The 240,000-nt window shown below is 42.5% G+C and overlaps 6 protein-coding genes and 3 long non-coding RNA genes across 28 annotated transcripts in view; 4 read left to right on the top strand and 5 right to left on the bottom strand.

Annotated features, from left to right (window-relative positions):
- LOC126984153 (uncharacterized) overlaps positions 1 to 2,166 on the bottom strand; it is a 46,353-nt gene extending 44,187 nt beyond the window's left edge. The window contains exon 1 of the long non-coding RNA XR_007736450.1: positions 1 to 2,166. This exon is cut by the window's left edge and continues 2,221 nt beyond it. This is a non-coding gene — a long non-coding RNA (uncharacterized LOC126984153).
- Positions 1 to 4,783, top strand: part of LOC126984151 (scavenger receptor class B member 1-like) — a 43,960-nt gene extending 39,177 nt beyond the window's left edge. For both annotated transcript variants that reach the window (XM_050837542.1, XM_050837541.1), the window contains exon 2: positions 2,173 to 4,783. In XM_050837542.1, coding sequence (XP_050693499.1) covers positions 2,173 to 3,184 — 1,012 coding nt within the window. In that variant the 3' untranslated portion in view covers positions 3,185 to 4,783. The remainder of the gene's footprint in view (positions 1 to 2,172) is intronic.
- Positions 4,784 to 8,646: 3,863 nt separating this feature from the next.
- On the top strand, positions 8,647 to 54,971 carry LOC126984150 (FYVE and coiled-coil domain-containing protein 1-like). Of its 12 annotated transcripts, none has more exons than XM_050837532.1 (21): positions 9,511 to 9,657; positions 10,650 to 10,739; positions 11,223 to 11,301; positions 12,291 to 12,410; positions 12,674 to 12,786; positions 13,425 to 13,675; positions 19,098 to 19,176; positions 38,429 to 38,617; positions 39,336 to 39,821; positions 40,762 to 42,528; positions 43,416 to 43,571; positions 43,684 to 43,758; positions 43,885 to 44,028; positions 45,362 to 45,574; positions 45,767 to 45,900; positions 46,958 to 47,164; positions 47,467 to 47,567; positions 48,277 to 48,533; positions 49,191 to 49,280; positions 49,381 to 49,580; positions 49,921 to 54,971. In XM_050837532.1, exons 3-21 carry the CDS (start codon positions 11,241 to 11,243, stop codon positions 50,021 to 50,023), a joined length of 4,746 nt encoding a protein of 1,581 aa, XP_050693489.1. In that variant the 5' UTR covers positions 9,511 to 9,657; positions 10,650 to 10,739; positions 11,223 to 11,240; the 3' UTR covers positions 50,024 to 54,971. The 12 variants fall into 12 exon arrangements, with proteins under 12 accessions (XP_050693491.1, XP_050693489.1, XP_050693497.1 ...); XM_050837540.1 differs by having other exon boundaries at positions 11,179 to 11,301; positions 40,762 to 40,818; XM_050837529.1 differs by having other exon boundaries at positions 11,179 to 11,301.
- A 4,358-nt stretch (positions 54,972 to 59,329) lies between these two features.
- LOC126984149 (RING finger and transmembrane domain-containing protein 2-like) lies at positions 59,330 to 74,385 on the bottom strand. Of its 6 annotated transcripts, none has more exons than XM_050837526.1 (8): positions 70,917 to 71,322; positions 67,877 to 68,062; positions 66,525 to 66,968; positions 65,195 to 65,325; positions 63,293 to 63,470; positions 62,217 to 62,370; positions 61,418 to 61,633; positions 59,330 to 60,718 (listed from the first exon to the last, which is right to left on the bottom strand). In XM_050837526.1, exons 2-8 carry the CDS (start codon positions 68,053 to 68,055, stop codon positions 60,485 to 60,487), a joined length of 1,536 nt encoding a protein of 511 aa, XP_050693483.1. In that variant the 5' UTR covers positions 68,056 to 68,062; positions 70,917 to 71,322; the 3' UTR covers positions 59,330 to 60,484. The 6 variants fall into 6 exon arrangements, with proteins under 6 accessions (XP_050693483.1, XP_050693485.1, XP_050693484.1 ...); XM_050837528.1 differs by having other exon boundaries at positions 70,930 to 71,322; XM_050837527.1 differs by lacking the exon at positions 70,917 to 71,322 and adding an exon at positions 70,413 to 70,522.
- Positions 74,386 to 79,694: 5,309 nt separating this feature from the next.
- LOC126984148 (zinc metalloproteinase nas-6-like) lies at positions 79,695 to 95,268 on the top strand. Its single transcript, XM_050837522.1, has 12 exons — positions 79,695 to 79,780; positions 82,525 to 82,685; positions 82,947 to 83,013; positions 83,901 to 84,025; positions 84,936 to 85,011; positions 85,754 to 85,871; positions 86,539 to 86,783; positions 87,611 to 87,720; positions 88,797 to 88,884; positions 89,848 to 89,967; positions 90,220 to 90,336; positions 94,122 to 95,268. Exons 1-12 carry the CDS (start codon positions 79,774 to 79,776, stop codon positions 94,244 to 94,246), a joined length of 1,359 nt encoding a protein of 452 aa, XP_050693479.1. The 5' UTR covers positions 79,695 to 79,773; the 3' UTR covers positions 94,247 to 95,268.
- Positions 95,269 to 96,746: 1,478 nt separating this feature from the next.
- On the top strand, positions 96,747 to 131,589 carry LOC126984142 (uncharacterized). Of its 3 annotated transcripts, XM_050837518.1 has the most exons (11): positions 96,747 to 97,002; positions 112,388 to 112,591; positions 125,114 to 125,350; positions 125,773 to 125,911; positions 126,327 to 126,481; positions 126,602 to 126,676; positions 128,040 to 128,184; positions 128,275 to 128,437; positions 128,632 to 128,729; positions 128,865 to 129,090; positions 129,770 to 131,589. In XM_050837518.1, the coding sequence occupies exons 2-11, from the start codon at positions 112,497 to 112,499 to the stop codon at positions 129,958 to 129,960; spliced, it is 1,524 nt and encodes a 507-aa protein (XP_050693475.1). In that variant the 5' UTR covers positions 96,747 to 97,002; positions 112,388 to 112,496; the 3' UTR covers positions 129,961 to 131,589. The 3 variants fall into 3 exon arrangements, with proteins under 3 accessions (XP_050693475.1, XP_050693476.1, XP_050693477.1); XM_050837519.1 differs by lacking the exons at positions 96,747 to 97,002; positions 112,388 to 112,591 and adding an exon at positions 115,616 to 116,142; XM_050837520.1 differs by lacking the exons at positions 96,747 to 97,002; positions 112,388 to 112,591 and adding an exon at positions 123,610 to 123,697.
- On the bottom strand, positions 102,806 to 129,724 carry LOC126984147 (uncharacterized). Its single transcript, XR_007736444.1, has 3 exons — positions 129,495 to 129,724; positions 117,304 to 117,375; positions 102,806 to 102,937 (listed from the first exon to the last, which is right to left on the bottom strand). It is a non-coding gene; the product is annotated as an uncharacterized LOC126984147 (long non-coding RNA).
- LOC126984143 (autophagy-related protein 101-like) lies at positions 131,102 to 140,188 on the bottom strand. The gene is made up of 6 exons (XM_050837521.1): positions 140,099 to 140,188; positions 137,876 to 138,037; positions 137,633 to 137,731; positions 137,296 to 137,410; positions 136,374 to 136,540; positions 131,102 to 135,937 (listed from the first exon to the last, which is right to left on the bottom strand). The coding sequence occupies exons 1-6, from the start codon at positions 140,126 to 140,128 to the stop codon at positions 135,854 to 135,856; spliced, it is 657 nt and encodes a 218-aa protein (XP_050693478.1). The 5' UTR covers positions 140,129 to 140,188; the 3' UTR covers positions 131,102 to 135,853.
- Positions 140,189 to 144,487: 4,299 nt separating this feature from the next.
- Positions 144,488 to 220,987, bottom strand: LOC126984146 (uncharacterized). Its single transcript, XR_007736443.1, has 3 exons — positions 220,890 to 220,987; positions 173,107 to 173,186; positions 144,488 to 144,606 (listed from the first exon to the last, which is right to left on the bottom strand). It is a non-coding gene; the product is annotated as an uncharacterized LOC126984146 (long non-coding RNA).
- Positions 220,988 to 240,000: the final 19,013 nt, after the last annotated feature.

The following is a 240,000-nucleotide window of genomic DNA, read 5'->3' as shown; positions in this document are numbered from 1 at the left end:
CGTCACTCTCGAAGTTCATTGTTTTCTAAGACGTGAATCTCAAACTGCATTCCAATCGGTCTTTGTTAAGTTGCGCGGGAGTTGGAGGGAAGGAGACGGAGGGAGGGAGGGAGAGGAGGAAACGGCAGAGAGGCAGCGATCGTCGGTGGGTGAGGTGAGGTAAGGGTGGGAAGGCAGGAGGAAAGACAGGAGGGCGGAGTCGTCTACCTGCTCATAGGTGTTAAGGACAGCAGACGACGCAGCGTTACCAGATTATCGTACTCAGAACATGGTATTTTCCTGTTTCTGACCAATAACAAGTGCAGAAAAACCTCGATAATTAACCATCTGAACTCTAATTGTAAATGTATATCGTTATCAGTGTAGGCTCGACAGGTTTGGGCCTCAAGCAGACGAAAAAAAGCATTCCTAGTACGACAATCTGGTAATGCTGGACGACGGTCGAACCAGGACACCAGTTGATGCTTCCTCACTGCAAAGTTCCTCCTCCCTGCATGCGGGCGAGCAGTGATGGTACAGGATAGGGGTGTGTGGAGGGCCGTTAGGAAGCAAATAGTGGATAAATATACGAGTAAAGAGAGTTACTTGAGCGAGAGAAAGAGGGGGAGGAGGAGGAAGAAGAGGGAGAGGAGAGGAAACATATATAACAGGGAAAGGGAAGAGGAACATACGAGGGTGCAGGAAGTGAAGGAAAAGGAGGAAGAGGAAGAGGGGGAGGAGAGGAAACATGTGAGAAGGGAAAGGGAAGAGGAACATGAGAGAGCGCAGGAAGTGAAGGAAAGAAAGGAGGAAGAGGAATGCAAAGGAAAAGCAAACAGCAACAGACATCTTCGTCCTAACTAGGCTGTTTGTTGTAGCTACCATCTACTCTAATCTACGAGTCAGAAACGCAGGACAGGAAAGGTGAAGGAGGAGGAGGAAGAGGAGGAGGAGAAGAGCATTGGAGGTGAACATGGAAAAATAAGCAGCTAATCCACTATAGGACCCTGACGCGCTAACTGACCTTGGAATGTTGCCCGTTTTACCCTTTCAACGCTTCAATGGAGAGAGATTTAATGTGATTGTCATCTCGCATAGCTCTCATACTCACTCTGAAGCGCCTGTGTAGAATGTATGGATAAGCTTGTGTGGAAATATAGGTTGGTATTTTAAGACACTTTCGTTTCTCAAATCAGCTATTTCTAAACGTCAAAGAGGGGATCAGTCGGGTTCTAATGAGTGTTTCTTTAGGTTCACGGTACAGAGGAAGGGTCACACTACCACCAGGGTCATAAAACTACCCCTGGGAATTACCACAACTTCTACGAAAGCCTAGTTAAATATGTGTTTTTTGGGCGGCGAAATGTCTTGTAACATGGTCCATAAACTTAAGACACTGACTAAACAAAGCAAATCAAGCAAGTCATTTTGTAGTGGTGTGTTTGTCAAGGCTAACATTATTAATTTATCGCTTTATCAACACCGTGCGACGCGTTTTGATACCGATATGTCTGTTCCCTTGATAACCAACCCCTACAAGCTTTCTCTTCTTATATTCCCTCTACGCCACAGTACCTCATTTCCAAACCCGCTCCACGCCCGGTAACTCGACGCCTCTGTCACCTCAAACCTTACATAACCCGTCCAGCAGCAGTCTTGTTCCTGTCGTCTTGTCTTACCCGCTGTGCATCCAGACTTGCCCTCCTTGTACACGTAGAGGTCACAACGCCGTACACTATGCCTGTCTGTGTGTGTGTGTGTGTGTGTGTGTGTGTGTGTGTGTGTAAAATATAACTCAATCGACTCTAATTAGTAAGATTTGTCTCCGCGTCTCAGTGCTTTGTCCTCTCGTCACGGCTGCCTAGGGAGGTGTTGGCAGGCGGCGGGGAGGCGACGAGGACTTGGTCATGTCACTCACCACCCGAGCGGCCGAGTCAGACGAGCACTGATTACCAGGAGGTGCCGCCGAGGGGAATAATTCTGAGCAAGGGTTACTCACAGCCACTGGCATAACAAAGAGGGTTGCGACGGAGCCTCAAAAGCCCCTTGCCTAGTCATCTCACATACCCTGATTGGTTGATGATTGAGGTCTTCCTTTTCTACTATGTGTGTGTGTGTGTGTGTGTGTGTGTGTGTGTGTGTGTGTCCTGTTTACGGTTGGGATGCAAACTAAAGTGTTTTTTTTCTCTACAGGCCTGATGAGGAGAAGCACAGGACGGAGTTCGATATCTACCCCGACCTTGGTGTTCCTCTCCGCGTCAAGCTCAGAATGCAGATGAACGTCATGCTGGACCGTAACCAGCCTCTGGAGCGCGCCAGGCACTTCGACGTGGTGCTGCCGGTCTTCTGGTTCGAGGTGGGCGTGGACTCGCTGCCCGGGGACGTGGTGGGCTTGCTCAAACTCGCCCAGAATCTGCCGCCAGTCGTCAAAACAACCAGTGTCACTCTCTGCACAGCTCTCACGCTAATATTCTTGCTCCTCCTCCTTGCTCAGACAATAGCTACGTGGTGTGGCTGGGGCACCTCCAAGGCAATGAAGCGACCACTCACCCCAGAGGACCTCCCGCACCTCTCCCCCTGCCGCCCCATGAGCACCCAGTGGCAGTATGATGAACTCCACAAACCACCGAGGTGTGGGAATTCGTTCCATTCCACTCCCAGTGTCAAGAGCTCGACAACCCCCCAGCCACTTACCCCAGGCCTTGACATACCGATAATAGACAACCACACCTTGCTCCCTCCGTACAGGCCCCGTGGTGAGGGGGGCCATGAACCCCTGCCACAGCCTGAGGACGGCGAGTACAGCATCGACCAAGTGCCTCCACCTTACAGCCCAGGGCCACAGCAGCGCACATCTTCCACAGTGTCCGTAGAAATCCATACCACAGCCTCGGATGATGAGCTACAGGACCTTCCCAGTGGCTCCACAACAGCGAGGTCGCCAGTGGACACTTCGCCCGATCATGATTCAGCAGCGGACGGTGAAGTGACTGAGCCTGAATCTCCCACAGCTCCACTAGCAAGACTAGAGGAGGAGGAGACGTCAGATACTGAGGAGAATTCAGAGCCCTCGCCAGAGTACCCATCTGAGCCCCAAAGGTCGCCGGGAAGCCCTGCCCCCCTCGCCACCTCTAGTCCCCAGGGCTCAGTGGCTAACACGAGTAGGCGGAGTGAGATGCCGCCACCGCTTGAGTCAGACTTATGAGTGCGTGGCATTGAGACTCGTGCGGATGTGTTGTATTTATTGGATTGTCTTCCTGTGTTCACAATCTCAGTGAAGGCTAAACTCGTCTGCTAATATTTGCGGTCACTAGCAAGCTTGCAGTCCTTCAGTGATATGTAGTTTTCTGCTTTTTTACAGTTTTATACTGGAGAGAACACAGTACACGAAGGTTAAATTTGGTCTAACTGTTTGTATTGGGCTGGACAAAAGCACTATTCTCCCCCATACTTTAGTCATTTTTATCTATCAGTGTTGGTGTAATTTATAAGTTTTTAGCAATGAAACCAATGAAGAATTTAGGTAATTGCAACTGTGTTCAAATATGGGATCCAAGAATTCTTTTTAATAATTGCTAAAAAGGCTCAGGATTTTGACCATAAATAATTTATTTTGTCATGGAAACAGGCCATGATTTGAAGACGTACCTTATTCACTCCGGATTCCATAGACACCTTGTTTTTAATGGATTTTTACATCTCAGATTTTATCAGTAGGTGTTTATTAACTTTATTTATTTTGATAATTATTTTGAAAATATTTAAGATGAACTTTTGCAACTTTTTTTCCATAAACAAAGGATCATTGATCTTGTATTTGATGCTATAAAATCTGCGCTCACACTCTTATTTTTGCTTACGCGGTTAAAAAAGCAAACAAGCATTCAGGATCTGTATATTGAAATGTGCATAAAGCTTAAAGTTAGCTTCCTTGCTATAATCTGGCTTTTAACTTTGATGTATTTCATATATCAGAGAGTTAATTAAGGGAAGGCATTGCAATTAGTTATTATGTACTATTTATATTTTATTTAATTTATCTGAGGAATGTTATGTATGTTAGCACTCACTGTTTTGTTATCCTCTTTTTAGAGTAGTTACCTATCTAACTTTATTTCATTGGCAAAATGCATTTTTTCTTTTTGGTTAAATGAAGAATTACCACATACAAAAAAAAAGTAAAAAACACTTGTGCTTGATTGGAATTGCAAGGATTTTAAGATATATAAAAGTGCAAAAGAATGTGTGATTTTAAGATGCCTGTAAGTATAAAAATACCAGATGTAGCTGAGTAAGATTTACAGAGCATCATGTGATATATGGTAGTGTAATGAATCTATCCTATACCTGCTTGTATAGTTGCCAGTCATGTGTCTTTCAGTGCATTGTTGCAGTTATTTTATGTCCAAGCTTGTGACTAATGATACCTTTGTAAGAAGATAAGAAAGCTCTGTGTGTGTAGCATTGTGGTCCAGCCTCTGACAAGCATTCAGTCTTCTTGAATGTGCTTAGTAAGACTCATGAAGCTTGTGTGAAGGGAACTGTTGGCCTGACAGAAAAGCACTTGAGAGTATTTTGTCTCCTTATAAGTCATCTTCAGATAAGTTTGTTATCTTTATGTATTGATGACGTCATCTTCAAACACCTGAAAAAGAGTGTTGTTGACAGTCCTGATATGCCTTAGTGGACTCTCAACACAAGTGGATGGAATACACTCAATAATCTTCATGCTAAGTGCTCCAGATATAATGGAACTGTGAATACATATTGAAAAGTAGCTACAGTGATGGAACACATAAATCTTTTAAAGAAAAAATGAACTTATCTTTAGGAAAATTAATTTTACACATAACTGAGCAATGCATCGTGCATATATTCATTATTGTTGTTGTGTCTTCCAGACACAACAGTTTTTACTAGCATTGTAGCTCTTCTTTGCTTCATGAAATGAGAATCTTACCTTATCAAGTTTTTGTGTGTAATTTAGCTTTTGATATGTATCCAAATCTGTTGATAAAATATTTTAACATGAAAACCTAGTAAATTACATTGGAAAAATCAATAGGGATGAAATTTCCCTTTTAATAATGGAAAGACCGTATTATTTATTTTATCCATGATCGTTCTGGAGATGTGCTGCCAGCCTGGGTGAGACGAGGCTGTGGTAATGCAGAGCACTACATACAATAGGTTTTTGAAGCATATCTTTGCTAAGGATTTCATTTCCAATTTGTTTGGAATTTACATTGCAGTATTGTGGACTGTGGCTGTGAAATTCACTAGGTATGCATTGCCTCCTCCATCCACAGTTGTTCATCTTATCTTATTCATTAGCACTCTAATTTTAAGGACACTGTAAATAGTTTATACTGTTGTGAACAAGGCCCAGGAGACATAGTGATTATGATCTGTTGTGGCAGCCAGTAATCCTGTCAATGTATCTACAATAATGTTAGTTACCATGAGTGTATGTACACGACTAGGCAGCCAGAAATATTCTCAGCAAAGGCTAAATGCAGTGCTGCTGTATGTTTCCATTAAATTCAACCTTTCTCAAATTGTTATTAATATAAAGTGCTGCCTGGTTGATATCACTTCATTGCTTGTTCCTGATTTTGTTTTAAGTTTTCCTGTGAGCACCAGGCACTGGGCCCCACCGTGGATATTGCTTTTCTTGGACAATCAATGCCTACATTGATGGCTAATTCAGATTGTATTGTTGGTCAATCTGTGTACCTGAATGACTTTTTTCAGGTGCCAGTCCTCTCATTCCACTTATGCATTAAGAATAAAGCAGTGTGGGTAGTACTGTACTTCAGCAAAAGAGAGATTACGCTTAAGGTCGGTGCTGTCATGTGGATCAAGTTTATTGGTCAGTTGAATCTGCAGTGTTGAGAGGTGAAGTAATGTGCCATAACTGTCTCAATGCATCACCATGCCAAGGAATGTTATGATGTAATATATATATATATATATATATATATATATATATATATATATATATATATATATATATATATATATAGATATAAATATATATAAATATAGATATATATATATATATATATATATATATATATATATATATATATATATATATATATATATATATATATATATATATATATATATATATATATATATATATATATATATATATATATATATATATATATATATATATATATATATATATATATATCGCCACCATCATCACAAACCAACCAACTCTAAAAGTTTTGGAAGTGTAACTCTTCTGCTTCATCATAGTCTTGTATTCTTTTTAAGTCATGAGCTTTTTTTTTTATATTGATCACAGTAATGTAAAAATCTTTTTTCATATGTACTTCTTGTACTTTTACTTTCATTGGTGATTCCTATGTATAGGTTGTAATTCTTTGATTAACAAAGACTACATAAATATGACCTCTATGTCAAGACCACAGTGGTTAGGTGGCTCACTGGGTTTGGTGCTTGGCTCGTGACCAAGAGGCTGTGAGCTCATGGTGGCTCTTGTATACCTAGCCCAGGGAGATCCTTTAATCACTGTATACCATGGCCATCCAAGGGTTCTTTCAATGTAATTATCATAATGAATGTTGCAATATCCATAAATTATGTAACTTGGTTATTGAGAAAATTTTCAATGATAATCAGATATGCTTTGTCATGTGAGGTAACCTTTTAATCATAGAAATGTGAGTATGTTAAGTAGTATTTTCTTCACCCCCCTATATATATATATATATATATATATATATATATATATATATATATATATATATATATTTATATATATATATATATATATATATATATATATATATATATATAAAACCTAATGAAAATTGTTACTTGAAATTAGTGAATCTGATGAAAAGTAAAGAAAAAAATGCATACACTATTGTTCACGGTATAAAAGAAAGATTGGTTGTATTGTGGTAATGAAGAATAGTATTTTGAAATGAGCACGGAAGAATTTGTGATTAAAAACTGGAATGGGGGAATCAATTACTGAAGTTATGGATTCACATATAAGAGCATATTGGAATAACTTACAGCAATCAATTTGCTTAACTTAGATGGAATAATAAAATTAGGAGCCTCACTTATGTTATACAGACAACTAGCTAATTCTTAAAGGACTTAAATCTTATATAATATAAATAATATTGAATTTGAGAAAAAATGCAGCAGAGCTCAGACAAGGCCAGGAATGCTCAAGTCAGCACCACATGCAGCATGGCAGTCATGTGTCTATTCGATGGCCATCTCAAATAGTTGTAAGGTAATGTTGCCTCATAGTTAGTGAGCAATCACTTCTTGTTCCAAAATGCTACTTAAAAGCATCATTAAGTGTGGATGTCTTAGAAATATCCAGTTTATCAAATATATTTGTATGTAACAATCATAAGCTGCCTGTATAAAGTGCATTGTATGCTATCTGAATAACTTCATTGCCATGGATTTGTAATCCATGGCACAATGCTTGGTATGCCATCTCATCCTCCTGGCTTATTCAGCTTCACTTCTGAAATGATTTGTTAAGCAAGTAAATAAGCAATAAATGTTTTAATGCAACTGTTAAATACAAAATAACAATGTACTATTTATAAGAAAAAAACAAGAGAGGTTCTATTTTCAATCACTACTGCAGCAGTGCAGTATTATATATATAAATTGAAAATTCAACAAGCTTCACATATATTCAAGTTGCATTAATATGTATGATTGTATGTTACAGGAATTATCACAGATAAGGCAAGTGTTACAGGATAATGCTGTTTCTAGTGCATAGAATAATAGCAGCTTCAACCAAGGAACACATATCATATGAAACTAGATGCACGTAATGTGTGTGTCTAAAAAAAAATGCCTTCTTATCTGATGGGTCTTGATGTCCTCACAGTCGTGAGCAGATCAGATGATTACAATAAGTACCGCCATATAGTGTGGTTACTGTATATTTTATTATACTAGTGTTTCATCCCAGCAATGTAAATATTTTCTATACAAGTCGTTTTATTAGCCCATTTTCCTTCTCAAAGACATCATGCAGTATTTTAATGGGGCAAATTTATCAGCGTCAAGGAACTGCTGATCTACCGTATTGGATCCCCCGTGGCTGGGAGGCATGGGCAGCCACGGCACCCCAGAGGAAAGTTTGGCTCCAGAACAATGATGGAACGATGGGAAGTGCATATTACTTCTGGGAGGTATCTTATATTGGCTCCTTTAGCCATTTTTCTTCTAATCTGTAATATTTGTGCCTCACACCACTGATTGTCTTATGCCATGAATTTTAAAGCTAGAAACTTAGTTTGTTGCATTGTAATTTGCTGTCTTTTTATAGGTATTCAAATCCTTGGAGAACTAGTCCAACAGGCTGACAGTCATCCAAGCCATCATTATCCGGGGCTAGGGCTGCCACTAGTTTCAGGAGTGAGCTGGGAACAATTTTTCATCAAATAGCCTAATCAGAATAAATACACACGCCTTTGCAATGAATAACTATTAATATTATATTACAATAGTACTTAATGAAGAAATCCGATAAAAAAAACTGTTCAATATGGCCGGCTTGGTGGGAAGCTCATAGGACTGAGCTTTCCTGAAGAGAAAGAAAAATATGTCGTCTCGCTGAGGGCATCAAGGGTCATTTCAAGGCCAATGAGCTCTGACCCGCTTACCGAACCCTGAAGCTCCGCTCAAAGCTTCCCTTTCAGTTGAGCACTATCTTGAACAGCAGTCAGACATGGATGGGCAGAAAGCTCGTTGGATTGAGTACTTCGAGTAGCTGGAGGGCGGACCCTCTGAGCGGGCAGCTCAAAACCGCCGTTTAGTAGTGGATTTTGGTCCACCTATTAAGGAAAGCCCACCCTCTCTTGACGAGGCTGTACCAAGTGCCAAGTGAAGATGTGCCGGTCTGCAGGATGTTACCACTTCACTTTTGTACATTGCGCGTGCTGGCAGAACTGTGAGTGAAGATGTGCCGGTCTGCAGGATGTTTCCACTTCACTTTTGTACATTGCGCGTGCTGGCAGAACTGTGAGTGAAGATGTGCCGGTCTGCAGGATGTTACCACTTCACTTTTGTACATTGTGCGTGCTGGCAGAACTGTGAGTGAAGATGTGCCGGTCTGCAGGATGTTACCACTTCACTTTTGTACATTGCGCGTGCTGGCAGAACTGTGAGTGAAGATGTGCCGGTCTGCAGGATGTTTGCACTTCACTTTTGTACATTGCGCGTGCTGGCAGAACTGTGAGTGAAGATGTGCCGGTCTGAAGGATGTTTCCACTTCACTTTTGTACATTGCGCGTGCTGGCAGAACTGTGAGTGAAGATGTGCCGGTCTGAAGGATGTTTCCACTTCACTTTTGTACATTGCGCGTGCTGGCAGAACTGTGAGTGAAGATGTGCCGGTCTGAAGGATGTGGGCCACAGTCTCCAGAGCCCAGTCCCCAGTCCAACCTCCATAGGGCAGAACGTAAACATTGCACTGCGGCCAAGACCAAGACCAAGGCGGGACGTAAACACTGCCCTGCCAGTCACCGCCCCGCCCCGCCCCGCCCACACGCCCCACGGCCCCCACTGCCCACGGTGTCCCACGCTGCCTGACGCCCCGGACCACCATTGCCGTCACTGCCCACGCCTCCACTCCATCCACCGCGCAGGAAAGGTAGTGTCGCGGAAGTCGGTAACCACACCCCAGTCTTGATACTTGCATTGGTTTAAAGATGGCAACTTCTTATTTCGCCTACGTGTTATTGCCTTCATATATTATTTCGTCCACACTATGGAGTCCTTAGCGCATATATTTCGCTCACACTAAGGAGTCTTTTTGAACATTTGTCATTTTGTCCACACTGGAGTCTTTGAACATTTGTCATTTTGCCCACACTGGAGTCTTTTTGAACATTTGTCATTTTGCCCACACTGGAGTCTTTGAACATTTGTCATTTTACCCACACTGGAGTCTTTGAACATTGTCATTTTGCCCACACTGGAGTCTTTTTGAACATTTGTCATTTTGGCCCATCAGTCATTTTGCCCACACTTTAGAGTCCTTTCACCCACATATCATATCACCCGCACTAAGTTCTTTTGTCCAATGTAATTTTTTCCACATAGAAAATCATATTTGTCATGCTTCAGCCATAATGTAAAGCAAACAAATATGCTGTCAGGATAACTGTATTGTCATGAGAGACAGTTTGACACTTACCCAAAATTGAAAACAAACAAATACACTGCTCGGTGTTTACAATTTGACACAAGCTGTATGAAGGATGTTTACTAAGTCAAGTTGTGTCATTCATGTGCCTTATAATTAAATTTTTTGAATTACAATTTTTCAATAATTTATTACTTTTATTTCTTGCATTTTATAGGTTTTGATATTAATACACTTACAGAGAAGTGGAAATGTTGGAATTTAAGGCAATTGTCCTTCAGGGGCCTAGTAATAGTTGAGGATGATTATGGATTATGGAAATAAGTCCAACTAATCTTGTCATCCTCAAAATTCCATCTGTACATCTGCATATGGTAGTATAGTATTTAATAGCAAGCTTCCTAATCTATTACTCAATTAGTCTATTATGCTTCCCTAACCCTCCTTAACATTCACTGACCAACATTAGAAGACCTAATGGGCAGTGATTCCCTCAGCCCTGTCATTGCCGTCCAAGTCCTCAAGCAAACAACAACTGTATTACATAAGTCTGGGCAGCCCTGCAGGATCCAACCCCAACTCCAGAGGTACATATTAATTTTACCAACAGTTTTTAGTAACCTGCATCTTTGGGTTTCTTGAGGTATTTTTTTCATGGCGTTTCCAGCCCTCTAAAGCACTGAGTAAAAAGAAACTGTGAGAGATGAGATTCTTGGCTGTTTGCTAGAGTAGGTAGAGTAGTGCTTTTTGTATGTATTATGTACCTTTAGCTGAGCATGCAGACCCTTTTGTGAGGCTCTGTCATCATCTGTAAATGTTTGACCAACTTGTGACTGACATACATACATACCGTACTCATCTAACATATCTTGTTTCCCTTGTATATATCAATGATTACTACTGTGCTGTTTTTAGAAAATAATGCAAATTTGAACCAATTCTTTTCTATGCCTATGTTTTGAATTCTTCATAAAAGAATTATGCTTTGAATATGAGGAAAGCACTTTAAAACCTTATTCTTTACAGGTACTCTGTCAGGCAGCAAGAATCTTGATACTCTTCTCCATCAGGTGGATCATCACAGCACAATGGCAGACAACAGGAGACCCGTTGGTGTCAACTTTGAAAAGATTTTGCAGAGTCTGCAAGGTAATTTATTTCATCATTCACATAATTTATTCAACTGATCTTACTGTATTACTCTTTTGTAGTGCAGCAATGCAGGGTTGGAGTAATTACACTTAAAAGAAATATTTACAATTGCAATTACTTTCAGAAACTTTGAATTACAATTATACATAATGACATTGGAAATAGCAATTACATTACAATTACAATTACTTCAAAACAAATACAATTACAATTACATAATGAACATCACCTGTATGCTACATATCATCACTTCACAGTTACATGTCTCACCTTAAGAAGAAGCATAGTGTGTAAGCAGCCAGCGTAATTGCAGGAGTAGGACTGAAGTCACTGAACCTCACTGTAGGAAGGTTTTGGAGGAAGTGAACTGAATTACGTCGAAGGGGGCAGAAGCAGTAAAAGATTGTCTGTTTCTCGTTTAATACACATTTGCTACAGGACGCGGTCAGGAACTGGACGTGCCCACCACGCGTGCTACTGCTTCTAGTGGTGGAGCGGCCTCCTCCAACTTCCTGATTGTCACCAGCAAATTTAAGTCTTAACAGCAATCCATCACTCCTAATGGAGCTCGACCAGTACCAGTTCCATTTTATAATTACAATTAAATTACAAATTACCTCACTCTTTAACTAATTACAATAACTTACTATAATTGGATTTTTAATTACAATTACAATAATACTGTAATTAATTACATTTCAGTTAAATTAAAATTACAATTACTCCAATCCTGCAGGCTGAGCCATGTAATGGACTTTAAGTGTAAGGTATTATTGATATAGTTCTATATAGGAGGCTCATGTGTTATATATTCAATTTTTCTCATTGTTCAGAAGGGTTCTTTGATTTCTAATTCTTGAGTTTCATACTATGAATTTCATTTAATGCATATATTGCAGTTTTGATTTTCACCTTAGTTCATACCTTTTTTTTAACTCGTATGAAAGTACTGAATATTTAACTGACTATTGTTTGTGGTCCAACAGGAGACGTACAAGAAATGAAGACGGAGTACGAGGAGAGCTGTCTGGCCATCAATGACGACAACAAGCTTCTGCACCAGTTTTGTGACAGACTAGAGTTTATTTTCTCTTTTGGGCTGAGAGGTGAGTCTAATATTTACGGAAGTTCATTAGTTTTCAGTGCTAATGAGTATGGTTGGCATATTCTTTGTATTCAAATTATACAATTATATTGTGATTGAAGTTCTATTTTTGGTCATCTGTTGTGTCATAATATTTATCCTTTTATCTATGCATGTTTTAGATTAGATTGGTATAGTTGTGAGTATGGAAGAAAAGCTATTTGGTTACCTTTTGAAGTATATTGAGTACTTTATAATGGGTGAGTCATGAGTGTTTTGTTTCAGAGGGAAGCGGCTTCCTGAGTGGGCGGAGGGACCTGTGGCAGTACTTCTGCAAGTGTCTGGCCAACAGGCGCAACATCCATGATGGGCTCAAGATAGTCAAGGCAAACACAGAGGTGAGGGAGACTTTTTATTATTTATTTTTTATTTTTTATGTCGCGGCCTATTGCGCCGGTAGGCTTCTTCCCGGTGGATCCTGATGGTCGGTCCAAGGCTTCCCAGTGGGTCCTGATGGTCGGCCCAGCCCATTCTGGCACAGGCGAATGTTTATAGTGGTGCCATCTTGCATTGGCTCATGCTGCCCTCCCGGAGCTCATCTTTAATCCTAGAATCTAGAATCCGGGTTGATAGGTGGTCTTCTGGACACCATGTGGGTAGTTTTAAGCCACTCGGTGGCGGCTGAAAAATCCCAGCTTGGTGGCACCGGTCGGGGATTGAACTCGCGTCCTCCTGAACGCGGGGCCGTCACGCTATCCGTTCAGCCACCGCCTCCGTGTCCATTATATGTTGGTAATGTCAAGTAATTTGGATTTATTTTCCTGAAGTATATTGCAAGTGTAGCCCTTTTGAATGTGGAACAGATGCATAAGATAACTAAATGTGTATGTTAGGACTTTAAGCCAAATAGATAAGTAATATTACAATGCAACACCATATGGCAGTAAGTAGTTGCTAAATGAAATTTCATTTAATGTAGGTAAGAGCAAGTACTTTTATGTTTGCTTTTTCTTACCTGTATCTCTTTGCTCTGCAGCTGAAGACCAGCCTTGGTCGGTTCCGGTGCTTTATACGGTACTGCCTCGTGCACCAGAGCCTCGGGGATGTGGTCCAGCAGTGTGTTGACAATCGGGCAGTGACAGCCCAGTTCTACCAAGATGGCTCGCTAACTCTTGATGCCAAGCTGCTTCCCACTCTGCTCAGCTGCCTCTACCAACTCTGTGATGTTCCCTTTGATCTGCCTCCATCTGGCCATGATCTGGACGTGTCATGGCCGACTTTCACCAGGTAAGCATTATCAAACAGACTGGAGGGGCACCTCCCTCAGTGATGTTCTGTCAGTGTTTCCTCTGTGCAAGTCTCTTACACATATATTTTTGTATGAGAAAAACATGTTCCATATTTTCTTACTTGGAGGGCACCCTTTTTGCAAATATTTCTCTGTGTTCTCCAAGACATCAGTGATAGGTAAAAGGTAAGGGTAGGGTTTACTCATAGCCACCACCTGTACAGGCCATGATTCATCAGTAGTGTAACTTCACCACAGCTGTTCAACATATACATGAACATAGGGTTGAGAAAAATAGACTAGAATATTGGAAATAAGTGTAAAGTTGGTAAAAACAAAAAAAAGTAGGTACATTTCCAGTCTTATATTATATGTAATGCAGAACAGGAGGCCCTATTTATATAATTGCTAGACGTATTATAGAAGCATAAAAGTCTGTGCTGTTGTGGTTAGGACTCCTAGCTCAGTTGGTGATAACTGACATCCTTAGTAAGAGAGAGCTTGGAATATGGCCGTATGACCCATCATTGATATGAGAGGCAGATGTTCCTGTTAGGTGGTGAAGAGAATGATTCTTTGGAGGGGCTGATGAGTAATGGCAATATTGGGGTGGATTCAGCCATGGGAATCTTTCCAGGAATCTTGTTACTAATCCTAATCAAATCCCCATTACTCGACAGGGTTGCATTCCATAGAAATTTATCAAATAGTTGAACAACTAAACTGAATTTCCAATAGGATTACTTAGAAATAGGGTGGTTAGATTTCTGACTACCTTTTTGACTCAAGAAAAATTAAATAGAAAAGGAAAATTGCATATTTTCTTAAATGCTTCTGGAAGGATCTTGGCATTTGTGTTGTCGTGGGTTTCTGCTTCACTTTGGATGCGTTGGCTTGGGCACCATTAACTGAGCAGGTCAGCTGACTCCGCCATCGCACAATTTATAATGCGAAAGAGCAGCGTGAGCTTCACGGGCCAGGGCGGGGGTGGAGTGGATTGATCCTTCTGACCTGCCAAATGATTACTGTTACCACTACTGAACACTGTTTTTAATAACAGTGGCCATAAGTTTCATGGACCTCCTAGATTTAAATATCAATTAGTTTTGGAATCTAGCTGTGGACCTGAAACAGAGAGTGGTGCAGCTTCATGTTTACCAACCAGCTGCTGTCAACATTGTTGGGTTTAATGCTTCTGAATGAGTGGGGAGACTGCATTCACCAAAGATAAAGCGAAAGCCAGAAATATACCAGTCATGAATCAGGAAGCAGTGAGGGAAGTGATAGGCATTGATGAATAGTATTATAGAATTAAACCAGCACTGGGTAATGATGTTGGTGAACATATGCATTTACTTGAATGTAGGAAAACTACATAATGTGCAATAAAAATCAAAACACTTACCCTCCCATGGCTCTGTTGTTGGGCTGGGCTTTTATTACTCTATTTCACTTACTGAAGGTAAAGAAGCTGGTAGGGTCAAGGCCATGGTGTGTCCATCCCTAGTAAGGCGACAGCATCAGGCAGTGGCTTCAGTGGTGTTGACTTTTAGGTAGTTTTCTTTACTTAGGATTTGCTCTCCTTTAACCCCTCCACTGCGATTGGCACAGATTTCACCTTCACTGGTAGCCTGTTAACATAAACTCCTGGGTCTTTCTTTGCCTCTGTGGTGGATAGTGAAGTGTTTCCCATGTGGTATTGGTATGCTGGATTTCCCCTCCCAAGGTGCATGACTTTACATTTTTCCTCATTGAATTGTAGCAGCCACTCTTTGTTCCATTCCTGTAGCTTGGTGAGGTCTTCTTGTAGGAAATCCGCAGTCAAGGGGTTAAGCATTCTCCACAGAAGGAAGTGCTGCTTGTACTCCCTAGGTTAACATACTTGGTCTTTATGGTTCTGTACTCATCTATCCTTTTGGAGCCTTGATTGATAGCCCTAGTAACTCTTTTTCTGCTTCTATATTTCCACCATTTGTACTTCACTCTTATATTTCACAAAGGTTCAGAGGCCAATAAATTCTTCGCTTTAGTCTGACACAAATGTGAGGTCGCTACGGGTGGGTTCCGAACCTCTTCACAGCGCTTCTGCATCACCTTCTCTCCCTCATATGGCAGCTACGTACTACTTGAAATTCTGTATCAAATATTCTCTAAACATTAAGTAAGATTTGGCAGTGCTATGGCCATGGACTCCCCCACCCAACCAGACATCATAGCTGAGTCTGACTACAATAAGGTTTAAAAGCTGATAATATAGTGATGGGCTTCTGTTTGTTGCCATCCAGCCAAATTCTAAGAAAAGACAAAGAGAGAAAGTGAGCCCCAGCAGAGGTTGTGGTGGTCCCAGGAAAGAATAATGCTCGGCCTGACAAGTGTGAAGATTGTAGTAATGAGTTGGCAGTGGTGTCCATTAGTGACTTGGCTGCACTGAGGCTGTATGGAGCGATATAAAGAGATACAAGACATAGAGAGGATGAATGGAGAGAGGGAGAGGGAGAGGGAAAGGAAGAGGAAGAGGGAAAGGAGGAAGAGGGAAAAGAGGAAGAAGAGGAAGAGGGAGAAGAAGAAGAGGAAGAGGAAGAGGAAGAGGAAGAGAGGAAGTACTAAAACTGAAAAATCTAATCGTAATTTCATCATTAAGTGAAAATTCTTCCTCATTTCTGTCTGTCGCACTAAAAAACAAACTTGAATGATTGAATTTAGTGTAATGTGCAGTGAGTAGGAAGTGCCTCAGGTGGCTGCACCTTCCCCAGAGTGCAGCAGGGGCTAAAAACGGAACACTTGAGGCATAAGGAAGCGATAGGTAGGATTTGGCAGCACTCCCTCTGGCTGATCCGTTGAGGTCATGCGTTATCTGTCATCACGTTCGTCTTACACGGCATGTTTTGTGAGATTTTGCCTATTACAGCATATCATGGAAACTGAATATTAACCCGGTAGCAGCAGGGATCATGTTTCTTAATGGTCCCCCCAAGCGAGAAAAATGATAAAAAATCACCCCTCACACGAACCATTTCATAATATATATCAAAGCATTTGTGATCAGTTTATGTATCATCTATTTGAGGGGGTTTAAATCATGGCACAAATTTGGCCCGTTGCTGCTACATGGAAAAGCCACAAATTTGGCCCGTCACTGCTACTGGTTAAGTGTGTTAGGCAGGATTAGTGCAGTTGATCAGTTCGGTCTTTGCAATTTATCTCATCTACTTTTCACTTTACATATAATACACTTTACTTATTGGGCAGCTCTTGAAATAATAAAGTAATAGTAATGAAAATTCCAAGACGTTTGTTCACATATTCAAACTGCAAAATGTTCCCTGAAATACTTGTCACTTTTCTATACTCTGGAGGCTCTGGATCACATAATTGTACCATATTTTACTCTCATCTCCATATTGTATCATTCTCTCTCTCTCTCTCTCTCTCTCTCTCTCTCTCTCTCTCTCTCTCTCTCTCTCTCTCTCTCTCTCTCTCTCTCTCTTCTCTTCTCTTCTCTTTTCTTTCTCTTTCTCTCTTTTTCTCTTTCTCTCTTTTTCTTTCTCTCTTTTTCTCTTTCTCTTCTTTTTCTCTTCTCTCTCTCTCTCTCTCTCTCTCTCTCTCTCTCTCTCTCTCTCTCTCTCTCTCTCTCTCTCTCTCTCTCTCTCTCTCTCTCTCTCTCTCTCTCTCTCTGTCTCAAGTTTTTTTTTCGTTTAACCAAGTTTATTCATGAACAGTGCTGAAGGCCTCTGCACCAGTCACTGAACTCACTCACTGTCTGGTTGGAGAGTAGGTCAGTGCAGATGAACAGCTTGTGGTGGCGGGAGGCTTTTTCTGGTTCTTTTTTTATCCACTCTAATATTTTCCTCCTCCTGCATTTCCTTGGGTACATATTTCAGGACTCACAAGACATACAAAAACACTCAATTGGCATAAGAAATAATAAGAATGTAATTTTATATCTTTACTTTGTTTTTTTTAGTGCGGTCACATAATGCTAAACTTGTACCTATTACTATGTGGTTGTAATTTGAATTCTATAACTTTCTCAGTGAAGGAAAAAAAATAGCGTTCCACAATTCATTTTTTTACCTCGAGGTCAAGAGATCTTTCATGTCACACACACACTTAAACACAAACAAAGAAACATGTAAGTTATATATAAAGAAGCCAAGTCTAAAAACTCTCATGACTGACAACTACTACTTCTATTTTCTTTTTATATCCCTCATTAAAATGGGGATTATTTGGCTGAGCGCCGCACCAATACGTCTTCTTCCTTTCTGTGGACATGTCAAGGAAGGGACAGCATAAAAAAGCGAAAAGGAAAAGGGGAAGAAAGAGGGGGTCAGAGGGGGAATACACGGAAGTTAGCAGGTAGTTTAACAGTAGAGGGAGGAAGGACAAAGGATAGCCTAATGGTAAAGGAAGGAAGAGGGAACATAATTGGAAAGACAAGGAAGGGATGGAAGAAAGAAGAGAGGGAAAGGGGAAGGAAGATGGTGTCAAAAGGGGGATTCCAATACACGGAAGTTGGCAGGTAGTTTAACAGTAGAGGGAGGAAAGACAAAGGGTAGACAAGGAAGGGATGGAAGAAAGAAGAGAGGGAAAGGTTAAGGAAGAGGGGACAAAGGAGGGACAGCAAGACACGGAAGTTAGGAGGTTATGGTAATAGATGAGGAAGGAATGACAAAGGGCTGTTTTAAAGGGAAGCAAGAGGACAATGAAAGGGACAGAAGAAAGAAGCGAGGAAAAGGGTAAGTAAGAGGGGGACAAAGGGAGGACAGCAAAACACGGATGTTGGCACGTTATGGTAATAGATGAGGAATGAAGGACAAAGGGAAGAAAGATGAGAACAGGCAAGACAAGAAAGAAACAGATGACAGAGGCAAGGGAAAAGGGAAAGAAGAGTAAAGGGATGGGTAGAAGACACGGAAGTTGGCAGACATTAGTAATAGTTGCGGAAGGAAGGGCAGAGGGTAATGGACAAAGGGTGGCTAATGGTATAGGCGGTATGAGGCGGAAGGGGCCGAGCTAGTGCTGGTGAGTGGTTACGTAGGGGCGGACATCCCATGCGGGGGCCAACTGTCTATGTTTAGATTTAGCCCCCCTCCTCCTCCTCTGGCTATCTCGCTCCCCCACCTCCCCCCTATGCTTAGTTCCCCCTTCAATCCTCCTCCGTTTATATTTCCATTGTAGTTTATTTGAATACTTGTCATGATTTATATGTATGCAAAGTTTCTTTTTTTATCTGTTTTATAAGGTCTAGTATATTTATTTCATTTTTAATTTTCGTGGTCAACTTTTCTTTCTAATTTTCTCTTATTTTCGATCCTTCGTTTATACTTCCATTGTAGTTTATTTGCCATGATTTGTGTTTGTAATTCATGTGTATATTTCTTTTTTTTCTTTTTTTCATGGTCAACTTTCCTTTCTCAGACTAGGCGCAGCGGGCGGGGGATGGAGACCGCCAAGCCGCGCCCTTTCCTTCTCCTCCCTGTACTCTCACACCTCGCAGGTCAGTCAGTCCCCGTTCACCTGTAAGCTAATGACGAGGTAGTGGGGGGCGAGGAGTCACAGGTGGGGGGCGACAGGTGAGGGGAGGGGTACAGTGCGTGGCATGGGATTAGCTGCCAAGTCTGCCGTTCCGAAAGCCGTGTCAAACGCACTTTTCCGTGATAATGTGGCCAGGGAATGTGTTGCTGACGGTGGTGAAACCCTCGCCGCGAGCACGTGTTGAGGGTGCGGGCGCGAGGGGAGCCAACTTGAGGCGGGCGGGCGCGTGGAGGCTCTTTGTCGACGCCTCGCCTTGGTTCTGGTACGGGCCGGGTGCGCACTTTTACAATTTTATATCCTTTCCGAGCATCATCTGTTTGCTATTTTCTTCACTGGGTAGTACTTTAACTTCTTTTGCGTCGTTTTCTCCAACCCCTCCTCCGCCCCTCTCCTTCCCCGCCGAGGCATGTACTGGCTGCTTCGTACCGTACCCCGGGGTGATGCAATTGTTTTAAAATACCGAAGTGAAGTGGGTCATGTCTGGCCAGTCACACGTGTTGCAGTACTCGCCCCCCCACCCCCCGCTGCCCCCCACGTGGTTTATTACACCGTTTAGTAGCAAGAGCTTTTTATAAGTGGTTCCTCAGGTATCTATCTCTCCCTCAGGTCCCGGCCACGACCTGAATTACTTTTGTACGCTTCCTGTGTGTCACGATTGATTGATTGATTGATAGTTTATTGTTGCAAGTAAACAACAAAGGAGAAGGGAGGAGCATGCCATCCCAACCCCCAGGCAGTACAGAGTGTGATTATACAACTAAGGAAACATGTGGAAGTAGCACCAGGAAACTAAAAAAGATACAGTGGTTGGGGCGCGTACGTTAAAATTATTAAGTGTTTATTTCTTTGTGTGGACGAGTGTCTCTTCACTGCTCTTCCTCCTTCCATTCACCTTTCGTTGACACCTTGGCGCCTCATGGCCACCACGTGTTCCCTGGACTCGGACTATTGACTCGGGAGTTCGTTACCCTTCAGTCGTGCGCACCAGCCAGATGGTGGCGTATTGCGCCTCTTCTGTCCTTTGTCATGGCAGAGCGAGGAAGGGAGTGACGTGAGTTCGACTGCGTGGCAACAAGGGTGGAAACAAGGGAGTCCGGAGCTCTAGAATCCCTGGGTAGAAATTGAGTCCTCTTGGGTAGTGTGCGGGATTAGTGCGTCGCCTGACCTGGATACGTGTGAGATGGAGCATTGTGACTGGAGTACGGGTAGTAATTTTATGAACTTTATGCTCGGGACTGAACCTCGCTGTGACAAGAAGCATGCTTGCTTGAAACATTGAAACGTGAATCGCTCCTCCCCTTCCCCGGTGTGCATGCCTGCTCTGTGACCAAGGAGTCTAGAAGTTACTCAAGCATCCTTGGTGGTGACCGTGGGTAGACCTGTCATCTATTTTTACCTGTCATGTATGGCCGGGTGTTTGTGGCTCGCCTGGACAAGTAGAGTGGTTTCTTGTGCTCGTAAATAGGTGTGATGACAACCGCTGATCCCGATGGGCATGTCTGCTGACGGTCTGGACATCCTGTTATTCACCGCAGCCACTATAAACACCTGCCTGCGCCAATACGGGCTGGGGCCGACTACCATCCTGGCCCCTCAAGCAAGCCTACTGGCGCTATAGGCGTACACGTAAAAAAAAAAGAGCAGCAATCAGCAGGGTTTCTAGTACTATATATGTCTCTAGACAGCGGTGACTACCCAGTTTTCGAGAAAATTTTACTATCCTTCCTGTTGCAAAATATATGCTCCAGAAATTAGTGCCACATTTCACGGAACAGAGAACCTCAGCATATTGGGAGATGCTCTGTTGAGCTTAAACGAGATCATTTCATAGAATCTGAATCTCTCCCCATCAGGACACCTCTCCTCCCGAAATTGACCTCTCTTTCGGCCACCTCTTGTGATTCTTTTTTTAGGAGCAGCGAGTAGCGTTTTTTTTTTTTTTTTTTTTGGTTATTGTTTCCTTTTTTGTGTGTGCCCTTGAGCTGTCTCCTTTGTTGTAAAAAACCTACTATAGTAAGGTTCGTAATACTTCTGTCACTTATTTTTACCGGTCACATATGATTGGGATTTCGAACCTAAGCTGGGAAATAGTGCGCTTTCCGGGAACCGTAAAATTAATGTGTGAGTGCTTGCTGGAATTTGAATCTCTCCCCATCACCACTACAGTAAGGTCCGTAATATTTCTGTTCCTTATTTTTACCGGTCACATATGATTGGGATTTCGAACCTAACCTGGGAAATAGTGCGCTTTCCGGGAACCATAAAATTAATGTGTGAGTGCTTGCTGCTTGCTGGCCGTGGGAATGCCCGCTCATGCACTCACTTTCCGCGGCCATGCATAAGAACCTCTGACGGGGGAAGACGGAAGAAGGATGCTCTCTTGGAATCGTAAAATATATTCCCATGGACGTGCTTGCTTGGTCACCGCAGGAACGTTTTCAGTCACTGTTGCGTGTTCTCTCGGTGTCGTAAAATGGATGTGTGGGGAGTATCAAGAAAATGACCTCTCTTTTCGCTTCTCGCTCTATTTTCTTTCGTCGGAGTAGTAGTAGCGGGCTTTTTTGTTACTGTTTCTGCTTATTTTGCCCTTAATCTGCCTCCCATGCTGTAAAAAAGGAAAAGAAAAAAAGAAAACAGCCTGCCATTTGTGCCTGCCTGCTTGGTGACCGTGGGAAGGCACTCAGTTACTTATTTTTACCGCCCTGCCATGCGTCATCCCGCCCGTACCCTCGCCCTTCGCCGCCCCGTGAAGTGCCGTGGCTCCTCCGTCTCCTCAGCGTGTCAGGCGACGAGGACACGCAGCAGTCACACGAGCTATTTATAAGAAAGTGCGCCGCCTGCCTCCTCCCCCTCCTTCCCCCTCCCTCCCCCTGATACGTTGAGGGTCAGGACGTGTTTCTTTCGCCGCGGTCTGTGGGTCGTATTTTAAAACATTTCGTCGCCCAAGTTCACATATTTGACATGGCTTTCGTAGGAGCTGTAGGCCTTTCCAGGGGTAGTTTTATGACCCTGGTGGTAGTTTGACCCTTCTTCTGTGCCATGAACCTTGAAAAACACTCATGAAAATCAGATTGATCCCCTGTTTGACCTTTAGAAATAGTTGATGTGAGAAGCGATGGTGTCTTAAAATACGCCCCTGTGCCTCTCTTTGCCTCCACCTGTAGCCAACGTCTGCTCCCCACCTCCACTTTTGAATTAGCAGAAGGAACGTTGGAAAACATTAACCCTATCGAAATAGTGGAGTTCTGAGCTCGTTTGATACATAGCTTGTCATATACAGACGTTGGGTTATCATTTAAGAGAGATGGGTTAGGATTTTGAAGGAAAGAAAGGGAGGGCCAGACTGTCAAACAAGGATAGGGTAGGATTCAGAAGTATAGGTTACCATTTCAGAGGCTAGGTTTGGTTAAGTTAAGTTACCATTTCAGAGGCTAGGTTTGGTTAGGTTAGGTTACCATTTCAGAGGCTAGGTTTGGTTAGGTTAGGTTACCATTTCAGAGGCTAGGTTTGGTTAGGTTAAGTTACCATTTCAGAGGCTTGGTTTGGTTAGGTTAGGTTACCATTTCAGAGGCTAGGTTTGGTTAGGTTAAGTTACCATTTCAGAAGCTAGGTTTGGTTAGGTTAAGTTACCATTTCAGAGGCTAGGTTTGGTTAGGTTAAGTTACCATTTCAAGGCTAGGTTTGGTTAGGTTAAGTTACCATTTCAGAGGCTAGGTTTGGTTAGGTTAGGTTACCATTTCAGAGGCTAGGTTTGGTTAAGTTAAGTTACCATTTCAGAGGCTAGGTTTGGTTAGATTAAGTTACCATTTCAGAGGCTAGGTTTGGTTAGGTTAGGTTACCATTTCAGAGGCTAGGTTAGGTTAGATTAAGTTACCATTTCAGAGGCTAGGTTTGGTTAAGTTAGGTTACCATTTCAGAGGCTAGGTTTGGTTAAGTTAAGTTACCATTTCAGAGGCTAGGTTTGGTTAGGTTAGGTTACCATTTCAGAGGCTTGGTTTGGTTAGGTTAAGTTACCATTTCAGAGGCTAGGTTTGGTTAGGTTAGGTTACCATTTCAAGGCTTGGTTTGGTTAGGTTAGGTTACCATTTCAGAGGCTAGGTTTGGTTAGGTTAGGTTACCATTTCAGAGGCTAGGTTTGGTTAGGTTAGGTTACCATTTCAGAGGCTAGGTTTGGTTAGGTTAGGTTACCATTTCAAGGCTTGGTTTGGTTAGGTTAGGCCAAGCTAACTGCGCCAACATATGAGTTCCCCCTCCCACCCCCACCCTTCCCCTCATCTTTCCTCACCTCCCCCGTTGTTGTTTCCCTCCTTCCTTCCTTTCTAATACCTTCTCTTCCCATTTCTTTCACTCTCCTCCCAAAAGTGCGCCCCCCTCCCCCTCCCTTGCCCCCCATTTCGTTAAGGATCTAGGGCTTTGGGTGCTTTCTTTTTTCGTCTGTGCCTCTCCTCCTCCTCCTCCTTCTACTACTACTACTACTACTACTACTACTCGCCTCGTGGGTTCGCGTCGCCACCACCTGTGTGTTGTTATGACGGTGTAATGGACAGGTGAAGCTAACTGCGCCAACATTTTATTAATTATCCTTCTCCCCCACTCCTTCCCCTCCTTCCTCTTGCCTCACCTCTCCATTGTTGTCTCCTTCCTTCCTTCCTTCCTCCCTTACCTTCTCCTCCCACCTTTCCTCCTTTCCTTTCCTTCTCTTCTCATTCCCTTCCCATCCTTTCTATTCATTTCCCTTTCTTCCTCCCTCATGTTCGTTTTCCCTTCCCTTTCCTTTCTTTTCATTTTGTTTTTCCTTCCTATCCCTTCCCTACCCTTCCCTTCCCTTCTATTCAGTTCCCTTTCTTCCTCCCTCATGTTGTCCTCTCCTCTTCGTTTTCCCTTCCCTTTCCCCTCTTTTCCTTTTGTTTTTCCTTCCCATCCCTTCCCTTTCCCCTCTTTTCCTTTTGTTTTTCCTTCCCATCCCTTCCCTTCCCTTCTCTTCCTTAACCTCCCTTTCTCACCATCCCTTTCCTTTCCTTTCTTCCCTTCCCTTCTCTTACCTTCTCATCCCATTCTTTCACTCTCCTCTTGAAAGTGCGTCGCCTAACTTCATTTTCTCCCGCTCCCCCGTTTTCGTTGAGGGCCAGGGGCTCAGGCAAGGTTCAAGGTGCGTCTCATTTTTCTCCGTCTCTGTCTCTATCTCCTCCTCGCCTCGTGGTCCGCGTCGCCGCCACCTGCCGCACCTCCGTCACCTGCTAACTCACTCACCCAAGAATCCACAACAGTCCGTATAAATAAGCTTATGCACGTGGAATGAGCAACACGTGCCTAGCTATTCGTGTTGGCGTGAGTGACGCATCGGGTTGTTATCGCGTCTTTTGTGCACTCAATGTTTACCCCGAAGTGACCCTGCCCCCCCACCCACCCACCTTCACCCCCCCCCTCAACCCCTTCTTCTTCTTAGTCGCCCTCTACATACCCTCCCTTCCCTATCATCATTTGCAGAACCGTTGCCAGGATACCCCTTCACTCCCTTCACCCCTTCTTCTTGCTCGCCCTCCACCCCCCTTCGTCTTTCTCCTTCCTCCTCTTCCTTCACCTCCCCGTTATTATTTCCCTCCTTCTTTCCTTTCTTTTTTTTTTTTTACCTTCTCTTCCTGTTTCTTTCACTTTCCTCCCACTCTCTTTTCCGCCCTTCCTTTCCTTTTTTTCCCTTCCCATCCCATCCCTTCTATTTGTTCTCTTTTCATCTCCTCCTCCTCCTCCTCCTCCTCCCTTCCTTTCCTTTCCCTGATCTTCCCTTTCTTTTCTTCCTCTCTCTACTCTTCTCATTTCCATCCCTTTCCTCCTCTTCCCTTTTCTTGCTTTCATTTCTTTTCCTCTTCTCTCATCTCCTCTCCCTTCTTTTTTCTTTCCTTTCCTTTCCTTTCTTTTTATTCTCATTTTCACCACTTCAATTTTTTCTCTTCTTTTTTCTGTCCCTTCCGTTTTTCTTTTCCATCTCACCCCTTCCCTTCCCTTCCCTTGTCTTTCTTTCTCTTCTCATTCCCTTCCTCCTGTTCCCTTCCCTTCCCTTCCCTTCCCTTCCCATCCTTTCCCACCCCTTCCCTTCCTTTCCCATCCCTTCTACTTCCTACCCACCCTTTCCCTTCCCTTCCCTTCCCTTCCCTTCCCTTCCCCATCAACGCTCCCAGAACCGTCGCCAGGATACCCCATCACACCCCACAATCTCCCCTCGTCTCCCCACCTACCTCCTCCTCCCCCACCCCATCACCTGTCCACCGCCCACACCTGTCATTTATGCCCTCAGGTGTTGGCCACTTGAGCGCCCCTGTGTCCGTCCCGTCATTATTATTTTGGAGCGTGTATCGATGGGTAATTTTTTTTCGTGTGTTGTTTTTGACGGTGTAATGGACTGATGGAGCCAACTGCGCCAACATGTTAATTCCGCTTCCCCTTCTCCCCCCAACCCCACCCCTTCTTTCCTTCCTTCCTCCCCCCGTTGTTATTTCCTTCCTTCCTATTTAACATTCTCCTTCTATTTGCTTCACTCCCCTCGCTCTACCGCCCTTCCTTTCCTCCTTCCCTTGCCTTCTTTTCCCTTCCCATCCCTTCTATTCCTCTCCCTTTATTCCTTCTGTTTTCCTTGCCTATTTTCCTACTCCCCTTCCCTTTTCCCTTTTTCTTTTCCTCACTTATTCTTCCCTTCCTTTTTTTTTTCTCTTTTCCTTTCATTCCCTTCCTCTTCTTTTCCTCTCCCTTCTTCCCTTACCATTTCCTTACCTTTCCTCACCTTCCCTTTCCTTGCCTTTCCTCTCGCATCTCTCCCTTCTGCTGTTCCCTTCCCTTTCTTTTCCTTTTTTTTTTTCTTTTTCTCCCCTTCCATTTTACCCCCTTTTCTTTTTTTCCTTCCTTTCCCTTCCCTTTCGTTCATTTTCTTTTCCTTCCCTTCCCTTCCCTTCCCTTCCCTTTCGTTCCTTTCCCTTTCTTTCCCTTCCCTTCCCTTCCCTTCCTTTCCCTACCAACACTCCTACGGGACCTTCTGATATCAGCAGTTTGTTTTACACTTTTCTAACACACCCATTTCCAAGCATACCCGGCCCTGACATGCCCCTGAAAGATGCCCCGACGTTCCCTCCCAACACTCGCCACCAGAAGCATGGAACACCAGTAGAATTAAAACACAGAAACTACCCCGAGACGATATGCTATAAAAATAATTCCTTCAAGCCGTTCCTAGCAAGGCCTCGCGACTCACCAGTTGGGAGCCCCTGGTCTATACACAAAGCATTTATTTTTTTCAGAGAGAGAGAGAGAGAGAGAGAGAGAGAGAGAGAGAGAGAGAGAGAGAGAGAGAGAGAGAGAGAGAGAGAGAGAATTCCTGGCATGCGATTTCAATCTGGCTAGTGTTATTATTTCGGCGAAGAAAGTTTCTAGAGTATTCGAGGAAGGTTCAAAATACGTAATAAATGGCATGACGAGAACTGTGGTGAGGAACGTTACTATAAAAACGTTACTAGCGGCAGAAGCAGTCTAGAAGTAATAGTAGTAGTAGTAGGTGTTGTTTTTTGTGGTGTTGACAAAGAATAGTAGTTGGTTCGTAAGAGATGACGATGAGATTGCTGTAGTGGTGGCGGCGGTGTTGTGGTGGTGGTAGAAGTGGTGGATGTGGTGGGTGAGGAACGTTACTAGCGGCAGAAGCAGTCTAGAAGTAGTAGTAGTAGTAGTAGTAGGTGTTGTTTTTGTGGTGTTGACAAAGAATAGTTGTTGGTTCGTAAGAGATGACGATGAGATTGCTGTAGTGGTGGCGGCGGCTGTGGTGGTGGTGGTAGGAGTGGTGGATGGGATGGTGCCATGGTGGGGCAGGGTAGGCACCGTGTTGGGCACAGTGCCAGTGTTACGAAGGGGCCAAAGGAAGCCAGAGAACCAGCCAGCCAGTGAAGCTAGTCAGGCAGTCAGTCAGTGGGCAACCCTCCTCTCTGACACACACACACACGTATCATATTCTGCAGTCACTCGATATCGCACTGCCTTGGTGTATTGCTTGCGACAGACCCGAGTTGAGTCTTTCCTCGTCCTCCCTCTTCCTCTCCAGCAGCATCAACACATTCTCATCGACTGCCAGAGAAAAAAACGTTGTATGCACTCGATTGCTACTCTTTTGGTTTGACTGTGGAAGTGAACATTGAAGGAAAATCGAAAGAAAATTATAAAAGAAAGACCAGACGCGTGTGATCGTGTATGCGTGTGTGATTATGTTCCCTAAGCCTTGACTTCGGAAACGAGGTAAATAGAGGTTTGTGAGTGTGTAATTGTGTGCGTGTTTACATTTAATAGCTTTTTTTTTTGCGTTATTGCTGTCTTTTATGTTATTACTTACTAATAGCCTTTTTTTGCGTTATTGCTGTCTTTTTTTGCGTTATTGCTGTCTTTTTTTGCGTTATTGCTGTCTTTTTTTGCGTTATTGCTGTCTTTTTGCGTTATTGCTGTCTTTTTTTTGCGTTATTGCTGTCTTTTTTTGCGTTATTGCTGTCTTTTTTTGCGTTATTGCTGTCTTTTTTTGCGTTATTGCTGTCTTATTTTTGCGTTATTGCTGTCTTTTTTTGCGTTATTGCTGTCTTATTTTTGCGTTATTGCTGTCTTTTATGTCATTACTTAATAGCCTTTTGTTTGCGTTATTACTGCTATTTATGTCATTACTTACCCCTGTTTTGTTCCCTGGCCTGACCAACCTGGTTACCAACACGGAGGTTATTAATCCCTGTTTGTCTCGGGCTAAGCCTCAGAGAAGTCGATTTTTTTGTGTCATTAAATTTTTAAGTGTCTTAGTTTATTTTATCAAAGCTGCCCTCTCCTATCTGCCATTCATCCGCATTTCTTATCTTTTATCTTGATTTTTTCCTCTTAAGTAAAACCAAGTGTCTCATCGTTCTCTATTGCTCCCTCAATCTCCACTAAATCAGTCACTCAGTCAGTTAGCGAATGTCTTATCATACCCTCACTTCATACTATCGTTCCTCCATCCCGCCCTTCCGGAGTCTTCCCTTCCCTTCCCTTCCCACCCCTTCCTTTCCCTTCCTTTTCCTTCCTTTTCCTTCTCTTCCCTTCCCACCCCTTCTTTTCCCTTCCCTTCCTTTTCCTTCCTTTCCCTTCCCTTTCCTTTCCTTTCCTTTCCTTCCTTTCCCTTCCCTTCCCTTCCTTTCCCTTCCCTTTCCTTCCTTTCCCTTCCCTTGTCTTTCTTTTTCCTTCCCTTCCCTTCCCTTCCTTCCTTCCATCTCTCTCCTTCCTTCCTTCTCCCTTCCTTCCTTCCTTCCTTCCTTTCCCTTTCCTTCCTTCCTTTCCTTCCCTTCCTTCCCTTCCTTTCCCTTTCCTTCCTTTCCCTTCCCTTATCTTTCTTTTTCCTTCCCTTCCCACCCTTTCCTTTCCCTTCCTTTCCCTTCCCTTCCCTTCCTTTCCCTTCCCTTCCCTTTCCTTCCCTTCCCTTTCCTCTTTTTTCCCTTCCCTTGTCTTTCCCTTCCCTCCCTTTCCTTTCCCTTCCTTTCCCTTCCCTTCCCTTCTCACCCCTTCCTTTCCCTTCCTTTCCATCTCTTCCCTTCCCACCCCTACTCTTCCCTTCCCTTCCTTTTCCTTCCCTTCCTTTCCCTTCCCTTCCCTTCCCTTTCAGTTAGCGAATGTCTTCCCAAACCCTCACTTCATACTATCGTTCCTCCACCCCGCCCTTCCGCAGTCTTCGTCCCAGCCAGTTTCAGCCAGTCTTCTACACGTCTTTTGCCTCTCCCGTTCCCAAATTCAGCCATCAACTACCCACTCACGTCTATTTCTCTCCATTATTTTACCATGTCAGTCTTTAACATGATTCTTCCCTCCACCCAGTCACGCCTTTTCTCTTCATTCTTTTTCCATGTCAGTCTTTAACATGTTTCTTGCCTCCTCTGTCTCTCAATCCACCCACCCACTCACCTCTTTTCTCTCCATTCTTTAACTAATTCAATCTTACATGTCTCTTCCACGAATCTTCCTTCCTCCTCCGTTCCTAAATCCAGCCACCCAGTCATGTCTGTTTCTCTCCAGTTCCAATTCCTCATGTCGCTCATATTTCATTAATTGTATTTACTTCTTGATTTCTTGTTTGTTTGTTGTGTATTTCAAGATATTATTACCCTATCCTTCTCTCCCTCCATTTACATAATCTTATCTCTTCTTACGTCCTCTGTTTCCTTCTCTCTCTCTCGACCCTTTCACTTTCGTTTCCTCGTTCGCTGCGTCTCAGGTGTTCAGAGGCTAATGAACCGGCGGCTTATAGGTAGGTATTCTAAGACATTTCACTTCTTACATCAACTAGCCTATTTCTAAAGGTCAAAGAGGGGGTCAATCGGGTTCTAGTGTTTCGTTAGGTTCATGGTATACAGAGGAACGGTCAAACTACTACCAGGGTCATAAAACTACTCCTGGAAATGCCCAAAACTCCTACGAAAGCCTTGGCAAATGTGTGAACTTGGGCGATGCAATGTTTTAAAATACGCCCCATAGTGTCCGTCTTCCTCCCTCTCTACCTACTTCGCCTTATGCAATGTTAGTAATCAGTCTGCTTCCGCCTCCACCATTCCACGAAGGCGCAGCGCATGAGTCTGTTGATGAAAAGAGAGAATGATGAAGGGAAGGTGGAAGGGAAAAGGAAGATGGAGGAAGGGAAGGAATGGGAAAGTGTTGGGTATGTCAGAAATATGCAACACCAATTTCCTGAATGTATAGGTGGAAAGGGTGACAGATAAAGGGAAGGTGGAATGGGAAAGGAAGATTAGGTTAGGTTAGGTAAGATTAGGTTAAGTTAGGTTAGGTAAGATTAGGTTAGGTTAGGTAAGGTTAGGTTAGGTTAGGTTAGGTTAGACAGAAAGAGAGAAAGATGAAGGGGAGGTGGAATGGGAAAGGAAGATTAGGTTAGGTTAAGTAAGATTAGGTTAGGTTAGGTAAGGTTAGGTTAGGTTAGGTTAGGTTAGGTTAGACAGAAAGAGAGAAAGATGAAGGGGAGGTGGAATGGGAAAGGAAGATTAGGTTAAGTTAGGTTAGGTAAGATTAGGTTAAGTTAGGTTAGGTAAGATTAGGTTAAGTTAGGTAAGGTTAGGTTAGGTTAGGTTAGGTTAGACAGAAAGAGAGAAAGATAAAGGGGAGGTGGAATGGGAAAGGAAGATGGAGGGAGGGAGGGAGGGAATGAGTAAGCGTTGGATATGCCGGAAATTTGCCACGCCACCCACCTTCACGTTTTCCTCCTCTAATCTCTTTGGAAGAAAAATAAATAAACTAAGCAGACAAAACAACCGCCGTAGATTCCACTTGGCTTGAAAAAGGTTAAGGAATGTTCTGCCCCTGAGTTTAAATTAGAAGTCGCGCGATCAAGACTCTTTGTCCCTATTTGTAAACAGGCCCGATTATTGCCTCATACCGACCCCCCCTCCCCCCCCCCCCACACACACACATGAACACACAAACAGTACAAACACTACCCCTGGAACACAAACACCAACATAAACACTCCCTGGAACACAAACAAAATAAAAGCTGGAACACACGAACACCATGGAACACACTCAAACAACACAAACACACCTCCTGGAACACTCAAACAACACAAACACACCTCCTGGAACACTCAAACAACACAAACACACCTCCTGGAACACTCAAACAACACAAACACACCTACTGGAACACTCAAACAACACTGTACCCTTATATACATTAGTGACTTACACCCCTGGAATACACAATACAAACACCTCTTTGAACACACGAACACATCCCTGGAACACAAACAATAGACACCCCCTGGAACACACACAGAACACAAACACACCCTAGAACACACACACAAAACAAACACCCTCTGGAACACAATAGAAACACGCCCCCTGGAACACAAGCAACACAAAGACCTAGAACACACACAATACAAATACTCCCCCTGGAACACACAAACATCACAGACACCTCCTGGAACGCACAAACATTACCCCCCTTGAACACACACGCAACTCAAGCAACACAAACACACGCTGGAACACACATAAAAGAGGCCCGTGAAGGTTGTGGATTTCCTTTATACCTGTTTTTTTCCGCCCTCCCAGTCATTACTTACACCTGTTATGCAAAGACAACACACAGGGGGCATTTATTAACTCCTATTTGGTCTCTTCGTAATTATAAGACATTTGCTAACTTCATATGGAAAGGAACTTCACCTTCCAAAAGTTTGATTTAATTCTATGTCGTCAATTTCGTTTATATATTCACAAAAAGGCGAATAATTTTAAAAGAATATGTACTATGTGTGAAAAGACCAATATAGAAACGAGTGACGAGATTCATAAGTATGCGTAAACACACATCTTTATTGTTCCTGTAAACACTTTAACTAAAAAAAAAAGAAGAGATAGAAAAGTCGAGTAAATAAGTTGAAAGATTAAGGAGGGGCGCAGCGCTAAAACCTCCCGGCAGCCACGAGCCCGGGGGGGGGAGCAGCTGGCACGTTCTTTTTTTCAACTTTCTTTTTGTTTGTTTCTCAGCGTGTGTGCCTGCCCGTCCCCCCTCACCCCCCAACTCACTCCATCTTCACCCCCTCCCCTCCCATCCGACCATTCCCTTCCCCTATCCCACCTGTGTTTCGGTCCTTGCCTAACGCTCCTTACCCCTTCTCCTTATACCTGTCCCTTCTTCATACCCAGAACCCCTCATTTCCCCCTCACCCCCTTTACCCCCTTCCCCTATCCCATCTTCAACCCCTCAACCCCATCTCTCTCTCTCTCTCGTTCTTGCCCCACGCTCCTTTTCCCTACCCCATCCCTGTCCCTTCATCATACCCCAAAACCCCTCATTCCTCTTTCACCCTTCTCCCTATCCCACCTTCAACCCCCTATCCAACCTTCAACCTCTCTATCCTACCTGTGTTTCGCCCTTGCCTCACGTTCTTTACCCCTTCCCCTTCTCTGTCCCTTCATCATACCCAAGAACCCCTCATTCCTCTTTCACCCCTTCCCCTATCCCACCTTCACCCCCCTATCCCACCTGCAACCTCTCCATCCTACCTGTGTTTCGCCCTTCCCTCACCTGCCCCCACATCATACCCCTCCCCTCCTATCCCCCTTTGCTGATGTGTCACTGCCTGCCCCCTCCTCCTCACCCCTTCACCCTCACCCCCTTGCATACCTGAGGGCGTGGCCAGATGTTCGCTCCTCAGGCCAGTGCAAGGAAGGCTAATTCATCTTGTCTGCGTCTCTCTGGGCCGCTCAATGATCTTGCTGAAATTGCTTGAGTGTTTGAGTTAATGGGAAATATTCATCTTCTTCTTTATCCTGAGTGGTTTAGTGGTTCCTATTTCTACTATTTATTATTTTGTTATTTATTTTTATTTAGATTTTTTTTTCTTGTGTGTGTTCTGGGTAATGTACATCATTTTTTTTTTTTTTATATTCTGAGCGGTTTAGTGGATAATCATACATACCGGTATATACTTTACATTTTATATCGTGTACGTGTGTGTGTGTGTGTGTGTGTGTGTGTGTGTGTGTGTGTGTGTGTGTGTGTGTTTCTGGGTAATATATATCTACTTTTTTTTTTTTTCATCCTGAGTGGCGACATGCATGATTATATTTATACTTGACTCGTCTTTTACTGTCACGAAAGGTTGACTGTGATTAATGCTTTATTTTCTTTGTTGTGTCTGCCTAATACGGGTATAAATTTCTGTCAACAAACACCAGCCGCTCCTTCTCCCTTCGTCCCTACAGACCTATCCACAAAGACTATTCCTTTTTTTTTTATACATTCCCAGTATTTTCCTCGTCACCACATGGTTGGAGGAGGAGGAGGAGGACCAGTGAGTTTGTTTGGAGACTTTCAATGGAGAAGAAGAGGAAAAGGAGGAGGAGGAGGAGGAGGACCAGTGAGTTTGTTTGGAGACTTTCAATGGAGAAGAAAAGGAAAAGGAGGAGGAGGAGGAGGAACTCGTGACTTTGTTTGGGAGCATTGGAGGAGGAGGAGGAGGAGGAAGAGGAGGAGGAAAGCTATATTGGGAACACTGAGGACATTAGAGGAAGAGGAAAAGAAACTCATTACTTTTTTTGGAAGCATTAAATGAAAAGGAGGAAAGTGCCTGTTTGGGGACATCATCATCATTATCATCACCATCATCATCATCATCATCATCGGAGGAGGAAGAGGAGGAGGAGGAGGTCCGTAACTTCGGGAAACTGTAAAGGAAAAAGAGGAAAAGGAAGAGAAGAGCCAGTGACTTCTTTAGGGGGTATTACAGGAGGAGGAGGAGGAGGAGGAGGAGAGGAGCAGTAAATCAGACATGGGTGTGTTAGGGGAGGCGGAAGAGGAAGGAGAAAAATGAAAGGGAGAGCGAGTGAATTTGTGGGCACGAGGGGAAGAGGAAGAGGAAGAGGAAAGGGAAAGGGAGGAGGCAGAGGAACATTGACTTGGGTGCATATATAGAGAGGAGGAAGAGGAGGAAGAGGAGGGAGAAAGTGGGAGAGCCGGTGACTTTGTTGTGTCTGGTGGGGAAAAGGAGGAGGAGGAAGAGGAGGAGGAGGAGGAGGAGGAAGATTCAAGGTGCTACTGCCGACAGAAATAGATCGTGACGTCACAGAGGGGGCTTCCAGGGGCGAGAGAGAGAGAGAGAGAGAGAGAGAGAGAGAGAGAGAGAGAGAGAGAGAGAGAGAGAGAGAGAGAGAGAGAGAGAACCCATCGCGCCATTAAAACTTAAAACTCGCGCCAAAACAGATAAAGGAGAAATATAAATAAATGGAAAAGTCACTCACCATTCCGTATAAAATTTTGCTGACGGGGACTCAAGAATGCAAGGCTACGAATGTGAAGGAGCTACTATATATTTACAGTTTTACTCAGCCACAAAATATGAACCCTGAACCTGGGCCAGCGGAATCGTAGGTAGGCACGCTATCCACTGCACCACGGAGGAGAAACACTCTTATGCCCCCAACGTTACCTTTACCCGAGCTATGAATTTATTAATCTCTTGCTTTATTGATCTCCGTCATCACCTTAATTTTTATATAGAAGCATAAAAGGGGAAAGATATAGTACTGCACAGAGAAGGAAGAATGGAGGTATAGAGGCGGGATATAAGGCATAGGTGGTTGTTGATATAGAAGGGAAGGATTAGGACGAAGAGAAGTGTAGAGAGACGGCGTTGTTGATATAGAAGGGAAGGATTAGGACGAAGAGAAGTGGCAGAGAGACGGCGTTGTTGATATAGAAGGGAAGGATTAGGACGAAGAGAAGTGTAGAGAGACGGTGTTGTTGATATAGAAGGGAAGAAGAAGGAGGAAGAGAAGGAGCAGAGAGACGGGAGGCGTTGTTGGTATGTCTTCAATACCAAACGTGTGACCAGACTGGCTCTCAGGTGTGGTATTGAGGTCCGTACTCTAAGGCGTTCTCGGCTCTCACAACAAGTATTCTTCCAAAGGCCACAAAGCTCACTCGCGTTCTCATGAATGGTTTTTCGCGTTCATGGTGCAGAAGTCTTGTCAAACTCTCACTAGGCTCATAAAACTAAACATTAGATACGCACAACCTATACAAAAGCCTTATCGAATGTTTGTATGTTAAGCCTTGAATGAAATGTTTGAGATATGGGGAGGTGCGTGCATTAGAGGTTAGGTTAGGTTCCTTTGTTTGTCCCAAGGCTTTTCAAGGGGGAGTGTGTGGTCGTGAGTCACTGGCCGAGGAGAAGAGGGGAAGAGGACACACACACACACACACACACACGAGGAAAGTCGGAAAGTTTCGTTTAGTCGGCGCAACATCTGTGGTCATATGCCGGAGAGAGACAGGAGCAGGTGACGGGACACAACCCCCGATTAATACCTGGTACCCATTCACTGCTGGGTAGACAGGGGCGTAGGGTATCGGAAAAGCCACCAAAATTTTTCCACTCCGCCCGGGAATTGAACCCTGACTCTCCCGATTGTGAGCCGAGTGTGCTGACCACTGCACCACGAAGCCCCTCACACACGAGGAAGTAACACGCTCCAAATTTTAAGTGTTTTGGAATTTCCCCTCAAACGTAGTGGTGCCGCCCCTCTCCCTCCATGTCAGTGCCTCCCAAACCTCTCACTTCCTCCCCTCCTTGCCCTCCCTTCCTCACTCCCACGCTCTCCCCTCCTCCCCCCCTTTACAACCTCCTCTTAACCCCCCTCCCCTCACCCCTTCCCGACCCCGACCACCCTGGGAAAACCGAGAGTAGCGTCAGTACATTTAGGTGTCGTTGAGTCGTCCGTGTCGGGGGAGCGGGGGGTGGGGGGTTGGGTGATGAAGGGGGCGTGAGGTGTGTCAGCCAGGAAGGTGTGATGGGCAGGAGCAGGTTGGTCTTCACAAAGGGTTTCATTTGCTGACTAACAAACTTCTAAGACATCTTTTTTTTTCCTCCTACCATCTGTACCTATATGTTTTTATCCTCTTTGTTTTGTGACAGGCCCGTTGTGAAGTGATGGTTGATGAAAGATTGAGTGATTGAATGTTTATTGTTGCAAGTAAACAACAAAGGAGAAGGGAGGAGCATGCCATCCCAACCCCCAGGCAGTAGTGTGTGATTATACAACTAAGGATACATGTTTGGTTTTAGGAGATGCTGTTTTGATTCGTTTCTGAAAATCGTCGTGCAGAAGGTGTCATCATGGTGAAAACAATGTTGATTCACTGTGCAAGTGTGCCAGAAAACAAAGGCAACGGTTACTCATGGGAACTAAACTTCAGGCCTTACGCAATGGCAGCAAGTTGACGCCTGAGGACAGTTTTAAAAAGTCGCAAGTTCCGAATAGCGGGGAAGAGTCGCGGCCTGGTTGGCTCTGGGTGGACCATTGGACTAGACCGAGGTAGATGACGCGGCGTGTGGAAACTGAACAAAAGCACGAGAACAATACTTTTATATTTCACTGTGACTCACCCAGAACACACACACACACACACACACACGTGGAGGGAGGGTGAGGCTGGTGGGTATTATTATTAGCTCGAGGAACACAAAGTTGATTGGCCGCGCGTTCTCTCAAGCTTGCATGCACATCTGGGGAGCTGGCAGGGGGTGGGGGGGTTTCATCTGTGCTTGAAAGGGGGGGGAGGGGGGTTGGCAGGTATAGTCACGTGAGGGTGCCACCTGAGGCGTCTGGGTGCCACCTGGAGTTGAGTCATTGTACATCCCTGAAGTATAAAGAAATAACGGACGTGGGAATCGTATACAGCCTCCTCGAGTTCCTTTAGATAAGCTAATGTATGTAGGACCAAGCTGTGCAGGGTCCATATCGTCACCCTCATAAAATAATCGCCTAAGTCATTTTTCATCGATTTCCAGATTTTTGTCTACATCAATTTTTCAACATGTGGTGACGCCCATTTTTGTGTAGTTGCCTTCGTCATTCAGGGTTTGAGTGTTCTAGAATTGGCCTTTTCATTTCTGCCTAAATCTTCAGCCAAATGAGATAATGACAGTTCTTTTCTGATTTCCTGTTAAGTAGAAAATAATGACTTTAGCGGTTTGTTTACGAAGGTGACGATATTCTCCACCCACATATGATAAGGCTTTCGTAGAGGTTGTGGGTATTTCCATGGGCAGTTTTATGAATCTAGAGATAGTTTGAAAAGCCTGCTGCACCTTGAACGTGAAAAAGAACTCGTGAGAACCAGACTAACCTTCTTTGTGGCTTTTAAAAATCTGAGAATACGGGTGCTGGTGTTTTTCTTATTGCTATGTGGCAGGGTCGTGGGTAGAAGAGCAGAACGGTAAGGGGCTATTACACTGGGCATATTTTCCGTGGATCTTCAGTCAAACCACGATTTCCGCCTAACGTGGTTCTCAATAGTTTGTTGTTATTGCTGCTGATGAAGATGATGAGTAATACCGTCGTCCTTCAGTGAAATCTACCGTTGCTTTGGAAGATCGTGGACACGTCAGAAAACCACGCAAATATGAGAACCACGCCAGCGGAAATCGTGGTTTGACTGAAGAGCCACGGAAAATTTGCCCAGTGTAATAGCCCCTTTACATAGAAATTCTTCTTGGACTAGATGGGATAGACTTTGGGATTACAGAGAGAGAGAGAGAGAGAGAGAGAGAGAGGGGGGGGGGGGGGTTAGTTCAACGCAATGGTTCAAACTCTCGAAAAATATTCACGTTCATGAAGCATTTCTATTTTCAGGAGTGGAGTAGGCGACCCTTATGAGATATACACTCACACAAATTCTAAGAGACTAGCGGAAATTCAGCAATCCAGTCACTTTTCAGAAATCCGCGAATCATCTTTCCCGTCAAAAAAATGATTCGCATCGGTGGTTCGATATGCGCGCGCAAGCAGGGGCAGCTAAGAGGGTATGCGCGCGCAGTCAGTGGCGGTTCAGAGGATAGCCTACTGTGCTTGGTGATGGTATTTGCGTCCCCTGTAGCGAAGCATAGCGCCAAGATAACAGGTGTCGTTCCCCGTGGCATCAGGTTGGAGTGTTGAAAGTTACGTGGCCGACGATGAGCTCAGAGGTTTCGCTTGCCAAGGTTACCTAAGTTGCAGCAAGGCCAAATCCAAGTTGCCGTCCGTGGGCCTCCCCTGCTCCACCTGGTCCAAGAAAAACACCCTTAGTCAACACAACACAAATGGTGAATCTAGAAATTTAGGCAGACTTGTAAATGCAACGTCATGCCCTAATTTTAGCACTTACGAGTTTTCCTGAAGAGTGAACGGGGCACACGAGTTCAGTGGTTTTGTGCGAGAGGAACGAGTGGTCGTGTGCCGGGGCGGTGCTTGGTGAATTAACGCGAGTGGGGAGGACAGGTGCGATTTAAGACCAAGGAAAGGAGAGACAGGTGTGTGGAGTGACGGGTCTGTTCGCAAAGATTGTCGAGTGCTGAAATTAATTTTGGGAGTGCGGGTTGGACGGTTATTTCAGTCTGCATTTTACAGGCATCTACACCCGCATACTTTTTCGCATATCGTAATTCTTTCTGGTATTCTTTCTGGCATCTTTATTTTGGTGGTTTACTTTCCGCTGTAGACTTTATTTTTTGTAGATTGTGTGTTATCATAAGATGAATAATAAGATTTGAAAATTGCTACGTCATATTAACCTCTACATTCAGCCACAAGAAAGCTCTCCCATAGACCGTGTTTTGCTTTTATGAATTTGAAGGCAAGCAGATGACATTATAATGAGTGATGATTCAATTCCAGCTGAGTGAGGCTGTGGGTTTGCAGTCCCCAAATAGTCCGACCATGACCGCTGTGGGTGAAGACGATCTTCTGGGTCTCCCTGACCCTGTGGTGGCCCTGGAGGAGGCCAACCAGCGCCTGACTGCCCTCGAGGGAGACAACGCCACGCTCCGCGCGTCGTGTGCGGCGCTCCAGACGCAGCTTGACCAGGCAAGGGGCAGTCCAGTAGTGTGCTAGTGTTCCTAGAAATCGGTATCATATGTGTTTTTATTCTTAAATAATGTTGAATTATCGATAGTTTTTACAAACAATTTATGAAGAAAATATTTAATTTACTTTGATTTAAATTTGCTAATTTCCTCAAGTTAAGGAAACTTCTTGAGAGTTATGAAAGAAGTGTGAGAATCAGAGGCAGAGTGTAGAGCGTAAAGCATGTATGAAAGGTTTGGCATAGGTGTAACAGTGAAGGGATTGGATCATGGAATGGTTGAATCAATGAAGCGTGATGCTCTGAGAGGGTTTGGGCATGCGATGAAGATGATATTGTTAAGAGTATGAGGACAGAATTATAGGAGAGGCTGTCAGGAGAAGACCACCAGTGAAGTGGATCAGTATAATGGACGAGTTGATAGACAAGGGATTGAGTGTGTTAAGAGGGAGGGCTGGAACAGGGAAAGTTTGAGATGCTTCTGTCTTTGCCAACCCATTGATGGAAGTTCCCATAAAGGGCATTAGGGATACAGATAGATAGATTCTGGGACATAATGATCATGAGGGCATGGTATGTATCAGAGGCCTAGTATCTTTTGATTATGTATACCAAGTGTTTTCCTGAGAATAATTTATGTGGAATGTAATGTTATATTCATATTTGTACTTTTCTTTTTTTTTAGATAGTTTCACTTGAGTAATGAAAGTTCATATTCAGGTCAAGAATGCAGAAGCAGCGTTGTCTGCTCCTGTGAGTGATGACAGCCCGGCAGTGTGTTCACCCGATAAATGTCATCAGTGTGACTTGCTAACAGAAGAACTGCGAGTCAGCAAGTCCCGGTGTGAGGACTTGACGAGACTCCAGCACCAACTGGAGGAGCAGGTCACTGCCCTTGAGGCTCAACTGCAGCAATCTCATACTCAAGAGAATGATCTGAATAATGAAATAAAGTACTTGCAAGAAAAGCTAAATGAAACACACATCACTAGTAGAAAGTTGGACAGCTGTGTGACAAGTGCAACAAACATAAATGAAGTGCCAGAAGTTCCTTTAGTTACTATATCACTAGAACAAGCACAAGTGCCTGATTCTGATGGCTCAGAGACTCTTGCTACCATGGGCTCCTCGACTAGTGCTCAGGAAATGCTGGAACAGTGTCAGTGCAAGTTGAAGGAGTTGGAGAAAGAAAACAAAATCCTACAGGTTTGTATGCCCTTGTATTGCCCTTGTATTTCCATACCCTCATATTGGCATTGAGATTTGGCAGCCTTATCAGCCACCACCTCATGACTTCGTGTGCTGTTTCAACGTCACTGCTGTTGATTATTTCGCCACTTTTGTATATCATTGTTTTAACCCGGTAGCAGCAGGGATCATGTTTCTTAAGGGTCCCTCTAAGCGAGAAAAATTTGAAAAAATCATCACACACACAAACCACTTCATAATATATATGAAAGCATTTGTGATGAGTTTATGTATCATTTATTTTGGGGGGTTTAAATCATGGCACAAATTTGGCCCGTTGCTGCTTCAAGGTAAAACCACAAATTTGGCCCGTCGCTGCTACCGGGTTAATAGGACCACACCACCTCAGCTGACTTTGCTCTACTTATTTTAATATGACTCATATTTCACACCTTGTCTGTATATCTTAATTTCTCACATTTGACGACCCTGCACATCCCACTGTGTTTTTCAGCATTTTAATTTCCATTTCCTCACTATTGATCTGTCTCGCTCATGTCTCACAAGGATTTCATTTTTATGCTGTAGGGCTGATCAAAAGGCTGCATACACAAGCACCCTTATATGACACCCTTACTTTCATTAGTCAGGGTATTTGGGGTCCTAATAACCTTGTTCCTTTTACCATTCTAGTCTCCATCAGCAAAATATCTGATTATTGTGATGTTTTATAATGATTATTTATTAATAGCTCTTTGTGTTAACCCAATTTTTTATTGTCTGCTGTGTTGTAACTATCCAAGTTAGTTATGAAAACACAAGTTTTCATCAAATAGCCATCCATACATTGTCCCTTCCTGCTCTCCAAATTTATTTCACATTCCCTGTATGTCTACTTTTGTTTTCTAACAAGAAATCTTTTTTTTTTTTGAGTGATTTATTATTGCTTATATTTCAGGAGCAGTGTAGTGCTGCAGAGGTAGAGAAGACCACCCTGAGAACAAATATAAGGAAGGTGAGTGCCAACTGGTTTGAACGCAAGACTCGACTGAGTGACAGCGACTCAGAGTCTTGCAGCGGTGCCGAGGGTCTCTGTTTGCTCCAGGACTCTGCCTCAGGCAGGGAGGAGATTGGGGTGCAGGTCCCAGAGTTTATGCCCCAAAAGTGTAGCTTGTATAAGACAGTGGAAGATATTCCCAGTCTTTTAGCTGAACTTGACTTTGCAACAGGGAAACTTGATCTGACTGAAAGGATGTGTTGTGAACTCAAAAAGCGTGTGAAGGATTATGAAAATGTCATTGATGATCAAGAAGTAATTATACATGGCCTGAAAGACCAGTTAGATACTTATTTCACTGATAATCGAAATATGTCAGAACAACTGCGTACCATCACCAAGCTGTTTGAGGACCTTGAGTTAACAGAGAAAACCAGAGTGAATACAGTTAACCCTCCAGACACCATTAACACAGTGTTCAGCACCCTTCCCTCAGAAGAAGACTTCAAGGAAATGTCTCAGAGTGTCAGTAAAACATACACCAAATTAAAAGAACTGATTATGGAGAAGAAATCACTTGTCACTGAAATTGATAGATTGAAAGTCCTTAATGTTGAGCTGCAGCGGCGAGTGACACATCAAGAGAATCGGCTTTTGAGTGTGTCTGATGCTCTCCACTCAACCTGGCTGCTGGTGTCTGACATGAAGGAGCAACACGCTCAGCTGCATTCATCAGAGTCTATCTTACGCTATGAGCTAAAGGAGAAGAGAGAGCTGCTGCATCGCCTAAGAGAAGAGTTGGAGTGCTCTCGGGAACAGTGGCATAAGATCAGACAGATGAACACTGAGAGTGAGGAGGAATGGAATAGTCTAAGGGAGGAATTGAATGAGAGGAGACGTATTGCAAGCGAAGTACAACCTACAGACAAAGAAGGGGGAGACGAAGAAGTGAAGGGAGCCACTGCCAGGATACGTCCGCCAGCGGAGTTTGAACCACCCGTAGACCTCCTGCTGGACATGGCAATAGAGTATGGGGTGATAGATGCTGATGATGATACCTCCACGGCCATGGTGGCAGCCATGGAAGGAGAAGATATGCATGCAAACCGTTTGCAGGATCTGGAGGACCAGTGTAGTTATTTGTATCAAAAGCTAATGGCTTCCACAGCAAGGTCATTGACCCTAGCGTCCAGGCTGTCAGCCTTGCATGAGCATTATGGTTCAAGTGATGAAGAGGATGATGATGAAGATGATGATGACATGGATGATGAGTATGATAACAATGACTATGAACTTGATGATATTGATGTTCACCATTTTGATACAGAAATCCTAACTCCAGAACCTGAGAGTTCAGACACAGCATACATGAGTGAGGCCGATACAGGCTCTGCAGCAGGCACAGCCGGGAGTCTCTCTGAGGAGGAAGGGGCTGCGGCTGCTGGGAGTGGAGATGACACTTTCACCCCCATTGAAGAATCGTCAGACGTAGATGGTGACCTCAGCAAGCGTCTCATCAACTTCCTTCCCAGAAAGATAGAGATTCTTAGCCGGGACAACAAGAAACTAGAGGAGCGGTGTAGATTACTTCAGGAGGAGAAGATTTCTTCCGAGGCTCAGCTGACTCAGTCGCTGGAGAAGGAGCAGAGACTCAGGCAGGAGTTGCAAGCCAAGCTGGAACACCTAGGAAAGATTGTTGATGAGCTCAAGTTAGAGCGAAATGGCAAGGTACAATGATGTGATGACTGCTTTGTGTGAAGTTTGCTTATCCAATTTTTTTTAGTGTTTGCTTCTTTTTGCCCATTTACATGTGTGTTCTTGTCAATACCTGTATGTATGTGTGTGAATTAGTTCAGCGTTATTGAAGACTAAAAGCGTTAAGCTATTTGCAGTATATGCATAATTTGTGAATCATGTGTATTGTATCATGTCACTGGAGCACTTCATTGTGAAACTACTAATTAGCATGCCAAACACCACTTTTGATCCTGTCTTTCTGTTGTCATGAAGGTTTAATCTTGCCTCAAAGAATAGTTGTCTGTTAATCTCGCTAAGTTTGCTGTAGATTTCATCAATCATAGAACTACTAATTTAGTACGGGTTAAAAAGTATCCTGAAACACTTTTTGTGGCATGACTGAAACATGTTTGTTTACTTGTGTGATTTTGAGCCAATGTATAAACCCTCAGAATAACTTATTGGCTTAGGGGAAGAGTTTATGTTCACTACTAAACTTGTTTATAACAGTCTGAATTACAATTGTTAAGCATTATAGGAAGAGTCAAGTATGTATATATTATCATCTTGAAAAAAATCAAAATGCCAAGGTTTGCATAAGTTATATAGTTACTTGATTAAAGTTTTCAAATGAAAATCAATAATTGTTACAAAAATGGAATAGTGGATGAGTGGAAAGCTTAGTATTCATGTGGTTACTGCATATAAGATGAAGAATTTTCATAAAGAGGCTGTTTCAATTTTTATAGATAGGGACGATAGATGATAAATTATAGGTCTCCAGGTGAAAAATTGCAATTTTTTCTTCAAGAATAACAACACATTTTATTTTCTAAGGTATGTGATACATTATATTTAGTACTGTAATACCTCTGCAGATCAATGAGGCTGAGGAGAAGCTGCGGCAGAAGGTGGAATCTATTAACCAGCAGGAACGTGAGTACGAGAGCCTTCAGGAGGAAGTCAGCGGCCTCAGGGAGCAGCTGGAGGAGCGGGGGCAGCTGCTGCACATTGCCTCCAGCCGGGTGACTGAGGTGGGCCATGAGTGTGTGTAAAAACTGATAAATAATGGCAGAAAATTGTATTAAATTTTTTAATGCATTTCCATTATTTTTATACTATATTTGTCACTCATTTATTTGACAGCTTGAAGGATTGCTGAAGGCACAGGAAGTGACCTCTGAAGATACACTTAATCGTCTGAAGCATGCAGAAAAGCTGGTGAGATTATGTTGTTACCTTACCCTGATGTTATGTTCAGCTGTCTCAGATGATAGATGATATTTTAATACATGTTGGAAGGCACCCCTATCAGTAAATTCTAAACCTTGCCCTTTCTTTCCCAAGGTAAGCGAGTCTCAGAGTGCCCACACTGAGCTAAGCAAGGAGTATGAGCAACTAAAAAAAGAAGTTGAGACTCTACAAGTGCAAATTGCAGACCTTAGATTCCAGATTTCTTCTAAGGACATGGAGTGTGATGCAGCCGTTAAGGTGAGCACGACTTGTTGTATTCTGCCTATTTAGTTGTATTGATTGTCATCATCCATTTAATGACCATATCCTAGCGCTTGACGTACTGGTGGAGCGCTGACGTGAGTTTCAACAGGGGATGCTTGCAGCCTGTGTTGATCTCAAGAAGGTGTTTGATTCAGTGCATTGCGAGGCACTCTAGTATCTTCTGCAACTCCGTGGGATTCCTACGAGGACTGTTGGTTTGCTGACTGGCCTGTATTCTGGGACAGAGTGCTGTGAAGTGTCAAGGGGGCTTGTCCAGCTTTTCCGTGAATGCGGGAGTGAGACAGGGCTGTGTCCTTGCCCCATCGCTTTTCAACACTTGTATGGACTGGGTACTGGGCAGAGTTGTGGACCAGAGTCATTGCGGAGCATCTATTGGCAATACCAGGGTCACTGACCTTGTTTTGCTGATGATGCAGTAATCCTGGCGGAGTCACTGGAGGTTTTGGTGATGGCCATCGAGGCACTGTATGAGGAGGCGAAGCCCTTGGGACTTCAGGTCTCCTGGGCCAAGACCAAGGTACAGGTGTTTGGAGGCTTGCTAGATGAAACAGTACAGTCTGTTCATGTGTGTGGCGAGGACGTTGAGAACTCAGAAAGTTTCACATATCTTGGTAGCGTAGTTCATAACAACGGTGACTCTGACCAGGAAGTCTTACAGCAGATTGGCCTGGCCCATGGTGTTATGGACTCACTCAACATGAGTATATGGCATTGTCAATACCTGTGCAGAAGGACAAAGATATGGATCTTCAAGTCCCTTGTGCTCCTTGTCTTACTCTATGGTTGTGAGACATGGACACTAAATGGGGACTTGGAGAGGCAGATTGATGCCTTTGGTAATAAATGTCTTCGCAGAATCATGGGACATTGCTGGAATGACTGTGTCAAACAGGCAACTACTCCGTGAGACTGATTCGACATATATTACCTGCATAGTCCGTCAACGCCAACTCCGGCTATATGGGCACGTGGCACTTTACCCTGAAGCTGATCCTGCTCATCGGGTTGTCTTTGTGAGAGACAATCTTGAGTGGAGGAGGCTAAGGGGACGCCCACGGAGTTCGTGGCATGAGCAAGTCGATAGATCCTGCCGGGAGGTACTCGGGTTGGGAAGGGGGCCAGCATGGAGACTCGCCCGGAGGGACCCCCGGGCTTGGCGTCGTAGGATGGGCGAGGCGACGCCCCCCCACTGATTGATTGACTGATATGTACATTTAAAATTACCTTGTTTTTACAAGTTTGACATGAAATTAGTCAAAACCTGAGAATGAATTATCACCAAATGAATATTTTCATGGCTTTGCAGGCAGATGAAGAGAAAGCAAAAGCTCTCAGTGCTGCTGCATTGCAAATCAGTGAACAGGAAGCCAGAATCTGTCATCTGGAGCAGCAGGCAGCAACAGATAAGGAGCTTTGGCTTAGTGAGCAAGATAAATTATCTTCCACAGTCAGTAAACTAGCAGAAGACCTTAAGGAAAGAGATACCAACTGTTCCACCCTTGGGGATCATTTGCAACAGGTACTTTATTATTGTTACTCATCTCAGTTTGTTATATAGCTGTCATTTTCTTTTAATTCAATTTTTTTTCATTTACTATACTTTTTTCTGTCACCCAGTAACAGATAAGTTTGTTACGTGGGTAAATGTCTGAGGAGATAAATCGCTAGAACACATTTAATTACACTTTTGTGATATTGGACATGTTTGCAGACTGAGGCTAAGATGAAGCTGGCACAAAACACGCTCACTGAGACTCAGAGTGAACTGAAAACTACCCAGGAAGCTTCAACTCAGCTCGCAGATGACAATGAACAACTCCGAGAAAAAATAATTCAATTATTAAGGTACTGAAAACATTTTGCATATTAATATTGTGTTAAAAGAGTGCATGCGCAGAAAACCTCATACCAAAATGTTTTCCCTTTAGCTCACAGTAAGTCAGTTTTTGCTTACATTTTGCAAAGCATGTGTTTCACTTACCACTGACACTTACATTAATCTTTAATTCAAACTGCTGTGTGTCTTTTTATTAGAATTTCAAACCTTTTTCAATAGCTGGTTGTTGAAGTGTATTGAAACATAATTTTTGGCACATTCTTAACACCTGTTCTGTCATTTGAGTGAGGGAGGGACTGAAGGATGACTCGGGAGTCAAGTATGTGCGGAGGCATGTAGTATAACAGTGGAGGCGGCAAGCTTTTCACTTCACAATATATCAAGAGAGAAAGCCAAGATATGCACAAAGGGGAATTTAGAGAAAAAGCTGGGCATAACATGAAGGGACAAGAAACCAGCATCATGGATTAGAGAACAGACAAAGATTGTAGACATTTTAATTTAAAGACAATTTAGAATAAGAGGACTTATGTAGTTCATAGCAGGCATAAACTGATAACATATGAACAACCAAAGTTACAGAATGGTTACCCAGAAACTGTAGAAGTCAGGGCAGGCGAATGACCAGGTGGAGAGATGAAATTAGAGCAGTTGCCAGAGCAAGATAAGTACACTTAACTTCAGATAGAGGGAGGTGGCGAACATTTAGAAAGGCTTTGTCCTGCAGTGGACTAACAGTGACTGAATATGATGATAATGCCTTACTGAAACTGATGTTCCTCTTTTCAATAACAGTTTATTGGTCAAGTAAATGTCCCTTATATTTCATGTGACTTCTAATTTATGTTCATCATTCCATGGTGAAAAATTTTGGTAGTGACAATGGAAGGTTGAAAATATGCTTATTGGTATCTTAAGGATGTGCCATTCTGTAGTGTGTATTTTGTTTTAAACTAAAACATTGTGACTAACACAAATAATGAATTCAAGTCACCAATTTGTTACTTATTAATGAGTGTTTGTAGCTGTGTTTGAATTTGTCTTGCACTCTGTTGCATTGTGCAGAGAGAAGGATACCCTGTGGCAGGCTAACATGCGCCTAGAGGCTGTGGCAGGTGGCAGCCGTTCCTGGATGGAGAACAGTAGCGCTCAGAGTTGTTTAGGGTGTAGTGTGTCTTTCTCACTGACACGCAGGCGCCACCACTGCCGCACATGTGGACGGATCTTCTGCACAGGCTGCTCAGATAACTGGATCATGACCCCGGCGTCCAGGTGCTGCCTTTATATTACTCTTCATTTATTTTCTCTTATTGCTTTAGAATATCCAGAAAGGTTAGATTCAGGGGACTGATAAATATACAGAACATTATTATTTAGGAGATGGACATACATTTGGTTAGATGTCTATACATACCTTTAATTTAACCTACTGTATAACCATGTTTTCTAAAAACTGAATGTTGACATCACTAAAGATAAAAAAATCTTAACCTCTTACATTATTCCACATGATGCAGACATGCACTCACTGTATTTCCATTCCAATCAGGAATAAAACTTTGTCTCTTTTCTAGCCGGCGCGTGAGGGTGTGTGATGACTGTTTCTCCGTCCAGGCTGAGCTGGCAGCTATCGTGGCCACTGTTTCCAACACCACCACCTTATCAAGCCAAAGAGGTAAGATTTTGATGGCATAGGTTTTAAATCATAATCTGATTTCACAGTTGGGTTATACGGATGATTTTCTACAACTTTTATTCAATGAGATTCATTCCAGAATGAAAAAAACTACAAAAAATTACCAGAAAAAAACTACAAAAAATTAAAAAAATTATTTATTGTTTCAACCACAACTTTGGCTCTCTGTAGGCAGTAAATTTCCTGGTCAGAGATTATAAACTATACTTTTCGGACTCCATTGTGATAAAATGAGCAACTTTTCTTCAATAATTTTTTATGTACATCGCACCAGTAAAAAGTTGGAATTTTTCGGGAATCATGGAATTCCAGCCAGATATGACAACCTAGAAAAAAATGGATTTCACAGCAGGGTGTGCCAAAAAAAAATCTAGAATACATTTTTTATGACTTTTTATCAGTTTCGAAGTGTATTTTTCGATGACTTTTGCATTATGGGGGATCACCCGAGAAAAACTTTTGCGGTTCTGAGGGGCTAATCTATCTATCTATGTATCTATCTATCTATCTTAGCCACCATACCTCTGTTGCGTTGTACTCAGCAAACTTAGCTATAAATCTGCAGGTCGAGGGAGAGTTGATGCACATTTCCCCCATTTTACATTTTTGTAAATCCACATTCCCATATTTTTTGATTCACATACCTTTGTAAAAATATCATTTTTATCAAATTATCACTTCTTTTAAGATGATGAGAGCCTAGAACAGGGTGCCACAGGAAGTCAGACCTCAAGTTCAGCCAAGCCACTGCCTATTGCCTCTAGACAGCCTGATGATGACGATTATGCTGTAATATCAGATGATGAAGTTCAGAGCTCAAGACAGTCGTCCACTCCTAGCAATGATTCCCCTACCAGCAACCCAGAAGTGGTCCCAGAGACTCGTGCTACAGCAGACATTATTACAACATCAACTCTCTCTTCTCAACCACCCACTGATTTTGAGGTGAGTGTTTTTAACCCGGTAGCTGCGGGGATCATGTTTCTTAAAGACCCTTCTAAGCGAGAAAAATGAGAAAAAATCATCACTCACGCAAACCACTTCATAATATGTATCAACGCATTTGTGATCAGTTTATGCATCATCTATTTTGGGGGGTTTATATCACGGCACAAATTTGGCCAGTCGCTGCTACATGGTAAAGCCACAAATTTGGCCCGTCGCTGCTACTGGGTTAAAGACTTGCATTATAAAAGGTACGTCAAAAGGTTGGTGTATGAATGCAGAGCAGTGCAGGAAGGAGTAAGGTTATGGCTGTAGTAAGGGAAGGCTGTAAACTGTATTGTTCAGATTAAAGGAAAAGTCCTTCAAGAAGTAGAGAAATTTCAGTTGCTGGAAAGAGTAACATAATTGAAACATGTTATTCATATTTTCTGTGGACATATTTACAGCAAGTTTGGTCTTGTAAAAAATATACACAACATAAGCCAAATGAAGTTCTCTTTGTCATTTATGGTAACATTTTCATAGGTCTTGCAACTATGAAGATGTTAAGTGACCCCAAATGGAGGCTGACCCCAAGGTTGGGAATCAAAGCTTTGAATGGTTTAAATCATAGGCATCATTAGTACCTGTTACCAATCTGTGTATTTACATGTTTAGACGTGGGTGGGAGCTGGAACACGATCGCTGGTGCCTGTTGAGCTGCCAGCAGGAATTACTCTTCAGTGGAGCTTCATCTCTGAGCCAAAGGTAGATTCTGTGACTGATTTTATTGCATGCTTTTATTTGTTAAACTGTGGTAAATTACATACTCCTCCTTTCAGTATTGTATCAGGATTTTTCTCTGCAGTGTGTGTCATTCTCAGTGTTGCATCAACCACCATCATCAAGCAGCCAAGAATCAGGGGAAACAGGTCCTTCAGTCTGTCAACAACGAGTGTTGATTCCCACCAGAAGGGTCGTCTCAACGCAAGGCTCCACTGTGAAGGGACGCTTGGTGACCAAACAGCCCGGAGTGTACACACTTGTGTTTGACAATTCTTCCTCCAGGTGAGATATTTTTGGTACTTTCCTTACTATTGAGTATAAAAGTCAGGGTTGCTTGTGAGTTCTTTTGTTACCTATTATCAGGGTTATTTGATTTAAATCTAGATTTTCCTTTATATAAGATATAAAAAAATGTGATTTAAATAAAAAAATGTGATTTAAATAAAATCTGATTTTTTTTATTTAAAAAAAAATCAATAACCCTGCCTATTATGCATATGAATTTTTTTTTTCTTGATGCACCAAGACCTAAATGATTTGAAGCCTGTTTCAAGAGATGGTCTTGTTTACTGATTACTGAACTATTCTGTATCTTCATTATGCAATATATTTACATTTCCAGGTACACAGCCAAGAAGATTACCTACAGTCTCAGACTCCTTGAACAAGCTGATGGAGATCCCTTGCCTCGGCAGCCCCTGCAGCCAGCTACTTCCAACCCATGATCCTTGCCTCATTTTAGTGGGGGTGGTTTGTATTTGGTAAACTCTTGAAACTACATCTTGACCTCAGGAAGTAGCCAGTGGAACTGTCTGCAGAGAGACAAGAAAACTTACTTGCCATTAAGAATCTAGCCCACCGGTGTCCTGCAGTTACCTGAAGCTGTAATATAGTTCTTACCATTATTATTGTTTACACTCCCATCTGTGGGAAAAGTTGTTGATAATGGTAATGTTAACAGAATAACAGTAAATAAGAGCTATACTTTTGATAATATAATTAATTGTTACAGCATATCTTTAATTATGATTAACAATTTGAGGCACATGCCAAGCTGTGCAATGCTGATTATTGAAAAAGACGTTCGAGTCTAGTGAGTGTAGACCCCTTACTCCTTATTGTATATTTTTCTATTCTCATAGTATAAGGGTTTATATAAGTTACACACTGTAATATTGAACCATGTTTAGTTCTAAGCCAGTGAGATTCTACTCTTACTCGATGTGCTGAAAGTACTATTTTTTATGGAGTATGGTGCTACGTATCGTAATAGCAGAGTGAGCAAAGTGAGTGGAGCATATTCCTGCAGTTCCATAATTTCATGTGTGCAAAAGCATGTGTCCATGTGCAGGAAATGATGGAACTGATTTCATATAATTCAAAATCTCTTGAGGTACGGACCTTGCAAAAAATAGTGCCATAATAATAGTGATTAGACAAATTGTGCGCCATCAGCAGGTGAGCAACAAATTGTCGAACCCTGTCTGGAATGCAGGTTTCATTGACACTCACATATGCTTTTTTTCTCATATGATTTTTTTTATTGCCAAGGAGACATTGTGTTTTAAGAATGAGGGAATAATAGTAGTAAATATAAAGAAGCAATGTATTGAGACACTCAAATCTCAATCTCTCACAAGCTCTGCCTCTTGGTCACGAAGACCTAGTATAATTATATAAATACTTTATAAAAGAATGCATTTATAGTTATATATAGATTTATTTGCAAGAGTGAGATGATATACATTTGATCTCCTTTTAATGTATGTAATGATAAGAGGCAATAATTGATCTTGCAGAGTGAACTCTGTAAGTGGAGTCTGGTGAAGACACTTGCTTGTCTTCATATGCACATATCAACTTTTTTACTTCATAAGTTTGGATACATTTTTGTTATTTGATCCACTTGTTATTTGCAAGGCACAGTCCTGACATTGCATTTTTACATAATCTAAAGCGATAGTGTGTATATTTCACGTGACTGAAGAGGAAAAGAGAACAGCCTCTGCTGCTAAGATTGTGACACTGATTGCATCAAAATGGACTGTGGTTATGGCAGACTTCTGGAAGTGAAACCTGCTTATGGGAATGGTAGTAGAAATCATCTATCATCACTATCACCGTGGTCAGACTTTCAAAAGCAAATAAGGCATCAGATATTAAAGTCATTAGGTGGATGTCTTTAAGGTAGAGTATGATCTTTGATGCAGTGAACTGATGTAACGCATGGCTGCTAGTGCTGTTATAAGTTTAGCAGCATCCGTCTCAGCTGGTGACAAACTGGGCTGCTAGCATAGCAAGAACCTGGATATTAGTAGAGTTCAAATTAAACATGTATGGCAAGTGATAGAATGAGTGTTTGTAATTTCCTTGTTAATTTAAGGGTCATCTTTATAAGCCTGCATTTTATCAGGATAATGATGTCAATTTATAACAGGTATACAGAGGGTCCCCGTTATTCGTCGCCTCCCTATTTGTAGTTCCACTCTTTAATTAGCAATATATTGTGACAGCAAGCCAAAAAACTCTCCATTCTTTTGCTGTTGCTCTTTTGTAATCATGCACTGTGGCTGATATCTGACCATCCAAACCTGTGTCAACACTAAAGAATATGGAAAAATTTGGGAGTAAAAGTGGTGAGTGTGCTGTTGACTGGCTGTGTCGTGAATGTCCTGCCAAGCACTGTCTGCTCCAGTCTGAGGAGTGTACCACAGCAAGGAGGCTCAACTTTTATTACCAAACTATGTATTCTGATGTCTTCATCACTTGTGCACAGTGTGACTGGATGATGAAATTGGAGTGACTGATGTTAACCCTTTCACGCATTGTGACGCGATCCGCATCAAAACGGAAGTTTCGAGCTATGAGGTGGTGAACATAAGCATTTCTTATTTATCTCTAATCAATGTTTTTTTCGGAGTCGGTAACCTTTGCTATTTATTTGCATTTCTTGATATTTTTTTCTTTCATAAGGCAGAATAATCTCTTCCAAAACCAACGATACATAATAATGCCAGGAAAAAAGAATACTCACGGGTGAAATCGATAACATGATAAAAATTTTCGCTGCACGGTCAGGATGTACGCAAGGTCCCCTAGGGAGCCCGAGACGGATGTTGCAGTGGAAAGAGAAACTTATTAAACTTTTGGTGCATGAAAGGGTTAATTTGTAAATAATTTTGGGGTCAAAATGGCTGTAGTCGCTACAGAATGGAGTGGCTTCCTCCTGAACCAAGAGCAAAACGATTGACGCCGCAGTGTTTGTCATTGGTGCTAACAGTCGCACTGTATTGCTATTATTGTAATAGGTCGCTTTAGCTCTTTTATAACTGTCTTCTGTTTAAAAAACACTATGTCCAAATGAAAAAGCATTATACTTCATCCAAAAATGAAGTCTGTCTGAAACAGACTGATCAGGTGTTCTATTAATTAAACCAAACTATATAGTTTTATGTCTGGTTACTGTTTCAATTTTCAGTGTAACATTTTTTGTCATGTTTTGTGGTTTATATTTGTGAATAATAATATTAGGAGACCCCCTGAATACTTGTGCTTATAATTTATTGACCATTTTTTTCATACTAAATTTTTTGACCAGAAGAGCCTTTTTCTTTGTCAGCATAATAAGTACCCTTAAACACTTGAAGTGAAGTGTTGGTAAAATGTGTATATTCACACACAGGGCTTTCATTTGAAAATAATCCTTTGAGGGAGGTAGTTACCAGATATTCATATATTTTTATTCATCCTTAAAGATATACATATTGCAACTGTATACCCAAAGACAGTCATACTCTGTTTCATGTCATTTCTCCAACCACAAGGATGAATTTTGATAGATATGGCACTGTGCATTGCTATCTCATGATTGGTTGAAATAAATGTGTTCTATATTGCTGGCTACTTGTGGTAAATATTTATACTGATTCTTCAGTAATATATTTGAATGTTTGTGTATACAAAGAACCATCACACCTTCTGATATAAATCCCAAACATAGCTGATTTGCCACAATAAAAAATGTACCATACAAGTACATGAAAGACAGGCTTGCACCAAACAATCAAGTCAGATCATACGTGAACAAACCATGGGCTTGAAAATATCTATTTTATCTTGTTTCAGGTACATAAAAAGACATCTGGCTCTGTAAATGCAAATTAAAGGTATTTTAAAAATTTGTTACATGTAAATCACATGAATAATGTTAAAAATAGCATGAAATCTTATTGAATGTGATGCTCGGCCATTATATGTATTATCTATGTGATTTACATGCAACAAATTATTGAAACACCTTTTATTTGCACTTACAGAGCCAAATGTTATTTCATGTACCTGAAATGAGATGAATCATAGATATTTTTAAAGCCCATTGTGTATGATCTGACTAAACTGTTTGATACAAGCTTGTTTTCATGAGCTTCTATGGTATGTTAAAGATGCAAATTGACATGTTTGGGATTTATGTAAGAAGGTATGAGGGTTCTCTTTATATATATAAACATTCAAATATATTATTGAAGAAATAGTTTGAATATTTACCCTATGTAGCCAATGACTGAACACATTGATTTTCACCCAGTCATGAGCTAACAGTTCACATGTGCCACACCTACACTTGTGAGTGGCCAGATGGTATGAAACCAAGTATGATAAGTTACTCAGGAAATACTGTATTTTAGAGGTATTTCCATACTTTATATTGGTTAAGGTGTTTTAACCTGTGAGCTCTGGGGAGTGACTACAGCTGTCCTCTGCCTGACCAAAAGTTCCATGTTTATAATGCAATTTATTGTGCAAGGAATGAAAAGTTCTTTGAAAAAAATGAAATTCATTCAGTGGCATGCCTGGTAGTCATTTTTTTTATTATGAAAAATAAAGGAAAATAAAAGGAAAAATATTGTAGGAAATAAGAGAAAATTTTCCACCAGAAAGTATAGGGAAGAGAAAATTCAACAGCAAAATAATACTGATAACTCCATAAAGATTTGTGGTACATATGTCATTGACTTGATCGCCAATTTTTCCCAAGGAGTAATCTTTATCGATTTAGATAAATATGCAAATTGGTCCTTCCATTCCCTCTTGGCTAATCTTCCCTTGTTCACTCTCTAATGATGCTCCAGTGTCAGGCCAGGGTAGAGGTGTAGCCCCGACAACTGAACCCATACCTTGATTAATTGGGTTTCTTTTGCTTCAGACATCTTGTTTATTATACATGCATTATTTCTTGTTAAGTATAAGGAACTTGCTACCTCACCTCCAATCACCATGATGCTTTTCCTCGGGCAAACGTGCTCGTGATCAAGTGAGAGGTGACCAGCACCAGCTGGCAGCACAACACATGTTTTAACTTCTGGTGCACCAACTACTGTTGCTTGTTATAGTAAAAGAGATTGTTATAGCATAAACTTACCAACATACTTACTTTCAGTAATGTGTTGGATTATCAACTCTAACTCATTACCCCGTTTGTTTTATTTCTTTGTTGATTGTGCAATTCCACAGTGTTTCAGTGAGGTTGTAGGTGTTACGTACTATAGCATTTTTTAGTGAATACCGTCATATTATAAAAGTATTATTTGCAATATATTTTATCAAGTGCCTTAAATAAGTAGGTATAATTACAAGTCAACCTTGTACTTGTAAATTACAAATTACTGAATCAAACCATATTTTCATTTTAACCTATCGTAAATATTAGAAAGTTTAGGCGCTAACGTGTAAGTATTCTTGTTTGGTGCATTAATTTAACAAAATGAAATACCTGAATCATCACATTTTTAAAATAGTTGATTAACAATAATTCAAATATTTAACCAAATTTATTCTTGCTCTTGCTGGAGTTGTAAAGTTATTGTATGCTAACACAAGTTTTCTTGCAGGTGCACTTTGTCTACAATTCAAATGTAGTGCCGGAACCTTCTGAGAGATTCCATAATTTGCTTATGAATCATTGGATGGTGTGCATGTCTAGTAACCAATATGGGAACAAAACTTTCTTCCCTTGATGGAAATAAGGTCAAGTATCTGTAACGTTTGTTCTATCTATGTCACCGGTGCCTAGTGTACTGAACTGGTTCATGGATCTGTAACATATTTTGCTCAGGGCCTCATACATGTGCATGTTCATTGGATTATCCAAAAAAATCATAACATTATCTAGTCTAGAGGTTGAATTCTGGAAACGTTTTTGGTAAGAGATGAAAATACGACCATGAAATTGGTATAGTAAAGGTATAGTTGGGACATGTGCTAAAGCTGTGCAGTGCTTATTTCCATCACACTGGCACTTGAGCCTGTGGCAGGTAGTGACTTGTTATCCTGGGACACAGGGTCCATGTGATATCCTGGTTACCAATTTATCAACCAGTCCGACAAACAGCTGGGTGGGCTGAGATTCAAACCCAGGTCTGTGGATTTGTAGCTAGGCATTCTAACCCCTGCACCACCACCCTACAGTAGCTCCATTTCCAGGTCCTATTCATTAGTTATTTAAAATGTTTTTATTCTTCATGTCTACGTCCATAGCTTTGATCCTCAAATTTTCTTTCTGATGCCACCCAATAGAATGTTTTTATTCTTAAACACGGTCCTTTCCAAAATACCTTCATGAAGACCTATGCTAACTTTCTTTTACTCTTTAGGTCCTTCATTGATCAGCCTGTGCCACTGTTTATCCTCTATCTGAGCACTGAATTTACTTTTCTTCCTTCCTTTCATCACCAGATACACACAGAATTGTCCTTGTTAATCTATATAATACGTTTGCAGGGTAAAAGTGTTTGGTTGCCCACCTCCCTCCCATCCCATCCCCCCAAAAATATATCATTCAGGAGAGGAAAGATTGTGAAGTGCAGTAGGCCATACCTTGTTCTGTGTGGTGTCCAACAACTTATCACCAGTCTTGGCCAACCACTGACCTTCAAGTTGCAGTAAGGTCAGTCCTGTTTGTTCACTGTTACTTAGTCTAATTTTAAGTGTCCTCCAGCCTGTCCATTAATAGCACTCCATTTCCATCTCGTATTTTGGAAATATTCTTGTCATACCTGATTTTATGCCATCTGTTTTCCCTGCTAATATACCTGATAGAGTCCTCCTCCCACAACTCTTGTCCTTTTCATTCTCTTTTTGGGGCATGAATAGTACAAAGCCAAAAATTAAGACTTTATTAATGACTTTGAACAAGTTTAGAGTAATTTTGCCAATGATAACATTATGGTAATACTGTCATGATAATAAAGCAATATATTCAGTTCTAATTATGAATCTGATTGCATATTTGTTTATATAGTAAAGGCATGTACAAAGGGTAGCCTCATGTCTGAATGCACATAATATAAATGTTTACCATAACACTACAGTTCAACATCACAGAGCATCAATTTTAAATTACTGCCTACCTCAAAACTGCCACATATTTATACAAACTTGTATGAAACACGGTGAATATGAAAATGAGCATACATTAAACCTGAACACTCAGCACTTGAAACTATTGGGAGGTTAAGTTTCCACAACAACATTTATATTTAAGAGTAAAAATATTGCTTTTGTTTTAAAAACAATGTTGACAAAGGGAAGTACCTCACACTTGCATACATTCCAGCCCCCATTGATTTGATTAACCCTTAAAGCGCGGGCTTATTTTGCTGTGCCTGTCCTCCCCACGAGCATATTCAGGCAACAACATACCTCACTTCAACCTTTCATACCTTCACTTCTACTTAACTCACATAACTGAATGAAGTACCATTATAAAGTACATACCCTTAACTGTTTTTTTATGTCAAGCTGAAAACTATATGACCTTTGCTAGAGTGAGTACAGAATATTGAAGTAGGGTCACTGAGAGCACATTTCTATAGACAGTTTTCCACCCTGAGTGGACTTCCCTTCTATGATTTAGTAATAAGAAGCATGACTTTTATACAGTTTGTGAACCACACACCCCCCAAAAAAAATTTACATCTAGGCCTTCTTGATGCCCTTGATGAGTATTGAGGTCAAAGGGCCCCCATCTTGAGGATGAAATTCACTGGAAGGTGAGAAGTCTAGTGGACATCTTTTCAAAGCTTACACAAGTCATACACTGACCAATAATCAGTTAAGAAAGCATGGTTGGGTATTGTTTGAAAGAAAATGACATGCTTACCCTACTTCAGCATAAACAAAATAAATTTGACGGTGCGCTAAGTCAAAAAATGCCTTGTCGACTATTGTCGACACCCACGGTTTGAGCCCAGGCACCAGCTGTCGACACCCACGCTTTAAGGGTTAAGGAATTACAATTGGGCAGAAAATGTTTTTCTGGGAACTAAAAAAAAAAAGTGGACAAAAATCTGTACGTCTGACAGTGGTAAGATATGTGCCTGGCCAAGTCCAAGTATTGAAACAACTGATTTCCAGTCAATTGCTGTATTGCTCAACTGCCTGCCTTATTGTTGTGTCTCTTTTTTTATTTTGGATTGTGATATTGAAGTTTATGTTGCCACAGTTTGTATTGGAAGCAGAATTTGCAACATATTGCATTTACAAAGCATAAATAATTTGCACAAACAATTTGTTTTGATCAGAACCATTTTGAAAAAATGGCCCTGTGATGTTTTGCGTGCTCAACTGAGTCTGTTTGTGAAGTGTGAATTCATTTTTACATTTTTGAGCCTATAATTCATTTTTTATTAACAGTTTACTTTTTTTTACATTTTTAATTAATTTGGTATTTGGTTCAAAAAAACTTTTGTCAAGGTATATGTTTATTTACCTTGTCACTGCTGAAAAAGGTTCCTTTGTTGACATATATGCTTGCTGATTGTGTTACTTGTGTTTAACTATCATCATTTAAACTATTTTGTTTTATAGAATCTCGCTGGACAAAGTGCTGGGTGTGGACAAAGGATGTGAAAAGTTGGAAAAGTCTGGATAATGGTAACTTGCCTGTATGAAAATAGGTTCCGTGGGGGCCACCCCTTGCTCCCAGGACCAAAGACCACACTAGTCTGGGGAGCCATGGTCCATTCTTGGCTACTCCTAGATCTGGCAAAAATCTAATCTTTTTCTTCTGCCTGGACCTAGCTTTTTTTTTGACATTTTTAAACATTTATTTGAGAGGTGTTAACAGGACATTAAAACATTACAGGCAAAAGGTTATTGTTCCCTAACTGTCATTTTTCTTTTCTTCTCAGGTTTCTTCCTACACTGTTGGTAATTTACTTTAATTTTCTTCCTAAAAATTCAGGCAAAATAAAATTAATAAAAAAAATAAAAATAGGACCATAATCATAATCAACTAGTTCAGACTAAAATCTCAGCTAACTGTTCAGCTGAGTGGCAGTATTTTGGTTTTTCCGATCTCAGTCCAATAAAAAAAAAAATTATTCATATACTTGATTCTAGTACATATTGTATTTACATGCAAATGCAAGGTTGCATCATGTGCAATGCAATGGACAATTTTTTTTTTTTTTTTTTTTCTTTTTTGCAATTTTTTTCTGTGTGGATAACTATATAGGGGAGCTGATCTGATGCATGCCCTGAGTCTGATCAGTGCCCCACTGTCTGATGTATGCGTGTGGTCATGTGACGTTAATATCCTTTCAACCCCCTGCCTCAATTGACCTCTTCTCTAATTTCTCCTTTTTCTTACACTGCAAATTTTTTTTTTTTTTTATGAATGATTTTTTTTTTTATTGACAAGAACTTTTATAAACCTTTGCACTGCCTGGCCTCCCTTGTTTGTCACATTGTCAAACTCTTCTCTCCGTGCCTCACTTCTTTTACTTCTTCTGGATTCACTTCTTCTGTCATAATATTTTCCATGTACAGTATCACAGTCATATTTTACATATAATTATGGTATATGGCAGACAAGCAAACAATATGGCAACAAATAAATGTGCACAGGCACAGCACCTGTGGAGCGGGTTGGAGGCGTCAAGGAGACGCTAGCTGAGCAGGCAATGGTGTTTAAATGGTGTACAGTTATTGTTGTTACACAACAAACACATTAATTATAGAGAAAACACAACACCTCTTTTGTACAAGTAAGGAAAGAGAGAAAAGGGTGTAGGACCCCACGATATAGGAGGTCAACCGGAAATGTGGCAGATGGGTGGAGGAGGTGCTACACTACAGCGGGCAGCACTCTATTCAGTCTCTTGGTGTGAAAGAAATGGAAATACAATATTTCAAGGGCTATGAGAAAGAAATACTGCAATATTTAATTTGAATTAAACATTTTTTATATGAAAATATAGAAGAGGAGAAAGCATTGCTTATCTTGCTTTCCTGTAAAAGAAAACCATTGCAAAGAAAACCTGGCAACTCCAGCTGCTTCTTGCTATTTTTCGTTTAGCTGATGCACTTTTACATAAGCAAATGAGAGGTATTGTATTTCCATCTCCTCAAGCCAAGGGAGTGGATGGCACAGTGCTGCCCATTGTAAAGTCTCCCACAAGCAAGGTGGGGCAAGTGACAGGTACACTTCATTTTGTAACAATCAGCAAATTAGTTCACATAAACCACTGATTGGGTTCCCATCATCTATCCCAATACTATTTTGCATTGTTAAGACATTCCCACTTACAGTTATGAACTAATATGTTATGAGATTTATGTATGTATCAATTTTAAGCCATCAATTTTATAATGTTGTTGGCTTAAACTTGCTATAAATGTATTGGTATGATATTATACCTATTAGTGGTATTAAATTTTAAATCATAACCACTTAGAAAATTCATATGTACTAAATTTTTTAACAGCACTTCTGTCAGCACAATGATGTAACAGGCAGTGCTCTCAAATCTGACTGTGTGTCCAGGCAATGGAAAAAAGCTGACAATGATAAATTAATGAGATAAAATATACTTGAAGTGACTAGAGATCCCTCAAAAACAAAAGCATGGCAATACAGTTATAAAAGACTTTCTCCACGTGTTGAATTAACCATATTAGTAGTTGATTCAACTGCCTAACCATAGCTATATGCAGTTAATTATGAGTTTATGTAATGTATATTATGAGATGAGCACCAAGGAATTGGTCCCTATTTATTTATTGGAAAACATTAAACAGCCATTTGATGATAAAGTCTACTTGTAATGATGATAAGTAACCCCTGGATACTTGCTTGAAGACATGACATGCCACTTATGTAATGTTAGCCACATCTCTAACCAGTATTAATACAGCTGTAGGAAGTTTGTCGTGCTGCCGTCCCTCCATGCTGGATCATCAGCCACCTGAGTCCTGCACATGGGGCAAGTCCGTTCTCTGTCAAACCAAGTGACGACACACTGCTCACAGAAGATGTGCTTACACCGCAGCATTGTGGGGGAGTAGAAGTCATCATGGCAAATGGGACAGAGGCCGCCTGCATCGTCCAGCTGGGCTTTACTAGGGGTGCAGCCATAATTCTGAAAGCATTTCATATAAATAGAGACCCACGGAAAATTATAAACGTGTATACCGTGTTAGATTTTTACGCATACTCAATTTCATATGAAGGATGTATAAATAGAATTGTACTGAAAATACTTCAGTAGAATTGCATCATTTGTGAAGAGGGTTGGCAATGATTAAATCAAATTGATTTAATCATTTGATTAAATCATTGATATATATATATATATATATATATATATATATATATATATATATATATATATATATATATATATATATATATATATATATATATATATATATATATATATATATATTATAAAATCAATGATTTTTTGATTTTTAAAAAAAAATCTAAAATCACCAACCCTGTTTGTGAAGATGGTGTTAATATGTTATGGGTACAGCATGGCTCCTCTTTGGCCGACTATGTAGAGGAGTGGCTTCCCATCTTGCCAGTTGTGGGTTCGATCCCTGGCACGGCAAATCCGTTTTGGGCTGGATTATTTTTTCGTGTTTTGTGACATGCAGAGGTCATGTGGATGAATGTAGAATGTAAAATTCGGGGAGCACATGGGCAAACTCCCTGTTTACAGCTCTGACATATGCTAATTCTAAAGGTTTCATTACATTCACGTTCATTTTTGAACTGCAACTGTATTTAAAAACAAAAAGCACTGCTCCCCAATACATATATGCTTTCTTCTTACCACGCTATTGACAAACTTAACGATGGCTCCTTGAAAGCACTTCATCTTGGTAACAATGTCTGGGCCCTTGCAAACCATGTACGCTGCCGAGAAAAACACTCCCAGGACCTTGGGGGGACCGGTATAGCCATCCAGCAGATAGGAGAGCCAGGGTTGTATGGGCGCCAGACACCGGTATAGCTGAGACCCCATCTCAACCACCAGAAAGTACTTGCCCTGGAGAATGATTAGTAATTAAAATAAAATTCATAATCCTGCTTCTGTTCATTTACCCCTCATCAATCCTCAATAAGCTTTTTAGTTCCCCTCTTTCTTTCTTCTAAGGTCTAAAGAAAGGATAGAAAAGTAATACAGTAAAACCCCAACTATCCAGTGCAATGGTTAGCGTAGCTGACTATGAATCTGCGGGGCTGGGTGTGAATCTTGGCCTGGGCAGTAGGCATGCAGCCCACCTAGCTGTTCATCCTTCCTTTTGGGAAGTTCAATAAATGGGTACCTAGGAAAACTTGGGGAAGGTAAACTGTGGTAACCTGGATGTTGCTCTGTGTCTGGTTAATTGGTTCTCTCCCACCCAAGGCTCGAAGGGAGATGAGCACCACCACCACATGCAGCTATAGCAGATGCTCCCAACTTTACATAAAACACAGCCTCGTCACCACAAGCTGATCACTTTGCCAGAGCCACCTGGTTCCTAACAGTGGGAAAACAGGTAAGGTGAATTCATTATATGAAGGCAGAAATAAAGAGGGTGTTAGTGCAGACCACAAGCAAGTTGAGAAAATAAAAACAAATATCTTACCCTGTTTTGGTAATGCATAAATGAGTGAGGCATGAGGGTGATGACAGTTTTCACCAAAACAGTGGCCAGCTTCAGCACATAGTCAGACACGATCACTATCCACATGAGGTCCAGTACTCCGAACCCCTCATGTTCAGGAGGGATGAGCAGAGCACTGAAGAGAAAACATCAACCTTAGTGATCACCAATGCTGACTGCAGTCATGAAATACAAAATATCAAAATAGTGGAGTATAGACAGGAGATAGCTGAAAGTGAATGCTAGAAAGAGTAAGGGTATGATATTTGAGAGGGAAAGAGAGCAGACCACTGGTTTTGCAAAGCCATGAAGAGTGAGAGCAGAGAGCAAAATGAAGTGTAGGATATGGCTGGGGGAAGAGATTGGAGGAGGTGACTGAGTTACATATTTGGAGGTAGTTGTATGGAAGGTGAGGTGGGGGAAAGCAGTGAAGGGCAAACAGGTAGTAAGTGCATTGGAGAGTTATGTGAGGAAGAAGTGTGAGCATGGGGGTAAAGGGGGGCATATGGAACAGTACTATTCTGCCAACTCAGTCATATGTCAGATGTGGACTTGGAGTGCAGTACAGCAATCTAGAATACATGCAGTGGAAATGAGTTATAAACGAGGTGCATGTGGTGTTTCTGGATGGGATGGAGAATAATGAAAGCATGTGACGGTGGAGGGGGTGGATTGTGGAATGGTCGAATGGGTGAAGCTGAGATGGTTTGGATATATGATCAAAATGAAGGAGAATGAATTTGTGAAGAGAGTATGTGAGGGAAGGACTGAGGGATGGGGTGTCAGGGAAAGACCACCTTTGAAGTGGATCAACAGGGTGAGTGAGTATTGGAGCGTGAGAGTTAGAAGAAGCAAGATTGAGTGTACTGAGTAGTAGTGGCAAAACAGGGAGAGATGGAGACACTTCTGCAGCTGCCACCCAATGGAGGGAAGTTCCTATGAGGGAACAGGCCGTCCAAGATATAAAATATAGATATGGAGTATAGAACTGCACTCTTGCACCTCAAATATATACAAAATTTCAGGAATAAAAAGCACATATCTGCTGCAAAGTATACCTGTAGAACAACTTGTCAGTTCTGTAGGAATAATACAAGAGGAAGACGCCTGCAGGCAAGTTCACTAGTAGAGCGAGCAGGGGCTTGATGGGCCGCCTCCCCTGCTGAGACACAGCCTTTTTCACGATGTTGTTGCTCCATAGAAACCCAATGACTAATGTTAAGATGACCATCAGTCCTATAAATAATAAAAAAACATGCCTAAACAAATATTAAACAAATAAGTAAATAAAATAAAGCCAGGTCTTATAACCATATCTTGTGGCACAATCGCTTGATCTTGTTTGCAAAGTTGGAACCGTGTCAAGGTCATATCATGAAAATTATCTGTACATTTTATGAAACCCCTTTAGGGTCCATTCAGATGGCACTGAATTGACTGGTGCACTTAATATTCTATTCAATGGGATATTTGTGTTCAAAATTCCAGTTTCATCCAGAATCTGGATGAAGCTCATAAATGGCCATTTTCCTATTTAAGAAGTCCTAATATTTTGTTTTAAGAACAAGGAAAAAGACACATTCAAGCAAATATGCAGCTGCTATGTATGGAGATCAAAATGAAGCCTTGTTACATGTGGGCTTAAAGTTTACACTTTAGCCAAACATAAAACACAAGCATGCATGTATGTAAGTAAGCAACTTCATCATAATGGCTACATGTACCTCTTTAACCCGGTAACTGTGCGGATCATATTTTTTAAAGGCCTCTCTAAGCGAGAAAAAAGAGAAAAAATCATCACTCACTCAAATCATTTCATAATGCAGTAAACCCTCAGTATAATGGCCCCGCTTATAACAGATTTCGGATATAACAGACAAGGTCAGACGGTCAGAAATCCACGGGGACCGACCAAGAATAGTTTTTGAACCATCCGCTTCCGGTAACTACAAGTGTTTGCTGGCCACCTCGCCCTCCTCCCTTTATCTGCTGCCCCATCCTTTGGTTACCGTAGTGTTTTTCAGCCCACCTGATGAAATATTTTCCTCCTCGTGGTTTCCATTCAAATGAAGAATGTATTTATACCACAAGAAAGTCGCATGGACCAATCCAGGACGTAAATGTAATGGAAAATAGCCAAGTGTTTGTGAGTGTCAGTACTGACACAGCTTAAGGGGGGCTAAGCCCCTAGTTAGGTAGGTTAGGGTAAGTTATGTTTGATTAGTAAATTTATTCGGCACTAGGTGTGGGGTGCGGAAATACGCAGCACGGGACTGGACATCGCAGAAATAAGTCGCTCTGCTGTCCACCACGCATGCGCACTGGGGGAATACACAGCAAGATAAACAATAATTTGCCTGGTTTTGTTCTAGTTTGTCCACTTGTGATCTTCGTGAGTGGTGAGTGAAATATAGGAACAGCAAGCAAGTTGAACATCTCTCTCTGCAAGTTATTTTGTGGCTGCAGCTGCAGCGGGTGTACAACAGGCATTGAAAAGTCGATCATTTAATGATTTGTGACAGACACAGTTATCAGATGATTTCATAACACACCGAAAACTATATATAAAAAAAAAGTTTCGTCCGCCAGTGCGAGATTGGTGCACTTGTAAAATTTTACCCCCTGCAGGGCCCCACTGCTAACCTGGCAGCTTCAGTGCCTCACAGTCCATTGTCAAGTGTGCTATGCAGCTATACAGACAACATGTACACAACATACACAATAAAAAAATATATACCTACGTTTATTAGGTTCGTCGGTATTATTTTACATTTCCTTCATTTTCGCCGCTTATAACGGACTAAGTTCTCTCCCAATAAGTTTGTTATATCGAGGGTTTACTGTATGTATCAACGCATTTGTGATCAGTTTATGCATCATCTATTTTTGGGGGCTATAACATGGGAAAACTTAGGCCCGTCGCTGCTACCGGGTTAAAAGTGAAACTATTCCGGCTATACCTGTAAGATGATCAAAGACAGCCTTGGCAAGAAGAATGAAGAGGAAGATGCAGTAATTCCAAGCCACCAGCAGGCCACTGCGAACCTCTGGGAACTGACTCAGCAGCTCCGTCAGGGATTCACTGGCACTTCTGAAAATGAAGAGTCATGATCTGTCTTGCTAAATATCAACACCAATTATTACTGTACACATGCGTTCCTCCGTTTCCACAAGATTATAAATATTTTTATTTCTTCATGTAACAATCATGAAGGAATGGACTCACCAACTTATCTCAACAGGGTAAGATCTGAGGTTTCATATTTAGTGTGTGTGTGTGTGTGTGTGTGTGTATCTAGCTGCTGTATACAGGATATGAGAAAGGTTCCTATTTATTTGCGATCATTATTATAATTATTATACTTGTGTGAGTGTGCATTACATATGTTCCATTTTGAGTACAACTTCCTAATTCTCATACTCCTGCTATCATTTTTGTAATTAACATTCCTTCTAAACAGCAACATCACTTGGATCAAATCTAGCTTTTATCATTTCAAACTTAAGCAACACATTCATATTTTTAAGTTTTCATGTTCATGTCATAAGTCTGACAGATTAATATTTGCATTCATCAGTGCAGCCCCTGTCTCCACACTATACACATTTAAATTAGATCCTTCCCAGCAGTGGCTGGATCCCTAGCGAGTATGTACGGATGCTGCTGAGTAGCTGTTTAAAAAATGTTCAATTTCTATAATTACCTCATCTATTACACAAGATGGGTAAATTTTGTTGAAACCACTGGATTGGGCAAAGATTGTACAACTCTAATGTGGTTTTCAGAACACTATAGGTAAAAAAAATAAAGTAATTATGGTGAAAAGAAGTCAGAGAATAACATTCGATGTTTATACAACTCATTACATATCCTTTCTTGCCTACTCTTATAAGGTACTCTAATCAAAATTTGAAAATAGCATCATATTTAGGAGAATATTGAGCACAAAAAGAAGTTTTACTCTCTATGGCTACAAATATTGATAATATGCAAAAAGATGTAAAAATATTTAATGTCATTGTGACTTTTACTTACCATAATTATTTTTTATCCATTGAGTTTTAAAAGAGCATTATAGTTGTATAATTACTGCTTAACTAATGGTGTCCACAAAATTTGTATATCTTACGTAACAGATGAGCTAAGTAAAGATAGATAGATTTTTTAAGCTAGACTTGTGTGTTGGGTGAGACACTTCAATAACCAAGCTCTCTCGGCTATGAGCCAGATCCAGCCTGAGTGATAGCTTAAGATTGGAGAACTAAACATTTATTCATCGAATGTCCCACCTGTTATTGGCATTGTCCTCATTAGCAGCATCTGAAGTATTACCATTTTCACCCGCAACTGCTGTTACACCCGAGGCTGCTGTTGGTAGTAATGGTTCTAGTTGTGAGGGAGTATTGTCGAGATGGTCAGGAGGTTCTCTCGTTCTCATTCCGCCAGGACCCTCCCCATCTATGGTGTGTGTGAACTGTTCACTGTTTGAGAGATCAATGGTGCTGGGGAGGCTCCTATCAGGACTGCCACCAGCCTCAATGTCTATTACAACATTCTGACTGGCCTCTGCCTGCCTCTGCCCTGCACTGCCTTCTGGGTGCTGCTGTTGTGGCTGAGAACCAAACAGTGATGGCCACCCTGACCAGACAGGAGACTCCTCCCTCTCATCAGGAAATGATTGCTCCTCAGGCCTACCTCTTCTTGACTGGTGTGTGAGTTGTCGATGATGAAGCCTGAAGTAAATAAAAAGGGTTACCGTATATTTCATATTTACCTTGGAGAAAGGCATTTTTGAGCAGGAATCCCTTATCAAAAGATTTTAAAGCATGGAGATTTTGCAACCTCTTCTTCCAGCAGTCCTATGGAGTAACAAGCCTTCTTTATTAACTTAATGAATAAGCCTACAACTTTGCTTTCCTTACTGATCCAGAGATTTTGGTTTGTCATCCAATGTGTATTTCTGACGGTCTTAGAGACATCATGCCTGAGACTCTAGACATCTTAGCTTGTGATTCTTCAGCTTGTTCTGTTGAACTATATATACAGGAGGAGCCAGTGAAATTACAGGGTTAGGTTCTGAGACACCTGTTGTAAGTTGAAATGGCTGTATGCCAAAAACAATGTTAGCAGTGTAGCTACATTAGTATATAAAAGCTTGTCTCTAAGAAATTAAAAAGAACAATTGTTGTGGTTGTACTGGATGTGACTTTTTATGGGATAGAATAATAACTGCAACATATTAATGCTGAAAAAGGCAAGTTGTCCTTTTAATTAATAGCATCAGGTTTGTTAACATGATGGAGTAGCCAGTGACCTCTGTGTCTGTTTTGTTTTTGTACTCATGTGGACACATTTTGCTTGTCCAGCATCAATCCTATGTACTTCAACTATCAGAGTGAGTGTTCACAGCACTGCTCCGTCATATTCATATGGAATGACTTTCTGTTTGAGTTCAGCGGCTGGGGGGATTCCACCTAATCGAGAGCCTCTAGTTTATTATGATGACTGCTTGCAACCCTGGCAATAAAGTGTTGCATCATCATTATTCTAGGGTGCCTTTGAAACATCGTCTATATAAAATATGCACATTATACTCCAGGAAGTATGGTCTGTAAATTAATCAAGTGGCAGTAATGCCTACCTTCGAGCATATGTATTTAAGGTTCTCTGCCGGGTGTGGGCGACAAGCGGCCTCAAAGAAGTAAACACCTGCCGCCAAGTGTTGGTCTGGAGGCGGCTTGTGAGGGAGACGGGTAAGGCTATTCTCCTTGACCGGGCAGCCTCCTCTGGGTTAACAATGGGTCGCCCATGGCCTGCCATTTCTAGTCTGTTGGGTAAATAAAGAAAAAGAAAAATATAAGTAAATGATGGGTGTAGGAAAGGCAAATGTGTAATAGGACAATTCTCAGAAGAGCTAAATGAGTGCCTTGAGCATTACATTGATGGCTGATATGAATGCAAGGGTAAGTGGAGAACAAATTAGTGATGTGGTTGGAAAGTAGGGCATGTACGGAGCAAAATTAAAATGGTGAGTGCCACTGCCTAGCCTCCCCCTGCTGCCTTGTAGGGTTTGCCTTTTTCATTCAGGCAAAGGCTAGGGCCACCACTTAAAATAAGTGGTTGGGTTTGCAAGGGCATGCACCCAGAAAATCTTGTGGCAAAAACTGAAAATGGCTCGATTAATGAGCCATAAAACGTCCAACCGCTCAGGAAGAGTGAAAACGGACGTTAAAAAAATGATGATGATGAGTGCCTAGTTAACAGATGTGCTGAATTTCTAGTCATAAATGGTCCATGGGTAGACATGGAGGAGAAGAGTTGAAAAGAATAAGCAGAGGAGTTTCATAAACTTCATAGCAATATATGAAAGAATATGAAAGATTTTTACTAATAAAAAATATTTTTGAATTTAGTGTACACCATTTGATTAATGGTGAGTAAGTTAGGAATTTTTAGCCAAATAGTGTCTGTCAAGACCTAAGTCTACTCTATCAAATAATAAATCCCAATAATGACAAAAGCATATATATTATGAATCTTCAGTAGGTGCCCTCGCACATCAGCATTGTGGCCACTCTGGCACACTCACGTCCCCAGCCAACAGACAGGCCTCCCAACCACAGTGACCTACTAAGACACCTAAGACAGACTTATAACAGACACTGGACTGCCAGACTGACCAGACAAACCAACTCATGACAATACAGACATTTACTGGTAAATTTTCAGAATATCACCCGTGGGACATTGGATGGAACAATTATTTTTTCTGGATCTGGATCTGGATTAATGATATGCAGGGCACCCGTACAGGTGCATAACATGCACTGGTGCATTTTGAAATAATTGGCTATCTGATTCTGTCGCAAAACACCATTCTTTTTCACACCACAACCACCCCACAACCTTATCCTTAGAAAACTGATGATTTGCAACAGAACAATTAACAACTTAAACTAACCTAACCTAACTCAACCTTCCTAACGAGGGGGCTTTGTCCCCCTCGACCAACCCCCGTTTTCAAATTTCATTTCAGCATGCAAACAAATTTAAACAAGCCTATCCCAAATATGCATCTCTCTCTCTCTCTCTCTCTCTCTCTCTCTCCATACCTATGGTAATACAGAATTTGAACTAATATAATTATCATTCTCATTATTAGTATTATTAGTTATTTTTATTATAATAATAAATACTGTAATAAATGTGCATTACTTTGTGTTATATTACGTGATGTGTGGGGTGGTGTGATATGTTGTGTTATATATATATATATATATATATATATATATATATATATATATATATATATATATATATATATATATATATATATATATATATTGTCTGTGCTTTCTCTTATTGAAGCATGCAGTCCCTGCTCTCTCCCTTCCTTCCCTCTTACAATGTACAATACCATGACGGTCACGACTGACAAATATTTAGGAAAAATATCAATATCTTAAAAAAAAAGTGGTTTGTGATGGCAAAGCAATACAGCAGTGTGTTGTATGGACACAAAATACTTCATACAGCACCAAGGGGTTCTTTGCTGTGAGATGAGTAATGTTATGAAATAATACCCACGCCCTGACCCAGCCATCACTCGCCTGAGGGTTGGACACATGCCTCAGTGCCCACCTACACAGACTGAACATAGTCCAGGACCCACACTGCCCATGGCGCCCCACCCTGCCTGACACACCAGAACACTTCCTGCTCCACTGCCCAAGACTCCACCCCCTATGCACCAACCTCAAGGCATCCCTAACCAGGCTCCACCTCCACAGGGCCTGCTGGGCGGCCACACCCTCAGCCCCAACACTGCCTGCAGGTGCACACAGCCTTTCCTGCCGGGGCGGGTCAGCGTGACAGGATCTAACCTCTGCCCAACACAACACCAACGACAGACACAAGCAACCTGTACTGCCGGGGCTATAGAGGCCGTGGCCCCATGGCATAACCAGCAGGCCCTTAAAACACTGAAGGAAATATATTGAAGGACACGTTCTAGACAAACAGCTTTCCCTGTCTGTATCTTCTTCACATACTATTCAATCCATGCTTATTTGGTCACCCATGTTTTCCTTGGTGCCTCTGCCAAGCTCCTCGGGTTCATTCACACCACTATCTCCTCCCAGGAAGAGAAGAGAGAAAAAAAGAGAAAAAATAAGCACCTCTCCTCCTCCTCGCCCAGGCAGGTAAACAACTTGCATTCCAATGGGATGAAAATTGCAAAAAATAAACTAAGTGTAGACTATCAATCCCTATAAAGCCTTCTGTACTCATGGAAATATATATACGTCAACGAGAGTATATTTATAGTGCACCCATTTCTTTCAGTTCCCAGTACAGGTATATACATGACTAACGAATGCGATGTCAAGTGTTTGTGACGAGTAGATATTTCAACATTATCAATCTGTTCATGAGTATATACACTCAATCTGAAAGATAACTGAAGCTTTTAGTCAGATAAAACTGGACAGAGTAGGGCGAAGGTGAAGGAGGGTGGGGGACTACCCTATTCTGCCCTCGCCCTTCCTTCCTTCCTTCCTGCCTTTTTTATCTCTTGTCCTCGTGGCCGATAATGCCGAAAATTCGCACCAAGACGTTGTGGTCATGGAATCTAAATTTAGCAAACCAAAACAAAGGAAAGCAAAGCAAAGCAAATTCATTACCACAACTTCGCACCGTATATTATATGTTGCCTCGCCCTTGCCTCCGCCTCGTTGTGTGCAGGGGTGCTCGGGACTGCTGAGTGCACTGCTTGCTCTAGTTGTCTGTCGGCTGAGTCAATGTGATTCACAGACTGACTGGCGAGCTGGCTGGGTCTGCACATGGCCACATGCTCCAGTCAGGTCAGGGATTTGAAGCCCAGCTGCTACCCCTTGGCAGGGGCAATTTGGGCGGAGCCACTCCTTCCTAATCACTTCCCAGTAGCCAACCTCTGAAGTCTGGGCTGACCTGACCTCCCTTCAGGTCCGGTGAGGAAGCTGAGACAGGTCCACGGTCCACACCCAGCCTCAAGCACGTGTGGTTACGAAATGTTGTAACCGAAATCTCTCACAAGGCCTATAGATCTTGCCCAAGCTCAGTCGGGAGGGAACGTGCTGGCGATCGTACGTGAGTATATCGTGTAATCAGAACATGGTGACACACACACGCAAATAAGTCGAAGACAAGGTGCCTGAGAGATATCAAGAAACAGCTTACCCCATATACAGATGCATTAATTGGCACCTGGAGTGACCTCGACAAGGAGATAGTTCATGCTAAAAATATTCATGAATGTAAAAGGTTGACTTTATAAATTGAGATTTGGAGACGGGATCACCATGAGCGTATACCTCACTTCCTGTATATATAACAATTAGGTAAATACATCTATAAAAAAAAATATGTAAAATACACCCAAGACTTAGCTGCAGCCAACTACCAAAGCACAAGAACGGCATTAAATACTACGTACATCATGAGCAACATACTTTGCTCTCCAAATATATCCAGAATGAAGATTTGTATATCGGAAGGAGCATGGTGGTGTACTTGAAAGTCTTTGAACTTTACAATTCTCAATTAAAACAGAGCTAAAACTTACGAGCAATTCTGTACTTATCAGGTGAGGGGATATAATCTTTAAGAACATACGAACATTAAAACAGCTAAAACTTACGAGCAATTCTGTAGTTATCAGGTGAGGGGATACAATCTTTAAGAACATACGAACATTAAAACAGCTAAAACTTACGAGCAATTCTGTAGTTATCAGGTGAGGGGATATAATCTTTAAGAACATACGAACATTAAAACAGCTAAAACTTACGAGCAATTCTGTAGTTATCAGGTGGGGGGATATAATCTTTAAGAACATACGAACATTAAAACAGCTAAAACTTACGAGCAATTCTGTAGTTATCAGGTGGGGGGATACAATCTTTAAGAACATACGAACATTAAAACAGCTAAAACTTACGAGCAATTCTGTAGTTATCAGGTGAGGGGATATAATCTTTAAGAACATACGAACATTAAAACAGCTAAAACTTACGAGCAATTCTGTAGTTATCAGGTGAGGGGATATAATCTTTAAGAACATACGAACATTAAAACAGCTAAAACTTACGAGCAATTCTGTAGTTATCAGGTGAGGGGATATCATCTTTAAGAACATACGAACATTAAAACAGCTAAAACTTACGAGCAATTCTGTACTTATCAGGTGAGGGGATATAATCTTTAAGAACATACGAATATTAAAACAGAGCTAAAACTTACGAGCAATTCTGTAGTTATCAGGTGAGGGGATATAATCTTTAAGAACATACGAATATTAAAACAGAGCTAAAACTTACGAGCAATTCTGTAGTTATCAGGTGAGGGGATATAATCTTTAAGAACATACGAATATTAAAAGAGCTAAAACTTACGAGCAATTCTGTAGTTATCAGGTGGGGGGATATAATCTTTAAGAACAAACGAACATTAAAACAGAGATAAAACTTACGAGCAATTCTGTAGTTATCAGGTGGGGGGATATAATCTTTAAGAACATACGAACATTAAAACAGCTAAAACTTACGAGCAATTCTGTAGTTATCAGGTGGGGGGATATAATCTTTAAGAACAAACGAACATTAAAACAGAGATAAAACTTACGAGCAATTCTGTACTTATCAGGTGAAGGGTTATATCTTTCACTAAATGTATGGGTGAATCGACTACCCCGTGCTACAATAACTTGTGTATATATGTGACACGCAAGGTTATTAGGAAAACAAGCGCCAAATACACGCACGCACAAGGGAACCAGATGCTACAATAGTTGCAGGTATAACAAGTTGTCAAATACCACAACACGAGGGCCAGAGTTGATACTATTCCACCAATCAAACCCTCGTAAGCACCGCGTGGGTTACTAATAAGCTTGTATCTGGGCAAGTGCGAGAGTCGAATCGGTTAGATGACATGTGAATGCACTGGTACTTGAAAGATGATGAATCGTCAACATAGTAACTATACATAAAAAGTCAGGACCACAGAATACAAACAAGCCAATTATTAGTCAATTACACGTGAACGATTCAAGAGATGACGTAACGGAAGATAACGTCCTGCTGTTTATAAGATGAGTGAAGACGAGCTACAACAATCGTTCACTATGTATGTATTAAAGGATGTGGATCCCTTGGAAGCAAACCTTAGCTTCGAAAATCCCTAGGATGGTGTGACGTTACGAACCCGCACAAAATATCACATACCAAATCAAATAAGATGATAACGTGCAAAGGTGATTGATCTCAGACTCAATTAATCAGTAGGGGGCATAGGCCTACGCCGGGGAGGGGGGGGGGGGGTGAGCGTCGGCTCGGCCAGGATCTTTAAAACCCGGTGACCCTACGACGTCAAGCCCGGGGGCCTCTCCATGCAGGCCTGCTTCCCATCCTCAGAATACTTGGAAGCATTCTATAGGAGCAAAACAGCCGGATAACAAGACGGAACGAAATGAAATTCTAAAACACATCACAAATTGTAGCCTATCTTCTGGAAAAATGGACTTGCGCGCGCACACACACACACACACACACACACACACACACACACACATGTTTATCTATCTATTAACTAACCTTGTAATGTGATGGTTGAGAAGCCACTCTCAACGAAGGCTTCTCTTGAGTCTCTCTCTCCTCTTCACTGCGTGCAGCAATCTCCAGGCCCAACCCTTGTAAGTACTGTTTCCTTGTGGTGTGCTGATAACGCCTGTTAAGCAATCACTTTCTTTTCCTCTCTTCCTCGACGCTCACTTAATGATTCCTGTTCCAGTCATCCATAGCACCCATTCCACCTCACTTCCTTGTTTGTTCGGCTAAACACATGCCCCATTTCTCCGCCCCGGGTTCACTTCACGGTGTCAGAGAGCCTCTAGCGCAAACGATTTGTTCTCACGTGGTAATGGCTCTTCTCTGCAGGATGAGGTGGACGTACTGGTGGTGGGTGAGGGCAGGAGGGACAGCCTGTCGCGCCCTACCACAACCTGGTCCTCACTGGCACCCTATATAATCCCTGCTGCTCTCGCCGTGGCCACCGTCACGCGTGTGGTCATGGCAGGGAACGGAGAGATAACGCCGAGCGGAGATAACACACACGAGAACCATTATTTCAGACTTTATTTTACTTTATGGATGAAAGATTATTCCTCTTTGAATTTGCATACAATCGATTGCATGTATTTAACCCGGTAGCCGTGACGGGCCAAATTTGTGGCTTTACCGTGTAGCAGCGACGGGCCAAATTTGTGCCATGATTTAAACCACAAAAAATAGATGATACATAAACTGATCACAAATGCTTCGATATATATTATGAAATGGTTTGTGTGAGTGATGATTTTTTCTCATTTTTCTCGCTTAGAGGGACCATTAAGATTGATTGATTGATAGTTTATTGTTGCAAGTAAAACAACAAAGGAGAAGGAAACATGATCTTCATTTGAACCTCCAAGCACACTATCAACGAGGAAGGATGGTTTTAATCTTAAGTTATCTGTTATCTCCCAAGGACGACAAGTTGTTTTATGGTGGCTGATGTGTAAAAAGTGAGGTAAAAGGTAATTGTTTTCCTGGATGGTGCACTGCGATGCGTTCCGCTCACCAGGCAGTGTAATTACTGTGTATAACCCGTGGCAGTGTAATTAGGTTTGGAGTTCGTGCCAGCATATTAATGAACGAATAACAGCAATAATTTTCTCTCTCTCTCTCTCTCTCTCTCTCTCTCTCTCTCTCTCTCTCTCTCTCTCTCTCTCTCTCTCTCTCTCTCTCTCTCTCTCTCTCTCTCTCTCTCTCTCTCTCTCTCTCTCTCTCTCTCTCTCTCTCTCTCTCTCTCTCTCTCTCTCTCTCCTTCAACTTAATATCAACTAGAGTAGAAATGCAACGTTTTGGAGTCTTCTGATTAATGTAAAATCACTTAGGTTTAAGGACAGACCACCAAGTCTGGACCATGGGGTCTGTGTGATCTGATTTTCTATGTAAATCTATGTAAATCTCTCTCTCTCTCTCTCTTTAAGCAGGCTAGTGGGGTATGCGTCGCGTCTAAGTCACTATTAATGAACAAACACGTTAACCTACATCTCCTCTGATCAATAGTTCTTTAGAAATTCAAACACATATCTGAAACGTAATTACAAACGCATGTGATACCCCCTCCCCCCCCACAGTGATCAGCCACAGCGTCAGGGATCGATGCATGGGAAGAGGGGAAGTAGATGTGCAGTGTCGTTCCCTGCTCAGCGACCCCCATCAGAGTCAGCAGCACAGAGTTATAGATATAGAGGGTTCCCAGAGCCTGGATTTAGAAGCAACTGGCGGCCATCTTAGGGTGACGGATGGCGAGACAGAGAGAAATAATTTAACATCACACATAGTTATGTCTGCTACAAGTTGCCAGCGCCTCGGCGATCCTGAGATGTAAAAAAAAAAGAAAGTAGAAAAAAATATATAATGGTAATAAGAAAAAGAAAAAGGTAACTACAACAACAACAACAACAACAACAACAACAACAACAATAACGTTATCAGAGTACCGAACATCAACAGGAACGACGCATTAATCAACACGGCATAAACATCTATCTCTCTCACTTACATTATTATTCATGCATTATTATTCATGGTGGCGATAACGTTACTATTTACTCTCCCTAACCCTGTATGTAGCACGAGAGGAGGAAGAGGACGAGGAAAAGGAGGAGTAGGAGGAAGAGGTGCAGGAGGACGAGGAGGAGCTGGGGAAGAGGAACATGAAGAGGAGGGCGAGGAAGAGGACGAGGAAAAGGAGGAGTAGGAGGAAGAGGTGCAGGAGGACGAGGAGGAGCTGGGAAAGAGGAACATGAAGAGGAGGGCGAGGAAGAGGACGAGGAAAAGGTGTTGGAAGAGGAAGAGGAAGAGGAAGAGGAGGAGGAAGAGGATAATAATGAAGCTGAGAAAGAGGAACATGAAGAGGATAACGATGCAAGAAGAGGAGGAAGAGGACGAGGAAAAGGAGGAGGAGGAGGAGCACAGTTAAGATGGGAAAGATGAACATGAAGAGGATAACGATACAAGACGAGGAGGAGGAGGAGGTGGAAGGGGGAGGAGGAGGAGGGATGAGGGCGAAAAACAAACAAACAAACAAACAGGTGACAAGGTGAGATGGTGAGGGAGGGTGAGGGGGTGAAAGTGAGGTAGCGAAGGTGAAGGGGTGAAATTAATAAAGGGAAGGTGACGCAGGTGAGATATGACAGGGGAGTGTGAAGGAGGTGAAGGGAAGTGAGAGACAGAGAGAGCAGGTGAGAGGGAGGGTGGGAGGGAGGGGCTGCTTCTGTACTGTCAATACCCTCCACGCACCTTTTCACAGCCCGCACCTCTTATATAAGCTGCTCGATTTTTTCTCTACCCACACCTCCCTCCCTCCCTTCCCCTCCCTCCCTCTTTCACCATTTCCCAAGGGCGTGACGGTCATGAGGGGGCGAGGGCGCTGCGGGGGATGTCAATTGCCGGAGGAGGTGAACGATGCTGCTGATGCCGGTGGTTGCTGTCGTCGTCAACAGGAATAATAAAAGTCCAAGTTATGTCATGGGAGGTAAAAGTAAAGTTTGGAGCACATGCCACAGCTACGCGTGGAGGCGGTGCTCATCTCCGTCCCGTGGCCCTTTGAGCCTGTGGTGGGAAAGAAGCCATTGACTCGGCACAGGGGCACTGTAGCATCCGGGTTACCATAGTTTACCGTTCCGAAAGGAAGAATAAACAGCTGGGGGGCTGCACGCCGACTTTAGACTTTAGACCTTGGACAGACCTTGGCGTTTAATTTAGTAATTCGAAGGTAGGTTTCAAAGGACATGACACGACTTTTTTACAAGAATTTATCACATACTGGAATGAACTTCCTTAAGCATTAGACGATTCTGTCGGTTAAAATAATGTTAAAAACAAATTGGGAAAATATACGACAGACGGTGAGCAGCGTAGTGTTGATTTAAATAAAATCATTTGAATCAAATGATTGAAATACATTTAAATCAGAGTAAAAAAATCATGATTTAAATAAAAATTAAATATACTGTATTATATATATATATATATATATATATATATATATATATATATATATATATATATATATATATATATATATATATATATATATATATATATATATATATATATATATATATATATATATATATATATATATATATATATATATATATATATATATATATATATATATATATATATATATATATATATATATATATATATATATATATATATATATATATATATATATATATATATATATATATATATATATATATATATATATATATATATATATATATATATATATAGGCGGTGGCCGAACTGGTAGCGTACTGGGCCCACATTCACCGCGTGATGGACGACGCGGGTTCGAATCCCCACGCTACCACTCGGATTTTTCAGTCACCGCCGAGTGGCTTAAAACTACCCACATGCTGTCCTGAAGACCACCCATCAACCCGGACTCTAGAGGACGCCGTCCAAGCGAATCAAGAACGAGTTCCGGGGGGCAGCATGAGCCAATGCAAGATGGCGCCACTATAAACACTCGCCTGCGCCAGAACGGGCTGGGCCGACCATCAGGCCCCACCTGGAAGAAGCCTTGGGACGACCATCAGGCCCCACCTGGAAGAAGCCTTGGGACGACCATCAGGCCCCACCAGGAAGATGCCTACCAGTGCAACAGGCAACGACGTAAAAAAAAAAAAAAAAATATATATATATATATATATATATATATATATATATATATATATATATATATATATATATATATATATATATATATATATATATATATATATATATATAAAAGGAAGAAGGAAGAACATGTGAAGCAGTTGTACAGGAAAAATATCAAGTCTACTTGTCCTGTAGTGATTCTGTACTGGTCCTGTGGCAAATCAGGCACCAGTGAATCATTGCCATCTCTTATAAAAAAACTATTCAAAATCATAAATAAATAAGCTATTAGTCCTACTTATGATTTTATGTGAAAAACTCATCTTGGGTAATGTATATTAAACTATGGTTTCATTTACCATTGGCCAAGTTTAATACAAGAAAATGGCCTCACAAGACTTAAACAAATAATCAGTGGAAACAAACAAGGATTAATGCCCCCCCCAAAAAAATCATTTAAATAAAAAAATCGATTTGAATAAAAAAAATCCATTTTAAATAAGATAAATCGATTTTTATTTTTATTTAGAAAAAAAATCATGATTTTTTCCAACCCTGACGGTGAGACACGTGAATGGCTGCTGGTCTCCCGTCGTTTGTTATACTCGGACGAGCGGTGCTGCTCCCCCGGGCATCCACGAACAAGGGTTGCCTTAATCTAACAGCTTGGTCTTTTAAACTCAATTTTTCCTCAATTTGTATTTATCTGACAAGGCTGATCTTAAGAAAAAATAAATAATTTAGTGTAGCTTTTGGCAAAATGAAAAAAAATGGTTTGATCATCAGCCAAATGTTACCGGTTTCCTAGCTATCACTGCGGGGAGATCAATTATCTTCGTCTCACAGTTTGATCTTCCAAGTTTAATTTTATTCATTGTATGCATACATTTGACAAGTCTGAGCCCTCAGACATGATTACTTTTATAAATTATGTAGCATTTAATTTGTTTAAACTTGATATGTTTGGGCTTTCAGACATGATTAAAATAAGACCGACTCTTTAATCTTTAGGAAAAGCATAGCCTTTTAAGATGGCCGTTTCATCTTTATATATCTTTAGTTTTAGATTGACTAAGTATAATATTTTCCGGATTGTCCACTGTGCCACCTTGCTTCTACCTTGTTCTACCCTGCAAGATGCCACGAAGGGGCCGAATGGCTTATTCTGTTGGGTGTTTCCTTTGTCTCTGTGTCTGACAAACTTACCTCACATGTAAGCAAACAGCCAAACGAAAAATGAAAAGTGGAGAGAGAGTGGAGAGAAAGAGGAGATGAGGGAAGGCTGGTGGGAGGGGCAGAGAAGGAAGGAAGGAAGGAAGGAAAGGTTAATTATGGGGGTGGAGTTCAACGTCCCGTGCGTTAAATAATAATATTAATATTCCATCAACATTCATACTAAAGCACCTGCAGCAAGTGAGGGTCATTAGCACCGCCCTGCCTCCCCCCGTTCACCTGCCTGCCCGCCCTCCACACACCTGCCTGGGTTATGGATGCAAAGCGCCTCACTAAACAATTCAATTTCTACCAGGTTTTCTACGAATGTTCACACGTCATCACACTCAGTTCGTTTTTCTGTTCCACCACATTATTTTTGCATCCCTCGAGAATAACTTTAACTTGAAACCGACAAAGTACCGGATGCTACTTCCGCGTTGGCCCTCTCGTTGCCATGGTGACACTGGCGCTCCGGGGTATATAAGATGCTCTCTGATCTGTCACCCCCACCACACGCAGCTACACCTTCGCAGGCTTAGGCAGTGCGCAGGAAGCCGTGGTCATGAAAGGTAAGCCGAGGAGTAACAAGGAAAAGGGTGCTTCCCGTATATCCAGACTTCGCCATTGCTGCGCACAGAGAACATTTAATTTTCCGGGGCGGTTAAAAAAAATGGTAATGGGAAATGTGTCGTGTTGTCGTGTTGCTTTGAAGGCTAAGTAAAGAAACCAGACCGAATAACTTAACCTCACCTAAACATTTCGGGGCTAATAGATAGATAGATAGATAGATAGATATTGACCACAAATGTACATAAAACCAAAACATCATACATAAATCGGAAGTTATTTAAGAATGTTAATTTCGTTAATATGACAACATTTCCAATTTGTAGTCCACATTCAGCACTTAAGTAAAATCTTTATATAATCACTAAAATATACAGAACTCTGGTGTCGTTACTGGCTTAAAAATAGTTAAAAAAAATATTAAAACTTTACAAATTTAGATAATTATATGAAACTACTTATATCAAGAAAGTTTAAAAATACACTATGATAAAAGAAAACTTAAAAAGAAAAAAACGTAAAAACAGAGGAACCTTAAAAGATGACGAATTCTCTAAAATAAATATACTAAAACACACACACACATTTGTAAAGTTTTCGTAGAGGTTGTGTCAGTATTTCCATGGGTAGTTTCATGAGCCTAGTGATACTTTGACAAGGCTTCTGCACTATGAATGTGAAAAAAAACACATCAACACCCGATTGATTCCCTCTGTGGCCTTAACCCGTCCGCTGCGATTGGCACGGATTTGGCTTTCACTGGTAGCCTGGTAACATATAGTCCAAGGTCTTTCTCTGCCTCTGTGGTGGATAGTGGAGTGTTTCCCATGTGGCATTGGTGTGCTGAATATCCTCTCCCAAGGTGCAGGTCTTTACATTTTTCTTCATTGAATTGTAGCAGCCACTTTTTGTTCCATTCCTGTGGCTTCGTGAGGTCTTCTGGTAGGGAATCGCAGTCGTAGGATTAAGACATTAGTTGTGAGATCCGAAACCGTCTGGGAATACGATCCAACAATCTAACACCCCTTAACGGCATCATAGACTTTAGCTAAATCTTGCATCTATATATATAATGATCCCCTTCTGACTACTCTTCATTGCTCTGAAATATTAAACTAAGTAATCTAGTTACAATAAGTGAGTCAGGGCATCATTATTATAGTTAAGTGTATTGATGCAGACCCATAATTAATCATGTTTAATTAAATGATAAGTTCAGGAAATCTAACGTGGAGCGCATTATGGAAGACAATCATCATATTGACGCTAATGTACACTCACCCCTTGAGGCATACATCACAGCCCTTCCCCTTGAGTACATGATGAGCTCAGCAAATTACAGAACAGTCTCAGCGCTTGACGAACCATACCTTCATGAACCCAAGAAAAGTACACAGGCGTTCCTCTTGCTGGTGAAGGTGAACACTAACTTACTAGAGGGCCGTATTAAAAGACATTTCGCCGCCTAAGAACACATATTTGACAAGGCTTTCGTAGGAGTTGTGGGCATTTCCAGGGGTAGTTTTATGACCCTGGTGGTAGTTTGACCCTTCCTCTGTACCTGAACCTAAGGAAACACTCATTAGAACTCGACTGACCCCCTCTGGAACCTTTAGAAACTGTTAATGTGAGAAGCGATAGTGTCTTGTAATAGGAGCCTAAAACACGTGGTCAATGAACGCAATGTTGAAGTGGACTCGGAGAGGTTCGTATTCTCAAGGACTTCAGACTCTCGCTACGACTATTTTCTAAGACCTCAAACAAGATTATCTGGGTCTCACGAGTGTTTCTTTTTCGTTCGTGGCGGAGACATCTTCTCAGACTACCACCAGGGTCCTGAAACCACCACCGATGGAAATCTCTGGAGCTTCAACTGACCCTTTTAACATGAATGCACGAAGTTGTCGAAGCGTTTAAAAAAATGTTCCTCAGGGTCACAATTTTTAACACATTTGACAAGGCCTTCCTAGGAGTTGCGGGTATTTCCAGTGGTAGTTTTATGACCCTTTTGATAGTTTGCTCCTTCTTGCGTACCATGAACATAAATAAACACTCATAAGAACCCGATTGCTCTCTTTTTTGGCCTTTGGAAATAGTGGCTGTAAGGCGGAGGCGTTTGAAAATGTATATCCTTTTTCATTTTCCAGCATTTTTTCCTTTTTGCTTTCCTTTCTTTCCTATCCTACACTTCTCCTTTTTCCTACATTTCTTTTTTTCTCCTTCCACTCCTATCTCTCCTTTTCTATACTCATTCTTTTCCCCGTTTTCCCTCCCTTTCTCTCATTGTCCTGCATTTTTTTCCTTTTTGCCTTCCTTTCTTTCCTATCCTACACTTCTCCTTTTTCCTACACTTCTTTTTTTCTCCTTTTCTATACTCATTCTTTTCCCCGTTTTCCCTCCCTTTCTCTCATTGTCCTGCATTTTTTTCCTTTTTGCTTTCCTTTCCTTCCTATCCTACACTTCTCCTTTTTCCTACATTTCTTTTTTTCTCCTTCCACTCCTATCTCTCCTTTTCTATACTCATTCTTTTCCCCGTTTTCCCTCCCTTTCTCTCATTGTCCTGCATTTTTTTCCTTTTCGCTTTCCCCTCATACTCTTCTCCCTCAGTTTAAACAAATACGTCTCCATTAACGACACACCTCATAATCGGTGCAGTAAACAAGGGACGATACAAGAGGGCCACAAAGACGACACGAAACATACACTGAATTGCAACCCTCTCCCTCCTTTACCTCCCCCCGTTCAGGTCAAGCGTGGGCGTGCGTGGCGGCGGTGGTGTGGGTGGTGGCGTGTGGGGGAGCGGATGGCGCCGTGCAGGGACGATCTTCCGACCCCAACACCATCGTACCCCACCATGACCCTGTGATGATGGACATGCCTAACATCCCCTTCGGCGAACCCCCCGGCGTGAGTGTACCCTGAGATAGATAGATAGACAGATAGATAGACTGATGGATTGATAAAGATTGATATAGATGGATAAATAGATTAATTGATACATCGATGAATTGGTAGAATGGTAGACAGGAATAGAGATAGATAGAAAGATGGAAAGATAGATAGAGAGATAGAGATTCAGTGTGTGTGTGTGTGTGTGTGTGTGCGTGTGCGTGTGCGTGTGTGTGTGTGTGTGTGTTCTGATCTACCTGCCTGTTTTCCCGTGGCCAGGTGGACACAGACACACTCGGCGAACCTCTCAACCCAGATGACTTCGCGCAGACAAACATAATGATCGGTGAGTTATATATATTTTTTTCACATCCTTTTCTCTCCTTTTCCTGCTTTTTTTCTTTTCCTTCCTTTTCCTACACTTTTTTTCTTCTTTCATTCCTTTATTTCCTTTTCTACACTTATTTTTTTCCCGTTTTCCCTCCCTTTCTCTCATTTTCCTGCATTTTTTTTCCTTTTTGCTTTGCTTTCCTTCTTTGACCGTTTTCCTTCTTCCTACACTTCTTTTCTTCTTTTATTCCTTTCTCTCCTTTTCTACACTTATTTTTTTCCCCGTTTTCCCTCCCTTTCTCTCATTTTCTGCATTTTTTCCCTTTTCCTTTCCTTTTTCCTACATTTTTTTCTCCCTTCTTGCATCTCTTTCTCTCCTCTTCCAACACATTTTTTTTCTTTCCTCCAACCCTTTCTCTCATTTTCCTGCATTTTTTTCCTTTCTACTTTCCTTTCTCTTCGTTTTCCTACTCTTCTGTTTTCTCCTTCCATTCCTTTCTCTCCTTTTCCAGTACTTTTTTTTTCTTTATCCTTTCCCTTCTCTTCGTCTCCTACTCTTCTTTTTTTTTCCCTCTTGCATCTCTTTCTCTCCTCTTCCCATACTTCTTTTTTTCTACCCTTTCTCTCCGTTCTCTCATTTTTTTGTACTGTTTTACATATTCTTCTTTTTTCTTTTTATTTTCCGTCTGACTCACAAACACAGTCTCTTCCCCTTCCCTTTTAGTCTACGAAACCCATTTTTTTGTATCGTTTTATATACCTTTTTATTTATTTATTTTCCGTCTGACTCTTCTTCTCCACAAACTCATTTTCTGTTACTGTTTTATATCTTTCGTTATCTTCTTTTTTCTTCTAATTCACAAATGCCTTCTATAACGTCGTCCCTTTGCCTGCCCTTCCTAGCCCACGACCCCGCTGAAGAAGACCCCAACGCCGAGGACCCGATTTTACTGGCGGCTCGCTTCCAAGGAGACATCATCGTGCAGAGCCCCGAACAGCTGAGGGACATTATGAGCTCGGGGCCAAAGGTAATGCCAAACACTCCTTCCTGCTACCCGCTCCCCTCAACCTAACTCCGCCGTAACTCTTCCCTACTCCTGCTTTCCTCGACTCCACAACCCCTGAACCTTCTTATTTTGCCTGTTTGTTTGTCTGTTTCTTGATTTTTGTTTTTGTTTTTAGTTTGTTGTGTATTTGAAGATGTTTATTTGCCTCTCCCTCTCTCTGTCCCTTCATGTGTAAAGTCTTCCAAATCTTTTCGTCTCTCTCCCCGTATCTTTCCATATTTTCTTTATATTAGTCTGAATCACAAATGTCCCTTCTTCGTTAAACCTTCCCAGCCCACGATTCCATTTTTTTGTTGTATTTGACGCGTTAGTTTTATACATCTTTTTATCTTTCCTTTTATTTCGTCTGAATCGCAAGTGCTCCCTAATCGTCTCACGTATCTTTCTTATCTATACATTGTACTTTCACTCCCCTGCTTATAATTTTTCCTCATTCTGTTGCGTTTCATTCATTATATATTTTGGTACTCTCTACTTGAGCCTGTGTATACTTTCTTAACACTCTATCCCCTTGTTCAAATCCTTTTATCATTTTATTGTATGCTGCGTTTCATTCTTTGTATATCTTCGTGTTCTTTCCCAAAACTCGTATATTCTTCCCAAACACTGCGTCTCCTTGTCCAAACCCTTCTATTGTGTGCCGCGTTTCATTCTTTATATATCTTCGTGTTCTTTCCTAAAACTCGTATACTCTTCCCAAACTTTTCGTCCCCTTGTCCAAACCCTTCTATTGTGTGCCGCGTTTCATTCTTTATATATCTTCGTGTTCTTTACTAAAACTCGTATACTCTTCCCAAACTTTTCGTCCCCTTGTCCAAACCCTTTTATCTTTCTATTGTTCCTTTATTCACGAGGTATTATCCGATTCCAGGCCCGCAACATCGTCAAAGAGGCGTCAAAGCTGTGGCCTGACGGAATCGTGCCATACGTCCTGTCTTCGTCTTACAGTAAGTGGACCAAAAGTAAAGGGGCTATTACACTGGGCAAATTTTCCGTGGATCTTCAGTCAAACCACGATTTCCGCTGGCGTGGTTTTCAGATTTCCGTGGTTTTCTGACGTGTCCACGATCTTCCAAAGCTACGGTAGATTTCACCAAAGGACGACGGTATTACTCACCATCATCATCATCAGCAAGAACAAGAAACAAATGAGAACCACGCCAGCGAAAATCGTGGTTTGACTGAAGATCCACGGAGAATTTGTCCAGTGTCATGGCGCCTTTAGCCTCAGATCACCGCCGGATTTCTCAAACGTCGCATAAGTCTTCGCCAACAAGAATGTGGCCGAGTTGCCTTTACTGACCCGTTTTTCAAGGCGTGGTTAGTTGATTTTGTTGATTCGTTTTATACTCCATTTCAAGACTGGGTTTGTGACATGTCGACTAAACTCTGTAAAAATCCAACGCTTCTGAATAACTCCGTCTTAAAAGTGGAATTAAGAAGGTAGGAAGCTTTACAGTAACAAATGAAAGCTTGTGAGATGGGGGGAGGGGGGGGGTCTTTCGTGAGGTCAAGCCTAAACAATTAAAATGGTATATTAATAAGTATAATGAATGCTTGAACTCTCTCTGCCACCATTGAAACCTCCTCATTGTAACCATCAAAGCAACAACCCTCATCAACCCACCACCACCACCACCAACAACAACGCCAACATCAACAACACCTCAATCTCCTCTCCCCCAACAGCTGCCGAGGAGAGGAAAGTGATCGCCAAGGCCATGGACAACTTACAGACGGCCACGTGCATCCGTTTCAGGCCCCGAAAAGCAGAGGCCAACTTTATCCATCTGTTTAAGAGCATGGGGTGAGTGGATGACTGATGGTGGTGAGGAGGAGGAGGAGGAGGAGGAGGAGGAGGAGGAAGAATATTTTAAGGTGTTCGAAAGGGTTCATTCTTCTTCACATTCTTTACCTCCTCTTTTTTCCTCTCTTTTTTTTTTCCTTTGCTTCATTCTCCATTGTCGTCGTCGTCGTCTTTCCCTTTTGCTGTAGTTCTTATCTTTTGCCGTCATTTTTTTTCTTTTTTTGTACTTGTTGCCTTCCCATACTTGTTTTTGTTGTTGTTGTTGTTGTTTTTCGTTTGCCTCCTCTTTATCATCTTCATCAATATCTTTTTTTCTTCTTCGTTTTTATTCTTGTTCTCATCTTCCTTGTTTTTTCCCCTTTTCTTGCACTTGTTATCTTCCTTGTTCTTGTTCTTCGTCTTTATCATCCTCTTTCTTTCTTCTTAGTTCTTGTTCTCGTTTTTCCCGTTCTTTTCTCCTCTTTTTGTACTGATTTTCCTTGTTTTGGTTCTTCTTCTTGTTCTTGTTCTTCGTCTTTATCATCCTCTTCTTTCTTCTTAGTTCTTGTTCTCGTCTTTTCTGTTCTTTTCTCCTGTTTCTGTACTGATTTTCCTTGCTTTGATTCTTCTTGTTCTTGTTCGTCCACCTCCTGCTCTTCATCATCCCTGTCCTGCCTTTCTCTTCAAGGTGTTCAAGTTCGGTGGGCATGCAGCAGGGGGAGCAGGCCGTGACGCTGGGCCCCCGCTGCATCTACGTCGGGGTGGTGATGCACGAGCTGATGCACGCGCTGGGCTTGTGGCACGAACACTCCCGCTACGACAGGGACAGCAAGATCCGCATCCTGACCAACAACATCAAAGCCGGCATGGAGTACAACTTCGATAAATTAGGTCCCGAGAAGATACAGACCATGGGACTGCCATACGACACGTGTGAGTAATGGAAAGAGAGGAGAAGAGGGGAAAAGGAAAGTTTTGTTTAGTCGGCGCAACATCTGTGGTCATTTGCCGGAGAGAGACAGGAGGGGAATGAATTATAGGAGAAGGGAACATACCCCACGAGACGGGACACAACCCAGAGAAAGGAGAAGAGGGAAAAAGGAAAGTTTTGTTTAGTCGGCGCAACATCTGTGGTCATATGCCGGAGAGAGACAGAAGGGGAAGGAGTTATAGGAGAAGGGAGCATACCCCAGGAGACGGGACACAACCCAGGGAAAGGAGACGTGGGGAAAAGGAAACTTTTGTTTAGTCGGCGCAACATCTGTGGTCATATGCCGGAGAGAGACAGAAGGGGAAGGAATTATAGGAGAAGGGAACAGACCCCAGGGGACGGGACACAACCCCCAATTAATGCCAAGTACCCATTCAGTGCTGGGTGCACAGGGGCGTAGGGTATGAGAAGAGGGGAGGGAAAGGGGAAAGGGGAGTAGAGGAGAGGAGATGGGGAGGACAAGACAGGGCAGGAGAGGAGAGAAGAGGAGATGAGGCGAGACATAGAAGACAAGAGAGAAGAGAGATGCGATGAGATTAGATGATGTGTATTGCAATTTAATCAAGAGTTTCAACTTTTATCTTCCGATTGGAGATAGAAAAAAATGTGATATTTGACAAGATACCATTGTTGTAACCACCCACTAACACACCACGTTCTCGTGTGTGTGTGTGTGTGTGTGTGTGTGTGTGTGTGTGTGTGTGTGTGTGTGTGTGTGTGTGTGTGTGTGTGTGTGTGTGTGTGTGTGTGTGTGTGTGTGTGTCCACAGCCTCTCTCATGCAGTACGGGAAAAACGCCTTCGCCAAGGAGAATGGACTAAACACCATTGAGCCCATCCAGGCGGGGGTGGAAATTGGCCAGCGCCGGGCACTTTCAACTGTAAGTTGGTCATTAGAGTTTCGAGCACCTTTATGTCGACAGAACGTATGGAGTATGCATCTCACGTTTCTATCTTCTATCGATATTTTCATGCTGACTCCTCTTCCGAACTTGCTAACTGCATGCCTCCCCCCCTCCCGCGGCCTCGCCACACACGACTTTCTACTCAAGCTCATCCCTTAACTGTCCAAATCCCTTACGCAAGAGTTAACCAGCATCTTCACTCTTTCGTCCCTCACGCTGGTAAACTCTGGAACAATCTTCCTTCATCTGTATTTCCTCCTGCCTACGACTTGAACTCTTTCAAGAGGAGGGTATCAGGACACCTCTCCTCCCGAAATTGACCTATTTTTCGGCCACTCCTCTAACTCTTTTTAGGAGCAATGAGTAGCGGGCTTTTTTTTTTTTTAACATTTGCTACCTTTTTTATGCCCTTGAACTGACTCCTCTGCTGTAAAAAAAAAAAAAAAAAAAAAAAAAGTACGAGCGAAAGCCAGGCACAGAACACGCCTCCCGCCTACCCCTCGCGTGGACGGCTAACCCTTTCGTCCTTGAAGGAGGCTGACTGCTTCATGGAGACCCTCTACGTTCCTTGCCTACCTTTATTCTTGCAAGATAGAATTAGGCTTCTAATGGACCGTATTTAATATAATGCTGAAGTCTTGCATCTAGTTATCGCCTCTTTAACTGTCGCTGCTGTTGTGCCCTTTGACGCACCTGAGCTACAAGCGTGTCTCCTCTGTAACTTTTTTCTTATTACCTTCATGCTTATTCTCAGTCTTCATAACATTAATCTATCAAGCTCTTTTAAATCTGCTTATTAGCTAACTTTAACTGAGGGCTCCAGTGTGTGAAAGGAGGGGGGAGCGTTTCAGTTCAAGGGCATAAAAAAGATAACAAATGTGAAAAAAAGCCCGCTCCTCACTGCTCCTATAATGAGTTACAGGAGTGGCCGAAATATAGGTCAATTTCGGGAGGAGAGGTGTCCTGATTGGGTCGATATGATTGGTTACATGAATCTATGCAGTATGAATGGGAGTGCCAAGGGCGTGATAATATTATTTTTCTCTCCGTAGATTGACAAACAAAAACTGAACAAGATGTACAACTGTAGGGGGTCAGGAGCACAGGGCGGCACAGCTACAGTCACCGCCCCAGGTCCAGGTACTGTGCCTTCCTGCTGTGCCATGTGCTTCCCACGTCCCCCACCTCTCTATTCTATTTTTTCCATATTCTAAAATGTCTCGGGCTCCCATTTCGACTATTTTCCAAAGCCACAGAGAAGAATTACCGTGTTTTCATGGGCGATTCTCTCCTTCAGGATGCAGAAGTAATGTTAGACTATCACCAGCATCACAAAACAGTCCATGAAAATCCGGGAAACTTTCACGAGAGGGTTTTGAAACAGGCGAACTGAGGCACTGATATGTTTTGGAATACAGGCTTTGAATGGGTCATATTTTTAAACCTTTCCTCGCCCAAACACACCTATTTGACGAGGCTTTCATGGGAGTTGTGGGCATATCCAGGGTAAGTTTTATGACCCTGGTGGTAGTCTGACCCTTCTTCTGTACCGTGAACCTAAAGAACCACTCATAAGAACCCGATTGATCCCCTCTTTGACCTTTAGAAATAGTTGATGTGAGAAGCCAAGGTGTCCTATCATACCGACCTTATTGTGTCATATTTTTAAACCTTTCCGCGCCCAAGCACACATATTTGACGAGGCTTTCATGGGAGTTGTGGGCATATCCAGGAGAAGTTTTGTGACCCTGGTTGTAGTTTGACCATTCTTCCGTACCACGAACCTAAGGATTCACTCATTAGAACCCGACTGATCTCCTGTTTGGCCTTTGGAAATAGTTGGTGCCAGGTGTGAAGGCGTCTGACAATACCGACAAAGCCTTCAGTCACCCCTTTTTCTGGTGCATTTTCTTTGAAGCTCCATGATAAGGACTTAAATAAAATGGACATCCAACTGATCTCCCTTTAGAATTCTGAGGCATCCTTCATAAAACTTCATGTAGTTTTTTTTTTATTTGTTTATGGCCTTGAGTTGCTTCCTTTACTGTAAAAAAAGTAAAACTGACTCTCTCTCTCTCTCTCTCTCTCTCTCTCTCTCTCCAGGCCCGACTACATGTACGGACCATGACACCAACTGCAAGGCGTGGGCGCAGAGCGGGGAGTGTGAAAAGAACCCGGTGTACATGCACAGCAGCTGCTGCACCTCCTGCAACAAGCCCATGGGTGAGAAAGCGCTCATAGGTGTCATACACACACTCTCTCTCTCTCCCTCTCTCTCTCTCTCTCTCTCTCTCTCTCTCTCTCTCTCTCTCCATTAGGTAGTGTTAATGAAACGCACACACACATACACAAACACCACCACTACCACCACCATCACCACCAATATGACGCCATCTGAACCATCACCACCACCACCACCACCACCACCATCACCACCAGTACCACTAACCCCAGCGGCCCTCTCTACCCCTGCAGTGTGTAAGGACAACAATAACAGCTGCGGCCCCTGGGCTTCCAAAGGGGAGTGTACCAAGAACCCGGACTACATGACGAGCCACTGCTCCCAATCCTGCGGCCTGTGCGGCGGCTCTGGTGAGTGGGAAAGGGAAAAGAGTGGGGGGAGAGAGGGGGAGGGGGGATATGGGGGAGGAAGGGAGGGGGTAATGAGAGGGGCGGTCATGCTTGAGGGGGGAGGGAAATTCTCTAAGTGCCTCTCAGTGCTCCACGGTCACGATGGCACAGGGCAGTAGGGTGCCGTGCGGTATGCTGCGTTTTGTTTTTAGGGAAAGTGAAATAGCTCTAGGACAATACAAAGAGAAACATAAAATAAACACTGATCACTGCTCCTGCAAGAGTAGATAGGAGTGATCGGAAGAAGAGGTCAGCTTCGGAAAGAGAGGTGTCTCGGTACTCTTCTTGGGTGTCCCCCACAAAAAGAAAAACGAGAATGTCATAATTGACGGCCATTAGTACTCGGCAAGGAAGAGTGCCCGCCTGCAGTGGTACTCTGGATCACTCTGGGGCGAAGGGGGAAAGGAATATCCGGAGTAATGGATCAAGCCGCCAAAGGTTACTGAGCTTTTGGGTGCGATACAGAATCCTCGAGAACGAGAGCAGTTTTCATATCAAATATCAAATGGGATGTTGCAGTATTGAGTAAGACGAGGCAGTTTGCTGAAGAGGCAAGTCTAAGGAAAACAAGCAGGCTGTATTTCATTTGGCGTGTCATTGGTATGTCATGTGGGCGAAAATTATTTTTCAGCTGGGCGCCGTAATGAACTTCATTGGAGATGCTGGCCCAGCCACCCTTGGCGGGCCAGCATCTCCCGCGCCCGCCACAGGTTGGTGGCATACAGGCCCTTGTCCTCCAACACCTGCACCGCCTCACACACCCGCGAGGCGGTGGTCGCGGCCCTCCACGCCGCGCCGCAAAGCAGGGCACCTAGGCCCAGCCCGGCACCCTTGATTACGCCCTTCAGGATGGCCTGTTTGACGGCGTTGTAGACTGCGATGAGTTCCATTTCAATGTGAAGATGTGTTTTTCAAAGGTAACCATAGAATTGTAAAGGTACGAAAAGACGCGGCAAGGCGCTTAGTGGAGAAAGGGGATGGTAACTTTGAGGGGGTTGGGGAACACACACACACACACACACACACACACGCGCACACACACACACACACACACACACACACACACACACACACACACACACACACACACACACACACACACACACACCACAGTCCATGAACTTAATTGAAGCGTTCATCTTTACAAACGTTTTGTCTGATGCGATTTCGGTATGTAGGTCTGATTGTTTATCACCTCAACCGCCGGAGGTTAGAAGGACCGAAAAGATGTTAAGTGGCGTGCTCATCGTAGAAAGTGACATTTTACGCACAATTGAAAAGATTAAAGTAAGCAAAGCTCCTGGTCCAGACAAAATTACCCCTAGGGTCTTAAAAGAAATCAAACATCAAATTTGTAAACCGCTCTCCATCATATTCAATAAATCTTTAACAGCTGGAAAAGTTCCGTCGGATTGGAAACTTGCAAATGTCACCAATTTTCAAAAAGGGGGACAAGTCTCATCCAGGAAACTATCGACCAATTAGCCTGACATCGATTGTTTGTAAGTTAATGGAGACTATCATTCGCGACAATATGGTGAAATTCTTCGAAGAAAATAATATAATAAATAATTCGCAACATGGCTTTCGTAGTAAACGTTCGTGTTTAACTAACTTACTTGATTTTTTTCATTATATTTTTGAGGTGTTCGATGAAAGCAGATCAGTAGATATCATATATCTGGATTTTCAAAAGGCATTTGAGAAGGTCCCCCACCAACGATTGCTCAGCAAACTATTGGCGCACGGTATCTCGGGTAACATTCACAATTGGCTTGTGGACTGGCTGCTCTCTGTGCAGAAACAGAGAGTAGTTCTAAACAGTGTTACATCTAACTGGCTCGATGTCAGAAGCGGCGTACCTCAAGGATCAGTGCTTTGCCCCATGCTCTTCTTAATTTATGTTAATGATATCGATGATGGGCTCACTTGCAAAGTATCAAAATTTGCTAATGACACAAAAATTTCTAGTAAAGTAACTGCGACACTCGACGAAGAAGCTTTACAATCAGATCTAGATCGACTTGCACGTTGGGCCAATCAATGGCAAATTAAATTTAACGTTGACAAATGTAAAGTGTTGCACATCGGAAAAAATAACAATCGCGTTCGGTACGTAATGAATGGCCAACAACTTTCTGCAGTAAGTAAAGGATCTTGGAATCACTATATCAAGCGATTTAAAGCCCGGTCAGCATTGTTCAGAGGTAGTTATAACTGCAAACAAATTGGTTGGCTCCATCGGACGAATCTTTAATAATAAATCGGAAAAAGTAATATTAAAACTGTATAATTCGTTGGTTCGACCCCGTCTAGAGTGCTGTGTACAGTTTTGGTCTCCCTATTACAGAAAAGACATAGAAAAGTTGGAACGGGTCCAACGAAGAGTAACAAAGATGATTCCTAGGTTGAGAAATTTATCATATGAACAAAGCCTTAAAGAAGTAAATTTATTCAGCCTATCAAAACGAAGAATGCGAGGCGATCTAATAGAAGTGTTTAAAATGTTTAAAGGATTCAGTGATATTAATGCGGAAAATTACTTTACAATTGATCGATCAAATAGAACAAGAAGAAATCACAATTTGAAGATAAGTGGAAAAAGATTCTCGTCGTACGAAGCCAAACACTTCTTCAATCGAGTTGTTAATGTTTGGAACTCTCTACCCTGTGATGTCGTTGATAGTACAACAGTTACGGCCTTCAAGAATAGATTAGACAAGTATTTTGAATCCAACCAGCAACTAAGATATTACTCATTGTCGTAATAACGTTAAGTTCTTTCGATTACTGGTGTCCTTGTCCGCTTTTATCGCCCGGTCAGTGGTAGCAGTAATGGTAGTTCTTTCCTCTTTCCTACATTATTTCCATGCTGTTTTTCCTTGCTGCATGGTTCTTTTTCCTTTCCTGTCAGCTTTGGCTGTAGGGATGGCGGGGGTGGGGGGTGGGGGAGGAGCCTTCGCCTTTGCTGTCCTTCATCTTCCACCTTTGGTTAGATAGTTAGTGTAGCTTGTCACAAACAGCCTCGTAAGGACCAGCAGGTCTGCTGTTGTTTGTTCTTCCTTTGTGTTCCTTTGTGGTGTGTGTGTGTGTGTGTGTGTGTGTGTGTGTGTGTGTGTGTGTGTGTGTGTGTGTGTGTGTGTGTGTGTGTGTGTGTGTGTGTGTGTGTGTGTGTGTGTGTGTGTGTGTGTGTGTGTGTGTGTGTGTGTGTGTGTGTGTGTGTATTGGGAAAGGACTGTAATGGCCCGAAATGTACTACAATTGTAATGGTATTTTTCCCCATGTAAATAATAAAAAGAAACTGCTCCGGATGGTACCGCTGATGCATCGCGGGTTACAGCAAATAAAAATACATGAAGATATACATAATAAAGCAACGAGAACACATCAAATATAAAACAACTCCCCTGTCTTCCTTCACCTCCCAGCGGCAAGCCCCTTGTTTTCCTTCACTTCCCAGCTGCCGCAATCTAAAATAAAATTGTATTACAGCCTTTAACGTTAAGATCGCTTGATTACCAGGCCATGGCCTTTTCCATATTTGGTTGTTCACTTTAGCTGATGAGGCAGGATGAAATTTTTGCAGAGTGATGTGTTTACATAGCTTGAGTGACCATCAGGAAAATTGAAGGGAATATAAATATTGACAAATGTTTGAAAAAGAATCAAAATGAAAAACTTTAAATGCATGTAAGTTTTATGAATAATGCAAGAAAAAGTCAGAAAAACATGATCAATCCTTTCAGGAGGAGGAAGCGGAGGCTGTGTGGACAACCACAAGGACTGTGCTGGTTGGGCGAGGACCCGGCAGTGCCAGTCCAATCCTGCATACATGCTGCAGACCTGCAAGAAATCCTGCAATGTGTGTTGACCTACCACGAGAACATGACCGAAGCTTTCCTTCCTGTGTGTCCTGATCACCCATTCTCGACAACCTCCTTTCCTTACTTGTTTCTCTCAGTACATGAAAACCGTGACGCACAAACACTTGCTGTCGCTGCACCTCCACCTACAGGATTATTGTCCTTATGCACCCAACACAATGGACAGTCTTTCCAAGCGCCTGCTTGCCTGTCTCACACACCATCACGTTGGCTTCTTCTTTCCATACCGTCTGGCTGTTACTAAAACAAGTGTGTGCCCAACGAACACACCTTACTGTCTTCCATTCACTAGTGTTTCTGTCTCATGATTTGTGTTGACCTTCCTTGCCTGCAGGCAGGTATGTCTGCCACACATTTCCTTGTTTTTCATACACCTCGCTTTTTATACAAAACAGCTGTTTGTCTTTCCCACTTTTATGTGTTTGCCTGTACGACAAACTCATTTTTGCTTTTCACACAGAATGATTTGCCTTTTCCACTCACAATCTGCACTCCATACACGTCCTTCTGCCTGCCCCGACACGTGCGCACTTCCCTCCAGTAGGTGCAGCAGACCTATTCAAATCCAGGAAGCGTCTGGCTCACCCGCACATTCTAAGATTTCACCCTATCATGTGGGTTTCAATTCTTGCACACCTGCACACGTTTTCTCCTAAAAGACCTCAACAAAACCTGGCAAATTTCCTTACGTGTCAGTCACTCTGGGACTTACTGCACACGAGGCTTGTGTAGTGGAGAGAAAACATGATAATGAAAGAATCAGACCACTGCGGTCATGCTTCTCTGAATGGAATTGATATATAATTGATATATACAGAAAATTACACTACGCTTGCTTAATGCACTGGGAAAATTAATGTATAAAAAAGTGACAAAAAAATCTCTTCCCTTTAATAAACGTAACGAGGAGTTAAGTATCACAGTTGTGCAATTTTTCATAAAAAAACTATACATTATAAAGAGTGTTAATCAGTGTTGCTTTTAGTGATCCTAATAAAAATCTGTGGTACTCGGTGGTTTATATATTAACCCAGTGTGATAACAGTGTGGAGGAAGGAAATGACAACTAAAAGGCGTGTGTGTGTGTGTGTGTGTGTGTGTGTGTGAACGACTAAGAGAGAGAGAGAGAGAGAGAGAGAGAGAGAGAGAGAGAGAGAGAGAGAGAGAGAACCCTGGTTACCGTCACCCATCTCATCTCTCTCTCTCTCTCTCTCTCTGCTTTGTTAATCTTTCACACACACACACACACACACACACACACTGCAGGTGATGGCCGCGACAGTCACCCTTCTCGGCTCACTCACTCCCGCGCGCAACACTCTCAGGGCCGCACGCTCGCCACCCGCCGTCCCAGCTCCAAGCGCCCGCAGTCCTGCACCGCACCGACCCTCCCTTGGCTTGCAGCGTCTGAGGGCACGAGTGGAAGTGCTTGCGACCTTGCGACTAGTTCTTATTTACAACTGTGCTTAGATACGATGGAGGCGCCGAGGGAGGGAGAGGAAGCCTTAGTTATGAAATATTCCATCGTAACATTTCACTGTGGCCGTGTGTATTCGTCGTCATATTTTGCAGCCTTCGCGTGACTGCAGTTCGCGTGGTGATGGTGTCCCGGTTCTCCTCCTCCGCCTTCTCCTCTTCTTCCTCCTCCTCTTCCTCTTCCTCCTCCAGCCGTGCATGACAACGAGGAGGAATCAAGGGGCGAACCGGATTATTTGTGCGCGTTATTTACGAAAACATCAAAAGAGGGAAAGAAAAAAATAGAAAAAAAATGCTGCAGCGGCTGTGAGAGCGTCAGTTTTTTTTGTGTGTGTGCGAGTCTTTTTTTTAAAGTTGTAGTTACGTGAGTGATTTGCAGACTTGGCAATACGTGGCTGATAAACACGATGAAGAAACTCTTACACTATAAAATGTAATAGCGGCGTGAGTTTTGATCCACACGGTGACTGCGGCGATACAGGTTGATACTTTAGACCAGGAGCAGTGCATCACAGAGCCACTACCCGGGGATCGAGCTGTGGGTGTGAGTGACCTGCTTCTTCCCATCTCCCGCATCACCAAAAGATTGATACTTTAACCCAGGAGTAGTGCATCACAAAACCACTTCCCGGGGATCAAGCTTTGTACGTGAGTGAGTGACCTTCTTCCTACATTCCGCATCACCAAAAGGTTGATACTTTAGACCAGGCGTGGTGCATCACAGAGCCACTACCCGGGGATCGAGCTTTGTACGTGAGTGAGTGACCTGCTTCCCACCTTCCGCATCACCAAAAGATTGATACTTTAACCCAGGAGTAGTGCATCACAAAGCCACTTCCCGGGGATCGAGCTGTGGGTGTGAGTGAGTGACCTTCTTCCTACATTCCGCATCACCAAAAGGTTGATACTTTAGACCTGGCATAGTGCATCACAGAGCCACTACCCGGGGATCAAGCTGTGGGTGTGAGTGAGTGACCTTCTTCCTACATTCCGCATCACCAAAAGATTGATACTTTAACCCAGGAGCAGTGCATCACAAAGCCACTTCCCGGGGATCAAGCTTTGTACGTGAGTGAGTGACCTGCTTCTTCCTACCTTCCGCATCACCAAACAAGCGGATCATAGCACGAGACGGACACGTGTGAGTTGGAGAGAACCGACTCGCTGCCTTCCACGGGTCCTAAGGCACTTCAGACGACGCCCATGCATGCCTCGGGTTAACAGTTTGGCCCCGAGGCGCGACAAGGAAGAGAGAGACCACAGTAAGGTAAGGTGGTGTGTCGATGCTTGTGAATAATTGGTTCCGTCAGGTGTTGTTAATGCTCGCGTATGTTATAATGACGGAGGTAATGGGAGGCGATGATAGCATGCCTGGGTGACGCATTAGGAAGGGTCTTCGTCTTGCCGCTAATGAGTAACGTAATGAAATAAGTTAGTGGAAAGCCTCGTCACTTTATTTTGATTATTTTTTTTTCTTTCTTTTTCATATTCTTTTTTTTTCTTTTTTTTTTCTTTCTTCTTCTTCGTCTTCTTTTTATTATCATTATTGTTATGAGGGAAAGCCACGTTATTTTCTACTTCTTCTACTTCTTTTTCTTCTTATTCTTCTTCATCTTCATCATCTTCATCATCTTTATCTTCTTCATCTTCTTCTTCTTCTTCTTCATCTTCTTCTTCTTCATCTTCTTCATCGTCTTCATCTTCTTCTTCATCTTCTTCATCGTCTTCATCTTTTTCTTCTTCTTCATCTTCTTCATCGTCTTCATCTTCTTCTTCTTCATCTTCTTCATCTTCTTCATCTTCATCTTCTTCATCTTCTTCATCTTCATCATCTTCATCATCTTCATCATCTTCTTCTTCTTCCTCTTCTTCTTATTATTATTATCATGAGACGAAACAGGTGAAGAGGAAGGAGGCGAGACGTTATAAACTACCAACAAAACACTATGCAGGAATCGCCGGGAGTGTCATGCATATAAACGGACAGTAAATCACAACAACGTAATTCCACTGTCCACACGTACACTCGAAGGTTCTGAATTAACAAAGACGCATGAATAATAGGCCGAGGGAGTCCACTGTCTGTGAGGAATCCAGTTAATTGAGCCGGTGTAAATCGAGGTCCATATTATCAAACATTTCGAGGCATTTTTTATACGGCAAGGGAGGCAGCTCAAGGCCAAAAAAAGTAAATAAATAAATAAAATAGAAAAAAAAACAGCAATAAAAAAGCCCCCTGGACGCTTCTCCGACAAGAGAGTAAAGAACAATAGGCCGCTCGCAATTGATAAGGTTTTCGTTGAGGCATTGTGCGTATTTCCACTGGTAGTTTTAAAAGCCTGTAGTGATAGTTTGAAAAGGCTGCTGCACCATGAATGTAAATAACACTCAAGAGAACCCAACGACTCTCCTTTGTGGCCTTGGGAAATATGTGTTGTGAGCCAAAAAAAAAGCGCTTATGACTACGGGCCTCAGCCTCTTAATATTTTTTTTTTTTACAGCAGAGGAGTCAGTTCAAGGGCATAAGAAAAGGTAACAAATGTTAAAAAAAAGCCCGATACTCACTGCTCCTAGAAAAAGTTAGAGGAGTGGCCGAAAGATAGGTCAATTTCGGGAGGAGAGGTGTCCTGATACCCTCCTCTTGAAAGAGTTCAAGTCGTAGGCAGGAGAAAATACAGATGAACGAAGATTGTTCCAGCTTTTATCAGCGTGAGGGATGAAAGAGTGAAGATGCTGGTTAACTCTTGCATAAGGGATTTGGACAGTAAAGGGATGAGCTTGAGTTGAAAGTCTTGTGTAAACACGCCCAAGATTAGGGTTTGTCACGTCCCACTTCTCCTTACGAACCGCCCCCCCCCCTCCCCCCCCACCGCCCGAAATTTTGCTGTGTGTATCCTTCTCCGAACTCGCTAATGTTCTCACAGTAGCACTTCTTACACCAGCAAATGACCTCTAACTCTTTCCAATGCAATATTAGTCTTTAGAGTAAGCGGAAGTGCAGGAACAATACTTGCATGTTTTACCACTGCTTTCTGCTGAGAATATTAATAATTCAGTTGATGGAAGACCTAGAATAAATACATAGGGCCGCTTTCACAGTCATTTTGTTTGTTTTGATCGTTACTAATGGCTGTTATCGCCGCTATAGTATTTCCACGTAAAACTGGCCGATTGGGTAGTGGCGGCTGCGGGGTTAGCCAAGGACCGCAACTTACCACACACTCTCAAAACCTCTCGCTTCCTCTGCAGCCACCGTTACCCCGTAGGCCAGTTTCACGTGGAAAACTATACCGTTGATTGCCGCCATTGGTAACGATTAAAACAAACAAAGTGAGTGTGAAAGCGGCTCTTAACCCGTGCAGGCTTAACTATCGCACAAATACAGGAATCATAGATGCATGTTTTGGATTACTTTTTGTTTGAGAATATTTATAAATCAGTTGATGGAAGACTTTGAAGATATACGTCACTGGTTTAGCTATCGCCCCCAATCACGTACAGTGCGTCTGTGTCTTCGCGGAACCTGAGAAGGATAGCGTGACAGTCTTTGTGGTATATACAATAGCTTGTAATGCCATGTTTCCAGAAGTATCGACTTATGTCACACAGATTCTCACAATACAAAGCCTCGTATATTATTCACATCTGTTCCAAGTATGAAAGCAGCTGACCTGATTCCTGCAGACACATGAAAGTGCGGTTACTTATGTATAAAGATCGATCTCTCGTAAGTTGGGATTCCTCGGCCTTCCGGTGTGGCACAGTGGCGTTGGTGAAGGTGTTGGCGCACGGTGTTAAGGTAAAGCAGTGATAGGGATAGATAGTTATGCAGTCATTTGATGTAAGTACCGTTGCCAGATTATCGTACACGGAGCATCACATATTTCGGCTTCTCACCCTTTAAATATCACCAAGAAACAAGAATAATTAACCATTTCAACGATAACAACATAAAAAGCCAGTTACTGGGGCACAGGAGACAGCTTTTGGGGTTGTAAATCGGAAAATATGAGAAATTAAGTACGACAATCTGAAAACGTTGGATGTAAGAGCTTTGCGAGACGATGATTTATCAATAACTGACAGCAATCCGAAATCCACTGGGCTAAGAATGAATTTTTACGTACTATAAAACTGCACATGGAAAGGAATGAGGAACGGAGAAAATAATTGATCGGTAAGTGAAAAAGGCTGAGGGAAGTCCGTAGATTAAAACCATTTCGGCGCCCCAGCACACCCATTTGACAAGCTATCGTAGGAGTTGTGGAGGGCATTTCCGTGGGTAGTTTTATGACCCTAGCGGAGTCTGACAAAGCTTCTGTACCATGAACGTGAAAGAGGCAGTCATGAGAACACGCCTAATCTCCTTTATGTCCCTTGGAAATAGTTAATGTGACAGGAGAAAGCGTCTGATAATACCGTCCATATATTTCCTAATGCTGATATCATTCTCCCCCTCATCGCTATCATTCACATTCTCGTTCCAAGCACCTGAGCGTCACAGAGGAAACAGGTAAGGCTCCAATCAGTTACTACAGGTGGTGAAGGGATGCACAGGCGATTGATTAAAGGTCTGCTGATCGTTGCTTACGGGATCTTGGTGATAAATATACTTCACATCATGAATTATTAGAACGAACGCATATAAGTCTCTCTCGCTCTCTATCTATTTATCTATTTCTCTCTTCACTACTACTACTACTACTACTACTACTACTACTACTACTACTGCTACGACGACGACGATAACTATGACTAAATCCTATACATATTGAGAGCTAAACGTCGCCTGTCTTCCAAGGTACACGATTCCTCCCCAAGCAGCTACTTTTGCAAGAAACAAAAAGATCTACACGTGGAAAAGTAAAACTAAACAGTGCAAACTCTTGACTTACACGAAGAAGAGTAACACCAAACATAGGAATTTTTTTCGTCTTTCCCTTCACGGACTTTGGAGAGTAGCAAAATAACATTAGGAGGACCAGTGTTAGCGTGACAGCAAGCTCTTATTTTGTCTTTCCCTCCACTGAGACTTTATAGAGTAGCGAGAAATCATGAGAGGATGAGTGTTAGCGTGACAGCAAGCTCTTATTTCGTCTTTCCCTGAAAAGTTTGGAGTTTCGTTTAGTCGGCGCAACATCTGTGGTCATATGCCGGAGAGAGACAGAAGAGGAAGGAATTATAGGAGAAGGGAACAGATCTCAGGAGACGGGACACAACCCCCGATTAACACCTGGTACCCATTCACTGCTGGGTGGACAGGGGCGTAGGGTATCGGAAAAGCCGCCCAAATTTTTTCACTCCGCCCGGGAATCGAACCCAGGCTCTCTCGGTTGTGAGCCGAGTGTGCTAACCACTGCACCACGAAGCCCCTCCCTTTGCTGAAACATCGGAGAGTAGAAATGAACCAAAAGAAGGCCGAGTGTAGGCGTAACAGCAATGAGACTTTGGAGAGTAACAGGGTATAACAACGAAGACTACTGTAAGCGTGGCAACATTCATCCGCCGGCATAGATAGATAATAAGCTTCAGTAGATAGATAATGACCTTTAATGACCCCGTGACGTAAGAGGGTCAGACCAGGAAACGGTAATCAGGCACCATCAGGACCCTAAATTAGAGGCTGTTGGGGCCATGAGGTCACGAGGGCCCCGCCACATTTCACTGTTAATTTGGTGCTATCGAAGGGCTCGTCAATCATGGCGGCCTCACCACAACGAGGACGCCGCGGGGATAATGACGCCAATTTGAATTATGGCGCATCGGAATCGGTGTTATTATCATCATTATTTATCTACATTACCATTATTATCATTAGTAGCATCAGAGCCAATAAAAAATGACACCACCTTCAATCATCCATATCAGAATCAGTGCTATCATTATCATTGTCATCATCATCATCATCATCATTATTATAAGTGGATCGCATCAGGATTAATAACAAATGACATCAACTTCAATCCTCCTTGTGGGCCGAATCCGAATTATGTTATCATCGTCATCATCACCATCAATCACCATCGTATAATCAGCAGGAACAACAGACCCCATCAACACCAATAAAAAAACGAAGCTAATTTTAATCACGTCTGGGAGTCATATCGGATCATCATAATCGTCATCATCATCAGCTCTAACAACACATACCAATAAGAAACGAGTACAGTCACGAATAATAAACAATATCAATAAGAAACCAAGATATTAAGAAACAAGTACCGGTAAGAAACAAGTACAGCCAAGCGAGGATAAAAGCAACATCAGTGAGAGTCGTAGAACAGGAGCGTCTGGCAACCTTACTCACGGGCGCCATGTCGTTACCGAAAGGGCCGCGCGAAATTCAAATTGGTCCCGATACAATAGTTTTTTTGTGTGTGCTCTGGATACGCATTCGAGATCCTGATCATTCCTAGAGCCCAAGAAACACTCTTGTATCATCCTCAATTTGAATTCTCCGCGCCTGTGATGATGTAGGTTGGCAAACTTTCCTATTCTATGGCTCGGGTATTAGTGGTAAAAGTTATAATAAGCTTCTCTGGTAGTTGTAACGCTCATCTCGTCCTTGTTACCCTTGCCTAAGAAGTTGGAGGAGGATAAGTTTTCGCCCCTGTTTGCATGTTAGACTGTTAGCAGAATTACGCAAAAACAAAACAAAAAAAAACGTCAACCTAATTTTCTTGAGACTTGGTGGAAAGGTGAAACATAAGAAAAGAAAGAACGTATACTTTTTAACTGATCGTGGGTGTAAAATGGATACAAACCGACTGACTGGAGAAGAATAAAGGACATAAGCTGACTGACTGACTGAGGGATAGACAAACTGACCGACTGACTGAATGGGAGACTGAGTGGTGGCCTTTCCAATACCATCCAATTAAAAAAGGAGAAATAGAGATAGAGATTGATACAGATTAATAGACATAGATAGACAGATAGACGAAGATAGAGAAAGCTGTTATAGTATTGTCAAAGTAGTCATAACACAAAATTAGGGTTCTGACAAAAAAAAAGTATAGAGAGGAAAGGAGAGGATAGAGGTTTTAAGTGTACGGAAGTCTTACCTCTGGGGAAGTTTGTGGCATCCGAACGCTCCTGCTCAAACTGTTGTTGTTGCTGTTGTTACTGTTGTTGTTGGTTGGAAGGGAAGAGCAGTGGCGGTCCGGTTCGTTCCCGTTCCAGTCGTGTCCTAGATTCCAGAACTGAGAACGTAGAAACGGAGGGAGAGAACATAAGCATGGGCGAGGGAATGCAGGATAGACAGTGCAATTACATGGAGCGATGGAGAAATGGGAGAGTACCGTAGATGGATGATTGACGGAAGAGTTGGAGGAAGAGGAGAACAATAAAAAAATAGTTTAGAGTGAGGAGAAGCAGAGGACACGAAAGAGGAGGTATAGAAGAAACAATGATGAGAGGAAGGATTAGAAGAAGAGAAGAAAGGAGGAGCGGGAGAAAGGAAGTGCATAGAGGAGGGAGCAATAAATCAATGGTTCTGATGGAGGAGGAGAAGAAGAAACGATAGAAAACGTATAGAGGAAAGAACGTTGAGAGTAAGCATGGGAAGCAGAAAAGAATGGAAGGACGGGAGAGAAGGGGGAGAAGTGTATAGAGGAGGAAGCAATGGAAAATAGTTCTGATGGAGGAAAGGCAGAGGAGACGAGAGAAGAACTGGAGGAAAGAATGATGAGAGGAGGGACTGGAAGGAGATAAGAGGGACAGGAGAAAAGGGAGAACTGTCAAGAGGAGGAACTCAAGCAGAATGGTACTGATGGAGGGAGGATAAAAGAGGCGAAAAAACGACTAAAGAATAAATAAAGAGAAAGGAGAATGATAAAGTAAAGGTGAAGTTGGGATCATACGGTATTGCTGCACATGGAGGGAATGGTAAGGAGATAAAACAGAGGAAAGAGGGAGGCAGAGTCAAGAGATAAGAAAAGACACGTTACCGATGTCCTGCAGGTCTCTGGAAAGACAAAACTACATCAGAAGGAAAAGTTGGAGAGTTTCGTTTAGTCGACGCAACATCTGTGGTCATATGCCGGAGAGAGACAGAAGGGGAAGGAATTATAGGAGATAGGAACAGACCCCAGGAGACGGGACACAACCCCCGATTAATACCTGGTACCCATTCACTGCTGGGTGGACAGGGGCGTAGGGTATCGGAAAAGCTGCCCAAATTTTTCCACTCCGCCCGGGAATCAAACCCAGGCTCTCTAGGTTATGAGCCGAGTGTGGTAACCACTGCACCACGAAGCCCCCTACATCAGAAGAAGGAATTGAAGGAAAAAAATAACATATACATGGCAATAACATATACTAGGAACCCGCTGAGAGAAAGACAAGACCACTGCATTCGGACAAGGGAAGAAAAGAATCACGACGGAAGTTTGCTGGAAATCTTTAAACTTTCACCAATAGCTAGTCTGCGTACCTCTTTGCGTCCGAGTGCTGCATAGCGTGATAGCGTGATATTAAGCTGTTCCTGAAGTAAATATGGATGCGTGATTCAATACCTCATTTTTTATATTTTTTATAGCGGCATGTAAAAGGTAATTTTCTTTCCACAATTTCACATCTGCCAACGTTATTTGTTTGTTTGAATGTTAAAAAAAATATTACTCAAAAGCGATCAACCCTCCAACAAAAGACGTTAGTGCGAAAAACGAATCACATGTAACATTTTTTCAACACGAGTAAATTGAACGATCTCATGAGTATGCTCAGAGTGCTTTGGTTTCCTGTTGCCTGCTCTTTCATATTTATGTTTCCATGTTTCCTTGTTATTTTCGAGTCGCAGCAATTGTCTTGTCAGGCTGTTCACGGTGCAGTAAATATCACAGACCCTTGAATCTCGTCATTAAGAGATGTCTCAGGAAGTCTTAATCTTCATATAATCTTTTGAAACTCCTAACCTTTAGAAACTCCTTTTTTTTTTTCACAGTAAATGCAGCAGCTCAAGGGGAAAATACATAAAAGCAAAAAATGCCAGCCATGCGCTGCTCCTAACAGCATGTACAGATATTTTTAGGTGCTGCCAATAGCGACGGTAGGCTCTCTTGAGGGACCTCTTGGACGGCCCCAGCCCGTTAGTGGCGCGGGAGAATTTTGTTTATAGTGGCTGCCGTGAAGTATGACTCTGCTGTTCCCCGGTGCTCCATTTGAACGAAGTCGCTGAAGTTTGGGTTGATTTAAGATCTGGGCAGCATGAAAGTAATCTTCTGCCACTTGGCGATGACTTGAAAAATTAGCGTGTTTTGGTGGGACACGAACCTAGATCCACGGCCTCACCTCGCCCGCACGCTGACCACTCGGCCACCGCCTCCCCAGTTTGTAGTCACGGAGCGTCACGTAACGACAGCCACCGGGGAGCAACATTCTATAAGGATGTTGCGACACATATTAATGAACAAAAATATGAGAGAACGTCATGATATGAATTAAGGCGCAAAAAAATCTTCTATAAAGCTACGCGAGGACCAAGGAACGGAAGTTTGAGTGAGGCTAATTGATGAAGCCACGCCTGGGTCCTTCCCGGGGCTGAGGGACAGGTAATCATGGCCACTCATTACTGATCTCGCGCGCCAAAGCGGCCACAAAGGTGCGGGCCACGCAGGTGAGGCGGGTCACTGGGGGTGCACGCGTCCGAGGCGTGGAGCACCGCGTGGCTTCGGCTTAGCGATGCGGCACGTTGGCCTCCCATTAGAAAGAGTTAACATCAACAACAATCTAACACCAACAAAACTATCAACAACCTAATGATATTAATATTAATCATAATTTCACATATTTATTATTTATCTTCGCCTTGACAGGGGCCACGCTGTAACGAAAGGTTGTTTATTAGACGATGCAAAAGTTCCACCTTGTGACGGCCGCCTCGTGGAGTAGTGGGAGGAGAGGGGAGAGGAGGAGAGAGGAACGGAGAGCGATGACGTGAGGGGAGGGGGATGGCGGCGGCAGAATGGAATGGGAGTAGTAGAAAATGGAGGAGGAGGAGGAAGAGGAGGAGGAAGAAAAGGAGGAATGGACACACATGAAAACTTGGAGGTGCAGGCAACAGAATCCGTCAGGCACTTCAGTCACCTTCAGAACACCAAGGGGGACACATTAATGCAGCTGTACACGTGTGCGGGAATGTTCAATTAACTCCCGTTGCGACAAAGTACTACCAATGTGATTCTTAATGAGTCGATCAGGAAAAAAAAGCCATCTTGCCAATGTCTGTATCGAATATCACTGTCATACGTACCGTAGAATAAAGCCATTGAATTAGTTAGGCACGAAGGATATTTCTGAAGCCAATCCAGATCAGAGATATTGCATAGGAGAGGGGAATTGTGAGAGGAGAGAAGAGGGGTACTGAGGTAGAAACAAAGGTGAGAAACAAAGAAGAAGGAGAAAAATAATAATGTAGAATGAGCCAAAGAAAAAAGAATATAATAAAAATGAGAAAAGTGTCCTATACATTGTCACCCCAACTTCTCCCCAATTTCCACCCTTAATTATCCCCCTAATCCCCCACCTCCTCCCCATTTCTTATCAACCTTTACCCTCTCTTTCCCTTACTCACAGGCCCTCTGCTAGCCATGGGCAGGGACACACGACCACCGAGAGAACAGAATTTCCCTCCTCCAATACGAGAAGATGGAGGAGGAAGAACAAGACAAAAATAAATAAAAAACCTTGATGAGCTTAGTAGATAAAAAATAGTAGAAGAAAAAAAAAAGACCGTCCGTTAAATGCAGGAAGGAAGGTAATTAGGTCAGGAGCAGGAGGAGGAGGAGGAGGAGGAGGAGGAGGAGGAGGAGGAGAAATAGCATAATGAAGATGAGGTAATTGAAAGGAAGGTAAGTAGGTCAAAAAATGAATGGAGGAGGAGGAGGAGGAGGAGGAGGAGAGAGAAAAGGAGAGAATGAGAAAGAGAACAAAAGAAGGACGGAAGGGATCGAACCGCTTGGTCAAATAAATTATCCTCAACAAGCAAACACATTCTCTCTCTCTCTCTCTCTCTCTCTCTCTCTCTCTCTCTCTCTCCCCCCCTCCCCCTCTCTCTCTGCACACAAACACATCGATTCAGCAATCAATATGAACGCCAGAGACGATGTTTAGCGCGGCATAGCTGGGCGCAACCAACACCCCCCTTTCTTCTCTCCCCCCTTTTTCTTCCTCCCCTTTCTCCCCTCCCCTTCACGCCCCCCTGTATCCTCTCTCTCTCCCTCTCTCTCTCTCTCTCTCTCTCCCTCCTCCCGCTTACACTGCACTTTTTTTCCTCCCTCCCTCCAGTTCATTCTTTTTAATCCTTCTGTTTATCCCTCCAGTCTTCTCTCTCCACTCCTTCCCTTTCTACCCCTTTCCCCTTTCCTCCCTCCTTCCCTTTCTCTCCTTTTCTCACTCCTTCCCTCTCCCCTCCCCTGCTTTCTTCTTCACCAGCGCCTCCCCCACTCTCTCCCTCCTTCCCCCTCTTTCTCCCTCCTTCCCCCTTCTTCTCCCTCCCCTTCCCTTCACCCCCCCTCACTACATGCGTCACTATGGTGGAGGGGACGAAAGGGAAATGTAAATAATATGAGGGAGGCCATTAACATAGTTTTGATGGGCGAACACACACACACACACACACACACACACACACACACACACACACACACACACACACACACACACGTCATAGCCTTTGTTTACGCGTTTGATCAGAAAAATGTAAATGAAAAATAGAAAACTCTTATCAATACAGCGTTTTTGTTTTTGCCAACTGCTGTTTGTTCTTTATTACGGGAATGTTAATTAAGGGTATTTTAAAGGGAGCATGATAATGAGGATATGTTAATTATCTTGTAATTATCTTTTTTATTCTTTTTTACGTCAATGGAATTAACTGAAAGGCATAACAAACGATATAAAAAAAATCACAAGCCCGCCGAACGCCACCCCAGTAAATGAATGGAGGAAGAGGAAGAGGAGGAAGAGAAAGGGGAGGAGGAAGAGAAGGAGGAGGAGGAGGAGGAAAAGTTGGAAAGTTTCGTTTAGTCGGCGCAACATCTGTGGTCATATGCCGGAGAGAGACAGAAGGGGAAGGAATTATAGGAGAAGGAAACAGATATTAGGAGACGGGACACAACCCCCGATTAATACCTGGTACCCATTCACTGCTGGGTGGACAGGGGCGTAGGGTATCGGAAAAGCCGAGGAGGAGGAGGATGGAGAAAAGGAGAGAATAAGAAAGAGAAAAAAAAAAGGACGGACGGGACAAGAATGAAAGGCCAGAAGAGATTAATTTGAGTTTCCTTCTTGTTATGTTACTATCACCATCTTACCGTGGAAATAAACGAATAAATTAACACGATCGAGACACAGAATTTGACAGCCAGTGAGAGTGAACTAGATTGAAACAGAGAAACGAGAAAGATCAAACTGTTTACCATGAAATAGGGAAACGAAAAAGATCAAACCGTTTACCATGAAATAGGGAAACGAAAAAGATCAAACCGTTTACCATGAAATAGGGAAACGAAAAAGATCAAACCGTTTACCATGAAATAGGGAAACGAAAAAGATCAAACCGTTTACCATGAAATAGGGAAACGAAAAAGATCAAACCGTTTACCATGAAATAGGGAAACGAAAAAGATCAAACCGTTTACCATGAAATAGGGAAATGAAAAAGATCAAACCGTTTACCATGAAATAGAGAAACGAAAAAGATCAAACCGTTTACCATGAAATAGGGAAATGAAAAAGATCAAACCGTTTACCATGAAATAGAGAAACGAAAAAGATCAAACCGTTTACCATGACTTAGAGAAATGAAAAAGATCAAACCGTTTACCATGAAATAGAGAAACGAAAAAGATCAAACCGTTTACCATGACTTAGAGAAATGAAAAAGATCAAACCGTTTACCATGAAATAGAGAAACGAAAAAGATCAAACCGTTTACCATGACTTAGAGAAACGAAAAAGATCAAACCGTTTACCATGAAATAGAGAAACGAAAAAGATCAAACCGTTTACCATGACTTAGAGAAATGAAAAAGATCAAACCGTTTACCATGAAATAGAGAAACGAAAAAGATCAAACCGTTTACCATGAAATAGAGACGCGAAAAAGATCAAACCGTTTACCATGAAATAGGGAAACGAAAAAGATCAAACCGTTTACCATGAAATAGAGACGCGAAAAAGATCAAACCGTTTACCATGAAATAGGGAAACGAAAAAGATCAAACCGTTTACCATGAAATAGAGAAACGAAAAAGATCAAACCGTTTACCATGAAATAGAGAAATGAAAAAGATCAAACCGTTTACCATGAAATAGAGACGCGAAAAAGATCAAACCGTTTACCATGAAATAGGGAAACGAAAAAGATCAAACCGTTTACCATGAAATAGGGAAACGAAAAAGATCAAACCGTTTACCATGAAATAGAGACGCGAAAAAGATCAAACCGTTTACCATGAAATAGAGACGCGAAAAAGATCAAACCGTTTACCATGAAATAGAGACGCGAAAAAGATCAAACCGTTTACCATGACTTATTTTTTTTTACAGCAAAGGAAGCAGCTCAAGGGCAAAAAATAGTATTGATGAGAAAAAAAAGCTCGCTAAACACTGACCTTATAAAAAAAAAGTTCAGAAGAGTGGGCAAAAGAGAGGTCAAATTCGGGAGGAGATTGTTCCAGAGTTTATAGTGCAAGGGATGACTACTACTACTACTACTACTACTACTACTACTACTACTACTACTACTACTATTACTACTACTACTACTACTAGCATAAAAAAACAATAAAACGTCAATAATAATAAAGAATGTAGGTTAGGTGGGTGTTGGTTTAGTCGTGATGAATTGGTATGCGTTCAGTAATGTCTAGTATTATAACGATCTCTCTCTCTCTTAACACTATAAATCAGTTTGTCGTGTCTCCGTAACCTACCTCTCTTATTTCCTTCCCTCTCTCCCTTCTCCCTTTCGTGACCTATTCTCCCTCGTCTTCCTTTCCCCAATCCATCACCTTCTAACCCTCTTCTTCTCCCCTCTTTCCTCCCTTTCATCCTTCTTTATTTTTTTTATCTTCCTCTTTTATTTTGTTTCTGATTCTCTGTTCTCTTATTAGTCCTTTATTTTCTAACCTCTTCTTCATCTTCCATTTTTTTAATCTTCTTCTTTTATTCTTTTTTTTTTTTTGGTTTGATTCTCCTTTCTCTTACTAATCCATTCTTCTCTTCCCTTCCTCTTTCCCATCTTCCTCCTCCGCTTTTTTCTCTTCGTCTCTTCTTTACCTGTTCTTTCTTCTCTCTCCCTCTCCCTCCTCCTCATCCTCCTTTCTTTTTCTTCTCTCCGTCGTCTCATAATTCCTTTTTTTTGTCTGAACCTCCCTTCTCTTATCAGTATTTTCTTCTCTACCTTCACCCTCCCCTTCATCTTCCTCCGTTTTCTTCTATTCTTTCTTCTCTATCCCTCTCCCTCCTCCTCCTCCTTCTTCCTTTTTCTCCTCTTCGTCTTTTCTTACTTCCTTTTTTTGTCTGATTCTCCTCTCTCTTATCAGTATTTTCTTCTCTACCTTCTCCCTTCCTCCTTCCTTTTTCTTATCTTCATCTTCGTTTATCATACTTTTCTTCTCTATCCCTCTCCTTCCTCTTCATCCTCCTTCCTTGTTCTCCTCTTCGTCTTTTCTTTCTCTTCTTTTTTGTCTGATTCTCTTTTCTTTTACGGTCTTTTACCTTTCTCTCCATTAATTTTGTCTTTATCGTCGAGTCTGACCTTGACCTCATTCTCTCTAATCCTCTCATCTTCACAAGCAGGAGTTTTTTTTCGTCTCCTCTTGTCAATCCCCTTCCGTCACCTTCCCTCCCTCCGCCTCTTTTTTCCCTATCATCATTGCATCTCTTTAATTTCGTCTCTCTCCCTTTCTTCTTTCTTTCTTTTTCACTTTCATTGTTACTTTTTCTTTCTTTCTTTGTTTTCTTCTTCCATTCTATTTCCTATGTTTTTGTCCTTTTCTCATCTTTCCCTCCTTCTTTTCCTCCCTGATATTCCGTTTTTTCCTTCCTTCGTTTCATTTTCCTCATCCTCATCCCATTCTCCTGTTTTCCGTTCATTCTTACTTTTTCTTCCTTTCTCTTCTTTCTCCGTTCTATGTCCTATGTTCTTGTCCTTTTCTGATCTTTCCCTCCTTCTTTTCCTCCCTGATATTCCGTTTTTTTCCCCTTCCTCCGTCTCATTTTCCTCATCCTTATCCTATTCTCCTAATCCTACCGCTCATTTTTTCTTTCCTTCCTCTTTTTTCCCATGTCCTTAACTCCTTTTGATCCTTCCTTTTTTCCTTCCTTCCCTGATCTTTCTTCCTTTCTCTTATTCCTTACCTATTCAAATTTTCCCTCCCTCCTTCCCTTCCTTCCTTGGTCTTCTCTATACCCCTATCTTCATCACCCCCTTTATCCTCATCTCACTGTAATCGTCCCTTCCTTCTTTCCTTCCTTTACTCCATTTCCCTTATCTTTTAGTCATCTTCCTTTCATTTCTACATCCCTTCTCTTCCTTCCTTCATTCACATAATTCATTTCCCTAGTCCTAATCCTTCTCTGATCCTTAATGCTCTTTACTTTCATCTTCCAATCCTCCTCCTTTCCTTCCTCTGCTTCCTAAATCCTTTCTCTTCCTTCATTTGCTTCCTACATCCCTGCTCTTCCTTCCTTCCTTCACATAATTTATTTTCCTAATCCTTCTCTGATTCTCAATTCCCCTTACTCTCATCTTCCAATCCTCCTCCTTTCCTTCCTTTTCTTTTTAAATCCCTTCTCTTCCTTCCTTTGCTTCCTACTACCCTTCTCTTCCTTCCTTCCTTCACATAATTTATTTCCCTAGTCCTAATCCTTCTCTGATCCTCAATGCCCCTTACTTTCATCTTCCAATCCTCCTCCTTTTCTTCCTTTGCTTTCTATATCCCTTCTCATCCTTCCTTTGCTTCCTACATCCCTTCTCTTCCTTCCTTCCTTCACATAATTTATTTCCCTAGTCCTAATCCTTCTCTGATCCTCAATGCCCCTTACTTTCATCTTCCAATCCTCCTCCTTTTCTTCCTTTGCTTTCTATATCCCTTCTCATCCTTCCTTTGCTTCCTACATCCCTTCTCTTCCTTCCTTCCTTCACATAATTTATTTCCCTAGTCCTAATCCTTCTCTTATCCTCAATTCCCCTCATTCTCATCTTCCAATCCTCCTCCTTTCCTTCCTTTGCTTTATATATCCTTTATCTTCCTTCCCTCTGCTTCCTACATCCCTGCTCTTCCTTTCTCTTCCTTCCCTTTGCATCCCTTCTCTTCCTTCCTTCCTTCACATAATTTATTTCCCAAGCACTAATCCTTCTCTGATCCTCAATTTCCCGTGCACTCAACTTCCAATCCTCCTCCTTTCCTTCCTTTGCTTTCTATATCCTTTCTCTTCCTTCCCTTTGCATCACTTCATAGATCTCATTTCTCTTCCTCTTCAGCTTCCATGCATCCTCCTTTCCTTCCTTTGCTTCCTAAATCCCTTCTCCTTTTCTCTTTCGCGTCATTCCCAAGTTCAATTCTCTGATCCTCCTCTCCTTTCTAAATCCCTTCCTTCCTTCCCTCGTCCTCATTCTCTTCTAATCCTCAACTCCTCTGCAGGCTGACGATCCCTCTGCTGCCCCCTGAAGATGAGGCCCCCAGACCCACTTCGCCGCCCCGCTGAGGACCCCCGCCGGAGGAGCGTCGAGGCCCCCCTGGCGGCGCCCTTATGACCGTCACAGCGAGGATGCCACAGCGCCGGTTCGTGCCCTGCTACGACGTCAAGATCCGCGGCGGGAAAATCATCACGGAATGGAGGTTTGGGTGAGTTTTTACATGGACCGTATTCTTAACCCTTTCAGCGGCCAGGCACATATATTCGACAAGGCTTTCGTGGGGGTTTTGGGCATTGCCGGGGGTAGATTATTGACCCTGGTGGTAGTTTGACGCTTCTTCTGTGCCGTGAATGTGAAAAACGTTCATGAAAACCTCATTAATCTCGTTTTTGGCCTTTGGAAATAGTGGATACGAGATGAGGAAGCGTCTAAAAATATTGACCGAGAGAAAGATCAGAAGGGTTTGAGAATAAGAGAAGTGATCAAATGAAGTGGAGAAAGGAAGGAAGATCAGAGAGAGAGAGGGAAGAAAGGGAAGATCAGTGAAGAAGATTAAAGAGGGAGGGAGGAAGGGATGAGCAGAAAGGGTTGAGGGGAAATTGAGTGGAGAAAGGAAGATCAGGGAAGGAGGGAAGATGGGGAAGAGCAGAAGGTCTTGAGAATAAGAGAAATGATATGAATAAATAAAAAAAACTCAATACTAAGAACAAAAACGCACATAAACAATAACAACAACAAAAAAAGGTTACCCACCGCATACGAACTTTTCAAATGCCGCTAGAATACTTAAGGGAACGAGTTAACGAAGTATTGGATAAAACTTCTTGCTGGTAACGATGGCAACTTCATAACACTGGTAAATAAAGGCTTTAGTATAACATTGTTCGACGCTTGACGCAATACACAACCTTGGGAGTGGAGGGCGAGGGGGGGGAGGGGGGCGAAGAGCACAAACAAACACATCAAACAGCTTAGGTCCTCCCGAAATTGACCCCTCTTTCGGCCACCTCTTTGGATTCTTTTTAGGAGCAGCGAGTAGCGGGCTTTTTTATTATTATTGTTCCCTTTTTGTGCCCTTGAGCTGTCTCCTTTGTTGTAAAAAAAAAAAGTCCGCATTTTTAAAAGTATCAGCGCCTCAGTTCGCCTGTTTAAAGAGCCTCTCGTAGAAGTTCGCCTGTTTAAAGAGCCTCTCGTAGAAGTTCGCCTGTTTGGAAAGCCTCTCGTAGAAGTTCTCCTGTTTGGAAAGCCTCTCGTAGAAGTTCGCCTGTTTGGAAAGCCTCTCGTAGAAGTTCGCCTGTTTGGAAAGCCTCTCGTAGAAGTTCGCCTGTTTGGAAAGCCTCTCGTAGAAGTTCGCCTGTTTGGAAAGCCTCTCGTAGAAGTTCGCCTGTTTGGAAAGCCTCTCGTAGAAGTTCGCCTGTTTGGAAAGCCTCTCGTAGAAGTTCGTCTGTTTGGAAAGCCTCTCGTAGAAGTTTCTGGGGTTTTCAAGGAAGGTTTTGTGATCCTCGTGATAGTTTGACACGACTTCTGCATCTTGAATGGGGAAAATACACCCATGAAAACCCGGTTAAGTTTCTCTGTGGCCTTGGAAAATAGTCGTGATGGGAGCCCGATACGTTTAAGAATATGGATTTTATTTTATTTATTTATTTTTTTTTTTTTACGTGTACACCTATATCGCCGGTAGGATTTTCTTGAGAGGCCTAGATGGTAGTCGGCCCCAGCCCGTCATGGGGCAAGCAAGTGTTTATTGTGGCGCCATCTTCTCTTATATGGGCAAAGGTAGGTAGGTGGGTAGGTAACGGAAAGGTAAGGAAAGAGAAAAGGACGAAAGGAAGGGGAGATGAGGTAAGGGGGAGATGATAGGGACGATACTAGGGAAGGGGGAAGGTGGGAAGGTAGTTAGGTAGGAAGGTAGGTAGGTAGGAAAAGGTAGGTAGCGGTAAGGTAAGAAAAATGAAAGGGAGAAAGAAAAGGGAAGTTGAGGTAAGGGGACGATGCTGAGGGTGACAGAAAGGAAAGGGTGAATATAAACATAGCAAATAAAAAAAGAATAGAGATAGGCAGGGGATAAGAGAGAGGAGGGAAGGGGAGAAGATGGAAGGGAGGGAGGTGGTGTAGATGGGAAAGATGGGAAGGGGCAACAATGAAAGAAGTCGATGGGATACGGTAGAAAGGTAGAGTTAAAATGTGAAAAAGACAAAAGGGAACCGAAGGAGGGAGAGAGATAGGGAAGGAGGAAGGAGAGCAGAGTGAAAGGGAAGCAGGAGGAAAGAAAAGGTTAAAAGAATAAGAATGAAGATAGGAAGGAAGAAATGAGAATAAGGAAAGGTGGACAAGGGGAAAAAGAGGGGAAGGAGAGGAGGAGGGTAGTGAAGATGGAAGCAAAAAAAGAAAATAAAGAGAAGAGATGAAGGGTAGGGTAGATGATGGGGAGGAGAGAGAAGAGGATAGGTGTGAGCAAAGGAAGGGGAGAGAGCGAAGGCGAAAGGTATTAGATGAAAAGGAAGAAGGGGGTGAAAAAAGTAGGGAGAGGGGAGATAAAGGATAAAGAGGGGTGGAGGGGAGAGGTGAAAGGGAAGGGGGTGAAAAAAATAGGGAGAGGGGAGATAAAGTTAGGAGAAGGGAGATGAAGGATGAGGGGGGATGGAGAGGAAAGGCGAATTAAAATAAGTAACAAAAATGGGGAGAGGGGAGATAAACGTTAAAGAGGGGTGGAGGGGAAAGGTGCAAGAGAGGGGGTGTGAAGAAAGTGGGGAGAGGGGAGATGAGGGGTAAAGAGGGGGGTGGAGGGATCATGTGAAAGAAGGAGGGGTGAAAAAGCCGGGGAGAGGGGAACGGGGGAGTAAGAGGCGCAGTAGTTAGGGGGTGGCTGTAAAAACTAAGAGGGGAGAGAGAGAGAATGCGTCAGGGAGAAGTAAAAAAAGAGGGGAGAGGGGAGATACAGAGCAAGGTGGAGGGGAGAGAGATAAAGCGTCAGTAGGGAGTAAAAAATGAGGGGAAAGAGAGAGGGGAGAGGGGAGTTACAGATCAGGGTGGAGGGGAGAAAGATGAAACGTACGGTGAATGTTAGAAAAAAAGAGGGGAGAGAGGGGAGAGAAGGCAGATAAAGAAAACGGAGGGGGGGTAATGGCCGTGAGGGTGTGGGTGGGGGTATAAACAGCTATAGTGTCCCCGCCGGCCGCTAGGTGACTCCCGCCTCGCCGCCAGCACATTCACAACCACAACACGAGTTCAAGAGCGTCGAGTGGAGGGCAGACACGCGCCGCGCCTCCTCGGGCCCGTCACCACCTCAACCATGACAAGGCCGAACAAACAACACTAGCGGAGGGAGACACACGCGAACGAACGACACATACCTTCGACACATATGGCTACCTAATTAGTGACGCGTAAACAATCACCTACCGTCGTAATGTGACTTTTGGAGACGGTAAACTTGAAACACTACGCCAGTGAAACAAATTCGAAACGGAACCTTAAACTAAGTACACTATGTAAACACTTATTTGATATGTAAGAAAAAGAGGCAGAATTGTGAATATAGATTTCGTGGCCTGAAGAAAAGGGATCAAAGGGGAGTCTGGAGCGGTTAAGTGGCGCGGGAATAACCTGAAGGAGACGCTCACGAAGACGCTGAAGGAGGGAGGCATGAGGAGCGGCGGGGTGTGAGGGAGGCGGTGGCGTGAGGGCGGAGGGGCGTCGGGGGATGATGTGCTGTGCCGTGGTGCTGAGGGATGACGCCCCTCCACGCCAGAGAAAGTGAGTGCACACCTGACTTTCCTCCACACCTGACTTTTGCTTCCACACCTGACACTTTCCTCCACACCTGACTCCTACCCCCAAACCTGACACTTTCCTCCACACCTAACTTACCTCCAAACCTGACTTTCATTTTCACACCTGACACTTTCCTCCATACCTGACTCTTTCCTCCACACCTGACTCCTACCCCCAAACCTGACACTTTCCTCCACATCTGACACTTTCCTCCACACCTGACTCCTACCTCCAAACCTGACACTTTCCTCCACACCTGACACTTTCCTCCATACCTGACACTTTCCTCCACACCTGACACTTTCCTCCACACCTGACACTTTCCTCCACATCTGACACTTTCCTCCATACCTGACACTTTCCTCCACACCTGACACTTTCCTCCACACCTGACACTTTCCTCCATACCTGACACTTTCCTCCATACCTGACTCTTTCCTCCACACCTGACTCCTACCCCCAAACCAGACACTTTCCTCCACATCTGACACTTTCTTCCACATCTGGCACCTCCCTCCATATCTGACACTTTCCCCCACACCTGACACTTTCCTCCACACCTGACACTTTCCTCAACACCTGACACTTTCCTCCACATCTGACGCCTCCCTCCTCATCTGAAACCTACCTCCACACCTGACACCTCCCTCCACACCTGACACAAGCACACCAGACATTCCCTCCATACCTGTCACATCCTCCCCATTTAATTAACAGTCTACCATGAACGCTTCCTTACTATTTTGTTATTGTTATTTTTTCCATACCTCTTGTTTCTTTCCCTTGTTACCCACGCCTAGTCTATCTGTGGCACCTATTTTTTTCTCTCATGAATGTCCTCAGCATATTAATAGTTTTTTCTCCACTCCTTTTATTTCCTTTCCATTTCACCCACGCCAATAACAACTAATTTTCCATAAGTTTTCTAGGGAATTCTTTGGAGTAATTCATTCATTCACGAAGGTTACCCAGAAAGGAGTCTTTGCGAAATACGTCAACGCAAAAGTTTTTCCTCATTTGTCTCCCAGGAAACTATATTTTTTCCTAGATTTATAGTCTCTCTCTCTCTCTCTCTCTCTCTCTCTCTCTCTCTCTCTCTTCTCTACGTAAAACCATCGTACAATGTCAGTCAAAGGCATTTACCTTGTTAAGAGCCAATCAATGTTGCCAAGACAAAACGAACCCCGGGAACGCTCCCACGCCTGCCGCGCACACCTAACAACAAAGGCACGTGTCGATACTTAAGAGAGATTATTGAAAAAAAATTGTAGTGAAAGTAGTGTACGTAGTAGTAGTAGTAGTGGAGGTGGTGGTGGTAGTAGTAGTAGTAGTAGTAGTAGTAGTAACAGCAATAGAAGTTATATAATAATAATAATAATAATAATAATAATAATAATAATAATAATAATAATAATAATAATAATAATAATAATAATAATAATAATAATAATAATAATAATAATAAAAAGAAAAAGAAGGAAAGAAAAAAAAATAGAAAATTAAAACAACAACAACTACAACAAAATTATCAACAAAAACAACATTAACACTATAAATAATGGAGCAACTGTTGTGCCTCCCAGCTCGCCTCGGCCGCGCCCAAAGTGGCCGAGCAGCTAAATCAACGGGCGGGGATAGCGGCCACGCACGCCACGCCCCGCTCGCTGCTTGCCGCACCACTTAACGAAAAAAAGAAGAAAAAAACTGAGCAAATGCACTCGCGTAAATGTCATACAGAAAACAATAACACTAACAATACGGATAAACTCTAGTAATTGACAATCGCATAGAAAAATGATCACTATTTGTAACATCTCGTACTGAAAAAAAATCCACTCCCGTACGATATGATATAGGAACAACAACTAAAGGATAGATTCTAGTAATTGAAAGTCGCATAGAGGGAATGATCACTATTTGTAACATCTCGTACTGAAAAAAAATCCACTCCCGTACGATATGATATAGGAACAACAACTAAAGGATAGATTCTAGTAATTGGCAGTCGCATAGAGGGAATGATCACTATTTGTTACATATCTTACTGAAAAAAAATCCACTCCCGTACGATATGATATAGGAACAACAACTAAAGGATAGATTCTAGTAATTGAAAGTCGCACAGAGGGAATGAATGACCACTTTGTCCCACCTCTTACTGAAAAAAATAATACTCGCGCACGATATCATAAGGAAAAAAGAACAGCAACAATGAGAATAAAATCTAATGATTGACCTCCACATCGAGAGAATGGCCGCTGTGAAAATTGTACTGCAGATTGAACTTGGTGTCTTAATCAGTCGTTTTCTTGGGAACGGATAACAACAACAACAAGAACAACAACAACAATCACGGACACCTGCATAAAAGTAATTCCTTAAATGCATATCTGAACTAAAACTTGAGAACACACGACTGGAAGATGCGGAAAAATCTGGAGTAGAGGGCGAACACACACACACACACACACACACACACGCGATTATAATAAGCAGGTGCAATGGGTGAAGGGAGGGGAAAGGAATGGAGAGTCTTCTGCCTTCCCTCTAAATATCAGGGCAAAGGTTAGCCGTTACCATTATTACAGCAGAGGGGGGCAGGCAGGGGAGGGGGGCGAGGGGGGGGGGGCGAGTGAAAGGGATTGGCTCACCTGAATATGTTACCTGTATGTCCATTAATTGCATCTGACCTAGTTTAATACCCGTTATGTGTGTGTGTGTGTGTGTGTGTGTGTGTGTGTGTGTGTGTGTGTGTGTGTGTGTGTGTGTGTGTGTGTGTGTGTGTGTGTGTGTGCGTGCATGGTCTCTCCTTCGCTCAATACCTTTTATTATTTAATGCTTCCCCGTCTTCATCTTTCCTCCTCCGCCCTCGCACGCACTCTCTCTCTCTCTCTCTCTCTCTCTCTCTCTCTCTCTCTCTCTCTCTCTCTCTCTCCAATACCTACTCTTTCTCTATATTTTTTAACCAATATTTAGTATGACACGTTTTACCCCCTGTCAAGTAAGCTACACTCAAGTCCTCTATCATTTTCACTCTTACTATCGAACATGCCACACGAAAAACCATAATACTCCTTTGTAAATCACCTACACAAAAACGCCTAATGCTATAAAACTTTGGATTCAGCGCCACGCAAACACAGTGACAAATGACATAACGGGCGTGTGGGTGCCTCTCGCCGAAGCTTCGAACTGCATACATGATGGGCGCTTTTGTTCGTTTCCAGAAGTAGGTCGCGCCCTTGGAGAGTGATGTGTTGTGGGGCGGTGGCGGGGGGTGGTGCTGGTGGGCGTGGCAGAGGACATAGAGTTTGGGCATAAGCGGCGTGTGGTGCTGGTGGCGGAGTCTCAATAAGCCCCTATTTTTAAACATATCAGCGCTATAGTTCCGCCAGTTACAAAATCCTCTCGTAAAAGTTGCTGGGATTTCCATGGACTGTTTTGTGGTGCTGGTGATAGTTTTAAACGGCATCTGCATCTTGAAAGGGAAAAACACCCATGAAAATCCGATTAATCATCTCTGTGGCCTTAAGAAATAGAAGTAATAGGAGCTCGATACGTTTAAGAATATGGACCTATGATATACAAGTTGCTGGGAGGAGCTTATGGCGGCCCAGCTTTTAGTAATGACAGCTTTGTTAGGGGGAGGGAGAGGTGAGCAGTGCAGAACAGAAAGGGGTTAACAAATGGGGAGAGGGGAGGTGACGGGCGAGGTGGGGAGTGGGGGAGTAAGGTGGAGTAGTAGTGAGGGGGTGGAGGTCAAAACTAAGGTGAGAGAGATGAAGCATAAGGTGAACAAAAAAAGGAGAGAGGGGAGAGGGGAGACAGTGAAAGGTGGAAGGGGAGAAAGATGAAGCGTTGGGGGAAGGGGAGAGGGTGATTGTGGATGGTGCAGAACCCTTGTCAATCTATCACTATTGGAAGGGGAGAAGGTGATTGTGGATGGTGCAGAAGCCTTGTCAATCTATCACTAGGGGAAGGGGAGAGGGTGATTGGGGACACGATCGGGCGTGTAATGAGCGTCTGAGCCAAGTCGAGGGTAAAGCTACTAGGGGAACTTGCTGTGGCTCAGTGGTTGGTGATGAGGGACGGAACGTAAATGAAACAGTAAGGTGGAATTCCATAGACTTTTTACGTAACAAACAACGGAACCAGTGAGCTCGTAATCTTTAGTTTTTGGCCGTGTTTATGCTTTAAAATGGGGTAAGTTGCGGTGGCTTAATGTTTAGTAATGAGCGTCTGGGCGTGATAAATGAAACAGTAAGGTGGCATTCCATAGACTTTAACGTAACAAGCAACGGAACCAGTGATCTTGTAATGGCAGTAACTTGCGGTGGTTTAGGTTGGTATCATAAGACACTTTCGCTTCTCACATCAGGTATTTCCAAAGGTCAAAGAGGGGGTCAGTCGGGTTCTAATGAGTGTTTCTTCAGGTTCATGGTGCAGAAGAAGGGTCAGACTACCAACAGGGTCATAAAATTACCCCTGGAAATGCCCACAACTCCTACGAAAGCCTTGTCAAATGTGTGTTCTTGGGAGATGAAATGTCTTAGAATACGACCCCTTAGTGTTTAGTAATGAGGTGCTGGGCGTGATATATAAAACAGCAACGTAGCATTCCATAGACTTTCTACGTAACAAACAACAGAACCAGTGAGCTCGTGACCTTTCTTTTTCGACCATGTTTATATTTTATGTAATGGAGTAATGACGGAGTAGAGGTTATACATAGACCAGGAGGGAGTAATTTAGAGGATTTTCCATAACTAACTAACCCAACGCTTTTGATACAGAAGTAGACATTTTGTAAGGCCTTTTGTTACTTCACGAACCTCAATCAACTCTGTGGTGTAAGTAACTGTGACTCCAGCCCAGACAGCGAGGTAACAGTTTGGGCCTGAATACCATTAACCCGTCCGCTGCGATTGGCACGGATTTAGCTTTCACTGGTAGCCTGGTCACTATACTCCATGTCTTTCTCTGCCTTTGTGGTGGATAGTGGAGTGTTTCCCATGTGGTATTGGTGTGCTGGATATCCCCTCCCAAGGTGCAGGACTTTACATTTCTCTTCATTGAATTGTAGCAGACACTTTTTGTTCCATTTCTGTAGCTTGGTGATGTCTTTTTGTAGGAAGTCCGCAGTCAAGGGGTTCACAATACACGTGCTACCCAAAACAGACACAGACTATCTACCAAAAATACGAACATAAATGTCTAACAATATGGGTAGGAGGAGACTGGGCGTTATATTCTTCTACATTTCGGCGCCTAAGCACACATATTTTACAGGCTTTCGTGGGAGTTTGGGGCATTTCCAGGGGTACTTTTTATGACCCTTCTGGTAGTTTGACCCTTCCTCTGTACCATGATCCAAAAATAAACGTTCATTATAACCCGACTGATCTCCTATTTAAGCCTTTGGGAACAGCGAGTAGCGGGCTTTTTTTTATTATTGTTTCCTTTTTTTGTGCCCTTGAGCTGTCTCCTTTGTTGTAAAAAAAAAAGTTGATGTGAGGGGTGGACGCAACTGACAACACCTACCTTCGATTTTTACTATACAAGAACACACACAAAAAAATGCATATATTGTGGACTGTCGGAGGTGATACAGTGACCAAGAGAGACGAACTTAGTGGATTTTACGCGACTAACCCAACATTCTTAATACAACAGTTGACATAAGGAGGGTTTGCACGACACTCATATTTTTTTTACAATCGAAGAGCACTAAAATGCATATATTGTGGACTGTCGGAGGCGATACAGTGGCCAAGAGAGACGCACATACTGGATTTTACGCGACTAACCCAACATATTTAATACAACAGTTGGCATAAGGACGGTTTGCACGATCCTCATATTTTTTTACAATCGAAGAGCACTAAAAGGCCAATATTGTGGACTGTCGGAGGTGATACAGTGACCAAGAGAGACGAATTTAGTGGATTTTACGCGACTAACCCAACATTTTAAATACAACAGTTGGCATAAGGACGGCTTGCACGATCCTCATATTTTTTTACAATCGAAGAGCACTGAAAGGCATATATTGTGGACTGTCGGAGGTGATACAGTGACCAAGAGAGACGCATTCTGTGGATATTACGTCACTAACCCAACGTCTTCGATACAGTAGCTAGAATAGTGATGAACCGGAGGACACTATTCTTTTTTACGATCGGAGAGCACACAAAAAGGCCCTTAATGCGTGCTGTCGGGGGTGATTTATTGAGCAAGAGAGACGCATTCTGTGGGTATTATGTAACTTTGTGAGCGTGTAAGCAGTGACGTAATAGCTTTCCTCCCTTGACCGTGTGTATATGTAATCTTCGTACGCGAGGTCAGGTCACAGTCAAGTCAAATCGAAGTCAAGTTAGGTCACGGGGTACGGAGCAATTACTTACGGGAGGGATTCAGGTGAGGCGACTGCGAGGAAATTTCACGATATATCAAGATTACTCCAAGGAAACTTATGACAATTGATTTCTTTGTCTCTTAGATGATAATTAGACAGGTAAAGGTACAAGGATTCAGGTGAGGCGACTTCGAGGAAATTTCACGATATATCAAGATTACTCCAAGGAAACTTATGACAATTGATTTCTTTGTCTCTTAGATGATAATTAGACAGGTAAAGGTACAAGGATTCAGGTGAGGCGACTTCGAGGAAATTGCACGATATATCAAGATTACTCCAAGGAAACTTATGACAATTGATTTCTTTGTCTCTTAGATGATAATTAGACAGGTAGAGGTACAAGGATTCAGGTGAGGCGACTTCGAGGAAATTTCACGATATATCAAGATTACTCCAAGGAAACTTATGACAATTGATTTCTTTGACACTTAGATGATATACAGGTAATTTTACAAGAGTGAAATTCCAAACTATATTAAAATTACTTCAGGCTACAGAACTTGTGACACTCATGATATATTTTTTTTTTGCCTTGTTTATTTACACAAGCTAATGACACGCCTGGATTTTCTTTATATTTTTTTTTGGCCGCTCAGATAGTTATAGATACACTACGTCTCAGGTAAAGGTAATAGTTCTCTTTTGGTCACTCCTCTCAACTCTTTTTATGGGAGCAGTGATTTTCGTTTTTTTAATTATTTTTTTTATTATGTTTGCCCTTGAGCAGTTTCCTTTACTCTTTACTCTTTATTTCTGGGAGCAGTGATTTTCTTTTATTATTATTATTATTTTTTTTTGCCCTTAAGCTATTTCCTTTACTGCAAAAAAAAAAAAAAGTAGAAGGCAATGCTACACAATATCAAAATGACTTCAACCAGCGGACTTGGCAACACCTCTGAATTTTCTCTATTTGCCGCTTATATATTTACAGATCCACTCGGTCATGCCTCGGGGTACAGGTTAATCATCTACGGAATGTGGGTGAGGCGACCACGGTACAAATCGATAAGGTAGTCTTTTTTTTCTAGGTCAAAGGATATGGTGGGCCTCGTTGACTCTATTCCTGGACCGTGTGGGGATGGTTATGTAAGGCGCCAGGTGGAACTTGGAAGGAATGAGGTGTGTGTGTGTGTGTGTGTGTGTGTGTGTGTGTGTGTGTGTGTGTGTGTGTGTGTATTTACCTAGTTGTAGTTTTACAGGGCCTGGGCTTTACGCTCGTGTGGTCCCGCCTCCGTATCTATATTTATTCAACTTTTCCTTAAAGCTTTGCACACTCCTCGCCGATACTACATCCTCACTTAGTCTGTTCCAAACCTTTATATTTCTTTGCGGGAAGCTATATTTCTTTATGTCTCTCAAGCATCTTCCCTTCCTTAATTTTTTTACTATGTCCTCTTGTGTTCCTGGTGGTAGTTTCTTCTTTTAGTAGTAACTCCTCGTTGTCTACTTCTTCCATTTTGCTCAATAATTTGTAGATTTGTATTAGGTCTCCCCTTTCTCTTCTTTGTTCTAATGTGTGTGTGTGTGTGTGTGTGTGTGTGTGTGTGCGTGTGTGTGTGTGTGTGTGTGTGTGTGTGTGTGTGTGTGTGTGTGTGTGTGTGTGTGTGTGTGTGTGAAGCCTTGAGATGTGTGAGTCGCTCCTGCCCTTAACCCGTACTCTCAGACACTTTTAGCTCTCGCAACTACTATTTCCAAAGGCCACAAAGGAGATTAGTTGAGTTCTCGTGAGTGTTTTCTACATTCATGGTGCAGAAACCTCAAGGGGCTATTACACTGGGCAAATTTTCCGTGGATCTTCAGTCAAACCACGATTCCCGCTAGCGTGGTTCTCATTTGTTTCTTGTTATTGCTGATGATGATGGTGAGTAATATACCGTCGTCCTTCTTTGAAATCTACCATAGCTTTGGAAGATCGTGGACACGTCAGAAAACCACGGAAATATGAGAACCACCCCAACGGAAATCGTGGTTTGACTGAAGATCCACGGAAAATTTACCCAAACTCTCACTAGGCTCATAAAACTACCCATGGAAATACTCCCTAAACCTCTACGAAAGCCGTGCCAAATGTGGGTGCGCGGGTCCCGAAAGGTTTAAGAGTTTGGGCACTGGTCCGAGGGTGATGGGCGATGCTTCCTTCTGTTCCGTTGTTCGTTCATTCACCTCGTGGTATTTACGATGCATACCTCGACAAGGGAGCTGACATTTTACTCGTCTTCCCATTCTCTCTCTCTCTCTCTCTCTCTCTCTCTCTCATCGCCCACACAAAAAAATGCCTTAACTCACCACGCAACAAGCTCCTAATGTCTCCTAAGAAACACAACATTTGTTACGGTTGCTGAGGGCAAACATTTCAACGCAGTAATTTACTATCCTTCTTACGACACACGCGGCACACTTCCTTCATTATTCATTGTCACACCTGCAATTTCGTACACCCAAGACGTACAATTACGCTTCACGCAAATGGAGAGACTCGCTTTAGAGCTGCTAACCACTGACAGCACAGTTTTTAATCATTGTTACTTCCCGCAGGGCCCATCCGACGGTGCACGCTGTCTCCCCGAGTGGCGTGCCCCTGGTGCTGAGACAGAGGTCCCAGAATGGACTGGGAGCCAGGACGGGTGTCGGGGACCTCACCACTACTCCAGGAATCAGCAACTTCGACAATGGAGGAAACCGAGGAAATCTCTCCGTCCTGCCGCCCATCAAGGACTCGGGAAAGAGAACCGAAAAATTCTCCCTTTCTGAATTAGATGATATTTCCCTCAAGTATGTAAACTAACCATCTAGTTAAAACGAGTAATTATAGATATGAGAAGAAAAAAACTCACTCTCGGAAGGTGCGAGGGAGTTAGTCATTTTTATATTTCCAGTTAGACATTAACAGACTAGTGGCTTTAAACGGGCGATATTCCATTTACAGGCAGCGCCCACCCAGAGCAGTGTCAAAAGGGGTCAGTCACCTGGTCTTGTTTCAGTACCCGCGATAAATAAGAGCCTCGTGTTGATAGGAAGTCAAGCATACTATACAGCACAAAACTACATATTACACCCAAGGCATATCTTTCAGGGGCTTGTATCAGACGTTAGCATTGATTTTATGGAAGCGATACATTAGCAAAGTCGTGAGAGTAGACAAGTTGAATCCCAATGGAAGTAATAAGTTGATATTTGATGTTATTTCGTCCCAGGAATGAGGTGCTGCGGGCCACGAAGGAGGTGTCTGACCGCGGGCTGCAGGGCTTACTCGTGAACCTGAGGGCGCAGGACAGAGACCGGGACGGCGTCTTGTCCACGGACATGGTGAAGGGATCACTTAAAAAATTCCAGGTGACGTCCAAAATTGGGAAGAAAAATGTTTATATATTCCTGAGTAAACACAATTTAGTAAACTTCAAGACACCAATATCACAGTAATTATTTGCTGATGAAAGTCATAAAAATATATTCTACAAATGGGATGAATTCGAGCCAGCTCCACAGTCCAACAGAGGGTCACTTTAAGCACCCTAACCAAACCATAAAATCCCATACAGTCCATAAAGGTCAGGTTTTTTATTTGGTACCCGATACTAAAGAGACCATGTATAGTTGCCTCAAATTTGTTAGGTAATATATGAAGACCAAGCACCAGAGAAACTTTAGTACATTGCCGTCTGGGTCGGGAGCTTACAAGGCCCGCTGTGTTGAACTGTGGAACTGGCCTGAAGTGGCACCTAACCCCAGCTCAAATCCCCCTCTCCAGCTCAAGCTCAGCGAGGAAGGGATGAAGAACCTGTGCAAGAAGTTCGGCGAGGCGGGGAACCACGTGTCTATGGTGCGCTACGAGGACATGTTCAACTACCTGGCCAAGTCCCGAATGGAGGCCCTCAGAGCCCCGCCGCCCACGCCGCGCCCCAGGTCAGCCACCACGTTCGGGGCACACCGCTACATACACCGATGAAATTATCCCATTTTCTCTCCATAATTAACCCTAAACCGCTTCACCTCGCCAATGACGCGACTTCATTTTTCCCTAAGGGCCGAGACTTCGCAGGAGTCTGAGCACCCGCAGCCACAACGCCAACAACCACGAAAAATTAACTTGAGGAACAGGTGAATGCTTACTGCCACTGGTCTCTTGTAAAGGCGGGATGGGTGATCTCCCTGTAAAAGATGTTGCCCCACGCAGCCATCTTGATTTCCATTGTCAGGCGTGGGTTACTTATGAGGAGCTGCAGTGTGATATGACGTGCAGTGATGCCATTTTAGCGGATTTTTCGCTAGATCTGGTGGAATTGCAGGTTAATCTGACGGGAAGAATCTTAGAATTGACAAGAGTAACAGGCGGATTTTCAAGTCCAATCTGGCGGCAAATTTTTATAGCTTCACCTATCATCTGGCGGATTTTTCAGGCCATCCTAGCGGATTTATAAATTCTGAATTGGCAACACTGAGTGTAGCTGCGTTGCCTGACTGTCGGAATGCATCACCAAATTATTGCCAGAAATATTGCTAGAATCTTCATATGTTTCCATTAGTCTAATTTGATGAATTACCGTTTCAGTAGATGTCATCGAAATACTTCTCTAAAAATCGACTCATGAAAATCATTACCATTGTTATCACCTATTTTTCGTTATCCATGACTGTCCATGATGGGTAGGCTATGACTGAATATAAATTGAATAAAGATCAGGTTGTGTGCCTCCTATTTCTGCTGGACATTCTGGACAATATACCTTATTTTTTTCTTCGAGTCTACCGCCTTTTTAATTTCATAACTGGAATAGACAGGAGCGAATGTCCTGAGTCAGAGAAAATATACTTTAGATTTTTTAAAATCTCTTGGAAAGTAAATTTTACAAATCGTCGGAGTTGAATACTTGATATATTAAGTATTCAATTATGTGTTAATTACTGACAATGACAATGCTTAAGTGCCTTAACACGTCCAAAAGTTAAATACTTCATCTTACATCGTGATCCCTAATATGTGGCACACATTCATTGAAACTATTTGATTTCCAATAAAAGGCAACGACATCAGCTTATTTTCTTTAGAACCTTATTGCTGACTGCACATGAAACAACATTCAAACTTTCAATACAAATCACATTCCATTTACTGGGCTGTATATTTGTGGCGCTCCACCTGCAGTGGTTACATGGCGCCGGGATAGGCTGTCAAGAGCCAATATCTGGAGTTATGCTGAAATCAACCTTTTGGTCTTTTACTGCATCGAAAAACATGGCGCCCACGCCTTCCGTGGTGGCTACATACACTTTCAATGATATGGAGATCTCCCACCCAGCTCTTATTAAGAGATATCAGTGGTTGGAACCAAATAGTCTCTATTTGAAGCTATCCTCTGACTTCGTATACGTAGATATGTCTATACCATATAACAAATCTCGAAATTTTGCTTAGTTATCTATGTCCTCTTTACTGTCCCTCCCTCCCTATTCCGTGGTGCAGAGTCCTCTTCAGCGACAAGGACGAGGCCAAGCTCATCACCGACATGGACCGCCAGCTGTCAGGGAAGCCGGTGAACATGGCCGACCTTCGCAGGACCATGTATGACCTGGATCGTGACCGCAATGACTTCCTCACCGGCCAGCAAGTGCGTTCAGAAAACTTATTAAACAACTGAATACTAATCCGAAAATCGCTGCGGTAATTTCTTCAATGATTCCTTTTTCCGTCTTTGTAGGTTGAAATTGCTTTCTCTAAGTGCGGAGTGTACCTAACGCCCGACGTGCGGGCCCGCCTGCTGCTGGCCACGGACCGCACCGGCGCGGGCATGTACAAAATTGATACCCTGATGAACTACCTGACGAGAGTTAAGCCAGAAACACACCTCACCGTCGACTTTGGTAACGGGTAACACCACGTTTACATCCACAGACCACAAGAATGAGTGGTAACAATGTTCTTACGGCAAAACATTTAGGTATAACCTTCAAGTAGACTACAGTTTGCTTCGTAAGATCCTAATCACACAATCTTTTAAGTCTCATAGCTAGCTAATCACCAACCTCCTATCATATCTCTCCCTCCCTTCTGCCAGGAAACGACCACAGGCCGCGGCAGGCAAGGGTGGGTCGACACCCAATGTATCAGAACCAGTCGATGCTTAACGCCCCCTGGGAACTGGCTCAGCAACAGGTAGGCTAATTTAACACTTCCACAATGAATTAGCGAACTGGAATGTTATCATCACCCCAAATAAGACGACACGAGTGAGTGGCAGAGCCCAGACTGAACGTACTGAGCCCGAGCCGTTCCCTTCTCCACACGCAGCAGGAGTCCACCAACCGAAGAGAGTTTCCTGCTGACGAGGGTTTCAGCGAGGATGAGCAGCAGCAGCAGCAAAGGCTCCGGCAGCAGCAACTAGAGCACCACCCCCTCGCCCCGCCCCCTCCCGAGGTGCCAGAAGAGGCCGAGCTCCCCTTTGACGTGCAGAAGTGGAGCAGCGACTACCAGTACTTGGCTCAGGCCGTCTACCAGGCCGACCAGGACCAGTCAGGTAAGTGGACGGATCGAGGAGTAAGTTGAGTACATGACAGACAATAAAATGCGAGTTAAGGCAAAGATTCAGTTTCGTGACGAGCTGTTATCTCGTTTCCTACTGAACCAGCTCCTCTTTTGCCATAATGTTATCATAAACCCACAAATAATTCAATAATTTTACAATGCAGTAAGAAATTGAAACGTTACCACAAGCAGTAAGTTGAGTAGGCTATACATGCCTGGATAACAAGATTAGAATTAAGGTAAAGATTCGGTTTAGTGACGAATCTTATCTTGTTCCCTACTGAACCAACTGGTCTTCTGTTGTTATATATGCCTTCTACTAACCTTCAAACCTATCGGCCCGTCCACAAAACGCAACTAAACCAAGAATGAGAGCAACAAAAACGTTTGGCTCACCTGCAGCGAAAACAGTAAGCAGGAAAAGGCAGGAGCGCAGAGATAAGCGTACTTTTAACACAAGATTCACGTGTATACTGATGGATGTGTTGACACTTGACAGGGGGGATGACTGATGATGCCGATGATGATTGTTACGTTCACTTTACTATATTTTAACGGGACAAGAAAGAACAGGGAAGATTTGACTGCTCCTGTATAAAAAAAAAGTAGAGAGGGGCCAGCCGTAGATATACCCATGCTTCTTACCCTCTATTTTATCCTCCCTTTCCTAGGCTACATGCCGGCGGATGAGGTGCAGCACATCACCGCTACCTACAATCTGGTCTACAATCTTCTTATATCCGAACAAACGCTGAACGCTGCCCTCAACGCTACCATGGACATCAACTACGGGGAGATCAATCTTGAGTACTTCATCGCTATGCTCCAGGATTTGCACTTCCGGGAGAGCGGCGCCTACTGAGACACTGCCAACACGCCATGCACTGAGGGGTTTATCTCGTCGCCAAAATAGTCCCCCCTTGAAAATAAATACGGTACAAGCCAAGCCCCATGTAGCTATGAGAATAGGACGTTATCCACATCCTTCTCGACACCGAACTCTCTTTACGACCTCAATAGCCTCCTCCTCGACCTCCACAGCCATTACCACAACCTCCTCAACCCTCAACCATTACCACCTCCTTCTCAACCCTCAACCATTACCACCTCCTCCTCCACCCTCAACCATTACCATCACCTCCTCTTCCTCAACCTCAAAAACTTCCTCCTCTACTTTCACAATCTTCTCGACCTTAAACATCACCATCTATTTCTCAACCCTCAAAACTTAATCGACTTTCACAACCTCCTCCTCGACCTCCTCAGTCTCCTCGACCTCCAGAACCTTCTCCTCAGTCTCTGCAATCTCATACTTGGAACTTCAAAACCTCCTCCTCAACCCCCATAATTTGCTTCTTGACCTTTTGAACCCACTCCTTGCCTCCTTAACCTCCTCCTGGAATTCTAAAGCCATTTTTTCGACCTCTACAACCTCCTCCTTGACCTGCATAGCCTTTTTTTAACCATTAACCTTCTCAACCTTTACAACTCCTCCAACGCCCACCACCTCATCATCAACGTCCACAATCTGCTCCTTGACCTCCCTCAACTCCCTCCTTAACGCACCTGACATAGTCTTCGACCTCCACAACCTCCTGAATTTTAGTGAGACGCACAGAAAATCCTGTACTCCTGAAACAAATATGGCGGCAAGACAAGCACAAAAAGTCTGCCGTGGTGTCAAAGCTGGGCTGAGAGGGTTGGCCTAACTGTAGCGTGGGGGAAAATTGCTCCAGACATTGTAATCACATGTGACTGCAGTCGTGTGTATAAAAAAGAGCATACTGCAGGAAAGAGGTGTCAGACTGCGGACCCATCAAGTTACTTTCTCCCGACAACTGGAGAGCCACTCCTAGAGTCTGACTACGTGAAGGGGGCGGTTGATACATGACAATGAGCATGGTATTGTTCAAGATATTTTAGATTGACAAGTTACGGCAGTGTAAAAAAGAGCTGAGAGGCCTATCTATTTTACAAACACGCTTGATTCAAACCATTGCATAGAAACTTTTCCCAGCATTTTATTCACAAAATATGTTATCAGTACATACAGAAAGTTTAATTCAAAATCTGAGACTTATAAGGTAACACATCCTATTTGGCTAAGACAGTATCAATGGCCACCTTGTTCATGCCGAGACACCGCCCCCTGGACACTGTCCCGAGGAGGAGGCTCAGTGTCAGCGACTTGCAGTTTGTGGTGGCTCAGAGCTGTGCAGGAGGTGGAACTAACGTGTGTGCCATGGTGAGTGACTACATGCTGTATGATTAAACCTGGCCAAAATATGTTCACAGCAGATTCTTTGTCTGTCTCGTGAGTGCATACCAACACGCACACACACATGCACACACAAACACATACACGCAGACACACTTTGAAATACTGGATATTACAAGCTTGTGTCAATCCTGTAAAAATACAAATAGGTAAGAACACACACACACACACACACACACACACACACACACACATACATGCACACCCACACACTGTCCACTTCCTTTTCCTGCTGCTGCATTTACCTAATCATGGGAAAATATGCAGTTTGTCAAAGAAGTTTACAAAGATATAAGTATGTTATTTAGTTCTACATGTACAATGAACCTGAGTCTATTCTATTGTGAGTTCTGGGTGCAAGCTCCATGTACACTGAAGGAGTGATATTGTCTACATATGTGGGTGCATCATAACCAACACAATACAACTGGTGGAGAAAGTACCGAGAACAACTTCACACTACCTGTTAACTTAAGGACAAGATATTATGTAAAAAAAACAATATAAATTACAGCAACTTTGGGTGAGTTTTCGCATACTTAAAGAGTTTGCCACACTTTTTTGAGCACCAAACTGAACAACATTGTGGGGAAAACAAAAACCAAAGGAAATAATCAGAGACGAAGGCAAGAGAGCACAGAAGGGTAAGTAATAAACATACAACCCTTTAAAGCTTAAGACTATATCTCACTTGTTTAAATCAACGCATTGGATTGCTACAAAAATAAGTTACCTTGATAGGATATGGACATTAATGGCTAAAATTAAATAAGATCTATGAGATATGGTGCTACATTCTTTATATGGACTCTGAGAAGCTGGTTTCCATAATATAGTGACTATAGGAGACGACGATGATGCATGAATATGGCTATGTACACTTACAAAATGAGGGTGTGAAAGTTAGCTGATCCATCTATGCTATTCTCACTACATGAAAGCTTCAGTCAGACGCAGCTATCTAGTGTCCTACTTTGCTAGCTAGCAGCCTATTTTCATCTCAACTAACCTACTGTACATCCTCAATCACATTATGTTAGGAATATGTCATCACACTCCAAATTTTTTTTTCCTATGTGTCTCAACTTAATCTCCACGAAATAAGACATAAAAACTTGCAAGTGACATTCCTTTTTTCCCTATTTGATATTTTCCTTATGGCAGAAATGCAGTTCCATGATAAGGGCATGAGAGCATTTTTCAGTTAATTTAACTTTTTAACAATAGTTTGCTTTCCTGATTAGAAAAAAAGAAAAAAATGAAGGGGTGGAAAGTAAACCCCGTGTCTTGGATTCAGGGAAGTGTTTTCTCCCTGGGACCACCGAGTGATCCTGATCCGTACTGCTCCTGCTCTTCCCTTGGACACCCTCGAGATAATCCTTGCTAGCATGTGTATACAATTCCTTTGAAACACTAAAAACATTTTAAAAAGCTAAACACTTCTGTATAAAACTCTACAAAACTTATCTTCTTAAATTCTAAACATTTTCATTGCAACATATGCTGTTATAAAGAGTAATAACAGTGTTTTATTACCAAGTGCATGCTGTGTATTTACAAAAGATGAATTTCTTTCTCAAATATGTGAAAATGACATATGAAAAGAAATGCTGGCAAGGTTACATATGATTTCTGTGACTAAGAAGCTGCTATTACTGGACATGTCAAGGTGCTGCTTCATGAAACTCCCCACACTATTTTCTGTTTGAAATACACACAGAATTTCACTGGAATCAAAGTATTCATAAAAGATCCAAATAACTGAACAGCGTTTGCTAAGGTCTGCGTACACTTGTGAAGCAATGATAATGGTGGAATTGCAATTATAAAAGATAATGACTATTTTATCTACTATTGCAGAGATATCTTTGTATCATTATTTACCTAAAATTTGTAGTTATATTCTAAATTTATAAAGAACTGCATGATAAGATTGTGTAGTAAATTAAGAAGGTGCTTATGCTAATCTAGAGGATCTTTACATGATCAAAATGGTGATGCATTTAAGTAACAAGGGAATTTACAGAGCCAAGAAGTCAAATTTTGTACCGTAAACTGAGTATGACGAGTACCTTGCAAGGGCTCTCCATTCCTCAGTCCCTGCCAGACTTTGGACAAGATCATTAAATGCCTCCCTCACTGAGCTCTGGCACACGGGAGACACTATAAGATGTGTTTGTGAACTCTGACAATGCATACACAACACATTATAGACTGGCTGATTGGCAGGTGTGGGTATTGATAGGACTGAGGAAGAAAGATGCCATGGAGTACATCTATTATGCATGCCAAAAAATAATGAAATATGCATATAAGTATAAAGATTAGAGAAAGATATCAAGCTGCCAGATGCTACTGAAAAAATCTGAGGGCTGGGTGGAGTCTCAGAGAAATTGGATGCATATATGGAGTGATATAAAGGTTAACTCTCATCAAGGCTCCCATTAAAATATCTAGGCAAAATAAATCATCACTCTCTCTTGCACTGGCATTTAGTGAATTCCAAACAACCCCTTGTACCCCAGGGTGTTTTATGCAGTCCTGGGTTACCAGAAGAATATTTCACTTACAAAGTACATCTTGGGTTCCTGGGAGAGTATCCCAAAATGAAAAAAAAGATTACCCATAAAAAATTCCATATGTCTTATAACCATGCTGATGCAGAAAAGGCCCTAAAATCCTCTGGGCCAATGGGACGTCTCTTTGGCTCAGCGGTACAGCCTTGGCCTTCCCACATTACAGCATTGTGGGTTTGTGTCTCGTCCCTCAGTGGAAGTTGTTTCAACACTTAAGTTACTTTAACCCGGTAGCAGCGGGGATCATGTTTCTTAATGGTCCCTCCAACCGAGAAAAATGAGAAAAAATCACACCTCACACAAACCATTTCATAACATATATCAAAGCATTTGTGATCAGATTATGTATCATCTATTTTTTGGGGTTTATATCATGGCACAAATTTGGCCCGTCGCCGCTACACGGTAAAGCCACAAATTTGGCCCGTCGCTGCTACTGGGTTAATCCCTCATGCTTTCTTTTTTCAAATGGACCAATTTCTCATGTGCTTTTAAAACAACAGATCCCAAATACAGAGGAGGAAGCAGGGAGATCCTCCAATCCTTTGGTGGCATAAATGAGTATAATATAGCTTATCTGTGGGATGCAAAAATGGCTGATGTTCTCTATGAAGAGTACATTACTAACAAGTAGATCAATTTCTCATATTTTGAAAAACAGCACACAAGAGGTTTGACTTTGGCGAACGCTAGAGTCTGGGGTAGAGACTGCGTGCCTTGGCGGTGCTGTGGGGTGGAAAGTGTTAACTTACACCTGTAAAGTCTTAGTTATGTATGACCTTGTACAGTTCTAAATAATTACTAAGAAAGAACCTCATCTTGTAATATTCATACCATGTGATAAAACAGCATGAGGACATATGTCTGAGTGTGGGAGGCAGCGCCACCTCCCTGCCATCACTGCACATCCCCAGCACAGAGCAAGTGCAAGTTTGCAGGAAGGAATCATGTAGTGGACTCCAAACTACACTAAAATCTACTTTGTGACCACTGAAATTTTGTGCTCAGCATGTTATACCAGCCCCAATGGGATGAAGGATCCTTCCCATAATTTTTAAAGGGAATTAAGGTTTTTGCAAAAATTGTACTATGAAGGACATGTTTCCATGCTTCTCAAAACCAGTTCATGATTGATGGCACTGGTGCTAAAAGATACAAAACACCAATAGAGATTTTGTACTGATAATTTATTGATGTTACTTGACTCACATGAACCCTGATTTGTAGTTTGGAGCCAAACAATTATTTCAGTTCCTAAATGTTTCTCTTGCATGCTTGCTGGAGAAATTTTTGTCAGAATAAAAGGTGTCAAATCCCCTCCTTAGCAGCTTTACAGTCTCCGTCTCCCGTTCTCCAATGAATGATATCAAGGTTGTTAATCCCCTTTATCTTATCTGTCATCTTTAGAGGCTGAGCTCAGGCTTGTGTGACTGTTTGCAATGACTGATGTTTAGTTTAGGGAAAAATCCTATCCATTCCAGCTCAACTTGCTCATTTTCAATTATTCAGGTCCTGCTGATCAAATAGTTATCTTGTGCTTTTACCTTCTTATCAATAATGTTTATTATAACAGCGTGATGCCCAGTGGAAACTTTAAGTTCATTATTCAAAATAAGCTTCTGTCTGAAATATTCATACATACAAAACATTCTTCAACAAGATCTTCATTACCACAAAATTTTTAGTGTATCTAAATGGTAAAGGTTTAACATGACTATCAACCACAATGCCACATTTTCTGAGACCAACCGTATAAATCAGGCCCCTTCCAAGACCTGTTGTAGTGCCATGTAACATTACGTGAGTGTGCATTTAACCTTACAGCAGCCTAGACTCCACAGACTGACCTTTGCCAGTCAGCACAGACACAAATGCTGCAGAAACCTAGGACTAAGCCAATGTTATAGTGCTAGCGTGTCCTTTAGGAGTTTCTTGATTGTGGTAGTTGTGGAGGGATTACTTGGGGCTGACACACTGTAGTTTACCTGCAAGCAAAACATATCCATTTCTTAAACCTTTCTCAACTTTCTAGAATATCATGTTTTCACATTTCTTGCCCCTCATAATATCATGAGAGCAAGGTTTACTGTTCACAGGAGGGCGTGGAGCACTTTGTCACACTTTTGAATACTTGACCAAAGAGAAAGGAAAGGAGTATCACAGATTGGGAAACAGAAACAGGTATTTTTATTATGTTATGTCAAACTACAGCCAATAATAAAGCCATTGATTTTTATTTATATTGATAAAAGTATTTGGTGGAGGTGAAAATTGACTGAGAAACAAAATATTTTGGCAAGTGGAAAATAATGTCTGGGGGTGGCCGAGAGGGGGGGATGTACATAGTCGCGGAAAAGAAAACTTATTGAAACGTACGGTGCCAAGGGGTTAATATTAAAGCATGAGTTTAGCTCCACTTACCTTAAAGAGAAATGGCTGGACATCAGGAAAATTGGTGTCATATATGTAGTCAATGTCCGCTTGGTTTGGCGGGGAGGGAATGTAGTCGTGTCTGTTCAGTGTGTCGGTGATACGAAGCAGCCGCTCGCCAAGGGACTCTCCAACCTTCTCTCGCCAGATCTGTCGCTCTGGGGATGAGGAGGAGCACTTTAGTAGAGCAGTTCAATTTTACAAGGATGCAATGTGATTATTTTATAGCAGGAGACAGATAAGGAGTAACTACTTCAAAATTATCCGAGGCATTAGGGTTAAGGCTACATGTCTGACTTGCACTGCATCTTGTAAAAGGTGACTAAATTAGCATAATTTTTACAATCAAAAGAGATGAGGTTGAGGAAAGGAAACACCCTCAACTATTAGTGGTTAAAAATTCTTGTCTAACTGGCCAAATGGCTTTTTTTGATCCTGCATTTGTTGAAAGTCACTATCAATGATAGTGATGATAATAAACATCCTGCTATGAGTTAAAAGTCACTTACGAAAATGTAGAAGAAATGTAGATGGTAAAGGACCATTGAATGAAGGATAAGACAAAGTTCTATTAAAGAGTGTTGAATCAGTCCTTTTCCTCAAACTTAGGGCCGCTTTCACAGTCGTTTTGTTTGTTTTGATCGTTACCAATGGCGCTGATCGACGCTATAGTTTTCCACATGAAACTAGCCTATGGGGTAGTGGCGGCAGCAGAGGAAGCGAGAAGTGTTGAGTGTGTGGTAAGGTGTGAGGCTAGGCTAACCCCGCAGCCGCCACTACCCCATCGGCCAGTTTTAAGTGGAAATTCTAAAGCGGCAATCGTCGCCATTGGTAACGATCAAAACAAACAAAACGACTGTGAAAGCGGCCCTTAGTAACTTTGTGGAATTTAGTTGAGTACAAGGAAACTTACCATGCTCATTGTTCAAAGAAACCACATTAATTCTAAGGGTCCACACCTCCCAAGGGATGCTCTCAGTGGCAAAGGGCCACCTGCCACGCTTACGCTGGTAGAACTCTAGAGCGACCTGCAGGACATAAATGAACATTTCTTAACTCAAACACAGACACCTTTTCTTTCTTACTTCTAGGTATTAGACATTTTAACAAAGTAAACCACTTGCTAAAGATTTTACCTCATAGTGATACAATTAGTAACAAGAAAGAGATGCAATGATGTATCACAATATTAATTACTGGCAATATTAAAGAACAGTTTCTGCATAAGTGTTTTCAAAATAGCAATGTACCTGTCCACTGGGAGGTGCATCAGGTGCACGGATGGCTTCGCAGAAGCCACTAACTTCCCGCCGGATGCTTCTGTCCAGTTGCTCAGATGAACATCGCACCTGCGTGACAAAATACTATTCTGCTTGAAACTATTAAGGCTATTAGACTGTTGGTTACATGTAAGCATGGCCAGGTTTTATTCTGATTTAAATAGGAACATGAATAGCATATAGGTGCATGCCAGGCTTCAGATGAAGACTTACGTATGTAAAGTCAATGAAATCACAATCCACATCTTGGAATCCAATGGTGCCAACTGCATATGTGTTATCATTTTTGTAGTGGAATTTTCCTGTTGATCTATGGAAGAGCAATGTGTGGAAAAGACTTAACACTGCTTCATCCACCTGCCTCCCCTCCACATTCTGAAACAAAATTATGTATTAGGGAATAATCATAGAAAACTTGTGGTAATTATCAAGCCAAAGTAGGCAATAATTTTTTCTCCAAATTAGTAAAAAAGTAAAATATTATCAATAGCATAAACCACCTTCTAATATCAGCAATCCTTCCTGCTGAATATAACCCACCTAGGGATAGGTATTAGTATGTGCTATTGAATTAATAACCTATTGCCACTGAATCAGTAACCTAACCCCATCAAATTAGTAACCTAGCCATATAACTTAATAGCTTACTAAGGCCCATATTCATAAACATCTCAGGGCTTTCATACCCACATTTAATAAGGGTTTCATAGATGCTGTGGATATTTCCATACTATCGTAGGTAGTTTTAAGGGCCCAGTGATAGCGTGACAGGGTTTCTGCACCACGATTGTGAAACAGACTCATGAGGTTCAGAGTAGTCTCCTTTGTGACCTTTGGAAATATTAGTTGTCGAAGCCAAAAACATTAGAGAATATTATGTGCCTTTTTCCCAAGAAAAATAATCATCAGGATAAAATAAATACAATTGGCAAAGGTGGCAAGGAGGGCAGCAATGCAAATGCATTGGTTTGGTTCCCATGCTGGGTAGTAACCAACCTGTCTTATTATTGAATTGTAGGCTTTGTCATTTCCACAACCCTACACAACACATTAATATGAAAATAAACCAGATCACATGATTATAAATGTCACCCACTCGGTAACTAGCATCTTTCCCCTTTGTGGTTCGTATCTTTAATATGTACCTATCAGGACTGTAAAATTATTTATTTTACCTGTATCATTAAAGATTTGGAAGCTGAACTAATGCACTTTTTTTCTAAAATACCTGTTGTAAATACTGTATTCTAAAACTACATAGAAGGGCCTTGTCCAGCTTTGCAGCGAGTATACTTCTCATATTTAGGGGCTCTGGAGCCCCACTCACAGCATTTCTGGACAGTAGGGAATGGCTTTCCATCTCATTAGCTCTCCTTGTATGAACTGTCTTCTGCCCAATATATTCTGCTGCAGTGTTGCTTCCCTTTTCGTCTTCTATTGATACTTTCAAGCTAACTGCATGACCCACCACTTCAGCAGGATCACTGCACACAGCTTCTGACATACTTTAGCACACTTATATATATACTGTCCAAATTTCTAGTCCAAAAGTTAATCATTATCTTCATTTTTCATTCCTTTCACTAGAAAACAGCCTTCCAGTGTCATTAGTTCTTCCTTCCTGCGACTTAAATCCCAACAAGGAAACCATTGCTGATCGTCAACCCAAGCCCACCAGGGATGGAGTATTTGTATTCAAATACATTTGAATACTGAATTTTGATGTACTCGAATTCATATAACAATTGATAGAAGTCAAAGTATCCTCATTCATAGTTGAATACAAGGGAAAAGTATTCGTATTCTACTGATAATCCGACAAATAATTCAAAGTTTATTATCATAAATAACAGCCGTAGTTCCTTACAACTCCAGCCTCGTGAATGGAGGTGAATTGGTCGTGTTTAGTACAGGTTCATGAGCTCATTTTACTGTTGCATAACTATAGAACAGTGCTGTACTCAGTTATGTCAAAAAGGCATTTTTCAGTGAAAGTAATCATCAATGTATTCATGAATACTTTCAATAAGTATTCGAATTGACACCAATTCAGTGTATTCGAATTCGTTGGAAAATGAAGTATTCAGACTCGAATACACAACTCTTGTATTCACTCCATCCCTGAAGCCCACCAGGAAGTGTGGCCAGGCAGGGCTCCTCGGGCGGCACACCCTCGCGGGGCACCAGGCGGGGACGCCCACCCCGCCCCGAGGTGTCCACGTGCGGCGGGCCAGGCAGGGCCAGGCAGGGCTGCACCACCACAGGGAAAAGAGAATGGAGGGGCCAGCCTTATTTACCCTCCAATATTTCTTATCACGCTCGCTTTGTCAACACTCCTACACTCCCCAGCTGCTCCTGGCACGCCCAGACGCTCACCGCACCGCCTGGCACCGATATTAAGGCGGGTAAAGGGCGGAGAGTGGCCTAAATACCCACCAGCTCGAGGACCTGCGTGTTGGCGTTCATTTTGGCTTTGTTTTGGTGCGTCGGGAACAGCTGACTGACCCTCGCTGAGCCTGAACTTGATCTTGGTAACACAGGGAACTTGGGACGTCCTAGTAACAGCAGCTTCTTTTTCTTTGTTTTCTTCACTGCTGTCTAGTTTCCTCAATATTTTTGCATTTCCCTTTTCTGTTCCTTTGCTCGTTTTCTACTATTATACTGGTTCTTTTTATTTCTCTTTAACTATTTTATTCTCTTTCCCCTTCACTGGGCTTGACCTTGATTTTGAGGTCACAGGTAACGATCGAGCTTTCTTTGTAACGGCAACTACTGTGTAAAAGATTGATTGATAGTTTATTGTTGCAGGTAAACAAAAACACACAAATCAGACAGTATCCTACGTACATGACACAAAATACTATTCCCTACAAGCCAAATTCTTTCTTCGTACTCGTGGTATAAGTCGATCTTTCACTACTGCAATCACTCGTCCTTTCATGTCTTCATTCAGCCCCAGCAGCAGCACCATCCACTCTTCCACTTAAATAATGTAGCGAGAAACTATGAACTAACTAGTCTCCCCTTAGAAAAGGAAGAGAAAATCAACTTTTGAAGGGATACTATTTTGATGCAACATTTTTTTTTTCTCGTATAAATGAAATAAGATAATCAATTAATCTGTACGGCATGCTATTGAATGATTAAGCGACGTTTATAGGCCTCTAAAATAACAATTCCGTCAGTTTCAGAATCACTCAGTCTATCATTTTATTACTTAACCATCCGTTTTCTTCCTTCTCCTCCTCCTGCCCGCTTCCTCCTCTTCCTCTACCTCCTCCTCCTCTTCCTCGCCTTGTTGATACACCTTAAACATTTTTTTTTCTCATGGGAAGTGTTATTAAGATATATACATTCTGTAGTTATCTTATCAAGTGTCATGTTAATAATCCCTGTATTGATTAAACACACACACACACACACACACACACACACACACACACACACACACACACACGGTAGTCTTTATTCGGACCAAATAAAAACTACATTTGTGAGTTATAAATCTAGTTCCAAATAAAGACAGATATCGCCACTTGTTTCGCGCCTCTAGGACGAAATATCTGGAAGGTTGAGTGTCCGGGAATAGTTTTAAATAACTATGAAAACTTGAGATGCAGAGTGTGTGAAGAAAATTTTTATGGGGTAGTAAAGAAAATAAGTAAAATGTTTCTCTCTCTCTCTCTCTCTCTCTCTCTCTCTCTCTCTCTCTCTCTCTCAAATAAAAGACAAAAGCCCACAAGACGTATTTAAACAAGAGTGCGGCGCGGACCTTTGCCAAAGTCTGCAGCCCGAAGTGTTTGTCGTGCGAATTTCAAAAGGACGAGAAGAGGAGTTTGTGGGAGGGAGATAAAAGTAGACTGAAGGGAGAAGAGAAGGAAGGGAGGGAAGGAGAGAAGGAGGGAAGGAGGAGGATAGAATGGACTGAGCAATTTTCTTTATGAGTTATCTCGATTACTTTAATAACGTTATGGGTTGGGCGAGAGAGAGAGAGAGAGAGAGAGAGAGAGAGAGAGAGAGAGAGAGAGAGAGAGAGAGAGAGAGAGAGAGAGAGAGTTGCATCATCGAAGGTCTGTATGGAAGGAAATGCTCCTCCTGGGAAATTAAGAGCGACAGTCTTATAATAGAAACTGTAAAAGAAAACAAAAAGTCGTCCTCGAGGGAGCGAACAATAATCTGAGCCCGCACATCACCTCGCGGCCCTGTGGCGGTCCATGGGAATCACTTTGTTTACCTGGGAAGGTCTTGCAGCCTCGGAAAACTGTAACTGACTCGGCGTAGAACTGGTCATACGTGGTCCTCAACTGGCTCCGCCGCTCACATCAACAATTTTTAAGGGCCGAAAAGGATATCAGTCGCCTTCTAATGAGTGTTTTTTTTAGGTTCATGGTGCAAAAGAATGATCAAGCTGCCAGAAGGGTCATGAAACTACCCCTGCAAATGCCCACAACTCCCACGAAAACTTTATCAAATGTATGTGTGCTTGGGCGCCGATATGTTTAAGAATATGACGCTAAATATGACTTGACAACGTGACACACAGGAATCTCTCTTTGGCGTGATGCTAGAGAGTCCGCCTCGCGTCTGGAGGGCCCGAGTTCGATTCTTGGGCTTACGAAATAAATAAAAAAAATACCCTGCAGTTACTTTGATAGGGGGCAGTTCCGCCTATCACAGTGGTGACATCCATTCCTGTATCATGTTTCTCCCTATGTACTCTTAGGAGCAGGAAATTGGATGGCCTTCCGGGGTCTCAGGCCTCGCTAGCGTAGTAAACGTGATATGAAGAGGATGACGTTGAGGAAATTGAAGCACAGGAATTTATATAAAAGGGACAATGGAAGCGATGTAATGCCACGAATGAGAGAGATGGGGGGTGGGGGAAGAAAAAGAGGGTTAAGGGGGAGGTTGTAAAATCTCAAATCCCATGTTGAATTGATGATAGAGATGGGGGGTGGGGGGAGAAAAAGAGGGTTAAAGTGAATATAGCAAGTCGAAAACGAAAGAGAAAAAAAATGATAGTATGGTTGATGGGAAATAAAGAAGAAGGATGAGTAAGAGAGAGGAGGATAAGGAAGGAGAGAGAAGGAGGAGGAGTAAGAGAGGGAAGGAGAAAAATAGAACGAAGAAAGACGAGGAAGGAAGAAAAAGGAGCCAAATTAAAACAGAACGACGGAAAGGGAGGAAAGGAAGGACAAGTAAGAGAGAGGAGGATGAGGAAAGAGAAAGTAGGAGGAGGAGGAAGAGAAGGAAGGAGAAAAACATATCGAGGAAAGACGAGGAAGGAAGGAAAAAGGGAAGGGAGGAGAGTTCACGGCGGAGATTTATATTATAGTTCCTCGGAGAGACTGACGGGAGATAAAAACAGGAGAGAGAGAGAGAGAGAGAGAGAGAGAATGTTAACAATTCTTTACATAGATTTATATAGATGTTTCCACAGACAATCCCTACGGTCCAGACTAAGTGAACTATCCATATATATGAAACACCAAACGGTCACCAAGACGTTGCATTCTTCCATCATCAAACACTAAGGTTGGTAATGTAACGATCGAGTTTGTTTTTAAATGAACCAGGAGCAGTAAGTAACGGCCTTTTTTTTCTTTAATATTTTTTTTTTTACGCCCTTGAGCTGTCTCCTTTGCTGTAAAAAAAAAATAAAAAAATAAAAAACTGCACTGATTCATTGAAGGGGGGAGCTTATTCCATTCTCGTATAACAACCTTGGCGAAAAAAAAAGGGGGGGGGGGGGTTGGGGTCAGTCTGAATTTATTTCCTCATACCAAAGTTTTATGCCAGTATTCAGTAATGGCATCCGCCCAAATCAGAGCAAATCCTACACAAATCTTCTTGAACGCTCTGCCTGTCATGATCTGAGTTACAATCTTCGTGTCATCAGCAAATCTAGTAATGAAATATTGAATTTAACATCGATGTTGTTGATGCACATTATTGAAGGTCACTCCATCAATCACAGCCTTTGATGTCTGTTGCTCGGCCAGTCTGCGATACATTCGTGTACTCTTTGCTCACTGTATCTTGTTGCTTGACTTTGTAAAATTGTAAAGTAATTTTTGGTGTGGAACTTTACTGATCGCCTTTAGAAAATCCAGATTAATTACATCCAGCAACTTCGTTAGTGAAAGAAAAAAACTGAGAAGAGGTCATTCTAAAAGGTCAGTAGTTTTAAGAATAGGATCTCTTGTTTCGGAAATTTTGTTGTGAATCGTTATTAAATACAAAACTTTCTAACTTTTTTTTTCAATTTTCTGTAATTGTAGTCTCGTGTAGCTTACTTACTACTAAAACAAGACTAAAGGGCCTGTAATTACTCAGTATTTTTCTGAATCCTTTCTTAAAAACCGGTGTAACGCTACCCAACTTCCAATTAGTAGGGGCTTTGCTATTATGTACGGACAAGGATTATTACACAGAGATACGAGAGGGGAGAGCGTCTCACTTATTGTTTCTTGAAGTAATTTAGGATATAAACTACATGGTGGGGGCTACATTTGTTTTAAGTGTGTGTGTGTGTGTGTGTGTGTGTGTGTGTGTGTGTGTGTGTGTGTGTGTGTGTGTGCATGCATCACCACAACCATACTATCACCACTCTAACCATCACTACCACTGCCACTACTACTGCTACCACCACCACCACCATCACCTCCCCTACCACCACCACCACCATCATCACTCTGACCATTACCACCCTCCTTCAACGATCCAGACTACCACCACCACCACCACCACCATCATCTCTACCACCACTATCGCTCCTGCTAACACCCTTACTAGAAGAAAATAAAGAAGACCACCATCACTTGCCTACGTACAGAGGAGCTCCACGAGAGGTCACATAAGAACATAAGAACATAGGGACACTGCAAGAGGCGCCGTCCTTCCATCTTTTATTGCAGTTGTGGAGAAACTTTTGCTCTGCGCCACTGGAAGAAAGAACAAAATGGAGAAAAAGAAAATTAAAGAAAGATAGGTGATAATGAGGGAAAGAGACAGAGGAAGAGAGAGGTACTTTTTTTTCTTGTTTTCTTTCTTTTTCTCTTCATCACTGTGAGAAAGAAAACTGGAAATAAAATCAGGCAAAAACGAAGTAGTAATATTTTCTCCCATAAGATTAAAGGGAGAATAATATAAGTTAACAGATGGTAAGAGAATTCACGTAACATATTTGCCATATAATCTAGGTCACCTAATCCCAGGCTCATGGAAAACGGTCCAGTGTGAGTGCCAGTGAAGGGGAGGCTAAGGGATAAAGTGCAAAAGCTACTCTAATTTAAATACTAAATGACGGAGAGAAAGGAGAGCAATGGGGACGAGAGAGAGAGAGAGAGAGAGAGAGAGAGAGAGAGAGAGAGAGAGAGAGAGAGAGAGAGAGAGAGAGAGAGAGAGTACAAATAAAGACATTAGCAACAACAAGTTTACAGCCACAAAGGGAAAGATCTAACAGACATCGTTTTCCTCGCCTTCACAAACAACATACAGACATAAACACACGCACCCCCCATTCCACTCTCGCCCCTCCTCCCTTCCTTACCCCCACAATGACCCCCACACAGACGCTCCCCCCCAACACACACGCATACACAAAATCCATCAACTAAACCCACACAGACAGAACCGACCCGGCCATCACACAAGAAACAAAAAGAAGAAGAAGAAGAAAACGAATATGAAGACGAAAATGAAGAAGACGAGGACGAAGATCATCAACAACAACAACAACAACAAGCACCACTCCCACTCCCCCCAGTACCTCACACACGCTACTACTACTACTACTACTGCTACTACTACTACTACCACAACGAAGAAAGGAAGAAAACCAAGCCCCAAATAGCACTCAATATAGCTGCCATGACTATTGCTTTTGATCGATCCAGCTCACATTTCAAGATCAAAGAAGAGGAGGAGCGTCAAGTATGTGAAGACAATTGATGAAGCGAAACTGGCAAAATAAAAAGATTAAAAAAGAAAGCATGTTATAAATAGACCTGTGAGATTTAGCAACATTTGTATCACTGGTGTATAGTAGTAGTAGTAGTAGTGGTAGTAGTAGAAGTAGTGGTAGTAGTAGTAACAGTATAATTTTTCTTCTTCTTCTTCTTCCTCCCAATCCTCATCCTCATTATTATTATTATTATTATTATTATTATTATTATTATTATTATTATTATTATTATTATTATTATTATTATTATTATCAGTGGTAGTAAAGCCATCCACGCGCAGCCTCACATCCCCAAGGAAAAGGAAATTATGGTACGCGGAGGGAGAAAAATTATTATGGTTTCTCGTCACGTAGAAAAGGGAAAAAATAGCACGAACGTAATAATAAAAATGACGCTGTGTGGTTTGATTTGCAGGAGAGCGTCTATAAATATCTCCGTCCCAACACACACACACACACACACAAATAAAAGAAAGACGAGTAAAGGCCGCGATCCAATAATGAAAACAAACAAACACACAAACAAGCGAGAATTCGGAGGGAAACAATAATAAACAAACACCAGATAAGTACTGCCGCAGCCACCTTCTCTCTCTCTCTCTCTCTCTCTCTCTCTCTCTCTCTCTCTCTCTCTCTCTCATGTATTTATTTCACTCACTTTCTTCTCTCTCTCTCTCTCTCTCTCTCTCTCTCTCTCTCTCTCTCTCTCTCTCTCTCTCTCTCTCTCTCTCTTTTCCTCATTTTCTTCTATTTTTCTCTTTCTTCTCTTTTTCTTTCCTCTTTCTTTCAATCATTCTCCCTCCCCCCCCTCTCTCTCTCTCTCTCTCTCTCTCTCTCTCTCTCTCGCCGGGGACTGCGGGACGGGCACAGGGGCGGCGGGGCGAAATCAGAATGGATCATCGATTACAGATGCGAAGTTTCCTGTCTGTGGTAACTCGGCGGCCCCTTAACCCGAGCGGCCTCCAGCTGGGCGCCGCGGCTGAGCTAAAGCAGTGTATTAGAGATAAGACGAGGAGGAGGAGGAGGACGAGGTGGCGATGTAGAAGGATAAGTGATGTAGGAAGAGGTGATGTAAGATTAGGATGAGGATGAACAGGAGAGCGTAAGGAGGAGGGAAAAGTGAAATAGAAAACGGGAGGAGGGATGGAGAAGAAGAGGTCGAGGAGGAAGAAAAGAAGGAGTCGGGCTTAAAATGGATGAAAAGGAGGAAAGAGAACGGGGAGTGGAGAACGAGGAGGAAGGAAAGACAAGAAAGATAAAGAGAATGGAGAGGAGGGGAAAACGAAAGTAAATAGAGGAAGAGGAGGAGGAAGAGAAGGAGAAACAGGGGAAATAGAGAAAGAGGAGCAAGGAAAGACAGGGAAGAGGTATGAACGAGGGATAAGAAGCAGAGGATAAAGAGGAAGAAACGAAGAGACTGAAGGGGAGGAGAGAAGAAAGAGAAGGAAGGGGACAAGGACAAGCAAAAAGAGAAGGAAGAAGAGAAGGGATAGAATGGAAGAAGATGTAGACAGGATGGGAATTGAGGAAGATAGGAGAGACATTAAGAGAAGTGGAAGAGAGAGAGAGAGAGAGAGAGAGAGAGAGAGAGAGAGAGAGAGAGAGAGAGAGAGAGAGAGAGAGAGAGAGAGAGAGAGAGAGAGAGAGAGAGAGAGAGAGAGAGAGAGAGAATAAAGACAGCAAAGAGAAATCATCGCTACGGAAAGAAAGAAAAAAAGAGGGAGAAAGAAAGAAAGAAAGGGAGAAAGAAAGAAAAAGAAAACAGAAGAAATATATAATACGCGAAACAAATAAAAAAAAACAGTAAAAAAAGAAAATAAAGAGAAAAAAGAGATCAAAAGAGAAGTAGAAGGAAAGGAAAACACAGAACCGTATCACAAAGAGAGAGAGAGAGAGAGAGAGAGAGAGAGAGAGAGAGAGAGAGAGAGAGAGAGAGAGAGAGAGAGAGAGAGAGAGAGAGAGAGAGAGAGAGAGAGAGAGAGAGAGAGAGAGAGAGAGAGAGAGAGAGAGAGAAAAGCAACAAGACAATCAGGGGTGCAGAGGGAGGGCGCAAATAACTAAAGGTTCAGGAATTTAATATGGGGGATCGTAGAGAGTTAATTAGAGTTTACCCTTAAATGAATGCCCCGCTCCGTGCTTGTGTGTGTGTGTGTGTGTGCGTGTGTGTATGCTTTAACGTGGTCCGCTTCCCCGAAATCTATTTTAAGTTAAGGGAGAGAGAGAGAGAGAGAGAGAGAGAGAGAGAGAGAGAGAGAGAGAGAGAGAGAGAGAGAGAGAGAGAGAGAGAGAGCAACTGGATGGTATATGAAAAGTCCAGGAAATGTGAAAATGTAGAGAGATGGATATATATATTTTTAATGAAATCTCTGTCTCTCCCCTCCCTCTCCCTCTCCCTCTCCCTCTCCCTCTCTCTCTGCACCACCACCAGTGAAGGGGCTGTTTGCTCTCTAAGGTCCAGCTTCTAATTATTCAAAACTTGGCCCACTCAAACTGCGCTGCTTTCCTATTGTTCGCGTCAGGCGGGGTGAGGCACGGTAATTGTTGGACTCGGGGGGCGGGGGGGAGGGGGGGGGGGAGCTCCTGGAGGCGTCGAGGAAGGTGGAGGGGGATCGGGGCCCTGCAAGTGAAGAAAGGCTACCTGGAGGTTTGGGCGGCTTTTGAAGGGCTGAATGGGCTTGGTGTGAGATTGAAGGTGTTCCGGCTGCACGGGGGCGGATGGAAACAGGTGATTAAATGATTAAGAAAAGATGAAGTGCTTAGCTCGAGGCCGTAAACCAAGGCCGGGAAATGGAGGAGTTTTTGAGCGTGGCTAAGGAAGATAAGAGGTGAGAGAGGAGACTTCATGAGTGTAGATAGGTACTGAGGCGACGGGACGGGGTGTAGATGGATAAAAGATGAGGAAAGAGAATGGGTGTGCAAGCAGGCGAAGGAAGAGAGTGAGGCGAGGAGTGGGAAGGAGCATGGGAGGGTGATAAGGGTGACGAGGCAGTGTGGGGGAGAGCTGGGTAGTAGCAGGGCGATAAGAGGGGAGTGGGGTGAAGATAAGAAAAGGGAGACGTGGGTGAGGTGTGAAGGTTAAGGGAAAGGGAGGAAAGGGGAGGTGTGAAAGGGGAAGGGGAAAGACAGGTGGGATGGGGGACAGGAAAGGGAGATGTGAAGGGTGAGAGATGCTGGGGAGAAGAGAAGGGAAGGAAGGAGGGGGGAAGGGAGGTGTGAAAGGCGAAGAGGGAAATCAGGTGGAAAGGGTAGGAAGGAAGGGTGAGGGGTAAGGGGTGAGGGGTGCCGGGGTGCGTGTCGGGGTGTTAATGTGTGACGCAATGAGGTGTGGCGAGCAATGAAACACCGTGATGAATTAGTTTCCGATTCCACAGTCTGATTAAAAGGTCAATGATATCTTGATTAAAACCATTATCCCGGCTATCTATCACTTATCTTTTTATTAATACGGTTAGTGCGTGCGTGTGTGTGTGTGTGTGTGTGTGTGTGTGTGTGTGTGTGTGTGTGTGTGTGTGTGTGTGTGTGTGTGTGTATAATTCACCACGGTCTGATCAAGTGTTGGACTCGTAATCGCCGGCAGGTACCCTCAGGTCCTGTCTGTTTGTCTCTCTCTCTCTCTCTCTCTCGGGAACTATTTTCAAACTCGGAGGAATTTCGCACAGAGACTGAATTTAACGTTGCATCCTGGCTCAAGCTCCTGATCTCTTCCTCCTCCTCCTCTTCCTCTTCCACCTTCTCTCCTGCAATCTTTCACTCCACCTTCATTTTCCCGCTCTTCCTCCTCTTCGTGGCAGCTGGGTGTTAGTAGGCGGGTTCGGTTAAGCTGGTGGAAGAGAATGTTGATATTGATAACACTGACGGGAGGATGAAAGGCTGGTGGGGCTGGCAACACTGCATGAGGCTCGCGGCTAAGAAGGTTTGGCAATAGTGACGATCAGGCGATGGCTGGAGGGGGGAAGACTGACGGAGGAGGATTGGCGGAGGGTGTTGATCATAAGGGAAGGCGTGATCTCATCCTATTGAAATATTAACCAAGGGAAATGATGCGTTGACAGGGAAAGGAAGGAAGGGGACGCTGAGGATGGGTTGAAGGTGGAACTGAAGGAACTCGAGGAGGAAAAGAAGGATGAGGAAGGGACGATTTAATATGTGAAAGAGGAAGGAAGAAAGAAAGACGAGGAGGAAGAGAAGGAGTAAGCTGAAGAGGGGACAGGGAAGGAAGGTTGACGAAGGTGAGGATGGGATGAAGGAAGAGGTGAAGGATAAACTGGAGGAGGAGGAGGAGGAGGAAGGGACAAGTTGAGATGTGGAGGAAGGAAGAAAGGAGAACGACGAGGAGGAAGAGGAGGATATATGAAACTGGAAGAGGAGGAAGAGGAGGAGGAGGAGGAGGAGGCGACAAGTTATGATGTGAAGGAGAAAGGAAAGGAGAACGTTGAGAAGGAAGAGGAGGAGGAGGAGGAGGAGGAGGAGGAGGAGGAGGACGAGATACAATAACAAAGGGAGGTGGGAAGTGTGTGACCAAGACAATGCAGTGATTAAGACAAAGAAGTAGATGAAAGAAAAATACGAGTGATATAAAAGAATAACTAATGAGATGGTGGTGGACGCGACTTGGTAACACTGACGAGAGATAGATCGTAAGCGTTTCCTTGGCAATACTGCGGAGTCGGATTCGTCGGGAGCAGATTTAAGACACAAAAATGGCAAAATATCACAGGTTAAAAAAAAGACAAAAAGAGAAGTGCCCTCCCAAAATAATGCACACAGAAGCAGAAAAGTGAAGAAATAACGTACGAAGAAAAAAAAGTGATGATGTAAGATAATTTCAACAACGAAGATGTAAATTATGAAGGCGAAGACACGTTTGAAAGATATATCATAAGCGAGAACGAGAGAAATTAATTTACTTAACCTTTGCATGGAATTATAGACTCGATATCTGAGAAGGAAATCAATACATAAAATTTAAAACGAGATAAAGAAATAGGGATTAGCTAATACATATCGACAGATCACATAAAACGGAAGAGCAACAAAAATATATAATAATGCCAAAAATATCCCAAGACACGACTCGATAAAAAGAAATAACAAAAAACAAAGGACTTTTAATCACTGCTTTTCTTACATGCTAACAACGAAGACACAGGCCTGGAAGAGACGCCCACGGACCCCACCAACATCACCATCATCATCATTAACTACGAGGCATAATTACTGACTTCACCGCAAGAAACTTCACTATACGAGCAGGAGGACGCGCGTGGGGAGCCTCAGCCATAAGCATTCACAAGGGTACGTTAGGTTAGTTTAGGTTAGGTTAGGCGTTAGGTTAGGTTAGGTTAGGCGTTAGGACAGGCTGCCGGGATGCCGTTTACTCCTCTCCGCGCGGAAAAGGGAACATCTTCACGTCTCCAAAGTGGGCTCCTTCATGGCCTTCGTCGGGAATTTTTTGAAATTGAGTTTCTCTAATGGACATTCATTAATTTCAGGAATGGTTTTAATAAGCCTCTAATAAGCCACACGAATGGTTTTCAGATCTTCCTGGAATACGCAGAATATAATGGAATTTTGGAATTAAGTGGTGTGAGAGAGAGAGAGAGAGAGAGAGAGAGAGAGAGAGAGAGAGAGAGAGAGAGAGAGAGAGAGAGAGAGAGAGAGAGAGAGAGAGAGAGAGAGAGAGATATAGAGAGATAGAGAGAGAGAGAGAGAGAGAGAGAGAGAGAGAGAGAGAGAGAGAGAGAGAGAGAGAGAGAGAGAAGGGGCACAATCACACACACACACACAATATATATAAAAGACAAACACGCCGTGATGAACGCTCCCTCGATTATTCCCGTCCCTCGCCGCTGCCTCCATCTGGCGGGGAGGAAATCAAATAAAAAACGAGAAAAGGAAAGATAAAGAAAAACGTTGAGACTCTTTATTTTTTGGTGACAGAGAAAACGGGGCAAAAAAAATATAAAAAGGGGTCTGTTTTATGCCGTTAATTTGCATATGATTATTTTATTTATTTATTATTATTATTATTTTTTGAGAGACAGAGACAGACCCACACAGACTCCCCACCCCCACCCACCCACCCACACACCCACCCACACCCACACACACACACACTTAGTTCTCTCTGTCTTTTCTAAATCGCCACATGCAATTCCAGCCTCCAAACGATTTCTTTCTCTATTTTATCCTATTCATCGGGAAATTGGATTATCATAGAAGAAGAACGGGGGAGAGAGGGGGGGGGGGAGAATGAGGTAAGGGAGGGAGGGAGGGAAGGAGGGGGATATCGGAATTCCTTGAGATGTCGGCTGAATCTGTTTGTCTATTACTTGCTCTCACTCTATATCTATCTATCTATCTAATGTCGGTATTCCCAGATAATTTCGCATCTCTCTTCAATAATTTCCAAAGGCCCAAAAAAGGAGATTAACCAGTTTCTTATGAGTCTTTTCACGTTCATGGTATATTCAGAAGCTTCGTCAAACTACCACCAAGCTCAACAACCTACCCCTGGAAATGCATACACAACAACTCCTATACGAAAGCCTTGTCAAACGTGTGTACCATTGCGCTGAAAGGAGATTAACCAGGTTCTTTTGTTATGAGTCTTTTCACGTTCATGGTATATTCAGAAGCTTCGTCAAACTACCACCAAGCTCATACACCTACCCCTGGAAATGCATACACAACAACTCCTATACGAAAGCCTTGTCAAACGTGTGTATCAGGGCACCGAAAGAGGATTAACCAGGTTCTTATAAGTATTTTTTCAGGTTCATGGTATTCAGAAGCTTCGTCAAACTACCACCAAGCTCATACACCTACCCCTGGAAATGCATACACAACAACTCCTATACGAAAGCCTTGTCAAACGTGTGTACCAGGGCGCTGAAAGGAGATTAACCAGGTCCTTATGTTATGAGTCTTTTCACGTTCATGGTATATTCAGAAGCTTCGTCAAACTACCACCAAGCTCAACAACCTACCCCTGGAAATGCATATACAACGACTCCTATACGAAAGCCTTGTCAAACGTGTGTACCAGGGCGCTGAAAGGGTTGATAAGAATATGTCTCTTAGTGAAACGCCCCGAACACTCCGTCGTGAAAGCTCATCTTCATCTCAATGGGTTATAATTTCTTCCCTTTTTTTTTTTTTTTTTTTACCCGCGATGCTCAATTCCATCTTCTTCCCTCCTTGTAGTCGTTGGCATTGTTCCTCTTCAGCTTCCTCTCTTTCCCCTCCTCCTTCTCTTCTTCCTCCTTCGATTGCGTCTCCACTTCTCTCTCTCTTGCTCTTCTTCTTTTTCTCCTCCCCCACTTCCTCTTCCTCTTCTTCATTCTCCTTTTCCTGCTCTATTTCCTCTATTGTCTTCCTCCTTTGCTTTTTCACTTTCTCTTTTTCTCCTCCTCCTTCTCCTCCTCTACCTTTTCTCTTTCTCCTCCTCCTCCTCCTCCTCCTCCTCGACCACAAAGCTTCTTTCTCACGTTATAAAATTTCGTCTGTGGTTTTCCCGTGTTATAAGACCCCAAAAAGGACACATCTTTATCTCCCTTTCCACAGTTTCATATTTCCGCCCCCCCTCTCCTCCTCCTCCTCTTTTTTTCTTTCCTCTTCCGCAGTCTTTGTTACTCTCGCCTCTCCTTTGTCCTCTCCATTTTTTCCTCTTCATCGTTCGTACGCCAGATTCGTTTTTCGCTGTCATTATCTGTAAGTCACTCGGCTACAGTTTTTTCTTTTCTCTCTTCTCTCTTCTCTCTCTCTCTCTAATGATAAACTTTCCCTCGCACAGAATCCAAAATCTCCATCCGTCTCATCATTTTGCTTTAACTCCTGAAATTTTTTGGTTTGTTTCGAGGCGTGAGTTCATTCATCTCATCACGCGCAGAAAGATAATGTACTTCGGAGAGCTGCGGAGGTTGAGTGAGAAGGGAGGAGACTAGCTATGTGATGTGGGGGAGAGAGGGGGGGTGTGTGTTGAGTGCGCTGAGGAGGCAGAAATGATGAGAAAGCAAAGAAGAAAGAAATGGGAAGAGGAGAAGAGACGGGGAAGGAGGAGGAGGAGGAGGAGGAAGAAGTGTATGAGAAGTGAAGAAAAATAAAGAGAGAGGAGAAGTAAAAGAAAAAATCAAGAAAGTAGAATTGAACGAAGCAAAGCAGATGAAGTAAATAAAAGGAAGAGACTGGAAGAAGGAGGAGGAGGAGGAGAGGGAGGAGGAGAAGAAAGAAATTAAGAAGAGTTAAGAAAAGAGGAGGTATGGGCTAAAGAGGAGGAGGAAGAGGAGGAGAGGGCAAGAAGGTAGGAGGTGAACTAAGAAAAGAAGATAAGTTAAAGAAAAGAAGAGGAGGAGAAAAAAGAGAAAGAGGAAATGGAATAAAAAGAGGAAAAGGAGGTATGGGATAAAGAGGAAGAAGAGGAGGAGGAGAGGGCAAGAAGGTAGGAGGTGAACTAAGAAAAGAAGATAAGTTAAAGAAAAGAAGAGGTGGAGAAAATGGAGAAAGAGGAAATGGAATAAAAAGAGGAAAAAGAGGTATGGGATAAAGAGGAAGAAGAGGAGGAGACAGGAGAAGAAGGTAGAAGGTGAACTAAGAAAAGAAGATAAGTTAAAGAAAAGAAGAGGAGGAGAAAAAGGAAAAAGAGGAAATTAAATAATATAGGAAAAGGAGGTATGGGATAAAGAGGAAGAGGAGGAGACAGGAGAAGAAGGTATAAGAGATGAACTAAGAAAAGAAGATAAGTTAAGGAAAAGAAGAGGAGGAGAAAAAGGCGAAAGAGGAAATGGAATAAAAGAGGAAAAGGAGGTATGGGATAAAGAGGAAGAGGAGGAGAAGACAGGAGAAGAAGGTATAAGATGCGAAATAAGAAAAAGAAGATAAGGTAAAGAAAATAAAAAATCAGAGGAAAAAACAGGAAAAAAAGAGAGAAGGGGGAAATGAAAAAAAAGAGGAAGAAGAGGGTAAGGAGATAAAGAAAATAACGTAAAGAAAGGAAGAAGAAGCAAGAAGGAAGAGGAAAAGAAAAAAAAAGAGAAGGGGGAATGAAAAACAAGAGGAGAAGGAGGTAGAGGATAAAGAGGAAGAGGAGTGTAAGAGGAGGAAGAGAAGGGCCAGAACTGTTTGATGGGTGGAAGAGTTTCGATTAGTTAAAAATACAGGTAAAAAAAGAGAGAGGGAGGGAATATGAAAGGCAAAATATGGACAGGTTAATTGGATCGTTTTTCTTTTTTATTGGCGGGCGAGTAGATGTGTCGCTCTGACCACGAAAAAATGATATTGGAACTTCTCTGCTTTGAAAAATGACGGAATTCCTATTTTTATTATTATTTTCTTTCTGTACGTATCTTCTTCTTTTCTTCTTTTTCTCCTTCTTCTTTTTCTTCGTATTCTTATTTTTTTCTTCTTCTCTTTCTTCTTCCTTTTCCTTTTCTTTTTCTTTTTCATCATCATCAATATCTTCTTCTTCCTTCTTCTTCTTCTTTTTTCTTCTTTTTCTTCATCTTCTTCTTCTTCTTTTGCTTCTTCTCCTTTTTCTTTCTTTTTCTCCCACTCTTTTTCTTTTTCTTCTTAACCATCCTCCTCCTCCTCCTCCTCCTCCTCCTCCTCCGTTTACCCCTTCAACCCAACATTATGATAAACAAATTCCAAGCCGTCTTTTGAACTATCATTTATTCATCTCCTCAATAATTCATTCCTTAATTAGAATAGTCATTAAGACGAGCTCTTCATTATTTCCGGAGCCAGTCATTATATTTCCCTCCACTGTACCGTACCACCTCCTCCTCCTCCTCCTCTTTCTCGTTTGCCTTCCCTCCTCAAGCCCACTCTGGTCCGCCCACGTCTATTAAGTCTCTCTCTCTCTCTCTTACTGGCTCACAAATGCACGATCTTTTGCCTTTACACACACACACACACACACACACACACACACACACACACACACACACACACACACACACACATACATATACACACACACACACACACACACACACACACACACACACACATCCACAAGGCAGTCATTTTACAGGGAGGGAGGGAGAGAGGAAAAACAAAGCAACTGAGCCTTGAGACGAGATCGCTTTCCATTCCGGTCGCGTGATGGTTATGCAATCGTTGGTCGTCGATGAGGCCTGCGGACGAGGGCGTGTCTTGGAAGCGGGTCGTTGGGCGGGGAAGTAATAGGAAAGCAAATTGAGCGCGCGAGTTCCAATGTGAGCGAGCGAGTGAAAGAATGCGTGAGTGAGTGAGTGAGAAAGAGTGAGTGAGTCTGGGTGAGATGAAAGGAAAAGTGAGACAAGAAGGAGTAGGAGAAGCAGAAAAAAGGTAAAGAATGAGTAAAAGTGAGGTGAAAGAAAGAATGAGGATTGAGGTGAATGGAAGAGAGAGGTAAGAAAGAGTAGGAAAGAGTAAGTAAAGTAAGGAGTAAAGAAGAGAAAGAAAACAAGTAAGAGTGAGGTGAATGAAAGAATGAGTAAGGAGAAAGGAAGAATGAGCTAGGAAAGAGTAAGAAGAGTAAGAAAGATTAAGAGTGAGTGAATGAGTGAGTGGGTGAGTGAGTGATGTTTATATTTATTTAGAAAAGGAGAATATGAAGATACGCCTTTTCAGTGAATGCGCTCTATAAACTAAACTAAATCGATCGACTAATGTATGAGTTATTTATTTATTTATTTATTTTTTTTTTTTTGCTTACGGTGAAGTGGTTTCGAATTCCACGTGTCTCATTCAAGGAACATTATGGAACGCTTTTCTCCTCAACAAAAACGGGTCACACACACACACACACACACACACACACACACACACACACACACACACACACACACACACACACACACACACACACACACACACACACACACACACACACACACACACACACACACACACACACACACACACACACACACAAAAAAAAAGTTAAACGACGTATTGATTTGGAAGAAAAAAGCAAGAAAATAATGTTTACAAGAGCGAATGAAGTGAATGAGAGGGTGAGTGAGTGAGTGAATGAGTGAATTATGAGTGCGTGAGAGTGAGTGAGTGAGTGAGTTTGTTTTTACGGTAAAGAAAAAAGCAAAAGGAAAACAAACAAAGACAAAAGAAAAAGTCCGCTGAGTGAGTGAGTGAGTGAGTGAGTGAGTGCGTGCGAGTATGAGTAAGTGTGAGTGCGGAAGGATGGAGAAAAAGGAGGAAAGAAAGAGAGAGGAACAGGAAGAAAGAATAAGAAAGGAGAAGAAGGAAAGGGGAAGGGTAACGAGGAGGAATAGGAGAAAGCGAGCAAAGGGAGAGAGAGAGAGAGAGAGGTGAATGGGAAGGGAGGAGAAGGATGGAGATAAAAGGAAGGCAAGGAAGAGAGAGGAACAGGAAGAAAGAAAGAAGAAAGGAGAAGAAGGAAAGGGGAAAGGTATAAATGAAGGAATGAATAAGTGAGTGAGTGAGGGAGGGAGGGAGTGCAGTGTTCCATTCCAAGACCCCAAGTCAGCAGGGCAGATTAAGGCGTCACCAGAACAAGGCGCGACTAGTAGACAGCCGCAGCGAGTTCACGGCAGAGAGAGAATTGGGCGGCGAAAGTTTGCAATGACGAGCGACTTCAAAACGTGCGAAAGAAAGAAAGAAAACGTGGCAGGGCGCTCAAAGGACCAGACTTAAACATTTTGTCGTTGGCTTAGTGATGATGAGGAAGAGGAGGAGGAGGAGGAGGAGGAAGAGGAGGGAAATGATAAAGAGGAAAGTAGAAGCATATGTAAGGGGAAGGGAAAGGGAGTCATGAGGAGGAAGAGGAAGAGAACGTAGAAGAGGAGAAGGAGGAAAATGATATAAAGGAAGTCAGAAGATGGAGGAATGGGAAGGGAAAGGGAGCAATGAAGAGGAGGAAGAGGACGAGAAAAGGAAGAGGAGAAAGAGGAAAAGGAGGATGAAGAGGAGGACGAGAGTTGTGAAGAAGAAAATGAAACGAGACTAAAGAAAAAAAAAAGACGAAAGAAAGAATTGGAAAAAAAGAAAAAAAAGAGAAAGGAATGAGAGAAAGAGAGGACAGAATAAGGGAACAAGAACAGGGAGAAAGGAGGGTAAGAAGGGAAAGAACTGAGGAAAAGGGAAGGAGAATGAAAGAGAGAGGGAGAGGGAAAAGGAAGGAGAAACAGGGGATGGAATGAAACAAAACCAACCGCAGGATAAAGTGTAAAGGGAAGAGAAAGATAAGATAGGAATGAAGGAGACGAACGAGACAAGAAAGCAAAAGGAAAAGAGAAGAATGGAAAAGGAAGAAGGACAGGAGATAAATGAGGAAGAGGGAGAAGGAAGAAAGGGGAAGAAAAATAGATGGAAGAATAAAGAGAGAAACTAAAAAAGGGACGGGAAGAGAAAGAGAAAAGAGGAACAAGAAAGATGGAAGAGGAAGAGGAGAGAAAAAGGAGGGAAATAAAAAGAGGGAGAAAAAGAGAGGAAGAAAGAAAGAGAGAACAAGAAGAAAGGGGAGAGAAAGGGCAGGAAGGAAAAGATTATTATATGGAAGAGGAAGGATGGAGGAAAAAGAAGGAAGAGAGAAAAACGGAAAGAAACAAGAAAAGTGGAGAAGGAAATAGGAAAAGATAAAGAACGAGAAGAAATGGAGAAAAATCGAAAAAAGGAAGAGAAGAACGGGAAGAAAGGAGAAGAAAGGCGGGAGGAAAAAGGAGGATAAGAAGAGAGAGAAACAGGAAGAAAAGAAGAAAGGAGGAGGAAATAGGAAAAGGTAAAGAACGAGAAGAAATGGAGAAAAATCGAAAAAAGGAATAGAAGAACGGGATGAAAAGAGAAGAAAGGCGGGAGGAAAAAGGAGGATAAGAAGAGAGAGAAACAGGAAGAAAGGAAGAAAGGAGGAGGAGGAAAGGGGGAAGACAAATATAAAGAAGAGGGGAAAGGACGCAAAGAAGGAAAAGACGAGAAAAGGGCGGGAAGAAAGAAGAAAGGAAGAGAAGAAGAGGGGAAGAAGGGAAGAGGTAAAGACAATGAAAAAGAGGGAGGGGGAAGAAAATGAGAAAGGTAAATGAGGAAATAGGAAACAAAGACGATCCAACACCTTTGATATAGATTCCGGCGGAGGAGGATCAATGCGCACCGATTGGACTAATTTTCTTGCTTTGTCAGGAGGAGAAGAGTTTAATGAGAAAGGAATCGAAACCCCTTAAAGAATAGAACCTTTTCGGGAGGAGGTCCAAGAGTACACAGAGCGCCATCGAGACCTGTAAGGCGTGTGGCGAGACCCGATAAATAGTAGAGTTTTTTTTCGTCTATTGAATGCGCATTATAAACCTTCTCGATCGACCGGTGTGAGTTATTTTGGCTTACGGTGAGGTGGTTTCGAATTCCAAGTCTCTCTTTCAAGGTGCATTACGCAACGCTATTCTCCTTGCAAAAGCGGAACACACAGAAAGGAAATATTGAAAGACGTTTTGAGTTGGGAGGCGTGTCTGGAGTTTAAGGGGCACTTGGAGTCACAAAGGCGGGCTGAGAGGGCTGTGGACGGGAGTGAAAGGGCGGTGGGGACGGGGCAACGAAAACAGTGCGGGTGAGGAGTGTTGATGCCAAGTTATCGTACTCAGAAGCATGAAAACACGGAAATTCAGTCAGTGGTGGTGGTGGTGGCGGTCAAGAAGGTTCAAAATTGTGGAAAAGGAAAAAGTGAAGAGAGGAAAAAGGGAAGTAGAGGAAGGGAAAAAAAATGTTGGAAGCAAGATAAAAAGAGAGAATATATGAAAGGAGAAAGGAGGGAAAAGGGAGGGGAAAGTAAGGAGAGGGAAAAGGAAATAAGGGAAGAAAATAATAGGTGAAAGAAAAAAAGAAGAGAATAGAAAATATAATAGAGAATAGAATAGAGAATAGAGAATGGAAAGAAGAGCATAGAAAAGGAGACAGGAGGGAAGAGGGAAGATCGTAAGTGGGGAAAGGGGTGATGGTGGTGATGGTGGTGGTGGTGGTGGTGACGGTGTTGTTGTTGTTGTTGGTGGTGGTGGTGGTGTTGGTGTTAGTGGTGTTGGTGGTGGTGGTGTTGGTGGTGGTGGTGGTGGTGGTGATGATGGTGGTGGTTTGACAGCAACTCGGAACTTCCTGGACTGGTTGAATGAAAGGAACCGAAGTTATCGCACTCCTCTTTAAACAGCAACAACAACAACAACAACAACAACAACAACAACAACAAAAATACAAGAAAAATGAGCTTTCCACACCTTCAATCGTTCCCTTCCTGCACCACCTGCCTGCTTTTCACCTTCCTTCCTTCCTTCCCTCCCTCTCTCCTTCCTTCCTTCCTTCCTTCCTTCGTTCCTTCCTTCGTTCCCTCCCTCTCTCCTGTTTTCATGAACTGTTTGCTTTTTACCTTTTTGTTTGTTTGTTTGTTTGTTTATTTATTTGTTTGTTTCTTCGACCTGTTTGCTTCTCCCTTTCCTTCTTTCCTTCCTTCCTTCCTTTCTTTCCTTCCTCCCTTTCTTTCTCCTGCTTTCACGACCTGGGCACTTTTCACTTTCCTTCCCTTCCTCCTTCCTTCCTTCCCTCTCTTTTGCTTTCACCTTCCTGCCTATCCCTTCCTTTCCACCCATCCCCTCTCTCTCTCTCTCTCTCCTGCTTCCCCAACCTACTTACTCCTCCCCTTCCTACCTTTCCTACCTATCTGCCTTCCCTTCCTTTCTGCCTTCCCTTCCTTGCCTCCCTCCCGCCTTTCTATCCTCACGTCGGTACGGCAAAGGGATAGCGCGAGAACCTTTCCTTAAATCCTCCCGCTAACGAGCTAAGTTTGGTCCCCTTGGCCGCTCATTAGGAAATTGTTGCAGCAGACCACCTCCTCCACGACGAGCCCCTACAAAGCGCTGCCCAGGGAGGGAGAGAGAGAGAGGAAGGGAGGGGAGGAGAGGGAGGGAAGAGGGCAGAGAGAAGAGAAGGGAGAGGAAAAGGGGGAGGGGGAGAAGGGGAGGCCACGTTAGGCAGAGAGAGGAAGGGAGAAAGAGGGAGAAAGGGGAAGAGGGAGGGAGAGAAAATGACACGTTGGGCAGAGAGAGGGAGGGAGAAAGAGGGAAAGGAAGGGAGAGGAAAAATGGGAGGGGGAGAAGGGGAGGCCACGTTGGGCATAGAGTGGAAGGGAAAAAGAGGAAGGAAGGGGAGGGGGGGAGAGAAAAGACTAAGTTAGGCAGAGAGATTGAGGGAGAAAGAGGGAAAGAGGGAGGAAGGGGAAGAGGAAGGGAGAGAAAAGGACACATTGGGCAGAGAGAGGAAGGGAGAAAGAGGGAAGAAAGGGAAGAGGGAGGGAGAGAAAAGGACACGTTGGGCAGAGAGAGGGAGGGAGAAAAAGGGAGGTAGAGGAGCGGGGAAGAAGAGAAAAGACCACGTTAGATAGAAAGAATGAGGGAGAAAGAGGGAAAGAGGGAGGAAGGGGAGGAGGGAGGGAGAGAAAAGGCCAGTTAGACAGAGTATGGGAATGAGGAAAGTAGAACAAGAGAAGGGAGGGAGGGAGAGAAAAGGCCACGATAGGTTGAAAGAATGAGGGAGAGAGAGAGGGAGACGGAGAAAGGGAGGGTGAGGAAGGGAAGAGAAGCCACACTAAAAATTACTACAGTTTAAATACATACTTAGAAGCGTTATCCTCAGCAAACTGTATATATGAATGTCCACCTTACCCCTAAAAATATATATATGTGTACCTTACCCAGGGTCAGTGCGACGGAGATGTGCACCGAGGCTACGCGCAGGTATAGTGTATGCCCCAAACTTTACCTTACCTTACCTCCCTCAAGATCAAATCATATCAAATTAAAATGTGAGAGAGAGAAAGAGAGGAACAAAGAGAGGGGGGGAGGGGGGGAGAGGAAGGGGAGGAAGACCAGCTGGCTCCTATCCATCGCGTTATAAGAATATGCCCCCAATCTTTACCGTACCTTACCTCCCCCAAGATCAAATCATATCAAATTAAAATGTGAGAGAGAGAAAGAGAGGAACAAAGAGAGAGCTAGGGGGTGGGGGGAGGGGAGGAAGATCAGCTGGCTCCCATCTATCGTGCTATCAGAGTCTCGGCCGCGGCGGATTAGCGATAAAGCAAGCAAGACAGACGCGACCTTTCATCCACAATACCGGCGATCGATGGTTTCTCTTATCGCGGACCGTGACGGATGTCCACCTTTTAGACCGGAAAAATAGCGCCGCATCTTCGCCCAACATATCGCAGCCACTGATCTGGGCCTCACCTCCCCTCCATCCAGATTAAACAGTATTCCTTTGCCTCGCAGCCCCGCAAGCCCCTCGATAACGACGGCTTGTGGAATTGAATTAATGCGCAAAAAATCCGGGAAGGTAACGGGCCAACTTTGGGTCCTGAGTGGCCGGGGTGTTTTCGAAGGTGTAAATCGTGCGTGTGGCAGCGTGGGGGCTCATAAGGTTGGTCCGGCCCTCCGTCTTGACTCAGCTCTCTCGATCCGGAGTTTTGTGAGGGAGGCGCCGAGGATATTGTTTCGGCGTATCATATTGTTTCAGTGTGGCTTTGCTCGCGAGAAGTGGACCCAAGGCGGAAAGGCCCTTGGGTTACGATCTTGCTGTAGGTACCCACGCCGCGCGGCCCTGGGGAGGCAGTGGCTACATGGTTGGTGTGTTTGTGGGTGTGGGTGTTCTACAAGCTACAAGCGGACTATTTCCAGTCATCGCCGAGTGGCTTAAATACACCCACATACTGTCCTAATGACCACCTATCAACCCGGACTCTGGCGGAACTCTCTGAAGAGGATCAAGTGGAGCTCCGGGAGGGCAGCATTAGCCAAGCAATAATGGCATCACTATAAAACATTTGCCTGCGCCACAATGGGCTGGGATCGAACAACAGGTCTTACCATCAAACCCTACCGGCGCAATAGGCGAAACATAAAAAAAAATAAGGTAGTCAGGTAATGAGATTAAAACAAAAGCAATAGTAAGGTCAGGCTGCTACTTCAAGGCAAACAAAGGAGTGAATTATGTTGACTCAGCGTAGCACTAGATGACATTAACCTCAGCCTCCATTTCAAGCTCATATACTCTCTCTCTCTCTCTCGCTCTCGCTCTCTCTCTCTCAGAACCAGACTCCCCCCCTCCCCACACGAACACACGCTAAATAATCACAAAATAGCAGATGAGAGAGAGAGAGAGAGAGAGAGAGAGAGAGAGAGAGAGAGAGAGAGAGAGAGAGAGAGAGAGTGAGAGAGAGAGAGAGAGAGAGAGAGAGAGAGAGAGAGAGAGAGAGAGAGAGAGAGAGAGAGAGAGAGAGAGAGAGAGAGAGAGAGAGAGAGAGAGAGAGAGAGAGAGAGAGAGAGAGAGAGAGAGAGAGAGAGAGAGAGAGAGAGAGAGAGAGAGAGAGAGAGAGAGAGAGAGAGAGAGAGAGAGAGAGAGAGAGAGAGAGAGAGAGAGAGAGAGAGAGAGAGAGAGAGAGAGAAAAATAAGCTGCTCTATCACGCCTCTTGGGTCTAACTGGCAATTATCTTCACTCTGCCGTGTCTGTCTATGCTCAGCCCGAAGAACCGTGTACTGGAAGGCAGGGGAAGAGAGGCAGGGGGAAGGAGGGGGAGCAGGGGAGGCAGGGGTGCAGGGGAACATATGGCAAGGTCGCACAGAAGAGGTAAGGTCAGCCTGGGGAAGGAGGGGTAGGGGAGGGCAAAGCAGTTGACCATATGGCAAGGTTAAAAAAGAGAGGAAAAGTCAGGCAGGGAAAGGAAATTCAAGAGGGAGAGGGATAGGAAGGTTAGAGAAAAAAAGAAGGGAAGGAAAAGGAAAGGAAAATCAGATGGGTGGAGGAGAGAGGCGAGAAGAGGAAGGTTACAGGAAAAGAAGGGAAGGAAAGGGAAAGGAAAGTCAGATAATTATATGAAGGAGAAAGACGAGAAGAGGGAAGTCAAGGGAAAAGAAGGGAAAAAAAGGGAAAGGAAAGTAATATATATGGAGGAGGAATGCGAAAAGAGGAAGGTTAGAGAAAAGAAAAGGGAAGGAAAAGGAAAGGAAAATCAGATGAATGGAAGAGAGAGACAAGAAAAGGGAGGTCAAAGGAAAAGAAGGAAAGGAAAAAGGGAAAGGAAAGTCAGATATATAAAGGAGGAATACGAAAAGAGGAAGGGTAGAGAAAAGAAGAGGGAAGGAAAAGGGAAAAGAAACTCAGATATGAGAAGGAGGAAGACAAAAAGAGGGAGGCCTAAGGACAAGAAGGAAAGAAAAAGGGAAAGAGAAAATGAGATGAATGGAGGAGAGGGACGAGAAGAGGGAGGTCATAGGAAAAGAAGGGAAGGAAACAGGGAAAGGAAAGTCAGATGAATCGAGGGGAAGGGGAAGGGGAAAGGGAAGGGGACGAAAAGTGAGGAGAGAGGAAGGGGAAAGAAGAAGGGGAATGGGAAGGGGACGAAAAGTGAGGAGAGAGGAAGGGGAAAGAAGAAGGGGAAAGGGAAGGGGACGAAAAGTGAGGAGAGAGGAAGGGGAAAGAAGAAGGGGAATGGGAAGGGGACGAAAAGTGAGGAGAGAGGAAGGGGAAAGAAGAAGGGGAATGGGAAGAGGAAGGGTGAAGGGGAAGAAGGGGAGGGGAGGTCAGACGCAGGGAAAACACGGTTGACTTCACTCAGTAAATTTTTCGTCTCCTTGGCACTGGGGTGAAGCCAACTCGAACTACCCCCTCCCCCTTCCCTCTCCACCTCCCCCTCCCCTCCCCCCTTCACCTGTCAACCTCCTGCCCTGGAATTTTAAGTGAAGAACTAACTTAATTTTGGACGGTCAAGCCGCACTTTCTTCCATCTGGTTTTGCTTGAAGTTCCCGAAGACGAAGACGAAGACGAAGAAGAAGACGAAGAAGAAGAGGAAGACGAAGAAGAAGAAGAAGAAGAAGAAGAAGAAGAAGAAGAAGAACTACTACTAACACTACTACTACTTCTACTACTACTACTACTACTACTACTACTACTACTACTACTACTACTACTACTACTACTACTACTACTACTACTACCACTACTACTTTTGGACGGTCAAACAACAGCACTTCTTCCATCTTGTTCAGCTAACCTAACAAAAAACAAAACAAAAAACAAGAAGGGAAAGTTTGAAGGCAATAGTCGTGAGGGGATACAAAAAAAAAAGAAGAAAAAAAAGAAAAGAAAAAGAGCTGTGTTGCCGATATCAAAAGTGGTGCCGAGTTGGTCTAAATTATCTACTTCTGCCGCACGGATACGACACAGCCACGCCGGTGAATGGAAATATGCAGATCGTATGAATAATATCAATGTGCGGGGTTGGTTTCATTTTCGGTTTCTTTCGCCTTGCCATATTATTTTGTGAGCTATACTGGATTCTAGATGCTGAGCTGGTCATGTGGAGTTATGTTGATGGATTTTGTGATATGTACGCTGGTGCCATGTATGTTTGTATGTGTGTGTGTATGTGTGTATGTATGTATGTATGTGTGTATGTTTTTATTTTTTTTACAGCAAGGGAAGCAGCTCTAGGGCAAAATTAAATGAGAAAAAAGTCTGTCTGTATGTATGTATGTATGTATGAATGTTTCTGTCTATCTATCTATCTACCTATCTATCTATATTTTCGTACAGTCTAAATCAGTAACGTTTGAAAGACTAAAATCTGCAAAAAATAAATAAAAATCTGCATTCTTTTTTCTCATTTCACCTTCGCCTTTCTCCTTTTTGCTTCCCTTATTAAGTATCAGAGAAAAAAAAAGTCAAGGGAACTGCTCACATTTTTCTTTTTTTAGGGGGGGCTGAAAAATTAAAAAAAAGTAATGGTAGAAAAAGTAAGGTGAATATGAGTCGCCTTGCTGCTGCTGGTTTTTGCTTCCCTGAGATATTAAAAGAAAATAATATGACGTTTAAGGGAGGCATGGAATATGACTTCTCACATCTCATCCTCTTTATTTTAGTCTGAAATATTAAAAAGAGTAATGAGAGAAAAAATACGAGAACACGAATCGCCTTTTTACTGGTTTTGCTTCCCTTAATACTAATAAATACTACTACTACTACTACTACTACTACTATTACTACTACTACTACTACTACTACTACTACTACTACTAAGAAAAAGAAGAAAAAGCAGAAGCAGAAGCAGAAGAAGAAGAAGAAGAAGAAACAGAAGAAGAAGAAGAAGAAAAGAAACGTAAAGACAGCCATTAGATAACACCGCTCACTCACATTCCCTCCTTCTTTTGGTCTGATAAATTACCGAGAAAAATAAATAAGTCATGCAATCTTTCGCCTCGCCTAGTTTTGCTTCCCTCCTCCTCGTCGTCGTCTATAAAGGATAAGTCTATTTAGGGATGAAAAATACGCAGCTGGAATCAGGGAGGTCATTACGATATGCAAAAGCGTGACGCGAGACGGCACGTGAAAACTAAATCTGGTGACGCCGGGTTCTGAATCTCGATCACACGCAAGCAAACTTTTCCGTCGGGAGGGAGAGAGAAAATGTCCAGACGAAATGAAGGTTAGATAAATTAGGGACTGAGATGAAGGTTACAAAGGAGAGAAGCAGTCGCGGCAAGCTCGTAAAGAAATAATAAAGGTGGATGAAGGAAAATGTCCAGACTAACGTAGACGAAAAGGAAGTGAAATCAGGGAAAAGTATGAAGGTTGCAAAAAGAAGAGAAATAGTTGACGCCATTAAGTTGGGAAATACTAAAGGCTAAAAGAAAGGATGAAAGAAACTGAAGAAGGATGAAACTAGAGACGAAAGATAGATGACATGAAAGTGAAATAAACCAAAAAATAACGATGAATAGTGCAAGAAAACCCCCCCAGTTAAGGAAGAAGAGAGAGAATAGAGTAGAGATAAATAATAAAACCCGATAAAGGATGAAAAAAAAGGAAAACGAACTTACGACGAAAGGAAAATGAAATGAACCCCAAAAATAACGATGAATATTGCAAAAAAAAGAGAAACAGTCTAGGTAGAAGAGAGAGAATAGAGTAGAACTAAAAAATAAAAGCCGATAAAGGATGAAAGAAAAGGAAAACGAACATAGACGAGAGGAAAGTGAAATGAACCCAAAATAACGATGAATATTAAAAAAAGAGAGGAACAGTTAAGGAAGAAGAGAGAGAATAGAGAAGAAGTAAATAATAAAACCCGATAAAGGATGAAAGAAAAGGAAAACGAACATAGACGAGAGGAAAGTGAAATGAACCCAAAATAACGATGAATATTAAAAAAAGAGAGAAACGGTTAAGGAAGAAGAGAAAAAATAAATAATAAAACCCGATAAAGGATGAGAGAAAAGGAAAACGAACTTAGACGAAAGGAAAGTGAAATAAACCCCAAAAATAACGATGAATATTGCAAGAAACCCCCCCCAGTTAAGGAAGAAAAGAGAGAATAGAGAAGAAGAAATTAGAAAGGCCAAAAAAAGGATGAAAGAAAATGACGACGGACACAACAAATAGATCCGAAAAAAAAAAAAAACATTCAGGGCAAAAAAAACAAAAAAAATGAAATACGGAAAAATGCGCGACACAGTTCACCTTTTTTCTCTCCTTCTAAATGTATCTTTCGGTTAATTTCCAAAGCCTCGAGTGTTCTGCGGTGGAGGTCATTATAAAGTTCCGTTCTTTAGTGGAATTTGCGTTCAGATCTTCTCTCTCTCTCTCTCACATAACATCGCCCATTCTAATTTCCTTTCCACCTCACGTATCTCCGCTTCCTATTTTTCAGACCCAGTTTATCTCATTGGTATTTTTCGATTTTCCTTTTTTAAGCTTCTTTTTCGCTCCAGATAATCCAGCAGAGGAGGACGAGCAGAAGCAGGATGTGATTACCTTTTTCCTCTTGAGAAGATTCGTCCCCATGAGAATAATTGGCGAAGGTGCACACACGCTCGCTCTCTCTCTTCCCTTCCCACCTGTGTTGCCAGATTATCGTATTCACCACATTGTATTTATCATTTTTAAGCTTCAAACTCTCGTACCTACACAAATAACGAAAGAATATTAAAGTAAGCGTTAAAACTGTCATATATTGATGTTTGTTTGTTTGTTTTTGCTATAGATATCAGTAAGAAACTACGAAAATGCAATACGGTGTGTACGATAATTCGGCAACGCTGCTTCCAACCCCTTCCCTTCCCGTGACAAACTTTTCCCTTCGTCTCGCTGTGAACTCCTCCACGAATGCCCGAGGAAAAAGAGTAATTGGACGTTCTTACTGGAAGCCTCATCTATATAGTTACTTCTTCTCCTAACGATACAGCAACAATACCAAGAACTACAATACCAGCTACTTCTAATACTTATTGCTGCTACTAACGACCTGCAAACTCAACAACAACTCCAAGAAAATGGGTAATTGGACTCGTATCATCTATATCGTCATTTCTACTAAGGCTGCAATAACACTACCAAGTCCTACAACAACTACTACTACTACTACTACTACTATTATTACTACTACTACTACTATTACTACTACTACTACTGCTACTACTACCACTACTACTACTACTACTACTACTACTACTACTACTACTACTACTACTACTACTACCACTACTACTACTGCTGCTGGCTCCTAAAACTACTGCATGTTTTCCGCCCCTGCATTGCTCACCTCGTTAGCTCCCGCGGTTCAAGCATTGCAGGCGATCGCATAAAGGTTGGAAAGGCGAGCATGATGAAGGAAGCGAAAATTAGGAAAATCAGGGACGGTGAATGGAAAGTCTGCCGGCGTAAATGAGAAAGAGCGAGAGCGAGCGAGCGAGCGAGCGAGAGAGAGAGAGAGAGAGAGAGAGAGAGAGGGGGTGGGGGGTGCGTTAAACATCAAAGTTTCAGGAAAGACTCAGGAGAGCACTTTAAGGAGCAGGATCAGACTAAGAGCATCATCGAAGTGGAGGAAGAGGAGGAGGAGGAGGAGGAGGATAAGAAAGAGGAGGAAGAAGTCGAAAGATCAGAAGGAGGAGAAAGGATAAATGACTATAGAGAATAATTATGGAGAATTGGAAACGGGCAGAGAAGTTGACTTTGAATACTGTAGAGAAATGAGAAGATGGAGAACATAAGGAAGATGACAGTACAAAGAGGAGGAGGAAAAGAAGGAGACGGAGAAAGATGAGAAGGAGAAAGATGAGGAGGAGGAAAATGAGAAAGAGAAAGATGAGGAGAAAGATGAGGAGGAGGAAAATGAGAAGGAGAAAGATGAGAAGGAGAAAAATGAGAAAGAGAGAGAAGAGAAGGAGAAGGACGAGGAGGAGAAAAATGAGAAAGAGAAACATGAGAAGGAAAAAGATGAGAAGCAAAAAGATAAATGCCTTAAAAGAATAATCATGAAGAGAGAACTGAAAATGGGTAGAAAAGTTGACTTATATACTGAAGCCAAATAAAGACAGGAAAGATCACATAAAATAATCAACAGAAACGTTAAATCGCGAAGGCTACTTTTTGCTTACTATATAACAGAGGCTACGAGGCGAATTAAAAGGAAAAGGGAAAAACAAGGAAATTAGGAAATAGAACCCAAAATCAGTCATCTTCTGTGGCCGATACACAAAAATGCTTCAGAAGAGTCGTGACGTTTTATGATTCACTGGAAAAGAAAACAGAAAATATTAACTAGAAATCGTACTGTCCTCCTCCTCCTCCTCCTACTACTACTACTACTACTGCTACTACCACCACATCACAACAGCACAAGAAACACAATCACAACACAAAAGTCAGATTGTAGTGCGACAGTTTGAAACACTGACGGCCCATTCTGAGCCTTGAGCCTGTTCCAGCAGCTGACGTCGCCTTTCAGAATGACTGGCACGCTCAGGAGGGACTTGGAGTGGATTTAAAGATGCGTACAAAGCCGCTATACGAGCCGTGAGAGGTTTGACTGAGTATTCTTTAACATATCGGCGCCCATGCATACACATCTGACAAGGCTTTCGTAGGGGTTGCGGGCATTCCCAGGGGAAGTTTTATGATCCTGGTGGTAGTTTGACAATGCTTATGTACCATGACCTTTACTTATGATATTTTTAAAATCTAATGCAAATCCAATCATTGCTTTCCTCTATCGATTGTCAAGAATTCTTCACACTTCACATAGACGTTATTCCCGCGTCGAACAGTCGATCTGCATTCCTACAATCCTACGTGTCGTCATACTGGCAGCTGTGCTACACTACTTTACGTGACTGTCAAACAAATGTAAATCCTCTTACGCCTGTACGCTATAGATAATTTGCATGTTAACGCTTAGCAACACACACACACACACACACACACACACACACACACACACACACACACACACACACACACACACACACACACACACACACACACACACACAGCTATCTATCTATCTATCTATCTACTTATCTATCTAACTATCTATTTATCAATCTATCTATATACATACATAATACAGAAAGACTACCAACAACTGCTAGTGTTACAGGGCACGCCACTAATAGTACTACTTATGGTATATTACTACTACTACTACTACTACTACTACTACTGCTACTACCACTACTACTACTACTACTACTACTATTACTACGACTACTACTGCTATTACTACTGCCAACGCTACTATTTCACCAGTAACACCGGCACTGCAGTGGGACACGTATTGCCCCATAAAAGATGAGTGTATAGGAGCGCCGTGTCGCCACTCCCTGCTCTGCTCAGCTGACGTGAAACTCCCTAAAATACAAGTTGAAATTTGGAGTAAAAAAAAAAAATCTGCTCGCACGTTTCCTTCTTATACAGTAAATATCACAGGCGGAAGGAAGGAAAAAAATAAAAAATAAAAAACACCATAGACTTTAAAGATTGTGTAATATATATGAAAAAAAAGTTTAAATTTGGAGTAAAAAAAAATCTTCTTGCACGTTTTCTTCTTATACATTAAATATCACAGGCGGAAGTAATGCGTTAAGTGAAGGAAAATAAAAAAAACGCCATAAACTTTGAGCGTTGTGTAATATTAAAAAAAAAAACCTTTGAGTAAAATTCCGTAAGATATTGCGTGCCGCGCCTAATGCCCAAGAGAAAAAATAATAAATTGCTCAAGAAGTATGAATTTGGACCGGCTCTGAAAAGGGTGAATTTGGCCCGGCTCTGAAAATTTGGCCCGGCTCTGAAAAGGTTGAATATGGCCCGGCTCTGAAAATTTGGCCCGGCTCTGAAAAGGTTGAATATGGCCCGGCTCTGAAAATTTGGCCCGGCTCTGAAAAGGTTGAATATGGCCCGGCTCTGAAAATTTGGCCCGGCTCTGAAAATTCCCTCCTACGGCAGCGCATAAGAACTCCCAAACTTTTCCATTTACGGCGGATAAAAATTAATGCCATTTCTTTAAGATTCATTTGACCTTCGCCATTATCATAAGACCTTTTTTTTTTCTTTCTCTCTCTCTCGCTCGGCTGGTGTAAATTTTGCGAACGGGGAGACTTGACCATTAACCCGAGCAGAGGCGCCACCTGCTGCCCCCTCCTGCTGCTACTGATGATTATGATGATGGTGGTGGTGGTGGTGGTGGTAGTGGTGGTGGTGGTAGTGGTGGGTGATTTTTTTTTAATATTTTTCTTGTCTTTTTTTTTCTGGCAAATGCTTTTTTTCTGCTCGTTGTTTTTGTTCATTTTTTTTGTTCGTGTTATTTTCTTTTTTGTTACGTCAAACGATAATGATAATAACAAGAAAAATGGGAATGATACAAAAAATAAATAGATTAGCAGAGGGATTAGCAGAAAAAAAACATCAATTAACAATAACAAGAACAACACTACTACTACTACTACTACTACTACAATTGAGATGCATTCAAACTACACACAAAAAAAAACTCCCTCCTCACACACACACACACACACACACACACACACACACACACACACACACGAATGAAAATGTCTCAGCTTGTACGCCTTAACCCCCTGACCTCCCTCCTCCCCTCCCCCCCTCCACCTGACCCCCCCCCCCCCCCCCATGGTCATTCTGTCTGCTGGTTCCACGCTGCACCGGCATTTTCTCTCTCCCTTGCGGTCACCCTAACGAGAGGAGGGAGTGAGGAAGAAGGACGGGGGGGGGAGGGAGGGAAGATAATGGAAGGAAGGGGAGGGAAGGGTGCTAGAGTGGAGGGAAAAGAGCTTAAAGGGAGGGGGAAGGAAATGAGCAAGAAGGGAGGGGAGGGAGGGGAAGGTATGGAAAGGGAGGGGAGGGGAGGAGAAGGTAAGGGAAGAAAGGGAGATAGAAGGTAAGGAGAGGGAGGGGAAAGTTAAGGGGGGGAGGGAGGTGAGGGAGGAAGAAGGGAGGGAAAGGGAAGGTACAGGAAGGAGGGGAAGGACAGAGAAGGTTAGGGAAGGGAGGGGAGGGAAAGGTTAGGGGAGGAAGGTGAGGGAGGAAGAAAGGAGGGGAGGGACGGGAAAGGTTATGGAAGGGAGGGGAGGGAAAGGTTAAGGGTGGGAATGAAGGGGAAGAAGGTAAAGGGAGGGAAGGGAGGTATGAGGGAGCAGAAGGAAGAGAAGTAAAAGGGAGGGGAGGGAGGGGATGGGGGAGGGGGGAAAGGGAAAGGAGGGGAGGATAAGGCAAAAAAAAAAAAAGAGGAGGAAGATGGGAAAAAAGACAGCCAACTTTATTCGACCGCCGAGGAAAATTCGCAATTAGGCGTTGTAATGAGAGCAATTTACATTTAATTATTTTACATTTGGCGGGATTATGCTTATTGGGGGGCGGGGGCGGGGGATGAAAGGACTGAGGGAGGGGAGAGGGAAGGGGGTGATTATTGAGGCATTTTTGTTGATGCGGCGTAAAGGGGGAAGAAAACGGGGGGTTGAGGGGGGGGGGTTAATGGAGTGGAGATGAAAGGGACATGGGGGTGAAGGGGGTGAGGTATTTTTTGGGGGGTGCATTTTAAAGGGGGAAAGAAAATGGGGTTTAGTGGGGGTGCGTTATGGGGTGGAGATGAAAGGGTGGAGGGGGTGGAGGGGGTGAGGTATTTTTTGGGGGGTGCATTTTAAAGGGGGAAAGAAAAGGGGGGTTCGTGGGGGGTGGGTTATGGGGTGGAGATGAAAGGGACATAGAGGTGAAGGGGTGAAGGGGGTGAGGCATTTTTTGGGATGGTGCGTGGTAGAGGGGAAAAGAAAAGGGGGGGTTGAGGGGCTGGGTTATGGGGTGGTGATGAAAGGTACGGGATGGGGGGGGAAGGGGATGTAGAGGAGGGATAACCACTCAGCCACCGCCTCCCTAAACTAACCCTTTTTTATCACGAAGAATTAGCGAGTTAGATTTACACAAAAGTGGAATGAGACGCAATGACAAGCGATAAAGGTTTATATTCCATTACAAAATTGATGTCAACCTGTTAACTGACCTTTCACGCCTCATGGAAGGATTTGCTTTAGACCCCCCGAAAAAAAGCAAAAGAAAACGTAACGGAACTAGGAAACAAGGGAATGCGATAACAATAATTTGCACCCCATAACGAAATATATGCAGCTTTATGAACTTACCTTTATTTAGCAGACATCATTTACGTTCCCGGCGGGGTTTTATTTTGCTTCTTTTTGTTACCCTTGAGCTGCCTCCTCTCCTGTAGAAAAGGAAAAGAATGGGTCAGAAGTAGATGAGATAAAGAGATAGAAAAAAGGAGGAGAATAAAACGAAAAGAGGCAAGAATAATGTGAAGTCGATCTGAAATAAATAAGGAAGGAAATTATACGAAAAAAACGAAAGACTGATAAGAAGTTGATGATATAAATATGAAAAACAAAAAAAAAGATGCAATAGAGGAAAGAATACGAAAGCGATGAGAAAGAAAAAAAATGGAGCAAAATGAAACGAAAATAGGAAAGAATGACAAGATGAAGAAAGAGATAAAACAAAAAGAAGAAGAATGAAGCGGAAAAACAGAAGAATAACGAGACAGAAGGGAACGAAGGAGAGGAAGAGGATGACAAGAAAAGAGAGAAAGAATACCAAGAACATGAGATTAATGAAAAAAAAAAAGAAGCAAAAAGAGGAAAGAACACTCGGATATGGATAAAATAATATAAAGGAGAATGACACGAAAACAAGAAAGAATTATATGAGGTAAGTGAAATAAATGAAAAAAAAGAGGATATTACAAGAGGAGGGAACAGTGATAAGAAAGGGGCAGAATGAGGGCAAAGTGACCATGAAGACGTTAAGGCCAGCGACTCACGGACATTATAAAATTTTAAGGACATTCTAGGACGCTCTGAAGGGGACACACCTGGACGCCGGTAAAGGTAAAGGTGGTACAGGTAATTAGGAACCGGTAATTAAGGAAAGGTAATGAGAGAGAGAGAGAGAGAGAGAGAGAGAGAGAGAGAGAGAGAGAGAGAGAGATAGAGAGAGAGAGAGAGAGAGAGAGAGAGAGAGAGAGAGAGAGAGAGAGAGAGAGAGAGAGAGAGAGAGAGAGAGAGAGAGAGAGAGAGAGAGAGAGAGAGAGAGAGAGAGAGAGAGAGAGAGAGAGAGAGAGAGAGAGAGAGAGAGAGAGAGAACAAGAAAAAAAGGATAAAAGAATGAAAAATAATAAATAGAAAACAGACAATAGAAAAAAAAAGATCGTGGGGGAAATAAATTGAGGAAAAAAATAGTGATAGGAATAAAGATAAGAAAAGAGAAAGAGAAGAATAAAAGATAGGGATAAGAAAAGAATGAGAAATAACACCAATACAAAAAAATACAGAGAACAGTAAAAAAAAAAAAAAAAATCGTGGGGGGAAGTGAACACAATAGGATAATAGAGAAATAATGAGGTGTGTGTGTGTGTGTGTGTGTGTGTGTGTGTGTGTGTGTGTGTGTGTGTGTGTGTGTGTGTGTGTGTGTGTACATTGATTAGATGAGTCATGAATAATCTTCGTCGTCCGGGCAAGAAAATAAGGTGGAAAATATTTTGGAGCAAGAGGAGAAAAAAAAAAAAATAATAATAATAATAATAATAATAATAATAATAATAATAATAATAATAATAAGAAGAAGAAGAAGAAGAAAAAGAAGAAAAGAAAAGGAGGAACAAAAACAAGAACAAGAAAAAAAAGAGGAAAATAATGATACTGACACAAAATAACAACAAGGAGAATGAGGAAGAAAAAAAAAGAGAAGGAAGAGAAAGAGAAGTAAGTGGAGTAGGAGGAAGAGAGGCAGGAGAGGAAAATTAACGATAGCAACGAGGAGGAGGAGGAGGAGGAGGAAGAAGAGGAAGAGGAAGAAAGGAAGACTTCAGACACAACAAAATGCAGGCTTCGTACGTTTTTATAAATAAAGGAAGCTTGCAATGTTTCTCTCCCTCTCCCTCTCCCTCTCTCTCTCAGTGGAATGCTAAAAAACCTTCGCTGCTAACGTATTCTGTGTCAAAAGCCGTGAGTGTTGCATTGAGGGAAACGTATGTTGATATTGTTTTCTCTGCGCCCTGCTAGAAAGTGAAGTTTGCACCCGGACATAAAATATTACCAACACGGATACAGTTCCATGATATACCATTTTCTTTTTTTTTATGAGTGACGAGAGAGAGAGAGAGAGAGAGAGAGAGAGAGAGAGAGAGAGAGAGAGAGAGAGAGAGAGAGAGAGAGAGAGAGAGAGAGAGAGAGAGAGAGAGAGAGAGAGAGAGAGAGAGAGAGAGAGAGAGAGAGAGAGAGAGAGAGAGAGAGAGAGAGAGAGAGAGAGGGGTTGGGCCGTTGGAAAAGATGAAACACTAGTAAATGGACAAGGAACCAGACTTAATACTCGTAGGAAAAAAAGCATTGTACGACCTAAGGAAAAGATAGAAAAAATAATTAGAAAGGAGAGATTGAGGGAAAGGAGGAGAATGATGAAGAAAGAGTAAAGAGTTAAACCAAGTAGATGAGACAAATAAAAAAAAGGAAAAGATACAAAAAAGGCGGAATAAAAAAAGGAGAAACTATTACCAACCCGGAGACAGAGACACGATATACCATTTTTTTTCTTTATGAGTCTGACGGGGTACAGAGAGAGAGAGAGAGGTTGGCCCGTTGGAAAAGATGAAACATAGCATAGTAGAAACAACCAAACACTCACTAGAAAAATAAAGCATTGTACAAGATAAAGAACCACCTTTTTTTTTTTTTTTAGTGGAAATGTAAAATCTATGTTGTGCTAGACAGAGGTTGGAAACGAAGAAAAAAATACTAGAAAAACACAACCAACCAGACTCACTAGAATAAAAACGATTGTACAAGATAACGAATCCCTTCTTCTTTTTGGTAGAGATGTAAAATATATATAAACAGGGTTAGATAGAGGTTAGAAAAGAAGAAACACTATATTGTAAAAACTCATTCAGACTCACTAGAAAAAAAAAATGTTGTACGTTCTCTTTTGGTAGCAATGTAGAATATAGTAATATGTTGTGTTTAAAGCATTTTCCCATCACGCTGACCACTCAAGGCCTGAGCAACCCCCTGTATACTTGGACAGGTGTGAGGGTTTCTGCGACAGCGACACATGACTCAAAATAGCTCAGTGCTGTTTAAAATGAGAGGAGTCAGTACGCCGCGAGAAAGAGGTGAATGGTGACGGGAAAAGGAAGGAGGAAATGTAGGGAGGGAGTTAACCCGGTATCTGCGGGGATCATGTTTCTTAAAGGCCTTTCCTTCCAAACGAGAAAATTAGAAAAAATCATCCCTCACGCAATCCATTTCATAATATATATCAATGCATTTGTGATCAGGTTATGCATCATCTATTTTGGGGGGCTTATATCATGGCACTAATTTGGCCCGTCGCTGCTACACGGTAAAGCCACAAATTTGGCCCGTCGCTGCTATCGGGTTAAGCTGAACAGAGATGATGTCAAAGCGGATAATGAAATGAGCGAGGTGGGGAATTGGAAGAGAAGAGCGAAAGTGGAATATGGGAGGGGGGAAGTGTGGGGAGCTGATATTTACAAAGAATTACAAAGAGTTTCAGACGACACAAACCCTGTGGTCCAGACGAGAGGGTCTTTTTTTTTTATAACAAAGGAGAAGCTCAAGGGCACAAAAAAGGAAACAATAATAAAAAAAGCCCGCTACTCGCTGCTCCTACAAAAAAAAAAATCAAAAGAGGTGGCCGAAAGAGAGGTCTGTCCCTAAACATAAATGAAATATCAAATATTTAGGAGGAGGAAGTAGCGATCGAGTTGGTTTTAAATGAATCGTGCTGCACTCGTCCAATGAAAGCGGAAGCTATTCTATTCTCGAACAATAAAGTTGGTGAAAAAATAGTTTGATGCAGTTTTAATTTAATTGTTTATACTCACGTTTAGCGCCATTATTTCTCGTTCCCAACGTGCCATCGACTATAAACAATGTCGATCCATCCACCTTCGTAAACATGTAAATAGTTTTCCTCCGAGGCGAAGTTTCTCAAAAGATAACATTTTAAGAATAATATCTCTCCTATAAGGTTGCCGCGTCTCTCTCTCTCTCTCTTTCTCTCATCCTCCCTCTCTCTCTCACCCCCCTTCCCCTCTAAGGCACACACACGTTCCTGGCCAGTATTTAAGAACAACGGATAAGGCACTTTTGGCCACGCCGGAGGACAATGGATGAGCCAATTTTCGAGTCAGTCTTTTTTCCATAGTTTTTTCTCTTTCGGGGCAATAATTAATAGGAGCGAGTGATGGAGGGGAGCGGCGGGGAAGGGGGGGGGCGAAGGGGGCGGGAATACTGCGTCAGCCTCCCCTTGACACATTGAACATTCCCATTAGGAGTCGCATGAATATTCAGATGGAGAGAGAGAGAGAAAAAAAATAAATCACAGTCTGCACGGGTCGCTTGAACATTGGACCCTCAGACGCAGCTATTTTTGGGGGGTGTAAGGTCGAGAGAGAGAGAGGGAGGCAGAGGGGGTTGTATGGTCCAGGGTGAGAGAGAGAGAGAGAGAGAGAGAGAGAGAGAGAGAGAGAGAGAGAGAGAGAGAGAGAGAGAGAGAGAGAGAGAGAGAGAGAGAGAGAGAGAGAGAGAGAGAGAGAGAGAGAGAGAGATAGAGAGAGAGAGAGAGAGATATAGAGAGAGAGAGAAGGGGTTGTAAGGTCCAGGGTGAGAGGGAGGGGGGGGCTTGTAGGGTAGAGAGAGAGAGAGAGAGAGAGAGAGAGAGAGAGAGAGAGAGAGAGAGAGAGAGAGAGAGAGAGAGAGAGAGAGAGAGAGAGAGAGAGAGAGAGAGAGAGAGAGAGAGAGAGAGAGAGAGAGAGAGAGAGAGAGAGCGGGTCGTGGGGCCCAAACGAAACACCAGTGGAGGAAAATCGAGAAAAAAAAATGAAAACAGTTCGATGCTATGAACATTTCCACTGTGTAAGTTTGCCCTACTGAGAACTGAGACCCGAGGTGACAATCTTGTGCTGGGTGGAGGATTATGCACCGTTTTTTGTGTGTGGAGGAATAGAAAAGAAAAGAAAAAAAAGTGTCTGAAGCCATAAATATTCCGCTATCCAGTTTTCCCTAATAAAAACTGAGACCCGAGGTGACAATCTTGTGCTGGTTGGAGGAATATAAAGTTTGTGCTGCGTGGAGGAATAGAAAAAAATAGAAAAGAAAATGACTGTCCGATACGATAAGCCTTTCCACTGAGTAAGTTTTCCCTAATAAGAATTTAGACTCGATGTGACAATCTTGGACTGGTTGGAGGAATTTGAACCGTTTTTTGTGTGTGAAGGAATAGAAATAAAAAAAAAAAATGACTGTACGATACGATAAACCTTTCCAGTGAGTAAGTTTTCCCTAATAAGAACTGAGACTCGATGTGACAATCTTGGACTGGGTGGAGGAATTTGAACCGTTTTTTGTGTGTGAAGGAATAGAAAAGAAAAAAATAACTGTCCGATGTCATAAAAATTTCCACTATGCAAGTTTCCCTATTAAGAAATTAGACCCGAGGTGATAATTTTGGACTGAGTGAAGAAATTTAAAGTCTGTGCTGTATGGAGGAATATGGAGAAAAGAAAAAAAAATAGTCCGATTCGATAAACCTTTCCAGTGAGTAAGTTTTCCCTAATAAGAACTGAGACTCGATGTGACAATCTTGGACTGGGTGGAGGAATACGAACCTTTTCTTGTGTGTGAAGGAATAGAAAGAAGGAGAAAAAAATATAACTGTCCGATGCCATAAAAATTTCCACTATGCAAGTTTCCCTATTAAGAACTTAGACCCGAGGTGATAATTTTGGACTGAGTGAAGGAATTTAAAGGTTATGCTGTATGGAGGAATATGGAGAAAAAAAAGAAAATGGTCCAATTCGATAACCTTTTCCACTGTGTAAGTTTTCCCTAATAAGAACTGAGACTGGATGTGACAACCTTGTGCTACTGGAATATAAAGAAGAAAATATAACGCGTTCACGGCTGCAGTAAATGTTTTCAGACTGTATAGTTTTTTTCTTCTCCCAAGTATATAAATTTCCCGTCTAAGGAACGAAAAAAAATTATATAAGGAAACAAAAGCAATGAAGGGAGTCAGAGGTATACGGTGTGACAAGTTTTTTGCAGGTAACTCTTGGACCCAAATTTACAGCACCAAAAGTGGACATAGAGAGAATATATAAAACCATATGATTAAAAAAACAATTATATAGGTAAAAAAAGGAAAGAAAGAAAGAGAAAGAAAGAGAGTAAGCAAGAACGAACAAGAAAGAGAGAAAGAAAGAAAGAAAGAAAGAAAGAGAGCAAGGAAGCAAGAACGAACAAGAAAGAAAGAAAAAAACAAAGAAAAGGACAGACAAAAAGTACGAAAGAAAGAATGAATGAAAAAAAAGAAAGAAGAAAGAAAATGAGTGAAAGACAAAGGAAAGAAAGAAGAGGAAAGAAAGAGAGAAAAAATGAATGACTGAAAGAACAAATTAAAAGAAAGAAGAAAATATAATACGTTGCTCCCGGGTCAGAAGAGAAAAAATAAGATGATGACGCAAGGAGAAATCAAGAGGTGGTTAGGTCCAATTTAGATAAGGAGGCGCCATGATAACACACCCTTAAAAACAGTTAAGTGGAAGGGTGGAGGGGAGGGACGGGTGGGGGGGGGAGAGAGAGAGAGAGAGAGAGAGAGAGAGAGAGAGAGAGAGAGAGAGAGAGAGAGAGAGAGAGAGAGAGAGAGAGAGAGAGAGAGAGAGAGAGAGAGAGAGAGAGAGAGAGAGAGAGAGAGAGAGAGCAAAGAAGTGGTACATAGACTGGCCCAGAGCTTCTCAATGACAGGGATTAAAGAATGAAGACAGTGGTTGACATTCACGTGAGTAAAGGAAAGGAGAAGGAGAGATAGACAGTATGAATGAATGAATGAGAGAAAGAGAGATAGAAAGAAAGAAAGATAAAGGATTGGAGATAAAGGATAGAATTTACATAGATTTTCATAGATACTCAGACCACACAGATACACGGATAGAATGCATAAGTACCATAATTACAAAAAAAAAAAAACTTTAATTATACAGACAGAAAAAGAAAGAGAAAAAAATAAAGGAAGAAAGAGTAAGGGCAGTAATGATAAAAGGAAGGTAAAGGAGATGATTTACATAGATTTTCATAGATATACAGACGACACAGATACACAGATAGAATACATAAATGCTATAATCAAATCAAACATTATACACACAGAAAAAAAAATTAAAAAAACAAAGAAAAGTAATGAGAGTAATGACGCAGGAGGTACCATGTATAAGTCAACCGGCCTCTTGCAGACTCCTTACGTTCTTATGTTCTTATAAAAGGACGAAAATAGGTAAGAACAATAGGAGAGGCATGGCGAGGCAGTGTGGGAAGCGGAAAAATATGTTAGTCAGAGGAGGTACCAGCACTTCTTGAAACGACTAAGCTTTGACTCGACCGTGTTTACAAGTTCGAAAGGGATCTATTTAAGAATTAATTAGGCGGGTAAACAGTAAGTCTTCCTAAAACAGCTGAGCCAAGAAAAACAAAACAACAGGCATAGTTTTTGTTGTTGACGAGGAAAACAATAAGGAACACACACACACACACACACACACACACACACACACACACACACACACACACACACACACACACACACACACACACACACACACACACACACACACACACACACACACACACACACACACACACACACTCTGACACCCGACACACACACCGAGAAAATAAAAAAAATAGAAATAAAGATAAAATAAAATAGTGAAAAATAAAAAAAATAAAAAGAAAAGATTCGGCCAACAAGAGGGTGAAACATTTTGCCTGGCGAAAGAAAAAGTAAAAGTGTTGTTAGAAACGATTCCTTTTATTTTTTTGAGTAAGGGACAGAGATAGATAAATAGATAGGTAAATAACGATAGACAGAGACAGGCAAAGACAGAGACAAATAGATAGGCAGATAGATGAATAGATAGATAGATAGATAAAGATATATAGATACAGGCAAAGATAGAGACATAGATGAATAGATAAGGGTAGATAAAACAAATAGATAGAAAAAGAGAGAGTATGTAAACGTCAGAATTATTGAGGAATATTAAAAAAAAAAAAATCATACATAAAAGAACATAAGAACGTAGGAGTCTGCAAGAAGCTACTCAACATATTTTTTTTTAATTAAGCGTAAAAGTCATTCCAGTCACTCCGGCACTCCTTTCGTCTTGGTCTCTCTAGGTGTCTCAGTTGTGGTTTTACGGGAAAATGTCTTCTAGAACACATTATTTCTACTCCTGCCTCTCATTCACGGCCACCCAGTGTTTTTTTTTAATTAAGTGGAAAGTTACAGCAACCACTTGAGTTTTCGTCTTTTTCCTTTTACTTGTCTCAGTCCAGTCTCTTAATTTTCCTTTCCTTTTAGTAGTCTTTTCCCAGCCTCTCCAGCTTTCCTTTCCTCTTTTTTCCCATTTTCTTGTCTCTGTCCAGTCTCTTAATTTTCCTTTCCTTTTAGTAGTCTTTTCCCAGCCTCTCTAGCTTTCCTTTCCTCTTTTTTCCCATTTTCTTGTCTCTGTCCAGTCTCTTAATTTTCCTTTCCTTTTAGTAGTCTTTTCCCAGCCTCTCCAGCTTTCCTTTCCTCTTTTTTCCTATTTTCTTGTCTCTGTCCAGTCTCTTAATTTTCCTTTCCTTTTAGTTCTTTTCCTTGTCTCTGTCCAACCTCCTTAGCTTTCCTTTCCTCTTTTTCCTTTTAGTAGTCTTTTCCCAGCCTCTCTAGCTTTCCTTTCCTCTTTTTTCCCATTTTCTTGTCTCTGTCCAGTCTCTTAATTTTCCTTTCCTTTTAGTTCTTTTCCTTGTCTCTGTCCAACTTCTTTAGCTTTCCTTTCGTCTTTTTCCTTTTAGTAGTCTTTTCCCAGCCTCTCCAGCTTTCCTTTCCTCTTTTTTCCCATTTTCTTGTCTTTTCCCAGCCTCTTATAGCTTTCCTTTCCTCTTTTTTTTCCCATTTTCTTGTCTTTTCCCAGCCTCTTCTAGCTTTCCTTTCCTCTTTTTTCCCATTTTCTTGTCTTTTCCCAGCCTCTTATAGCTTTCCTTTCGTCTTTTTCCTTTTAGTAGTCTTTTCCCGGCCTCTCTAGCTTTCCTTTCCTCTTTTTTCCCATTTTCTTGTCTTTTTCCAGCCTCGTTAGCTTTCCTTTCGTCTTTTTCCTTTTACCAGTCTTTTCCCAGCCTCATAAGCTTTCCTTTCCTCTTTTTCCCATTTTCTTGTCTTTTTCCCAGCCTCTCTACCTTTCCTTTCCTCTTTTTCCCATTTTCTTGTCTTTTTCCAGCGTCTCTAGCTTTCCTTTCCTCTTTTTTCCCATTTTCTTGTCTTTTTCCAGTCTCTTTAGCTTTCGTCTCGTCTCTTTCCCTTGTTCCTTTAATGTTTTCAAATGAAGGATCTGCCGTGCTTGTCACTTTGCTCCTTACCTCCAGCAGCCAAGCTCTTTCACGGCGAGAATGTCCCTTCCCGAGAATGTGTCTTTCCACTCGTCCTTTTTAAAGCCTCAGATACATATGAATACAAGAGCGTATAGAGTGTACAAGCGGCCTGTATTCTCAGACGCTTTCCGCTTTCACAACTATTTCCAAAGGCCATAAAAAGAGTTCAGTCGGATTCTCGTGTCTTCCGCGTTCATGGTGCACTAGCCTTTTAACACTTCTTCTTCTTCTTCCGCAGCATTATTATCCCGTTTCTATACGGGGTCGCTGTTTTTGATGAGTCTCCTCCATCTAACCCTGTCCTCCGCCACTTCAAGGTCCAAGTTCTCCCTGTCGTCCTCCACAATACAGTCCTTCCATCTCGTCCTAGGTCTTCCTCTCCTCCTTTTGCCACCCATTGACTAGCCTTGTTACACTATCTCTAGGCTTATATAACTACGCGTGGATATACCCACAATAACCCCTACGAAAGCCTTATTAAATGTAGATGTGTGAACCACGAAATGTTTGAGAATGTGGGCCCAGCTCCTGTAAATCTAGCCCTATCGTCCCTATCCATGAACTTAGTAAATCTTCTTTTTAGGTAATTTCGTATCGGACTCAAGCACTGGGAGTTCCATTCATCCATCACTCTATATACGTAAACCAGTTCTCGTCAGTGCTTCTTCTGTTAACCTGGTAGCAGCGACGGGCCAAATTTGTGGCTTTACCGTGTACCAACGATGGGCCAAATTTTTGCCATGATATAAACCCCGCAAAATAGATGATGTATAAACTGATCACAAATGCGTTGATATATATTATGAAATGGTTTGCGTGAGTGATGAAAACATGAAAACATGACCCCAGCAGTTGCCGGGTTAAACCACAAATCCTACCCTACCCTCCTCTTCCGTCACCTTCCTTCACCTCTTCACCAAAACTTCACCTTTCTCTTCCTTATTCATCAGGGTTCAAGGGGATCATTTTCCACGACTTTTCTCTCGTCTTCTACGTCTCCCTCCCTCAGTGCTTCTTCTGTTATATATCAGCTGACCACACTTTTAAACCACTAGTACCCTCCTTCACCTCTTCACCAAAAAAATCATCTTTCTCTTCCTTATTCATCAGGGTCTAAGGGGATCATTTTCCACGACTTTTCTCTCCCGCCTTCTAAGCCTCCCTTCTATTACATCACAAAGGATTAACCACTGCCACAAGTTCTAACCTGCCCTTCCTCCACAACCCTTCCTGCCTTCCTCTAAAATTCACCTCGTTCTCTCTTATTCATCAAGGTTCAAGGGGAGGATTTTTCATGGCTTTTCTCTCTCTTTCTGCGCCTCCTTCTGGCCACACTTGAACCATTGCCACAACCTAACTGCCTGCTCGTCCTCCATACCCCTTCACCCCTGCACTGAAATTCTTATCGCTATACCTTACTCATCAGGGTTCAGGGAGTGCGTTTTCCACGACCTTTTTCTTGTTCTGCGCCTCCCTTCTGTTGTATGTTGAATGATCACTCTTAAAACCACGAGTCCAATCCTGCTCTTCGTCCACAACCCTTTCCCCTTTGCACTGAAACTCACCTCGTCCTTCCTTAGTCATCAGGGTTCAGGGGGAGCGTTTTCCATGACCTTTCTTTTATTCTGCGCCTCCCTTCTGTTATAGCTCAAATGATCACACTTCAGTCCTTCCCTGCCCTTCGTCCACAACCCTTTCCCCCTTGCATTGAAACTCACCTCGCCCTTCCTTATTCATCAGGGTTGAGGGGGAGCGTTTTCCAAGACTTTTATTTTTATTTTTATCCTGCACCTCTCTTCTGTTATAGCTCAAATGATCACACTTCAGTCCTACCCTGCTCTTCGTCCACAACCCTTTACCCCTTGCACTGAATTTCACCTCGCCCTTCCTTATTCATCAGGGTTCAGGGGGGGCGTTTTCCATGACCTTTCTTTCTTTCTGCGTTTCCTTTGTTATATCTGATCACACTTGAGGCCACGAGTCCAACCCTCCTCTTCCTCCACCTCCCTTCCCCCTTTGCATTGAAATTCACTTCACTCTTTCTTATTCATCATGGTTCAAGGGGAGCGCTTTACACAACTTTTCTCTCTTTCTCTCTACACATACTCCCTCAAGTTCTTCAGGGTAACACAGCAGCAGCCATGAACGAAGGCAGCTAAATGGCCTCTTGAAATGGATATCGTAATCACACTTTCCATTCAGGGATGCGGTGGTCGAGTGGTCAGCCTGCGAGCGTGGTGAGCCGTGGTGAGTTCGAGTCCCTTTGATGCGCGTTGACAATTTTAACCTATCGCTAAGTAGCAGAAGTTTACCCACATGCTGCCCAGCGATCTTTAGTCAACCTTAACTTCAGCGACCTCGTTAAAGTGATCCAGCTGACAATTTGAAGCCATCGCAACGTAGGAGAAGATTACTCATATACTGCCCAGCGATCTTTAGTCAACCTTAACTTCAGCGACCTCGTTAAAGTGATGCAGCTGACAATTTGAAGCCATCGCAACGTAACAGAAAATTACTCATATACTGCCCAGATCTTTAGTCAACCTTAACTTCAGCGATCTCGTTAAAGTGAAAACAAAAAAAAAACAAAAAAAAAAACCCTACTAATAAAAATACAAATTATTTCATGTTTTTTGTCGTCACTTTTTTCATAGTTTTCTTTCTTTTTTTTCATTCATTTTTCATCTTTCTATGGGTCGAGCAAGAGTCATACATCACGGCAGCCACTATAAATAAAATTCGTCTGCGCTACTAACAAGCTGGGTTCGCTCAAGAGGGCCCTCAAGAGTCTATCGGCGCTATTGGCAGCACCTAAAAAAGAAAAAGAGGTTCATCGTCATCATCATCGAGTTCTATTGGCCGTGAAGCACAACCATCAATGGGCCTCAATAAATCTATGGGGGTGAAATGGTATGGATTCCTCACCCCCCCACTCTCCCCCTACATCAATACGCGCTACTCCCTTTTTTTTGTATTTTGTTAACTTATTCTTGTGTGATTGACGGCCAGGTGTGTGAAGCCTCGTAATGAGCAAGGTAAACAATGGCATCTCTCGATCAAACTCTATTTTATTTTTTTGTTTTTTTGCTTGTTTTTTTTCGATCCTGTAATTCGGAAATGTCACCGATGCTTTTTCTTATTTTCGACAAAATGTTGTGATGTGACATTTTCCTTTGCCGCGACTCAAAGAATTTTTTTTTGTATTGTTGTTGGACTCTATAAATAACTCTCTCTCTCTCTCTCTCTCTCTCTCTCTCTCTCTCTCTCTCTCTCTCTCTCTCTCTCTCTCTCTCTCTCTCTCTCTCTCTCTCTCTCTCTCTCTCTCTTGTTACAAAAATGTTGTGGCGTGAATTATTTTCTTCTTGCATCGAGTCTACCTCTAGTGTTGTTGTTGTTGTTGGTTTTGGTGGTGGTGGTGGTGGTGGTGGTGGCGGTGGTACTGTTGTTGTTGTTGTTGCTGTTGTTGTTGTTGTATAAACGATTGAGGCCATCGATGAATGCTATAAATGTTTGTACGCATATTTATGTCCAACAACGTTCTTCATTCTTTTATTATTTTCTCTCTCTCTCTCTCTCTCTCTCTCTCTCTCTCTCTTGTTTTTTTTTGCTTTGCTCCATCATTTTTTTCCACGGGTCGCTGCGGGGGTGCTCTCCGTTGCAGGTTACGGCCATTGATCACAAAAAAAAAACAAAAAAAAAATACAAATTACTTTAGGTTTCTGTCGAGTTGCATTTTTAGTACCACATTTTTTTTTAATTCATTTTTCGTATGGTTTTATTTTTTCTATTTTTTCCTTCATTTGGTTTTGCTATAAGAAAAAAAACTACGAAAAAACACACAAATTATATACTTCATGTTTTCTGTCGAGTTGCATTTTCAGTACATACCACGTTCTTTTCTTTTTTTTCGTTTTAATTCATTTTTCGTACGGTTTTCTTTTTTCTCTTTTTTTCCTTCATTTGTTTTGCTATAAGAAAAAAAAATATGAAAAAAATACAAATTCACGTTTCTGTCGACTGGATATTTTTGTACCGTTTTTTTTTCATTTTTCGTATTTTTATCTTTTTTCATTTATTTATTGCTGAAAGAAAAAAAACTACAAATAAAAATGCAAATTGCTTCATGTTTTCTGTCGTCACGTTTTTCATAGTTTTCTCTCTTTTTTTTCCTTTCATTTTTCATCTTTCTATTTTTTTTATTCATTTGCTGCAAGAAAGAAAAAAAAATATACTACAATGAAATTCCCTTAACGAGACACAAAGTTTAATGGGAATGTTGAATAATATACACGCTACAACAACAACAATAACAACAACAACAACAACAACAACAACAACAACAACAACAACAACAACAACAACAACAACACTCTTTCAACGGAACTATGGCATTTCTCATACAAGTTTTTTTTCTCTCTCTCTCGTTCTCTTCTCAAAGGAATTCCTGTACCACTATTTTTCTACGCGCAATAAATCACTTTCTTCTTATTTTTTACACTCTGTTCTGTAAGCGACGTAACCGGCTATCAAGGAGTCTCTTCGTGGGATACAGAGTTGATGGTGAGGTATTAAAGGTACTCAATGGGGGTTTATTGGGGTAAGGCGCAGAAACAGAGAAGGTTAAAAAAAATTGTTGGGCTTTTGAAAGAATCATGAGCGTGTCTTTTACCTCCGAAAGTGATATGGTGACAATTGTGGAATAGAGGAGAGTTAGTAGGTACTTCTGTCTGTCTGTCTGTCTGTCTGTCTCTCTCTCTCTCTCTCTCTCTCTCTCTCTCTCTCTCTCTCTCTCTCTCTCTCTCTCTCTCTCTCTCTCTCTCTCTCTCTCTCTCTCTCTCTCTCTTTTTCACCGCTATCAAGGCAACGGAAGGGCTTTGATCATGAGGTCTCACAGGTCTCACTCACCCCGCGTATGGCAACACTGCGCCCGCCATTGCCAGTGCATGTTTTTGTCGATCAATTTCCGGAGCGACCAAGGGAAGCCCGACCCCTATCCGGCACCATTTATCCTTGGGGCAGGTGGCCGGCGGTGACCTTCCCTGTCTCGTGCTGTCGATGGCACCCACAAAGGAAGATTCACGGACTGCCTCAAGGAATATGATGAGGAAAAATAAGGAAAAGAAGGTTGATATGTAACTGTACGAGGTTCCTTTGTTGTTCTTTTTACGGTTTCAGGATAAGGAACTACCATGATACTTATTAAGATGGTGATTGATTGATGGTGTCCAGAAATGATATACGAAGTGCCTCAAGGACTATGAGGAAGAAAAAGAAGGTTACTGTGAAATTGTCTGACGTTTTCGTTGTTGTTCTTTTACTATTTCAAGATAACAAACCAACCTCATTTAGATTTATTATGAAGGTTTGCTGATAGATGGCACCCGGAAAGGAAGGTTCACGCATTGCCTCTAGGAATATGATGAAAAGAAGACGAAGACAAGACCAGAAATAAATAACTTTGTCGTTTCTTTTGATGTTGTTCTTTTTATGATTTCAAGATAATTAATCGACGTTGGCCGCAAAGGAAGATTTACGGAATCCTTTTGCAGTATATGATGAGAAAATACAACGAGAAATAGCTTGATATAGAACTGCCCGACGTTCTTTTGTAGGTCCTTTTACTACTTCCAGGTAACTAACTGTCCTGATATTTATTAAGGAGTTTATTGATCGATGATGTAAAAAAGAGAAAACTGACGAACTCATTTCCAGTATATGATGAGAAAATATTAAGAGAAATGGCTTGATATGTAACTGTCTGATGTTCTTTTGTTGTTCCTTTCACTATTTCAAGGTAACTAACTGTCCTGATATTTATTAAGGAGTTTATTGATCGATGATGTAAAAAGGAGAAAACTGACGAACTCATTTCCAGTATATGATGAGAAAATATTAAGAGAAATGGCTTAATATGTAACTGTCTGATGTTCTTTTGTTGTTCCTTTCACTATTTCAAGGTAATAGGCTGCCATGTAATTTGTTAAGAGGTTTATTGATCGATGCTGTTCAGAAAGGAAGATCCACGCATTGCCTCAAGGAATATGACGAGGAAAACAGCGAGAAAAAGAGGTTGATTTGTAACTGTCTGACGTTCTTTTGTTGTTCTTTTTAGGATTTCAAGATAACAAACAGACCGCCATTATTGATCGACGCTGGGCCCAAAAGATGATTTACGCACTCGGAACATGACAAAAACAAATAACGAAAAAAAAGTTGGTAGATAAATAACTGTGGCGTTTTTTGCTGTTGTTCTTTTTACGATTTTAAGATAACAAACCACCATATTATTTACTAAGACTTATTGATCGACGGCACCCACAGAAGAAGATTCACGCTCTGCTTCAGGAGATAGATGAGAAAAAAATAATGAAAAAAGTTGACTATTATAAATAACTCCGACTTTTTTGTTATTTTTTTATGATTTCAAGATAACATACCGCTATAATTGATCGATGATGGTCCGAAAGGAAGATTCACGAACTCCTTTCCGGAATGTGACGAGGAGAAATGACGAAAAAAAAAAGTAGATATAGGAGTAACTGTGACGTTTTTTTCTGTTCTTTTTTTTATTTCAAGGTAATAGAACGCCATGATCCATTGATGTTGGCCCAAAAGGAAGACTTACACACTCGTTTCCGGAATATGACGAGGAGAAATGACGAAAAAAAAAGTAGATATAGAAGTAACTGTGACGTTTTTTTTCGTTCTTTTTTTTATTTCAAGGTAATAGAACGCCATGATCCATCGATGTTGGCCCAAAAGGAAGACTTACACACTCCCTTCCGGAACATGACGAGGAGAAATGACGAAAAAAAAGTAGATATAGAAGTACCTGTGACGTTTTTTTCTGTTCTTTTTTTATTTCAAGGTAGTAGAACGCCATGATACATCGATGTTGGCTTTCCGGAATGTGACGAGGAGAAATGACGAAAAAAAAAGTAGATATAGAAGTACCTGTGACGTTTTTTTTCTGTTTTTTTTTTATTTCAAGGTAACAGAACGCCATGATCCATCGATGTTGGCCCAAAAGGAAGATATACTCACTCCTTTCCCGAACATGACGAGGAGGAATGACGAAAATAAGGTAGATATAGTAGAAATTGTGACGTTTTTTTTCCTGTTCTTTTTTATTTCAAGGTAACAGACTGCCATTGTTGATCTATTTCGTCCACAAAGGAAGACTTACGCACTCCTTTCCGGAATATGACGAGGAGAAATGACGAAAAAAGGTAGATATAGAAGTAACTGTGACGTTTTTTTCTGTTCTTTTTTTTTATTTCAAGGTAGTAGAACGCCATGATCCATCGATGTTGGCCCACAAGGAAGACTTAAACACTCCCTCCCGGAATGTGACGAGGAGAAATGACGAAAAAAAGGTAGATATAAAAGTACCTCTGACGTTTTTTTTTTTTTTTTTTTTTTTTGTATTTCAGGATAACAGACCGCCTTAATTGATTGATGTTGGCCCGAAAGGAAGATATACGCACTCCTTTCCGGAACATGACGAGGAAAAATGACGAAAATAAGGTTGATATAGAAGTAATTGTGTTTTTTTCCTGTTCTTTTTTTATTTCAAGGTAACAGACTGCCATCGTTGATCTATTTCGTCCACAAAGGAAGACTTACGCACTCCTCTCCGGAATATGACGCGGAGAAATGACGAAAATAAGTAGATATAGAAGTAACTGTGACGTTTTTTGTTCTTTTTATTTATTTCAAGGTAACAGACTGCCATCATTGATCTATTTCGTCCACAAAGGAAGACTTACGCACTCCTTTCCGGAATATGACGCGGAGAAATGACGAAAAAAAATGTAGATAAAAATGTAACTATGACGTTTTTTTCTTTTTTTTGTTTCAAGGTAACATACTGCCATTATTGATCTATTTCGTCCACAAAGGAAGACTTACGCACATCCCTCCCACGAAAATGCTGAGAAAAAATATCGAAAAGAAAAGTTGATGAATAAATATCCGACTTTTTTTTTTTTTTTACATCAAAGGACACGGCTCAAGGGCAACAAAAAGAGTACAAAAAAAAGAAGCCCGGTACTCGCCGCTGTTATTCTTTTTTTCTTTTACAGATTCAATATAACAAATCGCCGTTTTATTTATTTTAAGATTTATTGATTTGTTGATTGATTTATTGTCGCCCAGAAAAAAAGGGGATTCACACTCTCGTCTCCGGAAAACATTGAGGAAAAAAAAAAGAAGAGAAAAATTGAAAGCTATATGACGATCATTTTTACGCGGCGTTGAGAGAAAAAAAAAAAAAAACTCGATACTCATTAAAAAAAAAGGCTTGATTATTTCCAGCTTCTCCTCGTCGATACAGTTAAAAAAAAAAAAAACTGTTTCGCCTCCACACACTTATTTCAGTTTTTCTTTTCTCTCTTCGACTTTGTGGCGGATCTCCATTTTAGATTCATACATGCGTGAAGGTTGTTTTATAGTTTTTCCTCATTGTATTTTTTTCTGCTTTCCTTTGATTCCTTTTCTTTTAATTCAGTTTCTCCTTTCTTCTCCGGTTTTCCTTTTAATTTACATATCCGAGTTTTTTTTACTTTCTCCTCAGTGGGTTTTCTAATCATACTTTCCTTTGATTTTTTTCTCATTTCACTTCCATTCTTCCTTTTTTTGTGGCTTTTCATTTTAATTTAAACAAGTACGCGAAGTATTTTTTTTTCTCCTCAGTGGGTTTTCTAATCATACTTTCCTTTGATTTTTTTCTCATTTCACTTCCATTCTTCCTTTTTTTGTGGGTTTTCATTTTAATTTAAACAAGTTCGCGAAGTGTTTTTTTTTCTCCTCAGTGTGTTTTCTAATCATACTTTCCTTTGATTTTTTTCTCATTTCACTTCCATTCTTCCTTTTTTTGTGGGTTTTCATTTTCAATTTATACATGTAGCGAAGTTCTTTTTTTTTGTCTTTTTCCTCAATGGTTTTTCTAATTATACTTTCCTTTGATTTTTTTCTCATTTCACTTCCATTCTTCCTTTTTTTGTGGGTTTTCATATTCAATTTATACATGCACGCGTTTTTTTTTTCTTATCCATCTTTTTTTTATCATTTTCTGTACGACTCCTCTCATTTCAGTTCCATTCTTCCTTTTCATGTGGTTTTTATATTCAGTTTATACATGTACACGAATTTTTTTTTTCTTTCTCCACCTTTTATTCTTTATCCTTTTCACTACGAACTCCTTTCATTTCACTTCCATTCTTCCTTTTTTTTGCGGCTTTTCATTTTAATTTATATATACGCGGCTTTTTTTTCTTTCTCCACTTTTTTTTTCTTTATCCTTTTCTCTACGAGCTCCTTTCATTTCACTTCCATTCTTCCTTTTTTTTGCGGCTTTTCATTTTAATTTATACATACATTACACAATATTTTTCCTTACGCCCCCGAACTGTCTTCTTAGCTGTAAAAAAAATAAAGCTATACGCGAAGTTGTTTTTTTTATACTTTTTTTTCTTTCTCCGCATCGGGTTTTCTCATTCTCCTTTTCCCTTTGATTCCTTTCTGTTCCATTCTTTCTTTCTTTCTTTCTTCGTGACTCTTCAATTATTTACTTCATTAATACATACGCGTTTTTTTTTTTACTTTGTCCCCCACATCGGGTTTTCTCATTCTCCTTTTCCCTTTGATTCTTTTCTGTTCCATTCTTTCTTTCTTTCTTTCTTCGTGACTCTTCAGTTATTTACTTCATTAATACATACGCGTTTTTTTTTTTTACTTTGTCCCCCACATCGGGTTTTCTCTTCATCCTTTTTCCTTTGATTCCTTTCTGTTCCATTCTTTCTTTCTTTCTTTCTTTTTTCCTGACTCTTCATTTATTTACTTGATTCATGCACACCTGGTCTTCCTTTTTTTACTTTCTCCACATTGGGTTTTATCTTTTTACTCTTCTTTGGCTCCTCGACTTCTCTCATTTCAATACAGATTCTCCCTTTCTTCGCGGCTTTTCATTTTTTTCATTTATCTATTTAATTTATGTATACGAGGGCTTTCTTTTTTTACTCTTTCTACATTAGTCTTCTCTCTATACTCTTCTTTTGACGCCTCGACTTCTCTCATTTCAATACAGTTTCTCCCTTTTTTCGCGGCTTTTCATTTATTTCATTTATCTATTTAATTTATGTATACGAGGGCTTTCTTTTTTTACTCTTTCTACATTAGTTTTCTCTCTATACTCTTCTTTTGACGCCTCGACTTCTCTCATTTCAATACAGATTCTCCTTTTTTTCGTGGCTGTTCACTTATTTCATTTATCTATTTAATTTATGTATACGTGGTCTCCCTTTCTTTTTACTTTCTCTACATTAGTTTTCTCTTTATACTTTTCTCTTTGACTCCTCGACTCTTCTCATTTCACTGCCTTTCCTCGCGGCTTTTCATTTCAATTTATACTTTCCCCTGACTCTTCTTATTCCAACTCACTTCTTCCTTTCTCCTTTTTTTACTTTCTCCACATTCCGTTTTCTCTTTCACTCTTCTTTCTGACTCCTCGACTTCCTCTCATTTCAATTCAATTCTTCCTTTCCTCGCTGACACTTTCCATTTTCCTCACTGGCTCGGAGGAGGAAGACAGACGAAGACAGCCGCAGCAGCTTGGTTGGTGTATCGGTGTATCGGCGCCGTGAAGGTTTTCCAGCGCCGTGATTGTTATTGATGTTATTGAACGCTTCGATTCTGACAAGCGGGGACTATTTTCAAAGTTCCGGGCGTTGCTTCCTTCTCCTCCTCCTTCTCCTTTTCCTTCCCGGAAATTTATAAGCCCTTTTTTTTTGTTTATTCGTTGTTGTGCTCTTGTGTTGCATCGTGTTTCACTGTTTTCCTTGTTTTGTCTTGTTTGTATCTCTCTCTCTCTCTCTCTCTCTCTCTCTCTCTCTCTCTCTCTCTCTCTCTCTCTCTCTCTCTCTCTCTCTCTCTCTCTCTCTCTCTCTCTCTCTCTCTCTCACATGAAAATATCCATTCACAACACACTTCTCTCAGTTCCACATGCATCTTTCTCTTCTTCTCCCTCTTCCTCTTCTTCTTCTCCTTCGTTTTCTTCTTATTCGGTTTCATTTTCGTTTTCATCATCATCATCATCTCCTTTTTTCTCCTCTTCGTTTCCGTCTTGTTCTCTTTCGTTCTCTTCTCCTTTTTCTTTTTTCTTCTCCTCTTCGTTTTCGTCTTGTTCTCCTTCGTCTTCTTCTTCTTCTTCTTCTTCTTCCTTTGATCTATATCGCCTTGTATCGCTTAGTAAAGGTCCTCCTCTTCCTCCCTTTGTTCCTCTCCTCTGTTTATTGACACACAACACTCTTCAATCGTATCCTCTCTCTATAGTCCTTCAGATCCACTTTCCTTCACTTCCTTCACACTCTCTCGTCTTCCGCCTCCGCCTTACCTTCTCTTTTCCTTTCCCTCCCTCCTCTCACACCTCCACCCCTGCCGTCCTTCCTCCTGTCTCGGCAGTTTCCTTTCCTCAGCACCATAAACTCTTCTCGTCACTTCAGCTTAACTCCCGCGAAACATCCACCATAAAGACCCACGGCACTTTGGGGCGACGAAATACGGACTAGTTTTCGGGAATAACTCTTTTGTATCGATGCGCGAGTGTATTAGAAATCTTTAACAGCCGCGCGCTCGTATATATATATAGCTTGTGCGGCCTGCTTCGTGGTGTTCTTTTCTTTCTTCCTTTCTCTTGGTGTCTCTCTCTCGCGCTCTCTCTCTCTCCTCCGTTCTTTATCTGTTACGTTATCGAGTGCGTATTCTTTCCCGCGGTTTATTTCCTCTTCTTACTCTCCTGCCTTGTATTTCCCCGGGCCGGTCTGCGTTCTTACTGGGGCCTTCTTGATCTATGTACTTGTTTTCCACTTACTCGCCGCCGCCCAGAAGCGAAAGATAGGCTGCAAGGAGGATGGGGATGAGGATAAGGAGGAGAAGGAGAAGGAGGAGGAGGAGAGGCTATAGAAGGTTTGAGTAGCACTGGAAGAAGAGGAAAGCAAAGAAGAGCAGAAGAGATGGAGGACAATGCATGTGTGTGTGGAGAGAGAGAGAGAGAGAGAGAGAGAGAGAGAGAGAGAGAGAGAGAGAGAGAGAGAGAGAGAGAGAGAGAGAGAGAGAGAGAGAGAGAGAGAGAGAGAGAGAGAGAGAGAGAGAGAGAGAGAGAACGAAAACGAGAACGAGAGAACCAGAAAACGGGACCCCAAGAACGAGAACCAGACAGAGACCGAGAGTACGAGCCAGCGACCAAGCGAGCCAGCGAGCGAGCGAGCGAGCGAGAGAGAGAGAGAGAGAGAGAGAGAGGGGAGAAAAGGAAGAGGAAAAAGGAGGTAAGGAGGGCATTTGGGAGCTGTCTTGATACTTCCCAGCCAACTCATCCAAGAGAGAGCAGACGGGCAGGGCGGTGGTGGTGGGGGGAGGATGTTGGTGGGGTGTGCGGTGGGGATGGTGGTGGTGGTGGGTGAGGAGAAGGAGGGTGGGGAGGGTCTTCGTTCTATAGGGGCGGTCCGTGCTGGGAAGGCGCCTGAGCTCTGCATGTCCGGTGTTAATTCAAGGCTGCCGGCGTGAAGGTGTGCGTGTGAGAATGGGCTTCCCCCCGGCTATTTCTGTGTCTTTTTTTTTTCTTCTTCTTCTTCTTCTGTGTGTGTGTGTGTGTGTGTGTGTGTTTTCTTTCTGTATTTTCTTTTTTTTCTTTTCTTGTTGTTCTTGATCTCTTATTTTTTTTGGTTAGTTTTGCTTCTGTTTATTTGTTGTTGATTTTTTTTGTGCTGGATGTTGTTGTTGTTGTTGTTGTTGTTGATCTTGTACTTGTTGTAATTCTGGTTCTGTTTTGCCTTTTTGATCGTTATTCTTTTTTAATCATCTTTTCTTTTTGCTTTCAGTTTTTCTTGTTTTCTTTTTCTTTGACATGCTTTCATATTTTTTTGTGTGTTTTTGTACTTATTATTTTTTTTGTATATATTTTGTTCTTGATTTCCTACTTTAGTTTCGTCACCCTTCCTGTCTTCCTTTTCCCCATGATATGATTTTACAAGTTGGGACACGATCATCTCTTTTATATTACAAGTACTTCAAAGTTTATCATTCTTGCTTTCGTTATTCTTTTTCTTGTTCTTGTTCCTGTTCTTTTTGTTCTCCTCTTTCTTTATATCTTTCCTTGTCTCCTACTTCTCCTCCTTCCTCTTCTACTTCTATTTCTATTTATTCACTGATTTTCTTTTCCTTACAAAATTCACCCCTTTATTAATTTAGTTTAGTCATCTCTTTTCCTGTCTTCTTTTCCCCTCCATGATATAATTTTAAATGTTGGTACACGGTTATTTATTTTCTTCTTATTCCAACGTTTATGATCCTAATTTTCCTTCCCTTATAAAATTCACCCTCCTATATAGTTTAGTTTAGCCGTCTTTTTTCCTGTCTTCCTTACGATCATCTTTTTTATTTATTTCAACGTTAATCACTTATTTTCTTTCCCTTACACAGTTCACACACTCATATACTTAAGCCGTCTCATTTCTTGTCTTCGTTTTCACCATGACATAATTTTAGACGCTGGTACGCTATCATAAATTTTCTTCATATTCTAAAGTTTATCAATCTTATTTTCTTTCCCTTTCAAAGTTCGCCACCATATAGTTTCGGCTTTTTCTTCATTGTCTTCCTTTACTCTCCATGATATGCTTTTTAATGTTGGTACACGATCATCTATTTGTATATATTTCAACGTTTATCATTCTTATTTTCTTTCCCTTACAAAGTTCCCCACCTATATAGCTTCGGCTTTTTCTTCATTGTCTTCCTTTACTTTCCATGATATGCTTTTAAGTGTTGGTACACGATCATCTATTTGTATATATTTCAACGTTTATCATTCCTATTTTCTTTCCCTTACAAAGTTCCCCACCTATATAGTTTACCCGTTTTCTTTCTTGTCTGACTTTACTCTCCATGATATGCTTTTAAATGTTGGTACACGATCATCTATTTGTATATATTTCAACGTTTATCATTCCTATTTTCTTTCCCTTACAAAGTTCCCCACCTAAATAGTTTACCCGTTTTCTTTCTTGTCTTCCTTTACTCTCCATGATATGCTTTTAAATGTTGGTACACGATCATCTATTTGTATATATTTCAACGTTTATCATTCCTATTTTCTTTCCCTTACAAAGTTCCCAACCTATATAGTTTACCCGTTTTCTTTCTTGTCTGACTTTACTTTCCATGATATGCTTTTAAATGTTGGTACACGATCATCTATTTGTATATATTTCAACGTTTATCATTCTTATTTTCTTTCCCTTACAAAGTTCCCCACCTATATAGTTTACCCGTTTTCTTTCTTGTCTGACTTTACTCTCCATGATATGCTTTTAAATGTTGGAACACGATCGCCTATTCTCATATATTTCAATGTTTATCATTCTTATTTTCTTTCCCTTACAAAGCTTCCCACCTAAATAGTTTACCCGCTTTCTCTCTCGTCTTCTTTTACTCCCCATGGCATAATTTTAGACGCTGGTTCACGATCATCTTTCCTTTTTATTCCAACGTTTATCCTTCCTTTCTTCCTCCGGCCGGATTAATTTCAGCTCGTGTCGCGGTCCGGTGAAAAAAAGTCGGGAATTCACGTTAAGTATGCATATGTTCGGGTATATTATGTATGAATTCAGAGATGACAAATTTAACGTTAAAATGCATATCTCTAATGAAGCAGAACAAACAGTAATCATGAATGCACGTCCGTCGCAATATACGATGATGTACGCTTTTTTTTTTGTTTATTTCATACCTCAACACATGATATTAAACTTTGAACACACACACACACACACACACACACACACACACACACACACACACACCTCTCCACCCACACATGCACAGACGCGCACACACACCACTCACATATCAGGGTTTGAGTGTTCTAGAATTAGCCTTTTCATTTCTGCCTAAATCTTGAGCCAAATGAGATAATGACAGTTCTTTTCTGATTTCCTATAGAGTAGAAAATAATGATTTGGGCGGTTTGTTTACGAAGGTGACGATATTCTTTCCCTCCTCCATACAGGTCGAGCCAATGCAACGGAGATGAGCACTGGAGCCACGCGCAGCCATAGTGTATGCGCCCAACTTTAACTGTACTTCCCTCCCTACAGGCCGCGACAAGGCGACTATTTCATATTTCCGCTAAAACTGCCGGGTTGTGTGATCGCATTCCGTTTCATTCCGGCGGGGACGACACGCGCGCTGGATTATTGATGAGCGCTATATCAAAGGGAGTAATATATGTATGTGCATATTCTCGACACTTGTCCCGAATTCCGGCCGGCATTGTTTCATATAAATGACTCGACGTGTATAATGCATGGGCGGGCGGCTGTCGGTCACGTGTGTGTCACGGATGAAGCTTAATGGCTCATAAACAATTAAGCCCCCATCTATTATTCGCTAAGGCTAAAGAGGTCGGAGCATCTGTCAGCGCGGCGGCCTTATTTGAGGCATTGCGGTGTAGTCAGGTGTGGTGTGTGACGGGACAGGTAGGGGACAGGACAGGTATGGAGAGGACAGGTACACGAAAGCCTGTATTTGAGGCATTGCGGCGTAGTCAAGCGTGTGGCGCGTGACAGGACAGGACAGGTAGGGAAAAGACATATACACAAAAGGCTATATTTGGGGCATTGTGGCGTAGTCAGGTGTGGAGTGAGGCAGGACAGGTACACACGAGGCCATATTTGAGGCAATGTTTCGAAATCAGGTGTGTGTGTGTGTGTGTGTGTGTGTGTGTGTGTGTGTGTGTGTGTGTGTGTGTGTGTGTGTGTGTGTGTGTGTGTGTGTGTGTGTGTGTGTGTGTGTGTTTGGGGCAGGACAGGAAGGGGACAGGTAAACAGGTATACACACACAAGGCCGCTAGCATGGAGAGAGATGTGTGTGTATGTATGAGTGTGTGTTGCAGGAGAGTTAAAATGCATGTGAAATAGTTTGGTGCTGGAATACAAGTTGGCAAGGGGGATTACACGAGGTTTTGGGAAGCGGACAACAGCGAAGAAGATAAGTAACGAGTGTACGAGTGCGGGGAGGATTAAGAGTTATTTTTAGGGGACGTAGAGGAAGGGAACATCAGCAGGGAAACGATATTCGGTGCAAGAAAGAGGGAAGGCGTGGACGAAGGGGAGGAGGAGACGGAAGGGGAGACAGGTAAAGGTGTGTAGTGGAGAAATGCGTGTTGTGCTGTGAAGAGGGACTAAAATACAGGTGATATATGTATGGGGGAGAACACGGCATAAATTTCTGTGCATATGAGAGAGATGGACGCGAGGGGAGGGTAAGGGAGGGAAGGGGACGGCATGCAGGGAAGGTATATAACAGTAATAATCCGACGCTTTGCTCCACATCAGAGAGGGACTGGACATGAGGTATGCACGGGGGCAGAGGTACAGGCAGGCCCCGGCAACACCGCACTACACTATCGCCTCAATCAAGCCCGTATGTCCGACGAATGCGCGAGATACCGAGATTTACGAAGCCTTGAGCGTTTTTCGAAGTCCCTCCTGCACGTCAGCCACTTTAGGGAGAGTAAGTGGTCGACGCTCCCCCTCCCTCTCTCTCTCTCGCTCTCTCCCTCTCCCTGTCCTGCCCTTGGAAAACACCACACGAGAAGGGGACGAGGAGGAGGAGGAAAAGGAAAGGAGAAGGAGAAGAAGGAGAAGGAGGAAAAAGGGTGGTGTTGAAAGTGTTGTTGTTGTTGTTGTTGTTGTTGTTGATCATATTACTGTTATGGTCATTAGTTTTTGGTGTTGTTGTTTGTTCTTCTTGTTGTTTTTGTTAAGGTTGTTGTTGCTGTCTTGTTCGTTTTTTTCCTGCATTTTTCTGTGTTGTTGTTGTTGTTGTTGTATGTGATGAGAAGGATGAAAGAGGAAAGAGAAAGGGAAGAAAAGAGAGATGATAATGAGGACGTGGATGAAGGGACGAGGAGAGAAAGGGAAGGACAAGGAGGAGGAAGAGAGAACGAACGAACAGAGGAGGAGGAGGAGGAGGAGGAGGAGGAGGAGGAGGAGGAGGAAGAGTTGGCTGTGATACTAGTAGAGGACAAGCAGAAGGAGGAGGATGAAGAGGAAGAGGAGGAAGAGGAGAGGAGGAAGAGGAGGAGGAGGAGGAGGAAGAGGAGGAGGAGATCAGTTGAATAGGTCTGCTTTAGGACTGACACACACACACACACACACACACACACACACACACACACATCTATACTCGCACAAACTATACACACTTTACTCTCTCTCTCTCTCTCTCTCTCTCTCTCTCTCTCTCTCTCTCTCTCTCTCTCTCTCTCTCTCTCTCTCTCTCTCTCTCTCTCTCTCTCTCTCTCTCTCTCTCTCTCTCTCTCTCTCTCTCTCTCTCTCTCTCATCACACACACACAAACACACACACACATACACACACACACACACATACATCCACCCACACAAACAAACACACACATACACACATCCTTATCCTCGGCCGGCAACGGGAAGGCATTAAAACTCCTTCCTTTCACTTCTTACTTTTAAACTTCTACGTGGGATTTATTCGGCCGTTCCTGAGCAATCTGGGAGAGGAATTACCGGGCATTACCACAGCGCCCTCCTTACCCGAGCGAAGTTTAGCGCCCCCCTGAACACCGAGCGAGCGAGCGACCGAGCTACCGACATTACATCCAGACAGGTATTTTTTTTTCTTCTCTCTCTTTCTCTCTCTCTGATGATGATAGTGATGGTGGTGCTGCGGCAGCGTTTTGATGACACGGTGGTGGTGGTGGTGATTGTGGTGATGCTGATGGTGATGACTCCTGCTGTGCTTGTTATGTTGGTGGTGGTGAGTGAGGGGTTCAAGGGAAGGTGAGGTTAGGTTAGGTGAGGTGTGGTGAAGAGAGAGGAGAGGAGAGGAGAGGAGAAGGAAGTGAAGGGAAGGGAAGGAAAGGAAAGGAAAGGAAAGGGAAGGAAAGGGAAGGAAAGGAAAGGAAAGGAAAGGGAAGAGAAGGGAAGATATAGGAAAGGAAAGGGAAGAGAAGAGAAGAGAAGAGAAGAGAAGTGAAGAGAGAGAGAGAGAGAGAGAGAGAGAGAGAGAGAGAGAGAGAGAGAGAATCAAAACCTCGTCCCTCTCAACATTCCTGATCGAGAAAGCTGCATATGAAAAACCAATACATTCCGGCTATTCCCATTCCAGTCCGGCACAGTACCCGCCCATTCCAAGGATCCCACTTTACGGAAAACCCCAAAATTCCTACGGCAAAGTGCATCGTCGAGGTATTTCTTTTACGGAGCAGAAGTCAGACCAAGAGTGAAATAAACTAGAAAAAATATTAGACCACAAGCCCCTCCCTTTCAACTATCCCTTCCTCCCCTTCTCCTTCGCCTCTCTCCGTCTCCTCTCCCCTTTCCTTCTCTCTCCTGACGCTGCTCCAACTAAAAGGGTAAAGGTGGAAAGGCAAACCACGATATCCAACTGCTTAGTGATAGGGGTGACCAGTATGAGTGCGATGCTGAGGGTGAGAAAGAAGATACACACTCCCTTTTTTTCCCCACTTTCAGGAGAATCATATAGGAGAACGCCGATCCAAAGGCTACACTATGATTTGACTACGGAGTGACACCCGACGTCAGGTTCAAGTTCAAGTTCAAGTTCAGCGGTGTGTTATCAGAGAATGGGAGAGAGCTGTCGCGAAGGTTGTGTCGAGTTGTAAGGAGGAGAAATTGAGTTACTTTTGGCCCGGTCTTAATAGAAGGATCAGAGGTTTAGCGTTCTGTTGCATATAACCTTGAATTGTGTTAGTATCAGTTTTAGTATTGGTATTAGTATTAGCAGTAGCATCAGTAGTAGTAGTAGTAGTAGTAGTAGTAGTAGTAGTAGTAGTAGCAAATTGAGTGTTTGCTCCTTTTGTTACTGTTGTTATTATTACTATTTTCTTTACAATGTTTTGGTTGTTTTTGAGGGTGACGATAGCGGTGAATTTTGCGTTTTTAAAAGTAGAACATTTCTGGCATGAATAAACACACAGCCAAACAAAACACACACACACACACACACACACACACACACACACACACACACACACACACACACACACACACACACACACACACACACACGCACACACACACACACCACTGACACACACACACAAAAAAAGAGATCCCAAACCCGTATTTCCATCTTCAAGTAAACATGAAATAAAAACAAAAAACAAAACAAAAAATAAAACGCAAAAAAATGGAAAAAAAGTAACAAACAAATGCACAGGTGAGCGAATATTCCCCCCTCGCATCACCTGCCCGTGATTGGGAGGCCGCACAGGTAAGGCACAGCACTGGTAACACAGGTAAGGCACAGCACAGGTAGGAGGAGAATGGGAAAGGAAAAAGGGAGAGGAGAGGAGGAGAGAAGGGGAGAGGCAGAGAGATAAGGAAAGGACAGCGCAGGTACAGCACAGCACAGGTAACACAGATAAGGCACAGCACAGGTAGGAGGAGAAGGGGAAAGGAAAAAGGGAGAGGAGAGGAGGAGAGAAGGGGAGAGACAGAGAGAAGATAGGGAGAGGACAGCGCAGGTAAGGCACAGCACAGGTAGGAGAAGGGGAAAGGAAAAAGGGAGAGGAGAGGAGGAGAGAAGGGGAGAGACAGAGAGAAGATAGGGAGAGGACAGCGCAGGTACGGTACAGGACGCGGCTTTAAACGTGTGACTCTCTAGGATTTAATAACACTACACCTCTGCGCACACCTGGACTGATCTACCTGCCCGTGTGCCTCTTGATTCCTCCATTGACCTCGTCTTTTCCTTGTGTAACCTTTCCTTTCCCTTTTGTTTCCCGTTTTATTATTTTTTTTCTCATCCGACTTGCCGTTTTTCGTTTGTCCTTCCCTCCCTGTTTCTCTGTATTTTCCTTTTTTCTCTTTCTTTCTGTTTTTTACTGTTTCTTTATCTGTCTTCCTGTTTGCATGTCCCTTCCGTTAAGCCGGGCGAATGGAAGGGGTGAGGAAGGGAGAGAAGAAGAGAAAGGAGAAGAATGGAGGAGGAGGGGATAGGAGAAGGGGAGAGTTGAGAGAGGTCGCAGAAGAATAGGGGAGGTTAAGAGGGGATAGGAAAAGGGGGAGGTGAATGAGAGAGGGAGAGGAGAAGGAGAAAGGAGAAGGAAAGACGAAAAAGGGAGAGAAAGGAGATGAGAAGGGGAGAAGAGACAGAGGGAAAAGAAGGGGAGAAATGAAAGGGGAAGGGGAGGAGAAGGGAAGAGGCGAGTGCGTGAGGTGAAGATTGGGGTGAAGGGAAGAGATGAAAGGGGGGAGTGAAGGAGGGAGAGTAGAAGCAGCCCCTCTCTCTCTCTCTCTCTCTCTCTCTCTCTCTCTCTCCACCAGCAGGTCCGAACGCTTTGAACTGGACCCGAACATGATTTTTCTCTTCAGACGCGTGTTGAAAAAGTCCTGGAGGCAATATAGTGCGTTACGCCGCGTGTCTCCTGCCGCCTCCACGCACACGGACACGCACGCACACACAGGCACGCACACATACATTTTCATACATAAATAGAGAAGCGGCCATTCACAAGCGTTGGCACATACGTACATGCATCCACGCAAATGGACGTGTAAACATTTATTTATGTGCATCAACTATGAATGACCTAAAGCCCCCGGATACACGCACACACACACACACACACACACACACACACACACACACACACACACACACACACGTACCCCTCTCCCCACCCAACCCCACACACACACACACGGCGGCAGTGGGAATGATGGAGCAACGGACATCACGAACAAGAACATCACGACTCGCTGTGACATAAATTAGCATCCGAGAGAAAATGACGAAATAATGTGAACAAATGAAAAATAGTCGACTGATGAAGATTAATGAGAAAGCCTCCCCCTTCTCCTCCCCCCTAAGCCCCCCTCACCCTCCCTCTACCTCCCCCAACGTCCGGCACCCCCCTTTCCTTTCCCTTCCCGCACTCCTTCCCTTCCTCTAGTACCATTTCCTTCCCCTTCCTTCCCTTCTCACTCGACCCTTTCCTTCCCTTTGTATACCGCTATCTACTTACCCTTCCCTCCCCTGCCCTTCCCATCCTTTTCCTTCCTATCCAATACTGCCGTCTCCTTCCCTTCCCTTCCCTTCTCATCCTCACCCCTTCCTTCCCATTGTCTACCGCTATCTCCTTCCCCCTCCTCCTCTTCCCCTTCCTATCCACTACTGCCATCTCCCTCCCCTTCCTTCCTTCCTTCCATCCCCTCCCTTCCCACGTCACCCCTTCCCATCCTGTGTCTCCTTGCCTCCCCCTTTTCTCATTTCCTCCTTCCCTCCGGCCGTCTAAAGAGAGAGGTCGCCATTGATCGGCCTCGAGATGGAGCGATTTAAGTCTGTGATGTTATCTTTCGAGTTTTCTTTAATGTTTTGTGTTTTAAAATGACCGTAAAAAAAGAGACTGACGGTGTTGTTTGTAGGTGGAAGATAATGCAGCATGGAAAATAAACGATAGGAAATGAGTACTGTGTATAGATTATTGACAGAACAGATGCATGGATATATAGATAGATAGAGAGATACATACATACAGATACACATAGATGGATATATTGATTAGATACAGAAAGGTAGATATAGATAGATAGAGACACACACACTCACACTCACACACACACACACACACACACACACACACACACACACACACACACTCAGAATAAACGCAAAACTAAAAAAAATTAACTGGCAAAATAGTATCGTATTGTAGAGGAGGATAAAAAAAATATTTGAGAGGAAACCATGTCAGAGTGGAGAGAGCGGGGACACACACACACACACACACACACACACACACACACACACACAGACACACACACTAAGACCCCTCCAGCACTCCATTACGACTACAGAACGACCCACGACGACACTTCAAGCCTGCTCATTACCGCTCCGACACCTGCGCCAGCCACATGCCGCTCGCCACACCTTTCCTTTTCGGCAGGACCCCCCCCCTACCCTACCAACCCCCCTCCCCCCCCCCCCCACCACCAGTAACAATAACAGCAATAATGACAACAGCAACATAACGGCACTAGCTTATGTAAGGAAAGGCTGGTTCTGTGACACGTGGAGTTCAGTTCGATGTGCGTGTGAATGAGAGAGGCTTACCACGATTTTTTTTTTATCTCTTCTCTCTCTCTCTCTCTCTCTCTCTCTCTCTCTCTCTCTCACTAATGTAGCCGAGTACGAGGCTAAAAGAAAAATCACCGGCGCGCTTCCCCCGAGAGTCTAATGAAGGAATGGAAAGGATCGACGCTGGACTCTCCATAACAAGGAGGAAAGGGCGGCGCTCCCGGAGGCAAATTTTCTCCACGGTGGAGGAAAAATAAGAAGAGAGAGGTCGAGAGGAGGCGGATTCTTCAGGTGAGTTGAGGATATTTGCAACTAAAAGCCAAGACTACCTGCTTCATTCTGTCCTCGTTCTTCTCTTCCCTGACGCGTGCGAGGACTCCGGCGACATGATCTATCAACAACAGCGATGTGACATAAAAACACTGCCCAGGGTGCGTCACGGAGCAAAACGACGAGCACTCAGTGTTGTCGTGGCGCTGAGGCGGCTCTGCAAACACCTCGCGACGTTATGGCTCGTAAAGATAATAGAGTCGTGTCACAAAACTTCTTCAGCGGCTTACACGGACGGGTCATAGGAGCGTCACTGTTGCGGCATGCTTCAGGGTACGACCGTAAAGAAGGAGTGAAAACAGACGGGTTATTAGGGAAAAAAATGATATATGTTTTCATTGATCTATTTACGTGCCTATATATTTCTTTACCTATGTATCTGTGACTGTATACATGTTGATTTTACTATTCACCAGTTTACATTACACACATTCTCTTGTATTTGAACTAATAATCTGAGAGCCAAAAACGCGGCAGAGGTGATTGAAAGGGAAAGATAAAAAAAAACATTGAAAAAAACCTCTGCATCAAAGTGCGGAGAGAGAGAGAGAGAGAGATATGCAAGTGAAAACGTGCTCATAAAGACTGCAAAGAAGCCCCCCCAAAAAAACACGAACACAAGAGCAAAAAATAAATAAAACAAGAAAAAAAAAACAGGATAATTTTTACCTCTCTTCACACGCTCGTCTCCCCTTCACATACCCGCCCGCATGTGTGTGTGTGTGTGTGTGTGTGTGTGTGTGTGTGTGTGTGTGTGTGTGTGTGTGTGTGTGTGTGTGTTTGCTTGGTGATTTGCCTGAGTGTCTGTGTTTGTTTCCACGTAGGTTTGTTGGGTTTGTTTATTCTCGTTTGTGTTTGTGTGTTTGTGTGTGTGTTTGTAGGTATGCCTGGGTCTTTTTTTTGTGTTTATTAATTTGTTTGCTTGTTTGTTTGTATTCCTCTGTTTGTGTGTTTGTGTTTATCTTATTTGGTCTGTATAAAAGTATGTTTATAAATGAATATATGAGAGAGAGAGAGAGAGAGAGAGAGAGAGAGAGAGAGAGAGAGAGAGAGAGAGAGAGAGAGAGAGAGAGAGAGAGAGAGAGAGAGAGAGAGAGAGAGAGAGAGAGAGAGAGAGAGAGAGAGAGAGAGAGAGAGAGAGAGAGAGAGAGAGAGAATGGTCCCACTTATATTTAGATTTGGTAAAAAAAATTCCATGATTCTCTGGCTGCGATCATTGTTTTTTTTTTTTTTTAGTACGATTTGCAACTGTAACTTTTTCCCCACTATTTTCATTCGTGGTATTAATGTGTAGTAAAAACATTTATGGCGCCGAGCGTGGCCTTTGTGGAACTCCATAAGCTACTTCTCTTTAAACAAAACACTTTCCTGTTAACATTGTTCGCCTTTCTCTGCCGACTAGAAAATTTTTATCCATGTAAATAAGTTTTCCTTACCTCTTTAGTGTCAGAGTTTCCATACGTCTCCATAAGTGTCTTTGACGAGGTGCTCTATCCGACCATCAGTCGTCCTTCTCTCTTGTAATGTTTAGGATACTCTATCATGACACTCTATCAACATTTACTTACACTCAACTTTTTTTTTTTTTTACAACAAAGGAGACAGCTCAAGGGCACAACTAGTTTGGTGATGTGATAACCAGGACACGTTTGTTGTACGATTCTCCTCCCATGAAGCCAGTGTCGTTTTTTTGTTGTTATACTCCTTTTAGTGTTGTATTCAGACCTTCCTTATGACTGTCAAAAAGTCTTGCATATATACGTGAGTGTGTGTCTGTGTGTGTGTGTGTGCACACCCATCCACCTGGTGCCACGCACGCTCAGGTGCGGCGGGAGTCGTGTGGCGTCGTGGGTCACCTGGCCCTTTGTGACGGAGGCGAGGCGACAGACACGCCGCGTATTTTAATCCTATTACCGGTAAAGGTATTGTGCGGCGCCACAAAGCCCGCCGCCGGTAAGTGTCCTTAAGGCCGCGCAATGCCTCGAGGAGACCTTTACTTCAGCGCCACGTGACGGCGAGGCGAGGCATCAGACGAGGTGCGCGGTGCTGCCCTGTGTGGGGATCTGGACCTGCTAAATATTTAGTGAACATTTGGTGACGGACTCGGGCTCCCAAGACTGGACTACAGGACAAATAAAATTTTATGAGACATTACCGTAGATTTACCAGTCTTTCTATTGACTGATCCTTGAGAATATTTATTCTTTCATCCTTAGTTAATCAATGAATCACCCTAGTAGTCCGTTTTATTTATCATAAGTGTGTGTGTGTGTGTGTGTGTGTGTGTGTGTGTGTGTGTGTGTTAATAATATATATATATATATATATATATATATATATATATATATATATATATATATATATATATATATATATATATATATATATATATACACACACACACACACACACACACACACACATTTATAAATGTCTGTATACCAAACTGATGAAAATAAACAACTAAAAATGTTTTTACTTATTTACTTCTTACTCAGAAGCAGTGCTTAGAATTCAAAGACGGCACATCTAATTTTAACGTGTGTGTGTTTTTGTGTTTGTGTGTGTTTGTGTGTGTGTTTGTGTCAGCAAACTGAATATTAAAACATGAATAGTAAAAATGTAACTCCTGTCGGTTAGAGACAATGCCATTAAATGCGGACTGACTTCATAACATCCACCGCACTGGAAAAATGTTTGCACGGAAACGCGGGGACGCACGAGCTCCGCCGGGCGAGGGACAGAACACAACTTTCCGAGCATACATTTCTAAACGCCAATTTTCCTCTTCGTCTGAGCTTTGAAAATAAAACCAATGCAACTAATAAAGAAAATATTCAACCCTCTACCCTTTGGGCTTATTATTTTGTCTACATTTCACTTTTCTCATCTGCTGTGATTCTTTAAGAAGCGTAAATATTTCCGACAAACAAATTTTCTAACGTTACAATCCTATGAGTACAATATTTAGCCGAACATGTATGAAACTCACATTTTACGTATCATTTAGCTTGTATTTCATATAATTCCTTCTCGATCAGATTCTGCAAACAACGAAGTCAACAAAGGTAACATTTATACTGGTTAGTTGTCATAGTTCCGCCTCCGTGTGAAAAGTTGACAATATGAATGGCAAAATACATTAATGCGCCTAAAAAGATGTTCCATACGACTATCTCGGGTTACGTAAATGACCACGAAGGAGACGGTATAGCTAACACTACCTGGCCTTATGCAGCGGTGCGTCAGTGTTACCCTCGCACACATTGGTCTTGTGATGCAATTGGGTGGGTATTATAAAACACTTTTGCTTCTCACATCCGTATTCCTAAAGGACAAAGAGGGGATCAAACGGGTTCTAATGAGCGTCTCTTTAGGTTCACTTACAGAAGAAGGGCCAAACTACCACCAGGGTCATAAAACTACTCCTGGAAATGCCCAAAACTCCTACGAAAGCCTTGCCAAATATGTGCACTTGGGAATGTTTAGTAATTCAGCCCCTAGTAGATCGGAATTATGACACTTTCGCTCCTCACATCAACTATTTCTAAAGGTCAAAGAGGGGACCAAACGGGTTCTAATGAGTGTCTCTCTAGGTTCACGGTACAGAAGAAGGGCCAAACTACCACCAGGGTCATAAAACTACTCCTGGAAATGCCCAAAACTCCTACGAAAGCCTTGCCAAATATGTGCACTTGGGACACGAAATGTTTAGTAATACGGCTTTTAAAAGTGTAAAGAGGTGACGGCTAGCACCACGCAGCGCTACATGACAGGACAAGCGGATAAGCCAGCCACCTCGAGAGACAGCGACCCAGCGATCCACCTAGCCACTAAAATCAGTTAAGCAGAAAGACAAGTGATCCAGTCTACCAGTACCGATCCAATCATAAACCACTGAACCACCCAGTCAACCGGCCAGTCAACCAGTCAGTCGTAAGCCCGTCAGCTAGGAAGTCAATCAGCCAGCTGCAAGCTAATCTGCCAGTGACCCAGCTAACCAGCCACGAAGCAGACACCCAGCGAGCCGGGTAACCTGCTCCAGCCGCTCAGAGCAAGCTACGCCGCCAGTGCCAGCCAGCCAAGGAGACACCCGGCCAGCGAGCAATGCACCAACCCATCCAGCCATCCCGCCCGTCAACCACCTAGCCGGCGGAACAGAAAGCCAAACAGCAATATAGTAAAAAAGAGAGAAGTTAATAGCCAGTTAACGAACATCAAAAAGTCATTTAGCCGGACTGACAGATAGACACAAGCTGAAAGACACACAGATATAACCAACGTATGGACAAAGAGAAGTTAAATACGAGTAAAGAATCATAATATAAAGCGACATAGGATTGAATACTTTCTGCTCTTTAGAATACATACAAAACTCAAAGCTGCCAATAGTTTTCATCTCCTTTTTTCACGAGAAAGTTATTTCCTTCTTATCCTTCAAATTCACGTCTCCTCGCTCCAGCTCATCATCATCTGCCTCTCGCCCCTCCCGCTCCTCCCTTTTTCCTCCCAGCGCTGGCAACATTTCCTTACACTCAACTAATTCGGTGATATGAGCCTCCTCTCCCACTCCCTCTTCCTTTCCTCGCCTTCAAACAGCCACAGCCCCCAACACAATCATCCCCCCTACCCCTCCCAACGGCCCCTCTGCCACCTGCTCAGGAACGTCAAGAACCGGCAACATCGCACACGACATGCATTCATTAGCGAAAGAAAAAATGTGCACTACTTTTCCTCGAAGAAAATTACAGGAACGTAACTTTTCCGGCGCAGCTCAATTAATTCTGCTGTGATGTGTATTTGTTTCTTGTTCTCGTCAACACATATACAAGAGGGGGGGGGGAGAGAGAGAGAGAGAGAGAGAGAGAGAGAGAGAGAGAGAGAGAGAGAGAGAGAGAGAGAGAGAGAGTCATCACGATATGAAGATGAGATGTTGTAATTACCTTAGGAAGATGGATATACCAACGTTAATAAGGATAATGACAACGAAAAACACCTTGATTAACACACACACACACACACACACACACACACAAACACAAACACAAACACACACACACACACACACACACACACACACACACACACACACACACAGAAAGGTTACCTCACCCTTAAAAGCATAGTTACACGAGGGTTCCTTCTCTCTCCCTCCCTTCCTTCGCCCCGGCTGGACTGTTCTATAATGTATTAATGCCGCATTCCGTCTCTTCACAACAATGGAAGATGTGATGGATGGCGGAGGGGAGACGCAGGGAGGAGCGAGGGGAAGAGAAAAGTACATCAGAAAAGCGGAATGACAGAAAAAGCGAAGAATTGCTTGCTGAAAAATGCATGCGGGGATAATACCAAGCTTGAGAGAGAGAGAGAGAGAGAGAGAGAGAGAGAGATTTACATAGATTTACATAGAAAATCAGACCACACAGACCCCATGGTCCAGACTTGGTGGTCTGTCCTTAAACCTAAGTGATTTTACATTAATCAGAAGACTCCAAAACGTTGCATTTCTACTCTAGTTGATATTAAGTTGAAGGAAGTGACGGTCGAGCTTTTTTTGAAGGAGTCAATCGTGTTACACTGGACCACTGATGATGGGAGCTTATTCCATTCTCGCACTACAACGTTGGTGAAGAAAAATTTGGTGCAGTCTGAATTTACTTGTCTACATCTGAGTTTTACGCCATTGTTCCTCGTGCGCAAAGTGTCATCGATCATAAACAATGTTGATCTGTCTACATTCGTGAAACCATTAAGTATTTTAAAACATTCGATCAGTTTTCCTCGGAGGCGACGTTTCTCAAGAGAACATGTTAAGGGTAGAAAGCCTTTCTTCGTAGGATTTGTTGCGCAAGGAAGGGATAATTTTCGTTGCCCGACGCTGAACACCTTCTAATTTAGCAATATCCTTTGCATGGTGAGGAGACCAAAACTGTACCGCATATTCCAAGTGGGGTCTGACTAAACTGTTGTAGAGCGGAGTATTACATCTTTATTCTTAAATAAAAGTTTCTTTTAATGAAGCCCAACATTCTGTTCGCTTTATTTGCTGCATCGATGCATTGCTGTGAGAATTTGAGGTTTGACGCGATTTTGACCCCCAAGTCCTTGACGCATTGAACGCTTTTGAGTTTAACGCCGCGCATTTCGTAATCAAACTTTTTATTCCTCGTTCCAACTTGAAGGACCTGGCACTTGTCTACGTTAAAGGGCATCTCCCATCTATCCGACCAAGTTGAAATTTTGTGCAAATCCTCTTGAGGCTTTGCCTGTCTTCGTCAGTGAGAACCGAGTTACCAATCTTTGTGTCGTCTGCAAATTTACTAATGCGGTTATTGAGTCCAACATCCACGTCGTTGATGTAAATAATGAAGAGCACTGGGCCAGAACCGAGCCCTGAGGACGCCACTAGTGACAGGCGCCCACTCTGAGTTAAATCCGTCAATCACTACTCTTTGTTGTCTGTTGCTCAACCAATTCGCGATCCATTGGTTTACCTGACCGTCAATACCTATTTGTTTTAATTTGTAAAGTAATTTATGATGCGGGACTTTATCAAACGCTTTCTGGAAATCAAGATAGACTACGTCCAGTGATTTGGTTACGTCATAAACAGTGAAGAGGTCGTTATAAAAGGTTAATAGATTTGATAGGCAGGATCTTTTGTTTCGGAAGCCATGTTGTGAGTCCCCAATTAATGAGTGGCTTTCAAGGTAACTCACAATTTTGTCTCTAATTATGCCCTCAAGTAGCTTACCTACAACCGAAGTTAGACTAATGGGCCTGTAATTACCTGGTACTTTTTTGTCTCCTTTCTTAAAAATCGGTGTCACGTTAGCCTTTTTCCAATCTGAAGGGACAATGCCTTGTCGCAAGGACATATTGAATACGGTTCTGAGGGAGGAGAGTATTTCGCTATTTGTTTCTTTCAGCAGAGTTGGATATACTTTATCAGGTCCAGGACTTTTATTTGTTTTAAGTGATTTGAGGGCTTTAAGGACTTCATCGGGTTTTATTTCAAAGTTAGACAATGCATGCTCGGGATTTACATTAGTACTGGTGTTGGTGGTGGTGGTGGGAGGACTGTTATTATTAAACACCGAGGAAAAGTAATTATTTAATAGGTTTGCAACGTGTTGAGAGAGAGAGAGAGAGAGAGAGAGAGAAGCGGACAAACATAGACTGACAGACAAACAGAGACAGAGAGAGGAAAGGGTAAGAGAATCTTTAAGCTGAGCATAATTATACAGCTACTGAGGGAGGTCTCTCTCTCTCTCTCTCTCTCTCTCTCTCTCTCTCTCTCTCTCTCTCTCTCTCTCTCTCTCTCTCTCTCCTGTTTATGTGTGTGGTTGAAGGCAACATCTAAGCCACTGGTCCGGACAGCACCGTAAGCTAACGACGAGGCTGCCTGCATCACCTAGCCGTGTGCTGTTCGTGTTTACTTATGTGACGTAACGAGGGAGGCTTCCCATCCTTAAATTGAAAAGATTACTAATAACAATAAAAAAATCCTTACCTCCTTGATGAACAGGAAATATGATTTTTTTTTTTGTGTGTGTGATTTTACTCCGTTCCATCTCAGGAAAAAAATTGTCATTCGTCCCCTCTCCAAAATTGTCACAGTCCGTGCAAGACATTTAGCAAATTGGTGATTGATATAGTTGCAAAAAAATGATAAAGACAACAGAAGTCATTCAAAACTGTATAATACATCATTTTTGCTTTTTCTAAACCCACAAATACATGTATCAAATATTATCTGTCTGTTGATAAAATAAACACACGGAGAGAGGACGGCCTCGGCGAGGGACAGCTTTCCCCCGCGCGGCAAGGCAGCGCTGACGCCAATGTGCAATACTGACACAGCCGCCGCCATAATGATATTGTTTAGAAATACATTAGAGACGGCACATAAACGTGCATAACCTTTGACAGTGCTTCTTTTAATTACTGATCCTGAAACGATGACACGATAATGCTGGTGTTTGTTTTATGAACAGACAGATAACACTTTTTACATGTATTTGTTCAGAAAAATGCAAATACAATGTATTCCATTGTCTTTCAATGAATTTTGCTGCGTGTACCATTGTTGTATGTTAGTTACCTGTTTGACGAAATTAATACACGGATTGCGATAATTTGCAAGAGGATCAGAGCGTCAGTTTCTTATCTGAGATGGAACTGATAACAGCAGTCTTTTCAGCCTGAGGACGGGAGGCGTCTGTTTCCCGGGACGTTACGTTACGTAAGTAAACACGAACAACAAACGGCCGGGTCATGCAGCCTCATCGCCAGGATACGGTGCTGTTCGGATGCCCCCTGCAACCACGTTTTATATATATATATATATATATATATATATATATATATATATATATATATATATATATATATATATATATATATATATATATATATATATATATATATATATATATATATATATATATATATATATATATATATATATATATATATATATATATATATATATATATATATATATATATATATATATATATATATATATACATTCATACATATATATTACATACATACGTATATACAAATAGACGTGTGCAACCCTCTGAAGACGTAAAAATATAAGGATATCGACAATGGCCGAGGAGCGACCCTCATCCTTCCCTTGCTCACGACACCCATCAATGAATAAGAAGTCCTTCAGAGGTCAAATTAATTAATCATGATAATGTGAGCCGTGGAGGCAGGCAAGGCGTGCTACGGGGCGCACGACACCAGGCGGGGAGCAGGCGAGGCTTAGCTAGGGGAGACAAAGGCAACGAAAAGGAAGGGTAAGGTGAGGGCAGGTTTAAGGCAGGTGAGAATGGTGCAAAATGTAAAGGCTGAGTGATGAGCAGGTAAGGTGCAGGCGAGGTGATGATGCTCAGGTGTGAGCCATTAATTAGGGCACAGGTGCACCGTGCTGCTTACGTCCGCCGGCGCTGAGGCGAACGACACAACCCAAATGTATCAGTACAAGAAAAGGAAGAAAGAAAAGCTTTCCTTCAGAAAATTTAATCTCCTTAACAAAAGAGACGAGGCTTGCAGCAGCTAAGAAGTAACGAACATGCAGAGTTTTCCCGCTTTTATCACGCACACACACACACACACACACACACACACACACACACACACACACACACACACACACACACACACACACACACACACACACACACACACACACACACACACACACACACACACACACACACACACACACACACAAAAAAAAATAATGAGAGAGAGAGAGAGAGAGAGAGAGAGAGAGAGAGAGAGAGAGAGAGAGAGAGAGAGAGAGAGAGAAAACGAGCGAGGGAGAGAACGAGAGAAAGTCAGAGAACGAGAGAAAGCGAGAGAACGAAAGGGAGAGAGTTTTGCATATCTTATTTCCCAGCCATTTCGCGGTTCTCGGGGTATAAATTCTCATTATTTGCTCCACTTTTCCCCCCGTGGTCCAGTATTTTGCCAGCCGCTCGTGGGCCGCATTCAGGCAGGGGAGAGGCGGCCCGGTCCTCCGTGTTGCCTGGGCCGCGCCGCTAAAAGCTCCGACATTAACACAGAATTGCGAGGTGCATGCAGTGGCGAGAACGCTCCTTCCCTCCCTCTTCCTCTTCTTACTAATTTCCTCCTCCTTCCCCTCGTCGTCCCCCTCCTCCTCCTCCTCCTCTTTGTCCTACACCACTGCCATCACTCCTTCCTTCCTATTTCTCCTTTTTCCTCCTCCTCCTTTTCGTCTTCTTTTTTCTCATTCTCTTCTTTTTCTTCTCCTCCTCCTCCTCCTTTCCTTCCTTTTCTTTTTCCTCCTCTTTCTTCTCTTCATCCTCTTTTTCTTTCACTTCTTCGTCCTCGTCCTCTTCGTTGTCCTTTTCTTCCTCTTTCTTCAGGTGCTAATCTTCCTCCTCCTCCTCCTCCTTACGCTGCCGATTCCTCCGTCCTTCTTTCTCCTCCTCCCACGCCTACTCTTCTTTATATTCTGCCTCTGCTTTTTAATATCCTTCCCTCCGTCCACGGCCTTCCTAAAGTCCCTTCTTTATGCCTCACATTTGCATAGGGCTCCGTGTCTCTTAAGAATTATTTGGCGTATTATTCACACATGATAATTCCTTCTGGCTCGCTGGGGTGTTTCCTTTCTCTCTCTCTTTCTGTCTCTCTCTGTCTGTCCCTCTCCATACTAATGAATTTATCTTGCCCTCCTTTTCGCACACTCTCCTGCTTCTCCTATCGCCTTCCCTCTCTTTCCCTCTCTCCTTAATTGAATCATCCTTGCCTCCCGCCGTCCATTTCCTCTTCTATGATGGCCCAGCTGCGAGGGTTTTCTGATACGACTGGGAAAATGGAGAGGTACACGCGAAAAACCACCCGGGGATAAAAATAGGCGTGAGAAATAAGTCCCGGCAGAGCAAGGGGAGACACGGACGCGACTCTCAATACAAATATGATGCGTAGCGACGAGGCAGCGGGCGCGTGGACAGGTGTGGGAATTATTTATCAGAGAGGCGAAAAAGAAAGACATGGAGCGAGGGAAGCAAGCGTGCGTTCTGTGATGCCCTGTTGGTTTTTATATATATTTGTGTTGACCTTGTCGTTTCTTTTTGTTGTATTGTCTGTGTGTGTGTGTGTGTGTGTGTGGTGTGTGTGGTGTGTCTGTTTGTGTGTATGTATGTATGTATGTATGGTTGTTGTTGTTGTTGTTGTTGTTTATGATTCTCCTATTGTTATCGTTTTTCCTGATTATTATTTTTATTGCAATTACTGGTGTTGCTTCCTCCTCCTCCTCCTCCTCCTCCTTCTTTCTCTTTCTCTTCTTTCTCTTCTCCCTCCTCCTCCTCCTTTATTATTCTTCGTTTTTATTGTAGTGGTAGTAGTGGTGGTGGTGGTGGTTGTAGTGGTGGTGGTAGTGGTGGTGGTGGTGATGGTGGTGGTGGTAGTTGTGGTGATGGTGGTGGTGGACTTGCATGATATAGTATTTTAAAGCATTACGCAGCATTTTTTTTATAATATCATGCATAATAAATTACTTGTTCTGTTTTTGAAATCTTATTTGTAGGTTAAAACAGAAAATAAAAAATAGTATTCCTCGGTGTATTTTAAAAACGTATTTCTGTACTCCCAAGATTTATTTTCATCCAATATTCATTTTCGTCTAATATTCGTTTTTTTCGCAATATTGTTTTTTTTACTTTTGTTTACGTTTCAATGTATATACAAGATTTTTTCATCCTATATTCGTTTTTTATCCAATATTCGTTTTTTTTCCTTGTTAGTTTCAATATTATGCTTTTACAATTTATCCAGTGTTCGCTTTCATCCAATATTCGTTTTTCTTTTGTTTCTTTCAATATTTACACTTTTACAATTTATCCAGTGTTCGTTTTCATCCAATATTCGTTTTTCTTGTGTTTCTTTCAATATTTACACTTTTACAATTTATCCAGTGTTCGTTTTCATCCAATATTCGTTTTTCTTTTGTTTCTTTCAATATTTACACTTTTACAATTTATCCAGTGTTCGTTTTCATCCAATATTCGTTTTTCTTTTGTTTCTTTCAATATTTACACTTTTACAATTTATCCAGTGTTCGTTTTCATCCAATATTCGTTTTTCTTTTGTTTCTTTCAATATTTACACTTTTACAATTTATCCAGTGTTCGTTTTCATCCAATATTCGTTTTTCTTTTGTTTACGTTTCAATATCTATACTTTTATTACAATTTCAATTTTCACTTTCTCTTTTAGCCACCCACTATTATTAATCTGCTCTCACTCATATTCGCTAAAAATGGTTGGTCTTTCCTCTTTAAAAACGTAATTCAGTACTCCAGGTATTTTCATATCCACTATTCGCTTTACTTTTGTTTACGTTTTAATATCTATACTTTTATTACAATTTTCACATTCCTTATTGCCACCCGCCATTATTAATTTGCTCTCACTCATATTCGCTAGACTTTTACAATTTACACTTTTTACCAATTTCACTTCCCTTTTACACACCCGCCATTATTAATTTGCTTTCACTAATGTTTGCTAAAAATGACGAGTCTTTTTAGTCCTCTTCCTTCTCCCGCTTCCATTTCAATTACCACGACCTCGGCAGCTCCCCTCCCTTGCTAATCCTCGGCAGCCCTCCCCACACCTGCAAATCCCTATACGCCTCATGCCTCCTCGTCCTACTCTCTCTCTCTCTCTCTTTCCTTTCTTTTCTCATCTATTCATTCTTATCTGTCTCGCCCACAGTCTTTCTTCCTGCTCTCCTTTGGTTCCTTCCTTCCGATCACATTCTTCCTTGTCAGAGGTATTTGTTTCCTATCCTTTGTTTTGTAATGACTTTTCTTTCGTTTTCTTTTCTGTTCCCCTCTTTTCTCTCCTTATCTCTACCTTTCTCTTCTTTTCTTTTCCATTTTCTTCCTCTCCTTTTCCTTCTCTTTTTTCATTTCGCTTTTTTTCCTTTCTCTTTCCTTTTTCCGTCTTTTTTTTTCTTTTCCTTTCTTTAGTATTATTATATTTTCATTTTCTTTGTTTTCTCTTCTCTCTTTTCTTTTCCTTTCCTTTCCTTTCTTTTTCTTTTCCTTTCCTTTCCTTTCTTTTTCTTTTCTTTCTTTCCTTTTTTTCTCTTTTTTTTCCCTTTCTTTCCCTTCCCTTCCTTTCCGTTCGTTTCGTTTCGCTTCCTTTCTCTTACATTCCCGTCCTCTCCGTTCCATTCCCTTTTACCTATTCGCTTCCATCTCTCCTACCAAATTCTTCTCCTTGCGTCCAATCACATTCATTCTCATCCCACTCATTTCCTTTCGCTCACCTTCCATCACAACTTTGTCTCGTAACAGAGGATCTACATGCTTCTGATCCCATCCCTTTCGTCCTAACCCTCCTCCACGTTCTCCATTATAACCTACAGCCACCACACCGAATCTAATCCTCTTTGACCTTTCCTAACCCTATATATATCCATACCCTCTTGACCACGCCTAACTCCAGCCAGCGCTCTCCCTTCCAAAAGCTACTGCGATCAGAGCATATCCCATCCCCTCGTGCCCTCCCTGATCCTATATCTAGCAAAACGCCCCTGCCTTCACGCCCTACCTTCCTTCTTTTCCTTTCTCATTTATCAAGTCAATAAGATTAGCGATGTCTTCCCCTCCACCCTCTCTCTCTCTCCCTCCTGTCACATCCCTTCGCCCTCTCTCCGTCCGTCCCTCCAGTCCCTCCCCTTCCCTTCGGAGACACAGGGAGGAAACTAGTGCATGGGTTCCTTGGGGCCTCTCTCCTCGCCTTCTCTGCCTTTCAACGGTAGAGACACGACACTGCTGCTGGACGGAATGAGACGAGAAAGAGGCAGAGAAGAGCAGGTTCGTTTTTCTTTCTACTGCATACATCCTCTTCCTCTTCCTCTCTCTGCTTCCCTGACCTATCCTATCACAGTATCTTCCCTTCCCTTTCTCCCTTCGGTTCCCTTCCTTTCGTTCCCTTTCCTTCCATTCCTTTCTTTCCCTTCCCATCCTTAGCCTATTACTCAATCCTCCTTTCCCATCCGTTTCTCCCCTTCCTTACCCTTCCATTCCCATCCCGTTCCCACCCTCTCGTTCTCTCTCTTTCTTTCAGTTTTTCTATTTTTCGATCTTTTCTCTCTTTATCTTTTTTCTATATATTTCTCTATCTCTTCCTCTATCTCTCTCATTCTCATTTTCTTTCTCTCACTCTCACTCTTTCTCTCCAACATTCACATAAAAAGATAAAAAACAAGGCAATCAAATTACCTGCACACACACACACACACACACACACACACACACACACACACACACACACTAACCAACGATTAAATCAGGTACACGCCGCTTAATGGTTTCCCGCGACATTTAATTGCACAGGTAATCCAGGTGAGGTGGAACATATGTGATTACGAATGTAAGAGTTCTGTTTTGTGCGAATACTTCCACTTTTTAATAACACCAGAAAAAGCTTATGCCACGACCCACGCAATTGAAAACACTCAACGCCGTATTTTTTTACCCTTAGACGGCGGTGGAATTATATATAGACGGTCCAAAATTCACCCAGTCAGTTTTGTATGGCAGAAATATAACGTCACTTTCAGACTGCGGTAGAATCTATATATGGACGATAGTTAAAACAATTTCGGCGGGCCAGCACACACATTTGACAAGGCTATCGTAGGTGTCGTCGGCCTCTCCATCGGTAGTTTTATAACCCTGGAGGTAGACTGCCCTTTCCACTGTGCCGTGAGCGTGATAAAAGAGACTCATAGGATCCCGGTTAATCTCCATTCCGACCTATGGAAATAATAATGTGAGATGGGAGAGCGAAAGGAACAGTTTTATGGCCTTTCTTCCGTACCATGAGCGAAATAAAAACACTTATAGGAACACGATTAAACTCGTTTCTGACCTTTGCAAATAATAATGTGAAAGAGGAAAGGGTCTGGGAGCACGGGACTTAAGGATCATTCTCAAACAACTAAACACAAGCAAATATAGCTCACAAACTTCCACAATACTAATTCCAAACACAGGTAAAATTAATTAAAACGATGCTTCTCCTGACTGAAAAAAAGGAGCAAAAAACGACTCACATGCTCTATCTCACCCTGATCAAAAAGTCCAGCACGACACAGGTAGCTTCATTAGGCTTGAGCTCACCTGGCGATAGGAGGACGAGAGGGAGAGTAAATAATTCCAGACAGGTGGGGTGAAGGGTTGGGGTTGGGGAAGGAAGGAGGAGGGTGGGGAGATAGATAGATAGAGAGAGAGAGAGAGAGAGAGAGAGAGAGAGAGAGTGTGTGTGCATTACCCGTATTAGTATTTTTGAGAGGCTTATACAATGAAATCGTAATTACTTCTTTTCCCATACCTCCCCCTCTCCCTCCTTTCCCCCATCTCTCTCTCTCTCTCTCTCTCTCTCTCTCAAGTTTTATGTAATTTTTTTTGTGTGGCCTGATAAACGGGAAACGCTGTGCAAAGATTGAAAATGCCTGATACTTTAAGACTGAGCTATAAATATAATGTTCTCTTATGATATAAAATGATTTGAGGCTTACGAGCGCGCAGTGTGTTAAATATCCCAAGTGTCAGGTCACGTCAAGCCTTAACTCTCCCAACAATGGACTGCGGAAGTTAATAGTGTAGAATTGTTGGGCTTCAAGGGAATTTCATTTAAGGATAAAGTCGTAATACTACCGCAATACAATAGTTTACTTAAATGTCAGTTAGAATATGTGGTATGGTTTTGGTCTCCCCACCACAGGACGGACATGGATGATAGAGTAGGTGTGCAACGTAGGGTAAATGCAATGATCTCCTTTATTTAGCAAGACGCCTTACAAAGAGACACTATTATAACCGAACGTCGTCTCCGAGAAAAAAACTGACCTAAGACGAGAGATTTTCGAAGGTGGAAAAATGAGAATGTCCTCGCGACGGTGACACTTCTTGAACGATAATAATGGCGCTAAACTTTACTGCAAACGAAAAACTCCAACAACACCATTTTTTTCATTCATTACCCTTTTCGTACGAGACTGGTATGAATGTCCTCCATTGGGTCAGCGCTACACGATAGGTATAGGTTGTTCGGATATGAAACTCGACCGCCATTTCCTGGATCTTGAGTATTGCTAAGTGTAGTGTTCTAACCTGTTCCAGCCTGATGGCCGCTCCACATTAGCATAACAATCACAGTCAAGCCGTTGTGGTCTAACAGTCGTAAACAAGATCACAAAAACAACCTCAATTATATAGTAGTCAAATCACAGCACCACACAAATACATCGACAGATACCTTGAATAACATAAACTGATTGAGCCAGTCTCCCAACACAGCCCATGATAACTATTAAGAGTCACTGAGAAGCTTAACTAGCATGCAGGTAATGTCACAGTTATCAAATGGAACTTATAAACAACTTTTAACTCACAACAATGCCGACGTCAGATGTATCCGGGCGATCTTGCACTCCAGGTCTAGAAGGGAACAGCTTCATGAATAATCCCCGGGCACTGGTATACACACACACTGAGGGATAAACGAATCTAATGAATTCAAGTCGCCCTCGTCAGCTGTATCTCCTCCTCCATTCCCTAAGCCAAACTCTTATAAAGGAGATTCTCGAAATAAATATACGTAGTTGCTCACAAAATCGCATGACAATTATACATGTTTACATAATCTCTCCCATGAATATACATTAAAACCTCTATATTATTATCCCTACTCTTCTCTCCTCCCTCCCCTCCCCCTCTTTCCCTCCGTCTCTCCTCCTCCCCCCTCTCTTTCTCTCTCCGCTACAGCTGCGAGCAATAAATACATGTAACAGCAACCTTCAATGTAAACGCGGTACCTAAGCATAATTAATAAAATGAAACCCTGGTCAAAATAACATTGGAGCTCACGCCGCGATGACAATAACAGAAAACGGGATGTTAGGTGCAGGGACTAAACAAACCCTTGGATCGTCTAGTCTAACCCCTAAAAAAGAATCTGCCAAAATTACGGGCCTGAGTCGTTTTCTTTGCACCGTGTTTTGTTACTGACTACTGTTGATGGTGGTGTTGAAAACTCTCCTCCAAAAGCACACGAAAATGTAACAGTGAAAACCAATACATTAACACATATATCAGGTACATAACAAATCTACCGACAAAATCGTTCGATGGCGACTCTGGCAATGAGAATAGGCTCGTCCAATCAGAAGGCGCTATTTTGAGAGGCACTGTCTTGGACCAATCACAGCACTGCCTTAGCACAGAGGCGTCAGTTCAGGCTGGATGTCCGAGTGTGCTGGGTGTTGTGTTGAGTGTCTGGACGGTGACACGAACTATCAACAATAACCAAGTAAAGTTCGGTTGGAGTAGTTTAAATATGCTCCCCCTATTTCCCACGGGTCCCCCAAGATCGTTAAGGGAAGTGGATTAGGCCTTTTCTTTACTTTTAAGTACTTGCGCCTTCATATTATAGTTGAGGGACATGAATCTCGTCCCTTAACTATTATATGGAGGTGTAATATCGTATTTTGGAGGCACGGAGCACCGTTGCCAGATTATCGTACTCAGAGCCGCGTATTTACTGGTTTCTGGCCCATAGCTGTTGGCAAGAAGCTTCAATAATTAACCATTTAAACGATAACCATATATGAAGGCAGTTACTTGGGTGTTGAAAGCAGTTTTGGTGTCGGAAATCGGCAAACATAAGAGGCAGAGTACGACAATCTGGCATCGTTGGCACGGAGTGATTTGCGTTGGTGTCGGAATTCTTGGTCAGTAAGGCAGAAGGTTAAGTGGGCAACGAGATATAGGCCAGGTAATAATATTTTTTACCCTTCGTTGCCTAAGCTTAGTACAACCGGCCCCGTATATTCATTTTATTATTTAGAGTAAAGAAACCCAGCTCAAGGGCTTAATTAAATAGAAAACCACAAAAGCCCGCTAAGCGATGCCCCTGCTGAGGTAAATAGAATTGCTGGTCAGAAAAAGGGATCAATATATACCAGGTTACGTAAGGGTAAATTAGGTTAGGTTAGTATTTGCTAAGTCTGTATATACCAAGTCAAGTCACTGCTTCAAAACTGTGACCGGTACGCGCAGGAGGCGGTTTTGGGGCGGTGCAGCGGGATGACGTCACTTGGAGCTAAAAAAAAAAATACCTGCCAGTTCAGGGGTGACTAAAGTTGGGGCCGTATGTGCACTCTGGATGTGCATTCTCGCCTCCTTTCACAGCGCGTTCAGGCAAGCCACTGACGAAAAAATGTCTTTTTATTGTGCTATTGCGTGACTGTAATTTCAATGACTACAAACGGCGGTGTGTGGTGTGAGGGAGGGCATGATGAAGTGATTGATTTAAATTAGTCCGCCTTTCTTCGTTTTCTCTAAATCCCTGTTTCTACATTCTCTAGTTTGGCTCCAAGCAGTGTCACGCATAAACCACGCCTCGGCCGTGTCTCCTCCCACAAACCTGCGTATGACTTGACTTGGTGTATACAGACTTAGAGTATATGTTAGCTATGCGGTGTGGCCCGACAGAAATGAGGGTTAAGATTCGTTTTAGGTCCGTGCCAGTATCTCATTACCTACCTTATGAAACATCAGTATCTCTTCATATATCTTTTCTACAAACCTTCAACAGTCATGGAAACGCTTTGAAAATCCAATTCAAGGACTTTTTTTTTACTCTTGAAAATATGGGATAATGTTTACGAAAGCGCGTCGCCTCCTCTGCTGGCCGCGGCGACGCTGCAGCGGGTGTTGCGAGAAATACCTCATCGCTGAAATAAGTCACACATACATGAGGGGGGAGTCCAGGGGGCGGCGTAGCCCCCCCTGGTTAGAAGGGGGGGTCGAGGGGGGCGCAGCCCCCCCGTTAGTAGGTCGTAAAGTTCGGTTGGAGTAGTTTAAATATACTCCCGACCCTAAGCCCTCTGCGAGCTATTTTGCGGCTGCGGCGGCTGCAGCGTCGCCGCGGCCGGCAGAGGAGGTGACGCGCTTTCGTAAACATTATCCCTTATTTACAAAAGTAAAAAAAAAGTCCTTGAATTGGATTTTCAAAGCGTTTCCATGACTGTTGAAGGTTTGTAGAAAAGATATATGAAGAGATAGTGATGTTTCATAAAGTAGATTATGAGATACTGGCACGGACCTAATACGAATCTTTACCGAAATGAGCAGCGCGGGATGGGAACCTTACTAGATGATCGTTCTCAGCACAATATATTTCCCAACTTGTCCGACTTCTGGCCCTGTTCTCACGCACCTACACGAAAAAAAAAAAAAAGATATACGGTCATGTCTCACCCAAACCGCTGACAATAGATCTTTTTGACGCTGCTAAGGCTGATCTGGTTATCGCATTTCGGAATCATAAATCGCATATCTGGGAACGCCGGATGGGATTTGACAGCAGTTGAGGGCGGGGAGTGTGTGTGTGTGTGGGGGGGGGGGGGGGGGAGTCCATTACGCTCCTCTCTTTAAAACAAGCTTGGGGACCTGGGAGATGCGTGGCTTCCGTATGGGGAACACTAAATTCGTCTCAAACACATATTTTACTGGTGGTGGGGAATTTACCTACACTAGAATTCTACCCATTTATGTTTAGGGGCGTACCAGAGACGGACACACCCTTCCCTCACGTCTCATCGTCACCCCTGTCAGCCCACCTGCAAGTAACCAGGTGAGGCAAAACCGCGGTGGCCAGTCAGTAAACACCTGTTGACTAGTGAAGGGACAGGTGACGGGGCGCTAATGAGAGAGGAAAGACTCGACAGTAGACATGCACGGCTTTAGACTTTTAGAGGAAGAAAATGGGAAGGTATATGATGGAAAATTTGTGAGTTACGTGCATGTAGAGAGTAGATAAATATTGCCTTTTGTTTTTTGCTTTTTATGATAGGTGTTTCAGGGTATATTTATTTTCTGTTTGTTTCTTTATTTATTTGTTATTCATTTTTAATACACGTGTCGGGAACTTTTTGTCACTTCAGTCTCACCTGTATGTTATTATTCATCTCCTCCCCATCGACACACACACACACACACATGATAAATGGCTCCCACTGAACCACATAATTTAGACGTGTCACCACCGTATTGAGAGAGAGAGAGAGAGAGTAGATAAAACAAAATCAATTAACCCCCGGAAGTTGTATTAAAGATAGCCCCGTGAAGCGATGAATCACTGAAACGGGTTCCAGTCTATCATCCGAGCCGGCGGGCGAGCGAGGCGTGAACTCCTATTGGCGGGCGTCGCTGTGTCAATGGCTCCGAGGATTATGATTGGCTGGAAGTGTTGAGGCGCTGATTGGGGAGAGGGGAAGGGGTACTGGGTGCTATGAAGTCAGTGTCTCTCTCTCTCTCTCTCTCTCTCTCTCTCTCTCTGTTACAAGGAATTCCGCTGCATCTGAACTTTCAATTCCTCTCTCTCTCTCTCTCTCTCTCTCTCTCTCTCTCTCTCTCTCTCTCTCTCTCTCTCTCTCTCTCTCTCTCTCTCTCTCTCTCTCTCTCTCTCTCTCTCTCTCTCTCTCTCTCCGCCGGGGTCACATAAGTCTCTCCCTCTCTCACTTTCTCACATCCTAACTTCTCCACTTTGTTTACCGAGTCGAGTGGATGACATATTCTCTCTCTCTCTCTCTCTCTCTCTCTCTCTCTCTCTCTCTCTCTCTCTCTCTCTCTCTCTCTCTCTCTCTCTCTCTCTCTCTCTCTCTCTCTCTCTCTCTCTCTCTCTCTCTCTCATATATAAAAAATACCTAACGTGTGTATTTCAGCATAATGGCGTGTAATAATTATCTACCTACCTGTCTGTCTGTCTTTCTTGCTCACCTGGTGCCTGCCTTTGTTGTGTCTGCTTCAGGTTAATTAGAGTCATTATTTACTATGATTTCAGGTGCGCTTCGTCTCTTGCTTAAGTCCTTCCGCTATTCATTTGGTTTTCCTTTCCCCTTAATATATCTTCTCTGCTGTTGTTGTTTTTTTCTCTTCCAAGCAAACTCGATGCAGAAAGTTAGGGTCATACGAAGGTGGTCAGGCTGGTTATGAAGATAGATAGATAGATAGGTAGGTAGATAGATAGATAAAGAGATGGATAGATATAGAGAGAGGGTGACAGAGTGAAAAAAAAGGTAAACTATTAGCAAAGAAACCACAGACATTGATTTCGTTGAATAATATTTGTGATGATGAAAGGAAGGGAAGCGAGATGGGGATCGGGCAAGCTTTAAAGAGGAGGAGGAGGAGGAAGAAGAGGACGAGGAGGAGGAGGAGGAGGAGGAGGAGGAGGAGGGAGTGATACTATAATGCTTTGCTCCTAGAAAATCCTCCAGCAAATATTCGCCTCATTCTCTTCCACCGCTACCTTCGTGTTGACATTCAATACATCGAAGCCTCCCCCTCCTCCTCCTCCTCTTCCTCCTCCTCCTCCTCCTCCTGCTGCCCTTTCCACCCCCCTTCTCCTCCTCCTGTTCCATCCTTCCGCTCCTCTCTATCCTATCTTTTTCCATGAATACGGGAACACCTTATTAATATCTTCCGTTCCCTGAGCCTCGGCCGAAGGGGGAAGCTCGTTGATTATTTTGTTGGCCCGCTCCCTACTTCTGACGTTTACACACACACACACACACACACACAGACACACACACACACACACACACACACACACACACACACACACACACACACACAGCAACTTCGGCTTTCAAGAGTGTATATCAATGTCAGTCTGTACACCAACTCCAATTTATCTAGATGCATTCCCCTTGTAGTGAAGCTAATTCCTGTTTTGCCTGACATAGTTACGGGCTTTTCAGGGCTTTCATGTTATGATACGCCCTTGCTTTCATTCACTCACTCACTCCCTGCTGCCGCCTCCTCCTCATAATGTTCCCAGTGACATGTATCGTAACTTTTATACTAGTAGATTGTTTAATTGCCGTTCCTAATGATGAGTTACGGGTTGTTGGTGTTCTTTGAGTGTTGTGTCTGGTTTTATTATTGTCTTGTTTATTACTCAATTTCTTCCGTGTAATGTTCCCCCGTGACATTTATCGCAACTCTTATATTAGTCCTTTTCTCTGTCATTATTCCCACTGATTAAAGCCTCCTTACTCCTTTTCTTATGCCTGTTGTGTCTGCTTTTATTACTGTCGTCTGTGAATCCTCTTTTTCTAACGTCTATTGTTTTTATTTCACTTATGATTCACGTGTTCTTCTTCTTCTTATGCCTCCTCGTTGTATTTGACTGTATTGTCGTATGTGTTGTATCTTGTATCTGTTTCCTTTTCTACGTCATCTATAGTTTTTATTTCACTTATGATTCACGTGTTCTTAGTTTTCTTCTTATGTCTCCTCGGTGTATCTGATTGTATTGTCATATGTGTTGTATCTTGTACGTGGTTCCTTTTCTACGTCGCCATCTATAGTTTTTATTTCACTTATGATTCACGTGTTCTTACTCTTCTTCTTATGCCTCCTTTTTGTATCCGATTGTATTGTCATATGTGTTGTATCTTGTATGTGGTTCCTATTCTACGACCGTCAGTTGATGCAATTTTCAAGTCGACGGTGTACTGCTTGTAGTCACGGATACCTCGGCGCTGCACCTCAATCACACACCTGAATAACACACCTGAGTCCTATATACCTGTTTGTCTTATACCTGTCCTCGGATGCGTTATTGATGTAGCAAGGTAATGCATATTCTATTGGTGTGTGTGTGTGTGTGTGTGTGTGTGTGTCTGTGTGTGTGTGTGTGTTTACCTATTCGGGGTCCAGGCTCAGGTTACGTTTCCGGGTCACAAATTTTACCTTTATCCAATCTACCTGTGTGTGTGTGTGTGTGTGTGTGTGTGTGTGTGTGTGTGTGTGTGTGTGTGTGTGTGTGTGTGTGTGTGAATCGATGGGAAGGAGATGAATAATAACATACAGGCGAAAATGAAATGAAAAACAGTTCCCGACAGGTATTCTGAAAATGAGTGGTAAATAAATAACAAACAAACAAACAGAAAATAGATATACACTGAAACACCTACAATAAAAAAATAATAGGAAAGTTAATATTTATCTACAATATCTCCACGTAACCCACAACTTTTCCTTCAGATACCTTCCCATTCTCTTCCTCTAAAACCGTGCATGTCTACTGAAGAGCCTTTCCTCTCTCATTAGCGCCCCGTCACCTGTTCCTTCACTAGTCAATAGGTGTTCACTGATTGGCCGCCGCGGTTGTGTCTCACCTGGTTACTTGCGGGTGGGCTGACAGGGGTGACGATGAGACATAAGGGAAGGGTGTGGGCATATCTTTTTGTCTGTGTTTGTTTCCATCAGTCCCCATCTCTGTCTCTCTCTCTCTCTCTCTCTCTCTCTCTCTCTCTCTCTCTCTCTCTCTCTCTCTCTCTCTCTCTCTCTCTCTCTCTCTCTCTCTCTCTCTCTCTCTCTCTCTCTCTCTCTCTCTCTCTCTCTCTCTCTCTCTCTCTCTCTCTCTCTCTCTCTCTCTCTCACACACACACACGCACACATAAACACATACACACACATTTACGTAACACACTCGTCACACCCACCCACGTAAAACAATGACGTAACACACACACAAACACACACACACACACACACACACACACACACACACACACACACACGTAACACATACAAATGAGGGACACGCGACTATGTACACACTCATATCCGTGAACAACGAAATATTCATTGCCCAAGAGGCCCGCCGGATCACGTGTCCCAGAGCCATGTATCACGCAACCAATAACACACACACGTACACACACACAGAACCCCTCCTCCCCCCTACACATACCAACCCCATCCACTCCCCCTCCCTCCCCCATTCAATCTCTTCCATTCTCACACGTAAACGGTAGAAATCTTTGTAACGAGAAGACAGAAGAAGGGCTGCTCCTGGCCGGGCCCAATGTATCTGTTATTGAAGGTAAGAACACGCGGCAAATTTACCTGTCGGAGGGGCGGAGGAGAACGGCCGCGGGGGAAGGTGCACTATTGAAAGCCCTTTGTATGTTGGAGTGGCGGCCAATTTACCTGGGAGCGTGTTTCTCTGTTTGTCTGTCTGTATATATGTCTGTTTCTCTGTCTGTATGTCTCTGTTTGTCTGTCTGTATATATGTCTGTTTCTCTGTCTGTATGTCTCTGTTTATGTCTGTCTGTCTATCTCTCTCTCTATTTATATCTACTTATTATTATTATTATTATTATTATTATTATTATTATTATTATTATTGTTATTATCTGTCTGTCTGTCTGTTCGCCTGTCTGTTTTTGTGTTTGTATATGTCTCTCTCTCTTTCTCTCCCTCTCTCTATCTCTATCTCTATATTTACTACATACACAAAAAAAAAAGAATATATTGATCTCTCTCTAACGTCACTCTAACCTATTAACAATCATGGGTCGCTGTAATCACTAACCACCACCACTAACACTACAATCACTACCGCCACTAACACTACCATCCACTGCCACTACCATCCATAACACCACTAACAACACTTGAATTCTCTAACTCTACCACTTACCCACTCCACCCTCTCCACTCTGGCATCCGTCACTTTACACTCCACCACTGACGCGTCCTCCACCTGTCTTCCACCTGTCTTCCACCTACAACTACCTACTTCTCCACCCTCTCCACTCTGGCCTCCGTTACTCTACTCTCCACCACTGACGCGTCCTCCACCTGTCTTCCACTTACCACTACCAACTTCTCCACCCTCTCCACTCTGGACTTCGTCACTCTCTCCTCTCCACCACTGACGCGTTCTCCACCTGTATTCCACCTGTGTCACTTTCACCATCAACACCTGCCCCTGTATACTGTCCACCTGTTGTCGCTCCACCCATCTTCACCCTCCACCTTCACTATCATCAACACTATCATCATTTGCCTCGATGCTATCACAATCTCCTTCATCACTATTCCTATCACTATTCCACTCCTATACCATCATCATCATCACTCTACCCATCACAAAAGGCGGAGGTGAGTCAACCCTACCATCACCGCCACTGCGATCACCATCACCACCGTCATCACTATACCAGAATGTAGGAGTAATTCCACCCCCTTCCACCGTTTCTATATATATTTCTTTCTTTTCATCACCACCTCCACTACTACCACCGCCACCATTGCCATCAACAACACAATGACCCCACTAAATCTATGCCATCAGAGTAATATACAACTGTGACCGCTATAATCACGCGCCATTACCGACAATATTATAACAATCATCACTTCCTACTCCTTCTCCTCCACTCCCATTCCTCTACATAGTGCCCCTCTCTCCTCTATTCTGTTCCACCCTAGTATTGGCCTATACTGCTCCCCTCCCCTCTGCTCCACCTCTCCCCTTCCTTCTATTCCTTCCACAACACAATCATCACATCCTCTTTTTCCTCCACTCCCATTTCCCTACATAGTGCTTCTCTCTCCTCTATTCTGTTCCACCTTAGTATCGGCCTATGCTGCTCCCCTCCCCTCTGCTCCACCTGTCCCCTTCCTTCTATTCCTTCCACAACACAATCACCCCTTCCTCTTCCTCCTCCACTCCCATTTCCTACCTTGTGCCTCTCTCCTCTATTCTGTTCCACCTTAGTATCGGCCTATGTCCCTCCCTTCTGCTCTTGTCCTTCTCCTCTCTGTTCTTTCCCCAACACTGATTCCTCTCTCTCTATTCCTTCCTCTCCTCCCCTTCTACCCCTTCTTGCTCTCCTGCCCAATGCTTCGCCACACCACCAGTCCACACCACCACAACCAGCACCACACTCCACCACACATCAATACAAGCAACACTCACAGCACAACTCAGCCACCACCAGGAATATGACCAGCACCAACCAACACCTCACTTTTTCCGTCTACACTTAATCACACTTCCCAACTCAACACTTCACACCAGCAACATGACCAACACCAACCAACACTTCACTTCTCCCACTACACTTCACTACCGGCAACACTTCACAACTCAACACTTCACACCAGCAACATGACCAACACCAACCAACACTTCACTTCTCCCACTACACTTCACTACCGGCAACACTTCACAACTCAACACTTCACACCAGCAACATGACCAACACCAACCAACACTTCACTTCTCCTACTACACCTCACTACCGGCAACACTTCCCAACTCAACACTTCACACCAGCAACATGACCAACACCAACCAATACTTCACTTCTCCTACTACACTTCACTACCGGCAACACTTCAGAACTCAACACTTCACACCAGAAACACGACCAACACCAACACTTTACACTTCACAACACTTCACCGACACTTCACTATACCACTTCCATACAGTATACATCACCGCGCTTCCCTATACTCCTCCCTAACACTCCACTCTACCACCAACACCACCCACAACAACAACACAATTACAATCTAACTCGTTTATCGAAATCTCCTGGCGTGGCTGGCCTTGGTAACGTGATCTCTAATACACCAGACGAAGAGAGGAGCCGCCCAGTCTGACCTTCCTATCGCTGCCTCGTGTTGCCTCGGGAAGCCAAGCGGTAAATTCGTCTCGCCCTCGTCTCTCTGTCAAGGTTTTCTCAGACGGGGAGGCGACTACATAGACGGGCTGCTCGCTCCTTTGTGGGTTAATACTGCACTTTATTATCAATCCGTCGGTTAGGTTAGGAAGGATGAAAGGGAGAAGGGGGGAGAGTCAGTTGATTCTGGGGTGATGTACAGGAGCGAAGGGGTGGAAGTGAGTAACGATGAAGTAAACAGGATGAAAGAAAAGAAAGATTAGGAAGGAAGAAAGGGAAAAGAAGAGGTAGAGTCAGTTGATTCTAGGGTGAAATGCAAGAGTAAAGGGATGGAATAAAGTAACGATGAAATAAACAGGACGAAAGAAAGGAAGGATTAGGAAGGATGAACGTTAAAAAAGACGGGAAGGTCAACTGATTTTGGTGTGAAATACAAGAGTGAAGGGACAGAACAGAATGACAATGAAGTAAACAGGACGAGAGAAAATAAGGATTAGGAAGGATGAACGTTAAAAGAAGGGAATGTTAACTGATTCTGGTGTGAAATACAAGAACGAAAGAATGAGATAGAATGACGGAACAACAGAAGTAAAGAAAAGTTAGGAAGAACGAAAGGGAGAAAGAAGAAATGTTAATTGATTCTGGGACGATATACAAGAACGAAGGGATGAACAGAATGACGATGAAGTAAACAGAACGAAAGAAGAGTTAGAAAGGATGAAAGGAAGATTAAAAAGGGAAGGAAAAAAGAAAGAGGAAAAGTTAACTGATTCTGGGATGAAATACAAGAGTGAAAGGCTGTAGCAGATTGACGTTGAAGTAAAAAGAACGAAAGAATAGAAGGATAAGAAGGATGAAAAGAAGATTAAAAAGGGAAGGAAAGGAAGAAAGAGAGAAAGTTAACTGATTCTGTAATGAAATACAAAAACGAAAGGATGCAGCAGATTGACATTGAGGTAAACAGAACAAAAGAAGAGTTAGGAAGAATGAAAGGAAGGTTTATAAAGAGAGGAAAGGAAGAAAGAGAGAAAGTTAACTGATTCTGTGATGAAATACAAGAGCAGTAAGATGAAAGTGCCTGACGCAGAAGTGAAAAAGAACAAAACAAAAGAAGGGATGCAATAGAAAGAATGAAACAAAATGACGATATAGCGAAACAACAAAAGAAAAGAACAGAAGGGTTAGAAAGGATGAAAGGAAAAAAGAGGAAAGGTCAGTTGATTCTGGGATGAAACACACAAGCGAAAGGATGATTTAGAACGCCGATGGAGTGAAAAAGAACAAAAGAACAGAGGAAAGCAAGAGCGAAGGGGTCAAATAGAACGCCGATGGAGTGAAAATGAACAAAAGAAAACGAGCAGGGAGTCGGGAGGGGGGGATGATGAGGGGAGGGGAGGGGAGGCTAAAATAAAAGAGACGCCGCATAACTGAACGAGGTCAAGAATATTACCGTTGATTATAGGGTGAGAAAACGGCGAGGAATAAATAATAAGGTAAATAACACGCTGGCTTATGGGAAGGTAAATGGCGGGCGAAATTAACTACGGGTAATGATGAAAAAAAACAAAAACAGGTGGAGATCATAAGCCAGTGGAAGGTCAACACGAAGAGGCAAATAAGAGGGAAAGATGATGACAGGGGAGGAAGTGGGGCAAAAAAAAAACAATTGGGGTTACGAAAAAAATGTATATTGATAGCAGAAAATGAGACTTCTAGACACGCAAGGAAAAAGTGGCCACAGAGACACCACGAAGCTAGACATCAGAGGGGGAACTGTGCTTAACAAACGTCTCTTTTTTAATGTTTTTACTTTCGATCGAGCGGTGTAAAAATCAACAACTGAGGTCACGAAAAAAATATATTGATAGCAGAAAATGAGACTTCTAGACACGCAGGGAAAAAGTGGCCACAGAGACACCACGAAGCTAGATGTCAGAGGGGGAACTGTGCTGAACAAACGCCTTTTTTTACTTATTTTACACTTCCGATCGAGCAGTGTAGAAATAAAAGACTACTAGATATGCAAGACAAATGAAATAGCTACAGAGACAGTGCAAAACTACACATCAATGGACGGAACTGTGCTTAACAAACGCCCTTTTTGATTATTTTACACTTTCAATCAAGCGTTATAAAAATCAACTACTGGGGTTACGAAAAAAAAAATATTGAAAGCAGAAAATAAAACTTCTAGACACGTACGGTTAAGGAAATGCTAGATAGACACCACGAAGCTAGACATCAGAGGGGGAACTGTGCTGAACAAACGCTTCTTTTAATTATTACACACTTTCGATCGAGCGGTGTAAAAATCAACAACTAGGATAACAAAAAAAAAAAAAATATATTGATAGCAGAAAATAAGACTTTTGACACGCAGGGGAAAAAAATGTCTACACCGCGAAGCTTCACATCAGAGGGGGAAGTGTGCTTAACAAACGCTTCTTTTAATTATTACACTTTCGATCGAGCGGTGTAAAAATCGACAACTAGGATAACAAAAAAAAATATATATTGATAGCAGAAAATAAGACTTCTTGACACGCAGGGGAAAAAATGTCTACACCGCGAAGCTTCACATCAGAGGGGGAAGTGTGCTTAACAAACTCCTCTTTTAATTATTCCACACTTTCGATCGAGCGAGTAGTTCCCGCCTTACAGCTACAAATAGGGGTCAGTGTGCTAAGGAACGGACGCATGGTTGAAAGCGGCGGCCTGTTGAAAGTTTGATCGAACACCTCCTACAGCGATGGAAGGAGGAGCTGCGTAACGAGGTAGCGTGTAGGGAAAGCTTACTACTGTTGACTCTACCACACTCGTATTGCTACTTGTGTTGTATTGTGTCGCTATTTGTATTGCTATTTGTAACTGGTAAATGGGGATAAATCTGTTTGGGACTTGAGTTGTTAGTAGTGTCTGCCAGGGATCAGTTTTGGGTTAATTACTGCTTACCACACGATATACATCAACGAGGCAAGGCTATTTCAGAGTATGCCAGTGAAAGGGATGAGGATAATCTTCAAAAGTGCAAAAGGCTAGATATTTCACTGTCTTTCCACTGGCTACATATTTTAAAGGCCTGGTTTTTAATCAAGTGCTCGACTAGACACATGGAAGTGAGCATACAAAACACATGGAAGTCGATGAAGCTTTCTGGCTTACAAAGAAGAAAAAGGCTAGATATTTCACTAGCTTTCCACTGGCTACATATTTTAAAGGCCTGGTTTTTAGTCAAGTGCTCGGCTAGACACATGGAAGTTAGCATACAAAACACATGGAAGTCGATGGAGCTTTCTGGCTTACAAAGAAGAAAAAGGCTAGATATTTCACTTGCTTTCCACTGACTACGTGTTTTAAAGGCCTGGTTTTTAGTCAAGTGCTCGGCTAGACACATGGAAGTTAGCATACAAAACACATGGAAGTACAATGAGCTTTCTGGCTTACAAATAAGTCTAAATAAAGCACTGACGGTTTGCTGGTTCATTTGTATTCTGCGTCTAACGAGATCTTTACTACACGATTCTTCAGGCGACCGCACAGTACAGCAAAGTTGGGAGTATACGCAATATCTGTTCCAGCGTTACCAGATTGTCGTACTAGGCATACTTTTTTCGTCTGCTTGAGGCCTAAAACTGTCGAGCCACACTGATAACGAAATACATTTACAATTAGAGTCCAGATGGGTAATTGTCGATGTTTTTCTGCAATTGTTATGGGTCAGAAACAGGAAAATACGATATTCTGAGTACGATAATCTGGTAACGCTGAGCTGAACGTGGTATCGGTGCTCATTCCCGCCATGTTGTCCCTTTGAGCCTCAGGCGGGAGAGAGCCTTTGCATTAACTCTAGAAAGCCTTTGCGTTAACTCTAGAGAGCCTTTGCGTTAACTCTAGAGAGCCTTTGCATTAACTCTAGAGAGCCTTTGCATTAACTCTAGAAAGCCTTTGCGTTAACTCTAGAAAGCCTTTGCATTAACTCTAGAAAGCCTTTGCATTAACTCTAGAAAGCCTTTACATTAACTCTAGAAAGCCTTTGCATTAACTCTAGAAAGCCTTTGCATTAACTCTAGAGAGCCTTTGCATTAACTCTAGAAAGCCTTTGCATTAACTCTAGAGAGCCTTTGCATTAACTCTAGAGAGCCTTTGCATTAACTCTAGAGAGCCTTTGCATTAACTCTAGAGAGCCTTTGCATTAACTCTAGAGAGCCTTTGCATTAACTCTAGAAAGCCTTTGCATTAACTCTAGAGAGCCTTTGCATTAACTCTAGAGAGCCTTTGCATTAACTCTAGAAAGCCTTTGCATTAACTCTAGAAAGCCTTTGCATTAACTCTAGAAAGCCTTTTCATTAACTCTATATAGCCTTTTCATTAACTCTAGAGAGCCTTTGCATTAACTCTAGAGAGCCTTTGCATTAACTCGAGAGAGCCTTTGCATTAACTCTAGAGAGCCTTTGCATTAACTCGAGAGAGCCTTTGCATTAACTCTAGAAAGCCTTTGCATTAACTCGAGAGAGCCTTTGCATTAACTCTAGAAAGCCTTTGCATTAACTCTAGAAAGCCTTTGCATTAACTCTAGAGAGCCTTTGCATTAACTCTAGAAAGCCTTTGCATTAACTCTAGAGAGCCTTTGCATTAACTCTAGAAAGCCTTTGCATTAACTCTAGAAAGCCTTTGCATTAACTCTAGAAAGCCTTTGCATTAACTCTAGAAAGCCTTTGCATTAACTCTAGAGAGCCTTTGCATTAACTCTAGAAAGCCTTTGCATTAACTCTAGAAAGCCTTTGCATTAACTCTAGAAAGCCTTTACATTAACTCTAGAAAGCCTTTACATTAACTCTAGAAAGCCTTTACATTAACTCTAGAGAGCCTTTACATTAACTCTAGAAAGCCTTTACATTAACTCTAGAAAGCCTTTGCATTAACTCTAGAAAGCCTTTGCATTAACTCTAGAAAGCCTTTGCATTAACTCTAGAAAGCCTTTGCATTAACTCTAGAGAGCCTTTGCATTAACTCTACGCAGTGACAACGCGCTCCCACACCCGGACATTGACACAGACAAAACACAAAGGTACGGTAAAAAGCAGCAAACGGGGAGGATATCCGAGGCTCGATATTCTTTTCTCGCCTCGTGGCTAGACTGACCTTTACTAAGTACGTCACACCCCTAGGCAGACACACCCACACACGTACATACACACCTACACACACCCATCTCTCTCCACACACATACCTACACACACCCATCCCTTTCCACACACACAGACGCACACACACTCATCCCTCTCCAGACACACACCTACACACACCCATTCCTCTCCACACACACACGTACACACACCCATCCCTTTCCACACACACACACGTACACACACCCATCCCTCTCCACACACACACACGTATACACACCCATCCCTCTCCACACACACACACACACACACACACACACACACACACCCGCAGGTATTCATATGATAGAGTGATGTATTTTGTAAGCAGCTTAACTTCACATTCCACTTGGTTCTTTTAAAAGGAAAATCTTTGTCATCGCGGTGAGCTGCAGTCGTGTTGATCACTCGTACATAAACTGGCAAAAGGCACGGATGACAAATAGCTTAAAAGAATGCTATAGCTATGCAGGAGGACGCTATTTATTGCCCCTTAAGCGTGTCCCTCTTTCGGCCACCTCTTTGGATTATTTGTATTAGCAGCGAGTAGCGGGCTTTTTTTTTATTATTGTTTTCTTTTTTTGTGTGCCCTTGAGCTGTCTCCTTTGTCGTTAAAAAAAAATCATAAAGGTTATATTTGCCTGTACTCATTAACTGCATTTTCCGACATTGAACTCCATCTGCCATTTCCCCGCCATGTCATACAATCTGTCTAGTTCATCTTGGAGAATACTAGCGTCCTGATCCGACTTAATATTGGACTGCTTTTCTACACCTTATATATTATTATTTTTACAGCAAAGGAAACAGCTCCAGGGCATAAAAAAAGGGAAACTGTAATGGAAAAAAAGCCCGCTAATCATTGCTCCTATGGCGATGTTCTATTTATTTTTACGCTTCCGGATGTGGTTGTTTCTCTTGTTGCAATTGATCAGCCTAAAGCAACACCCGGCGCCCACCTGTTGACTCGTTCGGTAATGTTTTTGTCCTCCCCAATTTTGCTGTTCTTTTGACTTTACTCTCACTGTTTTGGTATTCACACCCGTTTCTGTTTGCATGTTTATTTTTCTTATTTTCCTTGATGGACTTTCATTGATCTCATTAATAATACTAATACTAACAGCCACAGCCAAATATACTACTACTACCAATACTACTACTACTACTACTACTACTATAGCAACAACAACAACAACAACAACACTAATGATGATAATAATAACAATAACAACAACACTAATAACATCACCACCAATGATAATTACGTAACTTTTCCTTTGATTATTAGAATTTGTTGGCGCGCTGGTAGCCATGGCGACAGTCTTTGCTTACTGGGTTTTTATTTTCTCCTTCTCACCAGCTTCTCTTCCTCCACGCCTTTATTCAGTCCCTCGGCTTTATCCTGCCTCATTTTCCATCCTCCTCCCATTCGCCTCCTGTTGTGCTAAGTCTCGTCCCTCCCTTCCATCCTTCCCTTATCTCTTTCTCTCTTTCCTTTCTTTTTTTTTTCCCCTTGGCGTTTATTTCCCCTTGTCTGATCTCTCTCTCTCTCTCTCTCTCTCTCTCTCTCTCTCTCTCTCTCTCTCTCTCTCTCTCTCTCTCTCTCTCTCTCTCTCTGTTCGCTTGCTCTCTTTCTCCCCTTTCGCTTTCCTCTCCTACTTGAACACTTAACAACACACGGGAAGCTAAAACGAGTAAAAAAAATAAAGAAAACCTGATAATATAAATAAAAATAATAATAATAATAATCTGAAGTGCCTCGGTGGAAGACAGGAATATCAACCAGGCAATCATCCCTCTTCGTCCTCGTCCTCCTCCTCCTACACCCCTCTCTCTCTCTCTCTCTCGGCCTCATCCATCATGGCCGCCGCACCCTTCAATTGCCCTGTCCTTCAGCGCTACACTCATTGTCACCTCGCCGCCGTCGCTGAGCCGCTGCGTCAGGGAGAGAGATACACGCAGCCACCGCAACGGGATTAATCAAGAACAGGTTTAGGCCACACATGTACGCCACTCAGGGCTTAATTGGCGTTTATTACATGCGAGGCGAGGTCAAGAGTGTTGCCCTCGCCTCGTGCTGGCTTCTAACGGAGGGAGACAAAGGCACGTTAGGAGAGAGGGACGGAGGGAGAGAGGGAGCGAAGGAGAGCTATAGTAGTAGTCAACAGGTGCGTAATGACGTGGGCTCTCAGGTGCGGTTCATACGAGAGCGCCGCAAAGCCCGTAACGAGGCCAGGTGAGGGCAGGTAAGTAGCATCCCCCGCCCAGGTAAGCCCAGTTGAGGCCTCTCCTGAGTTTGCCCTTTTCTCTTTTCTTCCATTTTTGTCAAGGGCGGGATAATAGCCAATAACTGGGCGGGTGACGGGGAGGCAATGAGCACCGGTGACAGCGTGATTAGAGTTCGCGTTATTTTTGTACTTGTAATTAGATGACACGCCAATCACGGAACTTTTCTTCGCCGGGGTCTGTAATCTCAAACCCTTTAACGTCTTTTAGGTCAGTATTACCAAACGTATCGGTCTCCTATTACGACTACTTTCAGACTCCTTACGTTCTTACATTCTTATGTTCTTAACCCGTCCGCTGCGATTGGCACGGATTTGGCTTTCACTGGTAGCCTGGTAACATATAATCCCAGGTCATTCTCTGCCTCTGTGGTGGATAGTGGAGTGTTTCCCATGTGGTATTGGTGTGCTGGATATCCCTTCACTGGTAGCCTGGTAACATACACTCCCAGGTCTTTCTCTGCCTCTGTGGTGGATAGTGGAGTGTTTCCCATGTGGTATTGGTATGCTGGATATCCTTCACTAGACCTGTGTACATACACCTTCAGGGTCATCTCTGCCTCTGTGGTGGATAGTGGAGTGTTTCCCATGTGGTATTGGTATGCTGGATATCCCCTCCCAAGGTTTCCCAATATTTCTTTTCACATTTGTTACCTTTCTTTTGCCCTTGAATTGACTCCTCTGCTGTAAAAAAATAAAAAAAGGTGCATGACTTTACATTTTTCTTCATTGAATTGTATCAGCCACTTTTTGTTCCGTTCCTGTAGCTTGGTGATGTCTTCTTGTAGGAAATCATCAGTCAGGGGGCTAAGGCCATAGAGAAGATCCACTGGGTTTTCATAATGGGTGATTTTCCCGTTTAATATGCATAAGCCGTGTAAAACTATCACTGAGATCACATAACAATCCCATTAGAACAATTTTCCAAGGCCACAAACAGAGAAGATCCACAGGGTTTTCATAATGGGTGATTTTCCCTTTTAAGATGAAGAAGCCGTGTAAAACTATCACTGGGATCACATAACAATCCCATTAGAACAATTTCCCAAGGCCATACACAGAGAAGACTCAGCGGATTTTCATAGGTGCGTGATTTTCCCGAACAGGAGTGCATCAAACAGCGTTGCCAGATTGTCGTACTCTGCCTCTTATGTTTGCCGATTTCCAACCCCAAAACTGCTTTCAACACCCAAATAACTGCCTTCATATTTGGTTATCGTTTAAATGGTTAATTATCGGTGCTCTTGGCAACAATTATGGGCCAGAAACCGGTAAATACGAGGCTCTGAGTACGATAATTTAGCAACTATGGCATCAAGACACCTCTCCACCTGAAATTGACCTCTCTTTTGGCTACTCATAACTTTTATCTTTTATGGGAGCGGCGAGTAGCGGGCTCATTGCTGTACTCTTTTTGTTGCCGTGACCTTTGATATATAAAAAAAAGCCGTGTAAAACTACCACTAGCATCACAAAGCAGTCCATGAAAAGCCCAGCAACTTCTACGAGAGGCTTTTCAAACGGACGATCTGAGGCGCCGATACGGGGAAAAATAC

Source organism: Eriocheir sinensis, chromosome 56 (genome assembly GCF_024679095.1).
Source record: "Eriocheir sinensis breed Jianghai 21 chromosome 56, ASM2467909v1, whole genome shotgun sequence".
NCBI classification, from domain to species: Eukaryota; Metazoa; Arthropoda; class Malacostraca; order Decapoda; family Varunidae; genus Eriocheir; species Eriocheir sinensis.
This window is presented reverse-complemented; position numbering and strand designations above follow the sequence as displayed.

What these genes read in the sequence shown, in the direction of transcription:
- LOC126984150 (XM_050837532.1), top strand. Translation starts at nt 11,241, where the DNA reads ATGGCAGACAACAGGAGACCCGTTGGTGTCAACTTTGAAAAGATTTTG. An exon ending in CCTCCAGCCGGGTGACTGAG is followed by an intron (nt 43,572 to 43,683) that starts GTGGGCCATGAG and finishes TTTATTTGACAG; the next exon opens with CTTGAAGGATTGCTGAAGGC. An exon ending in AACCACCCACTGATTTTGAG is followed by an intron (nt 48,534 to 49,190) that starts GTGAGTGTTTTT and finishes TTACATGTTTAG; the next exon opens with ACGTGGGTGGGAGCTGGAAC.
- LOC126984149 (XM_050837524.1), bottom strand. Translation starts at nt 68,055, where the DNA reads ATGGCAGGCCATGGGCGACCCATTGTTAACCCAGAGGAGGCTGCCCGG. An exon ending in TGTCTTTGATCATCTTACAG is followed by an intron (nt 63,471 to 65,194) that starts GTATAGCCGGAA and finishes TATTATTTATAG; the next exon opens with GACTGATGGTCATCTTAACA. An exon ending in ACTGACAAGTTGTTCTACAG is followed by an intron (nt 62,371 to 63,292) that starts GTATACTTTGCA and finishes TTTTCTCTTCAG; the next exon opens with TGCTCTGCTCATCCCTCCTG.
- LOC126984148 (XM_050837522.1), top strand. An exon ending in GCAGACAAACATAATGATCG is followed by an intron (nt 83,014 to 83,900) that starts GTGAGTTATATA and finishes TGCCCTTCCTAG; the next exon opens with CCCACGACCCCGCTGAAGAA. An exon ending in CATCTGTTTAAGAGCATGGG is followed by an intron (nt 85,872 to 86,538) that starts GTGAGTGGATGA and finishes TTTCTCTTCAAG; the next exon opens with GTGTTCAAGTTCGGTGGGCA.
- LOC126984142 (XM_050837518.1), top strand. Translation starts at nt 112,497, where the DNA reads ATGACCGTCACAGCGAGGATGCCACAGCGCCGGTTCGTGCCCTGCTAC. An exon ending in TTAGATGATATTTCCCTCAA is followed by an intron (nt 125,351 to 125,772) that starts GTATGTAAACTA and finishes ATTTCGTCCCAG; the next exon opens with GAATGAGGTGCTGCGGGCCA. An exon ending in GATCACTTAAAAAATTCCAG is followed by an intron (nt 125,912 to 126,326) that starts GTGACGTCCAAA and finishes CCCCCTCTCCAG; the next exon opens with CTCAAGCTCAGCGAGGAAGG.
- LOC126984143 (XM_050837521.1), bottom strand. Translation starts at nt 140,128, where the DNA reads ATGAACGCCAACACGCAGGTCCTCGAGCTG. An exon ending in ACACGCAGGTCCTCGAGCTG is followed by an intron (nt 138,038 to 140,098) that starts GTGGGTATTTAG and finishes ATTTTGTTTCAG; the next exon opens with AATGTGGAGGGGAGGCAGGT. An exon ending in TTCTTTGAACAATGAGCATG is followed by an intron (nt 136,541 to 137,295) that starts GTAAGTTTCCTT and finishes CCTCATCCCCAG; the next exon opens with AGCGACAGATCTGGCGAGAG.